Source organism: Falco punctatus (assembly GCF_963210335.1).
Source record: "Falco punctatus genome assembly, chromosome: 2".
In the NCBI taxonomy this organism is placed as follows: domain Eukaryota; kingdom Metazoa; phylum Chordata; class Aves; order Falconiformes; family Falconidae; genus Falco; species Falco punctatus.
This window is the reverse complement of record NC_137581.1, coordinates 27674528-27962885: the sequence shown is the minus strand read 5'-3', so window position 1 is coordinate 27962885 and position 288358 is coordinate 27674528. Positions and strand designations below refer to the sequence as shown.

The 288358-nt window shown below is 38.9% G+C and overlaps 2 protein-coding genes across 9 annotated transcripts; both read left to right on the top strand.

Annotated features, from left to right (window-relative positions):
- Positions 1-55569: 55569 nt before the first annotated feature.
- On the top strand, positions 55570-220657 carry TRPC4 (transient receptor potential cation channel subfamily C member 4). The gene is made up of 11 exons (XM_080377165.1): positions 55570-55685; positions 116210-116614; positions 141178-141696; positions 175218-175554; positions 191430-191569; positions 199967-200280; positions 202105-202300; positions 204003-204197; positions 212125-212166; positions 213974-214063; positions 214929-220657. Exons 2-11 carry the CDS (start codon positions 116237-116239, stop codon positions 215646-215648), a joined length of 2931 nt encoding a protein of 976 aa, XP_080233291.1. The 5' UTR covers positions 55570-55685; positions 116210-116236; the 3' UTR covers positions 215649-220657.
- Positions 220658-220686: 29 nt separating this feature from the next.
- POSTN (periostin) lies at positions 220687-287700 on the top strand. 8 transcript variants are annotated; one of them, XM_080377166.1, is made up of 24 exons: positions 220687-249858; positions 251369-251467; positions 258352-258416; positions 259738-259895; positions 260533-260697; positions 261515-261661; positions 264229-264370; positions 265565-265777; positions 265932-266066; positions 266934-267082; positions 267607-267743; positions 268515-268645; positions 271488-271618; positions 271790-271892; positions 272228-272295; positions 272885-272930; positions 275096-275143; positions 278413-278508; positions 279120-279209; positions 280816-280893; positions 281528-281608; positions 283805-283891; positions 285878-285919; positions 286466-287700. In XM_080377166.1, exons 1-24 carry the CDS (start codon positions 249737-249739, stop codon positions 286504-286506), a joined length of 2574 nt encoding a protein of 857 aa, XP_080233292.1. In that variant the 5' UTR covers positions 220687-249736; the 3' UTR covers positions 286507-287700. The 8 variants fall into 8 exon arrangements, with proteins under 8 accessions (XP_080233292.1, XP_080233293.1, XP_080233295.1 ...); XM_080377167.1 differs by lacking the exon at positions 275096-275143; XM_080377169.1 differs by lacking the exon at positions 278413-278508.
- Positions 287701-288358: the final 658 nt, after the last annotated feature.

The following is a 288358-nucleotide window of genomic DNA, read 5'->3' as shown; positions in this document are numbered from 1 at the left end:
GGTGCCTAAAAAAAGAAGGTATCCAAAACAGGATGATGCTTTGGAACCACTTAACTTTCTTCCTGGACTAGCAAAGGTGTTTCAGTGGCTGCTGGCTGTCCAGTAGTATAAATTAATTAAATTTAGATTAAACTATTCATCCTTAAAAGACCTCAATTTCTTACAAAAACAGCAAAAATCAAAATAACATCATCATAACACCAACAAATGCGTACTATTTACACAGACGCCACCTCCCATCCCTTCACCACAATTACCACAAAAATTCCCCACAATTATTCTGCTTTCTAACATTTTCACCTATCAAGTGACTCTATCACTCTCCTTCCACCAAGCGAACAAGAAAGAAAATAAGATAAAAAGCTCTGAGTCAAGGTAGGGATGGGCAGGTCACTCAGCAGTTACCATCACAGGCCAAATAGACTCGACTTGGGGAAATTAATTTAATTTATTGCCAGTCAAACAGCAGGATAATGAGAAACACAAACAAAGGTAAAACACCTTCCCCACACCCCTCCCTTTTTCCTGAGCTCAACTTCATCCCCAACTCTTCTAGCCTCTCCCTGTGAGCAGTACAAGGGTATGGGGAATGGGGAATGGGGTTGTGGTCAGTTCTTAACACTTTGTCTCTGCTGCTCCTTCCTCCTCACACTCCTCAATTGCTCCAGTGTGGGGATGCCCCTGTACTGGATCTGGCTGAGCCCCCCTGCAGCCCTCATAGCGCTGTGCTTGTACTGGTGACTAGAAAGGTGGTGATGACACGCCAGTGTTTTGACTGCTGCTGAGCAGCGCTCACACAGCATGAAGGCTGTCTGTCCAACCTTCCCCCTTCCTCTCACCAGCAGGCTGGGGGTGGGCAAGATCTTGGGAAGAGACATAGCCAGGACAGCTGACCCCAAGGGACCAGCGGGATGGGATATTCCATCCCATATTATGTCTGCTCAGATATAAAAGCTAAAAGAAAGTAGGAGAAACACGGGGGGGCATTCATTATTTACAGTGTTTGTCTTCCGAGGCAACTGCTACACATACTGAAGCCCTGCTTCCCAGGAAGCAGCTGAATGTCACTTGCTGATGGGAAGTAGAGAATAACATGTTTTGTTTTCCTTCTCTTCCACATGTGACTTTTGCTATTGCTTCATTAAACTGTCTTTATCTTGACCCACACTTTTTTTCATCTTATTTTCTTACCCCCTGTTTTGCTGAGGAGGAGAGTGATAGAGCGGCTTGGTGGGCACCTGGTGTCCAGTCAAGGTCAACCCACTGCAGCCTCCCATGGGAGACAATCTTTTATGAACTGCTCCAATGTGGGTCTTTCCCACAGGCTGCAGTTCTTCAAGAACTGCTCCAGCACGGATACTTTCCACAGGGTACAGTCCTTCAAGAATGGGCTGCTCCAGCGTGGGTCCCCCATGGGGTCCACAATCCTGCCAGAAGCCTGCTCCAGCATGGGCTTCCCATGGGCTGCAGCTTCCTTCAGGGCACATCCACCTTCATCTGTGTGGGGTCTACACAGGCTGCAGTGTGGATATCTGCTCCACTGTGGTCCTCCATGGGCTTCAGGAGAACAACCTGCCCCACCATGGTCTTCACCACAGGCTACAGGGTGATCTCTGCTCTGGTGCCTGGAGTATCTCCTGCCCCTCCCTTTTCACTGACCCAGGTGTCTGCAGAGTTCTTTGTCTTACATTTTCTAACCCCTCTTTCCCACCATTTTTTTACCCTTTCTTAAATGTGTTATCATAAAGATGCTACCAACATCAGCGTGGCAATGACAGCAGCTGGTCTGAATACAACATAGTGTGCTGCCTCTGTGCTGCTGAAATTAACTGTTTTTCAGGAACAGATTTGCTTTCTTGCTACAGGCAATTAAATTACATTTTTATATAAGGTATTTAGTTCCCACTTCAAGAAAGGCCACCAACCTTTACTGATCAAGTCGGGAAGCGTGAAATAAATTGGAACTTTCTCTTGTCTCAATTAAACCTTTTCAGCTTGTATATGGTTTGAAGGAACTAAAAAGACAAGTTTTCTGATGGTGTTTTGGGGATACTGGCCACAGTTAAAGACGTTCATCTTGTAAACAGAGGAGTGACACTACCGTTATGTAGGTAGGCAGTAAATTCAGTTGCTACTTTTGAAACCAAAAAGGATCCTGCTGCTCCTGGTGTACATCTCCTTTGCATGACCTTGAAATTAGAGAGTCCTGGATGAACCAGCAACTGCAGATGAATTCCTGAGATTTCTTAAAATCCAGTAAAGCATAATGTTAGGACCTAAAGGATATTCTTTGATAAACTGCTTAGTCTTTTTATGTTTACAATAAATGTCAGATGTTTACAATATGTCAGATGAATCACATAGAAGTGCCCATTTTTCTCAAGTATGGGATATTTGATAAGAGGATTAGCCCAGCTGTAGATCTTTGCAACTAAAACAGGAGAAATAAATTCCAGTTTTCACACACTTTTGTATACCATAGTCACACAGTTATAGGTACTTCTCTGAAGCCTAACAATCCAAGTTGGCATGTTACATATAGTATAGACAGAAAATACTACCTGAAGACACCTCCACTATCATCATCAGAGCAGATGTATAAAACACTCTACCTCCCTAGTTTAACTAATTGAAAAATCTAAGGGATTCACTGGTTATCCAAAAAGAAAGGAGAGGCAAAGAATTTAGGTTATCTAGTCAGAGAAGTAGGTCAACATATTCCCTAATTTAGAAGGAGAAAATAAACCATAATGAGAGCAGCCAATCAGGATAGACCTTTTTTCTTACATTTAAGTAAATTATGGAAATTAAGGAAAGATCAGAGAATCGTTGGAAAGTTACAGCTCTCCCTGAGATGTATCAATCATTTTCATTTCTCACATACAAACATAACACTGCCTCCCTTTTAGGCTGCAAATTAAGAAAATTAATATACAAACATGAAGTTTGAATAATTTAAAAGTGTGATGGCTAACCTCATTTCTTTAGTTAGTAAAAGGAAAGGAAGTCTTCACAAAATATTCTTTGTTGATATTATAGTCCAATTCTTACTTTCTGGTGGCAACAGAAGTTCAATTTAATGGCTTTGAAAGATACACCAGTAATGACCCAGAACCAAAATAAGCATCATGCCATTAGCAGGCACTCAGCAGGCAGTGAGCAGGTGGAAGATGATTTTGTGGTTCAGACTCAGTTCCTACATATAATGATCCTGTTTCCTCTGAACTATCTGAAAACTGCCCAAAAGGAATCAGAGAGGACAGATACGTGCAAGATACCCACCTTACTCATTCATGAAGGGACTTTTTCAAAACATTCCAAGAGCTGGACGAGGTGGACAGCCATGGAGTTTAGTCCTAGAGTCAAAAGAGAGGTTCAGCAATGTGATGTACAAATCCAGATTAGGATCCCGAACAACTGTGAGTCTAAAGAAATCTGTGTTACACATCTAACTGTATTGTCCAAGCTGTGACTGAATCAATGCTATTAAACACTGGTTTGCCTGGAAATATTCTGAGGCATGTTCAGTATACTTATATAGACACCACCTGTGACTGTATTTGGGTGAGTCCCTTAACTCCTCTTTACTTATTTTTTTGTATGTTGATGCTTTATGCAGAAACTGCAGTGATACTGCCTTACACAGAAAAGCAAACCTGGATACATACTTTGGGTGTTATGTGAATGAATTAAAAAAAAACCAAGTAGTAGAAATAGCCCATTTAGAGTGCTGCATTCTCATATTGCATGCTTTATTTAGAAAGGATTTCTTGAGAAAATATACTAGAAAAACAACATTTTCTGTATTCTCCACATCCACTACTTGAAAAAGAAAGAAAAATTCTTATCTGAGGGGCAAAAGAGAAGAGTCGTAATTTTTATGCCCTTTGATTAACCTGAGCAATGACCTCTGTGCACGATTTTCTACACTACATGACTCAGCTATGGGAAAGCATTAATTCTTGCAGGATGTTTCCAAGCAGAATATCTGCATTGACTCCCTGTCTTCTTTCAATATTAATCTAAGCATCATAGGGATGATGAATTCTTCTCATATCTTCTACCTTCTCATAGTATTTAGGTTGTTGTGTTTCAAAGTAGAATATAATCCTCAATAAATTAAAAAAAATAATATAACAGAAGATTTTCCAGAAGGTAAATTATAACTAATAACTTGCTACAGTCATACTCCATTAAAAGAGGTCAGCAGGTAAGACTAGGTGCTGCGTTCCGCGGTTTGCATTGTGCTAGACTGTTCCCGTCTCCTGTATACTTTGTTCCAGAAGAAAACCCTGAGGTATAATATTCCCACTACATGTAGTGCATTTGTTGGGAAAATATATTGTGAGTTTATACATGGGTGAAAGCAGCTGTCATGTGGCTGTGACCAACCAGCACACCTCCACAGCGGAGGAGAGTTCAGAGAAGGGCAAAAAAATCAATGAGCTCAGGGAGGAATGTACCATAAAGAAATCTAAACTTGTCTCAGCACCAGGGAGGCTGGAGGGTAATGTTAGTTTTAGATAAGACAGCCGCACCATTGAATCATCAGGTTCCCTGAGATAATACAGAATAATGTCTTCCTAAGCTACCCAGATAAGCATGCCAGGGGTGGGAGGGCATACACATGGCTCAGCCCAACAGAAATTACAAAATCTGGTCAACTACTAGAACAGATTCGGAAGAGACCTTGATCAGGCTTCAACTCAGGCGTGCCTTCCTAGAGACTGGGGACACCCAGCATCCTGACAATGAGCATACAGAAACTGGTAACCAGAAACATGTTTTTACTACGATTCACCCAGTACGCTGCAAGTGGTATATTATTTTTCTGTTGTGATTTCAGTACATTGCTGCATTACTCTGCTAAATCAAAATCCCAAATATACCAAATTAGTAAATTTGATGGTTCTCTCCTGGTCAGAGAATATTGAACTCTGAAAGTGGCAAATGTGGAAATGTTTTTCTTAAGATAGTCAAGACAAAAGCTAGATCAAATGTTAGATCAAAAGTGGAAGTGGGTCAACTGAAATTTCAAATACCATCAGAGTTCACAACTCATGGAAAGCAAGGCATAGGAAGCATACAGTCCACACCTGGTTCTCATCCCAGTTTTTAAGTCACAAAACGGATCACGCCTGTCTCTGAGTTCTAGGAATATTCCCATGTCCCAGTCTTTCATTGTTGAGCTGTAGACTGTCTGGGATACTCGTGAACAATTAGTTACTCCTAAAACTGCAGATTAATACTTACTATGATATATATATATAAAAATTAAGAAAACTTCCATGGCAAGATTGTTTATTATGCTTTTGTAGGAAAGTAAAAGAAGACTTGTAGACAGGGACACAATGTGTGCTTGCCTCTGCAAATCAATGTGAAACGCTACACAAAAATAGCTAGCTTTCAAAACATAAAGAACATACTTACAAGGATACATTAGACCAAACTGTCAGATAAATGTCACTGGGCATTTTAAATGTACAAATAAAATAATTTGGAATACTACTGTTTTGGAAATTTGTAATAACATTGTTCCTTTTTTATTGGTAAAATACAGGGGAAAGCAGTAGTGTTTCAATGAAGAAAGTGTACCAGATGATTCTCTCTCTACTGTTGAATAAAAGACTGTGATAGAAAATAACACAGCTGTAGTACCATAGTATAGCATTGAATGCTCCTTGAGTTATTTATTTTCTGTGTTTAGTAAGGTGTATATATGTTTTTAATAGAGGAAGTGTATTTTTTTTTTTCCTTAGAGGATGTCAGGTTTGGTTTTCTACAGTGGCTTTTATTAAGAAGAACTTGTCAGTCACTTCCCAAGTGCAAAGTAGAAGTAAAAATAAACTTGAGGCTCTTTCACTCACAGCCTCAAACACCAAAGCTGGTGTATGAAGCCAGCTGATTTGCTGCATGTGCCATGTCTCTTCACACATTTCATTGAGTGAGCAAGCCACAGGGGGAAACAGGGTGACTCACAAACGAAAGTAACAAACTGCAGCACACTTTGACCAGATTAAATTAGTGAGAGAGAACTCAATAATAAAATAAGACTGCTTGTAATCAGACAAAGCGCTGGGTTTTGGGGTTTTGGGGTTTTTTTTGGTCATTGTGACATATGTCATAAGGTGAACACATAAAGCAGTAGGTGACAGTCTACATTCCTCGTTGCAATATGTGGGGTGGATTCAGCCACACAAACATATGTGTCTACTGTCACATTAGGCACTGTGGGGGTAGCCTGCAAGCTTCTAGCTGGAGCTCCAGAAAGTTGTAAGTTGCCTGTAAACATGCCTTCAAGTAGGTATCTGAGATAAAACAGGATTTTTAAAACAGCACTAAATGTCTATAGGACAACTCAGGCCAGTTCTTACCTTGTTTGCTGAAGTATATACGTGTTGGTGTCTTTGTCTATCTATACACATACACATGCATGTATGCCACCCACAGTCAAAGGAGACAACCATCTATATTTATGTACGTGCATGCAATTTCCCTTACACAAACACATCCATCCTCTGCATCCAGAACAAGGCTTTTTACAGACTGCTGCACCACATACACCTTCTGACAGGCCATGTCACCTCAACCAGCTCTGCAATGTTCACTATGCAATTAATGCACGACATTACCGGCTCTCCAGGTAACATTATTTTTTTTAAAGTTACGTAGTGATCATTTTAGTACAAGCATATTCTCTTTTTTTTCCCTTTAATCTAGATGACCTGGTCTTCTAATGGGGCTGATGGGTTCTTCCAGAGAAGAGTTAAGCACCATCTGCTTTCACAGACAAATTCCCAGTCACCATTTCCCTGTTGTTGAAATATTGTCAATCATTTGCTAAGGTCTAAGATTTTTAATAACACCGGGGTTTTTAAAGTTCCAGTTTCTTCTCTGCCAGAAAGACTTTTTTTTTCATTATTTTTTATTTTTTTAATTATTTTGTCAGCAGACAACATTTGGCTAAGAGGAAATTTACTCCCCATTACTGAACATTACTCACTACTCATCACAGACCATATTCTCAATCTGTGAATCAAGTGAATCTGTGCATCAAGTGAGGCATAAAGGGGTACTCAGGCTCTCTCCACAGGTGCTCTGTATTGTTGATAGCAATACAGAGAAGGTAATGGTTAATCAAGCATATCAACTCCCTTCTTCTCTTTACTGCATGTGAATTGGGCAGTCTTGCTCTTTTCTCCTGTCTCAGAGTGCTAGACAGCGTGTTTGATTTGATGAGAGGAGGAAGAAAGCAAGTCATCCTGGGAAGCAGGACGGCACTTTATGTTTTGCCATAGAACAAGGAAGAATCAAAGTCAAGACTGCTTTTCAAAGATGGGGGTTCTTTTCTGAGGAACAGTTTCCCCCCTGACTGAGTACATGCAGACTGAAATCTAAACTGGAAATTGTTGTATTCTGTATGAGCAATGCAGCAGACACAAGTTACATCTACCCAATATATTCAGTTAATAATTTCAAATGAGTATTGCTTTGCTTTCAGTAAAAGGGCTGACACACCTTCATACAATCAAACAGTCATACAATGATTATAAATGTATCCATATTTTATTTAGGAGAGATGTTTTGTTCCAATTAGAGAGGATTACTGTACAATAATTGGCATATCTCTAAGGGCTGCTTTCTATGAAAAGGCAATAAAAAACCTTAATTCTGAAATGCAAATTGCATTTAAACCAACACTTTTATTCTGTTTCAGTAAACTCTGATCTCAGTTGGAAAGAACTGTGTAACAATTATATTTTTGTACAAGATGGGAGGAGTGGTGTGGGATATTTTCCACTATAGATGTCCTTGGATCAGTCATGTTGGATGGAATTCATTTCACCTGTCTTTAGACAAATAAATGTTAGTCATCTAGTTTAATCTAATTTTCCTGGACTGCATGGAGACAGATGGGCACCCACAAAAGACAGCTGAGCCACCCTCAGCTGTTCTGCATCTATGGGATGGATGAATTGTACTCCAGATCATCTTATGTCTTCCCAGTAATTAAAAAGAGGGCATAAATGGCTAGTTTAGAACAGATACCTAAATTTTCAATAGCTGAAGTTATGCTACATGAACCCCGAGTCTTTGTCTCAGTGTGACTCAGTTCTTCATAGTAATGCAATTTCTTCATTAAATTAATGCTCGTATTGGGTTTGTGCGGCAAGGCTTTGGTAGTGGAGGAGGGGCTGCAGGGATGGCTTCTATGAGAAGCTGCTAGAAGCTTCCCCTGTGTCCCACAGAGCCAGTGCCAGCCAGCTCCCAGAGGGACCCACTGCTGGCCAAGGCCGAGCCCATCAGCGATGGTGGTAGCACCTCTGGGATAGTGTATTTAGGAAAAGGGGGAAAAACCCCAACAACTTCAGCCAGAGAAGAGCGAGAACGCAGGAGAGGCCCATCCCCGCAGCCGCCACGGCAGCGCAGGAGGGGCAGGGGGCTCCAGGCCCGGAGCAGAGGTTCCCCCCAGCCCGCGGTGAAGCCCACGCTGAGGCAGGCTGTCCCCCTCAGCCCGGGGAGGCCCACGGAGGAGCAGATCCCCACCGGCAGCCCCTGGAGGCCCCACGCCGGAGCAGGTGGGTGCCCGAGGGAGGCTGTGACCCGTGGGCAGCCCACGCCGGAGCAGCTCCTGGCAGGGCCTGTGGCCCCGCGGGGAGAGGAGCCCGGGCTGGGGCAGGTTTGCTGGCGGGGCTGGGGACCCCGGGGGGACCCGGGCTGGAGCCGGCTGTGCCTGAAGGACGGCACCCGTGGGGGGACCCGGCTGGGGCAGGGTGTGAGAACTGCAGCCCGTGGGAAGGACCCACGTTGGAGAAGTTTGAGGAGGACTGTCTCCCGTGGGAGGGACCCCACGCTGGGGCAGGGGAGGAGTGTGAGGAGTTCTCCTTCGAGGAAGAAGGAGCAGCAGAAACAATGCCTAGTGAACCGACCGCAGCCCCATTCCTCATCCCCTGCACTGGCTGTAGGGAGGAGGTAGTGAAAATCAGGAGTAAAGTTAAGCCTGGGAACAAGGGAGGGGTGGGAGGAAGGCATTTTTAAGGTTTTGTTTTTATTGTCTCATCATTCTACTCTGATTTGATTGGTAATTAATTAACCAATTTCACAAAGTCGAGTCTGTTTTACCTGTGACGGTACTGGATGAGTGATCTCTCCCTGTCCTTTTCTTTGCCCATGAGCCTTTCTTTGTCTTTTCTCTCCCCCGTGCAGCTGAGGGGGGAGCAATAGAGCGGCTTTGGTGGGCACCTGGTGTCCAGCCAGTGTCAACCCATCACAATGCTGGTAGGTTTTAACTTTAATCCACAAGAAGTTCTAAATATACTTTGACTACATACATCTTTACTTACAGGGCAGTTCCACTGACATCAGTTCTATTGTTCATATAAGAGCATCATTCATTGTCTTCTGTTTTCTAGGGGAAAATGTGTTTCCATTTCCTTTGTGCTTTGTTCATTCTCTCTATTAGCTTTTCTAAAGCTGATAAAGGACTAATTGTCCAGTAATTAAAAAATAGGAAATTAATAAAAAGTTATACATTTCCAGAGTTTTTCCAGAAATGCCAACTGTGACTGAATACAATATAAGGCAGCAACTAGTAGAAACATTATAAACATCCACCTGCAAATTTTTAAAGAGTTGACAAAGGAGTTCTCTAGTTACTGAATACTGTTTTTCAATAATTCTCGCAATATTGGGAAGGTTCCTGAAGACTGGAAAAGGCTAATGTTGCACTTACAATGTTGCTCAAAGTATTTAAAAATAGACCAATCTGACCAGCATCAGTAAATACGGGAATGGCTGACACTCTGTTAATGAACAATTAAGAGAATGATTAATGATTTATGGAAAACCATTAGATATTTTCCATGTAGTTTGCTCTTTTAATGATCCCAGTTTGGGTATTAAAGGTAATGGATGCTGGTGTAGCATACCTTCACTTCTGTAATGATAATAACTCAATATTGTTTGACATTTTGATTAAGAATTAAAATGATCTGAAATTAACATGATGCACCAAGTGCATGCATTAAAAATAGCCATGACAGATCTCAAAGATAATTAGAGAATCAGCCAGTGTGTTTCTGAGAGAGCAGAAGGAACTGCAAGAGCGAGTTCTTAGCTTTTTGAAACATGCAGTTCTTTTCAATAACTTAGAATAAAGCAAAACCACTGACAAATATTGTTGATGGCACGTATTTTTGGAAAATAGTAAGTACGAAGGGAGAAGGTAAATTCCCCAGGGCTGAGCAAATAGATTGCCTTGTCTGCTAAATGGAAGCAGGTAAGATGCTTTTTTGTACTGTCAGTGGAAGTTAAACATCTGGAAAATAGGTGTTATTGAGAGAACAGGAGAACTTCTGCTGGTTGGCAGTGCTTCTGGAAAGGACTCTGGGTTGATGGAGGAACAACAGCTGAACTCTTACAGAACGTCTGTAAGACCAGTATACAGTATACAGACCCAAGCAGGACTTGGGTGGCTACATTTCCTTTATACTGATAGAGCTGTGACTGTCATCTCATCCACATATGCTGGTCACAATTTGTGAGGGTTGTTCATAGGCTGGAAACTGAGAAATCAAAAGTCTTGCCTTGTAATGGCATCCTGGGAGTGGAAGCTATTTTGTTTATCAAAAACTCTAGAGTGATAAAGACTTCCCTTCAGTACCTATACTGAGATAACTGGATAACAGGTACTTCAGTCCAGCTGCCAAAGATATAACAAGATACAATCCATACTGGAAGTCGGATTAGGCAAATTAAGGTTAAATTAAAGATGTATTTTTTACAGTTTCAGCCTAATTACTCACTAAGAAAATTTACAATAGTTCCCAGGGCATATTCCTGACATTGAACATTCAAAACTAGGATGCATTAGTCATTTTTAAAAGTATAATTCAACTAAAAATATGGTAAAATGACATGGCTGATGTTAGAACCAGCCAGACTGTTTTCTTCCAGGAAGTCTCAGTTGAGGTTTTTAAACAACAGTGAATCAATGAAGTTGACCTAATAGACGCAGATACATTTATTTTTGAAAATGTTTAGAAGCTCTTAGCATCCAAAGTTCAGTCACTTGCTCAAGGTCATGCAGAATGTGTGCAGCAGAATCAGACACTAAGCCATGATCTCCAGTACTCTTCTTTCAATATACCCTTCTTTCTCACCATTTGAGGACCATTCAGATCCAGCAGTGTCCCCATTCTGAAAATCGTGAGTGTTGAAAATAAGCAACAGAAACAAATGCAGTTGCAAAAGCTTTTGTTTCTCATTAATTTTCAAATCACTTTTAAGCTGGTAAAGCACAATTCAACCCACACTGGATGCTATGCATGGTTAACTCAGAGTGGTGGTAAGAATGTTATTACTTCAAATGAATTATTTACACCTAACTTCAAAATCTTTAGTTTGCATTCTTTTTAGCTCCAATTTTTGTTACAGATTTGCTAAGCCATCTTGTCACGCAGGCCATCCTGTTTTGTGCAGTACAGCCTCTACCTAATGCTTGTCATACAAAAAATTCTCTACTACACCAACAGCCACCATCTAAGTCTCCAAAATGGCCAACGAAACCTCATGAGAAGCAGTCTACTTTTTATACATCCTTACTTTGTTTAGCTGAATGCTTGGCATCATGGTACTATCTTTTTTACCTTTAAATATAAAGGATTGACATTCCTTAAAGGATATTGATCTTTCATGTTTTACATTTGACTGGAACTCACACCCAAGCATAAGACAAATTTAAAAGTAAGAGATGTGCATGCAGAACTCAGAGTCTGAGATTTGGACTAAACACAGTGGTGCCCAAGACTCTTGTGGTATACCAAAACATGTCCTATGAGGCACATGGGCTTGGACAGATGGCTGGCATCACAGGAAACAGAGACAAGTGTGCAAAGACAATTAAAAAAATATATAATTGAGCTTTAATGCTTTGTTTCCTCAAGTCCACCTACACTTCAGATGTTAAAAAGAATTAGGTCTCATATAACCTAATTATCTATCTGCCCAGATAAAATTACACATTTCAAAGGATCTTTGTGGCACTTTTTTTTTTACTTCAGCTTTATTCTTTTTTCTTTTGTTTAAAAATGAGCCGTTTCCCCTAACTTAGTGTGCATGAAAACTAGAAAGGTAATTTAAGTCACCTATTCTAGGTATTTGAGGGTTTTTTTCTAACTACTTAACAACAGCTAGTTAAGAAAAATAGACAGTGGAAAAAGAGAAAAGTGGGAGAGCAACGTATTTTACAGGCACATTAAAAATTCTCATCTGTGCATCGGTAAAGGTGTAGGTGGCTGAAATCTGTTAGGTATGTAGTAACCTAGCAAGAAAGGGTTACTCAGTTTCTTTCTTCATGTAGTGTCAACATAATTGCTCATTACATTAAAACATTACCTCAAAGGATCCCAAATATTTGTTAGCATGGGTGTTTCTTCCCCCATAAAAGTGGGCTCAAATAAGAACCATTCACCCACAGGCTTCCCGACAAGGAAGCTGGAGACATGAGAATTCATGTGTCAGCCAGCCTGCGAACCAAGTCTGGCTCATCAGGCTAGGCAATATGCAAAAGAAAGGTCCTTGTTTTTCTCTATCTCATATCCAGTTCACTGAACAATTTTTTTATTGTGGTCAGGAGGGCTTTCATAATATAAGGCTCAAACTTTGGTATTTCAATCTAGCACAGTATAATCAAAAGTTACTGGCTTTGTTTATTTTATCTTCAATCTATGCTGTTATATTACAAAACCATTACAGAAGATATCAAATGTTTTGGGATCTAGGATCATTATTTACAGTGCAGGAGGCAGACTGTGAACATCCCATAACAGACTTTCTATCTGTCCATATTGCTTGTTAGGGGTGTTTCTTCTTAAGCACATTAGTCAAAAGGAATGCTTTCAAATGATCGAAAAATACTCAGTTCAACTAGGGGCCAAGGCTTTGCATCCAGAACGGTTACCTTTAACATTCTGCAAGTTGTATTACCTGAGGAGTGTGTCAGCCCCTCACTGGAGCACCAGGACCTCTTTGTAACCACATTCTAGGGAGCATGGCATGCCATGGGAAATGGTAGCTATTTTGTCCTTTCACAGACATTTTTATCCTAAGAAGCAGCACCAAATAAGGAGATCAAAGATTGCTCTCCTGGAAGGTGTTACCTTATTTTTGGTATTGTCTTATCTTACCAGGTAAGAAAAAGAACAGCAGAAATACCATATAGCACATGCCTTTGCGTCTGCTCATAATGCACAGCTCATTGCACAGCCCATATCCACTGAACACCTTTAACAGCCAAGAACAGCAGCAATAAAACAGAAAAAAAGAAGAAAAAAAAAGAAAAAGTAAGTGTAATTTTCCCTGGGAAGCCAAGTTTGAAGCAATTCCAGGATCCCTAGTGCCTGAAGGCTCTGACTTTATGTGAGGCTGGAGCTCAGCCCCCACTCAGCTATGTTTTGCAGGTAAGCAACTTCATGCCTAGAACTGTCAGTCCTGGAATAATCCGTAGCTATCCCACTGTTACACACCCTGTCATTCTGTCAGGCAGAATTTTGTAGGTTTAGGAACACACTGCTTCCAGGGTCTTAAAGCAATTCATTTTCATTTCCAAAGTAAACCTGCCAGATTCCTTAACACAGATCTAGGAACACTGAAAACACAAACTTCTTTGTAGGGCAGTTCATCAAGCATCCAGACAAAAATACTTCCAATCTGACATGTTAGAAAGTAAACATTTCAAGCTCAATGAAATAGAATTTTCTGCCAAAATAGTTTTAGTTGGATTTTTCCCTACTATGTCTAACTTTGTAAGTCATAAACTTTGAATGAAGTCACTACACTGATACAGTCAGCTAGGGGCATTTCTGCAGGGCAATCAATTTCTTGAGGTGTCTGTCCAAGCTGACAACACATACCATGTAAGTTAGATCTTTGGAATAAGATTTTAATAGCTGAGGCAATAAATCACTATGTTTTATTTTCTCTATACATTGCTTATGTTTTACATTCTTAACTTTTGTCATGTATTTGTTTCCCTTGAATCTTTGTTTTCCCTGCTATGTCTGAAAACCCTGTGGCTAAAAGTATTTGTTGTTTAAATATCTTTCTTATGGTAAGATATCATCCAAAATGGAATATTGTGCATCTCTGTTACAGGGAAAGGACCTCTAATAAGTAATCAACATCTGAACAAGAGAGTTTATGTAAGATTTATTATGGAATCAGACTTCAAAGCAGCCTCACTGTGTGCCAAATCTCCTAATGAACACCATTTTTCATCTTACTGTATATTGTACATGATCCAAAGCCCTGCATGCGCTTTCTGAAGGTGAGAAGAAAGCCAGCCATATAACATGTTACATATAAAAATAGAAGTGCAAAATGTCGAATCCCGAACTCATAAGATCCTTGAGAATAGTTCTGACATATCAGGAAGCGGGACTGACTCAGGGTTTGTACCCTGACCTTCTGCCACCCTAGCAAAGACAGTTCAATTGTTATTGAAACTGTTCTTCTGTGGAATTTTACCATCCATTTTTAAAGCTAATCAGCATAGATTTTGAAACACCACCCTCCAAACTGTGGCATTGGAGGAGCCAGTCCACAAGAGTCAACCTGCATAGCTGAGGCAGCAACAGGGACCTGGGGAGCGAAGCCGTTCAGCTGTCCCACTGTCAGCAGTACCTGCTCCTCCAAAGCCAGACCTTGAGTGGTCTTAGCAAGATCACTGTGCCTCTGTACCGGCATATTCAGACTAAGAACACATCACATTGAATCTCTGCCTTATCTTTATATTGCTTAAGTGCAGGTATTTATTCCCAGATTATTTTAACAGCTACAATAGTCTGAATGTACCATTTGCCTTAGTACAATCCCATTGCAAAGTAATGCAGTCAGGACTTGGGTGTTCTTTTTATTTTAAGCTGATGAAGCCTCTGCCTGGCAATGGTCTCCTTTCCACTATGACTCATGTCCTCCTGTGTCTCAGTGATCATTTTTGTGTCAGCATTTGAGTTTTTTATTTGGTCTGGAAATAGTATAACCAGCAGAGATTTATCGGTTATAATTGTTAGCTGACATACCTGACACTCAGTCAGAATGGTTAACTCAATTCCTTATAAAAATCCAACACCTTAAGGAATGAACTTCAAAAAATGGAATGTGTAGACTGTTAGATGCCAAAAGTTTATGCATTCATGTCTCAGAACAGGATCAAATGATCAAAGTATCCTTAAGATGCTCTATCATTACAAATTGTTCTCATCTACAAAATAAGTCGCTTTTGGAGAAAAAGTTTTTAGGGAAAGTTTTTGTACCTGAGGGCAGAACAGAAGTTTCCTATGAGTACAAAAGAAAAAAAGGTGTTAGGAATTTAAACAGTTGGACAAGAAAAGACTAGCAGGTAATTTTGATGATGGTGACCCCTTCCCTAAAACCTAGGCTCAATATCTGCAAGTTTTTCTTTTCAAAGTTATTTTTCATATTCATTAGCACACTGATCTTTATCACTGGCTTTCAGAACAATAGGTCATGTTGGCTGGAATACTAAGAAAAATGAAGATACGTAAGATAGAAAATATGTTATTATGATGTTTGCACCCCCAGACTGGTACTCCCTGTGGATTTTACTCCCTGTGGATTTTAATTCCTTCTTTTTTTTTTTTTTTTCCCCTTCTTTTTTTTTTTTTTTTTTTTTTTTTTAATTATTGCTGCACACTAAGGGTAATTTTCTAGGGCTTGGTATTTTTGGTTCTTTAAGAAACATTATTTTATAATTAATAGATAATTTAACAAAAATTTTGTAAGTTCTAATTGTTTAAAATTGGGTCTAGGAAGATTTGTAAGTTTGAACTCTGCTATTCCTGATGCAGTGGATGACAGCTGAACTCTGCTAATGAATCTAAGAATAAATGCAAATGGAAACAAACGTTTCAAAGAAAGCTTCAATTTCTGACACGCCATGCCAAGGACCACCACAAAAGGTATTTATCATTACAAAGGAGCATAAACTTTACAATGTGCTGTTTTTCCTCCAGAAAATGCTGTTTTTTCAAAAGCAAAATGTTTCTGTGAATATGTGCCTTTTGGTAAATCTTCCCTGATTTTCTGCTAAGTATTGTTCTTAGCTCCTTGGCTAACACCACTAAGCCTGGCACGGACTGCCCTGGTGGGTGTCCCTTGGGCCTCCTGGAAACCCTCTCAGCTGGCTGCCCATGTTGGTGGTTGCAGCAGGCAGCCAGCCCACCAGCCCGGACAGGTCCTGTGCTCCAGGCGCAGGGCTGGTACTTGGTCTTCAGAGTGTTTTTCCTCCATGGCCTGGGCATCCCTCTTCCATTTGATAGCTATTCTGCAATGGTGGGCAGTGCAAATGCTGTGCCAGTATCATTTGGCTGCTAATCGTTCCATAAAGCACACATTATTTTTCCAACACTTGGCATGCCAATAAAGAGTGAGCCTCTGGACAGGGTAATATGCACATGGTGATCAAATTTGGAGGCATGCTTTCAAGACTTTTTCTCATATAGGAACTGCTGTAGAGGCTGCCAAGCCCCTATGGACTGGCCAAGGAGGAAATCCTTATCTACTCCACCAACCTAAAGTCTGTAATGTGCACACACACCCCAAGAGACAGATTCAAGTAAGTGATGTTTCAACTTGTTGGCCACATTTTCAGTATCCCCCAGTAAAACAGTTTTTTTCCATTAAGAAACAAAACTTAGACATCCAGGTGTGTTTTACAATATTTTTCATTACATTTTCTATACTATATATAAGTAAATTTCTAAAATAATGTGTAATTTTGAAACAAGAATCCGAAACCCTTCGACTATAAAGATCAAACATTTATTTTTGCTAAAAAACCTGGAAAAAACAACACATTTTTTTAGCTTAAATACATTTATAGAAAAAGTTGAAGACATTTCCACAAATTTTGTGGAATTTTTACCCCAAAAAATGCCGTTTTAGTAGGCAGCATTCGTATGGATTGTGATGAGAAATATACCGTGCTTAGAACTTCCTCACTGCACTGTTAAGACTACCAGACAACCTAAATCAAAAAAGGAGAATTTGAATTCTTAAAAATAAAATGCACATATTATGTGCAGTTCTCCTGTAGTCCCTAGAAACAGCCTGGATTGTAACCTTTAAGATATCCGTTTTAAATCAGTTTTGAAGAATGCAAACTTTGAAAAGCAACAGAGTTGAGAAGGTGTGGGAATCATGAAAGTATTTATAATGCAATTTCGAATAAAATTATTTTCAAAAATGATATTCCTGTGGACTCAAAAATTTTTTTAAGGCTGCAATACAGATCTCTCTGGTTTTGCTCAGATGCTTTTAGAAATTTAATTAACTTAAAAAAAACTCAAATTTATACACAATACAAATAATGAAACACGAAGGAGTGAGAGTGTCACGAACAAAATAGCTACCATATTTATTGGTGTGTTGAAAAAGAGACTTCTTGAACAAAAATGCTACTTCCTCCAAGCTGATGATGTGCTAGTTTTTAGACCAATATAAATTGAACCTAAGTGAAAAATGGGAGAGAACTGGATTCCTGGCTTAATGGGAAATTACTCAGATTTATTTATTTTTACTTCTACACTAGAACAAGACCAAAAAAGTCAGCATGTCTTATGAAACAAAATTCTTATGGAAAACATGAAAGTCCCCACTGCAGGCTAATGAGCATTTTTTTCTCACTTAAATTTCTCACTTCAAATTAAATTTTTAGAAACCCTGTCCTGGTCTGAATCTTTCATAATGCTTGGCTTCCACCATCCAGTGATTCAAGGTGAATGCTGTTTTCTTCAAATTGCTGACAGAGAAGAAAGATCCTTTGGGAGCAAGGATGGGAAGAAGGCAGAGAAGAGAAGAGCAAAAGGGAAGGACAAACAATAAACATAAATTTCCAGCAACTCTTTCCAGAAGATTCAGCTACACCCAGTCTTTATTTTTGACGCTGTACCTGGTGGTGCAAATCAAAGTTCTTCACCTTTCTCAAAGCTGCTTGGATTTCTGCAGAATGAACTGAAATCAAGAAAAAGGTGGTTTCAAATTCTCATTTTATATTAATCTCCCCAAACCCCTCAACATGAAACCAGTGCTATTGCTAGGAATCTTTCACCACTATTTAACCACCTTTAACACATCCTAACAAAGTGTTTCTTCACTGAAGTACTCTGAATATTTGTGTGCTTGCTGTGCTGATTTTTATTCTTTGAAATACAAGACCTTCCATGAATCAGGTTCACATGCTTCTCAGTAGCTTACAGTGTGTTGTGTCCCCTGTACGCAATAAATGACACTGTGATTTTTTTCCAGAAAAAAAGGGGTATCATCATTTTCATATCTCAGCACTCCATATCTTCCTTCACCTCTCCTGCAATCTACAAGGAACAGAGACATGCAAAACCAAGATCCTTTAGGATCTCTGCCTGTTCTTTAAGCTCTGTGGAGCTTTTTCTGCTGAATTCCAGGGTGTGGAAACAGTAAAATCTCAGTCCAAGGCATTCTGCTGTTTCTGTGCCTGGCTGTTTTGCAACCATCTCCCTTTTGTGTGTTTTGCCCCAGTCCTCAGCTCCATGCTTTGCCAACATGGGCATCCTGGCCCGTGGTATCAGTGTGTGGTATCAGTGTGTCCTCTTTGCCACATGGGTTGCTGCTTGTATTTCTGATTTCTGATGACAGAGTCCCTCTCCTCCCCATCCCTTTCCTTTAACAGAAGAAACACCTGGGGACATATAACTTGCGTATGTATGTATGTACAAGTACAGCTACTGCCTCTTGTCACTGGAGACTCGGGGTTGTTCCAAGGTGGATATTTGACGTGAAGCTGCAACTCAGCAGTGCGTCAGTGGTCATTGATAATTGAGGTTTTCCCAGATCTTCTATAGATCAGGGCTTTCACATAGTGCAGAGGAAGACAGGCCTGATACAACAGCAGAGGCCTTGAGAAGTGGAGATGCAGGATGTGGTGTAGGGGAGTACAGGGATGGGATGGTAAGAGATGGGGCAGAGGCTGGCACTGGAGACCTTATGGCTATAAACAACTCACTAGTGGTCAATTGCAGAGACATTGGACTGGACTTCAACAAAACACATTTTGGGGGTTGAATGCCCCTGAATGAATCCTAGAGCGAGTAAGAAGAAACCACCAACACGGGCATACTAATCGTCCCATCAAAGGACTCCAGACACTGACAGCTTCATGTAATAGCCCCAGTGCCAACACCAGGATGAAACCAGTGAATTTATGACCCTGAGGAGCAGAGGAAGATGAACATAAAACCAGGAAAAGGGGTAGAAAACAAGAGAAGCATGTATAACGAGTTTAACTGCATTATTATCATTACTGGAAAATTTTCTGCATAGATGTATTCTTTCCCTTTCTGCAACAACGATTCTTCAATTAGACTGTTAAGATTTTAATTATACTAATAAACGCCTGACTTTATACAGAAGATGTGTTTTCTTTTTTACCAAAACAAGTTTTTTTGAGTGAAACACCAGGTCCATATCCCAATAAAGAAGTAAGAAATGTACTTACTGGTATAAACAGTAAACTACGTTAATATGACAAGAAGACATGGGTGTTGTCAGAATAGCATCTATCGGTTGTAATATTCATACTGGGGCAGGCCACTACATGAACCCTTGAAAAATGTCCTTTTGCTCTGCCCCTAAATGTTACCTGCTGCAGAATGATACATCCTGAAAAAAATGAGCAAAATATATGGTTATATGGAGCTGTGTATGAAGCTGTCTGCTGCTTTGCCTTCTGCTGAAACAGTCTCAGATGACATTAAAAGTCAAAGAATCTCTCTTAGCTAACAGACATCTGCAAGACAGGAACAGCGGATTCAGCTCATCCCTGGATTTCCATGCCTACCTGAATGGACTGTTATTTTTCTTTCATGGAGAAGACTATCAGACCCTATGTTCTGAGTTTTGTTACTTCTAAAATATACAAGGTTTAAAGCTTACAGCAAGCCTATAGTTTAAAATGCTTGTTTCTTGAGTATGTGAATAAAATCACTGCATATATCAAAAGAATAAGAATTACAGGCTATAATCCATCACCCTTGAGTCACCATCTATCACAGCCAATAGTAATTTATTAGTGTCGGAGAAAAAAATGGCATTCCCCTTGTCAAGATGAATTCTGAACAGCCTGTTATTCAATGAAAAAGCCATCATACTCTCCTTAATCAGCAGACAATAGTACATTAAGACAAAACCCAATGATGTTTCTTCCTTTAATCACAATTTAAAGAGAAACAAAAAGGCTACAGAATGCTGATATGGGTCTGCAAGGGACACAGCACACTGGTAGATGCCAAATGCAGAGTGCAGCATTTATTCTATAGGTCTATGAGACAAAAGATACCACCAGTAATTAAGGAAAACTGGTCCAATTGCAAATGGTGAATAAGTTAAATTTTCTTACAGTGGAAATCAGTAAGACAGTCAAAAGCCATTGGGCCTGTAAATGGAACAGGGAAAGCAGATCTATTGGGCATACTTTGAGCTTGATCTCTTTCCTAATTATTCTGTTTGTATTTTATTAGACTGACTATTACTTCAGTGGTGTAACTCTAGGTTGGTGCTGGTAATGAGATTATTCAAGATTTTTATTTGTAGACCTGAGGAAGTTCCAGATAGTGTGACTAATATATTCTGCTGTGACATCCCTTCAATAAATACACCATCAATTTCTTTGCTTTTTCCTTAGCTAAAAATAAGTAGCCATAATTTACACAGTGCTGTCAGCTTAATGCATATTAATTATGGCTGTAGGAATTCCCATCAACCTCTCTAGAGCCCTCATGGGTTTAGGAAGTATGGCTTGCTGCAGAACCATTTTTTTAGTTACCATTTTGACACTGATAATTCATGCTACAAAAGATACTTTCACTATGCTCCCTCTTTCAAGATATACTTTACAAGGGTTATTTTGTTACCCCCTTTCTGTTTTGTCTGTTTTGTCTCTGGTTAAAACTAAATCCTACATATGCAAAGGACTGACAGATTTTGTATGAGAAAAAAGAAATCCAATCTCAGAAGATATGATTTTAACACCAGACTCAGATCAGTAATCGTAAGTTTTACGAGCTCCTATGAGTAAATGCAGCTCTTCTACTCTCACAGAAAGCTACAAACTAAATTAAGTCTTTGATCATGAAGTAGACCTTACTCACCTCAATAAATCATGGGGGAAGGCAATTTGGCAGCCTATTTGTCAGAAGACAAGTTATGTGAAGACATGTAAGCAAATGTAATAATTTGTTCTGTTTTCTGCATTCTATTCACTGATTTTGGGAGGTGGGGAAATGTCTCCAGGCAAACAAAATGTGAAGGACTATCCACTAGAAGATTGCTGCTGGAAGGAAACCACCACATTTTTGCCATTGAGGAGTATGTCACAACTGATATTTCTCAAAACAAACCTCAATCTTTGGGCTTTTTCAATTAAAAAAAAAATCTAAAAAATAAAAAGATTTTTATGTTCATTCTGTTTTGCTTAAAGAGCTAATCTAGTTTTTACATATCTACAACTGTTCCCACAATGTTTTGCGCATAGATTCATGGCTTGGCTAAACTGATGGTTGGCTATTAGCATATGTGATTATTTCAAGGCTCATTATGGCTCTGACTTAGCATATTGTTTTATGGGAGATGGTGAACTTCCTCTGATCTCCCCATGCCTGATCTCCAGGATTAACACCTTCATTCTTCACCTGAAAGCAGGTCTGAAAATCACTAGACCCCTCCATGACCTGATGACATTCACCATAATGTGAGAAAGGATTTTTTTTCAGTCTGAAAAGGAATTTTTCCTAAATTCAGCGAATTAGCTTGCACCCAAATCTATTCTCTCAACTGTCTGAATGTGAAGGAAGGAGATTAAAATCAGAGATTAAATGCACTTGAGCTGCTGTGGAGCCATCAGGGAAGAGTTTTATTTTTATATCAAAAGTTAATAACCTCTAATTTTCCCCTTTTCTTTTTCAGGAATAATATCATACAGTTTATAGTAAAAGGAGCCTGAGAGGTGAATCAGAATGGTACAATATTGGTAGAAGTGCTTTTGCTTTCAAAAACATATGGTAGGAAATCATGTAACATTATGAACATTAAGCTACCATGTGAATAAAGCTCATGGAACATAACATGCCTACCCTCAAAGATTACTTCTGAAAATGCATTGTAGAAAGTCGTGATAGACATGAAGGTCTTCTGATTGCAGTGCATCTGTTCTAAACAAGAGACAATGTTTCATTGATTTAAGGAATTTTACTTTTTTTTTTCCATTTAAAATGCAAAGAAGGAGTTTTGTGCAAAAAATTCTTGCTTGTTTTCCCAGCTGCATCAGTTTGTCCAATACAAAAAAAAAAAAAATCCCCTCTCTTAAAGTCCTGTTTTGGTGCATATACATACTGATGGATGCTGATACATGCATCAAACCTACATTTATGCAAGTCAATAATCAACCGATACACTGACTGAGCAAAGTTGATACAGTACTATTTACTAAATTTTGTACCTATAATTTTAAATATTCAGTTCTACAGTGCACTCAAAATGTTAATTACTAACTAGATCTGATATCAATTCTAATTTTCCAAGAAATAATTGTTGCCATATTCCTCTTTTTCAGACATGAAGACAATCTGCTATATATCTGAATAGCGATCCTTGGTTTTATGTTGTTTATAACAAGAAACTGTATTCTGAATCAGTCTTTTTTAATCCTTCATGTATAATTGCAGCTTAAACAAACTGATACTAAATATTCTGATGGTATATTTATTTATAATGATAAATCATTGTTCTGCTTCTTTGTTCTGTCAGGATGTGAGTAAATAAATCTGATATAACCATGAAACTTATTTGCATGTTTGGAAGACTATTAACCTTAGGGAAACTGATTTATTTGCACAATTCAAAGGAAGTTGTATTTGTATTCCTTTTAGAAGTATGGCACATACTTCTACTACATAAGTGTTTACCATTAAAAAATTTCTAAAAAGTTATCAGACTCATTTTGAGAAAAAAGTATTTCTGAAGTTACTGTATCATAAAATATAAGAAGTCATAATGTTTTAATTAGACATGTAACTGTGGTATAAAAATAGGCCAACCTCTAAAATCAGATTGTATGACATTACAGATATGTAAAAATCAGGTTTGGGGGTTAAGTATTCCATTTGGAAACAAAATAGCTACATGCTATAGTTATAGCGTTAAACTGCTGGCTTCCTTCAAATGTCCATAAAGGAGAAGAAAGCACATGTGTTCAAAAGGTTTTTCAAGCATTATTAAGTCTAGCGCTGTCTAATTTGATCATGGAATCCATTCTGCTAGCCTTCCTCATCTTAATCCATTTATTGTAAGGGACTCTTCCAGGGCTAAACCTTCAGTCAGGCTGAAAGCATTAGCCTTCATTTTGTAGAACATTATTATCTAATTGAGTATGTGTCTGTATTACTGCTTAATATAAAAACAATACATTTTTTCTATGCATATATTTGTTTTTGACATTTTTGATCCTATACTATATTTGTAGTCATCATTTTGATACCTTGTTTAACTTACAAATAAGAACATTATAGCTATCTGAAAAGGAAATTAACTGCAAATAAAAATCCAGATAAATCCAGTTAGAAGCTATGTTCAAGCTATGCAGGAGCATGCAAATACTGGGGTTTTAAATCATGGTTGTATTACAGATGTGAGAGCCCCTCCTAGTTAACGTCTTGATCTGTATACCCTGGTAACATCTTGCTGTTCAACGAGGAGCCATCATATTTTTTACTGTAGTCAGGAACTATGATTCCAGGGTATGTTACAATATGCATTAGTCAGTAAGTCTAAATGCAATCTATGTAACTGGCAGCAGCTATTCATTTTCCTTGTGGGAGAACTTTATGTTTGAACAAAAACCAGCTTTCAGGACAAATTCAGCATTGGATCTAGATCACATTAACTTCCCACAGGTCATAGAAAACCACATAAATCAGTGAAATTTAAAATCAAGACTGAATTCAGAGCTATCATACTATACACTATAGTTTATAGTATCAAACTATATCATAGTATTATTATATTGCAGTATAGTATCATAATACATTACACTGTTTGGAGAATAGATCTAAACAAGACTATAAACTCCTTTAAATCACTGAAAAAAATATTCCAAAGTACCCAGAAAGAACTAAAAATGTTCAGCCTACATCACAGCTTGTTTTTACAGGCACCTTTCCAGCCTACGGACCAGCTGTTGAGCTTTTGCCCTTCTGAGTTCTAACTAAAACATTTCTCCTGTTTTTTTAGGAGCGTGACTGCCGTTCTTTACAAGATGATGGCAGGAATATGGAGAAGTGGGGATGCGCAGAGGAAGAAAGAGAAAGGCACAGATTCAACCCATTCCTGGAAGCTATCAGAAGTGCTTATTTCTGGTATTATGCCCATTTCATACCCCAAGTGCCTCTTCAGCAGTTTCTTTCTTTTATTTAATTAACTTTCTTCAAAGGTTTTCCAGCCAGAGACTGAAATGAGACAGCACTATGCTACCATACTCGCAGATCCCAGCCCCCTCATCTGAGAGGAATTTCCCTCAGTGGGTCCTCCTTGAAACAGGTAGATAGCAATACACATGCTGGGTAAGAGCATCCCTAAACCAACCAACCTTCCTTCCTTCCTTCCTTCCTTCCTTCCTTCCTTCCTTCCTTCCTTCCTTCCTTCCTTCCTTCCCTCCTTCCCTCCCTCCCTCCCTCCCTCCCTCCCTCCCTCCCTTCCTTCCTTCCTTCCTTCCCTCCTTCCCTCCCTCCCTCCCTCCCTCCCTCCCTCCCTTCCTTCCTTCCTTCCTTCCTTCCTTCCCTCCTTCCCTCCCTCCCTCCCTCCCTCCCTCCCTCCCTTCCTTCCTTCCTTCCTTCCTTCCTTCCTTCCTTCCTTCCTCCTCCCTTCCTTCCTTCCTTCCTTCCTTCCTTCCCTCCTTCCCTCCCTCCCTCCCTCCCTCCCTCCCTCCCTTCCTTCCTTCCTTCCTTCCTTCCTTCCTTCCTTCCTTCCTTCCTTCCCTCCTCCCTTCCTTCCTTCCTTCCTTCCTTCCTTCCTTCCTTCCTTCCTTCCTTCCTTCCTTCCTTCCTTCCTTCTTCCCTCCCCAAAGCGGATGCTGTTAACAGATAGGTAGGCAACCAAGAAACTGAGAGAAAGTTAAGGTGACATAATTGATTAACTTTCTAATCAGACTGACATTCAAAAAGATAAGCCTATATGCTGTGAAAAAGGCATGACAATCTGTGTGACCTAAATTCCTCTCTGTAGAAGTAAGAGTGCATCCATGTGGAATAGCTGTCCTGCTTTTGCAGGACAATTCCTTATAGCATTTCCCCCCAGGCTGGCTGTTTTGATGAGACTTTTAGCTTTGCTTTCATTTGGGTCCCACGTGAGCCCAGTCAGCAGGAGTCTGCCCTGACTAAACCGTTGTTGTCCAGGGATGTCAGGGAAAACTTGTGAGACTGAGACAGTGCTGGCTGCTAGGGGCTGCCGTCACACCAGGCAGCAGGCTGAGTCCTGCCCAGGTAGGGTGACCTATGGTCAAAGCACAGACCCACGGCCCAGCCCTTCTGCCTTCACCGTGTGCATATGCTCAGGAATTTCCTTTGGTGTTTTCTGTTTTAGGTTTTCTGGTGATAAAATACTGATGGAACAAAAACTGAACCGATCACGTCTGGGTGAAGGGAGCTTACACTAGAAAAGTTTAAAGCTGTAGGGGGATAGACAGAAGAAAGGAAATAAAACCAGGCTCTGAGGACCAACTAATCTAACTATAAAAGCAATTAAGTGGGATGCAGAATGCCATATGACTGTAGAGGTTTGACCATTTAGGATTCAGTTTGTACCTACTGCTTTGTGGAAAACTTGGAGATAAGTTTGTTGGTTGTTTGGGTTTTTTCTAACTGGATGAGCAATAGAAATGTTTTTGAAGACTTGAAATTTTAAAGGGGTAAGAAATATGACTGTCTGCATTCAATAATTATCCCATCACTGTACCATTGACATATGAGCATTGTCTTAGGAGATATCATCCTGAAACCTTTTAAAGCCATTCATTTTATTTTAAAGTCATAAAATCCCTTGGTTTTATCTCCCATCTCTAATGTAAACAGTGCTTTTAGAGCCAGAACCAGGCCAGTTTGAAACATTTTGTTCTCATACTCAGGAGGGACTAAATTTAAAACCGCTAGTGAGCCAACACCTGCTACGAATAAAAGATAGGCCCAAATTCATGCTCCAGATTTATTTTTCAGTGCATATGGGAGATGAGGTAAATCTCCAAGAGGCTGCTCAACAGTTTCTGGGGGAAAACACACATAAGCAACAGTACTAGGAGCATAAAGTATCATGATAAGGGAAAAGTAATTGTTTCAAAGGATTATCACTAAGGGACAGCCCAAATTTGTAAGCATTTTGAGATTTTATTTCTTTATACCCCAACTGGTTAAAACATAGAAGTAAACTGCATAAATCTATTTCAGAAGAAACTGAATACAGAGAAGGAAATAATCAGAGGCTGTGGCAACATTTGATTCAGAGATGTAGCTGATGAGATCAGACTTATATTTGTACTTCTCAGAAAGGATGAGGGCCAGTGAATCATGACATTTCTCTTCTGGCAATGAAATGTACATTTAGTTCTATTGTATGCCCAGAATAAGATTTTAAAGCATTGCGTATGTTTTCTTCACGTTCTCCATGCAAGAATGAACGTCACACTGAGAGGACTGACTCCTTATGTCATTAATAGGCAGAAAAATGTATTTTGCTTTAGATATAATTTGAAACATCACTTTTAAAAACATTAGTTTTCCCACACTTAAGTTAGTTTTTTTTTAATCTTTCGTTTTTTATATATTGTTGTACACAGAGCTCCTATAGAGAGCCACAGTCCAAAAAGAAGACTGTCTGAATGACAAATCCAGCTGCATGCAATCACACTGCTTTTTTATCCTTTCTACACCCCTCCCTGAAATACTCTTCTGCCAAGTTGTCTACCAAAATAAGAAAATCTAGTTAGCAGGTTTTCTATAATCACTTTCCCCATGCTCATGAGTTAATATTTATTCTTCTATTCTCCACATCCATTTGATTTATCCACCTGTGGACAAGAAGGGATATTCCTTTATATACACATAACTTTAATACAGGCATGATGGCATAAGGCTTCAGTGAAATCTCCAGAAGCACAGCAAGGATCCTGGATATGTGCCTAGGCTGCTAGTGTATGCTGAAATCAATAGCGAACCTCACTATTGCTATTGTTTTGTGTGCTAGTTGTATTTAGGATGGCATTGTTATGAGAAGATGAAATACAAGTTTTACTCCACTGTGAATAAAATCTCAGCCTTCAATACAGAGATAATCTCTTCCTTAGATATTAGTAGACAACCTAGCTTGGACCTCTAGGAATCATCATACTACTTCTAGTGCTACTGCTACTACTAAGAACATGAGGAAGTTTAAAATTTCAAAACCACAGTCTAACAAGGAAACAAGAAAGGAAATAATGTAAATCAACTCTGAGGGCACCAGGGCAGTACTGTCAGACCAGATGGAAATTATCAGTACAGCTTTTCATTTTATTGGATGCATTATAGTCTCCTGTCAGCAACTTTCAGAAACCCCTGGAGTTGTCTCTGACAGGGAATTTTCTGAATGGCATCTGTTAAAGCAATATTGAAAATAGAACGTTATTTGTTTTTACTGCTATTCTAACAATAGCCTTGATAACATACAATTTACATAGTTTGCAGACATATAAAAAAGCAAAGCAGATACAGACAAATCTGCCCTTATCTGCCTGCATGCTGCTTAAACTTTGCAGATATGCTGTTACAGATCCTGTTGCATCCATTTTAAATTATAAGGCTATTCTTTTGCTGGAAGATGTTCCTCATCATTATTATCCTCTTTAGTGGAGTTCAACAAATAGAACAGATATTTGGTTTATAACTGAAGTGCTGAAGTGGTACTTAATGTAGTAGAAACTCAGAATATTCCCCATGAAAGTAAAGAAAGCTGGACCATGACACTCCTGTTTCACATTGTGAGTCCAAGACAGCCTTTGTATCTTGACTGTCTTTCCCACCAATAATTTTGCCATGACCTGTTTTCATGAAGTTTGTAAAATCAAGCTTAAAGGCAACTCCTCAGTTACAGCACATCCACAGCCCCCCTCTAACTGTAATGGAGTTTTACAATGTTTTTCATCCCATTTTGTGCAGGCTCAAAATTAGGCTCATATTTCTCACTGTTGTTATAAACAGGCAAACACGCTGGCTTCATAGAATCAGAAACTCTTTGTGTTGCCTCTTTGGCTCTAATTTTGGTTCACGAGAGCTGTTCAGTTTGGCAAGTTAAACATCACACTTCTGCTCCTGACTTCTATGGCTATCAATATAATGAGCTAATTAAAACAGAAAAATCAGCTCTCTGCTACCTACAGAAATGTGTGCTTCCCCGTTCTTCTTTGTAATGGCTAGATTTCAACTTCGATGACAATGACATACTATCTAAAAAGTATCCTCATGGTTTCTAAGAAATATCATTAAACCTGACTTAGCATAGCTGCTATCTATTTAGGTTTCACTCATTCCTGTATGGATGAAACATTAAAATGTAGATATTTTGTTTAAGTAGATGAGGACAAAAGCTTTTTTCCCCCTCTCATAATAGCTGTTTATATTTCATTGGAAAATCAAGTGATGAAAATATTTGAAAATTTGAAAACAGACATTTTTATACAGAAAAACTGTAACAGCTTTTACCCCAGCCTGATAGTAAAAGTAGTTCACATGTTTTCTGTTATTACTCTCTTCCATATGACAGATTTCCTGGCTGGAATACATTTTTCTGTAATGCATTACTGCCTCCCGCTCCTGGGACTTCTATCTTTAGGGAATCATTGAAGGCTGAGTCTGACTGGGGAAGGTGACCAGAAGGAGAAAGTGGCAACAGCAGGAAATTGCACTATAACTTCTATGACACAGGCATTTCTAAACAGAAAAATATATTTTCAGTGAATTACATTAGATTCCTATGTGCAGTGCTCCATTGTTTTAATTAAAAATTTTCATGTGATCTGGTCTGCTTTGAAGAAAAATATGTTTAATCAAAACTCAATTTCCACTAGGAAAATTTGGGGTTCTGTTGTTTTGTTTTGTTTTTCACTACAAAGTGTAGGTGTAGCATTCAAAGGTAAAACATGGCAGAATTGGACTGAAAGCTGCTGAACTCTGCAGTGTAGTTTTACAGAGGTAGAACAAACATACACTTGTTCTTTTTGCACTTACCTGAATCCTCCTCCCACGGCAACATATTTCCAAAACATTCTACAGCCTCAGCTGTGCTCCCACAAATCCTAAAGGGTATGAAATACCTTCTTTAGGTTCTCCACTATTCTGTGAGGGAGAGGACCTCGTACTTGTATATGGTCACTCTTTTCCTGTGATAGGAATTAACAAAATAAATAAATAAATAGATGAAATAAAAAAATATTATTTTTAAACGCCTGCAAAAGACTTTCCATATCAATGCTTTCTATTTTCACAAAAAAATGTTGAAGACATTATAATATGAACTTTAAAGAATTTTAATTTAAGGAAGGTATTCTTAGAATCATACTGAACAAATTCCATTTATTTATGACAATTATTAAGGACATATTTTCACGCTATTTTGTTATTAACTTTGATATAATCTGAAAATATCAAATCACTAATTATAAACCAATATTATGGAATTCACACTTGTTTAAGTGATGAATGCAAAAAAAATATATTATTCCCTTGCTCTTCTAACTACAGCTCTTACCACTTCGTTCCTAACGTTTCCGACTGTTAGTATATTGAATTCAACAATTCTTTTCTGGAGAAGTTAGTAAAATACAAGCATTTTTACGGAGTAGTGCAAAAGCTGGCCTGTAGTGTATTCCTGGACCTACTCCAAGAGCACTGGTGTCAGTAAAAGGGTCTATTAATCTCAGTGATCTTTTATCAGGCTCCGCAGAAAGTGTGGTATTGCAGATTTCCTTAGCACAAAAGTAATAGAAAAAAGCTTATTTTAATAAAATTCTTGTGATCAAAAGCATTGTAAATATGTTATTTTTATTTCAGGATAGGATGGTTCTCGATTGTATCTGAAAATGTAAAACCTTTCAAAAATATTTTCCTCTACAGACTGGAAACCCAAAGACTTCAAAGTGATTTCCCACCCCCACCCCCTTCCCCCACTGCATTTCCTGCTGGTGTTTTAGTTCCTTCAAATATATTTACAATAATAATTATTTTACTTCCAAAACTTTCTAGTCTTGGAGGTCTACCACATCTCTCCTTCCCACTCTTTGTTGAACATGTCTATAATATTTTTATCATATCTCAGAAGGGATTTACACTTATGTTTTCAAATGTGTTTTGTAATCCTTGTGAATCCTACAGATTTCAAAACACGTTTTCTTCAACACCTGGAGTGGCCTGCTTTAACCCATTTTTAGTCAAGCAGTCTACTGTACAGTGTCTTGTATCCCAATGACATATTAACATTTAGATTTAAAATGTTAGCATTCAATGAGACACTGTACTACACTGTCTTTAAATCATTTCATCTATCACTTTCTTGCCACACTTTTATGTACAATATGATGAGAGAACTAAAATACTTATGATCATCAGTATCTGTCATGATAGAATGAGCCAAAAAATTCAGGGAAAGGTAAACCCCACCCTTCATCCAGTAGTTGGGAAAAGGAATCAGGCTTTTGCTGGTTTAGATCTGATTCACAGTAGGTGACTAAGAACATGAAGATGGAAAGCAATTTGGATGAAAGCAGTTCCAACACAGGTGTTTGTGATTGTAAACAAGGAGAAAGAAATTCCCATGTGGCAGTTTTCCACAAACTCAAGAAAACAGTGAGAGCTTCTGAGATGGTTCTCCAAAGGATAACATGGTTCAGATGAGCAAGCAGTTTTTAAAGGGAGGCAATATTAAATGTGAAGGAAAAAACTGCCCTTTTGTTATACATTACCATTATCAAAAGGCTTGTAATGACCATAACATTAACAGTCATATAAAAAAGAGGCTCACAGAGAAAGTAACAAGGATACATAGAAAAGTATAGTACAAGCTTGTTGTGATAAATTCAAGGAAAAATAAAGCACTTAATGGAATATACAAAGAAACACATAAAACTGAAAAGGCCCAAAAGGTACATTAAAAAAAGTAGAGCAGTATAGGCCTCTGTAAGGAAGACAATAGGTTTTTGACATGGAAAAGAATGAATTTGTGATTTTTCATTATTATTATTATTGTTATTGTTATTATTGACATTTATATTAATATTCATGTTAATGTTATTTATCTAACTTGTTTCAAGATTCTGTAAAAAGGTTAACAATAGCTATACATTCAGCACAATTACCAACAGAAGCACAGGTCAAACCAGAAAAAATGGTATTTGGAGTTGTCAGCAAGACAAGAAGCACACTGCAGGATTTAGACAGAACTTGGCAGAGCAATCTTTGACTTTTTAGCAGTTGTCTTCAGGAATTCCTGGAGGAAACACAAGACCTCAAAGATCTTTAATGGGCAAACAGCTATTTTTCAAAAGGTATAAAATGAGTAGTCTAGGAATTTATAGATCAGGCAGACTAGCTTCAATATCAAAAGGGATACAACAAAAAACGATGCAGCATTAAATTTTTAAGTGTTGAAATATTCTTGATGATAAGAGAAGATGATAGTGAGTGTGAATTAACAATAATTATTATGCCAATTATATGCATTTTTCTTCTTTAACCTTTTAGACCACCTGATAAGAGACAAGTAGATTACTCCAAAGTTGTTGCCTTACGTAAGGCTTTATGGTATCCCAAATTACATTATTATAAGCAAAATAGAGAACTATGGTCTGGATTCAGTGATTTTGTAAGGTAGGTACTAACTGAAAGACAACGTTCAGACTAACTGAAAGACCAGTCAAAGACTTCAGTTGAACTGAAGGACCCTATCAATGAATTCTCATAGGCAACCTCTGGAGAGCACACTGGGGAAATGTTGTGCTGATGTCCAGGATTTGGGTCCTCCAAGCCACCAGGACAGGAGTTGGCTAGAGCACATTGTGAGCCTCCTCTTCCCTCAGATCTTGCCTGATACTGTTTTCACAGAAGTCAAGGAGAAAAAAAATTGAAAGGCAAGAATATGAAAGAGGGAAAACTGGGTAGAGACAACTACCACAACAATGCATCTCAGCTTCAACTGAATCATAGGGGGAAAACAAGTCATCGGTGAAATGCAGTTATTCAAAACTGACAAGCATCTTACATGTGAGACATGAAAAGTCCTCAGAACTAGTTATGCTTTGATGGGAGTACCTATGTCCAGTGTTGGAATCCACACCTTCCAAACTGCAGACAAGCTAGGACTTGGAAAGAGAAAAGTATAAGGGATAAGAAAATGATATCTGAACAAAGCATATGTAAATTACATTTTTGTGTGACCTGGAAAAACAACCAGAAAAGGTGACATGAACATGTCTTTGAAAAGAAGTTGCTGATTGATTGTTCCATCTGTGTTCCTTATGGGCAGGAGGAGCTGTACCAACTTATTCTGCAGAAAATCTGATTTAGAAGAAATATTAATAATATTAGTAAAAAATCTTTCTAACTTGAGGTTTGTTAAACGACTTCAGCAAACTGCATCACAAGGTCAGCAAATTCCTATCAAACAGGATTTTCAGGAACTAATTAAGCAAATATTTGGAAGGACACCAAGTGTAGGATACACTTAATTCTGCTTTACAATATAGGATGAATTGCAGGGTGCCTTGCAGCTATCCCTAGACCTACATTTTTATTATTATGTATATAACAAGCTTCAACAGCAAATTGTTTTCACAGTCTAGGAAATGATGACCTGAATGTCAAATTTGCTTATGCTGATTCATGCTAATGTAATCAGCTAGGTAACTGGTGTTGCTACTGATAAAACATAACATGGGCATGAAAAAGAAAATAAATTTTACATGGGTTCGATCCTAATTAAATGCAAAAGAGATATTCTTATTCCCAGTATTATGATTATTCCAGTTCTCTCCTAGTAGGTAAACATTCATATTCATGGAGATCTGAGGGACATTTGTATTCCTTACTCACAGTACTCAGAGTACAAACAGGATCACACCTGATTTCATCATAAGAAATAAAATAACCATGGCAGTGGTTTAGGATTTGCTCTTTTGTTGGCCTTTTCCTCCCCGCTTCAGCTGAGAAATATTTACTGTATAATGATGGATCACGTAATCTTACTCTATTTCTTAAAGTATTAAATAACCTTTCTTTGTTTTCTATGTCTAACAGCTTGCCACATGGTGTTTTTCAGTGAGGGAACACAAGGTCTTCAGGTAGCTGTTGGCCTGTATTGGACTTCCCATTTTACCCAACAGTGCGGGATTTGGCAAAGCCATTCACAAAAGCTGTTTGTCAATAGCAGAGAGGAATACAGGGGCAATGAACAATTTGACACTCACCGCTCTTCCATCTTCAGGCCTTTCAGAGTGACCAAAGAAAATCTTTGGTCTGAATGACAGTCTTTTGTTGATATGCCATGTAACTTGCCTCTGGGGTTTTTGATGTATCTTTTTGCACGCTGAGCCAGCCCAGGCTCTGAATAGTATCTGTCATATTAACATGAGTTTATTTAAGTTTAAACTTAAATAAACACCCTCAATGAACAGTACCTCTTGAGATGGTCTGCTACCCACAGCAAACACATTAAAATCACAATTCTTATACTCACCCTCCTTTTTCTTGATCTCTTGTGGGGTGTCTCATGGCTACCATCATCATCACATCCACCCTCGGATCCAGAACTTTCCTTCCCAGTACTTCTTCGAAGTGATGTGCCAGCAGGCTGATAGAACTCTCAAGTGCTGACAAATTGTTTCATTAATACTATAGGTAACTCCCTCTTCCTTTCCAGTGGTTACTAGAACCTGCAGATGCCATTTTTGTGGGCTAACACAGTATGTCCTTATGTCACCAGGTTTCTATGGACGGAGCTGTATGTCCCTGTCTTTTCTATAATCTTTATCAAATATTTTCTTAGCATTTGAGAGCTCAGGTTTGCAGTCTGTATTTCCAACTGACAGTTTCTTCAGCACTGCAGACTTCTAAATAATGTCCTGAATTAAACTGTTTTTTTTTTAAAATAATGACATTTAGAAAAGCATTAGATTTCTAAGGAATTATCTATGATATCGAGATATAATTTTATCACCAATTCACAGTTATGTTTCTATCATTTGATGTAAAGATAGGAATAGAATATCTAACGTCATCCACCACAGTCAGTAAGATGAAGTTATCATAATTATTACCAGCATAGTAAGAACGTTTCTGTTAGTAAGTGACAGGATATAACAAGGTATGCTTTGTTGATCTATATTAAGCTCATTGACTTGCCAACAGTTACTGAGAGACTTCAGGTGGGTTTGTGGTTTCTTTTTCTTTCTTTTCTGTGCATAAGTTGAAATTGCAGTTTTGATAAGTTTCTTAAACTCTTTTGTTCCTTTTCTCCATATTCATGCTGGCTCCTAACTATAACCTTCCAATGAGATTTAAATAATTCACAAAACATGACACCTGCTGATGCCAGGGTAGGATATGCCAGGGAGGCAGTGTGGTTTCCATTGGAAACCTTACAAAGCTTTTACATGGGAACATAACATATTAGCCTATGTTTTGCTTTGAGTGTTAAGAGTTTTACGAAGCCAGAACTCCCAGAGTCAGCCTGAGGAACAAAAGAAAAAGCTTACAAGGAGTTCAGCAAGCCACTTGATGATTTTCACACAACTCTGTTAATGACCACTGAAGTTTTCAAAACCTTGGGTCTGAACTAATTTCTGCCAGTCTGCATGTAGTTTCTATTGGCTTCATTAGTGCTGGAAAGAGGAGGGTGGAATCCCAGTTAGCGTATTTGGGATTGCATGTGTGGTCTGTGTTTTGGTTTTTTTTTTTTCCTTTGGACGTGGTCCTACTTGTCCTTCAGAAACTCAGCCAAGCAAATTTGGAGACATTTTTTATTGCCAAGGAATCTTGATTCATTGACTTATGTGTTTCCCCCCTACTAGCAAAGAACCTGCACTGTGAAAATTTGAATACCCTCATCTCTGACCATCATACGCATTCTCTTTGTCTTTGGGACTGTGAGACTATACTGCAACTCAAGAAAACCTCAGTGTGGTGAATAAAGCAGCCTCTGCCTTCACCATTATCTTTGCTGGGGAGCATCATCAGTAGTTCCTGGGTCATTGCATTTTTTTTCTGGGCAATTCATAATTACCTTCATAAGTACAGATTTAGGCTTTTCTACTATGGCCACACAATTTACTTCTTCTTGCAACAGGTCCCTCCAAAAGCTCACCAACTGCTTTAGAGTATCAGAGAAAGGGAAAGGACCCTCAAGTCTGTAACTGATCACACATTAATGTGAGGATTGATTCCTGCTGTTCTGTGGAAAGAAGACACCATGATTTTAAAACAAAAACAAAAACAAAAACAAAAACACAAAAACAAAAACAAAAAACAAAAAACAAAAAACAAAAAACAAAAAACAAACCAGCAGCCGGAACCACTGTTATAAAAGCACCATCAGTGGAATTGTTTGTACTGATGGGATCATAAACCTGATTTTTGGTGGGAAATTGCATTGGGTAATTGCATTTTGCATGCCACAAAATGAGGTTCAGTTGAATGTGAGATTCTTTTGCCTTACTCAGTTGTGTATTGCTGTTACATTTTGTTTAATGACTACCTCTGTCTCCTGTTTTCAATACAGGCATCTGTATTTCGTCGGTAAGAAATGTTCTTTGTCAGTGAATTCTTGTCCAGAAGCATGAATTTTGTTAACATGTGAAAGCAGTAAATTTTCAATGAAAGTTGAAATCGAGCATTGTGTTGTTTTGAGTTTTTTTCCAGGTAGATGGAGAAGTTCTTATTTGTTAATTATAATTGTGTTTTATTATAGATTTTTTGCCAAATATAAAATAAAAATAAAAAGAATATCTGTGTTCAGTGATGTTTATAATTTAAATCAGTAAAAGGAGATAAGCAACTGCTTTCAAAAGGAAAGATGCAAATCATACTTAAGAAATTAATGTGTTTTCCTTCACTCATTATTTCCATATTTCTTTTAGCTGCAAAGGGGAAGAGGGCCAAAAAACCAGCTACAGTCATAGATGTGGTAAGGATTTTTTACTTTTCTCCCTTCAAAGTGCTACTGAACCAGAAAACAATTTCTACAGCAATACTTGCCCTCAGCAGTAGCAAAACATGTAGACCTAGTATTTTTCAAGATGCAGTGCATTTCCACAATTCTTTAGTAAAATGGCCATGGGGACTATTTAAATATGATATTCATCAGCATTATCCAGGGCTATGCTTTTTCTTTTTTTCATTGCAGCACTCTACCTGTACCAGAATGAAAACCATTGTGTTTCATCAGTCAACAGCCTAGAAAGAGAGTTAACATGCTGGTGTAACCTGTGCTTGGGTCAATTGCAAAAATACATCCATTAGAAAACAACCTGGTGCCCAAAGGGCAGGTCAGTCAAATATACCTAGTGTTGCACAAGTTACTGTGGAAGAACACTTAAAATTTGGGCATAAGTTATCTAGAGAGACGCCACATTCACTCTGATGTTCCCTTCAGGTTTGGTTCGTTGCCTTCAGAAGTTTTATTCTAAATATGTATAGGGTACTTGTTTGGTGTTCATTGTTAATATTTTGGACCCAGCTGTGTTTTTATAATACATGATGCTGTCTCACATCTGTACATGGGCTTATAGTTCATATTTTTGGATGATCATTTGCATGTACAAAACTTTGAACAAGACAATTCCTTTCTGTGAATGGGGTTCTTAAAAAACAGCATCCTCATCACAGCTCCTGTAGTTAACAATGTTTCACACCCAGAGACCTCTATTATTATTGCTACCAGTGGTCCAAATTTTTATCTCTAGAAAAAATTGAAAAGCTAAGCTTTAGAAGGAAATAGAACTGTCCTTGGCAATTCTACAAAACTACAAACTAATTCACTTCAAAAAATTCACTAGAAAACAAAATAAATGTCATTCCTGATACCATCACAGCTATAACATTTAAAGTCTTTCTCATAGTGCCAATAACTTGTTTTATCTTTGAGCAGGCTGCCTGACTGTCCATCTAAGAAAGAACTTCCTTTCATTTCATTTGAAAATACAACCTTTAAAAGAAAAAAAAAAAATCATTATTTTGGTATAGAATGCCATTTAATTATACATTGACTAAGAACTGTAAAATTTTTATCCATTCTTATTTTTGTATGCTATCACTGGCTTTTGGTTTGCTTTTTTGTTTGTTTTTATTTCTTTTTTTTTCCTTTTTTTCTTTCTCAGTATGTTATTTACCGTAGTTTAAACCATTTCCCTGAGACAGGCTATGGATTGATATTGTCTGCCAGACAGCCCTGGTTTGTTCCATACATTTTGCCTGGGGCCATATGATGTTCACTGATTCTTTCCAAGTTTCTGTCACAATGTTTGTCCACTCATTGTGCTGAAATAAATAAATTATTAAGAGCTACTGGATTATGTTCTCTACAACACTTGAGTGAAAGACCTTCACTTACCTCTATGTAGAGCAGAGTACTTCAGATAATTACATTTTGCCAGAAACACGTTTACAGGTTTTAGCTATCTTTAGAACAGGAGGCATTGCAAATGATTATGCAGTGTGGTTTTCATAATTAAGTATATATTTGTGGTTAGGAGATCTGGCATCAACTTCTTCACTGTCCTCAGTAAGGCTGTTATTTCACCCAGTTGCTGACTTGTCAAAGTCCCTGCACAGTCTTTCTGTTTGATTTTATCCTCCTGTCTTTCATTGCTATTCTCAAACTGCCATTACTACCTAAATTCACAGAAGATGAGGCCAAAAGTCCTGCAGGGCAGCACAGGGATTCCGTGGTGGCCCTGTGGAGGCTGTGTGCCTGTGGCAGGAGCACCAGCCTGATCCCTGTTTCCTGGCCACACTGCTTACCTGTGTCATGAGCTCCACGGAGCCACCCAAGACACCTCTGCACCCAACTAGATAGTGATTGCCAGAAACACAAGTCCTCAGTTTTCATGTTTAGCGGGTTAAGCACCCTCTGATAAATAGTTACACCTCTTCATTAAAGGCAGGGATGATGACAGTGGTATCACTATAGGGAACAAATGGCACCTCATCACCACTTGACACCACCCATGCTGTGATGGATGCTTTTAACATAAAGCGCATATACCGTAGCTCTGTAGTCTCAGGCAGTGCTGTCACAGCGTACTGATAATTCTCAATTCATTCTGATGCTTGCATGCCTGCACACAAGTGCACACTCTCCTACACATATGCTTATCTAGTCATTGTAACCATTCTCAGTTAAAAAAACATAAATTAAAAAAATGAATTTTTTCCCTGAGAGAGAGATATCAAAACTCTCTTATTTTAAGTGGGGATATTGCCTTAGTGTCTATTTAAATAAAGCAATGGGAAGGTTGGTAACTGACATTTGTGTGTGTGGTTTTCCATGTACTTATTGTTTCTCAAACCAAATGTCTAAGTGAGACAGTAATAATAAGGAAAGAATGGGAAAAAAAGTATGTAAGAATGTAAAATAATTAGAAGAAAACACACTTCCTCTCTTACAAAGCTAAAATGAATTTGATAGCTTTATGATGAATTAATGATTTAACACAATTTTGTTTAAATATGTGCAATCACACACTTAATAATGTATGAACATGCCATATAAAGTCTGACTCTGAGTTACTTTAATGTCAAAATAATTAAAAAATAAACCAAATATTTTAAATGTATAAAATTTGAATATTAAGCTATACAAAGTGGGATATAAAAGTGCAGTAAATGATAGCTCAAAATGTGCTTTCAAATTTTTGTAATTACTTTCATGTGAATAAAGAATTTATGCAAAAATAGATCTACACGAGTATCTTCAAATGGATATTGGTGACTTAAACATGAAATAAATAGTTAATTGTTGGCTTTCTGAATTGTTATAACATGTATTCTTAGGATAATATGGCATTTCCATGACTTTTATGTCATGGAAATACACGTATGTAAATATACATTTATGAGTATATTTGCCAAGTGAGTAATAGAATTATCCACACATAAATAATAACAGTAAAAAAAGTCTATGAAGAAATGAACAACCAATATGGTTGCTCTGAATTTCAATAAATGAGCACAACAGACAAACATACCTTGCTTCAAGGAATCTCAGCAATATTCAGGTCCAAAAAAAGAACAGTGCAATTGCATTTGAGAAAATTATTATCAGCAAATGTGCACTGTAGAGCACATAAACATTATTATTATAGCCAAACTATGCTCATTCATGCACAGTAACTTCATTTACTCATATCAGATTGATGTAATCAATCAACATATATATAGTCTCTTTACAATAGGCACTTCCCTGCAAATAGATGACAAAATAAAATGCGTGAGAGGGTGGGTAAATACTCAGCAGCGTTTGGTGACATTTGTTTAACAGCTAGTTAGAGGGGTCCAAAAAACCCCCCTAAACTGTATGGATAGTTGAAGCCCAATGTTCAAGCTCATTCCCTGACTTTTATTTAGTACATTTTTCACCATGGTTATATTCATTGTGCTACAGTATATACGACAATTTTAAAACAAGAAATAGGAAAAGACATGGTAGCTTTTCTTTGTGAAGCTCTTGGTATTTTTGCACTGTCAAAAAACTTGGCTCATCATTGCACTCCTGGGCCTTTGTCCATATAGCAATACAGTTATTTTATACTGGAGTTTCTTTTCTGAGTGTTCCTCTCACAAAAAAAGCTCAGCATGGCAGGATAGGTGTGGAGCACATGCTCTGCCCCCCTCCACTCCTTGCCAACACTATCCCAGCAAAGTCTGCACCTCCGAGCACCCACCCATGACTTCACGTCACACCCCTGGACATTCAACTTACACCTTTGTTTCTTGCCATAAAAAAAATAGCACTGTAGTACAGTCCTCAGACTGTTTTGGATGCTTTGAACAGGGTGGGGGTGGGGGCACAAAAAGTAAATAAATAAAAATATCCCCCAAACCTCACAACTACAAGAAACCCCAAGCAAGTAAAATCTGATCACTACAGTTTAGGTTTGCCAGTACATGCGCAGATTCTGTGATCATGTATGTCCTCTGTTTAAAAATACAGATGTTCTCTGTGTATCATTAATGACATAAGATGAAACCTTACCAAGCTCCGTTATAAACAAAGGGCTGCTTGTTGAACAAGACAGTTATGAATAGTTTCATGTCACCCACATCTTCAGGCAGATTGGTTAGCAGCCTGAGAAACACATTCATTAATGTCTGGGTCCTTATAGATCATAGGTTGGAGGTTGCCTAATGAAGATTAATGAAGAAAAACAGAAAGTAGAAAAACAACAAGCATTTCCATTCATATCGTTACCTAGAATATTCCAGGTGGGACACCAAGACATAGGACTGAATGCTAGAACTGGAACACTGCCTCTGTATTATGTAAAGAGACTTTAATCACAGGAAGGAAGACTGTATATATTTTCCTTCAGCTTCTCTGTCATTTTCTAAGATGGATTTATTTTTTATTAGACACATGCTTTTACAGGCGATAGACAGAAAATAGCCAATGTTCAGTTTGGATCATGTCCTGCTATCACAGAAGATTTATTTCTTCAGATGAAACTGGCAAGGTGCAGCAGATGGTGACTGAGACCATTTGTTGCCAAGAAATAAAATATTTTACAAATCCATGCAAAATACAGAGTTAACTTTCCATGCGAGGTAATTCTGGATTAAGCTGACTTCCTCCAAACCTTCCCATGAGCTTCAGTAGCTTTGAAAAACATTTCTGAAAATACATCTGAAAATAATACTTTAGAGAAACATGTCAAACAAAATAGCAAAATTAAAGAGCATTTTTGGAGCATAGCTAGGAAGGTCAGCTGAGCTTGACTTTCAGAATTACTGGTTATGCTCCTGGTGAAAAATTTCCTCATCTAAACTGCTTTTTATCTTTTAGTACAAGCCAGTTAAGTTGTAAGAGAGAATACCACGGCAAAAAACCATATCTGATTCCTTAAAAGAAAGTAGTTCTCTATATAATGTCTGAATCCAGAATTAAAAAGCCAGGGAAGTTCAAGCATGTCTGTGTGTGATTTAGTGCTTCTAACAGGGTTATTAATAAAGCATTTTGGGCTTTTAAAATAATTTTCTCTATCATCTTGTGATAAAGAAACAACTACAACACAGCACGCACTGCTCACAGTGTGGGGTTTTTTTTTAGAATAGTGAAAAAGAGGGAAATTTGGATTATTTCTATACAAAGAGGATATTTTCTCCACTGTAGTTGGTAGGACAGTATAGCTGGGGTGGTGGTCTGGGTCGGGGGGAGGCATGCTGAGCCAGCTGTTGAGAGCTGGCTGTGGATGCTGGGGTGGGAAGGAGCAACCCAAGCTGTAGGTCCCCATGCCCATGCCTGCCCTCAGGGATCCCAAAGGACTGGGGGGCTGCAGCCAGCTACGCTGGTGCCTGCGGGTGGAGAAGCCCACCCCATCAAGCTGGCATGGCACGTGCTGACTTAAGGGGAATCCAAAGGGGTTTGAAAAATGTTTCATACCCATCCAGCTGTTTGACTGTCACTGCCTCACGCTTGAATGACAACTGGTGATGTTTCAGCAAGGTTACCAAGGCAGTAGAGATACGACTATTTGTGTAATTAGGCTGATGCAGTGTCACTCTGAAAAAGAGTCAAAAAGGAGATAAAAGAGAAGTCTCCTGAATATCTCAAATTGCCTGCATATCAGTGCAAGAAACATACATTAAAAAGAAAAAAATCCTTAAGAAGATAGAAGTCAATACTTTAATTGGCTTATCAGAAGCTGACAAGAATATTAATAGAAGTGTACAGCTTGGTCAGGCAACAACAAATAATATTTATTTGCATAGAAGTGGTCAGTAATACAGATCAATGATCAAAAGCATTTGTCCTGGGTGTTTTAAAGGGAATAAAACTGAGAAGAAATATGAAAGCAGTATTTTAAGTATGCACATGAGGGTTGCAAAAGTGAATTTAAAAAGCTCTTTCCACAGGACCTGGATGACATAGCTTATTTATTGAACACATATAATTTATGTGTTCCTTATCAGGGTTAAGTAAGATGGCCCATCCACCTAAGGCTGGTAAATTGTCATTGTTGGGTAAGATGACACGTCATGATACTGAGTCCTTTCTGACTCCTACCTGCAACTAACTCCTAGCCTCTCCTCAAGCTTTTGTCACACATATGAGATCTCCTTTGTTCCTTCCTTGCTCCTTAGGGTCATGACTCCCACAAAAATCAGTTTATTAACAGTCCAATTAAGTTTATATAACAGTTTGCACAATTACAAAAGGAGGCGTTAGTCTAGACGTGAGGAGAAGCTTTCTACCAACACTGGGAATTGTGCGCTAGGCTGGTTTAGGTGGCAGGACTATGGTATTTCCAACTTAAAAACAGTATAGAGCTGTACAAGGATCTGTCAGGCAGGGTTCCGTGGTGGCCAGTTCTGCTTTAGGATGCTTTAATTTCTCCACCACAGCACTCCTAGCAGCTCCAGAAAGCTCCTCTCCAGTGAGACACTGCAGCCACCACCCCTGACGTGCTTCAGGACTTATAGAGGTCCTAATGCAGAGTCTGAGACTGAGTATCCTGCCTTTTTTGTGTGTCTTTTCCTCTAATAGTTCAATTACTCAGTAGCTGTGTTTTGTGTTTTGATTTTGAAGACCCAGCTTGGTGAAGTGGAAAACAGATCTGAGTGCATCTCTCAGCTCCTGCAGCATCACTGCACCTCTTGGGGCTGCTGCACTCCTGGCTCCAGCAGCCCTCCCCTGTGGCTGGAACAGTGGTGAAGTGAGAGATGTCTCCCATGTCAGGACAATAATTAAGGACACTTTTGCACCATGATCGCAGTCCTGTTTTCTGTCTAACAGGACAGATCAAACCCAGGGCTATCTGGCACCAGTGCTATCCTCTCATTGGGCAGAGACAGCAGAACCAAGAACTGGGAAATGTAAGGCTGTGCTCTATGAAGAGGATTTCTACCCCATTCCCCTCCTGTAGGATTTCTCCAAAGACCAAAAATAACCTAACTGAAATTCTTTCCAACATATGTTTTGTTTATTAACACATAATGGTGTTATGTCTTACTGTTTACGTGGGTTATTTCTTTTCACTAACAGTAACCTATTAACACTAACGCAGAGGGTTAATTTTAAAAGATTTATTGTCTCTAAATTAATTATATTAATTTAATGAGCCATCAGACTTCAGCAGTTTTCCCAGATAGAAACAAGATGGAAAAGTGTCATTATTATTATTTTTTTAAAATTACCTTCTTCAAATTTAGCATTTTAGATGGTCGATATTGTCTGTTTTGGAAACTGTCGTTTAGGAGACAAAGCATGAAGAAGTTCTTTATTCATGTGTAAGGTATGAAAGCAGCTAGTGCACAGGAATTTTTTTCTAGGGTGACAGATGAAATGGCTCTAACATTATGAAGTGATTTAATGTTAAAACCAAATGATGACAAATACAAATATTTTAGCAGAGGGAAAGGTCTCTATAGACATAAAAGTGTTACAGAAGTCACATCCAGAAAGAAAATGATTTAACAGTCACAAGGACCTCAGTGATTAGAATATTTGATTTTCCCATAGGTCAAGCAATCTCTTTAGTTTTGGGAAACTATTCATAGATTTTAACGTGCATACTAAAACTAAAAATTCTTGAAAACCTTGACAGTTGCTTGCATAAATGTTACACAATTACACGAAGGAGTATTTCCACCCACAAAATTATTGAGGGGCGTGGGGGTGGGGCGTGGGGGGAAGATTTCTAGCAAGTCATGAAATACTACATTATGTATTTAGGCAAAGTCTTTGGGTAGCAACGATGGAAAGTGTATAATCTCAGTGAAAGTGCCAGCATTACATTCTGTTTTACAATGGATATGATTTTAACCAAACTCCAGAAGGCAGTTATTGATAAAGCTTTTGGATTTCCGTATTCAGGTCTTTTTTGCAACGTATCTAATTCTTTTTCCATAAAGTCTTACTCGGCAAAATCAGCATTGGCTTTTATAAGTCATTATTACCAACAGTGCTGTTCTAGTTTACACAAGCACAGACTACTCTATTGCACTAAACATCTTTTTTGCACTTTTTGTACACTTATTTATTACCATTCTTTTACAGCAACAACATGTATTACTTCAGTAGCATTCCAAAGTCTTTAATCTCTACCTCAAATTATCTAAACAGCTGCTTCAAATATTTTTCTCCCCTAGAGAAGTGTCATGAATAAAGCGGATGACTGTTAGAAACACATCTTCATTATCTCTCATTCTGACATTTAAAGTATATTTAGATTAACTGTATCTTCTCCTTTTGCATTCTTATCTGCATGATCATTCTAGTTATTGTATTCATAGTCAGGAATTTTTAGAATTTTAGTAAATTTAAGAGAATGCAACAGAGCATTTACAAAATGTAGATACTCAAGACTGATCTGGAACGAGTTGAAGTAAATGTAGGGAAACGTTAAGGAACTGATTATGAACAAACTGATTTATTTCAAAGCGATGAAACAGTTGTTTCAATATTTTTCTCAGTTCTGCCTCTGATGTCTGAGTAATCGTGATTGTAGAGTCTTTACAGACCCTGAAAAAGGCAATTCAGTAACTCCACTAGGCTCCACAGAGAGTGTGTAGAGTAAGACAGTACAGGTCCAAATTACGTTCACATCATACTCTGTGGCTTCATAGAAATTTTCAGTTGAAAAATAGTGCCATGAAATACAGTTACTCTTTTATTGTATCTCTCAGTTCTTTATCCCATCTCAATGTCTGACAGGTCTAAATTTTCTTACTGGAAAATGTAGTACCCCTTCAGCATCAGACCATGTCTAGGTTGAGGGCCCAGAAGGCACAAACCGTAGCTGCCTGCCCAAGTCCTCACTAAGCCTCACTTCCAGTTATGGCACTTTATAGACCATGTGATGCCTAGAAAATGAAAGGACTCATAGATTATCAAGCAATCTGGATCTTGACTTAAAAGAATGCAGTCGAGACGATGTAACTCATTTTACTCCATACACTTACGGACATGACATTTGTAAATTCCTTATTCCAAGTTGCAATATTGCTTACATGTCCTTCCCAGAAGGCTATGCTCAGTTGTGTTTCTGTGGGCTACAAGGCTGAGATCCATTGCAGATATTTATATGAAGGCTAAGTGCCATGTTCTGTCTCGAGGAGAACATGGCATTCCTATGGCAAGATGTATCTCATCCATAAAAATATTTTGCCTAAGCATTTTGTCTACATTGATTGCAGCGCAGCTTATATACAAGAAAGTATCTCATACAGACATCTATACTGCAGTTTTTTTAACATCTGGTGAGGTGGATCTCACTGGAGTTCTTAGGACCTGCATAGAAATGAGACACCCATGGAAGCAGGATCTGAGCACCATATTACATGCTAAGCTATCCTGAGATATGGAGGCTTCAGGTTCTTGAGGAGATGACAGTATGACTATGATAGATCTCTATTTTCTTGATCCCAGCTAGTGGTCCCACCATAGCATTGATGGAAAACATACTCTTGTGTAAATCAATCACCCTTCCCGCAGCAAGGGCAGCAGTGACCAGAGTCAGGGAACAGACGCAGCAAAGCTGTTGCCCCTTACTCCCACACAGTCAGTCATCAAGCGATGAGTCTAAAGCTCTGTGCACTAAGACATACCTGCACAAAACACCCAGAGAGAACATTCTGTACTACACCTTCATCAAACAAATCGAATGGCTGTGTAACTATATTATGGTGAGTATGGTGCCATAAAATACTGACCAGCTTCTCTCCTTCAATAAAAAATAGCTACACACATACACGATACACATTTTTCAATAAGATCGTACATGTTTTTTATTCTTTGGTTTAGAATTGAGCATGAAATTCTATAAAGTGTGTGAGATGAGAAATAAAAGAAAGAGAAGGGTAAAATTTATTCTTTATGTGAGCCTATTTCATGCCTTACACAGATGAGCACCTTACACAGCTGTGCAGGGACCGCAAGTTGTCTCCACAGCACCATCTATCGGTATTCCCTTGGCCGTGAAACCTGCTGCTGAAAATACACACCTGGGAGCTACACACCACGCTTGTTCTTCCCACTGGCCTGTCCAGCTTCTGTCACTTCTCTTCAGCTAACAGTTATGGACACAACACACTGGAGGAACTGGGGAACACAATGGCATCCATTTATTTTAAGATAAATAGGAGCTTGCTTTCTCAGAATTACTCATTAATCAATGTTCTAAAAATCTACGTAACAAATTATCCTGCTTTTCTCTTTCACATAATCAAATGTGAAGTAAATTTCTGTCAGAATTTAACATCACTAGGAGAAAATAATACCAAAAATGTAGTTAAGGACTGCATTAAGCTCTTTGAAATCCAGGAAACCAATTTCATACTGTTCTATTACACACACGCATACAAAAAAGACCAAAACCCAAACAACCCAGAAAGCTATGAAAGCACTCTAAAATGATAACAATAAAACCTTTAGTCAATTTTCTTTTAATTTCTTTCTGCCTAGCTATATACAAGCATAAAAGATCTGGCAAAGGATTTTTTTCCTAATTGTTAAAGGAAAGCAACTTCAACCTTGAAACATCCTTCAATATCATCTTGATATCCTGTGGCTCAATGTCATCAATATGATCTGCCGTAGAAAATTACATATGACCATTATGCTTAACTGTTAGTGAGTCTCAGTATGCATAGCAAGACTGGTTATAAGCAATCCTTCATAAACAGAAATAATCCTTTTCCAGCACTTTACATTCATGAAAACATTTTAAAAAAATAATTAACTTTTTATCTAAAATGCAGAATCAGTGCAGCACCCATTCTAGGCAAATCTCTTATTGTTACTACTTACAGGGCATTTAATGATTTTAAAAGTATTTATGATTTCTTCCTAGGTACTGAGTGCACAGTCATAACAGTGTTATAAAAAGAGGTGATTGCGATATTTTAAGAAAGAAAACCAAGTCTCAGAAACAGGACAAAAGAGGTATTTACAATGTAGGAAGAGAACTGATGTCTCAAGCCTGAATATCTTCCATCTCCTACTCATTCTAGTGTCTGTCTGCAAAATGGGTGAATTTTATACGCTGTCTGAGGTTCTACACACTCTCAACACAACCCACCACCAAGATGAACTGTTATCCTGCAGATTGTAGGAAACAAATCATTAATATACCGTAAAAGCCAAAGTTTTAAAAACATCTCGCTTTATCACACAATTTAAAAGCATCACTGATGTATTTGTCTGGTGGAGAAGGAAAATTATGGGGTTTTTTAAAGGCTTGGGTAATTAGTCTGTGATTTTCATTTACAACAGAGTTCCAAATAGAGTTTGAGGAAAAAATATGTATGCTTTATCAAAGTGTGAGTTGAAAAAAAACATGGAAGTGATAAAACTGCCAAAAGGCACCTTTAAGGACAGGATTCAGTTGCCTGATGTCATTTTAGGCACTGCAGAGCTCTTGACTGGCAGGATATCCCATCTGCTCCTTTGGCCAGCTGTGGATCTGCTGTCAGGCTGGGGTTACACCTGCCAGCCTTACATGGACCTTTGGGATACCCTAAGGAACCTAAAATGGTGCTGATGGTTGGGCAATGGAATTCCTCATTTACAGTCCTATTGTCTTAAACCGTAATGGGCACAAGCCAAATTCCTGTGCTCGAAGCCACTAGTGCCCTGCTGGCTTTTATGGGACTCTGCCCAAGGGGAAGAATTGCCCATTTTCAGAGGTAAGGGCCAGGACAGATATTTGCTCTCTTAAGCTACATATGCTTCCAAAGTTGAATCACGCTGTTCAAATGGCATCTGAGAGTGCAAACAGATTGGCTGCATGTCTTTCTTAAAAGCATGAAAACTTAGTTTCCCAAAATATCGTCTGTAAAAAGGGGTACACTAAGTTTTGGACAAAAAATGTCTCATTACAGGCACTCAGAGAATCCTAAAATAGGAAAAAAAGCTACTCTTAGAAAAAAGTTCACATGTTTCAAAGATATGGAATCCGCAACTTTCACATGTGAAATCTTCCAGTATTTAACTCTTTTTTTAGTTAGAAACAACCTACTTATGTACAGTTCAGGTTTTCCTTGCTAAGACAAAAAATCAATTACTCCTACTTCTCATGAATATGTTAGCAGTCTCTTTACAACTGTCTTTTAGACAACTATAAACTATTTAATACAGCTTAAAGGTATCTTTTCTTAGGCAGAACAAGCCCAGTTGAAATATCTCTGGAAGATGACATTACCTTATCATCCATGATGCTGACCTCTAGGCTCCCTGCAGGTGTTTTTTTTACACCACTGCCAAACATGAGGTCTGAGGTTGATGTAAAGTGTTGCTTGGCTAGAGCAAAATCATGATTTCTCATGTGTTACACTCCCACTACTACATTCTGAACAACTACTGCTTTCTTGTCAATACTGCTGGTTTTGCAGCAGCTTCTCATGGCTGACTCTCCGAGCGCATGGGCCATTAGAACCTCCCAACTTTTCCCAACAGCTTTCTAAGTATGTCACCACCTTCTTTCTTTTCAAGTGCTGTTCTCTGGTGTTCCCATTCCTGTTATTTCAAACTCACTTTTACCAGATCCGAGAGGCCTTCATCTTTACATTTTCAGCTGTTCTGCCCCAATAAAACAGAAAAAAAAAATCTTTACACTCTACCTGCTGAGGATGTAAACACACATCTTGACAATTCCAAGAGAAGTCTCCTTTTTTTTCTTTTTTTTTTTTTTTTTTTTTTTTTTGGGGGGGGGGGGGTGGCGTGGGGTGGGAGGGGGCGGGTAATGCTTTAGCTTGTGTTTAAGATGTTCAGCTACCTCCTCTCCCAAATTGTTTTGAGGTAGACCTCTTTATTGAAACCCTGTTTTTTTTTCCCTTACAGACCTTTGAGGTATCTGCCTTCTCTTACAAGATCATAAACGCATTCTTGGTAATATAATGTTGCCTTCTTTTCCCAGCCTTTCTTTCCTGAACAGCCTGTACCCTTCGACATCAACACTACAATCCTTTGATTTATCCTACAAAGTCTCTGTCTTGCCAATTAAGTTATAGCTTTGTTTGTGTAGCAAGACATCTCGTTCTTTCTGTTTATTCCTCATACTGTTAGAGATGCCTAAAATGTCTGGCTAGCTGCCCTGGAACCCTGTCTCTTGTTTCTTTTTATCTCCTGACTGAAATATCCCACTTGTTTCCAAGATTTCAGGTCTTTTACCAGGTTAACACCCTTATAAACACAGGTAAAAGTTTCAACTCTCTCAGAAAATGAGAAAGTGATCATTGCTTAGGTTTACATTTACTCTTCTTAAACAAACTGTGCTTTGCCAATGTTGCTGAATGCTTTTGCCATGTAACTGTAAGGATCATGATTCAAACACCTAATGTTGTGTGTCTATAGTGCTGGGGTTTACATGTGACACAGGAGTCCAATCTCCTACTAGAGCCAAAAGGGATCTAGTGGATTCAGGTGCCGGTGCACGTGTGTCCAGTGCCCTGTGAGATGCTGGAGTATCTGAACCAACCTCCAGAAAGGTACAGGTCGCCTATAAGACCAGTTCCTTGGCAAGGCAAGACAAACCTATCTGTTTGCCTTCTGCAGGTGCCTTGGATAGCCTTGAGAACCTCAAACAGCATGAAGTACCTCTGCTCCAGCGTTTGCCCCCTTCAGCAGAGTGCTTAGTGACTATTTAGCTCATCTGGAAGTCAAAACTCACATTCAAAGCTGAACTTTTCTCTAAGATCCCATGACTGTATTGAATAGATTTCCACAGACTCTAAAGTGAGCTTAAGACACTCAGAAGTTCAGATGTGTACACCTAAATTTAGATGCCTTAAGTCTGGAGCTGAATCGTATTTCTGCACTGGGTTTGATCTGTTAGACCTGTGCCTTCCTAAAACCTCTACACTGAATGACTGTGTCAGAAAAATCTCAAAAATGTGACAGCTGGGTATTCTGAAAGAATTTAAGTGCTTACTTGGAAGCACAGACATTTGAAAATCATGGATGAAAAAACCTAAATGGCTTTGAAAAACACCAAAATTTTAAAGGATGTCATTCTACTATTAGTTAAAAAAATGGAACAGACAGCAGTGAACTGTAGTGCACCAGTTTCCACCCTCTGATGCCAGAAAAATAAGCTTAAATCGTTCAAAAACTCTGGGTAGGAGAGGAAAGGAGAAAGTGTTTGTAGCATTTCAGTAAGAATAACGTGAATTCTGGAGAACTGACAAATGTAGCTAGGTAAAGGAAGTTTAATTGCTTGCTGTCCACTAAAAATATGAATTGTTGGGATTTAAATAGTAACTAAATGGGAAGCCTACTTAGGATTCTGCATGCTTCTAGTGTAATCTTCAAAAATAAAATTAAATAGCAATTTAATTGCCAATAAGCTAAGGGACCTGATTTCCTCTTTTAAAATACAAACCCAAGTATCTTCCCACCTGAATAACTTGGAAGTCTTGAGAAAGTCAGACAAGAATCTGCTTGTCATGACCTAAAATTAAGGTAGAGAAAATACCAAAATTTGGTATTGGAATTTTTTTTCAGTAGTTTACTTGTGTTTTGCCCTGTCTTCACCCCCAATCCCCACCCCCCTTTTAATGAAAACAAACTAAAAAAGAAACAAAGCAATATGATTCAAGAATCTGGTTGACCTGGCATAGAAAAAGAGCCTGAGTGTAAGGGCCCCACAGCTGAGGTCAGTACTTGCTTTAAGGAAAGTGTTACTGTTTATTCACTTCCTTGGATCAATGTCCTTTGCTTCTCTTTTCCCTTGTATGTTCTTGTCTCTCTCTTGACTCTGACCCTTTTCCCCCACTAAACCTTCACAAGAGCAATTTCTTCACCAATAAATGTTTCATAAAGATCAAATATTTCCGCTGTCTGTTCCCCATCATTGTGTCATTCGTGTCGTCCCCCGTCCCCCCCCCCCCCCCCCTTCTTTCACAAATTCCTCATGTTCTTCAATAATTCAAGAAAAGGAATCTCTTTTTCTCAAGTCTTGAAAACTTGAGTTTTGACCAATGGTATTTAAGCACATAAATGGCAATACGCTGAGTTATGTGGAAGGGAAGCTTAACAGTATGGAATGCCTGGTGTGGGCTGGCACACAGAACAATTTAGCGCTTGCAAAAAGTTCTGGCTGGGAGAAGTACATGGCTTGTAACAATAGAACTAACGGAATTAACTTGTTACAGATTTCATAAATCAGAATAATACAGAGAAAAAAAAATGTAATCCTTATTCTTTGCAACAATGTAGTCTCCAAAACAAACATAGATAAAATTTTAAACTGCAACAAGGTATTATTGTCCTGTGTGATTTCACATTTTACACCATTGCTAATGAGTAATAGACCAGTGAAAGCATATTTAAAATTACATGAAAAACAGAAACCTGAGAAAATCTTCCTCCATGTATCCTAAAATAATAAAAATTAATACAATTCATGTTTTAATTAATTGGCTAAGATTATTTTAAAGAACTGCTCTGAATTTCTTTCTTATGTATGTAAATCTCCATCTTAGTGAAAATGTCAAAATCCTTTAAACTTTCACGCTACTAGTAAGAAAAGCTTTCATTAATACAAAAAGAAAAGATGCTGAGACGTAGGAATATTATGGCACCAGAGCAAATCTGGTTAAACCTTCTGCATTGCTTTTTCTTTCCTCTCTAAAGATAATGAGCCATCTCTTCAGGTAAGCCAATTCAGCTTCACTGATTTGGGTAAAGTTACATTGATTTGCATCTGCTGCAGATGTTTTTACTGGTACCCATTGATATGAGAAGACAAAATCAATTCGTATTTTCTAAATGCTCCAACTTGGTCATATTTTTCAAGCTGCTTTTAATCTTTGGTTTTCTCTTCGTAGTGGTTCATGACATAAAACAAGAGATATGCCCCAGTGATATTTGCACAAACTGCAGAGGGAAAAATCCCAGTCTGCTTGGTATTTTGGATATATAAGATTTAGCTGAATTGCAAATGGTCAGCTGCCAGGCGTGCGTCAGGTGTTCTGAGGAGAATGGTGTAACATGGGGGTAGAAACAGAGAAGATCCCAAGGGCAACGTAATTTAGTGTGACACTGTGAGCACATTAAAGGAAGGCCCAGTTACCACATGTCCTCTAAAACCTCAATATGTGATATGGGTTTCACAGAATGTTTAATTTTCCCCCTATACCTCTCTCTCCCTGCCACAATACTTACTGCTGAGAAACAGTTGGCAGCTAGCTGCATGCTAGGAATAAAATATACTAGCATAAACTCAGAACGTTGCAAAGATCCAGACCCCACTGTCCTGAACCAGAGATAAAATTGTATTTACTTCATTTTCATCTGAGTAATACCACAGAGATTTTATCTGAATGTTAGTTTAATCGGGAATTATAAGCATTGCTCAAGACCCACAGGAGACTGCAAACAGGTTATTGTGTGTAAAATGCCAGAAAGTGTAAAGCACATTGATAGTGCCATGTTGCATTCACCGCTGAAAAGGAGAAAGGTCACAAGCGACACATAAAAAGACAAAGGAAATACTATTAGAGGTATTTGCTTGTGGAAAATTAAACATTACACTCAGAACTTGGCTTCTCAAGACCTAGTAAGGAAATGTATGGGGGGAAAAGCACTCTGCTCTGGGAAAGTGAACATCAAATACTTCTGAAAGTAACTCTTGTTTACACTTCCAACCTGTAGTAACACAGTGTGGTCTCAGTAGTGCGCATAGCATGCACAAGGGGTACAAACGCTACAGTAACAGGCAGATCAGCTCACACTAACAATTTCAATGCAATCTAATGGTGTAGCCTTTCCCACACTTCATTGCAGGCTTTCAGGCTCTCCGTGCACTAGGGAGCCTCCACTTACCCAGTTCTCTCCCCTTGCTTTTGCGTGGATGTGCACGTATGGGTCTATGTATATACATGCATTGTACACACGTATGCGTGTGTACTAGAACAACTGGCTCAGCTTCCCATAACAGCTGCTTTTGGCATTTGATCTGTATTTGAATCAACACGAGTTGATCTCATGAGTTCAATTAACATCTCTCAGGGGAGCCATGCAGAGGCCTGTTTCAGCGAGCCTGCATCACATGCCGCTCAGCACACTAGCCTGCCTCCCAAGCAGCTCCCCAAAGGCACGATGTTTCTGCCGAAATCCTAACAGTCGCTGATTTGGGGCACATCTCAAATATGCATGCCAGTGGTTCCCCACAGCAGCCCGATGCAGAGGCTCGATGCTGCAACCGTGGAAGTCCCAGAGCAGAATCAACCTGCGATCGGCATCCTCACCGCTCAGCTCCGGCCGCACTTCAGGCGGAGTAGCTGCATCACAGCTTCGCTGTGCTCTGCTCCCCCCGGAGCCGCGCTGCCCGTGCGCGCAGCTGCCACCCAGCCCGCTGTGGCTGCCAGCTCCCTAACGTTGGCTGTAGCGGCGTTTTCAGGTTCGCCTGCCTGCTCAGGCGCTTCACGGCTCAGTGCGCTGACGCCTGCGACAGAGACAGGAATGAAGCGCAGCACGACGGACACTCTCGCTCTTTGCATTTCTTGCACAAACACACAGACACCCCCCACACCCCGCGGCCCGGGCAGCCGGGCCCTGTGAGGCCGCTGCTCGGCGGGCAGCGCGGAGGCTGCCGGTGGCCGCGCTGCCCGCGCCCCGCTGCGCGCCCCGCCGGGGCTCGGCCGCGCTGGCGGCTCCTGCCCTGCGCTGCCCCGGGCTAATTTCAACCCCCGTCCCCGCGGGAACCCGGACGTGGGCGCTGTTCACCACCGGACGAGCCCGGCCGGCGCGCAGCGGTGTCGGGCGGCAGTCAGCACCGCGGCGGGGCCGGGGGTGGCAGGGGGTCTCGCCCGGGCTGGGGGCAGCGCCTGCCTCGCAGCCGGGCCACCGCAGGCTTCGTGTACGGTGGCAGGTTCCCCCCCAAGCTCCGTGTCTGCACCGTGTCCAGAGCACACCGCGGAGCCGAGTCCAAACGCTTCTAAAAAAAAAAAAAAAAAAAAGACCGGACTATCTTGTGCATCTTTGTCTCCGCACGTTGCGTCTTTTTCCTACCATTTCTAAGCTCGTGCATGTAAATTCCCAGATTTTTAGGGAAAGAAAGAGCAAAGGGAGGAAACGCTGTCTAGCCTTATTCCGCCCGATCCTCTACTACGCATCCTGGCTCGGCTCGGCCCCGCACCCCGTTAGCGCCCAGGCCGGCCTGCCCTGGCTGCAGCGGGCCAGGCTGGGGCAGCGCAAGGCAGGGACGCTGCAGGGCGGCCGGCGCACGGCAGGGCGCACACGGGCGCAGCCCGGCCCGAGCCCCCGCTGGGCGGCGCGGCTGGAGGCTTCGCGGCGCCTCAGGAAGGCGCAGCGCGGCCGGTACCGGGACCGCCCAGCCGCCCCGCGCTCGAGGCGCACCGGGAGAGGCCTCCGGGCAGGGGCACGCACAGTACCCCGCTGCGACTGCAGGTAGCGGCTTAGGTCTTTCCCGGCTGCAGAGAGACGTAACGGCAAACTTTCTGCGGAGCGGGCCGCCGCTCGCCGGTGCGTTCGCCTGCGAGCGATCCCGCGCGGTGCGTGGTCTCGGCTCATCTACAGCCGGGCTCCCGCTCCAGGTGCGCGCCCGCCTGCGCCTTCCCCCGCGTCTCTGCCCGGGGGACACACCTGGGTACACACCCGGCCGCGGAGCATCCGCGCAGAGGCAGGGCGGTGCGCGGAGCCCGGCGGAGCCCGGCGCGGAGCCGCGGTGCGCGGCGCGGCCGCGGGGGGGCGCAGGCGGGCAGCGGCGGTGCGGGCGCGGCCGCGGGGGGCGCCGGGCGAGGAGCGCGGCGCGGCCGCGGGGGGCCGGCGGGGGCAGCGCGGCGGGGGCGGCGGGAGGGGGCCCGCCGAGGCAGAGCTCGCCGCCGGCCGGGGAGGGAGAGCATCGGCGAGGACGGGAAACCCCAGCGCTTGCCCCTCTGCGCTCTTTTTGCCTTTATTTCCGTGTCTTTCCTCCCTCCCCATGCTGCGCAGCCTGCGCTTCGGTGGGAACCGTCGCATCGGAAGGAGCTGTTACTTTTTACAGCCGGCATGAGGCTCCCCGAGGGAATAAGGAGGTGCCGCACTGAGCAGCCGGGGAAGGACCTGCCTGTCATCTGTTGCACCGGAGCCCGGCTGCAGGCGCGATCCCCGCAGCTGGAGGTGATGGACACCCGCTAACTCGTGGGCGTGTATCCGAGAGTGCCTGCATGTGTGGCAAACATGAAGAAAATAAAAATGGGGAAAAGTGGCTGAGATGGATGAAAGCCAGTGAAATAAAACAAACACCTTTTAACGGGATTTCATTTACGAAAGGGTACTTATTCCAAGGGGAAATGTAACCTCTAAAACTGTTGGAGGAAGATGCCGGCAGTCAACGCATGCACCTAAACCAAGTAAGTTGTCACCAACTTTGATATATTCTCTTTCTGAATTTTTGACTCCCTTCTTGCCCCTCTACCAAAAAAAAAAAAAAAAAAAAAAAAAAAAAAAAAAAAAGTCCCTAGGGCGGTCTGGGGTAACTTTTGCGCCGACGCAAGCGTAAAGCCACATTGTGCACCTCTTCGGTCACAGTCCGGAGGAGCATTGCGATCCCTTCCTTTCTCTTGCGCGTAGTAAGCGTGTGCTGTTCGCTCGCAGCCGCTGCCGTGGGACGCGGCATCCCTCGGTGGCTGGGCGCAGTGTGACACCTGCAGGGCAGCAGCCGGCCGGGCACGGCGACACGGTGGGGCGCTCCGCGGCCGCCCCCCGCGCCGGGCAGCAGCGAGGGCGGCCGCAGGTGGGGGGCAGCGCGGCCCCACGCACTTGGGTGGGCTGAGGGACCCGCGCCGCTGGGTGCTGGCGGGGAGCCGGGGCGCAGCTGGCGCGTCCCCGCTGTCCCCCTGGAGAGGGACCCGGCTCCCCGGCGGTGCGGTCCGCAGGGACCCCCTGGGAAGGTTCAGGTCCTGCCGGGAGCCGCCGAGGGGAGCCGGCGGAGCGGCGGGCAGGTGGGCAGGGAGCGCGGCGGAGCAGGCCGTGGGACGGCTGCTGGGTGCGTGCGGTGCCCGGTGGGGCTCGTTCCCCCTCGGGTTCACGCTGGCAGCAGCCCGGCGGCGGGCGGGCACCAGCCGCCCGGTCCTGTTGGAAAAGCAGCTGATGCTCCGGGGTCTCGAATGCGGACAGAAAATTGCGCTCTGCGGAGGGGCACTGCTGTGGGATGCACTGCAGCTGGCAAAACCTGCAGCCTCGTTCATCTCGTATTTCCCTGTTTTTACAAGAAAATGTCGTTCATGCACTTTTGTTTCACTGGACTCCGTTCCTGTTAGCATGGCAACCAAAATTTAGATTTCTCGAAGCGTGCCTCGTGAGATGGATGTTGCAATGCTAAAACACCTTTGAGGCGGAAGAAACTAAACCCGCTTTCCAGTCTGTCTTTTTCTTCCAGAGAATGGTTACTACTCCAAAAAATGAATGAAAAATAATAAAACTGAGATTGCACCTCGGTTTTGTCCAAGAAAGAAATACTTCTTTTTGTAGGAATTGTGTTTTCCTACAGTACAGACAGAACAGGAAATAGTTTATTCTAGGTCCCACACACTGAATTAAATGCCAACATTGCAGCACCTTTAAATCCAGTCTACTTGAAATTTCAAATTTAATTGTACTGCAGTGACATAGCATGTTTCAGTGTTTACATCACTTTCTCCAAAGCCGAGGCCTGGATACCTCTGTAAGGTTTTCTACGCAAACATACAGGTTTTTTTCCGATCGTTTAACCTCATTCTCATAAGCAAGAGTTTTCTGTACAGTCAGCGAAGCCAGGCACCTAAGTAAGACTGCTTTAGAACTGTCTTAGAATAGCAGAAATTCTGGACTTACAGAAGACCTGAGTTTACACCCCTTTTTCAGGCAAAACTCCAAAATAGGCTTTGTACTGTAATATAAAAAAGATCTGAAACTCTCATGCACAGTTTAGCTTTCCTTGGGTGTTGCCTTCTATACTGGAAAACATTGGTTTTGCTTGCAGAAGGATCAGGTTCTTTAATATAATTTTTCTTTTTCTTCTGTTGTTCAGACTTAGGAACAGATGAGACTGTATTTGGAAACAGCAAAACAAAAATACGTCTGTCTTTTAAATTCAACTTCAGCCACTTATTCTGGCTCTATATATAGTAGTCATGGCCCTTAAAATAGCTCCAGAAAGAAATTCCATTTCTTTTTATCTCATCTTATTTAGAGCCAAATACTGCTAGTTGGAATTTAAGTCGATTGAGGTCACTATAGATCTGGTATGATTTTGAATATGCCTGCTGAAAATGCTGGGTCCTGAGCAATGTGGCTCCACTCTTGGTGGAAGTGGATTTCCATTATTCCATGTTGGAAAGCCCGCCAAGTATGTATCAGGGGACACATGTAGAGAAAACACTTAAGGGGTTAGCTTTCACCTTTTTGTGTGTGTGTGTGTATATGGCCTCACTTAAATGACAAGTAAAAATGAGCATGACTGCTCTTCCCAACACCTGAGACCCGTCTCCATGCCACTGCACTATTGAATCTGTCAGTGTTTTCTGGGACATGATTCATTGGAGTGAGGTGGTAAAGTCAACAGGGAAAATCCTGTGCAGCATCTCTGCCTGCCTCTAGTGATTCTGGTAATCAGTGCTAAAAGGGACTGAATTCGTTTTGAGAATGATGACTAAAGCACCATGGCTTGTCTTGTGGAAAGGCAGCAAGAAGCTGGAAGAAATGACTTTTTTTATAACCTGTTTCAAGAAAAAGCAGACAAGAACAGAGGAAGCATTGTTCTATTCAGACACTTAATGGGTTTTATGAGTGTCAAATTTACTGTTACCTTTTCTGTTCAGATTTCAGTTGTGTTGGATTATATTCTGGTTGCTTTATCAAATATAATATTTAAAATCACTGAAAACAGGTTGAAGATAAAACTTTGTGTATAAATCGATCTTCCATCACCATGTTTTGTGACAACAAAAAAACCCCCAGAAACCATCTTTTTTAGAAGCCCTGAATCCATTGAGAATGATGAGACAGACTTGCCCTTACTTTACTACACTGACACTACTTTTAAGTAGTGTAGTATATAGCATTAGTATAACACTAGCAACAACGGTGCCAGGATCCTCATGTCCACTGTGGTTTGTTCCTGCAAAACAAATTCACCTGATTAAATACATATTAATTAGTACAGTTTTAAATAGTGAACACAGAGGAAGGCTGAGCAAATTAAATCTTTTTGTAACAGATATCCATGCAGAAATCCTTCATAGGTGCATTACCTTTCAGTCAACTAGAATCTGAAACTGCTAAAAGAGGAACACCTGGAAATAAGACACAATTCTTTTGCACAGTGAAGTTTTTAAAGACATTAAAAGGTTTTTTAGTGTGCCACACAGGCAAAAGCAACAAATAAATGAAAATTATTTATTGTAACAGGTTTTTCTTAGAGTTGTGGCTAGGTTTGGGTTTTTGCTCCCTTCAAACTTCTGTTTTGGTTTAAATTCTCAAAGTACTTCTTCCACTGTTTTACAACCACTTATAATTTAGAAAGTGACTGGTGTGAAACAAAAACTGAAAGGAACCTTGGGTAAAAATTACTTTTTTTTTTACAGCTAAGCTGTTTTTCAGAGACTGTGGGCTGAAGTGGGACAGGAAAACTTCCTTAAATTTGAGTGAATTTTACATATGTCTAAGAGTATGAACCAGAACAAACCTAACCTCTGAAGTCTATGAGAGCTTCTGCAATTGCTTGGTTGCTGAGCCTCTGCTCAATACACTCATCAGAAAAGCTTCTCACGTACCTGTGCATGTCAGGTGAACCATCTGAATGCTATGACAATAGCATTACCTGTTATATTATGCAATGGGTAGAGACAGGAACAGTGGCTAGAGAAAGATTTTTCACTGGGCTTTCCTGAGACAGAGGTTATGGGATTATTCTGGAGATACTTTCCACATATTACTGACAACTTCTGAGGAGCAAGCAACCTTTCCCCAAGAGGCAAAGGCCCCCATGCCACCACTGGTGCATGGACAGTCATTGAGCAGCCAAGTCTTGTGGTGGTGCCCCTAAGGTCTTCCAGTCCTAGGTCAACACATGCTGGTTTTCCATGACACACAAATTATTATTTTTATTATTATTAAGTGATTACTTTTATCAGTTTTAAGGACTAAAAATACAGCCTTCCTTGGCTCAGAGAATTGTAAAGTTTATGCTACCTGCATTCACATCTAAGAAAAGACTTGAAAAATAGATACCAGGGTCCTCATGTCCTGGTGGCAGCTAGTCATGTGAAGCACAGTTCAGTTGACTTGCAACTGCCACTCTAGATGGATGCTGGTCTCCTGCAGGTCTTGTAGCATTCAGACAAGCCTTTTGTAGCTATGTCTGATACCCTGAACTGACATGAAATACCTGTTCATCAGCTATTGAGGTGAACCTGTAGTGTCTCTCTTCCTTTCCCGGTAAGAGAAAGGCAGATGCAGAAAGTGAGCCATCCTCTGTATTTTGTCATCTCCTTTATAGCAGAGCAAGCATCCTCCAGAGATGCCTGTCTCTTTGCTAACTGTGCAGTAAGACCCAAGACAAGGAACCTTCCTTCTTAGCTTGGATTCAGCTAACCTAGCTTGTGCAGATCAGGCTGTACAGCATAAAGGTTAAATAAGCACAGAGGTCAGTAGATCCAGGACAAATGGTTGCTATAATCAGACTAAAATGCATATTAAAAAAAAACAACACCCAAAAACAAAACAAAAAAAAAAAACCCAAACCAAAAAACCAAATCAAAACATGCATACACATGCACATGCTCCAAGCTGCTGTGCTAACTTTAAAATGCTCCGTAAATGGCATGAACTCACAACTGCCCCTTGAATGCACACTTCTGGGAGTATGCCAGCTGCCACCTCTGCAATCCAGTTTCCTTACACAAGATTCTTCAAAATATATAGTCTTTTGCAAACTGTCAATTACCTAAAACATTTGTCACTTTTCAGCTCAGGTGTCTGGTTCTCATGCCAGTCAGCGAGAGGCAGCAGCTGCTAAAGAGCTGACATTTTTCTCAGTGAAGGCCAAGTAGCAGGGGTGATTATTAAACTAGGTCATAGAGAATGAGAGGGAGGAGCATTAGTACAACTGTCTTATCTGCCCCAAAATGTGTGGTGACAAGTTGGCCTGACCCGAGAGCTTTGCTGCTCCTTGTGAGAGAGATAGAGGCATTCTGTGGGTAAAGACCTTCCTGCAGGAGGCTCCGTATAGGATCGACTGAGAATTCAAATTTCTCATTTTAACCATCATTTAACCAAAGTACCCACTCACATCAGAGGAGGACAGCAGTCCTAGGAAAATCAATGCAGTCCTGTGTCTGTTAGATGAATGGACACGGTTTTGCCTGTGTTCCTTCTGTGTTACCCTAAATCAGGGGAAGAATACTAAAGGATTCTATTTTGAAGATAAAATCTCTAATAGTTTAGCAGATTAGCAGTTTGGTATCAGACTTGAGAGTACTGGTCTAAGAGGGAGCAACAAATCTGCTCCCAACGAAAATTCCATTGTCCTCTGTATTTATATGGGTTTTGATTCTAAGAATTGATACATTTTAAATTTAGTTTGTATTTGCCAATAAAAAATTTATTTCATGCATTGATTGCTACTATAATTTCCATTCTAAAAAGTAGAACAGGTCAATTTACTTTTTGAGTAGAGGAATGAACAGTAGGTTTATCAGAGAAGATACAGGGTCGTATTGTCTCTGATTTAAAATTAACCCCAGTACATTTTTATATAGTAATTTATATCAAAACCATTATTGCTGACAAATCTTGAAAAGCTATAAAAAGGGATTTTTGTACCAAAGCTCAGGGTTTTTTCATGTAGCCACCACAAATCTGATTGCCAGTCATAAACCAACCATAGATGTTCCTTGTATAGTCACTGGAGAGAAACGGAAACCTCCAGTGGACAAATTAATCCATCTGATTCATACACCTGACAGAGAGTGGGAGGAATCGGGTATTTCTTGTTGATGATTGTTGGATTTCACACAGGTAAAGTAAAGCAAGGTGAATCTCACCTTACTGGTATCAAAAAAATAATTAAAAAAACATATTCAGAGGGGACAGAATAGAGATGTCTGTTTTCTTCTAGGGTCTCTCAGGGTCCTATAGACCTTCATGGTACTGATGCAGACGATGATGTCACTTCATAACAGTAACTAGATGACTACAACGTAATTCAAATATCCTATTGTCTGCTTTCAGAATTTTTAGGAATTTTTGATTGGATTGGGTAGCTGAAATACAGCTTGTAGCTGTGTCAGTGGGAATGGGAGTGTCAGCTGGACCCTTGTAAAAGAAGAACACGCTGTCCTGGGCACTCTCATCCTGCCTCCTGCGAGTGCAAGGTGTCTCTTCTGGAGAGAACATGCTGCATCTGTGGAGCCAGGGAAAGGAGGCACAGATTATCTTCTGATGCTCTCAACATTGACATCTCCACAGTGTACGTTAGCTTACTGAATACCTAATTACAACAGAAATCATCTTTCAGTGATGACGGAGTGGTTTTAATCTCTGTTCCTGTGGAAATGTTCGTTATTACCAAAACACTTCAAAATAAATCCTTTCGCTATGCTTCAGCATTGACTGCTACATACAAACTGCCTATCTTCCACTGGAAAATAACTAAAATATCCCATTTGTGTTTCGCTTATACTGGCAACATTTTTTTTTAGTTTGGGAGAGATGCTTCCCTTTAATTTTTGCTGGTAATCACTTAAAGCGATTAGTACTGCAGTCAGTCCCTTGAACTTGTTCATGCTACATGGTGAGTTTGATTTTCACATTTGGTGTATTCTTTAGTACATTTGTACCTGCAACACTGTCAATTTAAAAAAACGCATGCTTTCCCTGTGGTGGCTTTATTTAACCGCCTAGCAGATATCCTGCAGAAGGAATTCTGGCCATGAATAAAACCAAAACCAAGTTGCCTGCCAAACAGTTGTCTAGTTTGCCCTAAGCCTCTTAGCTACAAACCCGTCATTCAACAGGCAGTAATTGCTTGTCTTTGAATTCATCTCGACACCTTAACATCAGACCTGTGAGTCAAAGCTAGTCTTTATAGCTTTTAGAAGGAACCTAGTAACTTCAGAGAGTGATTCATGTGACCTATCTTGAAGGAAATTAATTGCCCTCTGCAGAGCGTGCATTTCTTCCCATTTCTAATAAAGAAAGATTGGGATGACAAACCAGCCTTGGATGCCAGTGTTTTGGATTCCTAGGTTAGCAAATATGAACTACGCCTTTATTTTTCAAGTGTTTTAACTCAAAGTACTTCATCAAGCCACATAATGATTAATAAAGCCTCCTAAGACTAATATGAAGTATATGCTATACTAATTTTTTAAAACTAATCGGAAACCTGGCACCTACGGCACAGAGATCACAGACTGCAAATTGATGGCATAATATTATATATATTATACTATTATATACTATGTATAAAATACATAGTGTGTATATGTACACACTATATATACACCATGTATATCATATACTATTATATAACATTATATATAATAGATGGTAGGTATTTGTACTAAATCCCGTGCTATAACTATTCTTGTATTTTCTTGTAAAAGGCATTGGGCTTAGTACAGAGCAATTGCAAAATAATATTTTGGTCTGCCCACTTAATAAAAATATTTTTGTTCATGATTGTTTTAACTTAGTGATATTAACTTTGAGCATATTTATGCAGAGGCCAGTTATATCAAATACTGGCGTGATTTGAGATGATTTCATTTACTGCTGCCGTGTCTTTACGTAGAACTAAACTTCCACAATTATTATTATTTTTTTTTTGGATTTGCTTCTTCTACAATACCTAAAACAAGCACACTGAGCAGGAGTTCGATTATCTCTTCTTTTGAGTATGAATTTGTTCACAGGGGAGGGAAGCAGGTCATGCTCAGTGAGCTGGGTTGCCTTTCAGTGGTCAGGCACTAGTCCAGCCTCAGAGCTGCGCTGACTTACTGAACTGACAGCACACACCGGGTTTTGTAGGGATGGGTTGGGATAAAAGAAGGATTTCTCGCTCATCCCCAGAGTGCTTCCTCTTCACTCACTTCTTAGAAACCACCCTCATTTTGCTACCGCTTCTGCTGGCTTTTGACCAGGTAGGAGCTTCCTTCCATCTGAAGTATTCCTTTCTGAAAAATAACCTTTGGGTTAACTGCAGACAGGATCCGCCTTTTTAGATCTTTATAACTAAAAAAATGATCCAGTGCATAAGATGGGATCTGGATATATGCCTTCAATCCATTCTGTCATTGTGTTTTCTTAAAAGAACATTACTCTCATAATAAGCTATTTCCTTGCTTAGCACCTTCAGTGAAGCACCACACTGGTTTACCGATGTCTTCTTACTGATGTGCTCTTGTGCATTCACCCTTGTCAGCTATTAAGGTTGGATTTGCCACTTGCTCAGCATGTCAAGTCCAGAAATAGTAGTTGAGCTCTTGGTGACACTGAAGAGGATTTTATTTGTCTTTAGTGTTACGAAGCACCAGAATCTCTGGGGAAGAGCCAGCCACCTCACCCTGAGGAGCAGTACCCTGTGGGTACAGCAGTGGGTCTGCAGTTCTCTCTGATGAGATGGCGTTCAAGGAACTCATTAGCTGGTCAGTCCTCAAACTTCTGTAGTTCTTCAGGGCACTGCTCATAACACCTGAGAAATGTGTAACTTAGCACAGCATGTTTTGCACTACCCAAAGCCCACATGATAGAGTCCTTACTTTCAGGAAAAATCATTGCTGATTAATTATTCTCCTCAGCAATAATATACCACCAGGCTTCTCTTAAAACCAAGGTTTTGCTGACTTTGGGCAAGCCTTTTGAGCAAGGACATGAGTGGGACTTTGAAGAGGAGAGAGATAAGTTGACATTTCAAAACAAAAATGGACAAGATGGTAGGTGTTTTCATTTCAAAGCAGTCATATAAATAAAAGACGATAAAGACCATGACTGTTGAGAGGCACTAGCGCATTCAGATAGGTCAGCTTGTGCTCATGTTCTCCATAATATTCCCGTTGACAGTTAGATAATAGGTATCTTTCAAGGCTTGATTTCCTTCTGGAAACATAGTGGTTTGGCAGACAAGTATGCTGGGCAAAATGACACTTTAGTCATTCCATTAGTGCTTTCTTGCCTAATTGTCTATTTACTGATATTTTAACACTCTTTACATAAACCCTTTGCTACAAAGCAAAGCCTACAATAAAATTATCTAGAACAATCAACAGCTCATACTGGCAAAGATTTATGGTCAGCATGTGATGGAATTAATTTTGAAGAAATAAGATGCTACCTGGGTTTTGTAATTTAACCTTAATTCAAGAAAGTATTAAAATGTAAAATCTTGGTGTTCTACCAAAAGCAATGCTTCAGAGCATGCTTCTTGTTAAGCATTGACTTTATTCTTCTTAGTACAAGACATTTGCCTGAATCCCAGTTTAGGGAGTATAAGGTGAATGTTTTACGTACGAAAACAAAGAAAAACATCAATATTACACAAATGTGTATAGAGAATCCAGCATCACACATGCTAGAACTATATTAAAAATGTTTCTGCCATGCATGTTTGCATTTTCCTTTGGAAGTGTTGCTTTGGTTCACAGAGATGCAGCCTATTACTTGATTTTTTTCCACTCCTTTATCATAGCTGTCTGAGAAAACTCCTTTTATTACGTGCTTTTATTGCATAGGTAGCTGTCACTAAACAAGCCTATTTTATAGCCAAAGATGACATATGCAAAAACTCTTTTAGCAGCTTTTGCATATTGTAAAGCTTCCTAAAATCCCACAAGTTGCCTGCCTTTCAGTTTATTTGCATACTTACTTGTTTCAGATTGTAACTGTGTGTGCTCTTTGAGCTTAGAGAAATATGAAGATCACAGGTGAATTTAAAATGATGGTGATGTCAAAGTAATTTGAAATTCTAGCACCCTAATGTGAAATTTTACAAAATACAAAATGAAACAATTGTGCCTTCTCATCAATCATACATGCATTGGTTCAGATGGAAGATGTAATTTTGGAAATTTGCCCCCTTGGTTCCAAGAGAATTATAATGCTCTGGCAGCTTCTTGTTTCTTCTCAATAATTTAGCAGTTTATGAAAAATGTATTGTGTCTCCTCCACTCCAATGCAGTCAATGCAATTACAAGTTGTGGAGAATCTAGTCCAAAATCTTGCTGCTGTTGAGTATTTTAGAAAAATGTGTAGGCCTAAAACGTTAATCTATTTGCCGTCATTGCCATGGTTGCACCCTGCATCTGCCCTGTGTAATGTTGAGATGGCTTTCAATCATTTTCTCCATTCTTTATTTAAGTATTTCTTTCTGTTGCAGTTCACAGACTGATATAGTGAATCTTTCCATGGAGGGAAGAAGTGAATCTTTGCTTTAAGTACACTGCTATAGTTGACAAGGACTAAAATCACACTGTATCTGATTATAAGAATTCCTGCATCTTTCTGTTGCTGGGAAATTGATTTTAAGAATGAAAAATTAAGTAGGCAATGACACATGTAATTTTTACACAAACCTCTTTTTTAATAGCTTGTAAAACATTCAGCAGCCATTCTGAACAGATTTTTTATAGAATTGCTAGAAAACTGATTGCCATTTCAAGATTATAGCACATTAAAGCAAAAAAAAAAAACCCCAAAACAGTCTTGTAAGTCTCTGTTATAAGCAAAACTCTAGAGTATTATTACATATTCAATATCTTCAGGCTGTTGTTCATCATTCCAGTAGATCACATATATTTCATTGAACGTGAGGTAACACAGTTTTAATGTTTTACCTACTTATGTCACCTGTGAAACCAGGTGTTGTTATGCAGGAATCATCAACATTTTTGTTCAATTTCCTCACTCTTGCTTAATGTCTTGTAATAGCTCAATAATTCTTCTGAGTAAGAGCTCAAAACACTGCAGCAGAGCTAATTTCCAATGCAGGCATTCCACTAGCCAGTTTTTTTTTTAGGAAAGGTAAATAGTTCTGTTTATATTTTGATAATTTTGAAGGAAATAGTAGTGTCTATACCCATAATCTGAAAGGTTTACAGATTTATGAATGCCCAGATTGCATTCTGTGCAAAAATATGCTTATAGATACTTATAGTTTTATGTGTATTTACATTAACGCAGATACCTTTATATACACACGTAACAGAAGAACACATATGTATGCTTACAGATAGAGATATTTATGTGCACTATGTGACTGAGACATATTAAAGGTTAATTTTTGTTCTGGTGAGTAAAAGAGAAGAGCTATCCAGAAGTCAGGAATATAGCCCATTGAAGTGTCCATCTTGTGTGTGTACACACAGAGTTATCTGTATCTCGTCTGGGAATATTTGCCTCTCTCTGCACTTGCTTATATGATTTAAATGCTAAGTGTTTGAGTCCAGTCCTTGGCCAAGTATGGCTTCTTTGCCACCCCAAGCCAGAGCTGTGAATTGGAGTGTGATGGCAACCCTCCAAGACACAGAAAATTTGTAGCCATCCAGAGGCAGTTCCTTTCCTCACAAGAGTCTTGCAGGAGGTGGAGGCTTCTTAATAGCCAGCAACTTCTGGCATGGAGCTGACAGCCCTGACGCTGTGCAAACTTACAGGCAGCTTCTACTAAAGAATTTTTTTCTTAAGCCAGGTAGCAAATACAGCTTGACTAGGACTGAGCTGGTATCTTTCACTTTACTTATTATCCAGAAGGAAGTTTTTTGGTAAATATTTACGCAGAAATAATAACTCATCCATTTTGAAAACACAGCAGCCTATTAAGCAGCTTCACTTAAGTCTAATGATAGCATTTATAACTGTTTGATCCTTAGATGAACTGCACATGGCAGCTGTGCAGGGAAAGCTTTTGAGAGGAGGCAGGATACTCTTGTGCTCTCCTGCTTCAGAACTTCCTCAGAAACCTGCTTCTGAGTGCAGAGACCACAGCGTGCATGCTATAGAAAGAAAAGGTAGTTGATCCTTCAGCATCCTGCTGGTGGTTTCACAGAGCCATTGCAGCAGCAGAAGCGTGGGAGCTGACAGCGTTTTGCGATCTCCTGCACTCGGGTGCAAGAACTGGTAGGAAAATAGAGGAGGAGCGTACAGGTACAATGAAAAAGGGATTTTAGAGTAAGCGGTGTATATTATCTAAGCCAATCTAAAAACATCATCCTGGCCTGACAGTTTCAGTCCCCCTGTGACATGCACCTGGAAACGTTCCTGGGTGATTGGTTCAAAACAGTTACTTGAAATCTCTGCTAAATCACCTTTGTTGGCAGAAACAGAAAACACATAACCACCATACTTAAACTCTTCATCATCTCTGTGCTCACCTGTCTACGACACACTGAGCAAGCAGCCCCTTTTTTTCCTGAACTTGTGAAGCAGCTGCACAGGGTGACTGCGTGTAAAAGTCGGAGGGGCAAAGCCAGCTAATCCCTTTGACTTCTCCAGATAACCATGTTTGAGTTTCTCACAAACTGCTCCTTAGAAATTACTTTTCTAATCTTCATTGCACACGCTTAAAAAAAAATATTTTTTTTTTTTTAGAATTGTGGCACAGAAAAGTTAAATCACTTCTGACTCATTAATCTTTAATATCTATCATCTGCAGATAATTTATCCAGTTCCTTTGACTGCTAGCTAATAACTTATACAGTGGAACTGGTAAATTCCCAGATCAAATAAGGGTAAGTGCTAATACCAAGACCAAATTAATATAAGGATTTGGCTTGGATCGCCAGGTCAGAAATTAAAATGATAGACAACAGCTGTACACAAAATAGATTTGGTATTTCAAGTGAAGTAAGTAGCAGCTGTCTGAAGAATGCAGATAAAACAGAGACTCATTTTTGCTGAGGTACATAAAGCAGGCTCTTTATTGATTTGATGATAGGTTTTCAAAGAAATGTTTTCACAGTTCTTTCCTTTAATAGTCTACTGCTTAGCTCCTTGATGTTTATAATAATATATTCCCTTTATAATCATTATAATTATATTACTGTGGCATAAAAAAAAAATAAATACACAAGGTTGGAACACAGACAGACCTGAGGGCATTGGGATTCCTCCTCCAGCTGTCTAAACCTTGGATGCCAATGCAAAGAAACTGAATAGCCCTCCTCAGGGGTAAATCATTGTCTTCAAGTATACTAGAAACTGAATCAACCTCTGAAAGTTCTTTATTGAGTAAGAGATCCCAAGTAATTATAGCTTAATATCTCTAGACTGCTGACAATGAATCTGTTCTTGATCAGAGTGGTGATGTTGCAAGAAGAGTGACAACTGCTAGCCTCATCTCTCCCTTTTTCCCTTTGCTGCCTTTCTGGGTTTCAGTAGTGATTAGAAACATGACTGACCTAAAATAGCTAAGTACAGGCACCGCCAAATTTCCTATAACATTAAAACCAAGAAGAGGACATTTCCAAAATATCTATATCAAGTTTTATTTAAAAAAAAGGAAAAGAAAAAGAAAAAAAAAAAGGTTGCTACAGGATTACAGGTGTAAAATGGATTAGAGATGAGAACAGAAAACAATAGTAATTAAGACCAATTCAAAAGAAGATTTAACAGCTGTTCAATTCCAAAAGATTAAGAGAATGTTTAAATAAAACACACAGAATAGGAGGAAGCACACCAGGGAATAGAAAATACTAAAGAGATTTCAAAGAGGTTTTAAGGGTAGATAAAACCATGGCTTGTTGAAGAGGGAAGAGATGACTTAAAAGTAGAAGAGATTGAGGGGCCCAGTGAAGCCAGATTACAGTGAGCCAGAAAGCCAAGAAAATCACTTGCTTTGCCACTTGCTAGTGTAGATGACTGAAATGGGTACTAGTAATTTGACAAATAGCAGTTTTTAGGGCATACAATAACCAGAGCTATTGAACTGCATTTGTAGTGTAACAGTGCTGTTGTCCTCATACACAGGTATGTCTTCATTGCTTTCTGACCTATAGTGTCTGGCACATTTAAATAGAAATCTTAGCTTAATGAATTTATGAAATAAATTTCCTAAGCTCCAGCCCTGCAAAGATTTGTTTTATGCACTGTGAGTGATTGCCTACCCAGTTAAGTCAGTTTGCTTTGCCACTGACTTCAGCTGTGGTATTACTTCCATTACTGAATAGTCATAATGCCTTTAGTATTTTAGCAGCATTCAGGATTGAAAGACACTGTGAGTGGTGGGACAAACTGGCTTACTGGAGTGTTGGCAGTAGAGGGTGGAACATTTTACCGTATACCATCTTGGAGATTTCACATGAAAGAAATCAAAGGGTACATGAGAATGTGCTTAAAATTGCCTGGGAAAGCACAAAGAAAACAAAACATGATAATACCACTGGAGCCTTAAATAACATTATCTGAGTGACACCAGAAGTCAGCTATGTAGTATCATGGATGTAATTGCTGAACTTTAGCAGTCCTGGCAGCTTTTGAGAATCAAATGAATCATGTATTTGGGTGATACAAAATTCTTTTCATATTTAATTCTCAAAATATTCTCTAGCTGTTGAATAAGAAGCAACCCAGACCAAGATCTACATCAAGTCTTGGCAGTCAAGTAGGAAAGACTCCAAACAAAGGAAAAAGTTGTAACATCTCTTAAAATTAATATACTGTAATAGATAGATGAAGCTAGGCAATGGAAACAGTCCTTTTTTCAAATAAAATCAATTGAAAGTGTGAGACTGCCATTTCAGGTGTCAGCTCATCTTGATAATTTGTGTTTCTCAGAGTGTTGTAAAAATGGTGTAACTTTCTCTAGAAATAAGTGTTAATTTCCTAAGTACAGGGTATGTAAATCTCATTACTTGTGCATAGTAACACAGTGAACTGGTAAACTGAGGTGGATTAAAACCTAGAAGATAACTGAAATGAAGAAAATAACCTGTGTTGAAGTTAATGGAAGTTTTCCAAGTAATTTTAATACAGTCACAGCTTTACTGCTTCCATCTAAATTCTTTAAGCCTAATAGCTTGTGTTTGACAGTGGCAAAACCCATATTTCTAGATAGGAGTACAGTAACAGGAAGTATATATCATCATTTGTTGTATTTGTTGTACTCTCCCAGACTCCAACCACTTCAGTGCACGTTATTTCTTTGCCAGATACAGTTTCTCTGTGTTTTGTAATCCTCTGCAGGTTTGTGTTTCATGAACTCAACCAGTCTTCTGTGTAACCCATATATACTTCTAGCATCTTCACAATTCTTCAGCAATGAATTCCTCAAGTAACTGACTGAAGACTCATCAGCTCTTGTTTTTTCTTGAACCTGACTCCTACTGCCTTCACTTGATTGCTTCTGGATCTCATACCTGAAAAGCCAGTGAACAATTAATCCATGTCTGTCGTCTTCTTGACACCCATAATTACACAGACCTATATTAGACCTTCCATCTGTCATTCTTTTACAGAGTGAAAATTTGTAAAAGACCTTGTCGTTCCACTTCTGGAAGCTCTTCTGTAAGTTTAATCGTTCTAGTGCCCTTCTCTGAATGTTTTCCGGTGCTTCTGGCTCCTTTTTTTTTGAGATAAGGAGCCTAGAAATGCATTTTCAGTCCTTTGTGCCACTCTGAAACTGAAGACATATATATTTCCATTAGTATGGATGAAGGAAATTCTGTTTGACAGGAAATGGGCATATTAATTAGATAAAATTAATCTTATCTTTTGGCACCATGACTTCAAATTCTTTGCCTTGTCTCTTGTTATAAAAGAAGAGTTACAGAATACTTTTTTTTCCTGAAGCCAACTTGGCAAAGGTAGCTGAGACACGTGGGAATATAACTGGTCATGACTCATTTAGGCTTAGACAAGAAAGGAAGATTTATAAAATATCTTCTATTTTGTTTACGGAAGTGTATTTCAATGCTGGGAGCTTAACTTCTGTTCTTCTCTTTGAAATAAAGATCACACAGCTCTGTAAAACCTGAATCATTATCTTGTGGAAGTGCTTGCTAAGAGTAATAATCAGTCCTTTTAATTCCTGCACATGTGTTAAAATTCTGCTTATTGCTTACTGTAGCATATGGATCTAATGCAAATTGTACACGGACTTTCATTACTCACTTCAATTTTCACTGCTTTTGCCCTCTAATGATTCTCTACCCAGCTGAACTTGTCATTTCAGTTTGTCAAAAACGTATCTCAGGCAGGCTGTTGAACTTGGAATTTAAGAGAATAGGAATTTGCTGAGTATTCAATACTGAAAATAAGAGCAGGGAGACTACTCATAGAGCCGTTCAGAATCTACTGTTCTTTTCTGTCTGTTGCGCTCTAATTACATGTGCCACAAAGTTGCAGTTCCTCTTTTTCTTAAGACTTGTGTAGAGTTTCAGTGTATGTGCTTCTCTTCAAGGCATCAAAGGAAAATAAAGCGGAGATCCTTTAGCAAAAAGTTAACAGTTCATTTGTTTTTTCCAATTTGCCCATTGAAGGGAAAGGAGTCATGATTCAACCTCATTTCTCTCACATCTATCAGGAAGGTTTAGAATTTATGTTATAGTAGTGTTAAGATGCATTCATAGTCAAGTTCCCACTCAGCTGGCATTGACAGCAACACAACCCAGCCACAGGCTACAGCGATGCTGATTTTCATCAGTCATGTTTTAAAACTTCGCACATGCCAAAGGGTGATGTCAGTTCCCTAATACTGCAAGGTGTTGTCTTTGTTACTGTGTATGAACAGCTGAAGCAGAGGGAGGGCTGAGTATGTGAAAGCCACACAGAAAGCCCATGGCTGAACCGCTTCCAAACTTTGAGGAAACATTAACCTTGGAAGTGTTTTACTGTCTACATACCCATCCTGTCTTATAATAAATTTTTAATTACAAACAATACAAAAGTGATATGATTCTATCATGCATATCTGTGGCAGAGCATTAGGGAAGATAATCTTATAGTTCAGAAATGCCACAAAGTCTAAAACTTAAGTCAGTGCTACATAATTTGAATAAAACACCCCTTTGTGCTTTTCATTTTGTTGTGTTGCTGGCTTCTTTCCTCAGCAACTGCATCACAAAGCTTGTTCTGCTTTTGACGTGTTTTGATCTGGGATTCAAATATTCACTTGATTTCAGCAGTGCCAAGCATCTTGATCTTATTGACATAGATCACACTGTTTGACAACATTTCTCCTTGCAAACCCTTGAGACATCACACATTTGCATTACTTGTTCAGAAGGAAAAAGGCTCAGCCTGTGGTGACTCAGTTTGACTTTTGCTGAAAATCTTGACAGGGTTACAGAACACCGCAGATAAGCTTTAGTCATATTTGACTAAAGAAAAAAAAAAAGGTGAAAATGTAAATTAAGTGGTGACACATACAAGCATCCTTGAGGTCCCTCAGTTTTCTCTCTTGGGCATCAATGATGAATAATACTTATTGTTATAGGTGGCCTATTCTGCTTATGGGACCCAGGGGGTTTCCTCCTGTCCCAGCCCAATGGATGGGAGGCTGCAGTTACATGTCCCCAGGTCCAACCTGCCACCGTGCTGATCATGTATTCCCAAAAGACAGATGTGCATGTGGGCACGCACACATACATAGCGTGGCTGGCCACATAAATCAGCACAAGCAGAACACAATGCCTTTACCAGCTTCTGCACCCAGTACTCAAATAAAGGTGAACACCAGAGAAGGTCTGGTCCTTTCCTTCTTTGTATGGAAGTCCCTCTGGCTGCTGGCCTTAAGCATGCAGTGTAGCCTGGAGCTGGTCCCAGGTCCCTTGATCTCCCGTGGTTGCTGGCACCTGCACCTATGAGTCCCTTAAGCTCACTGTTCCACTCCAAATGCTGGCACTCAGACCCCTTATCCTGGTTTCATGCTACCCAGTTTGAAGTTTGCTAATATTCAATCCCACCCACTCAGAGTAGAGAGCACACCTGCACAGAAGATGGTTAGAATTAAGATTTAATGAGAAGAAGGGTCAGACTGTGGTGATCAAGTGCAGGGCTCAGTCAGACAAGTGAACTGACCAGCAACCTGCCTAAACTTGACCAGCTCCTTTTATCCTGTTGTCTCTTTAGTTTCCTGTATTTGTTTCTTCCTAATCCATGATAATCCCTTCTTTTCCCTGCTTTTGATCATTAGTCTAAACATCCCTTAGTAAGTTTTGCGCATTCCCTAGCCCACCCTAAAACATCCCATAATAATTTTTCCACAATCCCCAAAATATCTTCCCCCTGTGTCTCACATGAAGTCCTTTACCCTGTAGGCAGTAACCCCATCTAGCTGCTAGCATGGCTTTCCAGGGAAGCTGTACTGCCTTGGCTCTTCTGGGTGGGTTTCACACTGCACAGTGATTGAATCATTTGCCTGCAAGGATCTCAGAGAGCAGCCAGGTCCAGGTGCTCCCTTTGCATAGGTGGGCTATTGGGGTTCCTCCACCTGACACAGCTCCTCTGGTCCTCAGGGGTCACCATCTTTACTGCAGTTAGCCTTTAGTCAGATAATGTAACATATACTGTCTTTGTGGTTAAATGACTGAATGAGCGGATTTGCCAGGAGTCATCTTTGTGGCTCATTTCACCTTTTTAGTTCTCTCTGTGAAAAGTCCTGAATGGCCACTGTAATTTGTACCATATTTGAATAAAGTCAACTCCAAATAAAACTGGATGATGTGACAGCAAATCTTCATTTAGGGAAAGGCAAACTGAAAGAATGCAAAGCAGAGAAAAGATTTTGCCCTTTTTAGTTGATGCTGCTGGACTTCTGATGATGCCAGTTACACACATGGTACTCCTTTGCTTTCTTCACTGCGTCATGAAGCAAAGTGCCGGTAGAACATACTTAGCTCTTTCTCAGCAGTTTTAGGGTAGGCAAAGTAGTAGCTCTGTACTGTAGCTCAGCGCAGAACTGATCCTGTTTCCTTTCAGTGCACATTATAGTAAAAGCTAATACTGTGCTCTTCAGCTTCCTGGACAGAAGATAACAAGTGCATCATTCATACTCTAGATGAACTCCTTTGTAGCTTAATATGTTATCTTCCCTGATCCAGTCAGACAATTTAAACTGTCTCTGTGCCACCGATGCATCCAAGACTGTTTCATATTTTATAAAATCCTGGTTTACCTGGAGGAGTCTATTAGATGCCAGATTTTTGCTTTCTTCTCTAGTGAATGTAAGTTGCTTGAAAAGCATTGCTGCTTCATTGTTTAAAATCTCTGTGATCTTTCATTAAAATTCATTGTTCCTACTGTGATGACAATTACACGCTCCAGCTAGGACTCTGCTGAGACCCTGTGGTGGGTTTACCCTGGCTGGATGCCAGGTGCCCACCAAAGCTGCTCTGTCACTCCCCTCCTCAGCTGCGCAGGGGAGAGAAAATAGCACAAAAAAGCACATGGGTTATCATAAGACAGGGAGAGATCACTCACCAGTTGTCATGGGACAAACAGACTCGGCTTTGGGAAATTATTTCAATTTATTACCAATCAAATCAGAGTAGGCTAATGAGAAATAAAAGCAAATCTTAAAACACCTTCCCCCCCACCCCTCCTTCTTCTCAGGGTTACCTTTACTCCTGATTTTCTCTCCCTCCTCACCACCGGTGGCGCAGGGGACAGGGAATGGGGTTGTGGTCAGTTCATCACAGTTGTCTCTGCTGCTCCTTCCTCCTCAGAGGAGAACTCCTCACACTCCTCCCCTGCCCCAGCGTGGGGTCCCTCCCACGGGAGACAGTCCTCCTCAAACTTCTCCAGCGTGGGTCCTTCCCACGGGCTGCAGTTCTCACACCCTGCCCCAGCCGGGTCCCCCCACGGGCGCCGTCCTTCAGGCACAGCCGGCTCCAGCCCGGGTCCCCCCGGGGTCCCCAGCCCCGCCAGCAAACCTGCCCCAGCCCGGGCTCCTCTCCCCGCGGGGCCACAGGCCCTGCCAGGAGCTGCTCCGGCGTGGGCTGCCCACGGGTCACAGCCTCCCTCGGGCACCCACCTGCTCCGGCGTGGGGCCTCCAGGGGCTGCCGGTGGGGATCTGCTCCTCCGTGGGCCTCCCCGGGCTGAGGGGGACAGCCTGCCTCAGCGTGGGCTTCACCGCGGGCTGGGGGGAACCTGTGCTCCGGGCCTGGAGCCCCCTGCCCCTCCTGCGCTGCCGTGGCGGCTGCGGGGATGGGCCTCTCCTGCGTTCTCGCTCTTCTCTGGCTGAAGTTGTTGGGGTTTTTTCCCCCTTTTCCTAAATACGCTATCCCAGAGGTGCTACCACCATCGCTGGTGGGCTCGGCCTTGGCCAGCGGTGGGTCCATCTCGGAGCCAGCTGGCACTGGCTCTGTGGGACACAGGGGAAGCTTCTAGCAGCTTCTGACAGAACAGAAGCCACCCCTGTAGCCCCCCCTCACCAGAACCTGCCACGCAAACCTGATACAGCCCCAGACTAACCTAATGCTTGACCCACTAAATTCACAATACCAGTTCAAAACCAGCACTCTTCACATTACATCTTAATTTCTTTACAATTAACAGGTCTCACTTCTCATTAATCAATTTCTCCCTTTTCTTCTTGATGTTATTGTACTTATCTGTAACTGTGCAAAACAGATATTGTTTACCCTGAAGAATCACATTTCCTAATGGCACAGTTACTATTAACAATAGCACATTATAAGACAGGGATTGGTCAGTGATTATTTTATCTATTTTTTTACAATGTTACGGTTACATTTTATCTAGTTTTACAAAGATGAATAAAGAAACAGACATCCAAAGTTTTAATTATTCATTGGTGTAAAATAACTAAGCATATTTCCATTTTAAGGCCAATTGGGATGAAAAGTATTTACGCATACATTTTGGAGGTAATTATCCACAGAAATTATTATCTGTTCATGAGAATTAAGATAATTTTGTCATCATGAGAATCACAAGTGAGTCATAGAGAAACAGGGGAAGAGAGAAGTCCTGTCAGCCAGCTTAGACCTCTCTGCTCCATCAGCATTGCTAGCAGTGTAGCTAATGAAGGAACAAACCACAAAGGCAGACATTAGAAATATATTCCCAAGCAAGGCATCTGGATCTTGCAGTTGCCAAGTATGGTCTGTTTATACTCATCATAAATGTTAATGCTATGACTAGAAGAGAAAAAGGAAGAAGAAGGCAGGACAAAAGAGCAAGTCGCAGCAGTAGCAGAACATGGTAGTAAGTCATCCTTCCTGGAATGGACTGGTTATGTTACAGGAGATGAGGCCATATTTCATTCTAATCATTGGGCTTTGTGTTTGCAAGCTGTAAATAATAACTACTGCCTTGGAAAAATTATCATAGTTCATAAAAGGACCTAAAAATTCTAGATGAGTATGGTTGGACTGTACATTTCACTTAGCTGACTGTAACAAGAGAAAATACTTCAAGAAAAAGTATGATTTTGATTTTTCATAGTACTTTTAGTGCACCATATGAAAAGCTAAGAACTAAAAGACAATGTATATTAAAAATACTGCCAACAGGTACTTGCAAAACAGAAACTGTACTAGACTTAGAGCAGTGAACTCCACAGTAAACACTGTAGTATGTGGGTGGTGCTACTTCTGCTGTTCATATACAGTAAATACCATTTCACTTTTGCTTGAGAAAGAATACTTAAAATTGCAAAATAAATGTCATAGTGTAATCAAGTAGTTAACATTTAGAAATGCTACTATATTGCTTGTCCATAGCTAGAGAAACTAACATTAAAAGATTACTTTTTAGGTACAAAATTTCTAGACCTTTCAGCCTAAGAGATATTTAAATTTGCAGAAAAAAAAATATATGCAGTGAGAAAGAGCTTAAAAAGATACTCAGCTTTATTTGAAAATAATCACATCTATATGGTTCACACAGGTGATACTAAGTACCTGAACACACCTGCATATGCCAGTGAAATGTTTCATAAATAACTGCCAAAGGAAAGTGCTAACCCTGAACTCGATAGCATCCAAATACTTTGGAAGAATATATTAATTTTATGTAGAGCTTCTTTTTATTAACAATTGTAACAGCAAACCAGCATTTTTCTTGCATAGAGTCACCTTTCAATAATTGTGTTTATCTGTGAACATTTTAATCTTTAGAAGTTGTTTCAAATGTTTCATAAGACAAGGGCAGCTGTTCTGTAATTTTGAAGATTTCTATGTGTTAGGCAGAGCAAAAATGAAGAAACCACATAAATTTTAAGATTTTTTTTTTTGTTTAATTATTCCAAAGCAGTGAGGCATGTACAAATCCCACATAATATACACAAATGTACACAGTGTCTCAATAGCTTAGTCACTTCAGGGCAGAATATTGTCTTAAAAAGTGGGTGCCCCTCTCATTTTTTCTCAGTCACTGTGGGTGAACTCATGAGCACAAACATTCATAACTGAACAGAAGCTTCAAAGTTTGATAAATTCATTTCAGGCTGATCTTTGCAGTGAAAACAAGGAAGAATCTCATCTGCTACATGCTAAAGATGAGGGGAAAGCATTGCAGTAAACAGAGCAAACAGAGACATTTAAACGCCTGCAATGGTATGGACATCTAGCTATGTATTCAAGTGTCTGATTATGGCACAGTGAATGCCAGATAATCTCCAAAGTTCTTCCTGTGGTATTGATCCAAAGATTTCTTCTGTCTCAGACAAGCCAGTGGTTTATTGTCAGTAGGAGTCTGTGCCACATGAAGGTTCCCCACATGCTGCAATGATTAGTCAATAGTGGAGGGTGAATATTTGCGAATTGCTCTATGATATAAAAGAAAGAAGAAAAAACTGTAGAGGGATGAAGCTGGGTTAATTATCATTGATAATATACAGCTGTGGGCTGGCTTCAGGGGCGGTGGGTTGGCTGATGTGGATAAGGTGCAGCTGTGGCTGGTTCCATTAAGGGGTTGGGCAGCCAAGGAAGGGAGAGCAGCCGAGGAAGAAGCAGAGAGAAGAAGTGCATGGGGTGAGGAGAGACTAGGAGAAGGCAGCAGAGGGACTGGTGTGAAGAGTATGTTGGTGTGAGATGGTAAGAGACCTTGTTGCAGCTTCATAGTTTGGAGAGTGCTGTGACAAAAAAACCTATTTATTTCTAGCTTTCCTAACTATCACATTAGACATAATCATGTGATGGATACTTCCAGGCTGATATAATACCAGTCAAGACTGCTAGTGCTATTATGATTGCCTTTAATAAGAGGAAATTGTTTTAATCTGATGATTTTTATATTCTCAGAAGAATGTTTTCTCACTACTATTTGTTCAAATTATGATCTTGGCTTGGTTCAGTTTCCGTGAAAATTTTGCATGTCAGAACTAGTTCCTCACAGACACTTCTGACTACATGAGCTAGACTTATTTAAGCAAGGAACAGAGATGGTGTCAACTGACCACAAGAAGTAGATTTACAAAAAGCATGCCTCCTGTTATACCTGTGCTGCTAATGACAGTTGTTTACCTAAAACATTCTTAAAATACTCTTCATTATGGTGATTCCACAACCTTTTCTTCACTGTGCTTACAATTGAGAAGTTTTCTATTGATGTCACAGATAAGCTGAAATGAATAAATACAAAACACAGTACAAGTGAAGAAAATGCATGAAAGTAGATTTTAATTAAAAAAAAAAGTCTATTTAAAGTAACTGCTACCCTGTACATAAATTTTTTGCAAGCAGGCTGAGCAGCAAATGGAGACTCTTAGAAACTCTGTTGTGCTGTAATGAGGATATGGTGTCTGTCATTGTGGAGGTTTTTCCCTATATAAGTCTAATAGGAATTTAAAAATATATTCATTTAGTATATATGATTTCTAGAGCTCCTAACTTCATTTTGGTTATTTTTTTATGTGTGGTTTTTTGGTGTGTGGTTTTTTTTTTGTTTTTTTTTTTTTTAATGGATAAATACAGTGTTTTAGAGCCAGTCCAGTATGCCTATGTACATTTTAGATGAATGTATGAGTAGGCCAAATAACTTCATTCCAAATCCATTCTAACTCATAAATGTTGACTTAATTTTGAGTTTTGAGTCATGTCAGTCTGCAATATCTTCATTAAGTTCAGTAAGGGCAGTATTAGACATTCTTCCTCTGGCAGGAATGAGAAAAAGAGCTCTTCTGTATGCAGTTGCGCATGCCCCAGGTAAAATCAGTTTTACAATCCTAATTCTGTGATTCACTGGGCAACATGACTCACCCAACAGTATCTTGAATTCCAGCCTGATGCTTTGCTCACCAGGTAACTGAGCAGAAGCGCAGCTATTCTGAAAGCTTTTGTTCCCCTTCCTAAAATTCTGTCCTAAGCACATTATATAAGCGTGATCAGACTTCTCACTGGTACAGTAATTGTGACTATATATGAGTGTATGTATAGTTCTGCAAGGTGGAGCTGCATGCATGGGTTCTTTTACTCAGTCTTGCAATGTTTGTCTTTTTATCCCTTTAAATGGTGGTAAAGGGGGTATGTGCCATTCTTCTGGAAAAAAAACATATATGTAATTCTTAAACAGGCGCTTAGAATTTAAGTACACAGTGAACTCAGAGGCTGCTTTACTTTTAATAGTGCAGGATGAATGTCTGAGGGAGGAGGAAAACAAAATAATTAAATGTGGGAACATAATCTGTAAGTGGAACAATTCCATAAAAATTTTGTTAGAGAGGCCAAAGTTAGATCCACTAACTACACATTTAATGCCTTTTAATTGGCCACACTGCTTGCATCTCAAATTAAATTTGCTTTTCATTTATATTAAAAGATGCTTTTATGCAGTGGCTCTGTAAAAAAAGAAATCTCTGCATGTGCAGGAAGAAATTTTCTGAATACTTTATGTCACTTGGCATTTAAGGATCTGAAAGTATGGCACATATCTTGAATTCCTATACATAATTTTGTAGCGAAATTCTGGCATGTATTAGTCTAAACCAGATCTTTGTGTAGTTTCCTTTCTGTCTTGGAGTTTTGCTTTTCAGGATATGGTGGACAGGGAGTGATGTAAAACAGTAAACCCAAAAACTTGTAAGTAAATGTAGGCAACAAAATGACCTGAAGTAATGGTCTCCTTAGAGGTTTGCTGCATGTAAAATGGTACAACTCAAGGCAAGATGAGAAGGTTTTCATAAGCTGAATACATTCAATTTTTTATATGCCCTGTGCCCCTGTGCATTCATAACATCACTTGTAATGGCCGTGTAGGGCAAAGCCTTCAGAGTACCTTTAAACCACATTAAACCCCACTGAGATTTAAGTAAGTGCCAGAGTGCTTTCTGAATCAAGGATAGTCTTCTGCTAGCTCTGTAGGGTGGTTTTAATAAAAATGCATTTACAATTTATGCTCATGTCCCACCTCTAAATTTAAATCTATCACAGGTGCCATTTTAGAAAAAAAAAAACAACAAACAAAACCAAACCAAACAATGGCCCTACCCATAGCAGTGATGTGTTACAAGAGATGGTAGAGAAGAGTTGAGGGTGAGTGTTCATTTTATGCAGCATCCCCTGTGATGCTTCGGTTCCACTGCCCCTTTGCCCTTGTGCCCTGTGTCTCAGTGCTAATACACTGCCCTGCAAGGTTGCACTGACAGAACCCAGTCAGACAACGTATCTCCTGATTGTGCGTAAGTATTAGAAAGGCAACTGAGAGATGTGTACCATCCATACCTTGAGGATACAGACAGTCGAAGTCTTATGCTGTTCCTGCCACGCTCCTATTCAAAACCTGTCAATCGCTGGCCCTACTTTTACAGACCTAGTTTAGATTATGGAAACATGGAAACACTCACTCAAGCAAACATTGGGCTTACTGGCCTGAAAAAGGACCTGATTTTTTTTCTTTTGGGGGGAGGTGGGGGAAGGAACTTCTTCCTGCTGGGATGGGATTTCCTTTTGTTGCTTTCTCCAGCGTTCTTAGTATCTGAGCATCTCTTGACAATCTCCTAGGGTGCCATTTGGCTTTTATGGATGACATTCTTGTTAGGCTGGGATCAAATGTTGTTGGCATAGCAGCACTATATTTTGGAGGAGTTTTAGGGAAGTCCGTGTTTGGACAGCTTTTCATGACTTCTTCAGTCTTTCACTGGTTCAGTGCTTCATGATCCAGCTATGTGAAACCCGGCTCCTTGACTAGAGATCATTTGCAGAGTTTGTCTCTGGGCAGTGCTGTGAGTGTTTTCTAAATTGCCATGGGTATTGTGGTCATGGGAACTTGAGGACCTGGCAGCCTTACTGAGTACGATGGGTAACAGCTTTTACCACCTGAGTTGGTAATCACCACTGTTCCTTTATCGGGAAAAAACTTTACATCAGTCCATGCCTAGTGACCCACACTGACCTTATCTCCCAAGCATGTATTCTCAGCTGTGCAGCACACACAGTCATGAGGACGGTTTCCTCCTGTCTGTCACAGTGAGTCTGTGTCCCCTCTTGAGCCAGCCTGGGGTTCCCTCACTGGGAGGGTCCCAAGTTATGCTGACAGATCACCACAGACATAATGAAGATTCATAAAGTCATGTTCCACCTAAAATACCAGAGGGGTGGAATTTTATTCTAAGTACAGGTCTTAAATATGCAATTTTAGGGTCTTCCATAAACCGGTGAGTCTGGAGTATTAACCTTTTATGTTCTCTGTTCTGAAGCTGCTTTAGCTCTGTCTGGACTGCATTGCCGTGTTTAGTGATAGCAGTTGCATTGTTGCCTCTTTGTAAGATGACAGTGTGTTTGGCAGATTTTATCTAGTATGGCTGGTCCAACCTTGTAATAAAAATGTTATTTTGTCTTCTGGACTAATTTACAATTGGAGGAACGGATCTCAGGTAATAGCTATTTTCCTTTGCTGTTGCTGCTACTACTGCTGTATTGTTTTCCTCAGCACTGCATACCCAAAGGTTTCTGTGGATCTTAAGTTCAGCCAAATACAGTGAAATACCCTCATCAGTGTCTTGTAGGCTTTGAGTGTAAGGTAAGCCAGAAGGACTGCAGCTCCTTGTGGAGATGCAGTTAGTGAGGTTGGGGATGGGTGGAGGAGGAAGGGCAGAGAAGGACATGGCCTCTTCTGTGGTGTAACAAGAAGCGTGGGGCCCAGAGGGTGGTGGTGATGGGCCACTCTGTAACCCGACAGCTCTCCTTGCCCTCCCCTTCTCCATGTAAGCAAATCCATGACTGACTCTTCATCAGAATGACTTTCAGTCAAATAAAATACAGTCTTCTCTTTTGCGTTTGGACTAAGACATTAGAGAGAGGACTTTGCCTCCCCCCCAGGCCATCAGCTGCCTTTGTGCAGCAGTGCCAGCCAATACAAATTCAGCCTCAGACTTTGCCTGTAAAAGAGAGATAATTTCTCGTTCAGGGAACAATTTCAGCTGGGGTTTGCTGGTTTATGGACACCAGAATACAATTAGCTGGCAGTGAGACCAGCACTGTGCCCCTCTCGGCAGGGGCGTCCTGTCAGCGTGGCCTGAGCAGGGACACGGTATCAAGCACTTGAAGACAGAACTGACAATAAACACATTCTTTTCATTTGTATTTCTAGCTCTTTCTGAACTAAGGCTTCTCGCAGGGACTGTGAAGTTCAGAATTGTACCTTCTAGACAACAACGCAGTATAATTCTTCCGTTATTTATCATGTTTTCTTGAATAATAACAGCACAAGCTGTAGAACCTCCCTGAACGTATGTCTTGCAAGGACTGTGTTTCAAAGTCATTGCTGTCGTGTTACGTCAGTGTGCTGTGTTTGAATGTCAGTGCCATCTATCACAAATAGGAAAGTAACTTCCTGTGAAAATAATTAAAAGAATAGAAATGAAGTTAAAATGAAAGCTACAGGCTTTCCCTGTCAAGCATCTAGCTTGCGCCTCTTTTAATATATCATTAATTAAAGCAAAGTGTTCCCATAAGTGTATCAATAATTTCAAAATATTACAAAATCTTACCTTTATTTGAGCTGCAATATTAAACTAAGGAAAATGTAGCAGGTTTTAATCAATATTTCTTGATTTGCTTTTCTCTGTGATTATTCCTCAATATGTAATATAAAAATATGTCATTCCTAATTAACTTTTACAGTTACATAATATTTAACTGTTACATTCTTCACCCTAACTCGGAGAGAAAACCTCTGTCTTTTGCTGACATTTTCCCTGTCAAAAGACTTCTAAATTTACTGAGACTGTTCATTATTCCTGCTTTCATTTAGCTGATTTGTAATTTGCATCATCATGCAGCCTCGTTTATCCTTCAGGCACTGAAAACCAAAGTACAACCAAGGTAAATTTTTACCAAGCAAATCAAAACCACACAGTCAAAGTAAAAATGATCTTCACAACCAGGCTGTCAGCAAACACAGTGTGAAGACACTATCTCAGCTCAAGCTGCTTGGCACTTTGTGGATAGCAAAACTCATTTGTAAATTAGTATTGGGTGGGTGGCACCTGAGACTTCTCCTCATCAGGTGAGGGAGTGCTCTCATGGAGCAGCAGGGTGTGCATTGCTTCTCATGGGGAATGTTTAAGAGGCATTTGGACAGTGCCCTTAATAATTCACTTCAACTTTTGTTCAGCCCTGAAGTGGTCAGGCAGTTGGACTAGATGATCGTTGTATGTCCCTTCCAACTGAAATATTCTATTCTAGCCCAGTCTATTCTAAAGACCTATCCCAGGCAGGTTGGTTGCATCTCTTTGCCCAAAGGGAAGAACAGAGAAAATAAAGTAATATATAAATTGTGTGTGTCTCTGTTACCTCAGTGCAAGGCTGTATATGGCTGAAGCCTATTCTTTTACCCACCTCTGTAGACAAGTCACAAAACACCAAGGAAGATCAAGGCCTCATTCATATTGTAGAGGTCAAGATGCCCAGGTGGAAGAGACATGCAATTCATCTGATTAGATGTGCCTGGCAGGCAGAAATGCAGTGTGAGGCCAGCGTGTCTGGCCAAAGGTGGGCAATGTGGTCCTCGGCTCCATCCTTGTCCTGCCCCTGTGCTTGGAGCCCAGGATTCCAGAGAAGGTTGCAAATGGGTTGACCCAAGTCTCTCAGCATGTTTGAGTGGGACAGTTCAGCAGCAGCTGAATCCCCTCAGAGCATGGGGACATCTCCCCTCTGACCTTAGTGGGTTGGAGGCTCCTGTTTTCTGTAACAGGGTGGTACGTAACCTGTGATAGCATTTTGTAGTGAGGAACGCAGGACTGTTGGCAGATCTTCACAGACATCGGGGGTGCTGGCAGACCAGCGTAGTTAAGGCGCATTAAGGATCAGTAAACTCTGAAATAAGGCTTGAACTGACATTTTTTGCTCTGTGGAGATTCTTTAGCAATACTGCTGTGGTGCCTTTTGCACCGTATCCTAGGTGCTTGCTAATTCTCTTCTTTATGAGGGTCTTTACATGAGAGCAAAACACCTACTGAGGAAATGAATCAGCGTTGCACAGTTCAGCTCTTGGTTTATTTCAGGCAGTTAAACATGGGCACATGGGACTTTTTTTTCAAATTTCTAGTTCCATTAAGGTGTAATGAACCTTGCCTGAGGGTGCTTTATACAGATCACCTGAATCTTTTATAGCTGCTATTTGCATATTTTATATAAAGAACCCTGAATCTCAGTGTGGCATCCCTCTAACTTTATCAAACAAATATGAAGATAATAAGAGGGAGGCACCAACTTGCTTGCAAGAACAAGTGAATTTCCCCATACAGACACACACACACACACACACAAACCAGAGGTTTTTATTAATTAAATTTGATTTATAATGGAATATTTCTATAGGAATAGCCTAGACAGATTGCATTCCTGTTATGTGAAGAACAGAAATTTCTTTTAATATAATTTGGTATTTATGTGACTTAAAGATTGTGTGAGCATTTTTAATGAAGTCACCTAAAATGTTATATACGCCATATTTTGTAACCTTACATTTTGATCCAAAAATCTGTTTAGTGTTACAGAGATTTGGATCTATTTCAGTCTTGTATAACATAATTGCAATTGATTTTTGTCTTTAAATATGTAATCCATAACAGAAATGTCATCACTTTTAATAGCATAATGTTTAAGTATTCAAATATGAATACAAAAACATAAATATCCCAGTAGGAATGCAGACCTGTTATATGGTACGAGCATCTGCAGTAATAATATTTTTTCAAATAGTTCATATTACAGTTTGTTCTGTGTCCACTCATTTGGTAATGTGTACTTAACAAATTAAGATTTAAAAAAATGTACATCACTGCATCTGAAATCTGAAGTAGAAAGTAAAGAACGTAATACATTCCACTAATGAGATTCATGAATTGTCATTCAGTGCCAATCAAAGTCAGTAAAACATCAAGATAGTAAGAATCAAACAGATTAAAATTGAGTCTGACATTTAGGAGCATAGTTGAGATCAGAATTATATTTTGGATGAAAACTGCAGGGGGAGATTAATATTTTCAGAATGTTGAAATAATCAGATTTGATATATTTGGAACGATGTTTCAAAAAGTTTTAGTTATTTTGTATTTAATTTTTAAAGAATGTAAATGCACTATTAATGTCAAAGTTGTAACTTTTTTTTGTACTTTTGATTCATCAGTATATTTTCTCCCCACACTTCCATCTCTCAGCATTTCATCTTCTTGAGGAATATTGAAATAGTCTAATTTGGAACAAAGCACAATTTTGAAACTTTGAAATCCACTGTAAAAAGGCATCTTGATCCTCTGCAGAGTGTTAGTCTGTCATTAAGTAATGACCCCAAACTAAAAGACTTTGTCAGTATTTCAGCATGCAGATTTCATCCTATTGTTTGGCAACACATTGTGTAATAAATACTCTGTAAATTGTAAGAGTTGATTAGCACATTCATTAGCTGTTTGGACTGTTGATATGATGACAGAGTTTTAATGTGATTTGAGTTATGAATTATTGACATAAAACATGTTAAGTATGGAAGTCTGCAGAGAAGAGAAGGCCCAGATAATACACTCAGACTAACTAGCTAATATTACAAGTATCGTGCATTTCATGCCAGCTTTCTGGGCAGCTGGGGCAAAGCTACCACCTCTGACAGGGTCTTTCCATGTTATTAAATTTTCCTGAAAAATTACTTTGTGATAAGTAATGGAAAAGATAAGCAGAGTCGTGAGGGACAAACTGAATGCACGTTGCTCTGAATTTGCATGAGTTTCCAAAGAGATGCAACACCCAGGGCTCTGTGCCTCTGAGCTGAAGGTCTTCTGTAGGCAGAGCAAAGGAGAGGAGAAAGTACGCAGGCAGTCTGTTCACATCAGCTTTATTTTCCTGAACGTTTCCTTGGGTCGTTTCTGTGCTGGGGAAGAGAGTAGAGATTACCTAGTACAATTTAACTGTTATGCCCTCTCTCTGCTCTGAGTGGCATTAAATTCAGTCGTTCCTGGAGCTCTGTCTGTAGCAATATTCCCTGCCTGGAGCTACACCAAGGTGGAACAAGTAGCTACACTGGGAAATGTAAGAACAAATTAATGAAAATTTAACTTTTAAGTTATATGAAGAAGGAGAAGGAGAAAAAGAAATACCAAGAAGGCAGTTTGGTTTTGTTGGCAGATTTGACAACATAGTGTCTCAGCTACAGTCTCCACAAGATAGAATTGCATTGATAACCAACCTTTGTTTTTGCCATTTCTGTTCAAGCTCAACAGGTTCCTGCACCACACCATAAGGAGCGACATATTCACATCACAGGCTGGAGCTCCATGTTTAATTCACTAACACCAAATAAATCCAGCAGCAAACATAGCTCTGATCAAAGTACAGAGGAGGGAAGATGTGTGTCTGCGCACTGTTCATATGACATGTACGTGTACTACATAGGCACTGATAGCATCCCTGGGCAAGGGCTGTAGAGCCATGTGCTGGCATTCACACCACCCAGCACGGGGGCACTAGATGCCTCCTGGTGTTAATGAAGGACTAAACTCACCCTAAGCCTATCCGCACTGCTTTTAGTAACACCTTCCGAGCATGTCCGAAGGACGGGTGGGTGGAGGTTATGCGTGTGTGTATCAGCACAGCAGACTGTTTTCATTCGAAAAGGCTACGGGAAGTGTAATTTATTTTAGATGATAATTGCTGGCTTTCTCTTCTTCCATACAAAGGAAATCAGCAAAGCAGACATTATTACTCCAACTTTAATTAGATATTTCCACACCCTCTAGCTTTCAGGTTATTGTTTTTTCCCAGTAACTTTCTCAACCTCTGTTGCTCTTCTGTTGAAACAGATGTAGTCTGTAAGAGCTGCTACAGCAGCTCTTTAAAAAATTCTCATCTAAACTAGCAGTACTTGCTACTAGTAGTTTTTACTCTTAGTTCTATGTGAAAAAACTGATTTTTTTTTTTTTCAAATTTGGGTATTTTGTATAGAATTAAAATTGTATGAATCAAACAACTTATAAGTAGAAAATAATTTCTTTGTCAAAAAAAAATTGTCATAAGCTATTTCTGCAAGCAGAAATATGTTCTTGCTCATAGCAGTGGAAGATGATGCAGTAATTCACCTGATTATCAGTAAAGCTACTGATCTCAAATCTGAATTTGATCAAACCAGAAGAATAGACACACCTCAAAAGGTCATACTTGATTTGAGAAAATTTGTGAGCAGTATATAATCTGGTTTACATTTCCTAACACAGAGGCTTAAATAGAAAAGAAAATAAATAACTGGACTCTTATCTTTCTCTAGCAAGAAATACCGTAAAAGATGGTTCTACAATATCCTAATCTCAGCTATGTGTATTATTTGCTTTGGACAGTTCTGGTGGGACTTAAGAAAATGGGGATGTTTTCCCATGTCTGACCCAAAACAAAAAACAATCAAGCTGAAAAGGCACTTATTTCCAACTGAGTTGTGTTCCCCTTTCAGAGCACTTCCTGAATCAATGTCTTCCACACCTTATTTAGAAGATACTGTAGCAAAAAAGAAGCACCAGTTGATTCCCACCTTTTAAGACAAACGTTTGCAATCCTTAATTTAAGGCAAAGATTAATATGTTTTACTTTTAAATTAGGAATTGCACCAAAGAACAATTATTGGAACTGTATGTAATGATACCACTTTTGGTGTTCTGTGTTAATATATTTTGACTACTTACAAAAAAAATTAATAAACATTTATTAATCAATTTGATAATCATTTCAGCCTTGTGTCCTATTACATTTAATAATTTAGGTGGTGTCAGTAACAGTCAGTCAGTGGTTATAGTTTAAGATCCTATTTTCAAGTCTGCCTTCAGAAGCGTTCATTTGGAGAGGATGTACTACATCCACTCAGTGAGTAAACGTCACTGATCCATTAAAAAAAAATAATTACAATCTCGGAGCAGTTTCTTAAATACAGTCTCTAACACAGATGAGAAGAATTTTGACATGGTCCACAGAGAGGAAAGAAAATGTTTAATTAATTAGAAGACTCGAAACCTTCAGTTATTCCACAGACTTCTTGCTTAATTTTGGAGAGATGTCTTTCAAAATATTTTCCACATGTCATTTTGGTGGATGAGAAGGGCCACGCTCACCAGAAACACAGCAATACTTGCAAAAATGCTATGGCAATGGACAGTGCTTTTGTTGGCATAGGTGATGTCATTTAGGGTAGTACTGGAATTATTTCGGGGAAGAGTCCCTTGAAACATGAGACTTATCCCACATTCCAGTCCTCACATAGCATGTTTCTATCCAGAGTGCAGTCTGCTGAGGGAAGCTGATGATGGCTCTGGTGCTCTCCTCCTAAACCACCATCTTCTTCCTTCCCAGTAACGAAGGTTTTCTTTCTTCACACTTCCTCCAGTTTGCAGTGGATTGCACCCTTTTTCTGCCAGCTTTCTGCAGCTGGTTTTCCCGGGTGCTGGCATCTGAAATTCCCAAGCTGTTCTGGATCACCTGCTTCCCTTTCTGCAGGTCTCCTGGATTGCTCTCTGAGCACCTGCAGACCAAATTAGCAGCAACTTCCCACATGAGCACGGTTCCTGAGTCTCAGGTGGGACTCATCCTGTTTGTTGCCTGATCCCAATCCCTTACTGAATATATTGTGATTTAAAGTAGCTGTCCCGTAGAATTTAATCATAAAGCCAAAGGTGTTGTTGCCTTCTGATTAAATAGAGGTAGATGCTTGTCACAAAAAAGTGGCTGCCTTTGTGGAAGAGCTTTCTGCGCTTATAAACAAACAGGCAATATGCAGTGGATTAAGCAATAAGCAAGCATTTTCACAGCTCTCTGTCAGGGTTCACATGTCATCTGGTGGACCATGATCTTTTTTTGGACCCACAAGGAACAAACTGTGATATTAGAGATGTTGAGCTTCTGTTCCATGGCAGCTACACTTTGTCTACATGCTGCAGGGATAGTTGTTTCTAAACATATTGGGGTTTTTTTTGTGTTTGTTGTTTTATTTTTTAGTTTCCTATGTAGCCTTAGTGTCTCTTTAAGACTGTTGTGTGGGAATGAAATGTTTAGTGCTGAAGGATCGGATCCAAAAATAGAAAAGAAATAGTTCTGAACATAAACAACCATGTGAAGTACAAACCCTAATGATGAATATCATTATTAAAAATAGGAAATGGTGGTAGAAATGCTACTGAAGTATTCATTTCTAGTAACAACTTATTTGTTCTGTCTCCAGTAAGATAAGTGTCCTGGAGAAACTCTATGGAAGGATGTGAAATTGAAGGTAGTAAATCAAAGTTTCACAATGCCAGGTTTTAAAAGCTGTAGTGTGCACTCCTTTGCAGCAGAAAGTCTGGAGAACCCTTCCTTCTGGCTGCTCTCATGATGAAATTATTTACATAAATAAAAGCAAAATTTGCAGAAGCTGACATCTCCTGGAATTTGGTCTTTCAAAGCTATAGCAGCTGAAAACCCTGTTGATAAACATATGGGAGTTTTAGTGCCATTAATTATTTACAACCACTGTTGTGGCTTGAAGGTGGCTTCTCCTAAATAACGTGTAAGAATACATCTGATGACGTTTCAGCCCATGTGTCCTCTTTCTGGAAGGGGTGGTATGTGGGGCAGATGTTGATGTTTCAGTTTACAAGGTGAAGGGTCGTGGAATGTTTTGAGTCTTGATTTAGGACCAGGAACAAGCCCTGTGGCTGCTTGGGAAGAATATTCTCAGCTGAGAAGCAAAACATTCCACGGTCCTTAACCAACTCAAACATCAACATCTGACCTTCACACAGTGGCATGAATGAAAAATTTAAAATCCAAGAATTGTACCATTTTAGATCTGAGTTGTCCAATGTGCCTGGCATTGCCATACTGTGACTCGATAATTTTTAGATACAAGTTGTACCAGAGACATTGTGTTCACCTAACAAGAAAGGGAAAAATAAGTTTTCCAGTGGTTCATCATTTTTTTTATATAGCAAGTATGTAAATGGCTACAGGGGCTTGGGTCAAAGAAGTTCGTATAAATTCATTTCATAATAGATGGAAATAAAAAGAAGGTTTCCTTAAGGATACTATAGTATAGTCTCCCAAAACTGATAAAACTTGTCAAGCTTCAGAGCAGCTACTTTGAAACATGAACTAAACTAAGACCTAGTTTCATTAAGGTTTAATACACATAATTTATTAAGTGTTAAAATTATATGTCACACCTTTTTTTTTTTACAAAAATGATTGTTGAAATAGTTACAAAGGTGAATATTAATTCTACTATGCAAAACAACTCTAAATCTATAAAAATGTGTAGTACAGATCTAAAGAACTATCTATCCAAAGCACATATTAATATATTATTAAGCTTTCTCCTGCTGCCTTTCATTACTCTTCTGTGTCCCACATGGGAAGAGTTTGTGGGTTAAATCCATTTCCTGGGTCACATCCTAAGAGTCTTGCTACTTCATTTAGGCATGTCCAAATCTAAGCAAATCCATGTCAGCCTCCCTTGTAGTCCCCGAGATCTCCAAGAGGAATTAATCTGATCCTAAAGGAAATATCTTAAGGTATTTACGAGGAATCTCCCTCTGCAGTGGCCTGTTTCACTACACTAACTGTCAAGGAGGACTCCCCTTAGTTAATCAACTAAATTTAACTATGCTTACTGTAGACAACTAAATTTAGACAAGTAAGCTTAGGTGGGAGGAATTCCTCCACAACAGTTTACATGCCAGTTAGAAATGATGATCTCATTGTCGTGGGCAAAGATGAAACTGGCTGTTTGTCTTGGTGAGAGTGAAGGCATAGTACAAGGACATGGGGAAGCTTTCACGATTGCCCCATTCTGTGTCTGTTTTGAGAAGCTACTGGAGACAGGCATTAGTCACTCCAGTATGTTCTTCAAGCAATTCACTTTAAAACTGATTGATAGTCATTTCATTTCAAGTCATTGTCTTGTCACGGTTAGATGATTTTCTTTGCCTTCATCCTCTCAGTCAGGGTGAAATAGTTTGTTACATTCTTAAACTGCACAGCCTTGGGTACACTTGCAATGTGAATTAATGACCAGGGATCCAGAAAAGTACAGAAAAATCTCAGTTCTTTTTTTCCAAGTCTGTTTCTGGCATAGTATGTGATACTGGGCATTTATAGCACTGTTTCATTTTTCATACATCATCTATTACATTCCACAGTAACTTTTGCGATAACTACCACGATGGCTTTGTATTTCTGGTATTAGCTTTTAGGTATTCCAATAAGACAAATTATATATTTAGGTAAGTAATGAGGTATTTTTTATTTATCAGCTAGACCACTGTGGAAGGTATAGTTCAGAGCATCTTATTTTAGCTACTTTTTAAATATTATTATTATTTACAAGCTCAGGATGGAGGAATTGGAAATATTCACCAGCTGACTGACAGAATCTTTGATTTTGCACTTTGCAACTGCTCTCTTTGAGGTGGAGAGTGATGGTCTTACAGGAGCAGTAACTATTTGTGGTACATTAACTTGATGCAAGATGACAGCCTTTTTCCCTTTAACACAATACTGCAAATTTGATGGAATAGTCCTTGGAGTTTAATTATTCTGCAAATGTCCAACTATTAAAAAATGTCGTAACTGGATCCACTTTAAAGGTGGTTTGAGTAGCAGGAAACATCTCATATCCCCTTTACCTGGCAACCTGCCAGACTGCTTGACATCTCTGTCTCCATCCTCCAACAGCATTTTGCGAACTGTACAAGTAGAAGATTCAAGTCATGCAAATGTATTTTCAGAGGAAATGTGTGCTGAAGATGTATTTGACCATATGATCCCTGTAATTTAGAATATTGCCACGTCTAACTGAAGCAAACATTAAAAAAAGAACAAAGATTTCTCATGTGAGGAACTTTTTTTACATTTTTTTTTAGTAAAGATCAGAAATAGTATCACAATACAATGTGTCTCCATTTAGGCATTTGTAGGTGGTGTGTGGAGAACATTATCTTAAGAAAAAAGAATATACAAAGCATCTTTATTCAGACTTAATGTGGCAGTAAGAATTAAGCAGATTTCCTTCTAAAACGGCCACATGATAATTAATTCAGCAACTCTAATGGTTTTCTAGATGACAGAGTTGGTTCTGATCTGTAAATGAACATAAGCAATTGGAAATCCCTCAGTTATTGTTCCTTGGAGACCTTACCGGAGATAGTTTTAATCATAAAATAGTTTTGCCTTGTCTTACGACTGAAGCAATATTTCACTACCATGATTGATTTGCAGAATTTCTGAAGAATAGTTTAAAAAGCCAATGAATCTTTCATAGCATTCTGCCTATGTTGGTCCATTATATATAATGATATTACAAAATCACAAAAACAGCTGCAGAGGTTTTTCTTCAGTCAAGGGGAAAAAACAGTAGAGGTAGCTAGAGACAAATCACTCTTGACTTTTTCTGGAGTCAGTACAAATCATGGTTAGAGTTTGAGAACTATAATTTTAAATCTGTAGTGCCATCCAAAATTAAATGACTTTTCCTTGTTTAATGATTCCCTGTTTAATGATTATACTCTGCGTACTTGATCTGTACAGTAGAATGCATAGAAAACATTAATCCAACTACTTTCCAATGCATGTTTAGAATCCAGATTACACACTAGCAAAGCAACGTTTTTCTATGGCCAGTTATAACTGAAGAGTTTATAGGGCAAGAATTATATTTTTCTGTTAATTTTCTCTATTTGTAGACCATATCATAAATCTGAACATATTGCGATTACAGTCCTGCTGTAATTCTAACATCATGCTTGGTAAAAGGCATGTCTTGAAATCCTCTCCTCCCTAAAGGTTTCTGGTTTATCTCCTTACCCTTTAGTACTAGCCAGTCCTGGATGAGAACTGAACACTGACTCTTCCAGCCAAGTGCTATAAGCACTAGTCATTGGCATCACGCTCTCACCCTTCTGCCTACTCTAGGTGATTTTGAATCTCTTCTTTAGTGGCAGAATTCAGAAGGAATACTCAAAAATATGATCCTTCAGAATAACATTGTGATTAGGAGATATGGATATAAACTATCTCAGGATAATGCTTTCAAGGTTTGGCCCGGTACTCTGAGCACTGAGCCATTTTCTGAAATGCAAGAATCACATGCCTTTCTGGTTTGAAAGCAGTGAGGCCAGCTCATTTTCCTGGTTATAATGTGTTATAATTTCCAGGTTATAATGCATTACCTTCAAGATGAAGGCTGTGAGTCTTACCTGAAGAGGAATAACTTCCTATAGATCTGTGAATGGAGACAGGGAGAGCAGACACAATTCTCTTCCCACAAAGAGGTGGGGTTTGAAACATGGAATTATAGAATGTTTTGGGTTGGAAGGGACCTTTAAAGGTCCTATTGTCCAACCTGCCCTGCAGTGAGCAGGAACATCTTCAACTAGGTTAGGTTGCTCAGAGCCCTGTCCAACCTGACCTTGAATGTTTCCACTGAATAGTCCACCCATCAAATCCATATCTCTCCACTTCAGAGAGAAGGATGTCACTGGGGACTGTGTCAAAGGCTTACAGAAGTCCAGATAGATGACATCTATAGCTCTTCCCTGTTCCACTGGTGTAGTCACTCCATCATAGAAGGCCACTAGGCTGGTCAGGCAAAATTTGCCCTTAGTGAAGCCATGCTGACTGTCTTGAATCACCTCACCTCCCAGTCCTCCATGTGCCTTAGAATAGCTTCTAGGAGGATCTGTTCCACGAGCTTCCCAGGCACAGAGGCGAGACTGACAGGTCGGCAGTTCCCAGGGTCCTCCCTTCTACCCTTTTTACAAATGGGTGCAGCGTTTCCCTTTTTCCACTCACTGGGGACTTCACCTGACTGCCATGACTTTTCAAATGTTGTGGAGAGTTGCTTGGCAACTATATCAGCCAATTCCCTCAGGACTCTGGGTTGCATCTCATCAGGTCCCATAGATTTATGCACATTCAGGTTCCTCAGGTGGTCTTGAACCTAATCTTTTCTTACAGTGGGAGAGACTTGCTCCCCCAGTCCCTGCCTTGAGGTCCATCCATTCGAGGGGTCTGTTTCTTCCAGTGTTGCTGTCCACAAATGGAAGGACAAAGGAAAAAATAAACCTATTCTTTGGATTCCCTTACAGACCATCCCAAGGCCCTGAAGTCTTTTGATTGCCTTTGGACTGTGTTGCATCTTAATTGACACCTGCATGGAAGAGCGAAGATGGGTGATAGTCCGAGGGCTGTACCAGGCTAGGAATTTTGCTGGTGATGTCCTTAACTCAGGCTCCAGTGAGGCAGCAGATTTCCCTAAGGGGAGGGTCTGTCTGGCATGTTCTGGACCCTCTGTTCCCCTCAGAAGGAGTCTCCTACCACTATAACCCATCTTTTCTTCCTTGTGGAGGTGAACGTGATATGGAGGGTACGTCTTTCTGACCTGAGCAACACCTCTAGTGTAAATGGACCATCATCCACATAATCCATTCACTGATCTTCCAAATCCAAAGCCTCATGCCTGTTGTGTAGAGGCACCTGGGAAGGCAGGGTAGTCAAGGAGGGGGTTCACCTGCTGTCCAGAGTGTGGGCTTGCCTCCTTTCACACCTTTCCTTTAAGTTACTGCTTTCTGCTTGGCAAGGGGAGATACAGGGTCCCCTTGATTTTGTTCTTTTTTTTCCAGTGGCAGTTCATGTTTCGGCCTGAGGAAAGGCAGAGCATGGTTCCAGCAGTCTGTCTCTTTCTTGGACTCCCTGAAGCTGCTTAACCTTCCTACTTCTTGTAGCTCTGCCACCCGGCAGAGCAGATCATCCACCCGGTGACATCTCACACAGCTGTCCTCCCTGCTGCCATCTGTTTAGCAGTGAAAGGCTATGGCACACTCTAGAGCCTGAGATCTGGGTGGCTGCATGTTCTTACGGGAGCTCTACTGGGGTTGCCACATCAGTTGTGAGGACATAGCTTTCTGCTTGGTGAATACCATATCTAACCTCTTTCTGGGAGGGTCATGACGACCAGCTGAACTCACCTTTTGAGCTGGTAGGATGACAATGCCCTTCCTGCATGTCCCTCTGTGTATGTGATCTCCTTGGTTATATTTTTTTTAAATGCTCTCATTTTGAGACCCCATCCTGAAGGATTTAAGTGTTTCAACACTAGAGTATGAATCTATTCATGCACTGAAGATCATGATGTTGTATAGATAACTGAACCCTTCCTTTGATCAAACAAGTGCTTCTTAAAAAAAACCCCAACTGACTCCATGTACCAAGCACCAGAACCCATGAAAACAACCTCAATACTCTCAAGTAACAATGTGCCAGGAGGAACGTTCTTAGTTATTTAATGTTCAGAGCAATTTATGTGAGCACTAGAGTTTGAACTCTGAAAACAACAGGTTCAGCTATAGTTGCATCTGTAGCCTGGTATCGTATCAGCAGAGTACCCTGTAAATGAATCTGCTGATTTTCCTCCTCCTTTCATGCTTTGTTTGGCACTGCAGAGCAGCCTGAATCATGTGGACCAGATTCCTCCATGGGACCTAAAACCAGAGCATGCCTACCACACTGCAGCTGCTAATACACAGCTCACAGGACCACGACAGAGCTCACCTGACGTAAATCTGAAATACAGGGCTCTCAGCAATTTTTGTTTCACTCCAGAGGTCTGCTTCTATTGCACTGCATTATTTGCTGAGGCAGATGCGGTCTTAAAGTCTCTATTCCTCTCAGCATCACAGCAAGAAAAAATAATGCTCAAGTTCCAGCACACTATTGTGACCCACTTAAGGCTTGCAGATGCTTTTAAGGAGCACAAAGCAGGTCTAAGCAAACGGGTGCCTGCCTTGTGTGGTTCTGTGTGGCTTGGTTCTGTCACATGCAGATCTGCAGAAGCAGGTGGTTTCTGAATAGAGCCAAAGCAGCGGGGCTCTTGTCATGGCAGACACAGGTACAGGTACGCCTGCTCCTGCTTCCTCTTTGGTGGTTGCTCTTGATCGGGCTTGGTTTGCAGAGTTAAAAGCAGTGTTGCAGTGTTTAGTTATTTCATCAGTCACTCAGCTGCTCTCATCAAATCAGACTGGACTTGTAGAGTAGAAGGAGAGCTGGTTACCAGCCAATTCAGTTCTTCACTTCTACCTTCTCACCTGACACAAACTGAAGTTTGGCACATAGGCTGCTAACAGTTTTTTCAAGAAGGCTGGTTTGTTTTCCTTTATACTCGCTATTTTTGGTTTACTCTGGTTTGGTTTTTTTTTAGAGGAGAGGCGTGGATGAAATGAAAAGTTGATTGAAGAAGTGTGAAAGTAAAGGTAAGGATAAAGGCTATTGCTTCAGAGATGGCACATGTTACTGAAGCTGTCTTATGCTGTCACCCCTGAAAATGTGGCAGCAACAAGTCGTGAATGCACTAGAAAGCTTTGCCCATTGTCCCCTAGCAAAGGGCAGACATATAGCCAGTATACCCCAAATCTTTCTGCTTAATAGATGTCATAGATGAGAACAACTGGGATGAATGGTTGTCAATAAGCAGGCTGTTCATAAAATTTACTTAAGTAGGTTGGTGTAAGTATCATTAGAAATAATGGGGTGAAAGTTAGCAAAGTAAAATATTAGCTGAATATCTGGTAAGCATTTTGATTAGTGAAGTGTGTTGGGCTGTGAATTTTTCTCTCCTAGTGTTGACATACTTGCATATGTATTCATCATTTATATTCTGTGCTTTTTTGCCTTTCTAATGTGATATGATAATCATGTATCTATGAAAATTATTGGGAAATCTTGGCACCTCTGATTTAATCCTAGCAGTATATTATATATCTCTAGTGGGGCAAGTAGCAAGCCAAATATCATAGATCAGAAATAACCAGATGGCAGCCCAGAAGGGCTCTGATGTCTGCTCAAATGTGGAGTAACAGGGTACCAAACTGTGAGATGATGACACCCGGTTGCCTGCTAGCACTCTGTGTCAAGGCAAAAACTTTAGTTGCCCCAAAAGTGGAGCAGTGCCTGCAACAGCATCATATGTGACAATAGCTGCTAATGTTTTATCTCTTCATTTTCTCATCAGATACGGATTTAATGGGAGACATTCTTGACTTCACTACTGGTAGCAGCAAGTGCATGTCAGACTCTAGATTGTGCAGTGAGATGCAACTCCACAGGCATCTCCTGTCCACCCCAGTATGCTGCCAGCATCTTTGAAGTCTCAGTCTTTGCTGACCTCCTGACACCACAGGGAGAAGAGGCATACTGCTTTGCATCCCTCTGACTCAGTGTGTGGCTTCTTAGAGACTGCACAGTTTGACGGTAACACCCCTGGTGTTGCAGCTGCCTTGCTGCACATTGTATGCATTCTTCCTTCCCCAGCAGACATCTAAATGCAGCGTGCTCCTTGGCTCTTCCTAAGGAGTAACCTGGCAGAGGATGTCTGCTGTAGAGACAACCAGTTTCCTGCCTTGTCGTGAATTTCACTGACCCACTTCAGGTAAACTGACTCTTCTTTCCCTACTGACATTTTTTGTCCAGCTACAATTAATTACAGGTGATTGTGGGCAGCCACAGGGAGTCTGTGAGCTGGAGCTTTTCCTGCTGATCAGAGACACCAGATGGTTTACCTCCATCATTGGTTCTTGGGCAGAGTGACACTCAGGGTGTGTGGGGCAGAACATGCCTTGCCTGTCACTCCAGAAGGTCATGGGTCTTCCACTGGGTTTGTGTCATAACCATTAGTTCCCTGTGGACATCTTTGATATCCTGAGGTATCATCTCATACCTCTCTACACACCAGTATTCAGGCAACTGATTTCTTCTCAGCATGTGGGATTTGCCTCCAGACCCGCATAGGATCTACATGCAGGTGTCTGTAAGTATGCTAGGTAGTGTGTAGCCTGGAAAGCCTTGCAGCTGACTGGCACGTAGGTACCTAAGGGGTGAGTTAAATCACTTTGTAAGTGCTGCTAATTCTACTGATGATGCCAAAACGGCACAGAGTAACTGCTCAGAGATGAATTTTGTCTTTAAGCAGCAAAGGTCTTTATTTTGTGCAACACTGGGGAGCTAGCCGATTCGGACCTGACAAACTAACTCCCAAGTTTTCAGTGAAAAGTCAGGTAATTTATACAGTTTTCCTGAGAGGTTACAACATCTTTACATACATAGTCATTTGATTTCGACACCTAATAATTCTATTCATAATAGGTGGGATCTAGGTGGAGTAAACCTTTCAACTTTCTTTGTTCAACGATTTCCTGACTCATGGTCTCCTTATCTCCTCCAGATGTCCACCTTATCTTTTCTAATTATTTAGAGTATGTTCCTTTAACATTGTCAGTGGTACATTGCTTTACTTTAACATCCTCAGTGAAACTTTTTCTTATTCAGAGTACTTTTCTTATTGTTCAGAGTACATTCCTTTCTCAACACAAACAGAGCATCACCCAGAGCATTGTACCAAACTCATCCCGGCTAATCTTTTTAAGACCTTGCTCTGTTTCACTGACTAAAGTTGTGATAATGTTGCCTAAAGGCAGGTATCTAGTGATATTTGAGATGGCATCCTGATAGCCTTCTACCTGTGGGAAAGAAGGATATAATATACCCTTTGGGGCCAGTCCCCAGGAATTTCTCAGCTGTGTAAGATATCTTAAAAGTTGTGGTTTAAAAAAATCTAATCCTATCCAGGCTATCCACAGACAACAGAGGGATTTTAGGGACTTACTTCAAATGTTGATGTCTACATTTAGACATTTAATGTTGGTGTCTTAACTGTGAACTGAATCCTGCCCACGGTTTTATCCTCCAAAAAGAAGTAGTCCTAAGGGCTTGAGATTGCCTGAAGCAAAATGCCAAGAACTTGCCAGTAAATGGTCATCAAATAGATGCAGCACCTTGACACAGGTCTCGTCCAAACAGTTGCTTGCTTTTCAGAAAAAAAATATGAGTATAATTTCAGGGTCCCCTGCCACTAGTATGATTCTCAGTTCTGTGTAATTTACTAAATTCAGATGGACACATTCTGTTACTTCATGCACTGCCCCTTTTGTTGTTGTTGTTTGTTGTTGTTTTGTTAGTTTCTTTTCTGGTCCAGTCCTATCAGTTGCTAAGCCACTGCTAAAAATGGTGAACATTTTGTGCTCTTACTGATATCCACAATATTCAAGATCAAGATACCCTCATTCAGTCAAACTGGGTAATTGTTTCCGAGGAGAGGGTTTTATTACCAGGTGTTTTTTTTTTTTTTTTTTTTTTATCTTGAGGTTGGCCTCATGCTTTCAGACAATTAGCTTGATGAAGTTCTTCCTGACCATGCTACTGTGCAATGAGCAGTGGAATGACTCTGCAAAGGTGATGTCTGAATTATACTACCTTTAATTAGTCCCACTAAGTGTGATCAGTGTAGAAACAGTTTGACCTCTGAAAAACAAAGTTGCTCTTTTTTTACCATGAGAATGGTTACTGCAAATGACATTAAAACCTCTTCCAGTGTGTCCTTACTCAACCAGAGTTGAGTAAGCATTCAAGTAGAACACCTACCAATTGCAATTTCATTTGCCCCCTTGTTCCAAGCAGTGAGTGTAGAGGGCTGAGGGATGCGTGCTTCAGTAACATGCTATCCCAGGCATCTGATAGTCTTGATTTTTTGCTGCTGTAAAAATATTACTTTGAATATTTTGACTCTTAATGTTTCCCAAAGGGAATCTTCGTTCTATTCATAAGCCGTAACTTTAAATGGGATGATTTTAATTTGTTTGTCTACTTTTCTCCTCAAAGCTCTGGTAAAATAGTACCAACTGTTTTTATGGTGGATGATGTTATGTTAACAGTTCCTGATTATTTGTTAAGGGCTGTTGCATGTCTAGAGTTGTAGCTCTTGATGGAAAGAATGTTATTATGTAATTTTAGATTTCCTTGAATAGAAACGACTGGTGTTGGCCAGAACATCATCAGTGTGCAGTGTTCACTATAGCTGGTTGTGGCTGGACGGGTGGTGATGTATGTCATGTGGGGCAGCACAGCCCAGCAGGGTCTGATGGAGATTCCTGCCAAGGATACCAGTTTGGTTGTAGGGAAGCAATGGCTGGAGGGCATGTTGCTATAATGAGATGTGCTTTCAGTGAAGAGGTTACTGTCAGGCCAAAATAATTTGTTTCTTAGTTAATGCACGTCCTGCACATCGAATTCCTAACAGAGTCATTGTTAGTTTTCCAGCATTTTCTTTGCCATTTCATTTGTCCCTTGCTGTTCTCCCTATATATCTGCCTCGGATACTTGTTTTTCTTTCATCACGTCTTAATATGTCCACTCTTATCTACTTCATAGACAATTTTATCTCTTGCTTTGCCTCACTCTTTTACTCCAGCAAGTTTCCCTGGCAGCTAAAATTCATCTTGGCCTGGATCTTTGTCTTCCATCTTGCACTTACTTGGAGTCTTAAACCAGTTTATTTGGTGTCGATCTCCTATGTTCCAAAATCTATGTGTAAACACTTTAACATTTGTTCTGATTTTATGAAATACAATCTTCTGAGAACCTGCACCGACTTGGACGGAACCTGATAGTATTTTTTTTAAATCATGTTTAGAACTGTGATGCTTTAGAACAGTTTGCTGATAATTCAAAACACTGGCCTGATCTCAGAACATGGCAGTGTAATAAGCGAGAAGATGAAATACAGAATGCTGCAGCTATTAATATGTAGATATACGTTGTCTTTACAAACTCATTGGTTTTTATAGCTACACCAAACTGTTCTCATTCATATCAGTAATGTTACTTTATTCCTTGCTCCCAGGAATAAGTTTATTTCAGAGGTCTGGTATCAAAGTACATTATTTTCAATTTCTTCCTGTTCCCTGAAGTTCAGAAAGAAAGCTGAATCCCTTCTTAAAGGGAAAACGACAGTGCAGGTAGTCTATCTATTTCCACTAAAGATCCCTTTAATCCATTTAAGGTGAATCCCAGTGTGACTGTTTTCTACAAATGTAATATGAAGGCATATGTTGGGGAGTTTGAAAAGTTATTCTGTGAGCAGGTGCTAGAACTACAAAAAATAAGTATGAATTGTCTATGAGTAACTTTAGATTGAAAATCAGGATTTTAAAAAAGGGTATTTTGCAATGATATTCTAGTAGGTGCATGGAGTCAAGAAACAAATTATTTTCAAGACATTATGAAGATTACTTAGTAGAAGTATCTAGCAGTGTTACTAATAGCTGGGTTTACTTTTGGTTTATGTGGGTTGTGCTCAGCCTCATATATTAAGCTCTTATCTTTAGAAAAAATAAATTTGCAAATGGAATCTCCATCACTAGCAGCTGAGTTTGAAAGAAATTCATACACTCAGTACATAGCTGTGCAACATTAGCAAGAAGGGGACTATGGAGAATGTAGGATACATTCACAACGATGATTAATTGCAATAGCTTGCACATGTGTATTTGAAGACCATCTTCTTTATGCAGCTTAGGGTCAATTTCACCTTTTAGAAAACTAATTTAAAGGAAAAGTAGCTATTACTTCCCTTACCAGGTATAGTGGATTGCACGTATATATCCCTTGAATATGGGTGAGCTTCTTTTATCTTTGAGGACATTTAATGAGATTTGTAGTGGTCACCAATGGTTTGGTATGTTGGTTTAGCACAGTATCTGAAAGAGGACACGTGCCACAACTCATGGTGCAGTCCATCACCTGCTGCTATAAGTATTCATATTTAGAAGGGAATTAGAGTAAGAAATACAGGTTTCCTGAGAAGGAAAATCTTTCAAAACAAGATTGGTCCATAGCCTGCAGTTATGCTATTGCATTATCTGATTTACAATAGTGACAGGAACCTGTATATCCCACATATCAGGAGGTATTCCTAATCAAGGTAGGGGCATGTCTTTCTTTATATATTTGTCTTCCTTTGGTTTTGACCAAATGCAATTTCGTATTTGCCATTCATTTCAAAATGAACTTTTTGAACATCTTTGGTTCAGAAACTTATTCAAATGCAGATAGATGTTTAGGCCTAGATTTATATCCACCTATGCCAGTAAAAAGAAAGAAATGGAGATTTGACTGAATTGCTTGCAGCAGGACTTAACTTCTCTTTCTCTAATAACTGTAGAAAGATTCCAAGACAAATATATTCCAACTTAGAAACCTTAGCAAGCTGTCTAAGTTTAGGTAGGTTGAATCTAGGTACAGCACCACTGAATGTGGTTAATGTCTACAGTATTTACCTCTTACATTCACTGATATAATACGGATGTCATTCTATTTACTTGGAAAAAACCCCTACCAGTAAACACTTTAAACTTACCTTTTTAGCCGCTTGATGATGGCCTTTGTTTTGCCTTACTGGCAAATCTGATAAATGAAATAAAATGAAGAAAGAACAAAATAATGGCTCATATTTATGTTCCACCTACCATGCCAATAAAATAAAATGGTGGCAGATATAGTTAGAACAAAGTTTTCAGGAACAAAGTTCAGGCAGTTCACAAGGATCCTTTGACATTCATAACTACAAGAGGTCGCAGGGTCAAAGACTTACTGATTACTAACAGAGGCAGAGATATATGTAAATAAAGAGAAAAATGACTAAAACTCAAACACTGGGAGGAAGCCAATTGCTGCAAGGCTGGAAGAAAAGAATTCTGATATATATGCATAATTGCAGAATTAAGTACATGCATCGTGAGGTTTCTTTTGCTTTGCCTTTGAGACCAGTTACTTCACTATTGCAGGACGCAGAGTATGAAACGTTAGTCTAATCTGTCCAGGAGTGCAAATTACAATATTAAGCATTTATAGAATAATAAAAACTATGATTTTTTAAATTTTATTTTTTTGCATACTGCTGAAAGATTATTCATGGAAAACATCTGAGGAAGAAAAGAACATGGAGCAGATTAAAGGTTGATGAGTATGATACATCCTTGAACAAGGTGATTGTAGGTCTAGAACCTGATCAAGCAAAATATCTAAGCATCAGATAGGGACATATTAAAATAATTGAACAAGAAGGCAGATAAGTGTGTCTTGGAATAACATGTACACTTCAGATCACTCAGAGAAAATGATATGGCAAAGAAATAGTGCAAACATGGAAGGAGACTGAAGTTTCAATTCAGCTGCCTGCTTGTAGGTACTTGTTACCGGTTGAGTGCCTGAGGGTACCAGGGGTTTGGGGTGTGACACAAGAGCTGGAGGGGACCCCTGCCCTTTCAGGGCAGCAGCTGGGTGACAGGTAGGGCACCATGGGGCATTTCAGGTGGCATCAATACGCAAGGAATAGGCTGGAGCTCGAAAGGACCCAGGTTTGTGCAGACTGGCAAAGTGAAGTCTAAAGGAAGGACGGAGTTTTCTCCAAATATTCTGAAGGAAGGATAATCCTGTGGGGAGTCCTCAACAGCTGAACCTAATTTAGGATTGAGGAAATTATCTTGCCAGAGAAATGAGGCTTTGTCCACCACTACTCACAGAAGCAGCCGAGGGGAAGGTAGGTCAAGCAGGGGGATCCTAACAGCTTCTAACAGGGAGCCTGATCTGTTCAAGGGAAGATTTTCTGGGAGAGCTGCCCGTGATAAAGAGGCTGGGTTTGATGACCCAGGAAGCCTCTTCCAGTTCTGGCTTCTCAGGATCAGGAAGCAGTGCTGATTTTCTCTTGACTTGCCTTATGACAGAGTTCAGATGAGGTATTTGTAGTAATCTTGCAATCTGTGAATCTCTCATAACATCTAAGTTTCTTGATAGCTAAAGTAATGTTTCACAGAGATCCTGGTAACCAAATTGCATTTTGCTGAAATTTTAATAGCATTCCCTGTTCTCTTCAGCTTTTATTTGATTGTCTTGCTAAACAGGTATGCTCAAACTGAGAACTGGTTGCAGCTCTGAGTTAGGCAAGCTTGTCTTTAGATGAATTTGTCCCCTCTGGTGCAGGAAACATAACACAGAAGCGTTGCTTACTCTCTAGTTCTAGAGGGAATTGAATGTTTACTTTTTAAGCTAGATGAGTGAAAACCTGGCCTAAAAGAGTGCAGAATTAATCCTCTGCTAGTTGGAAATCATGACAAGATCCATTTTCCACAGTGAAAGTTTTCTATATCAATTATTTCCTACTTTCATCTCTATCAAATCTATTTTTCCTGTGAATAACATGCTGGATTAATTGTATGTTTGGGAGAGGAGTCATTATTTAGGCAAAAAGTCTTTACATAATACTTAATAAAGGAGCTCATAAATGAGTGTTGAGGAGCTAGATTTGTTGTTAGGATTTTCAGATGATCTGTTTTTATAGGTTATGTGTTATAATATGGTGATGTACGTTCTTTTGACCTTTTTCTACCCAAGGAAGAAAATACAAACTTCATGAAGGGTGCTCAAATTTTTGCAGCTATAACCAAGCTCACATAATTACTGCTGGGTCACAGATTATAGAGCCCTATGATAGACATGCCTTTGTAAGCCAGGGAGTCCACATGACAGCTTTCTGGTTTCACCACTTCCTAGCAATGAGAATTCTCTTATTGTAAATATTTTTAATTTTCATTCCTGTTCTCATATTGCAGGAGACTTTTAATCTTGAATTGTGATTTGGGCATATGCATCAATAACAATTTGGCCATGCAGGCAAATTTGTGGGAAGCAAATTTAAGCATTTAAATAAATAAATGGATTTAAGCAGCCTTATGTAATACCTCATCAAGCTATTCATTAGTGTATGTTCTATTTAAAGGTCCTGAATGACATGAAGCTGGCATTTAATGAGTTATGTTAAATAGGAGTCGTCAGGCTTCTGGTTTTCTCTTCTGTTCTTTGAAATCTATTGCTACAAGGGCTGGAAGGGGTTAGTCATCACATAAGAGTAGAATTTCTTGACAAAAAAAATATTATTATTGTCAGACTTTGGTTCAGATATTTATTAGGTTTTGGTATTAAGCTAGTTAACTAACTGAATTCCATATTTGATTGATTTCAATCAAATTTTTTGGTTGAGGTTTATAGCCAATGGGCATCCATCTTTTCCAGACTTCTATAACTACATTTTATGTTACCTAATTAGATTGTGGAATATTGTCTACTATTGAGTCTAATTCTTTTGCTTTGCTGTCAATTTGATTTTTATTTGACTGATCATTATAATTCCTTTTACTTGAGTTAGTGTGTTGTTATTGGTAGCTGAACTTAGGTAATAAGTTTTCTTGATTTTATTGTCTTACGAAGTCTTTTAATGAAATATATTAAAATGCACTGACTCATGTGTCTCTAAGCAGTGTGAGGGCAGGATCATTAAAGATTTGGGTGGAAACAGGCCAATAAATTCCAAAGACCGAACAATTTTCCCTAACTAGTCTTTATTTCTTGCCAGCTGTATTTTTTATTTTAGTTCAGCCTCTTTCGAGGCTCCCCACAAAATACACATACCACTCTGAGAGCAGCAGCCAGTAATAAATGTTTACATGAGCATATATATTTGTACACAGAGCTCTTCACAGCTGGCTCTCCATTTGTTCTAAATGCTAGAAAGTGTTTTAACGTACCCTCAGGGTGGCTTAGCTGGTATATCTGAAAAGGGACACACATTGAGTGTTTTTATTAGCAAGTCTTCACTAAAGGTAATTGGGCAATCTGCCTAAAACCTCCTTTTTTGGGCCAAACTGCATGCTGGCTGGACCTTCATCCCACGAAGCATGGATAGACATGTGGATCTGCACATAAACATATACTGAAGCTTCAAAAAGTCACTGCCACTTGTAGCATAACTCCAACAGGTAATGCTCCTGTCTTCTATTTCTCAAACTACTCTGCCTCCTCTCCCCATTCCTCCTCAAGTGAACTTGTACAGTCAGACCATTTCTGCCCAACCATAGTTTGATTTCTCAAAATTGTGTACTTGTTTCTTTTCCCATGCTTTCCTCATTTGTAGGAAGGCTGCCCGCCCTCTCCGTGAGCAGGGGGCAGCCCGATCCCCACGTCTCCTGAGAAGTGTTGTGGTGCTGTATGAATGCCGCAGGATTACATCCACATAGCATAAGGTCAGCACTACTGTTGGAAATGCTGGAAGAAGGCCTCCTGTGTAGCCAGATGACACTGAAGTACTTTCTCTTGAAAATTATTGGAGAGCTGCTTGAATTTACCCAGGAGAATAACACCAGCCAAGGAGACAGGGAGGTCAGCTCAGCTGGATGGTGCAGTCACTCATTAAGATCATTATCTGTGTCATTGCCTTCTCTGTCATTCCCACCCCAAACTGGCTGCCTACTGCATATGGGCTGGGCTGACTTTGTCATTCAAGCTCCCTCATTTCAAAGAGCAAGTTCACCTCAGTGAGTGGAAAGCAGTCCTTCCTTTGCTCTGGTTTCAAGCTTAAATGCTTCAGTGTTCCCCTCTGAGCAAGAACAAGTGGTTCAGGCTTCAGGGTCATTCCCCCACTTTCCCAAGGATATTTGCATACTGCTACCCATCAGCAAGAGGTAACCATACATCCTGATTTTTTCAAAGGATGCTTCTGTCTAGTTTAAATAAAACTGGGAAGATGAACTAATTTAGCATGTGCTAGAGAGCTATTATCAGATATTTCTGTGAGCTTGTGGTGCTCATTTTTTTTCATGTGGGGAGCTATCTGATTTTTGGCCCATAAGGTAAGTCAAATTAGGCTCAGTTTTGGCTGTATTTTGAAGAAGCAAGTTCTTTAATATCTGTTTACATTAACAATGCATAAAATGTATGCCTGGCCCCAAATCATCCTAGCCCTATATGATCTGTTAATAATTTATTATATCTCTCAACGATGATTTTTCCATAATCTTCTAAAACAGATCTTTTTATATTTCTCAAACCTCAAGCTGATACCAGTCCTGACCTTAAAGGTCACTGTTATAAGAACCTGTCATTCTCAACTAACATCTGATGTGATTTCAGCCCTAGAAGATGAAATTTTCCTCCCATTCAGTGTAGCCTAAGTGAACTCACAGAACATCCTTACACTATATACATAGCACTATGCTATAAACCCCCGAAATTGCTCTGAAATTGCATCCTGTCTTAAAACTGATAAAAAACCATCTAGTCTGTGTCACTGCACTGAAGGTTTATCGCATTCAGTGTCAGCATTTACACTCTTCTGGGACTTGATCTCTTAAACTGCTAGTGTAAGACAGTGGGAGAGTTTAAGCTGTCGTACATCCATTGTGTCTTGGCCCCTAAGTTATTCTTTCTAGCTGATGTCCTGCCTTGTTGATTGTGGAGCCAGAACACATAAGCAAGCAACATGACAGCCTGCCTCTCATCATCCACTGACAGCAATATACTATGTCACTTTTTTTGCTTTACTGCAGCTTGGATTATGGGGTACTTTAAACCCAAGCACAAACAAGACATTTACCTCTATTTCAAATTAATCAACAGCCTCATAGAGAACTTACACCTTATTGCACTATTCTGCTTGCATGACTCAGTGTTTTGGACTTGTGCTATTGTTAGCTTTTAAGTCTGAAGCTGATCATAGTCCTAACAGTGAAAAATTACTTTCGGGTGGGGACCCCATATACTGTATTGCCAGCTATAACAATTGTAAATTACACAGTGCTAGCAGGCACACATGGGTAGTGGTACTCCATCACCTGCAGCTGAAGTTGTTCGAAGCCAACATCTTCCTACACAATTTGCAGGCACATTTTAGAAGTTAGCGTGGACCCCCAAGTTATTCCAAATAGGCAGTTCTCATTCAGCTGTCTTATTTTGGGACCAAGAGAGTTTAACAGTACGGGCATAGCCTACCCAGTCAACCTCAGTGCTAGAGGCATGTTTAAATTACTTGTCTAGATATTTGGTTATACACCAGTATCTGGACTGATGCTGGGTTCGAAAATCAAAGGTTTATGTGCATTTCTTTTGTTCTTGTTCAAATGAAACAGTCTGTCCTGGTGACTGAAAGTGAAAGAACTTCATACTTCTTTCAGTGAGTGATTTATCAGAGCTAGAATCTTGCTTTCAAAAATTCCCTTTGAACATAATTGTTACTGTGTATCAAATGGTATTATCTGTCAGATCAAAGCTGGTATGTCACAGATCTATTTTAGAAAGAAAATTTAATACTTTCATGAATATAACAAACGTCAGAAACTTTCCTTTACCATTAAAAGTGTGTATAAAATAGTTTCAGATCACAGAGAAATCTGCATGCTACTCAACTTGTCATAAATGTTCCTGTTTCCTGCACAGGATGATTCCATAGTTACTTCTTAGGAAGTTTCACTTTTTTTTTTTTTTTTCTTTTCATGCAAATAGCCTGAAAAGTAAACTCATGAGCAAAATCAAAGTTTACTTTGGATGACATCAGAAGAAGCTATATAGTATAATAATACTATAATAAGCCTAGCTTAGTGATCAGCAATGGAAATAAAGTCTCTTTAGAAAGGTAATGTCAATGAGGAGGATTTCAGAATTTGCACATGTGGATGCTATGGAGTGCATCTGTGTCCATCCAGCTGCCCATCTGCTGAAGGAGGTATGTGGTCATTGGGTGTCTTTTCCTGTCTCTGAAAGGGTTGTGATGAATAAGCACAGGTACTGTGGCTGGCAATAGAAGTGTCTTGTCACAGAGGCCCTTGGTGTTTGTTGGTGGGTCACTCTGATACTCCTCTTTCACCTGGCTATGATAATGTTTTGGGGTAAGGAAAAGCAGGCAAGGGAAATGTGAGTCAGGGTCCTCCAGAAAAATAGTGAGGATATGATCATACATGTAGGAGAAGCAAATAAGGCAGAAGCAGAGGTTGAATAAAAGCCAAGGAATTCTGATTGCATTTTTTTTGAGCTTTGACTTTGATGGGGAAACAACTGTGTACCTGTGGTTATAATATGTACATATATATACATGAGTAGCAGCAGAAGATAATTTATTTTACCATCAGTAAAATTAATTGTATCGGCTTTTCTTAAGAAATACCAAATTATCAAATAATGATGAATAGAGTGGAAATGTCAAAGGTTTGCAAAGAAGGTGGAATATTGCCATTCGTCCCTGAAAAAAAACATATGGAAAATACAGTCCTATATCATTTGAAATAGTGGTCTGTGGCCACTGTAAGTTAAGCTGCCTGTTAAGAAAGGAATCTTAACCTCATAAGAATCTATTTTCTGTCAAAGTATGATGGTTTTCTTCTTTTTTTCTCCTGCTCAGGTGCTGATGATGTTTCCCTGACATCTGCAGCAGGCAGGAAGCACTGTATAGAGAGTGTGAGTGCGTGTGTGCATTTTGATGGGTGCAGTTGCTGTAGGCTGATGATAGCTGACTGTCTTCAACTATCATAGCTATTTCTTTTTCTTTCTTTTAATTCTGTATATCAGAGAGGGAGAGATGCTAGAAAATCCAGTAACTTGGTAATTACCAGACCCTCCTGAGAAAAGATTTAACTAAGATTTCCCCTCATTTTAAGCAACTGTTCTGAACTCTAAGTTACTGGCTGTTCCAGGTCTGTGGAAATTTTCTGATGAAAGAACTGCTGGAAAACTGGCTCTGTTTTTGAGTCTATTCACTATTTATAGTTACCAGTGTAAATGAAAATACAAGCTTTCAGAATCTCAGTATGCTCTCTGATACTGGTTTGCTTACTTTCATCTAAAATCCACCCCACATTTAATTTGGAATAAAGATTAATGCAGGTGTGTCTTAGACTTTTTTTTAGCACAAAATGTAATTGTGACTTTTGCTGCCACAAAGATTTTTAAAAAAAGTGTAGGGGAAAGGATTCTAAACCTAATTGACTGAGTCTTGAGTTTATAAAGGAAATTAGAGTAACCAGGAGCCTACAAACAAGGGAGAAAGGACTGATCAATACAGTAAGCTAGGTTTTAGAGGTCACAAAGTCCGGTAATGTGAGAGTAGCCATAAATCAAGCTGAGGAGGCCCTTGAAAGGAAAATTAAAACCAAATTAGTTTTTAACCATGTTAATAGACGTGTATGGCTTTTCTCATCATAGTGTAGCTGTCTAAAACAAGCCAGGCAAATTACACTTGGAAAGTGCCTTGCTCTCAGCTGTAAACAATAAGGGCGGGAGTCAGTTGCTAAAGCAGAATCTGTGTGTTTGGGCCATTTGAGATGTCCAGGATATGAGCACAGGGCTTGCATTGTCCCAGGGGTGGCAGGTATGACAAGGGACCTGCCAAGGAAACCCGTGCCCTTCTGTAGAAACAGTGGAAGGTAGGTTGAGATACCGTAGGCAATGTGAATATATGATAATAGATGTCAACATTAAAATAAATCAACTATGCTCCTAAAATTAAGTGAGATGAATTTTCCTCGCGTACCCCATTTGGACACATCTCATGCCATTAGAGAAGCACTAAAGCATTCTGCCTGGTTTTCTGTCATTGCAGATGGCTTGACTCTAGGGGTCAATAGATCCATTATATTTCATGTGTTATAATTGCTTACCTAATAGCTAAAAGTTTTACCGATGTCAAGTTGCATTGTATTTTAGATTTAGTATTGCATTTCCAAAAACTTCCCTTAAGTTCTTAAAGTATATAGTATATAACATGGTCAGACTAATGGCATGAAATTAATTGAATATTTTTAATAATAATGTATATAACATTATTCAATATTTTTGTTAATATTTGTTCCACGATTTCTACGGCTGGCTTGGTGATGAATAGCATATTTGCAAATACTGATAAAGAAAATCATAAAGAAAACACAGAATCATGGAACAATTTGGGTTGGAAAGGACCTTAAAGATCATCTAGTTCCAAACCCCCTGCTATAGGCAAGGGCATGTTTTACTAGACCAGGTTGCACAAAGCCCCATCCAGCCTGGCCTTGAGCACTGCCAGGGATGGGGCATCCACAGCTTCTCTGGGCAGCCTGTGCCAGTACCTTCATTGTAAAAACTTTCTTCCTTGTGTCTGATCTAGACGTGCTCTCTTCCAGTTTAAAACTCTTGCCCCTTCTCCTGTCACTACAGCCTTTGGTCTCTCTTCATCTTTCTCATAAGCCCCCTCTATATAATGGGGCTGCCCTAAGGTCTCCCCAGCACCTTCTTTTCTCCATGCTGAACAATCCCAAGTTTCTCAGCCCTTTCTCATAGGAGAGGTATTCCAGCCCTCTGACCATTTTCATGGCCCTCCTCTGGACTTGTTTCACCAGGTTGATGTCTGTCTTGTGCTGGGGACCCCAGAGCTGGATGCAGTTCTGCAGGTGGGGTCTCACCAGAGCAGAGTAAGGGAGGAGACTCGCCTCCCTCAACCTGCCATTCATGCTTCTGTTTATGCAGCCCAAGATACAGCTGGATTTCAGGGCTGTGGGCACACATTGCTGGGTCATGTCCAGCTTTTCATTCACCAGCATCCCCAGGTCCTCCGCAGGGCTGCTCTCAATCCATTCATAACCCAACTCTCTGACCCTGTTTGATGCTGGCTTGTTTTTCTAGTTGTGGGAAAGTTTAGGCAGGTGTTTTATTGGGTTTTACCTGTATTTAGAGAAACATGCATTTTCATAACAGATACATTTGCAGCTATGACATAATTATCTAGTAAATATTCTTTTGGAATTAATACCTCTTTGTTTTGATATAGTGAGGCTTTGTTTCTAGCACAAATTTTAATCCTAAAACATTTCACAGCTGGGTTTAGAGTTAGTCAGCACAATTTCAAAATATTCTGTGCATATAGTGGTCTAGTTACTCAGGTATTCCAGAGACACAGTATGTTATGTAATATCTTCATGTAAAGTGCCTTAAAGAGTAAGGTTCATCCTTGCACGGCTTGATATTATTAAGTTTTTCCTCTTTTATTGTAAGTGCTGTACCTAAGTTCCTTATCTGGATTAGTAGAGCATGGATTAGTAGATCAGAATACTGATCAATGTTCTGTCACTTCCTAAAGCAGTAGTATTTTTCAGTGCTATCAGTTGAGTCAGAGGAATCACCAAATGTCTCGCAAAGCCAGGTGTGATGGTTTGTTTTCCTTTCAAAAGTACAAACCAATCCACAGGTTATATAGAGAAAGGATATTGTAATACTTCTCCAAACTGATCAAAGTATTTGTTTTGCTTTACCAAGTCCATTATGTGTTCTTCCTCAAGTCAGAGAAGGTTCCTCCAAATGGAATAAATTGTGTTAGATATGTTATGTTTTAAATACACTCAGTTAGGATTATTGGGATGACAGGCAAGAGCAGAACAATGTTGAAGATCAGTTCTTCCCTTTGTCTCGAGCTTCTTTCCCAGTCCCTAATTCTCCTCACCAACTTCAACAAAGAGACAAAAATAATTCCTCCAGGATATGAATTTGAGCCCCATGAGTCTGAATATTTGGATGACTCAGGTACAATGTATCACATGGTGTTTATTGGCTTCTGGTTATAATGAGTGTCTGATAGGTGATTACATTCCTATTTTCAGGGTAAGTTATTTTGTCTTTATCTCTTCTCTAAAGTATTTTTGTTGTGTTCAGGTGTATGGACTCTGTGCAAACTATAATTCCACTTTTACTAAGTTTTGTACCGTAAATTGTTTATTTTCCTTCGTTCCTCTCATACTGGTCTAGTGTACTGGACCTCTTTTTTTCCGTAGACTCTTGTTCCTGCAGAGGAACTCAAAGCAAATGGAGGCATCCTTACTGTTGCTGGCTACTCTTAGCTCTTACAGCTCTCATGGTGTGCCCATGTAAATCTGTCATACGCACATATTTACATGTGACAGCACAGTATCAGTCGTTACATAACACTATCTAGCAGTAGATAATACAAAAAATAAATGTTTTATTTTTGTAAACACCATGAACCCCTGAACTGTTATCTTTGATGTATATATCATCTTCCAGGAGTGTACTGTATCAGCAATCAATCTCTACTTTCTAACTGCATGTAAACATATTTCTAGTTATGATAAAACTTAATTTATGGCTGATTGTTTTCAGGAAATGGTACAGGCAAAAGAGAAAGACTAGCTGAGGACAGTTAATTAGAAGAATAACAATGTGTGTTTAATGTGTCTCTTCTGAAAGAGACAAACTAAGCTTAGATCTAATTTTCCCCATTCAAGAATCACGAAAAGGTAAACACATGAGGTTCCAGCAAGTATTTTCCTTAGGGCTTATAGGAAAGCAATAAAAATAAGTCCTCAGACTTACCATAAAAACAAAGAAATAAAACCCTCTAAAATCATCCTCATGATATCATCATAAATCCTGTCTGTAAATTGCTGTACTCTTCTTCTACCATAAGCATCTTTATGTTGCCAAATTTGACTAATACAATTTAATTGCTGCTTTAACTCCCTATTAGGAAATGATCCATTTATTTAACTGTGCTTTCAAGAGAGCGGAGCTTTTAGCAATAACTTTCCAGTTGCAGTCATTCATTTTTTTCCAGGGGTCTTAAGGAACACTTTGTAGATATTAAAAAAACTGAATAATGTTTGTGCATTGTTGTAGGTTAACATGTTTGTGCATTGTGGGTTAACACAACATCTGCCTGACAGATGTGAAATAGACTGCCTATGAAACCCAAGTCATTCTGAGGTGGCAGCTGGAGGCAGGCAGGATGCCCTTTAGCATCCAGCACCAGATGACAATTTGTGAGCAGTGGAATGAAGCCCTAGATCTCCATGGCTGTAACAGGAATACAGCAACCCACCTTTCTTGTAGATGCCTGTTGAACATCTACGTTTAAGTCTGTTAATTTGGAGCTGAAGATATACAATACTTTTTTTCTTCTTGAATTCAACTTGCAATTTTGAAAAGCAGGAATGAAAAGCGAACTGGTAAAATACAGTACACTAACAGTAAGAATGTGATACCTCTGTTTCAGGGGTACAAAACTGTGCAATGTATATGTACTTGATTTTACTTTGAGATTAAAAGAATATGATCCACAAACTGTGCAACCTCTAGCAGCCCACTGCAGACTAATACCATCTTGGAGGGAGAATTGGGAAACATCTTGAAAAGGATTGCAATTTGCTTAGCCCCTATATATGGATCTAGAGGGAGATTCTTTCTGATGTGTCTCCTTTGCTGTCTCCTGCCTGCCTCAAGCTCTGTTGATATGCTCTGAAAAACAAAGGAAACAGTAAAAGCTTTTGTGCTTACCTTTCAATACACTGCATAAGGAGACTGAAACCTATGGATTACTACGTTCCTCACAGCATTTAGTGAAATTTTTGATGAATCAAAACTTCACAATAATAAAAATACATATTATCTTTTCTAAACTAGGATCTCAATAGAGGTATTTTGGTTTTTAATGCCTGAAGGAAATGGAGCAAAAGGCAGTGGGTTACTGTAACTTGCATTGTCAGTTGAGGGAATGGCAAGAAACTTGAGTTGACTAGTATGTTGTTCAATATCTAATTGAACAGCTGAAGAAAATATTTATTGTGTACTTTGTTCTTTGAAGTCAAATTTTTCTCTTCCCTCTTTTGTCAGGTAGAAGATAGAGCCAGGAGAAAATAATCTTGTTAGAGGGAGTTATTTTTGCAAAGTCTTTGAACAAAGTATGAAGAGTAAAAGCAGAAACATTAGATGCTTTATTATATGTAAGCCTTTAGAGTTGTTTTATAGTTCTAGTGTTTCAGTATTAGTTCTAGTTTAGAAATAAGTAGTTCAGAATCACAACCATGATTACTATCTACCAGTCCTTGGGAATTTATCTCATATGGATTTTGTTTGTCCTTTTAGGTTCTCAATTCTAATTTATACGATAGTAAGTGCTGGTTGGAAAAGTATTTTATAGGAATGTTTTTTTTCTGATAGCTTATGAGATTGAATCAAAATCTTAATACAAGAGCTCACTGCTGAATTGTGCCTGCCACACATAAGTCAGAGTATTTCAACAGTACTAGGAAGACGTAAATACTGGTAACTATTCCAACACTAACATGTTCTTTCTGCCTAGGCTAAAGAAACAGATAAGAAGGGCTGTATTTAGTTGTCCACACACAAGCATCAATGACATCTGGATTGTGTAGGATATCAGAGACGTTTGTATGGAGGTACCACATGTGCCACTGGCCTTGTGAAAGACCCAAGCCATGGTGGAGTGCAGATGAGATAACTAGTTCATCTCAAAGAAGTCTAGGTACCTTAGATGGGCAACTAAACCAATCTCCAAATGACAAAACCACTACCACAGTCAAGCTTAAAAGGTGTAGTGCCCTGTAGTCTACTGGGCAGCAGCAACTGGGTATAAGCATGCTCGCAAACTGTCAGCAACATGAGGTAGTGGCACTTAATGAAGAAATTAAGGAGGAAGTGGAGCTACACATTTGGTGCAAACTACATTGTATTGTATCACCTCATGCTTGCCACAGTTTTAGGGAATACATATGAGCAAACGGTGTGCTGGCAGATATGCTTTGACTTGGTAAGTTGCAACCACTTGGTTTTATGTTTTGGTTTCCACATTTTGCTGGTGATCTTACAAGTTCTATTGATAGAGGCCATTTGTACTTGTTTCAGCATCAGGTTTTTACTATGAGTTTTAAATGCTTATATATTGCAAATATTATTTTGGCGCGGTGTACCCTCAAAACATATTATTAATTTAACCTTTCTTTTTATATTGCAGAGACAAAGCATTAGAATGGCATAAAATATGGCCCAGTTCTACTACAAAAGAAGTGTCAATGCTCCCTACAGAGATCGTATCCCTCTTCGTATTGTACGGGCAGAATCTGAACTGTCTAATGCAGAGAAAGCCTATCTGAACGCCGTGGAGAAAGGAGATTATGCCAGTGTAAAGAAAGCTTTGGAGGAAGCAGAAATTTATTTCAAGATCAATATTAATTGCATTGATCCCCTTGGAAGAACTGCACTCCTTATTGCAATTGAAAATGAGAACCTTGAGCTCATTGAGCTGCTCTTAAGTTTTAATGTTTATGTGGGAGACGCTCTGTTACATGCCATACGGAAGGAGGTAGTTGGTGCTGTGGAGCTGCTGTTAAATCACAAGAAGCCCAGTGGGGAGAAACAGGTATGTGCAGAATTTTCTCTAGGTCTGTAATCTACTCTAACGAAAAGAGAATAATTGTGCAAAGGGAGTAAGCAAAAAGAAAACCAAACCTAACCATCATCCTTGCACACAAGTATTTTAAATCAGAAAATTAATGACTGATACTGTGTGCATTTACTCATACCATAAGGTGCCTCTAGAGCCTTTACCCCAAGTCTCCCAGCCTTTCCTCATAGGAGAGCTGTTCCAGCCCTCTGACCATTTTTGTAGCCCTCTTCTGGACCCATTTCAACAGGTCCATGTCTGTCTTGTGCTGGGGCCCCCAGATCTGGAAGCAGTACTGCAGGTGGGGTCTCACCAGAGCAGAGCAGCGAAGGAGACTCACCTGCCTCAACCTGCTGGCCATGTTTCTTGTTCAGCCCAGGATATGGTTGGCATTCTGGGCTGTGAGTGCACATTGCTTGCTTATGCCCAGTTTTTCATCCACCAGTATGTTCAAGTCCTTCTCAGCAGGACTGTGCTCAAGCCCTTCATCCCCCAGTCTGTATTGATATTGGGGATATCCCCAATGCAGGTGCAGGGCCTTTCACTGGGCCTTGTTGGTCTTCATGAGGTTCATGTGGTGCCCACCTCTCAAGACTCTCAAGGTCATCTCTTGTCATGGAATCAAATCTGCACAGATCCACAAGGCTTATCAGTTTAATGTAGTTAAGTCACATGAGATCTAGGTTCCAGTGAGAAAGGGCAAACATGTCCTGCATCCTTCCTACCTGCAGCCTGAATAAGGTTTTCCACTTAGAGCTGAGTGAATTGTTAACTGCCTTCTATATAAAGCCAGAATCGGGCTTACATTTAACTGATCATGCACAAAACTCCCTTCCTGGAAGACTGTGCAGTAAGAAAAGTCAAGCTTTTTCAAGCCAGAGCTTTGCACCCATTATAAACTCACTCAGAAGAATCTTGAAGTTGATAAACAGGTTTTGCTCGTGACACCTCTGACATGGTAACATTATTCCTGCAGATATTGTGGGAAATCTTTAATGATTCAAAGATCAGAATAATTCCAAAGAGAATATTAGTGGTAAGATGTGGTTCATTTAAATTAATTATTAAATTCCCTTAAAAGCCGATGAAGGTTTCAACCCCTCCGTGTGGAGGTCGCTGTCTCTTAACTCAGCAAGGCAGCACTGGGAGACATGACCCAATTGATCAGTCTTTCAGCCCTGTCTCCTCCAGTAGTCATCCATCCTATCAAGTACAGCTAGAAAGGTACAAACTCCTCTCCTGTTCTCCTTGTCTTCTCTCAAAGGAAAAAATCATTACATACAGTCTCATTCATGATAAATTCAATGCCTGCTCTGCTTCCCCTTGCACTGCATTGAGACATCTCTAGGAGGGAGCTAGACTCTTGCGTATCCTTCTCATTTTAAGAAAATACTGGGGACAGGATAACATAGCCCATAAATTCTGATATTCCTAGGATTCTTGCAGGAAGAAAAACCTTGAAAATAGTTACAACATTGTATTATATTTTCATCTATTTCAATTTTCATGTATTACAGGTACTGTATTAATGTATTTCAATGAATAGTATGTTGAGATGATTACAGCCCTTTCACAGATAATGCATGCGATATACTTTAATTACAGTATAATGCACTCACTATGGATAGAATTGCAGATAATAGGTAAAGAGTGTAATTTTTGCTGATAAAATAACATGAATTCTATGCTTTTTTTCTTATGGAAAGAAAGAAATACAGTAAGTCGGTCTTTGTACAAATGTGTGTCTGCTTTGTCTTCTAGACAGTAAAAGCAGAACTCCTTTGTAATGGCAACAGGTTTACATCACAGAAAGGGAAGAAAACTAGATTCACATTAGATTATTTCTCAACTGATAGTGCAGATGAGAATACAACTTACAGGAATTTCTCAATGCAGTGTACCAGGACCTGGAAGGATCAGTGCACAGCCCTGTGTCAAAACAGTTAAACCACCTGTGTCTCCATTCTCCAGCCTCGATAGTGGAAGTTGCCATGTGCAGAGTGGAGTTCATGTCAGTTGATGTTAGCCATCTAAGGCTGTGTCTCATCTCTGACCTGGCTGCCTGGGCTTCCCTTACCAATGGACGAAAGGGGAGATCCCTGGAAAGCAGCTCTTGCTGTCTTTGTCAGTTACTTAAGATGGCATAAAACACTTTTTGGACTAGCTGGAGAGAGAGTCTACAAACTTCCTTACACTAGTTTCCTACGTTTCAGGCTGTTGTTTAGACTTTCAGGACTACTTTTTGGTATGTGCCGCAGCTACTGTGATGGAAACGCTTGAATACAAAAACTTGTTTTAGGTGAGCTTCATGCTGTAGCAGACGAAAGATAGGTGTACTGTTTGGGTGCATTCTACAGTGTTAAATTAGCCACAAACTGCTTTGCTCCAAACTAGAGGTTAGCTCTCTGGGCCGGAGTTTAAGTGCATAGTTTCAGTGCTGGACTGCACTGCTGGCTGGTGAGAGTGCTGCTTCTCCTTCTCGTCCTTTGTTTCCCTGGTTGTACTTGCTGAGGGTCTTCCCATTACTATAAAGCATGACAAATAATCATGAATTATTTGAACAGAGACATCTTTTGTGTCTGTACCAGGCTATGCTTGCCCATTGCAAATGCTAATATTGCTTGCAAGCCAATGTTTTAAAAAAAATGTTCTCTAAACAAATAGATTATTTGCATGCTCATGGTGTTGTTTGCACTGGAGACCTCAACAACCATTAAGCATCTGTGGATGCCGTCTGTGTAGATAGTCATGTTGGTTCTTTTCTAGAAACAGGACATGCTGAAGTATGTATGAAGAATGTAAAAGTGGATTACATTTTTACAGTAATGCTGCAATGAAGCAGATAAAAGTGTGCATATTTAATATATTTATTTATTTAATAATCAAAAGTACCTGCTGGCTGAAAAATCATTACAGTAGGCTAAAGATATAAAATCTGGATGCTTAGAATTTTATACTAAAATTTACGTTTTCACTGTTTAGACAGAGATATGAGATATGTCTTTTTTCCCTGGAGAATCAAATTCTTCTTGAAACTATTTCAAATTACAACTTGACTTTTTGATTACTTTTATTTGTAAACATCTGACATATTGTTTAGATGATGATTCATTTTCAGACTCTGTACTTTTAATGACATGATATCTTTGCCTGTTTGGTTTTCCTTTGTTGTATAAAGCTAGTCATGTGTGGTAAAGTCGCGGCCCTTTGAAGTTAGTGGGAGTTTTGCCATTGATTCAGTGAGGTCAAGATTTCATCATTTTGCTGGGTTTTTTTTGCCCCTGATGGAGTTATTCACGGAGGAGACAGATGATAGTAAGAAAGATACATGTGCTAAATACTGCCAAGTTCAAGAAACAGTTTAGATTCCCAAATACTACATTACTGATGAAAGTTATGAACATTCAAATGAAGAAAAAACCCAATATGACTCATGATTTACAAGTCAATGAATTAGCTCTCACTATTTCTTTACAATCATGAGTTTACTATGTATGATGCATAGCTAATTTCACCTTCATACAATAATGTAATTGTATTTGTAAACCAAAATAATTTTTACACATAGGTTTTCCTACATAATTCAAGACCTCATTGACAATGTCAGAAAGCCAGAAAACGTATCTTCTTGTATCAGCAGAAAGGTACAATTCTTGAGGACTTCTGAAATGTATCTTTTGAAATAAGTGATTTTTCTCCAAAATTTAATTCTTTAAACAATTAAATGTCTAAATAGAAAAGGAGGAAAAATGTAAGATGTTAATTCTGACCAAGAATCAGTGCATTTACTTAAAATAATATATTTTTGCATTTTTTGAGAAGTTTTTCAATCAATATCTTCAAAATTAGGAGATGCCACTGAATCTTACTCTTTAACACTTCCTCCACAAAAAAACCCACCAAAACCCAAACAACAACAAGCAACAGTCAGATCTCATTAAAGGTATATCTAAAGTCTGTAGTCTACTAACCACTCAGCTGTTTGGCTCTAGCTAATACCTGTATGTTTTGTGCTTTGCATTTCAAAGTCCTTATCGGTTACAGTGGCCTTGAGCTGATTATCAGTATATGGATACATCTGGTGCCACCTGGTGACTACAGATGGGGCATGTACCTTTAACAGCTTTGAATTGTATCTGACCCCTGTTAGGCAGTTTGTGAGTGAGTATTTTGTGGTACACATTTATGGAACTCAGGAAAATCATGTTGTTTGCATTATATTTTCTACACTTCTTTAGCTGTAGCAGTTGCTAAAGTACACGTGAAAGAGAATAACACAAATTAAGGTGAATGAGTTGAGGAAACTTGTCCAAGTACTTTTAAATTACCAGTTCCTCAAAGCCATATGTCCTTATTTATCTGCCAAGTCACTTGTTGCTTACCCGGATGGATAGTTGAATGCCGAATTAAGAGGGGAAAAAAAGCTGTTCTTTAAAATTTGGTATCTGCAGAAAATGTTTTTATTGTGTTAAATTGCATGCAGCATCCACATATGGGATAGGGGATAGGTAGAATAAAAAAATGTGTAGAATACCTTTATTTAAATCGCAGTGTGCTCTACTGCTTGAGGAACCCAGGCATCGATCTCTGGCTGGGTGCTGACCACCTAGGTATGCATGTATACTCAGCAAAGACTGAAGCAGAGGTGTGGCTGTCTTCTAAGGATGCTACAAAGCACATAAATGAAGCTGAAGAGTCGGTTATTAAACTTGAATCTATGTATTTGCTAACAGTCTAGATTTAGGGCATGGGAACCCGACGGCAATGTTTGCAGGCATTGCCTGGCTAGCAAAAGCACACGGTGGTGCTTTTATGCCTTCCTGTTCACTGTTAGATGTCAGTCTCATGATACTGTGGGTATTTTTATAGGTGGATACCCTGGGGACAGCTTTCTGCAGATGTGTGAAAAAAATACCATGCTAATGGCAGACTAGCATTTACAGACATAAGGGAATTGGTAGAGGAGGGAGAACTTTAGGACAGGGAGGGAGCTGATTGTGCTGATACGTCCTTGGTTCACTCCTCTGGTGTGGAAGTCAATTAATGTGAAAACACTGTTGGGCACAAAGGGAGGGTCGTGGTAAGAAAGTGGAAGCTGGCCAACTCCAGCCCCTGCAGCTTTCTTCCAGTTAGTTTGGAACTGCAAAATTTTTAGTCATCAAGGCAGTTTGGGAGGTAAATCTCCTATATAGCAGATTACTCTGTGGGTGCTTTGGATGTACAGGAGAAAGGTCACACTTACCCAGTCTTTCCCAGAGCTGCCGGTGTCCTTAGTGAGACTTCTGTCCCTGTCTCCTGTCCACTGGCCAGACAGGTTTCTCTATTAACAGGAAGATCTTTCTGCCTGTAGTGCATCAGCTCCTTGTACATCACCTCTGCATTTCCAGGTTGTCCCAGCAAGGGACACAATATCTAAAATTTTCCATCTCTTGTTTGGTTAACATTAGCAGAACAGTCAACGTGTAACAGTCAGTGCATACTTTCAGATGCACTAGCTTAGGAAACCTTTGTAAGAATTGCTTCAATTAACTCTGGCTCTGCAAGAATGCTGTGAAATGTGCATTTCATTTCCTGAAGGTCTTTTGGATCAGCTTGACTCCTCTCTCCTTCTGTGTGCTGTGTTCTTACACTATGTGCAGAGAAAAGAAGAAATTGCTGGCATAATGCTGGAAGTAGGAAACTGAAAAGAGACTATATCCACCTCCTACAACTTTCATGGCCTTTTTGCTTTCCTGGGACAGCAGTAAAATCACATCGTAAACTGCTTTATGCAAAATTGCTGCCTTCTACTTACTGTGCTAAGAAATGTTATACATGTTGAATTTCTCCATCTCATACTTTCAACCTGTGTTTCTGCTGCTTGCTCACTCCCGCAGAATCAGTCATGGTTCCTACCAGTCAAAGTTGAACCAGGGAGCCAGGCATCAGCTTCTTCAATGTGCTGGCCTCTAAAAATGCAAGTCCGTGGTATAGACGTGTTTTCATTGGATTTCATGGATTTTCCTGGAAGTGTCCCAAAGGGCCAAAAGTATAAGTTCAATGTGTTATCTAAGTGTGGGGAGGAAAAAAAAATATTTATTCAAAGAGGCAAAACCTAAACCGCCAAAACTTAAAATTTACAGACAGGCATTTCTGAAGGACTGAAAGATACAGCATATTTCTTGGTGAAGAGTGTATTGCATACGGGTACCAGAGACAGGGTGTAAAAGTCTGGCATGTGGTTAGGAAGTGGTAGAAGATACTGATACCTGAATTAGCGTCTCAGCACCTTCCTGCGCTCTTATTGCCTTTCCAATGCTAGTAGTTAAGACAGAGGTGACCACAGCAGGGATTGTCAATGCCACCTGGTTACAGTGGACCTGGAAATGTTCATCTACCCTGAAGTAACATGTAGTCACTCTGAAAAATCCTCTTCCACTATCCCAATTCTTCCCATGGTCCCCATGCATTCTACAAACATGGTTAGCTACTGTTTGGGTTGCACTCAGAACTATGGATTCAAGTTTCTGATTTCACTACCACATTCTGAGTCTCCCTCAGGAAGAGCATAAGGATAGTTACCATTTTCTCTTCAGAGAGACCCTCTCAGACTGTGAGCAATCCTTCTTCATCACATTTAAGGACCTCTTCAGTAGTCTTTCTGGTCATGGTAGGCTTTACAACTGGGATATTCCTGAGCAGCTGGGTAAAAGGTATGGCATGTTCCAGCCTTTATCTCTGAGGGAAAGGACTGAAATGAAAGAGACAAAACTTTTGTGTAGAGGGTAAGGACAGCAAGCTGTGATTATATGCTTTTATTTTGCAAGGAAAATGGCATCTGGGAGAGATGGGTGAGGTGAGAAGTCATATGTAAGAAGATAGCAGCTCTGATACTTTGCAAACCAGATGTGAATCCAGGAATCTGAGGCAAACACAACCTAATTCTGGTGTATGCCACATGCACAGTGCCTGCCAGGGACATTTTAGCCATGTGTGAACAAGAGGATCCAGAATGTTTTGGAGTTCCTGGGTCCCAGGGTGTGTGGTGGAAGCATCTTCACCAAGGGAGGCACCAGGCCATCATCCCACATCTGGGTGCTGAAAGAGCTAGCAGAAAGCTACAGGGACATCTGACCAGCCCCCTGATCTGGACAATGGGCAGACCAGCACTGTGGAGTTTGCTCTGGCATTTATGTGATACGCAATGTGTTAGCAGCATTGTGAGCTCTTGGTCAGGAAGCGTTATCCAGGTGGACCAGTAGGAAAGCTTGCTATCCTGGGACTTTTTGAGAAGTGGGGAAAGAAGGGGCATTATTTTACTGTTACAGGATAAAGTAATATTTTATAAATCTTGATGCATTTAGCTGATTGATAATTATTTGGAGTGTGGGAAGGTATAAGAGGAGGTGTTGACAATACAAGTTGTCTTTCACTTGAAACTGCTGCATGTAGTTATCAGAATAAACAATGATTGATCTTATGTCAAAATATGTCTCTTTATTTTTAGCAGTGTTGCCATGTACTTTTGGAGAGAATAAAAGGGCGTAAGAGAACAGCCAGGAGGAGGGGAAGGTCCTGTGTGAGGATGTGTCAAGGATGTTGTACAGTATAGTTTCCAGACCACTGGGGCAGGCTGCTACGTGGATGTTCAGGCACTCACCTAAACTATCTGAAAGGGGTTACAGAAGCAAGGCCAGATAGCTTTGCAGGCAATGTGTCTTCAGTCTGGCAGTATTCCCAGAAATATAAGAATTCTAAAGGTGAAAAGTCAGGAACCAGCATGAAAGCAGTACAGAGCCTGAAGGGTCATCTTCCATTCCTGAAATGCTGGCAGTGTAGATTCTGCTCTTCTGACAGAGCTCCTATCTCCTAGGAAATTCCCCATATGTGCTTCATTACCCACTCTGTTCCTTTCATGTCTCTTAGTATCTTTGGACTTCTTGAAACTGCCCTTTGAGGAGTCCCAGGGTCCTCTGATGAAGCCAGTGCTCTTCTCAAGCTGCTCATAGCCGAGCTACAGTCTCAGGCTCCTTTTAGTATGTGCAGAGCTCTGGCCCATTATTTTCCTCCCAAGCCCTGTGGGATGGTACTGTTTTCCCAGCCCTGCACTGCTCCACAACCCAGTGGCATACATGGGGAAGTTGCTATGTCAGAGTTGTACCTTCCCCGGTAACAGTGTGGGTCATCACAGAGACAACCAGGGAATACATACAAGTTGTAGGTCCAGCACGCCTACACACCAGGCTTTAACTGCAAAGGTGTTGGACCTGTTTTTTTAAGATGTTATTTTGAATTTTCACCTATTTACTGAACTGGGACTTATATTGGTGAGGCAGGGGCAGGAAGAAGGAGAAAGTTTTTATGAGCACTGCATGATGCCTTGTGGTTTTTCTTATCTAAACCCTTTCTACAGTAACTTTGGAAAATATCACTTGCAATCACTTGTGTAATGTTCTTCATCTGTTGAGATTAAAGCATCATTAATGTTTTGAAAATGTCTCCCACAGAAGTTCATGAACTAAGTGCCTTTTTTGAGTGTTCTGATTAATGACAGTCTAGCTAGTAATGAGTATGGAGGAGGCAATGCAAAGCTATTTTGTCGGGCTTGAAGTACACAGTCTTGAAGTGCAATGTGAGGGCACAAAGTTGGTTCTTCCCACTCCTAGCTGCCTGAGTGGGTAGCTGAATATTTTTTTTTTCCCAGTGGCATGTGATTAGTTAGAATTTTCTGACAGGTTTTAACATATTGATAGACAGAAATGAATGGGACAAGCTGTGTAGGGAGATGTTTCAGTTTACTGATGAAATAGATGTAGTAGCCTATCCACATGTTCATTCTTTCATATAATCATGAAAAAAAAACCACACATGAAAAGCACATGAAAAAAACAGGTAGCTTTTAAGGAGAGGTGTACTGTAAAGGTGGAGATGAGTAATTGCATATGAGGTGGAGATACGGATTTACAAAAGTATTGTTCTTTGATTTTTTTAGAGGGATGCTGGCTGTTTTCAAGTTCAAAAAATGCTGTGCTTAGGTGTCATTACGTGTTGGCAATAAACTCAAGCTGTCTGTGTTTATATGCATCAGAGGTAGGGTGGATGGCTGTGTAGAAAAACCTGTCACAATTACTGAAGAAAGACTCCAGAAGCTGGTATGCTGGTGCCATCCAATAGGGCTGCTAGCAGGTTCGATACTGAGGTAGGCAATGTGTTCCACAATATGCACCCATCACCTCGTAATGAATGGTAAATCATAATATTCCAAAATTGAAGCAGTGGCAAAAGAAGTATGGCAAAATATGGAGAAAAGTGATAGTTTCTTGACCTGTAAAAAATGAACCATTTTTTTGTTGGCAACATAAAAAATAAAACAAACCCAAACAAAAAAAAAACAACTTACTAGCAGGATCCTTACAGATAAATCCTGGCAGGTGTATATTCTTGATGATGGCTTGCACATGCTGTGAATATAATCCTCCATTTTAGCAGGTTGCTGAAGTTCAGAAGATAATGATGATGACGAATACAGATTTAGTTCAAAGACTAGTGAACCAAACCTATACCTAAAGTTTAAGTGTTGCAGATTCAGAAAGATTAAGTGCTTTTCTGTCATTATTTGCTGGTTTTTTCATACTACTTGTTTTCAGCTCATGCTGGAAATGAAAACAGTTTTCTACCACAAGATGATGAGTGCAGATAAGCAACAAACATTTGAAAATCTAAAAGAAATAAAAATCTTTAGAAGCTTAATGCAAAAAATAGTTCTGTGGGAAAGTCAGATTTCTCCTCAAGAATTCTCCTCCACATTTTCCCTTCTTTTTATATTTGTTGAGTCTCACTTTACAGCACTCACCCAAGTTTGCAATCAGAATAAGGACAGCATACAATTGACAAAAGAAAATGCCAAAAATCTCTGCCTTCTACAGTTAGCAGTGCTCTACTGTCCTCTTTATAAGCCTTCCTGCCTGGAATAATTTTTGCCAGACCTACCTGCTTTTACTACCTGACAACTCAACAACTGCAAAGATAGTTTCAACTAAAGATTTTAACAGCCTTTCAGTGCTTGAAAACAGGTTAAGTATCAGCTCTGAGGCCAGTAGTATAGTACAAATCTGTTAAGACCAAGAGGTTCAACAAGTAGAAACTTTTTTGATTGAGGTAGTCTTGTCGTCTAAGGTCTAGAAATCCCCATAGAGTCAATTATCTTTACATTTGGCTGTGCAATGTAACTTATGAAGTTAACAAATTTATAAACATTAAAGCGGTAATATAAACAAACCAGTATCTTCTCTGCCTGGAGCAGCCTCTCAGGGGACAGTTAATGACTTTGCCCTTGATAAAACAGATTGAGAAGATCTGCACTATATATAAATAGAAGTATACAGTTGTATGTAAGGGGTGGAAGTCAGCTCCTGATTCAGGTATCTGAAGCTGAATGCGATGTAGCAGTAGAGCCAGGGGTCTATGCAGAGATGTCCCCTGCATCAGGGTAGCCATCTGCCCTCCACCTGTGCTGCAAAGGGGTGAGACCCTCCAGTAGGTCTTGTGTCATGTCTATGTAGAGCTCTGATTCTCCAGGGTATTTTAAATGGTTCTACATGCATGTGTCTAGATACCTGAATCACTCCTTTAGTGCTTGCCTATAAGTCAGGTATCTGAGCTCCCAGTAAGGTCAGTGAAGAGCTCGATGGTCTGCTGATGAAATGCAAGTGTCTACTGTAGGCTAAGAAAAACAGTTCTCTGGATGCTGCTGACTATATCAGCCAGGGAACCAGCTGGAAGGATCACCTGTAGTGGATAAGTGTAATGTGAGGCATCCTAGTATATCTGAGATGTGTATGGGCCTGGCAGTTATGACACAGGACCTGTACGAGACCTGTGCCTTTGTGGTGAACTGGATGGAGGTCATACAGGACACCTGGACGTATTTGAAATAGCACTAGACACCTACATGGGGGCAATTGAGATGAGCCTCAGATTTGCGCTCACTATCACAGGAGCTTAAAAATCTAATTCACATAACAAGTCTATAATTAGGTGTTTAAATCTAGGGATAAATGCTATCCTGTGGGTTCGGCTACAACATACCTCCTCTCTGACAGTGTCCAATGCAGAAACCCAGGAAAGACTTTAGGAACAAGACCACTGAAGTCCTATTGTTGAAAGAAACTATTTCAAAGGCACAGCACTTTCTGATGGACATAAACTTCCAGGTAAACTTCCAATGCTGCAAAATGGTCCACTGAAAAATATTTTCGGAGCCATTCCAGACTTCTTCCTTGTCCGTGAACCACTCTGATGAAATGGAGTCACCTGGAATTTGCCTGTGGAGATACCTCTTAAACAAGTTGTATTCAACGAAGAGTAGAACTCAAAAGACTTTTCAAAGTGAACATTAGTCTTTGAGAATCAAACATGCAATCATACCTAACGATCTTTAAAATTAATCGCTTTCCAAACATTCAGCCATTGGAAAACCATACGAAAATTCACAAAACAGAAACATGCCGCTATCAAGAAACTTGGTTATTTATGGCCCTCCATCATCAACTTTGCTTTTGTCATAGTCCATCCATTGTCAAACTGTCATCATTTGTCAACAGTCCTGGCTAACTGGGGAGGTCCCAGAAGGCTGGAGGTTAGCCCGTGTGATGCCCATCTACAAGAAAGGCAGGAAGGATGATCTGGAAAACGGTCAGGCCTGTCAGCCTGACCTTGGTGCCGGGGAAGTGAGTGCCATCATGTGGCATATGCAGGACAATCAGGCCCAGCTACCATGCGTTTATGAAAGGCAGGTCCTGCCTGACAAACGTGACCTCCTTCTGTGACAAGGTGACCTGCATGTAGTGGGTGAGGGGAAGGCTGTGGATGTTGTCTGCCTGGACCTTAGTAAAGCCTTTGACGCTGTCTGCCACAGCATTCTCCTGGGGAAACTGGATACTCGTGGCTTGGATGGGTGTACCCTGCGCTGGGTAAAAGCTGGCTGGACAGCCAAGCCCAGAGAGTGGTGGTGAATGGAGTTACGTCCCACTAGTGACCAGTTACAAATGGTTTTCCCCAGGGCTCAGTACTGGGGCCAGTTCTGTTTAATGTCTTTGTCATTGATCTGGACAAGAGGATTGAGTGCATCCTCAGTCAGTTTGCAGATGACACCAAGCTGGGAAAGAGTGTTGATGTGCTTGTGGGCACGAAGGCTCTGAAGATGGATCTGGACCTGCTGGACCAATGGACCAAGGCCAATTGTATGAGGTTCCACAAGGAGAAGTGCCAGGTCCTGCACTTGGGTCACAACAGCCCCACGCAGCGCTACAGGCTTGGGGCAGAGTGGCTGGGAAGCTGCCTGGTGGGAAAGGGCCTGGGGGTGTTGGTTGACAGACACTGGACAGGAGCCAGCAGTGTGCCCAGGTGGCCAAGAAGGCCAACAGCATCCTGGCTTGTATCAGGAACAGTGTGGTCAGCAGGACTAAGGAAGTGATCATCCCCCTGTATTGACACTGGTGAGGCTGCACCTCGAATCCTGTGTTCAGCTTTGGGCCCCTCGTTACCAGAAAGATGTAGAGGTGCTGGAGCGTGTCCAGAGAAGAGCATCGAAGTTGGTGAAGGGTCTGGAGCACAAGTCTGATGAGGAGTGGCTGAGGGAACTGGGGTTGTTTAGCCTGGAGAAGAGGAGGCTGAGGGGAGACCTCATTGCTCCCTAAAACCACCTGAAAGGAGGTTGTAGGCAAGTGAGGGTAGGTCTCTTCTCACAGATAACAAGCATTAGGATGAGAGGAAATGGCCTCAAGTTGTGCTGTGGGAGGTTTAGATTGGATATTAGGAAAAAAATTTCACCGAAAGGGTTGTTGGACATAGGAAGAGACTGCTCAGGGATGTGGTTGAATCACCATCCCTGGAAGTATTTTAAAAAAATGCGTAGATGTGGTGCCTCGGGACATGGTTTACTGGTGGACATGGGAGTGTTAGGTTTACAGTTGGGCTTAATGATCTTAAATGTCTTTTCCAACTTAAGTGATTCTATTCTAATATTCCTTCCTGTTAACATCCAGCTGAAACAGCCCAACAAATTCTAAAGTCACAATGAAGTGACTGATAGAGTCCATTAACATGATTGCAGAGGCTTACTTTTCCTAGGAGACTGCCAATTTAGCCTGTCAATTTACCAACTGTTTTCTGGATAGAGGATACATGTCACATACTGTGCTGACAGAAGTGTTCTAATTGTCCTTTAAGGCAGCGCCAGGATCTATTTCTTCCACGTCTTCACCCCAGAATGGCAGGAGGCAAAGTTATTTCCCCTTTTAATTCAGCTACTAAAATATTGCTGATGATTAGTAATAAAATATTAACAAAGTTTGCAGGCTTGTCACAATATGTGAGGCCTTCTGGCAGAAAAAAAGGAAACCTGAAATATCTACCCTCAGAGCCTTATATTTCATATTACATACTGCTGAGATGCAGCTGAATATGTGCATAAAATGCAAAGAATTCTGCCACCATTTTATGTGCTACCAACCAGCTTTATGACATCAACTGTAAGTACAAACAAGCTGGCTGACAAGATGGAATTTCTCTTCCCTGATCATTTAATCCTCTGTTACTACCATGCACTCAATTGAGTAAAAGTGTACTTACATAAGCTCAAAGAAAAACAATTTCCCTATCGTAAAGCACATTAGGAATACGTCTTTACCCATTTGATTACTAGGATGCATGTGTATGAGATAATGTACAGATCAAGATCCACAATCAGTGAGTAAACTCAAGATAAACACAACACTAAGGCTAACCTGAAACAAGGGGAAGTCACAGTATTGAAGAGTTTGCACCAATCCATTCCCCTTGGCACCAGTTTCAAAGGCTTCTTTCTAGAAATCTACCCTTAAATACCTCTAACTACCTATTCTGCCCCTGGTCTCTCACCACATAGGGCAGGTTATAATAATGCACGCCTCTCCCACTTCCTCTTTGATCTCTTTGCAGTGAAAATTCAAAAGGATTTTTTTTTTTTTATTATTTCTGACACTTTTCTATTTTTTCTGAAACCTCATAAGCAGTAGGATTGTTCAATTGATTCTTGCATGCAGGGAGGATCTTAAAGCATCTGTCATTAAGGAATTGAACACAGCTGAGAATATCATCAACCTGTAATAAAAATCAATTGCCAAACCTTTGCCTGTCAAAAAACCTTTCATTTTTCATTCCTAGCTTAGTTGCCTGAGCCTTGGTCTCCTCTTTTTACTTCAGAAAAAAGTTCTGTTTGTATCTATGAAACATAGAAAACTTATAGTATGATTAAAAACTAGAACTGCTGCTAAATAACAAACCACTGACTAACATACTAGGAATAATATACTTGTGAAACAGATTTCTATGTCATTTTTCTGCATCCTCTGCGGGTTTATAGAGTTTCTGTGTCCCTGCCATACTCTTTTGTATTCCTTCCTCATAATATTTTGAAAAAATATGGAACATTTTACTTAAAGTGTTTTGCAAATTTGCCTGATTCCTACTTTTTTCCTTAAGAATATAACCCTTTTAATTTTCTCAGACACAAAATTTACTTTCCAGCCTTGAAGCTATCTCAAATTACTTTGCAATGCTAAATAATTGCAATCAGCTGTAAAGAAGTTTAGCTAATTCCCACCCTTCCCTCTGAGACACTCCTATCTCCTAAACAGTTTATTGATACCTAGAGAGGCTACCAATCTGTTATTGTTCTTGCTGCAAAAGCTCTTCTTCAAGAACAGTCTTTGTTAGCCAGTGGGACATCTTTTCTTGTTTCTACATTCATGAAGCTCAGGACAAAACAAAGGATCCATCTCAGATTCTAAGAACTCATTTTTTCTAACATTTCTCTCAAGACCTCACTGGATAAGCAAGCTAATTTTCTCCTGCCTCCCCAGTTGAATATTGGAGCCATTTTGGGAGAAAGCAAAAAACAGGGATAAGCAAGAGCTCTTCCACATTTTCCTGATCAGACTGAAAACATGGGGTGTCAGGAAATGGAAGGTCAGACATAAACTTCACTAAAATTATTTTGCCTTTATGAAACATTCTGTGTTTGAGAAAAGTATCTGTGCATGCATTTAAAACCATGACTTGGTGAAGGACCACACTAGGTCTACTTTAATCATTCAGGAAGTTTCAATATTGTCTTCACTCATCATGCAAACTTTGAGAAAGGCATATATGACCTTTATTATGATGCAACAGAAATAACTTGAGTTCCCCTTTAATCATTTCCATAATAAGATTATTTTGCTTTCTTAGTTGTCGTTTTTCCAAACCATTTCCAGTTTCTTCTTGCACTGTCCCTGAGTAAAAACAGTTTGCCTGTCATTTTTCATTATGAGCACTTGAGCAATGCCCCGAATTCTTCCTCGAAAAACTCCTCCACCTAGTTTCAAAAAGATACGTGCTGAGAGAGCAAGTATGAGTTTCAGAGCTGGAAATCAAAATATCCTGACAGCCTTTTATTGAGTATCTACTTTTAAGTCATTTCCCATCCTTGCTCACGCTACTGACATTGAAGGAAGGGTATATCCATCCACTAATAATGCTCATAGGAAAACATTAATTGAAAATGACCGCTCTTATGTAGGGGCTGTATTTTGGATTAGCTGCCAGAGATACAAGGAGGAGGATAAAAAAGAGAATTTAAGTGCTGAAGTCTTGTGTCATCAGTCACACCTAACAAATGCATGTCCCACATCTTTGAAATCAATTATTTTTTCCTCTGATTCTATCTGGAAATTGTCACCAATTCATTTTGCTGCATTTCCTCTCCATTCTTTATTCTCCTTTTTCAAGTAAAAAAAAAAAAAAAAATATCTATACTTTTACACACCAGGGAGTTTCCTGAAGAAAATAATCCAACACTCTACTTGTAAGCACCTAAAAGAAAACATGGACATGAATAGCAGCCTACCAGGATTTATCAAGAAGAAATCTTTTCATAACAGTATAGTTTTCTTTCATCACCAGATAGCAAGCTCTGTATGTTGGGGAAAAGCAGTACATATCATATATAGCTTGAGTTTTGTAAGATTTCATAAACTGTCACTCAAAACACAGTCTAAGAAAACCACTTGTAGAACAGTTGCCAGTAGTACCTGGTGACACAGGCTGAGTGACTCAAACGGAGGGGTGAAATGAGCAGTTCTGCAGGGGTCTCTCTCAATCAATATATTAATTCCTGGCATTTAGGATGAAATAGAGGTCATCTTAAATCTGTAGACATCACAAAGCTGGGGGGGATCACAAGGCTGTTGCAGGGCACAATTAGGGATGGTTTTGGCAAAAAAAGAAAAAATTATTTCTGTAATAAATAAAACAGTTCAGTAAGAAAATGTGTAAGGTTCTAAGTAGAGAAGAAGTAATCAAGTATATATTGGAATTTAAAATGATTAAGATAACAGTTCTGCGAGGGGGCTTAAAATAAGACTAACAGGAAAAGGCTGGACAATATAATATTACTGTGCAAAAGTCAACATCGTATTTGGTCACATCAGAATGGGCACAGATTATAAACTATACATGAATTTGTCCTCTGTTATACTCAGAAGTGGTAAGGAACATGCAGAAAGAATTAAGAAGGTTCAGAAAATTAGAAAGTCTTCCCCATAAGGAGAATCTGAAGGAATGAGTGTTTAGAAGAAAAAACTGAAACTATAGTAAAGAAATAACGTGTCTTCTGTATCCACGTTTTGTAGAGCAAGACATTATAGGCTCAAACTGGACAAAGGTAAAACAAAGTCAGAAACATTGTCAGGAAATGGTGCAACGTATTAACCCAGCACTGCAGGGCTTTAGGAATACATTGGTCAAATACCTGTGGGGTTTGATCTAGGTATAGATACCATACATTGGGTTCAAGGGAGCAAACAAGACCTTCTGACAAGTTCCTTCCTACTGCCCAGTGCTCCTATTGCTGAATTCTTCTTACACTGTTTGGCTCAAATGTTCTGCAGATGTGTTAAGTATATACTGTTGTTTGTATAATGTGGTTATGCATGTCATCCTCGTTGTTTCCAAAAGTGATGTTGGTTTCAGTGGGTTACTAAATGCTATTGTAATTCTTTTTCTTAATATGTGACATTAATGCCTTTTGTGCAATGTGGCTGGCACAGAGACTGGAAGTCATCAGTCCATGCTGCGACTATTGTGACACACAAATTGATTCAGCTGTAATAGGATGAGCATGAAAAAACATTAGAAAACTATAGGCTGACATCAGGTAGGTTAAGTGTAACTGAAAAAAAAAACAACCCAAAAATAAAAACAAAAACCCCAAAAACTTTGAGGTTTTGAAAACTCAATTTGTACTTGGAAAAAAATAGAATGAAAATAAGTCAACCTTGTAAATTTAACTGTGCAAAATTCCCATATACACAAAAAGGCAAGCACTGAAGCCTCCTTAAATGTGACAGGGATTTTGTATTAGCTGTGGCAACATCCCTGTTGCCAGTCATGTCCCAGCAAAGCTGAAAATAAATTTTCAGCAAAATAAATAGACATGATATTCTAACTGGGGGGAAGTTATCCTCTGCTAACAATAATGCATATTAGGACAATTAGTCCTGATCCTTGGAAATATTTTATCACACATGGTATATATACACTGAGAAGGGCTTGCAAGGAAGCAAAAATGGCAGCTCTCTACCCTGCCAATAGGAGACAGACAAAAGCAGCTCCTAAAGGTAACACAATCTGCATTAGCTGTTCATACCTTCTTCTTAAAAACCCTGGAAGAATGGCCAGAATGATGAATCCAGTACTTTTGAAAAATACGTGTCTTGTATCCCAGTAGTGCAAGTTAGGAAGCATGAGCTGTGGTTAGCTGTGGGTTAGTATTAGTATGAGAGCACAGCCCATCAAGTTTTGAGCTAGTTCAGCATACGGTTTGTGTCTGCTGAATAAATTTTTTGGGGGCTGTATGCTAAGGGGAGTGTTTACCTTACCCTACTTTAGCTATCTAAAATTAGATCTCTGTTTTGGGTTGCTTTTCAAAAATTCTCTCTCCTAGACACCTTTCTTGGCTGACTTGAAATATAATATCTTTGTAAGAAAATATTGGGGACATTTTTTAAAATTAAGGGTTAGAATTGTCATAAGAAAATATTATAATCACAATAAGCAAATCTGAAATAAAATATCCTTCTTATTGTTAAATTATAGACAAATTTTGGAGCAAAGTAAGGTTCCAAAATAAATAAAGTAATCCAGAATCTTCCATTAAAAATGTCCACTCAAAAAATATTTTATTTTTTAATTATTGATTTTTCCCAATATCTTCCTGGCATCAATTCATAACTGGATTTACATCCTGGGTTGATAAAACATGTGCCTAAAAAAGTGTATCCAACTGGGAAAAAAAGCAGAAAGAGTTGGTCTGCCTAGGCAACCTGGAGTTACTGGCAGAACTTTTAACAAAACCCATGTCCTGAGGTCCAGATAGGTTGTCCAGCTGTTATTGCCTTGAGTCAGATTTATGTTTTTTCTTCGTCCCCAGGAATCCTCCACTTTTCTCATTCATAACATCATTTGGAAGCTGACAAAAGATACTTCCATCTCAAAGCTGCAGCCCAAAGAAACCTTCCTGCCATAAAGTCTCAACTTGTGGTTAGGATTTCATTTTGGCTAGTCAGCCCTTTCATTTTGCTATGAACCACAACCTATAATTAGCACAAGAGTGAGGTTTTATGGGCTTATGCATCTGGCATTCAGAATTTTAATTGGAGGTCTCAATATGTTTTATATAAAAACCAATATTTTAATTTTTTAAGCACAATTTAAGACACAATATTTTATTTAAGACCCAACAGGGTGCGCATCACTTAACTTCAAAATATGTACTGCCCCGTTTTTGTCATCTCTCTTGCTTGTGGTTAGACTCCAGAGGAAAGAAATCTGGAAGATGAGCATTAAACACCTTGACAGCATTGAGCTGAACTGTGGGCATGGAAATGTTAAAGGACACAATTTGTAATGAAATCTTATCTGCTGAACTTAAACAGGCTCCATTTCAGATGTTCAATAAGTATTCAAAGTATGCATTCTTAAGAAGTTACAATATCTCTAAAAAATTTCATTGCACATTCATACATGAAATGAAATGTTTATTTCATGCACATTTAGTCCTCAGACTATTGTCGATTAACTTTCAGTGCCTTAAAGCAAGGGTGAGGTTTGGGGGGGTACATCTGCTTCCTAAAAAAAAAACAGACATGGAGGCAGAATGTTATAAAAGGAAAGAAAATTAAGTAGCACATTAGAAGTGTGGCACTTTACCGTTAGGAAATGTAGTGAGGCCAAGGACAATAAAAAAGTTGAACCTTTTCCAGGGAGGCCAGGGAAGCTGCCTATGGAAAGCAGAAGATGATAGCATACCAGGTGGGTGTTGCATGGCTTAGGATCACACACGCTGCTCAGAAATTATGCTGTCCCTGAGCTCAGCTTGGCAACTTCCACCCACTTGCCTGCCTTACATGCTCCATGGCCCAACAACATACCAGCTGTGCAATGCACAGCAAGCACCGGGGACGAGGAAAACGACTTTCCGCCAAATCTGGGGCCGTGGTTGCAAGCCTGCAGTTTCTGCAGTCTTGTGAGGATAGTTTCAGCACAGCTTTCAGGATAGACTGTGTACAGACCCTTTCAGTGGTGTGACAAGTGAATTCAAGTTATCTTGAAGTTCTATCTTCAAGTTATTCAAATTGTCTGATAGTTTATCAGTGACAGTGCGTGTGAAAGGAGTTGGGGTAGGAGGAATTTTTGAGTCCTTCCTGGTTGGAGCTACTTCCATCATCATAACTGGGATGTATTGCAGCTGATATAATAATATGAAAACAAAGAAGAATTGAACAAACCAGAATGTAAGTCAGAAAACTGTATATGCATAAGGGTAACTTGTGTGCAGTGGGCTGTACTGAAATGTAGAGTTCAGCATTTTCAAGGTGTTTGGCTGATGACAGCTATAGAGCAGTAGCACTGAAGCAACTGGTGAGCTTGATGACAGAGCTTTATAATATCAATTTTCTTATATAATGTGGTGCTGCACGAGATGACATATGTATTCATCTTGTTACCTGTTATATATCCGTTTTTTTCTTTGCTTCGGACTTTTCCTTCAATCATGCTGTCATGATTGATGTGACTCAGAAATTTATTTACCTAACTACTTTCAGCCATTGCAGATTTCCTCTCTTTTACAAGCAAAAGGCAAAATAATAGTAAATAAATAAACCAAGACAAGAACCAGAAAAGCTATCTGTTTGCCCAAGGAAATAGGTTGCTTTACATAGATTTTGAGCTCTTGCACTTAAAAAGTAGGACCTACTTTTTAAGTGCAAGAGCTCAGAATCTCTCTGTTAAGATACTTCAGGAATGAGAACCATTATGAGAAATCTGGATGGAGAAATGGACACACCTAGGGTTTCCATTTTTCCTCTTCCAAACTGACTATTACCTTTTCCTATTTCCTGGATATCTCGGAGATCGTCAGCAATTGATAGTCAGAAAAGTCAGAAAATCAAAGACTCTACTTTGATGTTATAGGGACAGAAAATGTCTCAGATCTAACTGGCATTAATTTAGACTGGATTTCTCTTTCTTGTCATAGCAAAGGGGCTTCTTTTCACACCGACTGTACAGGGAACTTAAACACATATTGAAGAGGGCTGTTCCACTTAAAATCTAAAAAGAATTGTTAGATATCTAAGTTGGACTCACTCATTCCCACTTAAAATAAGTGCAGAGAAAATGAACGCAACAAAGAAAATCCAATGTCCTTGAGCACTGAAGTGTACAGACTTACAGCTACACTTTCTTTTTGTTGTTTTTTTTTTCTTTTTGCCTACTCATTCCCATACAGATATGCGTACAATTACACACAATCATCAGACTGCTTTGCCTCAGCCCTATAAATAGTGCTGAAGTAGAAAATTATCATCAAAATATAAGAAGGCAAAAATCACTTGGCCTTTCTAAGTTTAAGCAGCCTCACACTTGACATACTAACTCCAAAGTGTATGATACAGTTACACCACTGCTAAGCCTTGGAAAGTCACAGTCAGTCACTCTAAGACCTAGTTAGCTTCCTGTTCTCCCAGGATTTAAGATTCATATGCTGCCTGTGAATATTCTGTCAAAGCTTTAGATTGTGTGGCTAATATCAATGTGTGCTGGTTATTTGTTTTGGCTTCTCTAAAGAGAATTATTTTTCAGCAGTTTGAAAGTAAAATTCATCATAAGTCTGGTGACTTCAGAGCAAGTACTCTGGGTCATCAGTTAAACGCTGAAATATTGAGTGCCATGAGACCACTCAGAATTTCAAAGGAGAAGTACTTCATTATGCTCCAGATGAGGGAATAATTTGACCTTATTGCTTTGGCATTCTGTATATCTTTGGTTTAAATGAGTAGGAAGTCTTAAAATAGAAGGTAGAGGGTCAGAGGTTAAATTCATGATGTAATTAAAGTTGCAGTCTTAGGGTTTGCCCTTTAAGTTTAAATGTTTCTGTAAGTTAAGGCTGAAATGATTTAATACACGCTTCTATATTTGGGTCAATTATGATGGTATGAATTCCAAAATGTGTGCATTAGCCTTATAGCTTAAGATGAAAGGTTTTGATAAACTATGAGAAAAACAAACAGCTTTTGAGTTAATGGACCCCATGTATAAGTCAATCATTGTAATGCCATGTTGTTTGAAGCTGTCTCTGTTAAATTTTTAGAGAAGATTGCAGTTAATGACATGTTAAGATAGCCTTCAGTTCTGTCAGGGCTTGAAGCAAGTATTAGTTTAGTACTGACACAAACTACAAAGATAATGACATGCTAAGTGACAGAAGAATACTCTGAGCAGTTGGTGAGTTTGGAGTTACAGCTTTGTATCCTTCAGTTTTCTGCCCTTGCAACTCTCTCCTCTGCTCCCTGGTCGCCTGACCCTGGGGCCAAGACGGAGTCTCATTAGTGGTGGTGGATGCTGTCAGAGCACAGCATATCCCTCCCTGTAAACCCTTTTAAGACCTGATAGCCCAAAATGCTTCTGCTAATGCACAGTTTGGGCCTCTTCTGCCATTTACATCTCTTTCTAGCCTCAGAAACGTTGGCCACAATTGCAATTGGAGAGAGCAAAAGTGTGTGTATGCATATGGTCTCTTTTTTCCCTATATGATATGTAAGTAAAAGAGAAGATAAATCTAAGACTGCAATAATCAGTGAGGTTTGGGGTTGGAAATGGGTCTCATTTTCCCCACTGACACCACAGACAGGTGTAGAAACAGATACGGATTCCGAGCCCCAGCTTAACTAACTGGACAGGAAGAATGAAGCGATCCGGGCATGCGGGCATCCCCAGAGGGGCTCTGCGCAGTGTTCAGACTGGCTGTGACATGACCCAGAGGTGCTCTGGAAGAGACCTGACAGAGCAGTGTGGACATAGCCAGAGTCCTCTGAGAAAACATATGCCCAAATCATGTTTCTTGTCCTGACCTGAGACTGGGCACAGCACACAGACCTTCCGCTTGTTCTTGTACCCAAGTGTCTCCCCCATACATCCTTACCTTCAGAATATTCTCTACTGGATTCTTTACCTCCCGAGTAATTTTAAACCCCTATTTTTCTGTATGCCTGCACACACTGCACTGTTTTGTTTGCACCTCAGAATAAAGAAAGCAGAAGAGAACTTGCTCAGGAGCTGCTTGGCTCACAACTACTGGTTGTAAACAGGAGACTGTAAGCCTGCGGGGAGGACTGTGACGACAGCTGCTCCCTTTGCATGGTGTCGTGGGGGTGGGTGGACTAGCTCAGGCATCCCACAGTCCTGCTCTAGAACAGACTCTGAGCCAGCCTTACCCAGTGCCAAGCCAAGTGTGCGTGTTTGAGTGTGTGGGAAGGGAGAAAAGGGATTTCTGCCCCTTGCCTCCACATACCTTCTCAGAATCCAGCACAGCTACTCGGGGTCAGCAATTCATTATGGCCAGGTGGGGATTGTTTCCCTAGGGATGTGCGATTACAGTCCTGAATGCCAGATCTCTAGTCTTGACTTTCCACCCCATTTTACATGAGTAAGTGGCCACCTCCCAAAGTAATTCTCTCATTCAGCTAATTAGTGCTTCAGGCCTCTGTTTTACAGCCCACACACATAGCAGCTCTTATGCATGGACACAGTTCCACTGAACAAACATGAGCTGTTTTACACACAGAACAGCTAAAAAAATGTACAAAATACACAATGTCTTCATTAGAAAGAGGGAGAAAAAAAATATCCATGATCTATGTATTTTATTTATGGATTTAGATCCATGGACCAACATTTCTTTTCAGCTTAATTTCATTCTAGTTTTCTTTTCTGCTGAGTTTCTGTCTGATTTTGTGCATTTCTACTTCTTTCCCTCCCAAGGCTCTAAACATAGCTCTAAATATAAACACTGTTCTCACATGCTTTATGTGTTTGCTATTAACTTATCCTCTTAGTTATCTGTGTTTTTTCCACCTGGCAACAACAAGGTCATTCTGCCATCATAATACTTCTATCAAACATTTTTTCCTCCCTGCAATGGCCATCTATTTCCCTAGCTTCCAGATAACTTTGAGTCAAAAGTTTTCTGGTTTTCTTCCTCCTAAAGGAGCATCACTCATAGCACCTCACTGATGTGGACTGAGTTTATACTTAGTTATTGAACTATGGACCAAAAGCAGTCCGTAATGATGATGCCAATAACATTTTTGATAGACATTGGCTAATTACACTTATATGGTTTCATTATACTAGTCTAATCAGCTGTCTTGATCTGGGAAAGACTTTAGAGTCTGGTATTGTAAAATAAACAAACAAGCTTAAAATGAAAGACCTTACAGTCTTCTGATAAAAAGGACTGAAAATACAGAAATGCACACCAGAAGAGGCTTTAAAAATTCTTTCTTGGGGCCCTTGTTCTACCAACTCCCCCATTTTCCAACAGAGAGTATGTTTGTGCACGTGAGTTTAGAACTGAGCCTTAAGAGGTCACACTCTTTGCAGCAGGTATCTTTGTTGCTCTACACTGTCATATTTCCAAACTTCTCTGTCAGAAAACTTTTCTTTCTCATTTACTTGCATTTTAAAACTAACTTGTCCAAGTCCTGTTCATCGCTTCCTTCAGAGAATCACAATTATGCCACCCTGATTCTCTTCCTTATAAAACTGAGATTAACCCGTGAGAGATGGACAAGCTTTTCCACCTTGCTCACAGCTGGCACTTCAAGGGACACAACAGGAGGATTTGTGTCTGACTCTTCCTTGTTTATCTAATCATTTGCTCCGATGAGTCATTGCCTATGAGCTGTTTACATACAAACAGGTTTTATGAAAAATCACACCCTGTTTATAGCGATTTATTAACTGGAAAGAGGCTACTTTAGCTAATTGAATTGTTATGTTTGAAGTGTTTCCTTCAACTCTGGCCAGAAGCAAAGACCTGTCAATAATTGTACTGCCTGGTGAACTATTCATAGCTTAATTTTCTATGGCTCTTGTTCAATTAAGAGGCCTGTAATTGTTTTTGACTTTTTTCACAGGTGCCACCAGTGCTTCTGGACAAGCAGTTTTCAGAATTTACGCCGGATATCACACCCATTATTCTGGCAGCCCACACCAACAATTACGAAATCATAAAGCTCCTTGTGCAGAAGGGGGTCTCCGTGCCCAGGCCACACGAGGTCCGCTGTAACTGCGTCGAATGTGTCTCAAGTTCAGACGTGGACAGCCTCCGCCACTCTCGATCCAGACTCAATATCTACAAGGCTCTGGCAAGCCCATCCTTGATTGCTTTGTCCAGTGAGGATCCTTTCCTTACTGCTTTTCAGCTGAGCTGGGAGCTGCAGGAACTAAGTAAAGTTGAAAATGAATTTAAGTCGGAGTATGAGGAACTGTCACGGCAATGCAAGCAATTTGCAAAAGATCTCCTGGATCAGACACGGAGTTCCAGGGAATTGGAAATTATTCTTAATTACAGAGATGATAATAGCTTGATAGAAGAACAAAGTGGTAATGATCTTGCAAGATTGAAACTGGCAATTAAGTACCGTCAAAAAGAGGTGAGTGTGCTGGAGAATAATCAAGCATATTTAGTAGTAGTAATGTGGTAGATAATAGCCTGAAATACATCCTTTTAACTGAGACAAATTGATGCTTATCTTTTTTTGTTTTACAAGGTTTCTTCTTTTTTATAGTTTTAATTAGATGGATTTGAGGAGCTGTTATAATTTGATATTACTAGAACTTAAAATCTTCTGTTATAGCACAGAACCAAAGAAACTCTTCTCCTTTTGCACCTGAATAGACATAGTCTCTGGTAGTTGTGTTTTGAAGAGTTCTTCAATAATAGGATGAGAAATATATACAGCATACTTCAAATTAGCTTTAATTGTGTCTGACAGAAAAAAGAGACTATGTGTTTAAATACCTATAAATTACTACAGGTACCTCTATAGAGAGGTTTCTTTAAAAACTAGCTATTATGAATAGGTACTGAAACATAAGATTAATAGCAATGCATGACTCCTCAAAATTTTGACATTCAGATTCTTTTTCATAAAGAACCCAAAGTAGAGATACCTGGGTATTGGTTTCCATGACAGTTAAAAATTCATGAGTTTGCTTCACTGATACAAATATTCAATGGGAGTTAGAAGAAGTCTGCATTTCTTTTAAAAATACTGAAGTTCTTATGTGCATGCAAAGGCAAAGAAATCAAGACAGTAAAATGAGTTAGGAAGACAGTTCCCCTGATATTTACAAAACTTCACTTGATCCCTGCTCATCATCATGTCAGAAGGTGTTTTATCATCTCATTTGGAACATGTACATCCAAAATCATCTGAACTGTGGAAGCCTGTAGGCAAGACAGGTGCTGTTAGTAATTTAATGTTATTTGTTCATACAAAATACTTAAGAAAATTATGTGTTACATTGAACCACTCTATCTATCACTGCTAAGTCTCTTTTCTGCAAAATATAATATTAAATGCATTAATATATTAAGTATGTTAGAAAGGTTTGCAGGATCAATAACCAAACATGTAATGATTCTGTTGTCCATTTGAAATACAATTTAGTAATGCTAGGAAGTTATCGTGAAGTACTGCTGGGAAAATATCTCAATTAGTCTCTGACTTCATAAGTCTCTAATAAGCATTTTATCCTTCAGGAAATGTATTGGATAATTTTATATGTGATAGTATAATATTTTAGGCAACATATTCACTGCCTTAAATTATTTTCAGATGGTACTATTCCAGACTTAACAACTACTATTTCTATTTATTGAATTGCCAGTCCTGTCCTACAGACATTTAAGAGATTCTAGCTTGGACTTCTGTTTTCCAAAGGATTCATGCATTAAAATGAAATTCTAACTTCTTGTTTGTTTTTTTAAAATGTAAATACAAAGCTTGAATTTTCTTAACTTGAGATAAAGACAGTGAAAGACTTCTGTAGGATGCAATGTTTTTTATAGTTGCATCTGATTCCTGTACCTCATTAAACTGCAGTAATACAGCTGATTACACTTCATTGATTCTTTGTAATAGCAAACATTAAAGCAATACTTACTTAGCGCAACAATTCCAAATCAGTGCATCTTTTATAGTTTACATATATTTTTCATTTCTGTAAATATTTCCCACTACTCCTACCATTTGAGTCTCCCTGAAGTAAAATCAAGCTTTATTAAATACTTTTGCTGTGTTCCTAAATGTATTCCCTACTAGATGCTGGAGCAAATAGTAGCCACTGTAACTGATCAGTCATTTTATTTCTGATTATTATAACAGTGTTCTGGTAGGTACAGGTCCAAGGTCAAGACACTTACCTCAAGCATAATAAATGCTTGGATTCTGCCTGTCCTGGTGCACATGGATCATGATGAAAATAGATCAGATGGATCTTTCTGTTTCTTGTGATAAGGATGTTGCAGGAGCCACTGAATCCAGCAGCCTCCAAGGGATTCTTTCAGCCCGGTCACTGGAGCCCAGCCAAGAGCAGGTTCTCCATCCCAGGCACAAGCATACTGACTGGCCCTGCTTACACATATCCAGCCCCTTGACTGCCTTCTCCTCTCCATTTTGCCATGCTTATTCCTGCCTAATCCTTCCCCACCCTTTACCTTTCCCCTAAACATACCATAATAAATTTTACATAGTCCCACAAGACCCCTCTGATAATTACTTTGAATTTCCCATGAGTCTCATGAACAACCTCAAACAATCCATAACACTTCCAGTAAATATGTTTCCCCCTCCTTATGATCAGATACAAAGTTGAGGTTGGCCCTCCTTGAGGCAGTTGCAGCCAGTGTTTCAGTGGCCTGTTCATCAGAGCATGAAGAGTCTTGGTCTTCATCATTGTCTCTGTTATACCCTGGCTTCTGTGTAGAATGTAACACTTTTCTTGATATTTTCTATTTCTGTTACACAATTAAACATTAACCAGATAAATAAATGAACAAATAATTTAATGAACCAGATGCTCTCACATTTCATATACCCTTACACTACAACTGTCCAAGGTAAGCTTGATGGCAAGCAGCAGACAGCTTACAAATTTCATTTTAAAAATGTCAGGGAAAAAATGTGGACTGAATTTTAACTAGCCCATGAATATATTATTTTGAAATTAACCTGTTTAAAAATACTGGTTTGCGGTGATACGTCTGCTTCCTTTACCCTATGTGTCTCAGTCACCAAGAGCCAGTTCTCTACCAAAGACTATTCTATTATGACAGAGGCAAACATGGATTTGCAAAGTTTTTTGATGCTATTCAGTTCTAGTTGTTGTTTGTCTTCCTTGTAATTTGCCTGGTATCCTGCAAAACAATAATAGTAAAACAACCACAACCCAACCCCCCCAACAAATCAGCAAAATAGATAGCAATGCATTGTCTTCCCTCCTTAGCTCCCATCCCTAACATTTCAACCTTTATCCACACTGTTACCAAAGGACATTGCAATAATATATTGGAGCTGAGGTCAGAGCTCCATGAGTAAGCAGTGAGGTCTGGTTGTTCAGAACATCCAGTCTAAGTCCAGAAATCACAGCTAAAAGTAACAAAATAATGAAGAATGAGGACAAGTAAAATAGGAACATATGTCCTTTTACATTGCTTCTACAATTAATTGCTCAGGAGTTAAAGATTACTTTTTTATTATTATTGTTATTTCAAGTTGAAAATAACACTAAATGTTATTAGCAGTAATTCCTCTTGGCATTGATAAGCAGGTATGAAACACATTAAAACTAAACCTTGTAAAGGATCAGAGTAGCCTTTAGATAATTTGGTTAAATCTCAGACACAAGAATGGGTAGGAACAGCAGTTGAGGGTACTTGTAGAAGCAGACAAGTGGATGGTTAAGTATTTTCTTTGTGTGAATAAAGGAAAATGGACAGACATGAAAAAAAGATAATTAAACAAGCTGGAAGTTGTTGAGGAGCTTCTAAAATTACATAGTGTTCGATCCAATGTATATGTAGAAATACCTTATAACAGAGAAAGGCTCTTAGAAGTGAAGTGATTAAGCCATGCTTGGTATAGGGGTCTGCCAGGCCCTGGTACCACCTCTGTATTATCATCGTCTCTGGAAATGAAGAAAGCACATTCATTCTCAGAGCTGTCTGGATTGTTCATGGTCACCTGATTGCCCCTGAATTGGACCTCCTCCAAAACCCCAGATAGTTTATGCCAATTGGATTGGAGGTTCTCCACAGTGAAAGATGTTTATCTTCTGCATTTCGATTCCTTTTGCACTTGCCATAAAACTGTGATCCTCGTTCCTGTACTGTGTAAAGGCATCTCAGTGGTGTCGATTCTTAGTCCGTGAAGTCACGTCAGAGGGAGTCTACTATGTATTACCAAGGAAGAAACTTCACTAATAAACCCATCCACCTTCTTTCATTACTAACTAGTGAGGTTAAAAGAGGTTTATAGTTTCAAGTTTACGCTGCAGAGTAATGTCTGGCAAGACTGTGGGTAATATCTGTTCCGAGTCAAGCGGCAGAACCAGAGGGTATCTGCCAGCATTAATGTTTTGTGTGCTTGCCCACAATTTCTTTAGCATAGCATATGGGACAGAACACTCAGGGTACCGGTTTTTTCTGATCCTTTTGTACCACTGATGATGTTTGATTATAAGCAAACACACATTGCTGATGCTTCAGGTGCCTGTTTCTGACACCTACCATTGCGTGGGCTGCAACTAACAGCAGACAGGTTCCTTGAAGTCGTGCAGCCACTCTGCATTGGGCACAAACATTTTGTTGTCTAATTATCTACTGTATAATATTATCTCAGCTAAGGGAGACTGGTTTTATGAAGGCTGTTACTTACAATTTTATTGTGCTAGACTCTAAGCATGCAGTGATCATGGGGAAATAGTTTCCTGTTTTCCTGAAACAAATAAAGATGTTACCTGATTCAACTGCACTTTCATTCAAGGATGTAGAAGGGAAATCCCCAATTCTGTATATGATTCACAAGCAAAAATTATCCTACCTGTAATAATAATAATGTGGCATTCTGAGTTCAAGAAAATTACAAACCCCTGGTGCAACAATGCACAACTGATAATTAGTAGACAGTTGCCACTAATTGCAAAATGCATGCTCTGTGCCATATATAGAGAGAATTTTTAATAGAAAAATCACATCAAAACCCCATTGTCTCACTCTTCAGTTAGCTGTCATTTAGGTTTGGTTCTGTTTAGGCATTATGCATGTATCTGCACATATGTGAAAAAGTGCTTACTGAAATGCTTACTAATTTTAGTGAAATAAAAAAAGAGGGGAGATTAATAGACTGAACCAATATCCTCTGGTTTCTCAGTAAGTTTAATCACTGCAATTTAAATACTTATACTAGAAGTTTATATCTCTGTCTCATTTTGCCTCATACTAGAAGTTTATATCTCTGTCTCATTTTGCCTCATACTAACTGGCCCATGTCATTTAAGCTGTAGCTGTATAAGCTGAAGCATAGGAGCAGGATGAGGTTATAATTATTGGCAGTACTATCTCATTTTGCTTTGATATAAGATACCAGGATATCAACACAGAAGAAATATGAATTTTTAAGTATTTGTTAACATTTTCTTTCACTTTTCAAGTAAATAAAGACTAGCTGCTTTTGGTTTGGTTTGGTTTGGTGTAGTTGTTTGGGGTTTTTTTAATTTACTTTTATTTTCATCTTTCCCTTCCTCTGTAAATACAAGATTATTGGAAAAATTGGAATACTTGATATTAGCTGAATGTTAAGTGGGTTACATTCTGCACATTTCAGTTTGTCACTCTGGAAACGTTTTAATAAGCTTTTATCTGCCTCTGTCTTTAAAAACTGAAGTAAATAAATCGTTCATCTATCATTCATGCATGATTATGTATTAAGTTGAGGTGTGGATAAAGAAGCAAGAACTAAATTTGCTAAAAGGTACATTCAAGAAGGACACTTTTCCTGATCCTGAATTAACTTTAGAGGTTTGATTTAAATCATAGAACCATTTCTACATGTTCATTTCTCTTTTCAGTAAATTTCTATAGAGCTGAATAATCAATGTTTACCAAAAATTCAGCTGCTTAATTACTAAAAATCTCCCAAATACCTCTAGTTGGTCTTCTAGCAGCAGGCGCTGGGTTTCTGAGATGTTAGCACCTGCAGAGCCTGAACTGGCCAAGGGGCAGAGAAAGTGCGAGAGAGGGAGTGGAATTAACAGTTTAACACAGTTAAACATGCTTGGCTTTAACAAGAGTACAGGCTTTATTAATAAGAATCTCAAGGAAATTATTTCAGGGAAATCAGTTTCATATTAGCTTGGTCACATATTTGCAGGCAGAAAGGAAGTGAGATAGGGCTCCCCTACATATGAAACACACATCATGGATCAACTGTTTTTAAAATAAACCTGTATGTTCCTGTAAAACACACAGCAATCATTACTGATACAAGCAATATCACTAAATTAGTAATTGATTAATTAGATCTTAAATACAATAGTATGGTACTCACATTTCATAGATCATTTCCTGTGTTCTAGGAAAATGGTGCTGCAGGATAAAAAAAAAAAAATAGTTGTTTGTTATTGATAATAAAAGCCATCTGTTTGCTTCTGCTCAAAAGACAACTTTTCCAAATGGAATCATCAGTTCTTCACTAGTTTTCTATGCAAAATACAGCCTCAGTGAAATGGAAATGTTTCATAATAATCTCACAAATTCAGTGAAATTTTCAGTGAAAACATGTCAAATCATTTCAAATCTGTCATTTCATGTCCATGCTAAACACTTCATTCCAACGAAGTAAAACATTTTGTTTGCAGTTTCTTCTTACTTCACTCAGACATTAACATTTTTGACAATGCGACGCTTATACCTAATATCATCCATATCATATTATACAAAGCAGGATAAACATGGTAGAAAGCAAAAATTATTCATTATCAAAATTAAATATGTCAATAATGCCTAGAGAAAATAATTTTAAAGTACTGAAATGAAAAGTTGCCATGTTCTTAGTAATGTTTTTTAAAGTTTAAACTGCCGTTCTGTTGGGAATGTTGGCTTTTTGTTCAGATATGGAATATAAAATATGCTGGAGATGTTTGTATAGCTCCTCTGACGGCAATATAGTTCAAGAGTCTAAGTCAAGCTTTGTGACTCTGAAAGAGAGTAGAATTTTCCTTTGGAATAACAGATTGATTTTGAGTAATTTTAGTAGCCATTATAACAAATTTATCATTAAAGTCTTTCAAATGCATAAACCTGAATTATTGACTCTGCAAGCAGGAATGACTTTGGAAACACATCTAAGAATTATGCTATGTTTAAAAAACCAAAAAACAACACAATAAAACACACCTGAAAGATAAATAAAACCACAGCAGCCATGTGTTAGCAAGTCACCGTGTGTGAATATTTCTCAAAAGACTGGAAAGGTGCAGTCAAAAGTCTTCATGTAAAAAATAACAAAACCCCACAAAAACTGGCTCTGATAATATTTAGACATTTTTAACACCAAAGGAAGATGTGTTTAGTCTATGAATTGCATAACTGAGAGGAGTGATGGATGCACGTTTGGGTGCACGTCTGCAAAAGACCCATTTCTGCAGACTCTCAGCCATAGTATTCAAAAAGTTTGATAAACATTTTTCCAGGCAAGAGCGAGGTACTTTAAAACAGGTAATATATTTGCTTCATAAATTGTGTAAAAGTCTCTGTGTTTATAGCTAAAGTCTCCACAGATTGCTAAATAGCATAAATCATATAAGTAGCTTCTTTGTTATACATACTTAAAGTTATACTGTACTTGGTTACAGATTTGCACAATCATAGAATCCTTAAGTTTGGAAAAGACCTTTAAGGTCATCAAGTCTAATACCAACCCAGCACTGCCAAGTCCACCACTAAACCCTAAGTGCCACATTTACGCATCTTTTGGATACCTCCAGGGATGGTGACTCAACCACTTCCCTGGGCAGGCTGTTCCAGTGCTTGACCACCCTTTCGTGAAAATAATTTTCCTAATATCCAATCTAAACCTTCTGTGGCACAACTTGAGGCCATTTCCTCTTGTCCTGTCGCTGTTACTTTGGAGAAGAGACTAACACCCACCTTGCTACAACCTCCTTTCAGGTAGTTGGAGAGAACCATAAGGTCTTCCCTGAATCTTCTCCTGTCCAGGCTAAACGTCAGTTCCCTCAGCTGCTCCTCATCAGACTTGTGCTCCAGACCCTTCATCAGCTTCGATTCCCTTCTCTGGACACGTCTTTCTGGTAGTGAGGGGACCAAAGCTGAACACAGGATTTGAGGTGCGTCCTCACCAGTGCCAAGCACAAGGGACGATCACTGCCCTTGTCCTGCTGACCACACTGTTTCCGATACAAGCCAGGATTCTGTTGGCCTTCTTGGCCACCTGGGCACACGGCTGGCTCCTGTTCAGTGTCTGTCAACCAGCACCCCCAGGTCCTTTCCCACCAGACAGCTTTCCAGCCGCTGTGCCCCAAGCCTGTAGAGCTGTGTGGGGCTGTTGTGACCCAAGTGCAGGACCTGGCACTGAGCCTTGTGGAACCTCATCCAGCTGGCCTCAGCCCATTGATCTAGCCTGTCCAGACCCCTCTACAGAGCCTTCCTGCCCTCAAGAGTCCTGCCCAACTTGTATCATCTGCCAGCTTACTGAGGATGCACTCAATCCCCTTATCCAGATCATTGATAAAGAGATTAAACCAAAATGGCCCCAGTAATGAGCCCTGGGGAACACCACTTGTGACTGTTCACCAGCTGGATGTAACTGCATTCACCACCGCTCTTTGGGCTCAGCCAGCCAGCTAGTTTTTTTACCTCGCAAACTGTATGCCTGCCCAAGCAATAAGCATGCAGTCTCTCCAGGAGAATGCTGTGAGAAACAGTTTCCAAGGCTTTAGTAAAGTCTAGGCAGACAATATCCACAGTTTTTCTCTCATCCACTACACGTGGGTCACCTTGTCATAGAAGGAGATCGTGTTTGTCAAGTGGGACCTCAAAACTGAATGAAGCGTAAGTGTCCTTGCAGAAGCTGTACTTACTGCTGCTAGAGAAAAATGTGTTTAATCACAGGGTGGTTAGCACATTAAGCACAACTGCTTAATACAGCATTTAATTGTGGTGAAGCAATCCTCCTACAGTATGTGAGCGAAGTCCTTATACAGTCAAAAGACAGAGGTATGCACTGAGGGAGGTCCTGTCTGCTCAAGATAAGACATATAAGTTAACTCCAGAGACATCTGTCTCTGCTCCCTTGGCTGGGTAAGGAAACAGGGTGCTTCAATTAGATGAATTATTTCACTAGGCATAGAAAGTGTAGATGCAAGTTTGACAACTTACTGCGTCAGCTGCAATTTCTACCCTGTGGTAACAGAGATACCAGATTCTGAAGGCTCAAGAGCCCACATAAGGGGAAATGAATCTCAGCACTAACTTTTTAATGATGTCTCAGAAGGCATTGATAACTTTGAATGCTATGTGCTGCACACAAGTTGCAGTCCTGTCATCACAGTTCTAGTTAAACTATTCATGAACTGGCACCAACATCTTTTTTATTTTGAACACTTGCTAGAAGTAATTAACTCAGAGGAGGAGACTTGCTGTTAATGAAGTACAGTGAAAATCTTTCATTTCAGTTCCTTTTCTGCATCTTCCTTAAAAGAAATGTTGCTGTGATGTCTGCCTCAAGCAGGATCAACCAGTAGTGCATATCCCTAATCAGCAGTGCACACCCTTCTGTTACGATATGACTGGCAGCAACAGAAGTTGGCTTTTGGTTGGAAGGAGTCACTAATAATGCACATACAAGCTTCCCTACAAACCTGGGGTAATTTAGCACCATGAGGTATTTTTTTGTTTACTTACAATAACAAAAATAAAATTGCTTAACAAACCAAATTTTAGAGAAAAACAATCTTGAACAAGGTGAATAAATAAGGTAGTGCACAGGATTTAATTTTGAATGTAAACCTATAGCTGTAGGAATTTACAGACCTCTTTTCTCCCTCCATATACTTGTTGGGGATCTGGCTGTTCTTCCTCCCACCACTGCAACAGCGCCTAACCCACTGCTCAGGTTACGTGGTTTTGCTGGATGATGAGCCCCAGACTGAGCTGTGGAGGGATTTACATCTGCCAGCTGCCTCCATTCCTCCCATGGCCTCCATCAGCCATTCCTAACTGCTGCCACCCCCTCCCTTGTGCAGCTCCTCCTTTGTGCTCCCCACGCCTCCTACCACAGCTGCACCAGCAGCTATGCTTCACTACTCACGGCAAGTCATTTTGGCAAAGCCCAAGGGCTTCAAATAATTTGTATTATTTCAGCTCTAGTAAATGCCCTTGTAGCATGAAGACCTCATACAGGCACCTGACTTCATAGAAGAGTATTTGACTCCTTTCTAATTTTTGTTTCTAAGCTCCTAGGACACTCTTAAGCAACCCCTCCTTCCTCACGCATCTTGTAGGCATCTCTTACACAAAGCCATCTGTTTTCCTGTCCAAGATCTAACCTTTCCATGCCTGTGCTAGGTGCAGTTGGCCTAAGGTAGAGTGACTGCTTAACCAAGGCACATTTGAACATGCTGGTTGAAACTTTTGCATGGTGTTGCAGTGCGAATTTTTCCACTGCTTGGCAGGACTCTCTCCATCAAGATGATGTTTATTGAACAATAAAAGAAGACAGCTAAATTAAATTTGTTTTAGGCCTGTCTGCTAGTACTTTCAACCTACCTCCTCTTTGTTCCACCAGATCTCCACAGACCATTCTTCTCTTCCCCCCTTACCCCATGTTTTTTCTGCAGGTCTTAGTTATCAAGATGAAAATAATAAAGGATTTCTTCATCCATTGCCTCCATCAATATGTACATCCGTTATGTAAAAAAAAAAAAAAAGAGAAAAACAAACTCTTGTTATATGAACTCACTCTTGTGCCTCCAAAGAGATCAGTTCTTTATTCAAATTTTTGAATAAAGAATAAATTTTTCTAAACTTAAAATTCCAGGAATTAAAGTAGAAAAATAAAAAGAGGTGTTGAGTATAGTGCTGGTATGATGAACAGGAGCTTCTGTTTGTGGAAGTCATATAGCTCTCAAGTTTCACTGTTGGCATTTGAACTTCTAGGGTAGTTTTTAATACTGAAAAGAAAATATTCATACGAGACTACTCAAAAGTCCTCCTTACAGAGACACTTGGCTTTCTTCTGTAAATAATAGGATGACATTCTTCCCCACTCCATTCCCTCTTCATCAGGTCATCATCAAGGCATCTCCTTTGGCATGGTCTAGCAGTGTCTCCCACTCTCCTTTGTCCCCCTTCCTTCTAGCCCAAGACTTGATAAAATCTGATGCACAGTGGAGGTTTCATTGCCAGCAATATGATAAAGTTCATTTGAACTTTGAGTTTTCACAGTCTGTCATTTCATGGTTAGTCCAAATACTAGAATAGCTTTCAGTTAATAATTTGGATTGAATGAGACAGCTGGGAAAACTCGGAACTTCCCTGGTGGTTATTTGGACACATAAAATATACCAGGAGACTCTGTATTCTTGTTGTACTGTCTCAATAGCTTTCCTTTGTGATACGTTTAAACATACTTTCTCCTTTTTATTGGCACACTCTAGGAATCTCAAGATCCATGTTTATTTCTTTGTCAGTCTTTGTCTCCTTTTTTTCCCCTAACACTCCTCTTTTGTTACTGAGTTACAGACACCATTATCCCTTGGCTGTGCTCTATTGCCCTACCCACAGGGCCGATACTACTGCAAATACTCCTGGGTCCCATCCACTGCTGGTGCTGCTTTTGCCTCCCAAAGAGGGAAGCTACAGACAGCAGGAGGTAGAAAGAACCTGAGACTAAGATACAAACATTCTCTAGGCAGAACACCCGGAGAACAGCGTCTCACTCCCATGCAGCCTCATGCATTTCTGTTGAACCTTGTTTTCCCTAACTTGATGACTCCATCCTGGGACATAGGGCAGATCAAACAGGAATCGTAGGACTGAAACCTCTTGTAAATACACACGGGTCAGTCATGAAAGGAAACTTATTTCCCATACTCAGTTACACAAGAAACAGTATGGTTAAGTAGACAGAACAGTTACTTTTAGTCCTTTTGTCACCAGCTTGCTCAGTAATTTTGGGAAGCTGATTGTGTGTTAGATTCACAAATCAAATATAGTTATCAGCAGTGTCTGTCTAACTTTGTAAGTATGTAAACTCCCTAATCACCTAAAGATTTATGGAATAATCACTTGGGTCACAACCTGTGCCTCTTGGCTATTCATCCAGTCACTGGATTTTGAGTATTGTGTGTTGAGTTTTCATTATTCATACCCCAGGCTTCCTAAGTCTGAATGTGTGCTCCTTGAGAATGCCATAACCATGGAGAGTTCCCCAGGCTGCCCTGCCTTGAGATTGTCTCAGCCCTTTCTGATGAAGCTGACAAGTGTGCTTCAGATCAGATTGCAAGGTGGACTTTGGGGCACAGCTACCTCACAGTCTATACATACACCTTCAACATCAGTTTCCATATCTGTCCCACTGGGCAAATCTTCAGTCACTTTTCTTTCCACAAGAACTTAGTGCTTTGATCTGTACGGAGCAGTGTGCTTTCAGCCACTTACCACTATCTATTATGAACTGGGATTGTGGATAAGTTTTGCCTGTTGTTGATGTGGTTTGTGTTATGCTCAGCACAATCAGGCCATAGTTATAGATAAGGGCCCCTTTGTGCCATTGTAATACCTTCAGAGCAATAATTACATTGTAAGGCTGGTTGCAGCTCCTGATGATGAAAGTGAAGTTGGGTGGTTTTTTTTTTCATTTCTTAAGGCTTGTATGTTACTTGTTTTGTGGATAGTGCACTCACTCATGACAATCACAAAACAAATAATCTAATGCTTTATTTCTGCTTAATGAATTAAACTAATCTAACCTATCTCAGCAGAAAGAGGGTATGGCTAGAGCAACCCATGGTACTCATTGACAGCTTCTGCTTTTGTATTACTTGATAAAGTTCCTGCTTAGACCTGCCACAGAACTGCTCTGTTTCTTACCCTTCCATTAAATTTTGAGGGTTTTTTAAAGTTTGTATCTACCTAAGAGAATGTCTTCTTGGGATAAGAAAGGAATTTTTTCTTTGTTTGCTTCTGTGAATACAGTATCATCCATTTTGTCAACTTAAAATAAATTCTTCTTTCTTTTAAAACATTGCAACAAAACATAGGCAAAACTCCAAAAGAAATTGTTATTGTTAGTTACAGCTTCAGTTGCCTGGAAAACAACACATAAATATCTGCTAAGTACTGTTGTGGGGATTGAAGGAAGGACTGGGGGGGGAAAAATGCTGAGTTTTTACTGAAAGACTGTGAAAAGCTTGCTAGTTCTGTTGCTTAAAGAAATCAGTTTTATTTCATCAGTATCATTAATGAATGTAGAATATAACCAGTCTTTTTTCTACTTCTGTGTTGGTTAACTGTCCTGGTAATTTCACTTACATTTATATGGTGCTAAATTTACAGGACCTGACACAACTTAAAACCAGTCTAAAGGCACACTGAAACACAGTAAACAGAGGAATGAACTGAAAGCACATGGTTTTTTTTCAATGGTATTTTTATCAAATGTGGTCTCTCAATAATGGAAGTAGACCATTAAGTAGGTTGTATGTGCTGCATTTCATGCTTTGCGGACTGGTCTGCTTATCTGATATGTAACTGCTTTCAGCTTTGGGTTTTTTGGTTTTTGGGTTTTTTGGTTTTTTTCTGCTTAGGCAAATGCTTAGCAAGTCCCAGAGACTGGAGATTGCAGGCTTTTCCTGTGCACATCACATGCTGTACACTCCACATTAGAAGGTGTTTCAGGGATTCCACAGTTCAACAGTTTTCCTTTTTACAATAACCCATATTTCCTGTGTCATGTGTCTCAGTCTTGTGCAGATGCCTTGGATATACTTGTGCACATCAAATGGTGGGAGACATGTAGGAACTGAAACCTTGTTAGGACCTACCTGTCGTTTACAGATGAGCTAAGTGGGTTGTGTTATGCCTGTTAAACTCACTACTTTACAGTCAGTGGGTCTTAAAGCATGATTCAGCTGAACAGGCACTAACAATCAACTTAATTTCCTAAGCACAGCTGTCTAGTGTTATTTGAGATAACCCGAGTTATCAATGGTGAATAAACAGAGCTGGTAGATATGGCACAATTCCTACAGGGGTTATGTGCCCTTTCAGACCAGGAACCACAGGCCAGAATACTTCAAGACATCTGAAAGAGCACGAGAAGTTTGTATGCAGGTAACTTTGGATCTCCAGATGTAAGGCAGATTCTCTCCTAGGATCCATTGACTGTATTAACTAGATAAGCTCCCATCATCAGTGACTAAGGCAGGCTGCTTACATATGCCTAAATTTAGGTGTTTCAAACTCACACTGGATCCCTAACCTGTATTAGGCATTCATAGATGAATAAAATAATATTGTGGAAGTGTCTATTCCTCTCTAATTTAAAATGAGATTATTTACCCTTTGCAGCTACCTTTGGATGGTGAAGAGGGGTTCTGATAACTGAGAGCTCTATTTTCTATAGCTAAAGTTATAGTGGAATTTATTTCAACTTGGGTGTCCAGTTTTGCAATATTCAGAGTTTCTTTGGAATGCTGTCATCTACTAGTCATAGCACAGGAAGGAAAATGCTTTCTGATATCACTATTTTATACTGTCACTTTGCCCCTCAACACCACGTACAACAGCAACTGGCAGCGTTTCTTAGAGAACATAGATCACACAGCTGTGATTTGCTAAGGACTGTTTCTTTTCTTTACTGCCCAGTGATTTATTGCTATCCTTAACCAGTTCCATACAACTATGGGTCCATTCTGGAGGGGTGGATTTGCCTGTCCTCTGCATATGTGAGTGAACAGCATCTTGACAGTACCAATTACATAGGTTGCTGTGTTTCTTTACTTCCTCTCTATTCTCCCCTGATACAATGAATCCATCAGTATTTCCACTGCACTTTTAGATTCATTCTTTGCTTGAATCCTGTGATCTCTATGGCATCCCCAAATAGGGTGTTTCATAATCATTCTTTTTAATCTTTCTGCTTTAATTCAAGTCCTGCCATTCTAATTTGATATTTACTGTTTCCATTATTGTGCTCATACCAAATACTCCTCTAGCAAAAGATGCAAAGTTTTAGCAAGGCAAAAAGCTAAAAAAATAGTTGTTTAGGTATTTTGCAAAAATAAGACATTTTGAGGAAATGTATTCACTTAAGAAAGTGAAAACTTGCTAGGGAGAGAATAGGCTCAGTTGCTGGTGGGCACTTGCAAACAAGCAAGGACTTGATAAGGAAGGATTTTACAGAATGTTTTGAAGAACAGGGGGAAGTCAAATGGGAATGCATATGAAGAAGAAAGAAAGAAATCCAGAGCTAAACATCCTCTGGCATACTCTTTGTTACGTCAAATCATGGCTTTTATGCTTTGACTGTGTTTAATTCCTGAATAATATTGGAGAAATGTGAGGGTCCCTAACATTTGTGGGAGAGAAAGACCAATGCAGATCTTCAGCAAGTAGGAATTGCTGAAGGTCTACAAAGTACAACATACCTGTGCTCTGTTGCTCAAGTACAGGACCTGGCTCATTATTTTTTAGGTGGATGAACAGGAAAAGAAAATGTTTTACTCTGCCTGCTGAGCAGAAAAGATAATAATATTTAATTAGCAGGGTAATGTAGTCATTTAAATTAGAGGTTGTTCTAAATAGCTAACCTTAAGGGCTTCGTTAGCAGCCCTGTTTTGGTTCACAAAAAGACATGACTCAGTGATGCAGTATTTGACATTAAGACAAGTTGAAGGTGTCACAGGAAGTAAAGAAAGGTTTGACATATTATTAATACAATTAATTCAAAGCTTAGACTTTTTTTTTTCTTCTGCCTTCTTAACGGCATGCAGAAAGTAACTAGAAATAGCCATTCCTGTAGTGTGTTTGTGCTGTGAGTCCCTGACTCATTCTGCATAACCTCAGGTATTTAACTAAGGTACCTATGCCAGCAGTCTGGGCTGGGGTCCCTTCATAGTTGATGGCAAGAGACAGATCTCCAGACAGCAGCTCAGACAGTCTAAGAACTAAATAATTTTCATCACTAGCTATGTTACTTACACTTATTGCAGAGGTGACACGGGATAACTAGATTTGTTGTACAGACTAAAAAGAAGGTAAAAGTCTTTGAGAAGAATAGCATGTAATTTCTGGAAGGTAGGTAACAGTGGGAAAAAGCTAATTTTTTGAAGTCTTCATATTCTGTTGCTCTGAGAACTAGAAATGCCTGCTAAGCTGAAATAGATGAACCTGTTTACAGGAATCCATTATAATGCATTACATGATTTAAAGGTCTGCCTTAGCAGGTAAATTCAAAGAGAAACCACATTTCCCACAAAGACTTATCTATATTGTTTATATGCGGTTACATATTTAGGGTTATTGGGCTTAGACTCACTCTAGAGTTCATTAGAGGGGGAAAAGCCTAAACAGAGGATCTTTAAGTTCCCTTTCAACACAAACCATTCTATACTAAAAGTCTGTCTTGGTTTAAGGACAAAGCCTCGCTCGTGCAATCTGGAGAGGTCATGTTCGAGTTATAGAAATGGTCAGTCTCAGATCAGCTTTTCCTAAGCAGTTCAATCTTTCCAGACCTGAGCTGGTTAAAATTAAGAGCCAACAATTTGAACAGAAGTACACTAGCCTCCGAGTTCACTGGACTAATGTCAAGAACTAATGTTCTTGAACCTGCTCTTCACCTTTCAATGAAATATAACTTCTCTTTGACCATCATTATCCATGTATCCACCTTACAGAAGAGCTGGAAATGTCTCCCTAGATAATAGTTTTACAGAACTTGTACTGTTTCCCCAGGCAGCAGCTTCCTCCAAGTAAAACCAAGTATTTGGGAGCCCCCATCATGTCATGCTGGGACTTTTTTCACCAACATACAGAGATTGAGTGATGATTTCAGATTTCACCTGGAGGACTAAGCATCATGCAAATCTGCATTTCAGAGATTTGGTCTGAGAGAAAAATCCTCAATTTTACACAAAGAGTCTCAAGAAATGTTACACAAGAGAACTGTTGTTAGACCTATGACAGCCTGTAAGAGTCCAGCTGTGCTTAGTCATTTTTTCATCATTATTTCCAAAGCTGGAAACCTGTAGTGAACTCAAAATCAATCAAAATCTTCACATGTAAGACAAAGCTGCTATATGCACTGAAAAAAAGCTTTCTTTCAATGCATTCTCAGTACAAATATATTAATCAAATCACATTAAAGGTGAATAGCACAATCACATTTGAATGAAGAACATTCATAATTTTCATTACCATAAATTAAGGTTAGGTTTTCCTAACCTGGCTATGAAAAGTTGTCCTTTACTCTATACCTAACCTTGGCAAAAGTAGTGTGGCAGTAGGAACACTTTTTGTTTTCAGTGACAGATACTTCCAGGTATAATCATTGCAAATTATGGTGTATAAATGATGGTTAAACAAGACCTTGTTAATACTTAGGACTATATTGGTTTGAAATTGGCTTGCTTTTTTGTTGCAACATTGTCAGTTAAGGGTATACATACCTGACCAGAGAAACACTGCTTGGACACTAACTAGATTTGTTGCCAAAGAGATGTCATTTACCTTGAATTTAGCAAGACCTTTCACACCATTTCTCACTATATTGTTATTACCAGTTATCCTCAGAGTATTGAGTGCCCTGAGCTGGAAGACAGGGATGAGGAGCAGTATGAAGTCCCTACAGCCTGGGAGGAAACAATTAGTGATCTGCTGCTCCGCTTAGACACACACAAGTTTATGGGACTGCATGGGACCCACCCAAGGGTACTAAGGAGCTGGCAGAGGAGCTCTACGGGCCACTCTTCATCATTTATTAGTGGTCCTGGCTAACTAGGGAGGTCCCAGAAGGCTGGAGGTTAGCCCGTGTGATGCCCATCTACAAGAAAGGCAGGAAGGATGATCTGGAAAACAGTCAGGCCTGTCAGCCTGACCTTGGTGCCGGGGAAGTGAGTGCCATCACGTGGCACATTTAGGACAATCAGGCCCAGCTACCATGCGTTTATGAAAGCAGGTCCTGCCTGACGAACGTGACCTCCTTCTGTGACAAGGTGACCTGCATGTAGTGGGTGAGGGGAAGGCTGTGGATGTTGTCTGCCTGGACCTTAGTAAAGCCTTTGACGCTGTCTGCCACAGCATTCTCCTGGGGAAACTGGATACTCGTGGCTTGGATGGGTGTACCCTGCGCTGGGTAAAAGCTGGCTGGACAGCCAAGCCCAGAGAGTGGTGGTGAATGGAGTTACGTCCCACTAGTGACCAGTTACAAATGGTTTTCCCCAGGGCTCAGTACTGGGGCCAGTTTTGCTAATGTCTTTATTGATGACCTGGACAGGGGAATTGAGAATACCCTGAGTAAGTTGGCAGATGACTCCGAGTTGCAGGGGGGGGGACGATGACAACGACGGGGAATGTTGATGTGCTTGTGGGCATGAAGGCTCTGAAGACAGATCTAGACAGGCTAGACCGATGGACCAAGACCAATTGTATGAGGTTCCACAAGGAGAAGTGCCGGGTCCTACACCTGGGTCACAACAACCCCAGGCAGCGCTACAGGCTTTGGCAGAGTGGCTGGAAAGCTGCCTGGTGGGAAAGGGCCTGGGGGTGCTGGTTGACAGACACTGAACAGGAGCCAGCAGTGTGCCCAGGTGGCCAAGAAGGCCAACAGCATCCTGGCTTGTATCAGGAACAGTGTGGTCAGCAGGACTAAGGAAGGATCATCCCCCTGTATTGACACTGGTGAGGCTGCACCTCAAATCCTGTGTTCAGTTTTGGGCCCCTCGTTACCAGAAAGATGTAGAGGTGCTGGAGCCTGTCCAGAGAAGAGCATCGAAGCTGGTGAAGGGTCTGGAGCACAAGTCTGATGAGGAGTGGCTGAGGGAACTGGGATGGTCTAGGCAGGAGAGTAGGAGACTCAGGGAGGACTTTATGGCTCACTGCAGCTACTTGAAAGGAGATGTAGACAGGGTGGGTGGTCTCTTTTCCCAGATAATAAGCATTAGGATGAGAGGAAATGGTCTCAAGTTGTGCCATGGGAGGTTTAGATTGACTATTAGGAAAACATTCTTCACTGAAAGGATGGTCAAGTATAGAAGCTGACTGCCCAAGGAGGTGGTGGTATCACCATTTGTACACGTCTTTTACAGATGTGTAGATGCATTGAATATTTAGTGATGGACTTGGTACTCCTTGCTAAACGGTTGGACTTGATGATCTTAAAGGACTTTTCCAACCTAAATGATTCTATGATTCTATCCAAGTTAGAATGTTATAGTCTGGATAGAAGATGGGTCAAAAACTGGTTGGATGGTCAAACTCAAAGGGTCGTGTTTATTGGGTCATACTCTACCTAAAGATAAGTAAAAACTCTGCAGTGCTGGAAGGATCTGTACTGGCCCGTATTTATCAGTAACCAGGAGAAGATTCATTCTTGAAAAGTTTGCAGATGATACCAAGTGAGAGAGACCAGCTGATATGCTCAAGGCAGAGCTACCTTTTAGAGAGACCGAGACAGGCTAACAGGACCCTAGTGAAATTCAAAAAGGACAAATATCAAGTCCTGAACCTGGGAAAGTAGAAGCCCCTGCAGTGACACAGGTCGGGGGCTGACTGCCCAGCTGCAATGTAGAAAAGGAGCTGGAGGTGTGAACGCCTCTGGCTGAACAAGGGCCAGCAGCAAAGAAGATTAACAATATCTTGGGCTGTGTTAAGAGGAACATAAGTAGTGTATCGATGTAAGTGATTGTCCCACTCTAATCAGCACTCATTCGATCACATCTTGATACTACATTCAACTTTGGGTCCCTCAATACAGACGATACATCAATAAACTGGAACAAGTTCAGTGAAGGGCCACTGAGATGGTGGGGGCTGGAGCACTTGCCCACCAAGGATGAACCAAAGGAGCAGGGCCTGTTTAGCCTGAAGCAGAGATGGCTTTGGGGGAGATGAACATTGCCTCTCAATGACTACGGGGACATCATCGGAGGATATGGAGCAAGGCTTTTTGCAGTGGTTCACATTGGAAGGACTAAAGAATGAGCATCCATTGCAAGAAGAAAATTTCTGACTGAATATGAGGGGAAAAAAAAGCTTTCCCCATGAAGACAGTCAGGCAGTGGAACAGGTTTCCCAGACAGGTGATGCTGTCTCTTGTCTTGGAGATTTTCAAGATTTAATTGGATAAAGCCCTGAGCAGCCTAATCTGATCTCATACGTGATCCTGGTTTGAGCAGGAGGTTGGACAAAAGACTTCCTCAGGTTCCTTCTAGCTTGAAGTATCTGTGATCTGATGACAAGATCTGAGGAGCCATATGCATTGTAGCCAGTGTGCTGGGAAGTCTCCATGAAGCTCTCATCAGGTGTACAGTGAATGACAGATACTTGCCTCTCTCTTCTGTGGTATTAAGAAATCTGGCCACATTAGTCTTTCTTATTTGTGTTTGCTGGTATAGGCCTGGCATTTCAGCTGAAAATGTAAAGAGATGAACGTCCTATGAAGTCAGGCTGAGAGAGCTGGGGTTGTTCAGCCTAGAGAAGAGAAACCACTGGCGAGACCTTATAGCAGCCTTCCAGTGCCTAAAGGGGGCCTACAGGAAAGCGGGAGAGGGGCATTTTACAAGGACATGTAGGGACGCGACAAGGGGGAATGGCTTTAAACTGGAAAGGGTGGATTTAGATTAGATGTTAGGAAGAAAGTCTTTCCTGTGAGGGTGGTGAGGCACTGGCACAAGCTGCCCAGAGAAGCTGTGGATGCCCCATCCCTGGCAGTGCTCAAGGCCAGGCTGGATGGGGCTTTGAGCAACCTGGTCTGGTGGAAGGTGTCCCTGCCCATGGAAGGGTGTTGGAACTAGATGATCTTTAAGGTCCCTTCCAACCCAAACCATTCCTTGATTCTATATTTTTTTTATCCTCTTAATCCTTGACAACTTTTAAGGGTACAGAAAGAATATTGCCACTGTTACTAATATTATAACAGTATTCCAGGGATATTTAACTTTAATGAGTTTGAAATAACCAAGTAATATGACTTTTCAAATGATTAAGGAAGGAAAAGGGTGGATCAGTATAATATTATTTATTACTTCAGAAGATAGAACATGAAAGTGTTCAGTTTACAGCTTTTTCTTTTTTTTTCCCGAGGAACGAAACTTAACTTGGTATTAGTAGTAAAAGCAACAAAAAAAAATTTGAACAGTGTACTATTTAGCAATTGTATATAATTCTTCCTGTACTAATATTTCAACAAATATGATAAACTCTCAAAACGTTTAGGTGGAAATTATTAGACATGCGCCAGACTAGGCAGCAGTAAGTAACAGAGAGGAACAAGGAGTCTTGCCACCATCACCTCAGCAAGGGGGAATTTCAGTACTAAATTTGAGAAGGTTATTTGGTAAAGAAGAGGCCTTGCTTCCCCAGTTACAATATTTGATAGTATTAGCATGAGACATTTACAGCTGCAGGCTGGATGTTGTGGAGAAAAATAGATACTGAACATGACTCTAGTGCAGGAGGCATCACCCAGCCTGCCTGTGGGTCAAGGCAGAAGTCCTCCAGCTGGCTGATTTCATTAAAGCCTGTATGTTATGTATAAGTACGGGGGGGAGGAAAGGTACATGTGCAATCTAAATTTAAATTGCATATCACATAGGAACTTCAGTGTTTTTTTAGAATTGCCTGGGATATTTTCTGTATTCGCTTAACTCTTACTATACTATAAGCTTCTTTATTCTTAATTGTAACATGTGTCTGATTCGTGAATCAATTTCAGTTTAGGGAATCATGATTTCATGCATATGATCAGGATACATCTGTTTAATATCACAGAAGAGTGTAAAGAAAGCAGAAAAAAATACTCCTTCAGAGTACCAGTGAGTTATCTTTCACAAGGATTAAAGAGCAGCTTTCTTAGAAGTGTACCCTTTCTGACTTGTTGGAGCAGAAGCTAGAGCATGCATGTCATGCAGGCAGGGACAACAGCCTGTGGAGTGTATTTCAGTCAGGGAACAAATTCTCTGTTATTTGTTGAGGAAGAATGTTTCAAGGACTGAAACACAACCTTTGTGTACGTTATTACACATATGTCAGTTCCACCTTTAGCTTTTTGCAAATTAACATTCTCCTCCACATTTTAAAATTAAATATATTCCTTTACCTGGAACTATAAGCCAATGTTTTCTATTCCATCTCCATGAGAAATAGCTACGGAAGTTGGGCAAACAAAAACATGTCCCGATTTAATTAGTTTCTAGGAGCATGCAATGAATTTTAGAAACACCAGTCTCACACAGAAACATATGATGTAAATCACTAAAATGCGCAAGGAACTGGTCTTTGGGATGTTGTCCATACTGCTAAATGAAAGTAGACCATAGCCTGACCCTATGACCAAGTGATACTAAGGGATTTCTATGCCAACAGGCTACAGCAAGTTGCAGATTTGCCTTGCACAGAGCTGGCTGGAGAGGTCAAAACTTGAGCCAGGCAAGAGCAGATAGGTAGTGGATGTGACTGAGGTCCAGTGCTCAAACTCAGTCACTGTTTGATTTCTTCAGACTAGGTGTAGCCTGAACATCCCTAAAAGTGACACATATGTAAAACTCAAGTAAACCTGGATCTTTGTTGATTGCTTCCTTGCTCTGGTTCTTCACCATGAAAGAAACCAAGTGTTCAGACATCTGTCTGTACAAGAGCAGTGAGAGTAGCTTCAGGTTTTCATTAGAGATACCAAACTCAAATGTTTTGCCACAAACAGCAGAGCTCCATAAGGAGGAAAAAAACCTACCCAAGGATTGTCTGCAGGCTGGCAGATGCTCGGTACACAGAATTTCATTAACAGCTGTTGTAGGTATCTTCACATTATGGGAAAGCACAATATTTCTTTGGTCAGTTCACGAGAGGTCATTTTCTCCAACCACAACTTATTCTTAAGTGTACTGGAGATTTTGGAGAGCAAGGCTTTTGAACAAGAAATTCTGCTCAGTGCTATTCTTTCCAAGATTCATGTTCTGTGTTTAAACCACAGAAGCTGCACATGGTGGCTGTCAACCAGCCATTCAAGAGCAGTGCCTCGGAAATCATCTAAGGCAAAACCGGGAAGAAAGGTGAATTGTACAGATAATGCAAAAATTGGAAAACATAATCTCTGAAGGCCAGAAGTATCATTCATGAAGGCCACACTTGACTGATCTAATTGATGTATCTGCTACAGACTCAAGCGCATTTCTCCTGCAGATGGTCTCAGAATAATGTTCACTGAGCATCATTGCCAAAGACCTATCATTTCAGCTTAGTCTTTATGCAGGAACTGGGTGATTAATCTGATTTCTCAGCATTTAACATTCTCAGATAAACACACAGCCAAGTTAAACAAGAGGAACTTAAAGATGAAAAACATTAAAATACTTGAAAAGAAAGAGAAGCAGATTGAGTGACTATATACATTCTGTTCCTAAGTATTAATGAAACTACAAAGCCAGACCTCCCTACAATATGTTAATACAAAACTTTCAAGAGAAAAATATGCAGTATATTGTTTTATTCAGTTTGAGTGCCTTTGTAATCAGTCTGTGTTTTTATTTCCCCTCAGCCCTCTAATTTTGTATTCAGTCAGCCTTCAAATGAGTGTTATGCTTTCCAGAAAATGGATTCATACTGGTCTTGGGGAACTTTGGCATCTTCAGTTTCACACAAGTTTCACATAATAAAAAATCACTTCTAAAGAAAGTGGGAAACCTTGGAGTTCAGCATGACTCTGTTGTTTGCTCTCTTATCACTTGGCTAGAACAGCATAATTTTGGAGTCAAGAACAGTTACGCTTATATTCATTTTTCACATGAGGGTACAGGATAGCACCTCATAAAGCTGAACTAACAGAGTGAAACCTAAATTTGCCTGGTGCTAATGGCAAATGATTACCATTGTTTTTACAGAAAAAATCAAATAATGTGTTAAAATATCACTAATCCAAGAAAGTTTCTCTCACAGAAACAGGCAAAAAGCCTGAAAATGGAGAAAAGAAGGAAGAAGAAAATGTTGTAGTCAGTTTTTTTCCAAATAGCTCAATACCCTGCCCAAATTTGAAAGGACATTCAAAACGAGAAAATGGCACTAAGAATGTCCCTCTGCCTTGCCTCAGCAAAAAACTGCACAGATGAGGAACAGGGTGGTCTCCAGCAATGCCAATAGAAATTTTCAGACAAGCAAGTAATGCCCAGAGGAAGAATCTAGCTTTTCTAGTCACTTTCCTACCCTTCCCTCACTCAGAGCTTTTCCCGGCTAATTTTTCTCCAATTAAACTCACACTGCGTTCTGTGCTTCAGTTGCTTTCAACATATTTGCAGATCCCTCATGAATTTTGAAAGGTTGGTTTATTAATTTGTAACTTTTCCTTCTGGTGACATGGCAACTACAAAAGTAGACAAAGTGGTACAATAAACTGGGTGTGAGGAAACTTGTTGATTCTGTCATAGAACAGGAGTATAACTAACTTAAATTCTAAGCCCTTCTGGTTGATCAGTTAATGCTTAGAAGCTTTACCAATACAGGACACAAAACCAAATTGGATGTAAGAAACTTGCTACTAGTGTTTGCTCATTGGTCCAGAGCCCAGTGAACCTGGGGTAAACAGACTGTTCTTTATACAAGTGGCTATTTGTTTCCAGTTTCAGTTGATAGCATGACTTACATGAACTGTATGCTATGAACAGTGCGTGTGATTTCTACCTGTGTTAATATATGAAGTTGCTTAGAATATGTGTAGAGGGATGAAGCTGTGTTAATTACCATTGATAATATACAGCTGTGGGCTGGCTTCAGGGGCGGTGGGTTGGCTGATGTGGATAAGGTGCAGCTGTGGCTGGTTCTGTTAAGAGGTTGGGCAGCCAAGGAAGGGAGAGCAGCTGAGGAAGGGAGAGAGGAAGAAGCAAGAGCAGGGAGAGCAGGCTCTGGATTAGGTGAGATGAGATGAGAAGGCAGCAGAGGGACTGGCATGAAGAGTATGTTGGTATGAGATGGTAAAAGACCTTGTTGCAGCTTGATAGTTTGGAGAGTGTTGCAACAAATATGTATTGATTTTGGTCACCTAAAACGACTTTGAACTTTTGTGCTGATAAACAACATGTGTTTGTAGTTTCAGTTTATTCAGTGTTAGAATGAATACTGGAAGAATGATCAGCCACTAATTTATATTCTTTTATCAGTTAATTTATTTGATAGAAACTATTGGTGCAGACAAGAAACTTGGTGTGAGAGGTATCTGAAGACTGCTTTGGAAATAATAGGATTGAAGTGACAGAGACCTAAACAAATACTTTTACTACTATGTCTTTTTTTCCCCCACACATGATGCACAGATTATTATACCACGAGTGTTTGGAACAGCTGAAATGGTTTTACATATATTTTTTGCAATAATATGGTTCAATGATATGTGAGACAGGCTCTGCTTCTTTTCAAAGGGAATACCAATGGTGAAAAAGATCTTAGTAACACTTTCTATTCCTAGAAAAGTAATTAAAACATAAATAAATAAATTCAAATCTGTAAACGCAATTATTATGGCTCTTACTAATAATTTTGTTGCCGTAGAAAACACTGCTTGGCTTAATATACTAAGTTTGTAGGATTATAAAACATACTTGGCTGAAAGACATCTCTCAGGATCATGTGGTCCAACCTCCTGGTCAAAACCAGGCTAACGCTGAAGGTTAATCAGGTTGCTAAGGAACTTACTCTACAAGTTTTGAATATTTATAAGGATGGAGATTCTGCATCTTTCCTGGACAACCTGTGCCAGTGCTTAACTACTGTCACAGGGCAAAATATTTTCCTTAGATCAAACTAGAATTTCCTTTGGTGCAGCTTATGATCATCGTCATCCTTTCATTGTGCTCCTGAGAAAAGCATGCTTCTATCCATAACCTCCCTTTTATTTTGTAAGACAGCAAGTGAGTTCCCACCATTAATCTCTTTTTGAGGCTGAGCACACCCAGGTCCTTCCTTCTGTTCCTGTACGTTATGGGAGCCAGCCCCATAGCCTCTTCAAGGTGCCCTGTTGGAGCCGCTTCAGTTTGCTCATGTCTCTGTTGTAGTGAGGGACCGAAAACAGGACACAGTGCTCCACGTGTAGTCTCACGAGTGCCAGAGAGTTGAGAATTACCACCCTTGTTCACATGCTGGCTATACTTCAGCTACTGAATCTCAGGATATACTTTTTGCACTGCATGGGCCCAGTCATATTCAGCTTCTTGCTTAACAGTGTCCACAGGTCTTGTCTGCAAAGCTACTCCCTAGACAGTGAATTCCAACCTGTGCTGTTGCACAGGTTATTCTCTCCCAAGTGTAGGACTTTGCATATAAATACCGGTCTTATTTTGTGTTTGCTATGCATCAAAATACACCAGCTAGGTGTGTAAAAACAGGGATTCAGTCTAACAGAAGCAAGTTCATATTGCATTCTATCTGCAGAAACTTACAGGGGTTCTTTAATTGTTTTTCCCTACAAAAATGTTTTGAATTAAAGTGAGTCAAACACTTGCCCAGAATGGGAACCAGAAGTATTGTACCAGCATCCCAGCTCTGATATTTGGAGCTATTTTACACACTCATCCCAAAGCCCCAAAACTGGTTCCCTTTCCTTTACAACTGGGAAGTCTAACAGGGCTATTCATGCATAGCTGGTTCCTAAGGACTACATTCTAGTTTCATTTGCCCTTGCCTTTTCTAAGCAATTAATCAGAATCACTGCAATTATAGATAAGTCTTGACTTATTAAATAGATATGTAATAGTTTTCTCTGTGTGTATTCATTTTACTGAGAAGGAGCAATGAAACAAATGAGCTTCAGCTTGTGTTGATGCAGCAAAAAAAGAAATTTGAAATTTTAAAAATGCAGTGTCATTGTTTGTACAATAATGTTCATTAATCCTTTCAGTGAAACATTTCAGTCTTCACTTTTATGTTTTCCTTTTCTTTTGTCTTCTTCCTCCTCATATTTGAAGTTTAACAATAGAATAATTATAATAAAAAAGCCTGGCATTCTTGTCTGTTCTGGGTGAAAGCAGTGTAAACTCTGGAGTTCATGGTGAAGGCTTCTATGCTACTTATTTGTTTTGCTACAGGGACTGAGCTGAAGCAAGCTGCCCTGGTGCTACACAAGCTGTCTGCTCTGACCCTGAGTGAGCTGGCTAGTTCCTTTAATGACGCAGCTGCAGACAAAGCAGAGGAAAAGTAGGCTCAGTGGTTTAGGTCCAGCAAGAATCATGATTATGGTGATAGTCTGCTCCAGTTGGCATTAGACTTAGACTGGGTGGACATGGGTTAATGGTTGGACTTGATGATCTTAAAGGTCTTTTCCATCCTAAATGATTCTATGAGAAGATTTGCAGGAATTGGCACAGGAATCAGGGCTTCAGGCCCGAGGTAGAAAACAGATAGTATAACCATACCCAATGGAGTCCAGAACATAGTCCCTAGTTTTTAGAAAGGAAAATGTAGTGCTGATCCAGTCAATAAAATTAAGGCATTTAAATTGCAATTAAATGTTATTTGTCTTAACAAATCAGTCCTCACAAAGTAAGTGCCATAATCCACATATATAATCTTTGGGGGAAGATAGAGAAAAGAATATGCAGTGATGTCTCCAGAGGGAGAAACAATCTACCAAATTTAGGAGTCTACTTAATGAGGTTGGGACTTGAATCTGTCATTAGTGCCAAGCAAATATACTTTTCACAACCAGTAGATAGAGAATTTTGACATCTAAATTCGAAGTTAAAATAACTAGAAGAGCTTGGGGTTTCATTAAATATCTGGGAAAATACTTTGAATACAAGAAGTAAAATGTTCTAGAGAAAGAAAAAGTAATTGGGCTTAATTCTCATTGAATTGGAACATGATCATTGGAAAACGTGTGTGACAAAGCAGCAGACCTCAGAGCTAACATTTCCTACCAGCTTGGCTGTAATGGCAGTACAAAGTGGTACTAACAGAGAATCTGGCCGTGACACTAAAAAAGTATTACCAGGAAAGATGATGATAAACATTTTCTTCCCCTCCCCCCAAAGATCTTTAATATTCATCTGTTAGACGGTGGTATTAGGGGTAGTTCTTTGTGTTACAGCATAACACACTTCTACACAAGTCTAAAAGGAATTCACTTTCCTTTGACAGCTTTCTTTTCTAGATGACAAATCACGTTATTTTCCTATGTAACATAGACTAAACCACCCACTGATCTCAGAATGAGAATTTAATTTGGTTCTCAGATTTTGTTAAACTACTTTGAGTGTAAAAAACAGCACTCTATTACAAGTGGGTTGGGATTTCTTTTTTTTGATATCTGCATATTTCCTAATACAATGAAATAAATACTTCAAGGTAATATTGTGCTATTGACTTGACTTATTGTGAAGATATACTATTTATAAAAAGAATTATTTTTATAAAATTATTATTTCTATAAAGACCTTATATAGTCAATAGAATCACTTGTGTTATTTCTTCATCGTTTCCATTGACTGAAGGATATGTATTACAGAAAAACTAGAGACCAGATTTGATCAGCAGTAAAAACAAAAATCTGGCTATGTATATGTTTGGATATCACTAGAATCAGGCTCTGCTATTACTTACACCAGATTATTTTTGCTGGCACTATGAATAATTTCTGATTTTCACCAGTCTCAGGGAAGAGCCAATTCCCAGCATGACAGCTAAGAGAATGAATACCAAAACATTTTCAGATGGGCAGACTATGAAGGAGCTAAAGATGTGCAACCATGAATAATCATTACAGCAAAATCCCTCACATAATTACAAACTGCTGGAAGCTATTGGAAGCCATTGTAATGTGAAAATATAAACTTGCTGATTGCTAATTATATGAAGACAATGTCAAAGTCAAATAACATACAACATAATACTGACAGTAAAAAAGATACTTTGAATACCTCAGAATGTAGTATCTCCAAATATGGAAGAAAAAATATACTGCAGTGAAAATATGTTGGCATAGACAATACAAAACTAGTGAATTAATGTCACAGAGTATTTCTATTTCTGATAGTCATAAAATATTTGTGAAAAATATTTTTTTAAAAATGTTTTTTTAGCTCCCAGCTCAGCAGAGGACTTGTAAGTCTACTTAGCTTTACTATGTGATCATCCCAGATGTGATCCCATCTTTTTATACAGGAAGTCTCTTGGGGCTTTATGCATGTCTTTTTTCCATCCACCTCTACTGTTCCTTTCTAATAGAAGGGTTTATAACAAAGTATAAATCTCATATGACCAGAGATTTATTTATTTATTTTCTGGAGCAAAGGACATTTTAGTGGATAAATCAAAAAGAAGTGTAATAATTCAAGATCAGTAATAAAATATATTAATGAAACTTACCTGACCTGTGTAACCATATGTGTCGTATGAGTAGTGTCTCTGAGACAGCCTACACAGGTGGCATTTACACTGTGCATCCCAGGAAGATTTCCCTGCTCACGGTTCCTGTATGCACTCAAATACTTATTGTATGTGAAGACAAGATGTGTGGGTACACAACATCTTCCCCTCATTTCCTCTGGAGGACATGGGTCCACAAGGACAGAAGGGAGATGCAGTGTGTAGTAACAAGCTCCCGTTCTCTAGGTAACTAAGGAACAAGACTGTGATGTTCATCAATGAGTATACTATTCTTCCATCAGGGTACCCCAACTGTTCCCCATTCAAGAAATTCCTTCATTATTCAGGTAATGTAATAAAAGTAGGTATCATTACTGAACGTATTTTACAGCATATGATGACAATCTCTCAGCCACAAAAATGGAGCAAGTAGTCAAATTTGTGAAAACTAATTTGGACATTTTTAATAGTCATACAATTCCTTGATAAACGAAGCAGAGAAGTGTAACTGTAACAGAAGTGTCAGCAAGAGATTTAGGGTAGTTTTGCAGCTGTCTGAAGAAGACACTAGGGAGTGGTTCATTTTATATGTTATATGGCCAATGGAGCTCAGAACATTTTTTAAAAAAAAAAAAAAGGCTGCACTAGAGATGGATATTTTTGTTGCTTCAGGACATTGTTAAATAACCCTACCAGCAGTGGTGTTAGATAAAAATGGCATCATGAAACTGGGTATCTGGACCTCTCAGAAGTGCATTATATCATCTGTAGACACTGTGCTGTGGTTTCTGTTAGACCTTTGCCTGCAGTGCTAGAACTGCTTCATTATGCATGCAGCTCTTAAAATGCAGACATAGTATTTATATGCTTGCTCCATACTATACTATTAGTTGCTGCTTATGTTTTATGTCTAGTAAGTAATTGAAAGTACGTTACCGATCATGCTCCCCCTAACTCTAACCACAACAAATGTATAGTCTATATTAGCTTTCTCCTATAGTCAGAGGATCCAACCAGTGCTAAAACTGTCCTGTCACAGTCATAATTTGAAGAAAAGTATGAGAGGTAATTTCTTCAAAAATTATAATTTATAAAATTGACTCTTTGGTGCCTGGGATTTGAAGATTTACTGAAAAACTTCCTGTGCCTCAGAAAGCAATCCTTATCTTTTAACACATCGTACTGTAGCGATGCAGTTACAACACAACAAAATCTACATGGGTATTAGGAGACAAGAAAAAAATTTTCAAGCCTGCTCAGAAATGCTTTCTGTATTAACACTGAAAGTTTTGCATATTAATCTGTTTAAGGTTTAGAACTGAGCAGCTACTGCCCACCCATTGTGGAGCATCCTCCACATTGTGCAGTCAACAAGCATCAGCTCATGGCATGAGGTAACTCTGTGTTAGTTCTGGTCTGCCTAGCCCCAGGACAGCCCAGTATGTGATGGACATTGGAAAAAACCCTTTTTTTTTACCCAATTTCCTCCACATTACAGCAAGGGAAATTCATTCTTTTTTATCCATGCTTGGCAAGGAGTAGGCCCCCTACATCTACCCCCAGCCTTTGCTAGCCACTGGAAGTTGTTCCTTCACCTGGGTCCCCCACACCGTGTGAGCAGCCCAAAGGTCTTGAGAAAGGGGACACAGGAAAGACTTGGGAACTGATTACTTTTAAGTGAGAGGGTATGTAATGGGAAGATATTGTGAAGAAGAGAAAACAAACATGGATCTGGCACACTCTGGGGCAAAGAAAGGAAAATATTTTATTCAGGAATTAGTCCATGAGTTATACTTTTTCACTAGTCAAGTAAAGCACTAATCTGTGCCTACCCAAGCAAACTGAGGTGAAAAATTTTGTGGGAAGACCCCTGTTAAAAACCTGGCAAAAACATAACTTTGAAACCATCTGCTCTGACCACATACAGTATTATTCCAGACATTTCTATCTTGAAACAAACACCCTGAAACCTTGCAAATGCATTTTTCCTAACGGAAGAGAACAGTCTGTTACTCTTCTTGAAGGCTATTTTCAAGATGCTTATTGTATGAGTAAAATTTCTTGTCTTTCACAACAGTCAGAGACAGCGTCAGCACTGGTGTATGGTAGCAAATACGTCTCTGCTAAGGACATTGGCATTTCATTAACAAACACCAGGTTTGAAGTTGGCTCAGGTTAACATTTCTGACAAGATCCAGACATATATAGAAAGATGCGTACTGACTCTTGTTTCATTCCAAGCTAAGTATTTCTTTTTTTTACCAGTAGTAATCACTATGATTTAGGAAACTGTTTGAGAAGGTACATATTATTCATCCCCAAGGGAACTTGGCACCTGTATTTATAAGTACTATCAAACTAAAGTAAAATCTCAAACTAGGTGCATGTGATTACAGTTCAAATCTGAAATTACTTGGTGTAAATTAAAAAAATTATTATTTAATAAGTAAAGAAGTTTCTGCATAGCTTTCTTAAGTCTTCAGCTAATGATTTAATCCAATGTATTTATATACGCATACGTGTAACTGTATTTGGTTTGCGTGGCAATGTTTCGGTGGAGGTAGCTTCTGTGAGAAGCTGCTAGAAGCTTCCCCCATGTCCCAAGAGCCAGTGCCTGCCAGCTCCAAGACAGACCCACCGCTGGCCAAGACTGAGCCCATCTGTGGTGGTGGTAGCCCCTCTGGGATAGTGTATTTAAGAAGGGGGGGGGGGGGAAGAACCCCAACATCTTCAGCCAGAACAGAGGAGTGAGAATACGTGAGAGCAACATCGCTGCAGCCCCCCAGGCTAGTACAGCAGGGGCAGGGGCACTCCAGGCACCACAGCAGAGGTTCACTGGCAGCCCATGGTGAAGCCCACGGCAGGGCAGGCTGTGCGCTGTAGCCCATGGAGGACCCAGCACTGGAGCAGACAGATGCCCCAAGGAGGCTGTGACCCGTGGGCAGCCCTTGCTGGAGCAACTCCTGGCAGGGCCTGTGGCCCCACGGGGAGAGGAGCCTGGGCTGGGGCAGGTTTGCTGCTGGGGCTGGGGACCACACTAGAGCAGCTCATGAAGAACTGCAGCCCATGGGAAGGACCCATGTTGGAGAAGTTTGAGGAGGACTGTCTCCTGTGGGAGGGATCCTACGCTGGGGCAGGGGGGGAATGTGAGGAGCCTCCCCGAGGAGGAAGGAGCAGCAGAGACAGTGTGTGATGGACTGACTGCAGGCCCATTGCCTGTCCCCTGCACCACTAAGGGGAAGGAGATAGAGAAATCGAGGAGTGAGGTTAAGCCTGAGAAGAAGGGAAGGGTGGGGGGAAGGCATTTTAATATTTGCTTTTATTTCTCATTAGCCTACTCTGGTAATAATTTTTTTCCAAGTCTAGTATCTTTTGCCTATAACAGTAATAGCCGAGTAATCTCCCCATCCTTAGCTCAGTCCATGAGCCTTTTGTTATATTATCTTTTCACTGTCCATCTGATGTCAGGGAGTGATAAAGTGGCTTGATGGGCACCTGGCATGCCAAGGTCAACCCACCACAGCGACATAAGGAAAATGCTACTCTCTTTTTTTTCTCTTTTCTTTTCTTTTTTTTTTTTTTTTTTTTTTTTTAAACAAAATGCAACAATTCTGGTTCTCTTTGATGCATATGTCGCTTCTGTTCCTTATCTCTTACATCAATTCTAGCATGTTGCTAATCTGTGTCCCCTTTATAAAAGAAAGCACTTTGGGAAGTGATCAAATAAAAATAGGACATAAAACCCTGGAATATACTTAAAGCTTCTTTAAAAAGCTATCTGAAAAATATTAAATTTTACTGGATTATGGGGGTGGGGGGTGGGGGTGCCAGTTCAATATTTAGAATAATATTTTAAAAACTCAAATACCTACCATCCCGGAGAACAGACAGACCATAAAATATTGCACGGTATAGGAATATATCCCAACAAGGATTAGTGAAACACTGCAGAATGCTCGTGCATAGCTCATATTGTGCAAGCATTATGTAATGTATCTGTAAGAGTTTTGTCAGTATAAAAGCATGTGAGCCTGATTTTTAGGGAATTAGCAGGGAACATACTGAGAATAGCTTTTCATGGCTGTGGAGTTGTTTCACTGTTTACAGAGCTCAGTCATGCTTCTCCTTTTCATAGTTACTTCCATCTCTTGTTCTGTGAATTCCCCACAAATGTTGCTGGTTGAATAATGGAAGTATTTGTGAACTTGTTTTTCAGTTCGAAATCAGCTTTTGAGGTGCATGTGTTTTACAGTCGGTTGGCTCCTTGTTTACTCGACCAACAGGGAAGTCAGTCTTTATTGTGAAAAGAGAATTTTGATGGCTTTGTGCTATACTTTTTGCATTGAAGGAAGGGCAGGCTGACCCAGCCCTGTCTTACTGGTATTATCAGTATGAGTGGGCTTGCACAGGCTGTGGATTTTTCTTTTTAATTTCTAGCCAAAAGTTACTTACCATAACTTAAATAGCATGGAAATGACTTTACAGAGATAACAAGAAACTAACTGTCTTCCTTTCTTCTTCTCTCTGTAGTTTGTTGCTCAGCCCAACTGCCAGCAGCTGCTCGCATCCCGCTGGTACGACGAGTTCCCTGGATGGAGAAGGCGACACTGGGCTGTGAAAATGTTGACATGTGTTGTGATAGGACTCCTTTTCCCGGTGTTCTCTGTGTGCTACCTGATAGCTCCCAAAAGCCCATTAGGGCTGTTCATCAGAAAGCCATTTATCAAATTTATCTGCCACACTGCATCCTACTTGACTTTTCTGTTCCTGCTGTTGCTTGCCTCTCAGCACATTGACAGGTCAGACTTGAGCATGCAGGGACCACCACCAACCATCGTCGAGTGGATGATATTACCGTGGGTCCTGGGTAAATGTATTACTAAAGAAAATACAGTGAAAAGTGTTTTGACCCCTGCAGTTTTGCCAAGCATTCCTGGATCAGGAAGATACAGTAGAGAGTTCTGTCATGAGTCACTGACCTACCAAAACAGGCAAATAGTCCATCTTCTGCAATACCTAGCAAGAGTAGTACACAACTTGGGAAGAGTTTAAAAATCCAAAGTGTCACCACCTGTTGTATTACAGTGAGCCAAAAAAAAAAGCAATTGGGGGTTGCTTCCTTTGAGTAAGCAGTGCCTTGAAACATATATGTTGATATTCTTTTTGATATCTATTTTCTCCAGGCCAGAAATTGTTCTGGTTCTTCTAAGAGTCCATTTTTTCTGTTTGTTAGTCTGCTTCTAAAAAAGGGTCCCTTTGCCACAATAATGATTTTTCATGTATTAGAATGAAACAAAGTGTCATTTCTGGACCGTTATCACTAACCTTATTTACCTAAAGTATGCTTCTTTCTAATATGACAGATCCACCTATTGCAAATAGAGCTGACCAGCATTTTCGAGTATTTTCATTAAAATACACACGCAGAGTATTTTTTCGATGCAAAACCATTGATGTGAACTTTTCACTCAACTTCAAACAAAATATTTTACATCAGAATATGGATGTAAGTACGAACGCAGGAAAATCCCCCAGCACTTTTAAAATGGAAGAAAAGATTAACATTCTGTCCTGATAGTTAACAAAAATTTCAGTCTGGGATTACTGAAAGCCTACTTTGTGTGGGCCATGTTGGCCTTGAATGTCTTCCTGTGTGATTGCGCAGTCTGGTCATAGTGGACCATCCTAGGTGCTCCCTGCCTTTGCACATCTACCCTGCTAGATGGTGTGTCTCTTGGTGTGCCATGGTCTCTTTCCTGTCTCCTGTTTTAGGAACCAATACAAGTTGGACCAAGTCAGGCCAAATATACTTGGTCTTGACTGAAATGAAATTGTAGGAGGAGGGACTTAGTAGCCTTAACTGCAAGAATTTAAGTTTGATAATTTAAATTGTCACCACCTAGACAAGTTAATGCACAAACTTTTCTGAAATGTTTTGGTCAGGCTTTGATACTGTTACTTCTCCATTAAGATTCTGTTTCTCTTTGCTTTTTCAACTTTTCCCAAACACCTGGCTTTTTTTTAGAGCAACCAAACTAACAAGGCTTTTGGTATAATCAATCATGTATAATTTACAATGCAGTATTGAATTTATAGTACACTAATTAGCAGTGCCTAATACTCCAGAGAAGAATGAGGCAGTGGCTTTTCCTCTGTATGTTCCTTGGTAGAGCACTGTGGGAAGCAGGAGGCATGGTTACATCTGTCTTTCACTTAAGAAAACAAGCATGCGTGACTGAAAACCCTGTGTACACTCACTTGTTGGGAACCTCTCGGAAGGACCTGGCTTCCACAGATTAACTGCTTTCTGAGATTTCCCCCATGATAGCACAGCATAAAAGAGACCTCACCATCAGCCTTCACTGTAAGATGTGCTATCCTTTGCTGGGTAGATATTGCTACTGTTATGAAAAAGCCAATACCTAGTGTTATTGCAAAGGAAGTAATCAATCTGGTGGGCTGCTTAAAACGACATTTCCTACAGATGAGTCAGACTAACTTCAGTGGGTGAGATTCACATATAAATATTTAAAAAAAATTCCTCCAGTAAATTTTCCCAGTTTTGTGCCCTCAAGAAATCAGAAACCAATATAAAACTGATTACTTTGATACATTAGTTCCTTAGAAATAAATGCTGCAATGCTGAAGGGAAGCAGGGGGCTCTTCTGTGCTGTCCCATGCCCAAAGGAGATATTAGTACATTTTCTGTCTGGCCTTCCAAAATAGCAGGTGTTCAGTGTCTGTCCAGTTTTCACAGTATCATGAGGCTGAAGGATGCCAAGAACAAATGCATAGCTGTCACATAGACCTTGACATGCCGAAGTGGGGTTTATTATTAACCTGTCTTTTTGAAGAAAGAAATTAAAGCCCAGAGAAAAAGGCACAATTTGAGAGGGGCAAGAGATAACAGTTTCAGCTAAAGGCAGTTCTAAAATTGTGGTGACTAACTCCTCTCCAGAAAACATGCAGTGGGAAGAGGAAGAATCTCCATTTCCCTCAACCTCTGACACTGTTGTTTACTTAGGAAAGGGGTTAAGTAACTCATCATTCCAAAATACTTGTTTGAAGAAGCCATTGACCCTTATAATTATGACTGTCAAGATGACTATAATTTTTAAAAGCAGCATTAATATTTGAAGTATATGGCCAGATAACGCCAGTACTGTCTGTGCTGAATAAACCCTACTTCTGCAAGCAGTACAGCTTAAGTCAAGGGAACTGCTTGCATAAACAGGTATTCATGAGCATGAATAAAGGTCAGTAGTTAGACACCACGTGGTCAAATAGGTTATGGTTAATCTAGACGGTAATCTTCAGAGAAACTGTGCCTTCCAAAATCTCTTCCATCTAAACCTATGTATTTTATACACTAATGTCTAGGTGGTTCGTAACTAGTGGTTTCCTCTAGTTCCAGTTTCAGGTTTGCTGGATTCAGCTTTCAGGGCTGTGGTTGCTGCAGTGCTTTAGCCCATCCAAATAGTAAGGCCCCAGATTCACTCATCGTAATCTCAAGCAATTCATTAGGGACCCAAGTTCTGCCTGTCATTGAAGGATACAGACACACATCTCCACAGGACATAACGCCTCACAGCATGCGATGAACACGTCTATTCCCACTTTTTTTTTTTTTTTTAAATGAAGTTATTCCAAGGCAGAACCTGGTTTTCATATTCATATACATACAAACTGTGGCCTAGTAATCTTTTAATAAACTAAACAATTTTATTTAATCCTTGTCTATAAGGAAAGTTAGTTTCCAGGTGACAATTTAGTCTGTCATCTCATCTCTTCAAACTATACACTTATGCAGTATCCTTAAAAAGAGTGAATGCTTCACTCTTGAATTACACAGGTGAGCCTAAATCTGAAGTACATAGGTATATCTTTGCATTTTCTGGATGTCGATAAAAAACATGGATATCTGAGACAAAACTACTGTGGCTTTAGTGTTGTAATTTTTCTCTGAAATTGGAAACATGACCAAGTAAACCCTTTCCCCAGAGCAAAGGTTATCCTGGAGGAGCTACAGCATGTCAAAACTATTAACATTTTAAACAATAGAATGTATTGTTTGTCATCCTCTTAATTCAAATAGCTCTGCAGTCGGTTTTCAATTTAAGAGTTATCTCCCTTAAAATGAAGGCAGGAAGAGCAGCTTTCCTTTCCAGGCTTCTCATCAACATGAATTTCATAAAACTTTAAAAGTTTCAACATGGTCCGTAACAATCTAGGCGCTCCAACGATCAAACAGTAATTAGCATTTGCCTACTACTACGTAATAGAAGGCTGAATGTGCATAATTAGAACATATTAAAAGTGTCACTAGAGTAGGAGGCTCAGAGGAAAAAACTGTATTGGGCTACATTTCCATGGAGACTATTGATTTTACATTTAAAAAGTCTCTTAAGGAAACTTCTGTATTAATTTTGTCTTTTACATGATTAGATGATTACACAAGTGGTGTTACAGTATGCGGTGATTATCTGTGGAACAAGAAGTCAGTATAACAAGGCTAATGTTACAGCTTTAAGAAGCAATTGTGGAGAAATCTTTTGGTAAGAAGAGTCAGAACCTCCTTTCTTTTCATTTAAGCAAATAAGAACAAGCTTTTACTGGTAGGAAAAATTAATTTTGTTCTTCTTGTTAGCTATTGATTCAGGTCTCCCAGGCATGCCAGATAGTTCACACTGCAGAAACAGGCCTGTTTCCTAAACTTGAGAATCCATCACCACTGAAAAAAAGGACAGGAAAAACAAGAATCCCATCTTGTGGAAAAAAGTGAGGAAGAACAATATTTTCCATCATCAAATTCCCCATCCAGCTGCTGAGTGGCCTCCCTCTGAGCATAACAGTGATGCAAAGGGGAAATCAGATCAGACCCAGCCTCACCCTCTGTGTTTTGACTGCAGCTCGCCTAAGGATCATATTGATCCCTACAGACTTGTCATACCTGTTCTTCTGCCCTAAACCCTAGCTTAAAACCTAGCAGCGACCATGATAACTGTCCTCGTGGTGGGCATTTGGCTCACCAGGAAAGCTATGAAATTCAGAGTAGGAAGCCAACAACTAGACAAACTTAGTGCTTAGTAGATGTTGTTAAAAAGCTCCCTGCCAGTTTTTCAGGGTGGCTGCAGCAAAAATAACATTTTTAGGCAAATTTGTTTTGATGAGTTTTTTGCTCTTTTATGGACATCTTTAAATGTTCATCGTAATTATGTTGTTCAGAATACTGCCTGGAGCAGGAATGCAGCCTTACTGGATCTCTTTAACAATGTGTTCCTCATCCTTTCTGTCAGGGTGGTTTATGCTATTGGAGTACGTGAATCTATAGAGAATGTGGGTGTTTGGGAACTGTGCAAACTGCAGGCATTTGTGGTCAGCAAACTGCTGGTGGGAGGTATGGGAGTGTACAGTCTTGTTGGTACTTAGCACAATGTATATCCAAACCAATGGTACAGCATGACACTTCAGATGAAGTGAACTTAGAGGTGGCAAGTACACTGTGCATCATCTTCTAAATTTGGTCAAGAAAGCGTTGTGTAAAATACGAAACAGTTGGTACAAATCAACATGTTCCAGGGAGCAGATATAAAGGATATTATGGCTATTGAGCTGAACCAGTACATAACCAGTAGTGACAAATAAAGTGCGGAAGAGGAAAATTATCCCAGACAAAGCTGGAACACAACTTCAGTCATAAAGAAGGATAGTGCACATCATGACCAGTCAACGCCATCTAGTCCAAACAACTTCTCTACATGGGCTAACTGCAGAGACAGATCAGATTGCTCAGATTCTTGTCCAGTCAAATCTTGAATTTTCTCCAGGGACCAATATTCCACCACCTCTCAGCAACCTGTGCCTGTGTCTAGGAACTGGTAAACATTTTTCCTGGTATAAGCTGTAATATCCCATGCCACAACATTACCTCTTGTCCTTCCAATGTGCACCTCTAGGACAAGTCTGACTCCAATTATTTGTCAGCAACGATTTTGTTAGTGAATTACAGCAGTAATACCCCCCATTAATGTTCTCTTTTCTAGGCTGAACAGATTCAGCTCCCTCAGCCTCTTCTTGTACGTCACGTGGTCCAGCCCCCAGTCAGCTTGATGGCCTTCCACTGGTTTCACTTCAGTCAGCTAATATCTATTTTCTGTTGGGGATCCCAAAACTGGACCCATTAATGAAATTATTTATCTAAACAGAAGAGCCACTTCTTGTCAGGACTGCATGAATCTTGACGCAATAGGACCTTTTACTCAGTTACTTGTAGGTTTACCAGGTTTTACATATTTTAAGATGAAGATTTTCTGTGTAGATGATTGTATTTTATTCTTTGCTTATTTTTGGTGTTGGCTGATATGTGGCTTTTTTTTAATGTAAGATTTAATATAGAATCGTCGTGCCATTTGCAAAACTGAGCAGAAGAAAAATATCTTATTGTCAGTATGATAAAAAAGTCAGTAGACTTTTCCTTTGTGAAAACATTTTAAATGGTGCCACAATCTCCAGTTAAATATAAGTAGCCATATGTATTATTGGGTATTCTAGTAAAAATCTATCCTAAATTTGAAAAAAAATCTGTAAATGTGTCTCCATCAAAAATGGAGCTACAGACTGTGCTTTGGTTCCTAAATCCCATCCAGTGTCACAATCAGCCTTAACGAGTGGCTCCTAGTCACAGTGGCAGAGGTGTGAACCCTGGACAAGGATACCCTTGAATTTAGCAAACCTAGAAGCTTTTGATTTATCTTGTCTTCAAATCCTTTCCTTAGTCATTCAGGATGAGATGCAGTTTAGACTAGGTGGAGCAGTGCTCTGCCTATCCTTAGTGGCCTTTTACAGTGTTTAAATAGAGTACAGAAAATAAAGGGAGTTCTCTTCCTTAACAATGACTGCCTAAATGTTCATTTTACTTACACTTATATTAGGTATGGAAAACTTCCCTCCCACAGGCAATGCCTTAAAACTGCAAACAAGGACTCTGCTTTTACAAGATAATATAAAATAATCATATATATAGACAAGTATTCAATGCAATTAGATGTTTTCCTGCAGTCACAATAGTTTGCTGATGGAAGCAGGTTTCGGCAGGATCCTGACTCTTTGGACTTCGGTTCTGTTTTCAGTTGAGTACCATTGTGCTTGCTCCTCCAGCTTTCAAATATTTCACATAAACAAACGTTTCAAATAAAATGTAAAATTTTAATTTTACAATCATATAGCTTGAGGATAGAGAAAAGAACTGCAGCGGGCGTGCAAAGCCTAGCTTCCTAGCAGGCACCCTTATTAAGGAGGCTAAAGATACCTGTTGGGTTTTTTGTCTTCTTTAATTCTCCCTCCTTAAATTTCCCTCTCTTCCGTTTTTAGCAGGAGTGGTGAATGTTTCACCCCCACACTGTTGTCCCTACCCTAGTATTGACCTGGGACAGAGGTTCAGTCTTCCCTCAGGATGATAAAAGGCAGGTTTCCTGTTCCCTGTGCAAGAATTCTATCCGTAAAGCTGCAGTGCCAAACATTCACACTACTCTTAGGGGGTATAGTTTAAGCATTTCAGGAAAGGAAGGTGTTTTGGACACTGAAACTCAGTCTCATAGCTAACTGAAGCCCTGAGATAGGCGTCTTAGTGCTGGTGATACGCGGTGTTTGAGACTCGTTCCTCTTTCCAGTTCCTGCAGTTCCTCTTGTCTGGGTGGTCTTAGTACTCAGTATTCATAGGCTGTGCACCTCAGCTAGGCACTTGAAACTCAAAGTGAGCATAAAATACAATTTATGGGGTATTCAGGTCTCTTGCATGGTGAATTTTACTTTCAGTACTGCATACTTAATTTAGACATTGAGTCACTGAATATTTCAATGACTAAACCCCTTTACAGGACTGGGCTCCCAAATACGAAGTTTAAATCCTCAGTATTAAGATGCTCAACTCCTTACGTGCCTGTTAATAGGAGAGAAGGGGTTGAGCAGTTTCCTACATCCCTAAATATCCACTTCTGCCCTTGCCTATTGCTGTATGTATGGTGCCAAGCCGGTCTGTGCAGGACTTGGAGCTTTTGAGCAATGCTGTAAAGACCTTTCTGTGTTTCATAGACAAGCTCTACATTCATTTATTGTGCCTGCAAGTCTTGTATCCCTTTATGGATCTAAGCCCTGCATGCTTGAAAACTGTATTTTATACTATTAACTACCTGGTAAGACTGTCTTCACTATATTATTCTAGCAACACTGAGACAATATTGTAAGTGCTGGCAAAGATAAGGGCCATGCAGATGTTTGGAGATACAACACTTTAATATTAGATTGCAGTCCCGTACATGTTGGATACATATTACTTTATAAATTAAGACTGACTGTGGTAATAGCTAGGGTATAAGCCTTGCTCCTTACCCTCTCCACAATATTTTTGTGAAAGCAAGAAACTGTTTTATGTATTAGATCAATTTTGATAAATATATGCCACAAAGAGTTCCAATGAAGCTGTGGGGATTAAAGGATAATGAGTAAAATTCTGCATGCTCCACTCCTCATGTTAACCTCTTGAGCTTAATAGGGATTTACAAGCAGTACATGAGGATATACTTTTTCTTTAAAAAGATTTATAGGCTCTTATGCAAAAGTACCTGAGAGAATAGACCAATACTTTTGGCTGGCTAAATTTCTGTCTACTTTAGTGCATGGTCATTACTGTAGAGCAGAGTTCAAAAGCAGAAATGTGCAGAATTTCTGTACTCTGCCTCCAATATATAGGTACCTGTACATAGCTCCTTACACATAACTCAGGCATTTAGCAGGTTTGGTTTTATGAATTAGGAGGTTAAATCAAAGTAAACGTAATGAAAGCAACTCAGGTGCCTACAAAGAGACACCTTGTCCTATTTTTTAAGTAGTATATACTTACAGAGAGGTTGTTTTCCTATGATAAATACTCTAAAGGAAACCTGTACCTCTTTTGGCAATGCATGGGGTGGCCAGCTTGGATACATAGGGTGTCTAAAATTATGCTAGAAACTTCTGTTTAAGCACATGATACATTAAAAAAATACAATATCTTTCTTGTTTCTCTAGATCATGACAACTACACATTGCTGTCTACAGTCCATTGGTGTGGAAGACTTAAATGCACAAACCTGAAATGGTTTGGATGAGCATCTTGGATTAATTTGAACTTTATCAACCCTACTAGCCAACTAATATTGAATATAACAGTCAATCCAGGGTTACAATTTATTTTTGCATACACTCCAGGACAGTAAACATTTTTTCTTGGCTTATACTCCTATTCATTACCCAAACCCTATTTTACAGAGGCAATAAAATAAAAGAAAAAGGGCCCATAATGTTAATATAGATGTAGTAAGTTAAGTCTCCTTTAATCTTCCACTATGACAATGAACTGCAATTCATTTGCATTTCAGGACATTTTCCAAAGGAAATTCAAAACACTGCTTAAAAAAAATAATATAATTAACTACTAGTTAAATATATTAGCTTTTAGCATTTATAGGAGTACTATGCAAGTCAGACTTCTTGCTGTTCAAGTTATGAAAGAAAGTGTGTGGTCTAAGAATACTGACTACTGTCCCTTCTAAAGATACTGGGTTAAGGGAACAGCTATCCCACTTACGTGGATGCCTTACTGCATAAATTCTGAAGGAACTGAACAACCTGATGCTATTGGACTAGGTGATGAAACTAAGCCATAAATATTTGAGGGACTATTCAATGCTGACTGTCCAAACTGTTTGCACCTGACATTCCACAGCGGGTGAAATACATATATAACACCATAGTTCATAATGCTATGCCTAGACCAGTTTCATTGCTGATGGTCACTGTTTCTTAGAAATTATGCTTTTCCTTGAACACAAGAGTGAATTCACTTCTGGTCCTGAATACTCTGAGTTCTGATAGAGTATAGTTCATCCAAAAGACTCACACGCTCTATAATCCTTGCATTGTTCATTACCTTTTCACTGCACTTCAGAGGCATTACTAAACTCATCTTCACTGCTTCTGTGAGGGAAGGAGTTAAGTTCAATTGTACAGATAAGAAAGTGAAGATAAGGAGTGAATTGAGGTTAAATACTAAGTACTCTCAGTGTTAAGTTGTGTGCACAGATAATTCAAACCAGCAATTCCCAGACTCAGCTTGCTTGAGTATAACCATATTGGGAAGAGAGCTGGGACATAGATTGTGCCCTTGGCCATGTCATTCCCAACTCTTTGCCTGACCTGACACAGGACTCGGACACTGTGCACAGTTCCTTTCCCAAACAGATATTTCCCCGTCTCCATGGGAAAGCAGAAGGCGTGTGTTTGGTTTTGTCCATGTTCCTTTGAAATGGCTGTCTTCTGTTAACAAAATATGCCCCAGAGATTCGGAGCCCCTGATTTATGCCAGGATGCCTCTTCGTTCTTCTTGTTACCTTCATATACCTTCAGCAGAGATCAGTTCATCAGCCCAGGTGTAAAACAAAAGAGATATTTCAGGCCTTATCAATGCTTACTGAATTCCCTGGAATGACTTTGCCTCAGAGAGCTTTATTAGCAGCTTGTCTCACTTCTTGTTGGATCTGTGAAGAACTCTAGATAGCATAGTAGAGCAAAGCTGAGTTTGTCAGTTAAATGGTTTCACAGTCCAGTGAAAATATGTTCTCCAAGAAACATACTAAAAGGTTGTTGTTTAACTTGGCATGCAGAGATTTGCCCTGAGGAACCTCTTGCTTCCCATCACTTAGTGGTAAGGAACAAAAATAGCACAGGGGAACTAACCTTTTGTGGGAAAGGTAAGGCCAAAATTAGCTAGGGATCCACAAATCTTTTAAAAAACAAAAATAGCTCAGGGTACTGACTTTCATATCTTTCTTTGACAAATCTCAAAATTATTATTTACAGTGAGACTTTAACCATAATTATAAACAACAAAAGGCGGTGTTGTGGAGATGGCATAACGTTTTTGTGAAGTTCCAAAGTTTCTGGAAAATTATTTTTGTGGTTGCTCAAGATTCAGTACAACATCCAAATTTAGGCAAGATGTGTCTCAATTTTTTTTCTCTGAAAGATTTATACACCTTTAAATGGAATTTATAAGGGATTTATTTATTTTTTGTTTGTTTCTTTTGCATGGAAATGAGAGACATGTTGCTTAGGAATAAAATTACAGATCTAGGTAGCTGCAAATTGGTAAAGGGTCAGTCCAAAATTTTTACATCTTAAAGTTACCTGCCAACCTGCACAAAAAGATACTGTATCTATCCCAAGGCTTTATCCCAAAGGGACAGGAAACTCATAAGAGTATTGAGCTGCTGGACCTTGTCAAAGTCCCAATGTTTCCAATGTTTGCCAGTGGAGTCTTTATGAACAGAATAAGTATGTCCACATTTTTTAAACAGTATCTCTATGTCTAATATCCAAAGATTTCAAGACTAGAAGTACAGCTTCAAAATCTAAGTCTATAGGTAAGTACATAAAATAAAAGCTAGTCCTATCAGTGCATATGTATTGATTTATCTACAGATATAAAAATCTACACATTGATCATATGTAGTATGTGATACCCGTTACTCAGTTCTTAAGGATTTTTTAAAAGTGTTATGAGGTAATTTTAATGAAAGATTTTTTTTTCTAAGAAAATTCTTATTTTATTTCAGCACCTTTTGTTCTTCAATAAGAAGCATTTTAGTTTCTGTCTGTTTTCTTGCTTGGGTAAAATTTATTGTTACAATATGTAGGGTTTATTTTAGAAGAAAGAACTTTTTTTCATCAATGTTCAGAACTGTTTACTGCAAAAAAGAAAATATATTTACCATACAGATTATTCCCCCCCCAGTATTTATCTGATATATTTTAGTCCCTTTCTTCCATCAGGCAAATTTGACTTCAGTCAAATGGTTGCATTGATCAGCTTGCATGTATAATACTTCACAGTGCTGTGTGAAACCTCTCCATGGTGTCTGTTATTCCCAGGGCCTCATGTGGTCTGTGGGATTCCTGCCCTGAATTTACGTCTTGTTTCATTCCATTAAAACCACAGGGTGTTCAATGAAATTTGTTTCTATCATCTCAGCCTGTTTAAAAATATCCGTGCTATTTTCTTTTACTGCTCCAGTATCTAGTTATAAACAATGCAACAAATGCTTGAAAGTCTTACCTTCAACTTTCCAATTTAAGTCCTTGATTAATGAGATGGAAAAGCTGCATAATGTTGATAACCTCCTTGTAAGTGGCAATAAATCATAAAAGCAGGTTGATGAGGAACAGGTATAAGAGGCAGGTATAAAATCTAACTGGTGTGGAGAGATAGGAAAGACACAGTTGGAACAAACAGACAACCAGAATATAACAAAGATTATCCAGGTAAAACAGTGACATCTGCTCTGGGTGGAACTATTTCAGCTAAATACAGGCACCTGGAAGTTAGAGATCTGTTTTAAATCAGCATAATCCTCCATGGCTCACTTTGCAGTCAATGGGAAGATTGACCCACCTGCAGATGACAGGATTATTGCCTTGGAGATGCTTGTTGTCTCTCTGGAAGTTAAAAGAGAGCTTTAGACAACTATCTGCAATCTTACTGTCTACTCTTGCTTTTAGATCTACTCTTTCTATTTAGCTGGCTCCTCTTAGCAGTTTTTCCCTAGCACCTGTGTGCAGGCTGGTGGTGTCCTTTCTGCTTTGCTGAGACATCATCTTTCTTGCTGCTGAACACATAGCTCTGACATGAGCTCTGTCACCGTGTGATAACGTTACTGCTTTGGCACATTAATAACATGCAATACCTGGACTCTAGATCTCTTTCCTACCTGTAATAACGCAACTATTAGACAGTCTTATTGCTGCATGTCTTCTATGTCAGGTTCTGTTTTGGAATTGCCCAAAAGTCTCCTTAGACAATAAAGCCAGGTTGTGTCCAGCTATCCATAAATCTTCTAAATAGAACAGGGAAGTGTGCAAGGTCACAGAGATAATGTTTTTAAAAAAGTATGCATATAAAGAGATTTTCTTAGTCTTTTCCTCATTCTCCCAGTGAATGTAACAGAACAAAATTGGCATATGGTACCAGACCCTGTGAAGATAAAAGCTGACTGACTTCCTTCCCCCCCTGACCCTTCCTTCTTGCAAAAAGATATAATTATGATCTACAACAAGATTTTAAGACCTCTGGATGAGTGACCGTAAGTTAATTCTAAACAGAACAACTGGGAATCTCTCATGGCTCAGAATAGCTCCATCAAGTAAACTGACCAGGTCTTAGAGGAGTCTTCAGCTTTGCAGAAAGGCTCTGGGATTCAGAGTACACTTTTATAGGATAACCCTTCAGGCACACTTGGGAGGATTCGCAGAACTCCAGAGATCCCTGTTCTTCCAGCATTCGCTGCTCCAGTTGAGCACCCCTCAGTAAACCTAGCCATAGAGATCTGGTGCCTGCAAAGACTCTGATCTCAGCTTTCATGGTGAGATTGCCCTGAAGTTGTGGTTTATAGCTATCAACATTAGGACTTTGTACCTTCAAAGATCTGCCTTCAAAAAGACATGTCTGGAAAGCCTGTGTAGCATACATGGACTCTGTGTCTGTCATAAACATAGCATCCATCAGTCAGCCTAGTTTCAAGTTTCCTGGAGCCCCATCAGATCTCAGTAACTGTATTTGTATATAGAGTTAGCACTTAGATTCTTTGGCTGGCAAAAAAAGATTGAACTGTCACATCTCCATTACAGCCAAAAAAACATGTAGTACTTCCAGTTTTCCGTTATCATTTGCTCGAAAAGAATAAGTCCTGCATCAGGCTGAACATAAAAGTTGTCTTGAACCAAGAAAAAATTTAGAAACACCATCGTTATGATGTCAAAGTATACTCAGAACTTTCAGCAGCCAAATGACTTCAACTTTGTTGGTAGTTTGGATTAGTTGTGTTTCTAATTCAAAATGATCAAATTTACAAAGGCTATATACTCTTTTCCACTATTCTATAATAGGTCGGTATTTCTGTTAGTGTCAACTTTACAATCACACTTCATCTTCTAAAGCCCAGGAAATACTTGGAAAAACAGTCTAGCTTTTCAGTCACAAAACAGATCAAATGCAGCAGCATTAGTCAGCATTTCTTTTTAAATCTGTGCATAGTTCTATTGTATTTTAGGCAATGCTATCAAAGCATATGATGCTGAGGAACAGTCTTACAGAGAACAGCCCTGTTTTGTTTGTGTCAGTTCACATCTTTGCCTGGTTGTGAATCATGGAGAATATCTCAGCAGAAGACTTTACTGAACCTGCACCCTCTCACTTAAACATTCATCTTATTAATCATCCCAACCTATTTCTGCTCTGTTTTTAAAGCATATTTTAAAGCAAATGCTTAACTTGGTGAATTACAAAATAGTTTATATTTAAGCCTTTTTCTTCGAGCATCTTCCGTCAATGCAACTGCCTGCTTTCTGTGCCACAGCAGCATTCCCAATGTCAGGATCCTGGGGCTACACTTGTATTATTAAATAAAAAAAAAAAAAAAAGCAAGGAATTGTTCTCTAACACTGAGGCTTAGGGGCCATATCCATATTACACAGCCGTTGGCTCCAGGTCTCCTCTGAGCCTGGAGCCAAGTCTCCTCAGGCTCCTGCAGCACAATAGTGATTTGTGTGTGCTGTTCTGCAAGTGGAGCAAGGGTGACTCAGAGCAGTGTCTGAAACGTGAGGGGTATATTGCAGCCCCAAAACCAGCTGCTTTTATAACCTGGTGATGCTTAACATGTTATGCCTAAAACGTAGCGGAAGAGCAAGCAGGGATATTTGCAAGTACATGGGCTGTGTGTTGAAGGTTGGAGGGGACTGTGGTGGGAAGTGGGAGCCAGACTGCTGTCATCATGTTCATACTGTGTGTTAGGAGCAACCAGCTCTTGAAGAGTAAGTAGATGAGTCATTTCACAGGCTGAAATGGGCAGGCTTTTAGGAGCTTGCCTAGTAGCCTTGTGAAGCTGTGTTCCCTTTGTGGTGGTGCTTGGGCAGTTAGCAGCAGCAGTGGGTGCTGTTAGTGGATATTGACCCCTGCCATGCAATAATGTTCCACGATTTTCTTACTGTTTCTCATCAGAATTGATTGCAGCTTGAAAATAAATGTTAGTTTCGTAACAGTGCTATATTTTGTGTATTAGTTTCATCTGATAACCTAAAGACAGCGTTGCAGTCAGCCTGTCTAGGCTATTGTAGATACTAAAATGGGTGTATATCACTTTCCTGTCTACATGTTCGCATCATGGTCCTTTCTCAGAATGTGTTCCCCGAGCTCTGCAGAATGCTGAAATAGTGATGGGGGCATAGTTGAAAATGAACCCTATCAAAATAAGTTGCTGGACCGATCAGATGATTCAGGTACTCCTAAGGCTTGTGATTACTGATGATGACACACAGACACAAGACAGGAACTTGTGGCTGAGATTTGATGGGGAGAAGGTAGTGAGAAAGGGAACCTTTCCTTTTGAAAGCAATCAGGAGACAGAAAGACTCAAGCCAAACCACTACAAAATGAAATTGTACTCCTCCCATCTATCCCCCTCCTGCCTTCCAAATAACTCAAAAACCTACCTGGCTTGAACAAAATATAGACCAGGAATCACTTTTCAGGGATCATGTTTGAGAGAAGGCACAGGTTTTCCTGCAGTCAACTAGAAGACCATTGAGACAAAATGTTAAGGTTCAAGGTGAATTTAGCCCTGACTAGAGTAATGCGGGTCCCTATAGGGACCCTCTATAGACCCCTGCACAAAATCTGTTCAACATTTTCTAAAGGAGCATGTGATAAGCAGGTGGAGAAAAGCAATGTTGAATTAAATGTATCTCAACAACTCTATGTGAGAGACTGGCTTGTTGTGGTGAATTTTGTCCCTTTAATGAGCACAACAGTAAAAAATTCCTTTAAGAAAATAATTAACTGTAAAAAATTAAAAGCTCTGTTCATATTGTGATCAAAAAAGCTCTGTAAGGAATAATATGAAATATGCATCTAAGTGTTCCATATTGTTTTATGATACCATATTATACAATAGTGTGGAGTATCTTCGTCAGAGAACTATTAATGTTTATAGCATCACAGTCTCCACACAGTTGTCTCTGGAGCTGTTGCACCAAGTTCATGTCAGACAACTTGCAAAATTTCCCACTGGAACTGAATACTTCTGTAACACTTTGTGTCCACTGCAGTGTGTGCTCTGCACACTTGAAAATAGTTTTCATTCCTTCATGTCCCAAAGTGCTGGAAACACTACTCTTTCTGATGGAAAAGGGACACTTCAGTTCAGCATGGACAGTAACAATAGAAATTCTCTTCCGTATTGTATGGGTTCCAACTGAAATAAATTAATGTGTTGGATTGACTCCTGCTGTCATAAATTTTCCAGTTTTAATTATATTGCAGCAGATACCAAGGACAGAGCTGGCAGTGGTGACTGGGTTTAGGACCCTTTTTGTACTTATTAGAATACAATGGGAAAAGAGATTGGAGAAAGAGCAAGAAATTGCCCTTGTACAAGCAGATTATTTTTTTGTTTTGTTTTGCCTGACAAATTAATTCTGGAAACATTAATGGGAAGATAGAATTTCACCTAACTAGATGTGTAATTTCGAGCACTTACCCACCTTCCCTTTATAATTAATGTAAGGAGAATCAATCTCTTGTGAGATAAGTGTCTAGAATACTCACAGCCTTTTTTATTTAATATACATGCTTAATGAATTATGTTCTATTTACAGGTTTTATCTGGGGTGAAATTAAACAGATGTGGGATGGTGGACTGCAGGACTACATTCATGATTGGTGGAACCTCATGGATTTTGTAATGAACTCCTTGTACTTAGCAACAATCTCTTTGAAAATTGTTGCATTTTCAAAGGTAAACTTTTTTTTTTAAAAAAATCAGTAGAATATTTAAGGGCTTCTTCAAACTTTCTTCTGTATTTGGAGGTTCTCAGGCTTAGCAATGCAAGAGATGTATGATGTGCTTATTTAATCTTCTCCAGATATGACAAGAAACTAGACGAGGATAAGAATGAACAAAACATTGTAATTTATATTTTTTGTGTTCTGGGGCTACGCAATCTTTTGTTATTTGATCATGAATAGTCATAATGTCATTTTCTTGGAAAAGGGAGATCACTTGTAATATTTAATAATGTTTGCACAAAAATATGTTTTGAATTAGTCTTTGTGTATTTATCAGTAAGAAATTATTACCTCTAAGACAAGTTTACACACCATGCAAAACTTCCAGACAGGACTACAAAAAAATACATATACTTAAAATTGGGGGTGGTAGTGGTGGTGGTGGTGGTGTATGTGTGTAAAGAGCAAAGTTTTAATTTGTGTTGAAAATTTCTGATAAGTGCAACATGAACAAGTAAAGCTGGAAGGAATAAGATAGTCACTTGAGGCTGGGTATGTTCATTTTCTCATCCTTTTCATGGACTTCTTATGAATGATTTTATATTCCCACTGTTTGAAGTATCTTCCAGAAAAATAGCCCTCCTTTCCAAAGCCATGGAACATATTGCATTTTTGTATGTATTCAACATCAATCCATAACATGATAGAAATTCCTTATAAAATGAAAGATTTTAATCATAACAATGGTCTCAAGGACAAGGAAACCACATCTGAAAGGAAACTAAAGCATCTTAGCATCTGTCATGGATCTTATCACATCCAAGTAAAGTTAACAAGCCCATTTTTACTGGCCATTGTGATCAGCACTGTATTTCAGCTGTTTCAAATTCCCTGCCACCAGCTACTCTGCGTGTATGGAAGAAGTCTCTCCCCAGCCAAGGATCTTTTGGCTGGAGAAAGAAGAGGATACAGCCATCAAGTAGCTGGTTACAGCTCCCTTACCCTCAAACAGCAGCTGTTCCTGCTGCAGCCCTGCCATAAGTATAGAGGAACATAGGAATCTCTGATTTATATCATCTTGTGTCTCTTCACAAGTGCCCACATGTCAGCCAGTCAGGGGCAGGGGTGACCAAAGACCTGTGATCTGTTGACATCAGCGTCTTCCTGTGACAAAAGTTTTCTGGCGTGCTGGTTCTCTGGCTGCAATCCTTTGGAAGTGTTCTCACTCAAAGAAATTAGAAGCTGTTGCCTGAAAGAGCAAGCTGCTCACAAGCGTGAGGAGAGCTGTCATTTAAAGCTGATGAAATGCCTTTTTACACACAAGGGTGCCTTATCATAAAGTGACCAGAAAATTGTCATTTCAGCATCCCATGTATCAAGGCAAACAGTTCATGGAAAATGCATGTTTCCAAAGCATTTGAGATGGCCAATTATTCACTTTAGAATAATATTAGTTAGAAGACATTTCATCTCCCAGACAGCTTCTGCTTATGGTAATTAGATTCCAAGGTGACAGTATCTGGGATAATATGCATCCATTACTCTCTGAATTAGTGCTTGCATGCCAATCATAATCAACACAGTGCATAAAGCACTATCTTTGGTTCTGCAGATACTATATTTTTACTGTGTGTGCAATGTTGCACCCAAATACTTTTTTGTTCCTTAAAAGAGCCTCAGTTCTGGTAGTCAATTGAAACACATGATGAGGTAATAAAGAGACTAATACAAGTGTCATTTAATATCCAGCCACATTTTCTTCAAATACCTACAACAGAATTCCCCACCTCTATCCCAGATGAGATTGAGAGAATGCCAAATGTAACCAGTGTTTTGATGTAAAGCTTTTATTTTTATTTTCTAAACCTTGCAAGACATTTTTTTTTCTGAAAGAGCTTTTCTGTATTTATTAATTCAAATATATAAATGCACTTCTTAGAGGTATTCTACCTTCTATAAAACAGCTAAATATACCTAATTAAACATTTTTACCAACTCCCTTGAATAAAACTATGAGAGTGCCCTCATACTACTCTCTTGTATGATAAATGTTCCCAGAGAAAAACATAGTGTATATTGCCCATTCAAGGCTCTCCGACTGACACAGTGGTTGAGCAGATGGATATTATTTGCAGCAGCTGGTGGAATAATGTAAAATACACCAAAAAAGTGTAATTTCAGGATGCGAGAACTGCTAAGATAATTCAGTTACCTGTTTCATTGCCAGTATTCAAATAAAATGAGTACATCTCGTGTTTTTCAAAGGGCTATGCTTTTTGTCTCTGATTGTATATCAGCTTGTGAGGTCTTTTTAAATTATCCAGTATATCCACTGAAAATACTTTCTCCCCAATAAATAATATTAAAAATAGTGCATTGACACGTTTAATGAGAGTACAAGATAACAGATTTTAAGCAACACATCTGTTTTGATGGAGGGTTGTAGATATAAATAGACATCTCGTGCTTTAAGAGAAATGGTTCTTTTTATGGTTTTGGAAGATAATTTAATTTGTACTATTGCATAAAGTTAGGTGAAGTGCCAACTTATATGCAGACCCTGCTTGCTTTATCTTAAATATTTCTTAAACCTGAGCATTTGACCTAGTGCAGCTTGTTCCCAGTTCTGCTAGAAACTGCATGGAAGTTCATATTACTGATTATGTGTCTCAGCCACTGACATGAAAAGCTAGTAAAAAGGTTCCTATTCAAGGCAAGAACTCTGAAAAATAACTAAAAATACATTGTTTGTCTTAATATTTACTGCCTTAGTGATCACTGTGTCAGATATACTCTGTTCAGTAGTAAATAAGTTTATATTTCTCTTCTGGCACCAATTCTGCAGGAGCAAATATTGTCTTATATGTTTACATTGTAAAGTGTTTTTGATTGATGTTTCACCAGATTTACAGACAAAATGTCCATTTACGTAGGAGTATTAGTGCACAACCCTCCCCCCAAAATTATGGACTCAATTCCCAAGTGTAATTACTGTTTTAAAGCTCTTTGCTAGATCAGCCCCGCCCCCCCCCCCCCCCCCCCCCCTTTCCTACTGCTGTTCTGAAATTCAGTATAATGTATGCAAAGATTGGGACATACATTTTAAAATAGGAGGAGTTCACATTTGCATATGACCTTTCAGGAAAGGATTTAAAGTACTTTTGCTGAAATGGGTATTATTTAACCTTTCTTTTGTTATCAGAAAAAAAGAGGGTCACATTTGACCAAGGTCCAGCAGTCCATTAAACATTCAGGTAGCCTGATCTACATGTCTGTTTGATCTTTCTTGTTGCTTTCATGAGTTCTACAGTTAGTGACTTTTGTTTTCATGGGAAAACTGATCGCTCAGCTTTTTTCCTCACAAATGGTTCTGATACTAGATTTGCATTTGAATTCCTTTGAGTAAGGATCAAGAATTATTATCTTGTATTCCCTGGGTGATATCGCACAATCATCATATATTTGCCTTGAAACTCTACTGTTTATATGCTGCTCAGTTTGTTTTCTGATCTTCTTAACATTCCATTGATGTGCCATGTACATTTCATTCAACTGACAAGCCAATGATAGGTATCATTTAATCATGTTGGGTGATGGCTAGCATGTTACAAGTCAATAAGTTGTGTTTGCATTTGAAGTGGGGAGAGAAATTCCTCAGGGTCACAAAATAATAAAAGAAGTACTAAGTATCAACATCATGGTTTACAAAAAGCTCAGTGTTGCTATATTTGCTCTTACCATTTTCCATTCCCTAGAACAATAACCATTTATTTATTCTGTATAGAACATAAGAACATCAACAAGAATGAGTGAGAGAACAAATGCTTCAGTTCTGCATGTTTGGGGTTGTTTTTTCCTAAAATACAGTTTTTCTTTTTTTCATATTTTCAATGTTTCTGTTTTTAATATGCCTAGTCTTTTTGTGCCTCTGCTTTCTTCTCCTTCTAACACGTAAGCTTCTTTGTTCTGCTGGTTGTTCTTCAATATTTCTAGATTTCTTTTTCAGCATCCTCTAGTTAGTCAAATCAGTTTTGTTGTCAGAACCCTCTGCTGCCTTCTTTCAGCTATTATGTTTCACAGATAATTTCCAGAATTGCTTCTCTGGCCTTCACTTTTCTCACTATTTTTAAGCCAAGTATTTCCAGTCTCTTAAATCACATCTCTTCAAAACTGAAATAACAGCCATCAATTTCTACTTACAATCATGACTTTTTTTTGCATTGTATCTAAACATGCAGCAAGCACTTGGGCCCCAGAAAGGCACAGTCAGTTAAGCTGAAATACCGTGTGCCTTTGATTTCCCTTTTATAAATAAGGGGTCATTTATCTTTTCTGACTGTTTTAATGCACCAGTTTTGTGTCTCAGTCCAGAACATCATAGATAAATTCCTTTCTTCTCACCTTTCTCCTTAACCTCATCTCTTCTAGAAAAGGTGACATTGTATACATCTTGTCAGACTACAACTATAAGATAGCCTCTTCCCTACTCCAGTAATCAATGAGAAGAAACAGAGAAAGTTAAAGAGCAACACATCTGACCTGTTTGGGATATCTGCTTCCCTAATATACTAGAAATGCCCATTTTTCTTTGTGGACTGTGAGAGAAGGGGACAGAGCACAGATGTGGCTGTCCACACCTGGCTGGTTTAACTTTATTCTTGCTCTTTTAGTATATCATATGCTATCCTTATTCAGCGTCCTCTAGTTCCATGTTTTCCTCTCCTGCTTGTTTAACTTCCTTGGAATCTGCCACTACTTGGTTCATCTAAAATATATCTGCAGTTGGATACTTTTGATTCTCTAACAAAAACTCAATCTATTCCTGGTTTCAAATATCTTCTTTAAATTTTTTCATGTATATTTTTCCCTTATTCCCCCAACACACCTTGTGTATTTTTCTGTAATCTGAGCATCTAGTGCACTGTTCAGCGTCTAGTCTTTGCTTGTACTGACAATTGTCCCTAGTTATTTAACAGGTGCAAGTTTTTACATACCAAGGTTTTACAGTTCCATCAGAATTCAGTCAAATCCTGTGTCATATTATTCAAAGAAAGGCATTATAGAAAACATGCTGAGTTCTCGTCTCTCTTTTCTCAATAAAAATTGAAAATTCTGCTTTATTTTCTTCTTGCTTTTATCTCTTAGCTGATGTCTCTAGTAACTCAGTTCTGTTTTCTACTGCCTGTTACTTCATCACCGATCTTGAATCAGTCAGAACTGGACTGAAGGGTAGTAGTGGATGAGGCAGAATAGCATCTATCTTGGAGCTACAATGTCAAATGCAATAAGACTTGATTTTACAGCATGATCATTAGGGAGAGGATAGTCTAATGAAAAGAGTACTGAGCTATGACTCCAGCAGGTCTGGATTCAGGTCCCTACTCTAAACAGCAATTATCAGTGGTGGTTGAAATGTAAGGCTGAATAATTCTTAACTCTGCAGCGGACTACTGTTCTCCAGTTTTGCAGTTCTCATCCCCAAATCCACAAGACTGTCAGATGCTATTGCTGCTTGTACATAAGTAAATAAAACTGTGCCAGGGATGGCAGTCAGGCACTGGGACTGTCTGACTTACACTACCAGTCAGTTAGAGCAGCGGTAGGATGGTGGGGTCCTGTGCCAACTAGCACTGTCCAAGACAATACTCAGTTCCCATCTGCAATTTGAATCATAGAATGATTTGGGTTGGAAGGGACCTTTAATTCTCATCTAGTCCACCCCCCCTGCAACGAGAAAGGACATCTCCAACTAGATCAGGTTGCTCGGAGCCCTGTCCAACCTGACCTTAAGTGTTTCCAGGGATGGGGCATCTACCACCTCTCTGGGCAACCTGTGCTAGTTTTTCACCACCTTCATCATAAAAAAAATTCTTCCTTATAGCTAGTCTAAATCAACTCTCTTTTACTTTAGAACCATCACACCCTGTCCTATTGCAGCAAGCTCTATTCGAAAGTCTATCCTCATCTTTCTTATAAGCCCCCTTTAGGTACTGAAAGGCTGTAATAAAGCCTCCTCAGAGCCTTCTCTTCTTCAAGCTGAAGAACTTCAACCCTCTCAGCCTTTCTTCACAGGAGAAGTCTTCCATCTCTCTGATGATTTTTGTGGCCCTCAGGTCCATGTCTTTCCTGTGCTGAGGACTCCAAAGCCGAATGCAGTACTCCAGGTGGGGTCTCACTGGAGTGGAGGCGCAGAATCACATCCTTGGGCCTGCTGGCCATGCTTCTTTTGATGCAGCCCAGGATACAGTTGGCCTTCTGGGCTACAAGTGCACATTGCCAGGTCATGTCCAGGTTTTGATCCACCAACATCCCCAAGTCCTCCTCAGCAAGACTTCTGTCAATCCCTTCACACCCCAACCTGTACTGATATTGGGGATTGCCCTGACCCAGGTTCTTGGCCTTGTTGAACCTCATGAAGGTCACATGGACACACTTCTCAAGGTTGTCCAGGTCCCTCTGTATGGCATCTCATTCCTCAGATGTGTCAACCACACCACTCAGCTCAGTGCCATCTACAAACTTGCTAAAGGTAAACTTGATCCCACTGTCTATGTCATTGATGAAGATATTAAACAGTACTGGCCCCAATGTAGACCCCTGAGGTGTTGCAGCACACACAAACAAACTAGTAGGCTGTAACAAGGCCTTTACCATCAGTCAGAGTCTACTGTCTATCTGCATCTCCTTCCTCCAGAGGCCCCATCACACTGCTCCTCACTCCTCCCTCTCTCTTTTCTCCTCAACAATCCTTAGGGCTATTTAACTACTTAGTGGGAACGAGCTACAGCTGCACATTGTCCATGTCAATCAACCCACTGCCTCCACAGCAAGGCCACAGCTGTATACCATCAATGCCAATCATCCCACTGCCTTCATTCCTCTACACTGAGGGACACCGCTTGTCACTGATCTTCATCCAGACATTGAGCTGGGGACCACTACTCTGGATTCAACCATCCAGCCAATTCCATTTGTGGGGGGCCATGTCACAGGCCTTACAGAAGTCCAGATAGATGACATCCATAGCTCTTCCCTGTTCCACTGGTGTAGTCACTCTATCATAGAAGGCCACTACGTTGGGTCACACAGGAATTGCTCTTGGTGGAACCATATTGGTTGTCTGAAATCACCTCCTTGTCTTCCATGTGCCTTAGAATAGCTTCTAGGAGGATCTGTTCCACGAGCTTCCCAGGCACAGAGGCGAGACTGACAGGTCGGCAGTTCCCAGGGTCCTCCCTTCTACCCTTTTTACAAATGGGTGCAGCGTTTCCCTTTTTCCACTCACTGGGGACTTCACCTGACTGCCATGACTTTTCAATTAGCATGGAGACTGGCTTGGCAACTACATCAGCCATTTCCCTCACAACTCTGGGAATGGCTCATTGGGTCCCATAGGCTCGTGTCAGTTCAGATTCCTCAGGTGGTCTCAAACCACTCTGACAGCAGTCATCTTTTGGGCATGAGAGTCATGTGGAAATGTTGTGGTGCCTAGCTATGGTGTTTCATCTGGCCCCAGCGACACAGAAGAGCCCCTTTCCTGGCTATTGAGGGTGTAATCAGCAGCTCTGAAGGATGCATCTGGGTGTCCCACAGTAGGTAAATACAGACTGCACCACAGTCCCTCTTTGAAATCTGCTTCATATTATATTACCCCATCATTTTAGAGTGCCTCATAGCATACATTCTGTCCTCTAATAAATTCTGTAAAACAGATAAATGAGACCAAAGAAATAGTAATGAGTCTGCCACGGTAGTTAAACCTTAGTTCAAAGTAACATCTTTCATCTTCAAGGAATTTTTTGGTAGAGCTGAAACAGTGGAGAGTCACAGTTCCATGGATCAGACTTTAATAATGAGACACACAAGCAGTTTGCCATGGTTCATTTATAAACAGTTTTTTCATCATTGGTCCTATGTTAATGATTAAGTAATATACTTATTCCTTAATTAAATGTTTTCTTCCAACTTGCCAAAGTTCTTGTGTGTTTCTGTCCATCATTGTCATATCCACACTGTTCTCCAAAGAAATAACTTACCTGATTTTACAGATGAAAGTTTCTATAATTCTAAGAACCCAGGTGTTCAAAACTGTTCCTTTTCCTCTGTCAGAATTGTTAGACTTGCTTTTGCTACTGTGAAAATTAAAGGCAAATAAAAAAAAAAAAACAGGTGAAAAACTGGAAAGTGTAGACCATTCTGCAGATAAAAATGAAGGACAAGTACATGGGTGTTGGTCATTTTTTGTTTTCCTAAAATAAGAAGCTCTTTTGAAGACATGTTGCTTTCTGAAAGGTATTTAGTTTCATTGTATTATCAGAAAATTAATTGAACAGCTTATAAAGAAACTGACATACTTGTTTGTGCATAAAGATAGAGAAGTAATTTCTTCCCTTCTGCTTGTTTTCAGTATAGTGGGTTAGTTCCACGGGAGAGCTGGGACATGTGGCATCCAACCCTGGTGGCTGAGGCCCTGTTTGCAATTGCAAACATCTTTAGCTCCCTACGCTTGATCTCATTATTCACTGCAAATTCTCACCTGGGACCTCTGCAGATATCTCTAGGAAGAATGTTGCTGGATATTTTGAAGTTTCTCTTCATATACTGCCTTGTGCTGCTAGCTTTTGCAAATGGATTGAACCAGCTGTACTTCTACTATGAGACAAACGAACCCGGCAACTGCAAAGGAATACGATGTGAAAAGCAGAATAATGCATTTTCAACGTAAGTGGCTGATCTATTTCTATCTTCCCCTTCTGCCCACAGTATTTTAATCACTTAGATGTTGTTTACAGGGGAAAGACTGTCTATTTTCTATTGGTATTATGGTGGTGTCCTGACAGACACATCTAAAGTTATCCTAATAACAAAAAACCAACCCCCCCCACCATTACATCACTCTGTAATAATGTTCAACCCATGCCACAGTGAAGTCTGTACAATTCAAGATAAGTCAAAAGATCAAAAGATAAAGAGGAGGGGGAGATAGTACGACATTAGAAAGTACATATTTAGAATTAAGGGGAAAAAGGTCACCAGATCAGAGCTCGCTTATGCAGGCAGCTGTTGCTCTGCATTTCTTCCATGTCTACTTGTGAGCATTAAGTTTGATGTTCTAAAGCATGAAGAATCCTTTTAAATGTGATAGCTGAGGCAGGAAAAAACATTCAGTCCAAGCTTCTACTGACCCTGAGTCTACTTTACACAATCAAAGAATATATTCTAATTTCTGTTTTAAAGTTGGTTTTTTTTCTTTCACTTAAAAATCAGTTTTACTTCACTCTGTTCTGTAGTTCCTCTATCGTACCAAAACACTACCAAAGGAATACTAATTCTTTCATCTTTCAACTTGCATTCTGAACCAAACGTCTACTATAAATACCTGTTCCATATTACCTTCTATGAATCGTATCTAGGCTGTTTTTAAAACACATTTATTACCAATGGCTTCCTTCTTAACGTAAATAAACAACACCTTTTATATCATCTTAATCAAGTAACTTTGCTCAGACACAGCATATTTATCTTGCATATTAATGGCATCTTATGCAGGTCTAAACTTTGTGTGATCTGAACAGAAAAGCATAGAGAAATTTTTCTGAGTGGAACATTGAGGGAAGCGATGTTATTCATCTACTAGTACTAGTGCCAGAAGATGGTGTCAAGGCAAACTGTGGTGCCTTGTGAGTTTGTTCTGCAACTGTGAGCAGGGGAGAATAGTAGTTGTTCAATTTTTGCTCAGACAAGTGTAAACCATGCAAGAGACTCCAGACCCTTTACCACTCGTATACACTCTATTACCGAAGCAGGGATTCAGGATCTAGAATTTCCATAAGTACAAACACACTGCCCTCCCAGGTATCTCTGCAGGACAGCACTGTACTGGATTCTGTGTCACAGTTATGTTTCACAGATGATGCTGCATGGTAGGAAAGGGTCTGAAGGGTTAAGTTTGGTCCAGTTCTGAACAACAGGCCCCAGAGTGCAGGACTGCCCATAGTGGTACAAGTCCCCACAGTTCAGCAGCTTCCCTGCTCCAGGTGCAGGGGGGACAGCACTGGTGGCCCACTCATCTTGTCTGGGTAACCTGTTTCTGGTGTCAGGGTGAAGGAGTAGGAGAGAGGCCATGGAGGAAACTCACTGCAATTATTGTCAAGAAACTCTTCGGTTGAAACACCATCACTGAGTTACATTTGGATCCTTATTCTACCTTCTACAGTCAAGACAAAGGGTCAAAATACTTCAAAGGCAGGTGTCTGAAATAAATTCTCTAAAACTATATTTATGCCGCAGAAGTTTAAACAAAACCGGCCTTTTATTCTCAGGCTTATTTATAGATTCAGTATTCTATATCTAGAGCCTCAGATCTGAAACATTAAGCCACTGTTTCCCTAGAAATATATTCCATATTTGTTGCCTATATTGTGGTAAGTATCATTCATCTCAATCAAGTCAAGCGCTTTTGTGTGTTTGGGGAAAAAAAACAACAATCTGAAAAGTACATGTATTGTTATTATACAGCTATTCCCTTTGGGTTCTGTCTTTCAGATTATTTGAAACGCTGCAATCATTATTCTGGTCTATATTTGGACTCATCAATCTCTATGTGACCAATGTGAAAGCAAGGCATGAATTTACTGAATTTGTTGGGGCCACCATGTTTGGTACCTATAATGTAATATCTCTGGTTGTTCTGCTCAACATGCTAATAGCCATGATGAATAATTCTTACCAACTCATTGCTGTAAGTTGTTGCTTATCCTTAAATAATTTATTATACATACGTTCTGTCTGTTCCTATATCCCATTTTTCTGGCAGTAAATATTTTTTACAGACAGGATATTGGGACAAATTCAGTGATTCGTTCTAATTTTTTTGCACTTTTCTGGAAGGACCCAGAAACCAGGCCCAGCTGTACTGGGCAAAGGGGAATTTCCCCACAGCTTTGAATGAGGACTCTGTTGCAGAAGCCAGCTTGTGGGTTGGGAAGGGTGTCCTGAAGCTGCTGGCAAGTGGTATGGGCCACGGTCCTTCCCAAGCTGCACTGTTCCAGGACCTCTTCTGAGAAAGAGACTCTGCCAAAGATTGTTCTGCCTCTGCTTTATTTTTAATAATTATAATTATTAACCTTCAAAAGGCTGTTACTTTTAGATTTTTGTGTAGTGTGAATATACAGTTAATAGAAATTGGATGCCCATATTTCATGGACAATTTTGGACTCATTAGCAGTTCCAACAAAAGGTTATGGCTTCTCATTCAGCAGTGTAGTGTTTTCTCCTTTAATGAAAACTGTCTTTATCCTTATAAGAGCTATTGGGTTATTTTTATTTCTCATCTGTCTATTAAGGAGGCTAATGAAAATAAACACTGATTCATCATATGATAATTCAAATATGATCATGCAGAAAGCAAACAAACCAAAGAAAGCGTCACAGCCTTAAGACTTTAAAATGTACCTTTTTTCTAATCTAGAAGTTACAAGTTTTCCCACAAAAGAAATACTGACTACATGACAACGCTAGCTGGCCAAGTCTAGCACACAAATATCACAACATACTAGCATTCATCAAAAATACTGCAGGTAGAATACTTTTCCTACTACAACTTCTAAATAACTGGTTCGATTACTGTATATCTGACTGAATATTAAAGGCTAGGGCTAGACCTGTAGTTTAAATTCTTGGCTACTATATTTGTTGTCCAAATCTAATATTAGTGATTTAAACTTCTTGTTCAGCTGCTAGGATTTAGCAATCTTTCCATGGACTTTAGTTTTGATTTTTTTCCCCAAAACTTTTCAAATTTATACAATATTATATAGAATCCCCCAAAAAAATAAATAAAAAACCCCCAATCAACCAAACAAAATAGCCCACACAAAACCCACTACAACCTATTCCAAATATATAATACTGAAGTAGTAGGAAAAACAAGGTACTTGACTCAACAATTTTAAGTAGCCTCATGATTTGTTGGATAAACTGTCTGTGAATTTTTGGGGATGGCAATTACTAAGAGAGTGCATGAGACTTACAGACTTGTTGAAGCTGCGACAGAGCGGAGTAATTAATGTGATCTGTGTGGAATAATGATGAGCTGCTATTATAACAAAACAACTCTTCCAGAACTGTAGCATTTTTCTGCTTGTAATTATCCTTTGTTGTTTGAGATACTTTTAATTATTTAAAAACCTGTAGCAAGGAAAGAAAGGTTGAAAGTAGATATATACGGTACGTATCTAACATCTCTTTACTAAGTAAAGCAGCTTTGCTTTGGTTTGTTTTGTTACATACAGACCTGTCAAAAGAAGATGCCAGTATTTTAACAAGAAAATTCATTAGTATTTCAAGCTTGTTCTAGTTTTAGGTTTTCAGATTTTTGTAGAGTTTTGTTTCATCTTCTTAATTACAGCAACATCTGTGCTGATGTTGTTTCTTGTGTGCAGGATCATGCAGACATTGAGTGGAAGTTTGCTCGAACAAAACTTTGGATGAGTTACTTTGAAGAAGGAGGAACTCTGCCCACTCCTTTTAATGTCATACCAAGCCCAAAATCTCTGTGGTATCTGATCAGATGGTTATGGAGACACCTTTGCAAGAAAAAAATTAGAAGAAAGCCTGAGAGCTTTGGAACAATAGGGGTAAGTCCTGTGTTTTGCTCTGCCTGTAGTCCTCCACTTCACTAAATAGATGAATCTCAGCCTTACAGAGCATCTGAAGTGGCAAATAATGTGCACATGAATTAGAGAATAATTCTAGCAGTGTTTATTTTTTACATTCCTGTCAATGTATTTGACTGAAGAGAAGGCATTATTGTACTCCTGTGCAGTGAAAATATACACTGTGACTGTGCTTCATCTACTAATAATGCAAGAAAGATTAAAAGCATTACAAATACAAAAGATCAAATGTGTATACTTGTCTACCAGTCCCAGAGGTGTGGTTGATGATCTCTAGCTCAAGTGTCACAATGACATATCATGAACCACAGGCTTATGTATAAAGCATTCATCATGAGATATTCTGTCTGTCTCTCTCTCTACATGTAATGAAACGGGTTTACCCTAAAAGCATTCTTACCAAAAGCTGTTCCCATTAAAGAAAACCTGTTGAAAGGTAACAGCATTTACTTGGAATTGCTTGCAAGTCATTTCAGAATCACATTGGTACCCTGTTCTAACAGTGTTGATTAGCAGAGAAATTTCTAGGAAAAAAGAGGGGATAAGACACCCAAGGGGAGCAAGAATAGTCCTGCACTTGGCTTCAGCAGATGGCTGTGTAATATCTCGGCCATAGACTTTCTCTGGTAGCTGCAGCGGGTAAAGCAGATTTGAATTTGTCCCACCTAGCTTTATCCAGTTGACATACCTGTCAGCAGCAGTTTTTCTGCATTGTCAGAGCAAATATCTGGGCAACAAGCTAACTCACCAACAACGAAATCTTTCTAGTTATGATTTATGCATTTCTCATAGTGAGCAAAGCAGTACCTCAGTAACTAGACTGCAATTAGCCAACTCCAACATAAAGAAAACTATTGAGGGTTACATGTGTATAATGGCGCTTTCCCTATACCTTAGGGATTTGGTGAATATAAATGTTTTCAAGTCTTTTAGGAACTCAGGTAGCAAAGCATTAAGTGAGAGGGTGGGAGTGTCGTGGGGAAGGGGAAGAGGAAAGCCTTATAGTTCTCATGCTGTTGACCCTGGTAGCAAAACTTCCATTCATTTCAAAGAAGCCAGGGGATATGATACAATTCTTTGCTGATTCATTATTCTATCAACCTTTTCTTTGTATTTCTCCCCAGTTTCTTGGGAAGCGAGTAGTAAGGATAGGCTTTTCCTACATTTTCTCCTGCCGTATCCTGGCATTTGGTTTAATCACCAGATATACTTGGAGGAACAAGTTCACATGGGTGTACAGATATATGATAAAGAGGACGAGTGACATATAAAACTAATACACAGTTCCTAAGCTGACGAGTGGATTTTGTCCTCTTTGTGGAAAGCTTCTAATCAGGCTTATTGCAGTATTCTGATCTTGTTGGACAGTATCTATATTGTGAAAGCAAAATATGCTTCACTTAACTGTCATACTTGTAGACAGGAAAGAAACAGACAGAAAAGAAAGCTTATAAGCATAACAATGGCATAGAAACAAATCAGTAATACAAAGAAGGAAGAAACACTGAAAAAAACCCCATTGGAATTAATATTAGAAAAGAAGTGAAGAGAGACAGTGATTTAGATAGAAATAAAAACAAAAGACATGAACTAGCATGAATGGTGAAGAAGTTCAAGACTCAAACATCCCTGTGTAACCTAGCAAGGGAAAGAAGAAAATGCAGAGACCAACAGAAGGAAAAACTGAGATTTTGTTAGAAAGAGAAAATCAAGAGAGTGACGTATGTGTGTGGGGAGGAGAGTAGGCAATGCTTCATGGCATTTGTTAAACATTTGGTAGGGATGATTAGCTAGTGTAAACTGATAGAGTGATATTAAAATTAATGGTGTGATGCCAATGTAGAGCTGAGGATCTAGGGCTGGTTAACACAATAGCCCTGTTTGACTGAATCAGATCCAGAATACCCTTATACATTCCAGAAAATATTCTGGACAATATTTTCTATCAGACTTCCCATCCACGGTAAGGGATTTTTTTTCTTTTTCTTCTTCTTTTTTTTGTTTTTTCTTTCAAACTGCATCTCTGGGACTAAACTCATTCTTGGCTCTGTGGAATAATAAAGGAAGAGACAGGGTGCTCTCAGCCCTATGCTGAATGGCATGATGAGGAAACTGGTTCAGAAAGATCACCCCCCAGGTCCTGTGGCTACATCTTGATGAGGTACATAAATACCACCATCTAGAAATGAGCATCTTGGGTTTTGGAAAACTGGTGCAGCAAAGGGTCAAAGGGCAGGGAGTCTCTCTCACTGAGCTGGTTAGGAATATTTCCAAATAGATTTTTTTTTTTTTTTTAATGGAAGAAATACAAAAACCTTTTTCAAGACTCTTCAGCTTCAGGATGGAATTTCTGTTTGGAAAGAGAAGAAGCAGGTACCAAGTAAAGAAAATAGCTTGGGCTAAGGGAGACCCAGGTTCATTTCTATTATCCAGTGGATATTTAATTATTTACCCCAAGCAGAACAGCTCTGACAGGAGAGATTTCCATCTCAAAATCATTAAGACCCTGGGGGGGGAAAGGTACTCTCTTGGGACAACATAAGAGAAGTAGCTGAACCTGACTTCCTTACGATTTGAGTGTGAACCACTAATTACAGAACTATTTGGCAGCGGAGGACACAGGTGAATGAGAGATGTAGGATGGTTTTGGTTAATTTCTGTAGAGTAAATTAAAAAAAAAAAAAAAAAAAAGAGTTTGATGAGAGACACTGGAAATCCAAAACAACTGTGAGACAATAGTGCCATATCCATTGCTAATTTCCACTGCAGAGTAGGTACTTAGCTGCAAGTGCAGCTGGAACCCCTGTGAGGGATCCATCCAGCAGCTATCATGGCAACAAGACTTCCAGCTGCCTGGAAAAAATGAGTGGCTGTGGCTGACCAGGCATATTCAGTCCACACATCTGGGCATCTCATAAAGCTACAAAGTTCTTCAGCTAGTTCCTCAGCTATAACAGCAGCCCCATTAGGGCTATCTGAATTTGGAACATTGTGCAATTTCCAGGCCCAGTAATGCACCCAAGCTCCAACATGGAGTAAGGTGTGGGTATGCACTATGTGCTCTAGTTTCCACATTGGTAAAACCTGTCCATACCCAATCACACATCAGAGTGTGAGAGCCTCTATTTGCTCTGGTAGATGTAAACCAGACACTGTTAACTGGATTTTCCTGAAGAGGTTACGTGGTTGGAGAACCAATGGGCACACCATGGCGATGTCACAGTTTGTTCTGGGGGAGTGTGCTGCTTTCTGGTTTTGAAAGACTTATTCACATTACCCACAGCTCAGCCTTGGCTTCCCAGAACTTTTTCAACTGTCCCAGCCAATTACATCACAAATTAAATTTAGAACCTCTGTGCCCTGTCAATCAAAGGGAAATGAAGAGTTTTCTTTGCCTTTTGTTTGGGGATCTTAGAAGACAGCTCTCTGATTCCAGCTCACTGGAATCTCCCCTGTAATAACTTTGGCCTCAGAGCTACAGCAAAGATAAGCTTTGGGGAGACCTACTTCTTTCCATTGAGTCCTGCATTATAAACTCTCATAATTCCCTGTGACCAGTACTGGGGAAAAAACACTGTAAAACTCAGTTTCAGGCTCATTTTCTGACATTGGCTATATGGATGTATGGATGCCGTGTTGTCTGTAAGGCAGAACTCGGATTTCAAAACATTTTGTTCTGAAACCTCTAAATGCTATCTTTCATGTTAGGAAGCTCTAATCAGTGGTGACGTACTATGGTGTTTTCCAGTAGAAAAAGCAATAGTGTGCATCCAAAGGCTGTGTCAGTGCTGGAGGATGCAGAACAGACGATAGACAGAATGGAGCTGACTTGTTAAAGCCAGCATTTTTCAAGGATCAGGGATGATATCTGCATAAGAAACCTTAGTACCAAAAAGCCAGGAATCATAAGCTAAGAATGAATCAAGGATGTTTTAAACATGTCACCACCAATCCACTGTAAAAATATAAATAGTGTACACTTGAAAGTTCACTGTATGCAGGCAGAACTTGTAAAGCAAGGGTCAGGGTCAGGGTAGTTTACATCAGACATGCTGGTGAAAGGATTTATCTGGCTCATATAAAGAAGAAAAATGTCAGTAGAAAGAAGTGTGGCATGGGTACTTGGGAGGACCATCTACAGTGCTTCTTATAACAAAGCTACTATGGGAAAGAACAGTGTCTGCAGGGAAGTGAGGTGCCTCTGCAGACAGCTGATTAATTCACTTCTTGGAAGTCAGTTCTGTGGTTCCGCTATCCTTTGTTGTAGTGGGACAGCTGAAGCAGTGGGTGGTGGAATCAAGGAGCAATTTTTCAAGGGACAGGTTTTTAATCCAAAGCAACGTGCTGCCCAGCCGTGCTGGTGGCAGCTTCTCTCACCACAGCTACAGCTGAAGGAAGGGCGTGATGCTTGCATGTGATCTGCTAGTAGTTCAGCTCTACTATTAATCAGACAGAAACCTTCTACCTTTCAGATTTCAGCACATTTTTATTTTCTGTCATTTTGACAGATCCCAGGTATGCAGCATGCTCGTTAACTATTATCACAAAGTATCTCCTACACTTAAAACCCTGAAATAACAGCGTGTGCTGCTCTTTATATATATATATATATATATATGTATAGCAGTTCTGTTAATTTTGTCAGCTCACTTTTGCAAAAGCCAGATTAGTGGTGTAATTCTGTTGATTAATCTGAAGTTTGTTTTAAAACGACTCCTGTGAGCCACCTGAAATCCATTGCTATTTCAAAAAAGAAGGGATGTAAGAAAAGAAACCCCAATTGTACTAATTTCCTAAAATTACATTCTACTTTGTGTCTGAACAGTCACCAAGAAGTGTTTTACTTGTAATTTTAAGTATTTCAGAGAAGAAAATGGAAAGGATTGTCAAGGATATCTTCAGTAATTTTTTTTGTGTGTGTGTGCATCTGATTTTTAGATAAACAGTTAACTCTTTTCTAGACATTCAGATTTTTATGCCATTTTTCCAAGCAACGTGAATGATAATTATTACCATTTGCAAAGCAAGCCTCCCTTCGCCTTCTCCTATTCTTTGCTCTCCAAGTGGAAAATGATGCAACTCCTAAGTCAGTATAAGTCTTTTGTATTTTCTCTGTAGTGTGTGTTATTGAAAGTTGAGCAAGGAAATAAACTTTTAATCTGGAATGGAAAACACTAATCTGAAGTGTTTGTTGTATAGCCAGGGACCATCTCATGGGGAAACCTCTTTGTCAACACACATGAGGTCTTACCCTTTTTATGGGATGCGTTTATTCAAGATGAGGAGTATATCCCATGACTTCAAACAATCTTTACATTTTCTGGACCTTTATCACTAAGCAGTTTGGGGTCAAATGCAGACATTAAATTTGAATTCCTGCTTTATAAAATATATAATTTGATAAAACATTTCAAAAGGAACTCTCAAATTTTTGACTGCTAAAGAGATTTTTCTTCCAAGCAATGCAAATTACTAGGCATGGCATAAGCAGAAAAACCAAAGTAATTATCACTGCTAGCAGAAGTACTATTAAAGCTTCCTAAAGGGTATTAGTGCCCCCTTTGGAAAACAATAAAAGTATCCCTTTCCAATTTCATGATCTCATACAATGTTGTCATCAGATGAGCGTTTCTTCCCCTGTTGCTAATTTTAGTCAGATTTTACTTTTATCCCTTTGTCAGCCATAGCATTCAACACTTGTTCGTGCACGTAACACTGTGGTTACTTGAAACAAATTTTGAACAAGCACAAATTAGGTTGAACAGGTAAAGAAAAACAGGCTGGCTGAGAACTAAATAAGGATGATATGCGTGTTAATGTGATTTTATTTATAGTGAATAACTTGATTTTCAGTTGTATTTAAGCAAAAAAAACCATTCTGCTTTCAGAAGGAATCAAAATGCAATTATGAACTGGAGACTAAATCTGAACAGGAGATAGAGAACTTCTGGGGGCAATAACTTTGATAGGTTATGTGTACACATAATTCCCGGTGCAGTATGTATGTTTCTGCCTTTAATTAAATGCATTCTCTTTCAGCTTCTCAGTGGTATGGATTGAAAATAGTTAAGTGCAGTAGAACTGTTCTGGACACATTACTACACAAAGAAACGTATATTCATCCCAGATTGCACTTGTTGACATTGCATTGGAAAAGCCACAGCCTCCATTTCTGGGAGTTTCAGAATCGGTTGCAAAAAACCCCACCAGCCATTTCTTGTTATGAGTACAGAATTAAACCTAGGCATTTATTTTGTGTTTCACTGTAAAATAAAGCAGACAGCAACAGCAGAAAGTATTCTGCTAGACAAGAACCAGCATTTATTTTATTTATAGGTGTTATTTGCTTTAGCTGTACTGAATTGCATTTCAATTACCTCTTTAAGTGTTTTTCCCTTTACCTGTGAGTCAGATCTGTTGTTGAGAGCTCTTTTAGCCACGGGCTCCCCCAGTGCTCTCTCAGCGGGAATGAAACATCTCCATCGTGCGGTCAGTTGTGAAAAATCAGATTTTTTTATTTTTCCTTTTTTCCTAAAAAACGGCTAAAGACGGTGGTGGGAGGGTATTAGCCTTCCCAGGCCCTCCACCCTTAAACACCAGGAATTTCCATCTTCCCTTTGGATGAGGCATAGCTACAGAAACACGATCTGGAGAAATCCTGAAGATAAGATGCTTATGTATAAAGCCCTACCCCACAGTGGCTGTTCAGAGTGACTAGGAATGAGTGACTTTCCCCTTTCTGTTATTTTTTACCCAGCCCAACCACACAGCTACTGCATCCCTCAAGTTAATTACAAACAAGAAATCAACCCTAAAGTGTAAACCGATTCCAAGTACAGGGAAATCGATAATCATAAATTGCCAATCAGTTTCAAGTAAAAGATGACAGAATACCCTACTGTACCTGCCTCATTACGCAACGGAGGTCAATTTTAACAAGTCCCTTGGATGTGCTTTTATGCTGTTTTAAGATGCTGTAAGTGTTCTGTTTTGTATAAATGCAATCAGTGGTCAGACACCTTTTCTCGACAGCAGCAGACATAAGAACCCAAGTTAAACTGTTAAGTATTTCTGTTTCTTCCACCAGTCAGGGATACTTAAGGTAGAGAATAGGGAGATGTAACTCAGTATGCTATTGAGGACAACAGTAATCTGAGGACTAAGTCAGGTCTTTTTTCCCCCCATCATCTTCTGGAGAGCCCTTAGACTGGCAGTATGAGCTAATGCAACACTTGCTTAAAGCCTGTACCATGCTTTTGTCCTACCACATTTCTTTTTGCTGTTCTTCAGTTACTAGCCTTCTTACTCTCTCTCCTTATCAACGCCAAACTCTGTATTGCAAGCTAAGTTTCTTTATTCCATATGCCTCTCTGTGGCCAAGTGTTTCTAACAGAAACGTAAGAAGGAAATTTTCTCTTCAGTATGGTTTTATAGCACAGGTTTTGGTTAGCTCTGTTTTAAACGAGACATAAGGAGCCATAGCAAGTGTCTTGCTTACACCATACTTATGCCAAGCTTTTCTCAGTTCAGTAAAATACGGTTCAGCCTGTGCAAGTGAGTGACATCATCCATTCACCTTCTTTTTTAGATCAGTGACTTTGAGGTTCTGCAAGCAGAGACCTGACTGCACCATTACAGCCATGCCAATGCTGCAATAGCAGCACATTGACGAAAATCTAGAAAATCCATTTTGCCTTTGCAGTAACAGCATTCTCCCTTCTATAAAGTTAATGACAGTCTTTGCTCCAACAGTGCCATTTTTCAAGGGACTTTGAACCATCTCTTTCAGCTTGCTAGATACCACATATTGCACAGACCTGCTGTTTTGCCGTGCTGTATTTTACTACCAGACAGGGATGCATTATTTTTGTTCTTTTCTTTTTTTCAGAGGAGAGCAGCTGACAATCTCAGAAGACATCACCAATACCAGGTACAGGCCCGTGTTTATTTTTTGGGTAATTATTTTTCTATACCTCTAAAAGGTCTTCATGAGGGGAAAAAAAAAAAGGATTTAATGAGAAAGCAGAAAAAAAAAATGGAACACACACACAAAATACATACTTATTTCATTATCAGCAAGTGAGCGTAGTATTTTTGGTGTTCAAAAAACAGCATTTGAGAAGTAGAGTTGTCTGCTTTTGGGGTACAAAAGGGTATTTCCAACAGCAATAATATACTAACCAGTATTTTACCCACTGTATACATGGATTGCCTATAAAAAGGCAAACACATAGCCCCAGCTCCCTGCTGGGATTCATCAGGATCATATGTGCAGCACTGACATGCTCAATCAGAACCTGCTCTCCATACCTCCAGCTCTGGTCTCCCAATGAGAACTTCCCATCCCTTAACAACTCCTCTGTCCAGATCCCCTGTAAGCTGTTCTTCTCCATCTATCCTGTGTCAGCCTCTGATTTTTTGAGATTATTCTAGCACAAGGAATAATTTTCAGATCTATTTTGAATTTTTGTTGTGTTAAAAGGGCTGCTACTTAAACAAGATGGGTGTACACTTGTAGGTTTGGTAATTAATGGATTCCATATTGGAAATGACTAGGTAAACTAGGACTTTTCCAACTAGAAAAGGAGACAGCTGTGGGAAGTACAACAGGGATCTATAAAATCATGGAGAAGGTGAACACAGAGCAGCTGTTTACCATCTATCCACAAACTGAATAAGATACACGTACTACACTGCATTAATAAGGCTGTAGGCAGCACTTTGAAGGAAGTGATTATTCTCCTCCAGCCCACACTTGTAAGACTGTATCTGGAGCAGCGTGTCCTGTTTTGGGCCCCCCACTACAAGGAAGATGTTAACAACCTGGAAGGAACCCAGAAAAGGGCCACCAAGATGGTTAGAGGGCTGATATAAAATTAGAAGCTCAGATTTCAGCTTGGAGTAGGTTAAGGGGGATCTAATTGCTGTCTTCAATAACAAACATAGTGTGTGGTTAATAAGAAGGAGCCAGATTTTTCTTGGAGGTGCACAGCAAAAGAACAGGAGTCAATGGACACAATTTGCAGGAAGGGAAATTCTGTTAGGAAAATTGTCATCACAGTGAGGGTAGTAAAGAATTGGAAGAAGTTGCTCAGAGAGGCTGCAGCATCTTCACCCTTGGAGATATTCAGCACTGGACTGCACATGGCCCTGAGCATGTGTCCAGGCATCTCTTCCAAACTAAATAATTTTAGAATTCTTAGAAGTAGAAGATAACAATGGAAACTATAAGAGAGCAGGTTAAAAATAAAACCCCAATGGACTCTTATTCCAGCTATACTGTGGAATTTGTTGGCAGAGGATTTGTGGATGCTGAAAGTTTACAGAGTTCCAAAACACATAGGAAAACCTGTCACAGCCCATTAAACCTAGAGCTATCATTTCTGATTCAGAAAGTCTTTGAATCTCACATCACGGGAGGCTTGGGAGAGTGTAGCTGGAAATAACATTAGACAACTGCACTAGACTTAAGCCCCTCATGAGGCATCAGCAGCTGCTCACTGTCAGACTGCATGTTACTGGCATGAGACATACCTTTGGTCAGACCCAATACAGCCCTTCTCAGGACAGTAAATATCAGCACTTCCCATTGAAAAGCAAAACAAATTTTCAACCAGACCTAAAGTTTGTATATTTTTTGTCATGTACCTGAAGCACAAAGAAGTCCAAGCAGGCCCGGTGAATGTAGGTTTAGTAACTAATACCAAGAAAGCTAACACAATATTTTATATCTTTAGGAAGTTATGAGAAATCTGGTTAAGAGATATGTTGCAGCAATGATAAGAGATGCCAAAACTGAGGAAGGACTGACAGAGGAAAATTTTAAGGTATGCATTTATTTATATGTTTATAGGTGGTTTAGTAAGATATTATAAGACTGTGAAGTATATTTCTTACACTCCTCAGTTGTTCAGGTAGCATATAACTTCATTCCTAGAGTAGTGTCTGTGTCCTGATGGACCACACACAGATAATACTGTACATGGATGCCAGCAAGTTGTCTCCTTGCTTTAGCCGGAGCAATAATCAGTTTTATCAGCTAATTTGAATTGTGCCCATGTGAGAGGGGCACCAAAGTGGGACTAAGCGTGTGTAACAACCTATTTGCTGAAACAAGATTCAAATAGTTTCAGCACCTTAGCAAATAAAATTTTTAAAAGACAGGAGTTGCGGTGGCTGAAAGCAGCCTGCAGTGATTAGCTCTGACTTAGCTACTTGCTGCCAAACGTAGTGGAAATGCACGAAGCCCTGCCTGCACTGCTGCTCACAGGGAAACGCTTATGCATGCGTGTGTCCCCGTGTGTGTGTTTGTAAAGGGGTGGCGTTAAGAGCTGATCAAAATGCTGTTATTATGATGGGATAACACTGTCTAGCAGGTTGGCTGTAGGTCTTCAAGTTGTCCATGCTCCTTCCTTCACCACTGTCAGCGATTTCTATGAGTAGTCTAGGCTAAGACACATTTCTTCTCAAATTTTCTCTAATAAAACTGCTGATCACTTTTCTGTCTCACCTGGAAGATGGAAGGTCTGCAAAGCACCTTGAAGATGCCAGGTATTATTCAGATGGTAGTTTATTACTGATACATAGAATAAGCCTTTTTTGTTTTTTTTTGTTTGGTTGGTTTTTTTTAATTACAAGAGAAAAAGTCAAATTAGATTTCATGCTCTGATGTTTCATCTTCCTAATTTTCAGGAGTTAAAACAAGATATTTCAAGCTTTCGTTTTGAAGTTCTGGGTTTGTTAAAAGGAAGCAAGCTGTCTAATTTGCAGACTGTAAAGATGAACAAAGACACTGCATCTCTGTCAGAAAATGAAGAAACTAGTGAGAATGATGGAAACAAGAAAGGAAAGAAAAAGACCTTCAGCCTTTTTGACATAACAACGATGATTCACCCAAGATCAGCCACTATTGCTTCTGAAGCACATAGTGTAAGCAATGGCTCAGCAATGATGGTTTCAGAGTCCACTAAGGAAAAACAGAAGCGTGTAAATTTTGTAGCAGACATAAAAAATTTTGGGTTATTTCACAGACGATCAAAAACAAACTCTGTGGAGCAGAATACAAATAAAATATACACTGTTTCTGAAGAAGTTTCCCGTCAACAGGCAGAAGAACAATGTGAGAAAACTGCTGAACTGGAAGAGGGAGAACTGACCATGAACTGTGAATTAAACATCCAAAGTCCTGACAAAAAATGCGTGTTAACTGAGTCACAAAATGGTAGTGACTCTCCAGATTCACTGGAAGAGGGAAGTATTTGTGCTTCAGAAGCAGAGAAAATGGAGTTGCAGAACTCAGAACCAGCCACACCGCAGGAACAGCTGGACAAGGAGTTGGACATTAGCATTGACTGTGATGGGAAACAAGAAGAAACAATTGATCAGGGTGATTATGTGATAACAAGGTTGTGATGCTTACAGGAGGAAGCATTTAGAAATATATATATTTTGCATAGTGCTTTTTTCGGGGGGGGAGGGGGGGATGTTTTAAGAATTATATTAGCAAATGCAGAGTTACACTTTATAGTACTCAGCCGTGGCACATGATCTTGTAACATAGTAGTCAAGAGAAAGATAATATGGGGACCTTCTGTTTTGTAGCCTGCTTTAGCTTTCACAATTCGTTTTACATTTTTTAATAAATGGAAGCATCTTGTATTCTTGTACTGTTGCAATAACCCACAGAAACTTTTTAGCTATCTTTTTCAATTACAACAAATGCAATTTCTCTCATATGATAGTTGACTCCTATGATAAATATTTTTCTATGCAAATAAAAAGTAGCTTAAGAGACTTGTAAGCCTTTATTTAACTTTGCAGGTTCTTAAAAATATTCTGGGCACCCTGATAATCATAAGCGGCTCCTGTCAGCATAATTCATGTCAAGCTATTAGAATCATTATTTAAATTGCTAGAAACTTGATTTGTTTTAAAAGCTATACAGAATCAAAAGATAAAGTATATTATTTTATTTATTGAAGGAAAGCTGTAAATTACGAAAGATCAGTTTATTTGATTATTTAATTACAGCTTTTCCTTCCCAGCAAGAGGATTATCACTGTCCTGATACCATTGTTAGAAATGCATTTGCAGGACTTGAAGACTATAAAAAAATGTTTCTTATAGTAAAAGAAATATCTGTGGCTTGCTAAAAACTGATGACGGATTGTTCCCCAGAAATCCGTAATCATAACAGCTACTGCTTCTTCAACCATTTATGTTTTCAAATGTGGACAACCTATGCACTTTAATATTCAGCTGCTTATTAGCTTTTGCCTTCACAATACACTCATATTTGCTAAGGGAAAGATACTTCAGGAATAAACATACAATGATCCCCTGAGTTCTTGGAAAAATAAGGCAGTTTGTCAAAGATTTTTTTAAAGGCAAGCCTTAAGAGAGGTTCTTTGACAATTTCAGAGTTTGGGGGAACCTGGTTGGAGGTTTTATAAAAAATACATAGACATTTTAATGTATAAAGAAAACGTAATAGTATTTTTCATAACTGATGAGTGACTTACTGTCTTAGTCAAAACCAGTATTTTTAAAATTAAACAGTCTGTTTCTTTTTAAGCAGTGACTGGTGTCCTACATTATTAAAAAATTAATTTTACAACTGACCTAAGAATGACCACCCTCTAATGATCAGCACCATCCTTCTCTAACCTTGGAAACACATGAACGATTATACCATGTCAGTGGGGTCATTTCATTCTTAACTTTGCTAGCACTGCCATGATAGATTTTGTAGTTCATATTAGCTTGTGTTGAGGAACCTCCAGGTGCACAGAGTACACTTACATTCCAGATGGAATCCATCACATGTAACTCCCACCTGGTAGGACCTGACCTAAAGCTATACCATTCTGGGTCTAAACTACCCTGGTACTGAACTGAATTTTGAAACTCAGTTCAGTTTCAAACCCCTCTACACGTTTAGGTGTGTTTTCCAGCACTAGTTTACACATGCTACTCTCCCTGAGCTCACATACTGAAAGCTTCCTTCCCACACTTCTATCTGTGCCATGGCACCTAAGAGTGGATCAGTTGAACCAAAATGGAAAATATGAGCAGTAATGGGAAAATAGTTTGTATAGCTTTGCAACAATGCATTCAAACCACATTTGATTGCTAAGGTATGGTTGATTTCCGTCTTGGCCGCTTGACTTTGTGGACCTCCGCTCTTTCACGTCTCTCTCCTTGTCCACCTTTAGATTGTGAGCTCCTTGGGGCAGGGCCTGTAGCTTTTCTGTTTGGAAAGCACCTGAATTATTACAAGCATAACAAGAAATAAATAATAATAATAATGGTGGAATACCTTCATATCATTTTTACTAGGTCAACTCTTTTAGAGAGTTCTCTTTTCTACTGTAGAATCTGTGCTAAGAATGACATAAAGCCAATGTTTCAGTGTGGTCACAAAGTTCTCTATATTCCAGTTAACAGTCCTTCTCCACCACTGATTCTACTTTCTCATTCTTCGTCGTGGTTGGCAACACCTCAGAGTCCTAAGCTTACTTTTCTTTCACTAGCCGAATTCAAAATAGTTCGTGCTCCAAAGAGCTTTCAAGGCATTCCAGCCACATGGTTTCATTCCAGACAAAATGTTCCAGAGTGGGGTATTTATAATGCCACCAGCACCCTTATCGGAACAAGTTAACTACCACAGGCCCAAGAGCTCTGCATATTATTATGCCTTAGTAAGATCCAGTTTCTCCAGCACATAAAGTTCCCAACAGGGCAAAAACACAGGACAGTTAACCTCAAACATCAGCCATGCCATCACAACTCCACTGTGCTTGGAGTTGGTCCGAGTCTTGGAGTAGGTACAAGACAGAACAGCAAATACAGCACAGGTGAGCAAGATAATTAGGAACAGGGCCGTGACATTACATTGCATATCATTAGGTGGTCAGTCTTTCACTGTCTTTTCTTTCTTTTACAGCCAGATATTGAAATGAAGGTCTATTAAAAAAAAAAAAAAGCATACTTCAAATCAACATTTACTCTATTTTTATGTGATTAGGTATCAAAGCCTGACACCAATAAGGATCTGATCCCATTCCATTCAAATTTGATGGCAAATAAGTACCTCATTCTAGGAGAACAGATAAGGGCCCAAAATATGTCCAAATTTAACATGGTGGTGGACTTTTATTGCTTTGCAGACAGTCCAAAAATAAAAAAAACCCTTTCTTATTGGATGCCTCCAAGAGGACATCTGTGCCAAGAAAGTTTTAGAGGTGCACAAAGCAAGGTTTGTAGTGCTGCAGCAGAGGCATTATTAAGCTTTGCAAAGCTAAGCATATTTTTTCCTCAAGAGAAATAAAAAGTTCAAACCCACCCATCCTTGCCTGCAGCTTCCATTAGCATCAATATGAGAGGAAATCAATAAAAACAGGATATAAACCCCTATAAAAGACTGCCTTTTGAAGCAGAGCTGAAAATAATGAAATGTTTTGAGGAGTTAGAAAACTGACTGGATACAAAGGGGTTTAATCCCAATATTAGGCTGTTCAGAATGGTTAATTTATTTATTATTATTATATTTATTTATTTTTATTTTTTGTAAGGACAGAATCTAACTGTACTTTGCATTTTCATCAGCTTCTGGAGAAAGAGAGAGTGCACAGACAGCACCACAGAGCTCTTGTACTCTGGCATAGCTGGGCAGGAGTTAGTTTGAATTCTTGCAACCCAGTCCTTACAAGCACAGCAGGTCTGAGTCAAACCAGACCGGGTAGTGGGTGTCTTTATCAAGGTTTTTTTGACTTCCACTCTCCCCAGAGCACACCTTGAGTCACAGTCAGAGGTCAGTGATGCAAGGACTGCATGCTATACCTTCAAAACAGAGTTGCAAAAGCTGCTTCTGACTCTGCGTGCTTTGCTGGATCTCAAGGGCACTGCAGAAGTGAGTGCCATGCATCAGAGGGTTCAGAATGAGAGTCCCTGTGAGCTGCCAGAGGCCACTGCGCTACATGTATATTGTACAATATCATCGGAGAGCTAGCCAGGTAGATGCCTCTCAGGGAGGAACCATGGCTCAGTGGCTGGTTTTATTCTTGTTTTCTTGATCCACAGATTGAGACCATTATATTTTGACTGGTGTGGGCCAAACACTTCACACGTTGTGTTTGTATGAGGCACTTGACACACAGGAGTTTTTTACTTTTTTTTTTTTTTTTTTTTTTAATGGGTTGGGATTTAATTAGAAATTCTACAACTTTCCTAATCTGAGTTTTTCCTGTGAATAAGTAGTATCTAGTTCCAGGAGAATGTTTATCATAGCTGTAACTGTTGAGAGCTATAAAATGTGAGGACATTTCTGGTATTTTTGGACCCAAAAGTTCTTCAACAGCATGTTTGAAAGAAGAATGTGTTCCTTAACAACATCCTTGGACCAGTCTTTCAGGAGAATTTTTGCATAGCTTTTTTTTTTTTCTTTTTTTTTAGAATTTTGCACCAGAATACACCATAGACAAAAGGCATAAATTATTATATGACAATCTCAAATTTTACTATATATGTATTGCAGGCTATAACATCCCATTTCCTCTCTAAACTTCAGATGGATATTTAATCATATTCTGGGAAATAGCATGAACAAGAGAAGAAGCAGATCATGCTTAAAGATTGTGACGAGGCAATGAACTTTGAATACAGTTCAAAACATTTGCTATCATGTTTTCTCCTGGAAATGTAGAGGTACAAGTTGGACGACAGCACAATCCATCTTCAATTTAAAGTCTCTTAAGAGATACCAACAGCTTTAGTGAGTAGCACAACCTCAAAAAAAAAAAAAAAAAAAAAAAAAGTACTGGAAATAGTAATGGTAGTGTTAGTGATTGCAGTAGTAATAGTAGTAATGATAATAGTAGTAGTACATATAAGTGTAATAATAGCAAACCTATGCAATCACCCCTGGGAAATAGAACTCCTCAGTTCTAATTCCTGCTCTAAGGTTTGCCTGTTTTCCTTGTCAAGCAACCATTTGGTAACACCAGTAAGCTGTCCTTGAGGACAGATGTCCTCCAACATAAATACTCTAATCCCGAAACTAATAATCTTACTTATCTGTGTTTCATCTCTTTACCTAGTTGAAGCTTTAGTTATGGACCCTACATTCACTACAGCAGGAACAGATTAGCAAGCCTTTGAGAAAGTTTATGGTAAAGTAGCTGGACATGCTCCAAAATAAACTGCTGTGGTTAACGATGAGTTTGAACCCTCCAGATATGAAGAAGAATTGAATCCATTGAACTAGATCAAATCAAGTTCACTAACCACCGATGTAGTACTTGAGAAGTTGCTTTATTTGTTTAAGTGTAAAAGAATGGAGCAGTGATGGCTCCTTGTTATGATTAAAACAACCAAAAAAAAGTTGCAGCCTTCAACTTCCATAAACATAAGACTGTGAGAGAACTCAGTCATATAATATACTTTGATTTTATTACAGGTGTCCATCATGTAATTCTCTTCTTAAATCAGTCAAATCCTCTGCTGTTGTTAAATATAGTTGTGAAATGCTTATACACATGAATCATTTCAATGTTTATATTTGTACCCTTTGGCCGATCACTATCTTTTAACTCTATAGATTTCTCTGACTAATGTATGTTCTGACTGTATTCTTTACCTTTCAGTCTTGGGTTTCCTTGAGTGTAGTGTAAATCAGTTATGCTATTTTCACTTTAACTAAAACTTCCTGCTCTTAGTTGACTGTCAGAATTACAGTCAAGTGCTACTCATCCTTAGTAAGTACTGCTGTGGCCTTTTCAGCCTGGCCTTTAGTTCTTTGTAATCCAATACACATCTACTGTGGAACTAAATTAGTACATTCACAGACAAAGACACCTTTCCGTTTCAAACACTGTCCTTAGCATCAGATTAATTGTCTTTGACAGAGATCTTTGCCTTATTTGTACCATTTAGAAGGAGTTTAGATAGCTATCTATGTCTAGAAACATAGCTTTCCAATAGCTGATAAATGAAATGAATACCAGTTCCACATGGTTCTTCAGTATCTTTTCTCTTACCTCTCTTCTTTGACAGTGCAATTGATGATGACCTTGTTGATAATGCAGTCTCTTTAAGGCAACATACTCATTATTGCATTTTAAAAGTATCACAGCTGTGCTGCAGTAGGGACAAAGGAAGTATCCAAGATGTAAAATAGGAGCTTCCAGAAAGACTGAGCCTCTAAAAAACGCTAATGCATTCTAATTGCTAATTACCATTACTAATACTTCCTAGTCTGGAAATTAATAATGGAAGCTCACATATGCAGAACTCATGGGAAATTCTTCCACTGCATAGAATCAAGAGTTAATTCATAAGAGCTTGCATACTTTTTATTCAATGGAACTGCAAAAGCAAGAATAACCCAATCTATATTTGTTTTGTATGCTCAACTTTAAAAAAACCCAAGGCTTTCACAATAAAATTATTCCATGAATGTTTAAACAGGCAATAAGTCCATGGTTAGTAATAATAAGTTAAAATAACCTTCTAGAAATCCATGTGTTTCAATTTAGCAGGTTAATGAAAAGACTTTTTTCCTGTAATAGAAAATCTTTACAGATTGAAATACTGTATCCCAAAACTCCAGTGCCCATTAAAAACAAACAAACAAACAAAAAAATCCCAAACCCCAAACAAAAATACACAGATTTCTCAGACTTCAGAGATTCATGGGTTTCCTTAGTAAGAACATCTTAAAACACTGAGCTAACCTTTCATAAATTTAATGGACAGCATAGAATGCTCCTTAAATGTGGCCAAGCGAGTATAGTAACTGCAAATTAACCCATTCTGGTTAATGACTAATGTTTTTAGTATGCAAAATGCAATTAACAAGATGGGAGATGCATACATCACCATTTCCTGAAAGTGTCAAGTATGTTTTAAAATAAATGCAGTAAGTATTCATACACAAACAGAGAAATTCAGTAAGTTCTACACAAATGCTCATTTCTGCAATCATTTTTATTCCTTTTTCTTCCTCTCATCTTACTTGCCTGATGATTTTTTTTTTACAGAGAATGTGTTGCTTCCCTAAAAAAGATAGGTATCTTACACTTTCCCACTACATGTTTCTAAAAGTAGACAGTAAGACCTAATAATGCAATATTTTATGTTGCATCACCTGGAGTATAACCTGAGACCTTGTGTCCATAGGATCACAGGATCGTTTACTAGGCAATTGTTTTGTTTGGATTAATTACATGTGGTATTGAGGGATATCATTCAGCCATATTAAAAACATGAGTACCGATATCCAGCTACCAAAGCATGGAATTATTCTTCCTCTGTGACTAATTTAACTGAATCCAGTTCTATGCCAAGAAAAAGAAGTAAGCAAAAAAAAGAAAATTGAAAGAGATACTTTTTTTATGAAATTAAACTTAGTTTAGTGTTTATTACTATCCTTAGTTCCCTTCACTTTTATTAAGTAAAATTAAAAGGTTTGCTTTTTCAACATTCATTTTTAAAATGACAGAGTTGCTTCTTTGGTTTGCTTTGCAAGACACCCAGACTTTGTATTCAATAATTAATAAGAATGTCATTAACTGCGAGATTGTAAACCAGGAGACCATTAAGGGAGACCTCATCTGAGAACTGGTTCTCTCTTTTTTTTTTTTTTTTTTTTTTTTTTTTCAGGATTGTAATTTCCCAAGAAATAAAACTCCCTGACCATTTCCAAGATTAATTTACAGTCCTTGAATTATGTGGCTCTGATCTGAAATCAGATCCATATGGAAGACACATCAGGATTTCAGCCTCGGAGAAATGTGCTCTGCTCATTTTAAGAGTCTACAACAATTTTCTCTTAGGAGAGAGGGTATGGGTATGATTTATAGTCATTTACCAGTCATGTCTAAATAATAATAATAATATTAATAATACAAAAACCAGAAATGCACATTGTATGTTGGAAAAACAGAGAGGATAATCCATATTTCAGTATTTAAGTAACAGACTTCTATCTAAAACATGCCAACCCAAAACATAAGTCCAAACATCCAGACCTTTAGAAGGTCACACTCAAACCCAAATCTGGCCCAAAGTTCCCCAGAGAAATGAATACTGAAAAAGTTTATTCACTAAGGACCATGTATGGTGGGGAAAGAGCACTTCATTTTGGGAGCTACTTCTTTGTTTGTTGGTTTGTTTTCTATTTGCTGAACACAAATAACCTCTGAAACCTGAAATATTCCCACAGACTCACACCCTGGAGCTGATGAAGAGAGAACCAGATGTATGATACTGAGCCAAGATTTATCCAGCATGGTCAGGATAAACAAGTGATGAAAGACCAAGTGAAAGCAATTATAAACCTGAAACTGGCTGTTAGTACTGCAAAATACAAAAGTTTTTATAAGAAACTAGGAAAAACATGATTTCCCTGGGAATTAAATTTTCCACATAAAGACATATGAAAATCTCATTTGAAGGATTCACATTAACTTCTGAAATCACCTGAGATTTGCTTACTGATCTATGACACTGTCATCAGTGTTAAAGGATGACATTGACTTACGTTATCTTCTGACTGTGTCAAAGTGATTCTTCGAACTAGGAGCAACATTCCACGCTTTATTTTGACTTATTTTCCTCGCCTGTTTATTACTCAGTTTGAAAACCAGAGAAGGAATAGAACTGGAAGACAGGCTTTATTTAGTTGATACTCTTATACTTCAGATGAGAATAACTATCCTATTAAACAGACATAACGATTCATCCCAGAGATAGGTGCATTGCAGAGCGAGATGGAATAACTCCTCATTCTACATCTGGTAGATATAGGTGTAAAGTAATAGATGTGCTAGAACTTTAGAAGTAAATTATAACAATATTACAGTGTATAATTGCTGCATCTCCAGGCCAAGACTGCTGCCTATTGGAAATATTTATACCTGCAGCTGCTGCAGGTTGACTCAAGGCTGAGCTGCATGGTATGAACAGGAGGGCTATGCCTCCTTTCCCATGCCAACTGAGTGGGAATAGCCATAGTGAACAGAGTCTATTAGGAAAACGCAGCATGCCAAGTCATGCCCTCAGCACCTGCTTCAGGAACCACACCAAATCATTCAATCAATGGTTCTTTGAAATCAATTCAATTAGTAAGTGACATAGATGAAAAACATACATACCTCTGCGTTCACTTCGGTTCTTTCTTTTCCAGGCTTTACCCTTGTATTCCAAATTCTTCTCCTTTCTGTTTCTATCTGGTTTTACTATTGACTTCTAAATTCATCTCTTCTTCTTCCACCATTCTTTTCCCTGTTCTCACATCTCCTAGTCTTTTTGCATACTTCCTTTCCCATCTCCGCCCTCAATGTTCACTCAGTTATGTCATTCACTCAAAGACAACTTCTGCACTAGTATATTCACTCTTCATATATACAAAAGAATGCAATCAGTCTTTCAGTCTGATCAATCTTTTCTTCATCTTATGTGTTGTGTGACCCCCAAAAAATATTTTTAAACATTTGTCAATACTAAGCAAAAGGCAGAACACCAAAGAACACTTTCTGTGTCAGGGAGTCATCATACTACATGACCTTTCTTCACCTGACTTTGGGTCAGGATGCAATAAACAGACACTACAAATACTGAAGAGTACTCTAAAAGCTTACACTGAGAGTGAAAAAAATGATATCCAGCTGAAATTACAGTTGGAATTTATCTCAAATACAGTTTGGTGAAGACATTTAGCCTAATACATCTACTCGTGTAATAGGGACATCTGGCTTTTAATGGTGACAAGCAGTGAGGATTTAAGATTATATTTCATCATTCTAATTTCCAGCTTGGCCTATTTTGTGTTTTACACCTTCCCATCTGAGGTTCATACTGATGCTTTCAGACAGAACCATTTCAGTTAATGGAAGAGGGAAGTGAACATGAAGACGACTAAAACATTCCTACCATTTGCAGTAAAATTTACTAACTGATCTTTGTTCCTTTTTTAACCTTTTTAAATATAAATGATTTTTTAAATTAATTGAAATAACCTATTATTCTTTTATTTATTTTTAGTTTCATACTTTGTTTATTGGCTATGAAACAACGCTTTTGCTTTTCAGTTCTTTCCCAGAAATGTTCTATTCTTCTACTCCTTGGGAATATCTTGTATTTTAATAGTGTATTTTCTGCTTTTAATCATATTTTGTTTGCTAATAGCAACCTTGCAATCTTTGTATTTTTCCAGTAAATGACTTGGACACTTTTAGGATGCTCTTTTGATTTCGCATCAAGGCAGTGAACAAGCATATATTTTTAATATCCAGGCATGCTTTCTAATGCCTAGATCATCTCTTTTCACATGACATGTTTAAATGATAACAACAGAAGAGAAGCTGATGTTTGCTTTATTGCAGTATGACTTTTTTAACTAAACATTGAAAATGAAATACTTCACTGATCTACCCAGAAGCAGACTTAGGCATTTCTATTGAAAACCTAAGCTATTAAAAAATAATGTGTACCTTGTCAAAAAAAAGGTCCTTTGCTATCTCTTTGTTTAGCACCTAAGCTTCCTTCAGAGCTTTTGAGGATTAGAAAAAACAAACACCCTGACTATCAAGTCATTTCAGTTACTCTGGGAAAAACCTGAAGAGACAAAGGGAAAGGAGATGTTTCCCTCTGGCTTAGACTCCCAGGTGAGGACTGGTCCCCTTTCCAGAATATTGTTAGACCTGTTATGAAGGACACTTGGCTCAGAAGAACAGGTTCCAATTCTTTCTCTCTCTGAGGTGCATATCTCGAAAAAGTTTGTCCATATCTCAAGGATCTTGGGTAGCCTGGAGGAAGCTTCCCACTCTTATGTGAAACATATACTGTCAAGGAAGCCTAGAAGTTCCAAACCCCAGCTAAGCACCCTGAACAGCTTCTCCATTTCTTATATTAAAATAAAAAATAAAAAAATAGAGCAAATCTAACAGGAAAAACTAAGATACTTATTAATATAGAATAATCTGGTGGATTTGGCATTCATCCTGGCTACAGCGCACTGTCTCTGATGGGACTTTATCATGGTATCATCATCAGCAGGTAGCTAGGTCTTCCCCCATGACTACTGGAATCTTCTCAGCATTAGCCTATTCTGGTATGAAAAGCTAAGCACAACTCAATCTTAGCTGGAAAATGCTTGGCTTGCCAAGAGTTTGTACCCTCTGCCACAATGAACTAGAAGCTGCACCTTAGCCCAGGCTGCAGAGGGTACTTCATTTGCAAAGAAAAGCAGCCCACCAAGCAGCTGCTGTGACTTTGTCAGCAGGACCTCCACCATAAACTTGAGCCCACAAGTATTTCTGGAAGCATCCCACCCCACCCACTAAATCCCTGGGAACACAAATACATCGAATGTTACACATTCATTTGAATCCCATAACAACAAAAAAAGCTGAGAGGTGGCTTAAAATAATTTCTCCCTTGTCCTTGTTTCTGTCTTGAACAAATCCAGGAGACTGATGTCTAATATTCAGTGAGATATAAGGAGCTGGTGTTTGCAGCATTGTATTATTGGTTTGACCTTGCCTTTGATAAAACGAATCTAGGAAGAGATTTTGGTGACTACCTATTGCTGCATTCATTTTCAAATTGTCCATTAGTTTTTGATGGCTTAGCCTTGATGCTTATCTAGAACTACTTCTTACCTATTTTTATCACTTCTGTGTTGTAAAAACTGAAACTGAATTTTCAGACCTTTACAGAGAATGTACAGATCCCAGGTAACATTATATTAAGGAAACCTTTCAGAACGTCTAACAATCCTGAATATGTTCACAATATAATATTTTTTTTAAATTAGATAGGACAAAAAGATTGTAAAATAAAATAGGCTTTTTATACAAGACTACAGTGGCAGATTCCGGGGGAAAAAAACAACCAAAAAAACCAAAAACTGAAACATTGGAATAGCTTTATAGGTTTGAGGCCAAAACACCTGGAAGACCTATTTCCAAAATGGTTTTAGGACACAAACAGATGAGTGAGCTTGACTTTCCATATGTGAAATAAGTTAACCTGGAAAACATGTTTTATCCTTTTTTAAAAAAAATAATAATTATGATTTGTAAATTCTACACTTACTGACTAGTATTTATTTTGGAGAACTCTGTTGTTTCAGAAAACTATTGGAAAAAAAATATTTTTCACCTCTTGAAAGGAACTTACTTTTACCAAGAGCAAACAGTCCTTAATCTACAACACCATTTGCTTAGCTTTGCACATACAAGTACTCCCGCTGCAACTGCAGCTGGATTGAACGAACACATGCAGCTTCCCCTGGTAAAATGACTGGCCTTTCATTTTTGTATTGCTATGTTGACACTAATCAGTCAACGAAGCCACAGCAGTCTCTCTGCACTGTAATGCAAGGTGCTATCAACTGCACAGCTGATGGGGTTGAAAAATACTAGAAACTTCAGGGAAAGAGCAGTACATTATTATTACTTTCTCTTCATGTCAAATGACCAACATAATTTAGCCTCCTGTAATCATCACAGTACACTTTAAATCTCAAAAATAATTTTCGTTATGAAACTCAAAATAATTTTCTTTATGAAACTCAAAAATTGTCCAGTCTTGGTAGAAAGCTGCAGGCTTCAGCTCTGACACTCAGAGGCTCTCATGGACTTGTGCTAAACAGTTTGTTGTGATGTTTCTGTGGTTTTTTTCCTTTAGCACAAAGAGCTCCCTAGGCCTCTGGGGAAAGCCAGAAATGTGAAATATAGTCTGTCTTTACAGAAAAGGCTCTAGAAATTTCTAAATATTGTTCTATTTGTACTTTCTGACTAACAGGACTTAATTCTACCTTTATAATGAAATTCTTTGCAATGTATTACATCTCACATCCCTAAGGACATATAGGAGTCTGTAATGACGGTGATTGGGGCTGGTTTTAGTTTATGTTGCATTGCACAGAATTCTGCTCCTTCCTCAGGGCCTACTTTTAGGTAGCTATTAAAGTAAACCAAGATACATGCACAGACCCTGCTTGGATTTCATCTTTAGATCCAATATGCTGTGCATCAAAAATAATATCAACAGTGTGAATGCCCTGTACTGCTCTATTCTGCAAATGCACAGAACCAATATTTCAGCTTTTAGAAACACTAATTTTTTTACCCATTTCCTTCTTCTCTGTTTATACTTTACTTTCAGCTTACAAACAGATTATCTGAGACACCAGTGGTGGGACAATAGTAAAGATGACTATAGATTTGAGCTCAGCATCTACTTCTTCTGGAATAAGTATTTCTGATTAATTGTCAGATGTTATGAAAACATTTAAAGCTTTTTTTACATATAAGAAAAGCAAACTGGTGAAATTTCCCAGTCAAGTTCTTTTTTGTTTACTCGTTTTTTTGTTTTCTTCTGATCACTGATTTAATTTTGTATAACAGATTGCAGGAGAAACTACCACTATCCTATGCACACCAAACAATCACCTTTGCATATTTTCATTATATCTAGTTCCTATTGGGAGTAAAGACATGAGTACAACCCTGTAACTGGGAAATACAGGGCTTACCACAGACTGATCCTACTGTTAAAATGGGGAGAACAAGAAATTATTACAATAATGTCCCCATGACAGTCATTACATGTCATAGGTGTGGAAAATATCATGATAACCGGGAAAAGGATTTCAAGGATTTTTTAATAGAAATCTATTAGACTATCAGTTCCCCTGTATAACAGTGGTAAGGAAAAAAAAAAGGAATCTATAGCGTTTCTGAGGGATATAATTAAAATGTTATTCTCTGTTCATCAGGGTCTGTCTGAACTGTTACAGGTTTTGGAGACAACCATGCCCTAGAAAACCACAGCAGGTGAGATCCTAGTTTAAATATATACCCTGTAAAAGTATTGAGCTGAGAAGGAAGATGGATTTAGATGACTCCATAGGATTATTTTTTTAAAACAACTTAACATGAACTTTGAAGAGAGCTTTTACCAGTTTACATGTAGCTTTTTTAACATGGGTGTATTAATTTACCTTGTAATTATAATTCATAACACATACTTACATGACTATTTCCCTTATTGCTCAGGCCATACAATTCCTGCTAACTTATTTAAATTATTTTAAACTAACCAGGTTATGAATTCTGGGGAGCACAATTTGGGCTATACCTTTTATATAAGCAGTTTCTTCTGTGTACTCAATACCCCAACCTGAACTGTCTGTTCTTGATGAGCTCTGATGAGTCACACAAGTTTCATAGCGACTGATCCTTGTTAAGCTTTCACCTATCTAAGGCAAAGCAGTCAAAGTCTTACAAGAAGCTTTTAAAGTTCATTCACATCTACAAAGTATTTTAGTGAGTGTTTTAAATAGTTCATTGGAAACAAGTATTTTTTTGGGTTTTGTTTTTAAAAAAAGTATTGCCATGGTTTAACCTCAGACAGCAGCTAAGCACCACGCAGCTGCTTGCTCATTCCCCCATGGGACAGGGTAGAGAATTGAAGGGTAAAAGTGAGAAAACTCATGGGCTGAGATAAAGACAGTTCAATAGGTAAAGCAAAAGCCACACACACAAGCAAAGTAAACAAGGAATTCATTCACCACTCCCTGTGGGCAGGCAGGTGTTTACCCATCTCCAGGAAAGCCGGGCTCCATCATGCCTAACAGTTACTTGGGAAGACAAACACCATCACTCTGAATGTCCCCTCCTTCCTTCCCCCAGCTTTATATACTCAGCATGATGCCATATGGTATGGAATATCCCTGTGGTCAGCTGAGGCCACCTGTCCCAGCTGTGCCTGCTCCCAGCTTCTTGTGCACCCCCAGCACGCTTGTTGGTGGGGTGGGCTGAGAGGCAGAAAAGGCCTTGGTACTGTGAACTAAAACATCCATGAATTACAACACTGACTCCAGCACAAATCCAAAACATAGCCCATAGTAGCCACTACGAAGAAAATTAACCCCTGCCAAAACCAGTACAAGTGTTCAGATAATTCTGGTACTTATTTATTGTAATGTGTTTTGGCTTAGCTTAAGATCCGTGCCTGCTCTTTGGGTTTAGAAAAAGATTATGTGGAAGTAACACAAAAATAAGCCACAGCAAATTAAACTTGCTTTAAACACACTTTTGTTTTGATCGACTTTGTATGTAAGAAGCTGGAGTCTGCAATAATGAAAGGCTAATTTAAAAGACTTGAAATTGAACTGTTATAGAGGCAATTATCCTTAGCTAAAGGTTTATGGGTTTATATCCAGAGTTCAAAGGGAATGTAATATGAAGTACCCTTTGCTACATCTGTAAGGGGGAATAAAAAGTCCATTACAGGCCTTATAGCAATATGGCACTGCACTTAAATCTGCCAAGCACCAAGAATTACAGTTGAAATGCTTTCAGGCAGGTAAGTTTTCATGTTCAAATCTCCTGGGTTCTGTTGCCATTTGTTTATAATAAAATGATCACTGAACTTTTACATCCCTGGTTCATCAGTTCACAGAAACAAGAAAAATCACATTCTGCTCTACAGAAGTCAGCTGAGTTTCAGCAGATACTTTTGAAAAGAACTTGAATAACTGTTTTTTAAAAAGCTGTAGATATATAATGTGAGGGTGTAAAAACAACAGATACCAAATGATATCTAGTGAATGGACAAAAGGCAATGAGCAAAACCTGAAATACAGGAGATTCCATTTAAACATAAGAAAAAATATTTTGCTGTGAGGGTATTCAAACACTGGAATAGGTTTTCCAGAGAGGTTGTGGAGTCTCTGTCCCTGGGGATATTCAAAATCTGACCGGAGACAGCTCTGAGCAACCTGCTGCATCTGACTCTGGTCTGAGTAGAGGACTGGACAAGGCGATCTCCAGAAGTGCCTTTCTGCCTCATTCTTTTCTAGCTTTATCCTTTTAAATCTGAAGAGCTTGAAATTCCATCAGTACAGGTGGAAGAACTGCCATACAAACATATCCTCCCCACTGACAATTTCTTTACTGTTTTTTTTAGGTTTGCAATGCAGTGAGTTCCTTGAAGCCTCCAAGAAGAAAAACTTGAAGAATTCAAGAGTTTGCCAGTAGACAACCCAGGAGTCAAGTTCTCACCTTATCTGTTCACTTAAAATGAGAACTGTACAGAGCCTGGCAATGCAGGCTACTGTGTGGTAAAGGACACAGGGGGTACCACTGGGTAGGGTACACAGAATGTACCTCTGAGGTCAGGGAAGCCAGATGATCAGTCCTAAGCTTCTGTACACACTGAAATCCATCCATCTTTGAGAGGTCTGTGTCCAATATGATCAGCTCTCCCTCCTTGAGAGCAAGCCCTCAATACGGGAGGTGAGAGGGGTGATAGCAAAGCACCTTCTTCCAGCCTGTGGGAACCTTTTTTAGATTGACACGTGCTTTTTCTTATAAGGAAGATGGGCACAGAGGGAAATTTTGTGCATCTGAGGAGGTCAAGATGCATACAAAGGTTTTCAATTCCATAGTATTTCTATTGCAGCAGCCTATATTGTCCAGATAGACTCTAATCATGCTACAGTCAATTACATAGTAACATGTTTGTTAAAATATTATTTACTTTATAAACGGCAATGATTTATTTAAAACTCTCACTATTTAGTATGTGAGAGGATACTTATTGACTTCCTAGAGGACCCCTGCCACAGTTAACTATAGATTTTCTTTGAGTCATTACTCTCATTCCAGCATCTGCAGTCCTTAGAGAAATGTTTACTTCAGCAATCAGTAACTTGATATGGCTATAATGTATAAAACAAATGAAGGAAAACACTCTGTTCTGGAACATAGCCTTCTTTAGTAGAGTAGGTGCCTTTGAAATTCCTTTTTCATGTTTATGTGGGGTCACTTATTTTTAATCTGAGCCAACTACAACTCAGCTATAAAACTGAAGAGCAAAATAAGCCAGTTTATTTTTTAAAAAAACTTTTTGCTAAATTGTGGGGTGTTTAACTGAAAATAATTTTAAAATACTCAAGTATAAAATATTTAACCATGAGGCTTCTTTTTTTTTCCATTCAACTCATATGAAGCTGCCACTAGACTCAATTTTTTGGTAATGACAGAAGAAACTCCTCTCATTTCTGTTTGGTTTCTGTATTAGGTTCATCTTCAGATTTGCATCCTCCTTTCCATGACACTTAAGAACTACAACAGTTAGGTAAAAGGTAAATGCAAGACATGATTTAAGTGAACTGTTGCATTCTTTCCATTTATAATTTCCTGGTCCCAAGCCATAGCACTGGCCCAGACTCAAGGAAGGACAGCTTTGTCAGTTCTCATTAGTCCCAAAAGAGAAAGCAACGTAATCTGAATACAGCCCTCCATGGACATAGCTCCTCAGCTTTTACTCTGAGGGCAGTAGAAGTAACGGCAGTAGATGTGTCTGGTTGCTCCTTTTGCAGTGCCTTGATGCTTCCTAGAACAGGAATGTTTTGCCTTCCTTGGAAGAACTGATTTTGAATTTAGATGGTGAGCTCTATTTAGCACCTCTGATTCTATGTCTAGTGTAAGACAAAAGACAAAAATGTTTCAGTCACACAAGGTGAACATGCTGCAACCACATCAACACTTCTTATTGAATAGAAGAGCTCAGTTTTAGTTTGTGTTTTCTTTTGATGCTGGTCAGACTGGTTACTCTTGAATAGTAAGAATCTTCTATTTTCTATTTACTTTATTTTGCTGACAAACATCTTTACATTTTTGGGGTCTAGAATAGGGGTTATTTACTCCTTCAATAAGCTTTCTAATCTTAAGATTTCTACAGCCTCTTAAGGATTTTCAAGCATGACATATAGTTCTGTACTGGAACACAGCAGTGGGAGCAAGCTTCTCTATAGTCTGCACATCAACATGAACACACAAAACACACACTAACCCACACATCCCACCTCTGCAATAGATGCCAGTGATATCATTGCAACCCAGGACCAGTGCAAAGTTCCTTCGCTCAGTTGTTTTTACAAGATGTGTTCTACCAAATTTACTTTAGATAATCATTCCCTGAAATCCATCAAATTAATATTGCTGTTTCCAGAAGCTGTTTGTGCAAAGGAACCTTGCCTACAGAAATAATCACATATGGAACATAAATCTTATGTCTTTAGATATTCGGGGCCTATAAAGATAGGCAAGTATTAGCCCTCAACTGGATAGGAAAATAAAACCGTCTGTGGCAACCAAGTATGCTCCATAACTTGATTGATTTATTTGCTGAAATAAATGCACATGTTTAATTTTTCATTTCATAAATCATACAGCTCCAAGGTAGCTGCTGAAAAGATACCTAGTGAGAACCTCTGTACTGAGAAGTCAAATTAATCAAAGCCTTATGGAGAAGAAAAACCCTCAAGACATCTTGTGATTTAAATCGAAACAAATCCACTCTTGTCTTCAAACACAAATAATTAAAAAGAAATACCTCAAAATTTTATCAGGAGAATCAGATCTTTCTTATGGTAGAAAACACAACTTCTTGAGACAGGTAATACTATACAATTCTTGAGAGGGAGAAGTTAACAGTTCACCATGAATACTCAGGAAAACAAAAGGATGCACAACACATCCCACCCTTCACCATGCTAAACAGCTATTTAAGAACTGTCTGAACAAACAACCATCCAACTCTATCCTTCCTCCCAGGCTGTAGGGACCTACACTGCAAGGACACACACACACTCTCATCAAAAAGCCACCCCTCACATCCCTAAAATACAAACCCAGGAAGGTGGTGAGGGTTTGAACGTATCTCCATGACTAACTGCAGCCCCAGTCCTTGCTGGATGGGCTATAGAACAAAAAACCAAGAAAGGTATGAAGTTTTGGTGGGGGATGTTGGTGGCGGGTTGATTTGTCTGTTGCATTTGCCGAGCTGTTTGGAACTAGCTGGAACTGTCTGTGACTGGAACAGGGCAGCCCCAGCCTCCCTCAGCACAGCCCACCCTGCAGTCCCGCAGTCAGATGTTCTTGTTATTTAACGACAACTGCTCAAGATGCTCCCAAACATTCCTCCTGACAATGAAGAGCAGCTATGTACTATATAAGATCTCAGTTATTCAATGTTCCTTTGTCTTAAATCTTTGTCTGAACTCTTAGCTGTCGAACCGGGGTTCTGCAGACAGAAATTAGATGTTTCAAGAGCTTTTGTGTTTGAACTGAGAGCCTGAGAACCAGACCAAAGCTGGGTGCCATTTCTGATGGCACCTTCAGCAAAGAGGAGTTTCCTAAACTCTATATGCGTGTGGCTACCCAATACAGGGGGCTTTAGAGACTGGGTTGTGTCCTCTGTCTCATATCTTGTGTCAATACCCACTTCAAAAGTCCAAGGCTTCAAAGGTTTTCCTTTCTTCAGCTTTGATGTTAACAGCCAGAGCTTTAAGGGAAGTCTAGGCAAAGCATCTGCATAAATGTGCAGTTGCTCTGTAATGACACAAAGCCCACACACAGCCACAGCTCTCATTAAATGTTAGCAGTATGTTTAAAAGTCTGATGTGAACTTCATATACAGTTCAGACTGATTATAATTTATTATGACAGCTTCATTCTCATTTATGTGTCCGCTATTTTACTTTACTCTGGAAGTCTTAAGGCCTTCCTTAAAATGTGTGCAGGTTTATTTCCTTTCCAATTCAGCCATCCTTATCCTGCCAGAGGGAGCTGTGTGAAGTAGGAGGCCTTAAGTGTTTTTAAGCAATGGTGTGACAAAGGGCAAAGCATTTCAAAGCACTGCTAAAAATGACAGAGAAAAGCATTACTTTTTTCACTGTTAACCTCTATGCCTACACCATCTGTTAGAAATTAAGATCAATCTTAACATCCCCAGGGCTGCTGTTCTCCCATCTTTTGCTCTTCATCATCCTCTTTAACTCCAGGTGTTAATTACAGATGGAGGATTATCATATCGAAATTAAGGCCTGTGTGAGCAGAACACAGGAAGGAACTCTAAATTAATTTAGACACAACCTTATATTAAAAAACGAAACCTTGGAACTGTTGATTACTCATGCTTGCATTATCTAGTATTACTCCAGTTAGAACTGGAGATTATTATTCAGTTAGAAGTAACTTAAGGCATAATATTGACCAAGTATTGATCCATACAACTTTGATGACATGTTCATATCAAGAGTGGTCTGTGTCACACTGGTCAAATACAGAAGTCTGAAAAAAAGCATCCAGACTCACTCCCAGGAGCTCTCGGTGCTCAGCTCAGAAATACTTTTTATGGAAGCATTAGTACACAATGTTATTATTCTCTAGTCAACTTTCTGCAATATAAACTCTACAGAAAGAACCATCTGATACGTGTCTACCAACTACAATATGCTTTGTGTGTGATGCATATCACAGAGAATCATATTATACCTTGGATAAATAGAAGTATGTACTTTGTAACTTGCAGTGCACTGCAGAAGTCGCTTAAACTAAGCTTAGTGGCTTATTGCCACTTCTTTCTTGCTTATTTCTCCCATCTATCATTATGGTAATTTCTTGCATGGGCTGCCTGATTAATGTAAGTGGCAAGAGTCATTACAGCAGAATTTGATAAATATTTATATATCCGTTTCTTGTGACAAACAGATGGGTGTGACAAATACATCTGACTTCTGAAAACCGACAACAGTAAAAACCAGTTGCAGATGGAAGACCATCAAAGAGTAACCAGGACTCATTCATGACTTCTTTTTCCTTCTCTCAGTCCAAGGGAAGAGTGCTGTAGCCTTATAATTTAAGCAAACGGTATTGTTAACTTAATGTTTAAGTGAACAGTCCTGGACTTCCAGAAAGATAATGCATCCCCATTATTTTGTATGAGAACTGGAGCAGGCATTAAATGTGCAAGTGCTATTTTCTGCTAATTTTGCAGGGGGTGGGGTGTGAGGAGTGGATGTTGATGGTTTGTTCCTGCAGTTTTACAGGTTACATGAAGTAATTGACAGGATACATTTTGTACTATATCACTATAACATTCATTGCCTGATAGTTGAAACAATCTGATATTTTATCAGGGAATATAATTTACCTGTTAATTGGGTGCAAAGAGGGGCATGGTACCATTTATTCTTTCTTACTTCAGAAGAGTCCAAGATGACAATAAAGTTTTCTTCCCATAGACTTTTTTTTCTTAATTCCAAAATCTGTTTTGAATTTCCTGTTAGCACACTTTCTCATGCTTTATAATATCAGTTTCCCATTCAGTGTTCTCACCATCATTTATTTTACTGTAGAATATTCAAAGCATGTGTTCATTCACTGTAACTTAATTGATTAAAAGTTAAATGCCACCTTAGGCTTCTTTTGTACTCAGTGGAAAGAATCATAGAATAATAGGATCATTTAGGTTGGAAAAGACCTTGAAGGTCATCAAGTCCAACTGTAAACCCAACACTGTAAAGCAAACACTGCCAAGTCCACCACTAAACCATGTCCCTAAGTGCCACATCTACACCTCTTTTAAAAACCTCTAAGGATGGTGACTCAACCACTTCCCTGGGCAACCTATTTTATTGTTTGATAACCCTTTTGGTGTATAAATATTTCCTAATATTCAATCTAAACCTCCCCTGGCACAGCTTGAGGCTGTTTCCTCTTGTCTTATCACTTGTAGCTTGGGAAAAGAGACTGACACCCACCTAGCTACAAGAAGAGAAGTATTAGAGCATGATGCTTCCGAAGATAAATCAGGACCTCTGGAGAGGCTCAGTTTACATCATTAAATGTAAAAAACCCAGGGGATTTAGGTATCTATTTTTAAATGTTTAAAGCCAGATGAGATTAATGCTACTTTTCTCTAAAAATCATTATCCTTTTTCCACATCAGATACTAAAGTCAACAAAATTGTAAAAATGTTCATACTTTCAAAAAAATGTATTTTTGTATTCTGTATGTACTCTTTATCAAACTTGTCACAATAGTCCATCAATGCAGCTCTAAGTAGTAATTATTTTATGTCCTTGTCATATCTACTCATCATTACCACCTCTTTACCCATAGTGTGTTTTTCCATTTGAAATTCTAATATATTTATTGCAGGTAAAATCAGCATGCTTATATTAGGACCTTTTGCATGCTGTTTCAGGTATAATAGACCTCAGAATCCTTGGATTTTCCTATTTGTGTTTGAAGAACAAAACCCCAAGGCTATTTTAATTATAAAATAATTATTTAACTATCTAACTTGCTCAGTAAGGAATGCATACTGTTTGTATCATTACTGCTGAAGGGGTATTTGTATCTCTTCGGAGAAAATTTGCACTTCTTCAAAATCAAGCATCTTTCCCTAACGCTGATACACCCACCATGCTAAAAACCAAAACACATAAATACAGTCAAAATCCATCAGTAGAACAAAACATGCAGACACACAGAGAGAAGCCAAAATCAATTAGTAGTGGGAAATATTTATCTTTGCAATCAAAGCTGTGAAATTGCTATCTGTATTATTAATCGGTCAATGACCATTTTCCTTCACCGTCTATGCATATAAAGCAGCTATGATCTTAAGTTATGAGCTGAGTAAATGAAAGAAATGAAGAAGCTCAATGAGTTGAAAAACACAAAATGTGTCTCAGACATTGTAATTGCCCAAACCAGCAAATTATTATCAACTGAAAAATATCAGCTGCAGAAAGGCAGAAAACTTGCATTCTGCGTTATATACAGCTCCTAAAGACACCCCTATTTCATCCAGAGAGGAAGAGTGGAAAACAGTGCTTTGAAAATGTAATCATTTACCATACTTGCTGCCCATTCTCAGGGAATGCTTGGTAGGAAACATGTGATCCAGTAGCAGTTTTCCAGCTGCTTCTGATAGGATAGGTTTGGGATGCAATGAGGGCAGTTCTTTCACCAGCTCTTTCAAATGGACGTGAGGTATGTAGCTTAGTTCCGGTTGGGTGAAACAACTCATTGTGTGTCTGGGTCAGATGCTCATGGGAGCCCAGGAGATGCCCTTCAGGTCAGTCTGGCTGGACAGGAACAGGGACAGTGTTGATCCAAAACAAGGGACAGATGCCATTCCCCAACCACCATGAAAGCCCTGCATCCACTAGCAGCCACATGTCCCTCTTTTCCCCAAAGTACCCTCCTCTTCCAGTTACATCTACACCCAAAAAACATCAGAGCTGCAGATGAGAGATGTCAGAGCTGGTAGCTTCCATCACCCCACTTCTTGCTCAGTCAGTTGAGTTCCTGGGGCCTGGAGTATTCCTGCATGGTGGCTCCTATCTTCTCCTCCTGGAAGCCCCTTCTGATGGAGGCAGAGCCTGGGGAGAGAGCCACAAGGAAGACTGTAGTGTCTTCTACTTATTCTACACCTCTTATGTCTCTTCACAGCACCAAACTAGAGTCATGCTCAACAGGGTCTTCTTTCCCTGCTGATTCCAGCAAACCTGTTCCCTTGGCTATGTTTTCACTGGTTAGTGGGTAGAGACAGTTGGAATCTTGTTCATTCATTCATGCACATCACTAATTAGATGACAAGGTATTTGTTATTTATTGAATGCATAACTACCATAATTTATCTTTTCTGGTTTAAGTAAGGTGGCCTCTCTGCCTAGCTAAAGTTAATTGATTTTTTCAGCAAGTGAGCTGATATGTTGTGATGGCTGAGCCCCTTTTAGTCTCTACCTATTACCTCCTACCTCCCTTGCTTCTAATGAGCATCTGTTTCCGTAGGTCATGACAATGTGCAAATTTAATTTATTTACAGTCAAATTATTTTTACACAATAGTTTGTGCATGACTTGCAAATATATGTACAATATCCATAGACGTAAATAAAGCCTTTCTGAAGAGTCAAGCCACCTTTTCCTAGCAGGTTTTCAAGAGCACAAGGTCAGAGCTCCCCATCCAGGGGCTGGTCTAGCACTTCTCCTGTGCATGTGGGGACAGTGGGAGGGCAGAAGAGAATCATGGTGCTGTGGACTGGAATCCTCATGGAAAGCATCTGTGGCAGGAATTTCTCCCCACCTTCATGTTTCAAGTGTCAGGAGCAGATCAACCTCACGTGGATTCCTTGTCACTGCTAGAGAGACACGACTAGTATCAGTGTGGCTCTGCTGCTGGGCACCTGCCGTGTCTGCGGGACGCCTCAGGAAAGGGCTTATATATGGATGCAGCCTGATGGCACCACACATGCCTACAGATGGGGAGCACCATCATGTGGTAGGACAGCTTTTACTTTGACTGGGCTAGAGCTGCTGGAAAGGGGGTTTTGTGAGTCTGGAGAAGAAGGGGGCATTGTAGCAACATCCTAGCATGTGTTGGGCAGAAGTCATGAGAGAGGCTGGGGAAGCCTATGGCTGGTCAGAGTGCCTCCCTACTCTCTCCTGTTGGTGTGGTGAGAGGTTCTCACCCAGGAGCTATGGTTACCTTACCACCACCAGTCCTGATGGGGGCACATGGTACCCATAATGTCTTCTCTTGGATCAAGACCTCATTTCTCAGGCCTCATCAAGATTATATAGCTCAGTAGAGAATTTTCCCTTAAACTGGGGGAAAAAAAAAAAAAAAGAAAAAAAAAAGAAAAAAGGCAGAAATTGAGTATAAGATAAGCTCTCCCTAAAGCGGACTTTTTTCTGAAGTGCTGTTTCTGCACTGAATACTTGGCTTCCCATATTACTATGACAAATGTATGACCCTGTATTGTGGCATCCTACCTTCCAAAAGTCCTCTTCCAGTCCCTGAAGGTGAAACTTTGGCTGTACATACCATCAGGTGCTGTAGTGCTGACTTTGAAACATGTGACCTTGTTAAAGGTATGCTGTCTCTAGATTTTAAAGGAATTTAAAATTGCATGGAATTGCAGGTGGAATTCTTTCCATGTGTGAGAATGAATATTCTAAGTTGCTAAATAGCTTTTAGATTTTTTTTTAGGTGATTTATAAATCTGGTGTCCATTGGAAGTCAATAGAATATGTTCATTTTTTACTTTGTCCCTTATCAGCTATAACTAGATTAATAAACTTATTTCTATTTGTATTGGTAGTATCTAAGAAGCTAATCCTTTGCACATTGCTAACATGAATCAATCAAAAACCTGAGTTTTAGAACTGTAGGTACTAGTTATTTGCTTGGATAGCCTCAGTCAGTCACATAATATATACATTTTCTGATATTGATACTCTACAGCAGTCGGAAGTACTGAAGTGAGAAAGTCTCAATCTAGTTATTTAAAGAGGTGGTTGCCATGTGTCTAATAGTTTATCAGCTACCACTTCATTAAAATTCAGCATATTCAGTGGAGTTAAAATTCATTTAATAATTAGCCAGATTTGTGCCATCTGTAGTATATTCTTTAGCACTATAATGGCATCAAATGTACTGCAAAATGTATAAATTTACCCAGTCACTCAAACAATCTGGTATAAACTTTTATGCATGACTGAAAAGGAAAAGGTATCCCTCACACAGAAAATGCATCTCATTTTGCAATAGTTATCTCCAAGGAAGATATTTCTAGCATCTGATATATATAATACAGTGTTTGGGCTTATACTTCATTATTTTAAGTGATATGAGAAAATATAAAACTTTGTTTTTGAGCCAGAATAATCAAAAAGCAATTCTGTTCATCAGCGTAACAATCCAGCCATTTTATACATAAACCCAGATGTAGAACAAGATGATCTTTAAGGTCCTTTTCCCAAGCCATTCTATGATTCTATGATCCTTCCAAGAACTTTCAAGAACCTGATTTTCAAATCACATCGGATCTTCTGTGGATGTAGATGCCTGTTTTGTTCCATGGCTTTTACTCCTAAAAGCCAATATTACAGTCCAATTCCTATTAATTCAGCTTTTCTGCAACAAGAGATTATCTGATACTGAAATGCTTGTTTGCAATGAATACTGTCTGCTAAACAAGTTGTGTCACTTAAAGGTCCATGAGGCAGACTCTGACTTTACCTATTGCACCTGCCTCTCATGAGGATGCTGTTTAAAACCAGTGCCAATGCCAACCCACAGCAATGACCTGTGTCATAGAACTATCAGTTTAAGTATTCCACAAGCACCACAAAATAGGTAGGAATGTGTACACAAAACCACAGATAAGGTCCTGATAACATGACTACTTGAGTGATTTACTTTGGGTTCTTCACAATATATTAATGTATTTAGTAGTACAAGCAAGGATAATTTCAAAAGACAGATATCTAAGTAAGCAATAAGCATATTTTGTGAAGCTATGGGTTGTTCACTGTAGTTATGGAAAAAAAAAAAGCCAAACCCTATTATGTCAGTTTGATTAAACTTGATTCTGAATACAATAACCCCTCCCCCCCAGTGATTAAGCTAAATAAAGTATTTCAAAAGCCATTGGGTTGTATTGCTATGGTAACCCACTGAACCACTGAAATGATAATTGTGTGCCTGACATTAGATACAAAGATTTCATTTTCCCTCCAAAATACAACACTAGTATACTTAATCTTTTCCCCAACCCTTTCCCCATTTAAGGAGAAAATCAGTTTTCTCTGACCTTGCAGCACTGAATCTACTGATTTGTCAAGATAGATTATATTCTGCCTGATTTTGTTTGTGTAATTTTGCCTGAGAAGTCATGATCTTCAAAATGAACAAAGTTTCAGTTTAATAATAAAAGCTACAGTAGATGTCACCTCCTATAAAAAGTCACATATTCTAGAAAGTACTGAAAATAAGACTGATGTGCAAATGTTGAACAGCATCCAGAAACACATAGTATAGATCAAGTCTGAGTGTGCATGCTTTCAAAATCTAAAATGCAATAAATATGCTCATATGACTTGCTGAATTGAAATCTAAACCTGAAATTCACATTAAACTACCACAGCAACACTTATTTTTCTATAAATGTGTTTTCCTGAATCTATATGGCATGCAGTTACAGGCAGAAGTTTGATTTTCTTCAAGGTGGTTTCATAGAATCATAACATACAATGGTTTGGGTTGGAAGGGACCTTAAAGATCATCTAGTTCCACCCCCCCTGCCATGGGCAGGGACACCTTCCACCAGACCAGGTTGCTCAAAGCCCCATCCAGCCTGGCCTTGAGCACTGCCAGGGATGGGGCACCCACAGCTTCTCTGGGCAACCCGTGCCAGTGCCTCACCACCCTCACAGGAAAGACTTTCTTCCTAACATCTGATCTAAATCCACCCTTTCCGGTTTAAATCCATCCCCTCTTGTCCCTTCCCTGGATGCCCTTGTAAAAAGCCCCTCTCCAGCTTTCCTGTAGGTCCCCTTTAGGCACTGGAAGGCTGCTATAAGATCTCACCAGCGATTTCTCATGCTTAGAAGCTGTATATTCTAGGTCACAAAGCCAGGCTGTAACAGTAAGAACTCATGGCAGTCAGGACTGTACAGTCTATAAATAGCAAGAAGCTTAGAATTTTACCTTAAGTTGGCCGTCACCATCACAAAATTCAAAACAGATGAAACAACTACCATTTTTTTGTGATATATATCATGGGGACCCCTCCTTAGTGTTTCTAACAATGCAGAGACTGCAATAAATGGCCCTTTGATCAACTAAAAGTGTGGTAACTTTTACCTGCACTGGAGTAGGTCAAGTGACTTGAAATCTGTAAAAGCTTTCCAGCAGAGTAAATAAGCATTTAATTGGGCCATTTAGCTGCATATTACTGATAATTTGCTCTTATTTCAACCTCAACCAAAAAAAAAAAAAAATATTTGTAAGGAGACTTCTTACCTAACTAAATAAACTGGATGATACTGGCTGACTTGTAGGATTTTATGTTTGTTTGTTTGTCTGGTTTTTGTTTTTAAGCAGGAAGGAATAGACATTGTAGGCACACAGTGTAGTTCACTGTCATACCATTTAATACCGGGGAACCTTGAAACATTAGTGCACAAGCACCCCTGACGTGGGCTTTTGTTTCTTCCCCGGGGACCACATACTACATGCCACTGCTGCCTGAATCACTTATTAACTCCTATCGATTGGTTCACTCATCTCAGTATTGCAGGGACGCCTACCATGTGCTGCGTAAGGTGTAAGCAGAACTCGGTAACATTGTGGATCTTATCTCAGCCTTATCAGACGATGTGCTTGCTCTCCAAGAGGAGAACTATTTGCCTATGGCAACAGCATCACCTGCTGTTGGATGAGGAATCAATATTCCCATTTTGTGAGGAGTTTGCCTAATGCTTATTTTACTTTTCAGGGTGACTGAGCTGAATATGGGGATCAGGACTGAGGAATAAGACCATGTAACTTATGCTGAATTGTAATTTTTTATAAAATATTGCCATACACACGTAACTTTGTCAGTAAATAACAATTCATATGTTGGGATCTCTAGAGTCACTTTGACACAGAGAAAGCAGAATATATTGACGCTTGAGGCTATAGATTTTCCCAAAAATGCTTAAGAAGGTGCAGTCCATATGACAAAAAGCTTATGAGGGACTTATTAGAAATAATCCTTCCCTAAGTTTGTAAATCAACATTTAAAATGATACCCTAAAGGAAAAACAAAATTAAAATTGGTGTATTAGGGATCAGGACCCCCAGGGGTCAGTATTGGGTCCGGTCCTGTTCAATTTATTTGTCAATGACCCGAATGAAGGGACAGTGTCCCCTCAGCAAGTTGCTGATGATACAAAACTGGGAGGAGTGGCTGATGCACCAGAAGGCTGCGCTGCCATTCAGTGAGACCTGGACAGGCTAAAAAGCTGGGCAGAGAGGAACCTAATGATGTTCAATAAAGGCAAGTGTAGGGTCCTGCACCCAGGAAGGACTAACCCCATACACCAGCACAGGCTACGGGTTGACCTGCTGGAAGGCAGCTCTGCAGAGAAGGACCTGGCAGTTCTGGTGGACAGCAAGTTGCCCATAAGCCAGCAGTGTGCCCTGGTGGCCACGAGGACCAGTGGGATCCTGGAGCGCATTAGGGGGAGCGTGGCCAGCAGGTCCAGGGAGGTGATCCTTCCCCTCTGCTCTGCCCTGGTGAGGCCACATCTGGAGTGCTGTGTCCAGTGCTGGGCTCTCCAGTTCAAGAGAGACAGGGAACTACTGGAGAGGGCCCAGCGGAGGGCTGCAAAGATGATGAGGGGACTGGAGCATCTTCCCAGTGAGGAAAGGCTGAGAGAGCTGGGCCTGTTTAGCCTGGAGAAGACTGAGAGGGGACCTTATCAATGTCTACAAATACCTTAAGGTCGGGTGTCAAGAGGATGGGGCCAGGCTCTTTTTAGTAGTGCCCAGAGACAGGACAGGGGGTAACAGGCACAAACTGCAACACAGGAAAGTCCTTTCTGATTAGTATGAAAATCCTACTTTGAGGGTGACAGAGCACTGGAAGGGCTGCCCAGAGAGACTGTGGAGTCTCCTTCTCTGGAGACATTCAAAACCTGCCTGGACATGACCCTATGCAACCTGCTTTAGGAGGACCTGCTCTAGCAGTGGGTTGGACCAGATGATCTCCAGAGGTCCCCTCCAACCCTGACCATTCTATGATTCTGTGATATTAGATACTGCAAGTCTTAGTGTAGGATCATTTCTAGGAACATTACATTTAAATTTTAATAATTATGTGTAAACATCATAGAATAGTTTTGTAATAACCAAAACCTGTAGTATGTACCATGATATTTTAAAATTTAGCAATATCTCTACTTCCATGAGAATGTAAGATAACATTTTCCAAGGGCTGAGATTAATTTTGCGACTTCTGTTGATTTGTCTAATAATTAGACACCTATAGCTTCCAAAGATATCTAAGGATGGGTGGGTGTTTCCTTATATAATGCAGGAGCCAAAGTACTGATTGGTAACTCCAACTCTGAGTCACAATAACAACTCTAAATATTCCTTTCTCCTTCCCTTCTGTCCAAAATTCACATGGCTTACAGTTGTCTCTCTGCTTTTCCATCTATCAGTGCTTTCTGTGATTTAATCCCCATATACATACACATGCTATGCCATACATTCATTGGGGGATGTAATGTGAAAGAATAATACAAAATTACTTTGTTAAACACCTTAATATATTGGTTAAGCTTTTGAAGACACACTAAAGTATAGAATAAGCTTAGTGAAAAACAGTGGAAATATAGCAAGAAAAAACATTTGCAGAAGTGTGTCATACGAAATTTAAAATTTAAAACAGAAATAAATTATATTTAGAAGCAGCGTCCTTTGTCCTGCAGTAAATGACCAGAGAGAAATTAATCCAGAATTAGTATTGGGTCCTTTGGAACCATAATAGAACAATGTTGAGATTTGTTTTCACTTTTGTGTATCTTGTTGGCTGAAAGATATTTGACAAGGGAGGTGAAGTTCAGACAAAAGCAATGTAATGATCAGAAGAATTGAGTAATGGGAAAACATTAGAACATTCAAATTGTATAGCTTGGCAATGAGAATCCCAATGAGATTTATGAGAAGACTCTAAAGTCTTGAATAAATAAACCAAAGTAGGATGAAAATTAATCAGCTTCTGCAGGTGTGGTGTAGCTATGCTTAATAAGATGACCTTAAGAAAAGTGAAAATTTAGACAGAATACCAGTAAAAGGCCCTGTGGGGCTAGCCATTAGGTTGAGAAATAACAGAGGAAAAGGGTAATAATCCAGCTGATTACCAGAAAACATATGGTACTGTAATCTTATTCGACGTAGTGTATTTCTAAGTGTCTATTCCCTGAAACACAAACCACCCAACAAAGGATGCAAAGGGTGGGATTCTTCTCATGTGACATTGGGCTGTCTAAACATCAGTTGAGTTCAAACTAGTCAGCTCCTCTGCTCTGCTGTTAAAGGAGAGGTACATACAAAGCACACTGAGCATCCACTCACACAGGAAAAAATAAACACGTAGTTATAAAATAAAGAATCAGAATATGTACAGCACATGACACACATTGAAATGATTTAAAACATCTGCACGTTTTAACTAGGAAGAAAGTATTTGAAAAAAACTTTAATTTCCTTCTATTCTTATTTGATAAGTTTCTGTAGATCATGAGTACAATTAGCCACAAGTGACTAATAGATGCTTATTTTTTCCTCTTTAATTTGATGTAAAGACACTTATTCAAACTTTTAAATATTTGAATGCAAGGATTATTGCATCATATAATTAAACTAATCCTCTTTAGGAATAATAAAATAAATTCTATATCATACAATAAATTCTAACGTAAACACTTAACGCAGCCTTGAGAAAATGACTTTTACAGGGTTGTCTCCACTAGAGGTCTCTAGAGAAATGCAAGAAACAATTCAGAATAGCGGATCCCTTGGCCTTTTCATCTCGGAACTATTTACATTTCGAGGTGATGTGAAAATCAGCACTTGTTCTATTCTTGTTCCAGGTATTTCTTTAGATATGCTTCTTATGCTGTGGATAATAAAAAAATCTTATTACTAGAATAATTATTCAGATCCATGAGGTGTTTAAATGTATTTTATAATTAGATTTCCAACATTTAATAATTAGAATTTCAACATCACATCCCTTAGGAAGTATAATATTGCACAAGGAATTTAGCCAAAGGAAGAAAAAAACCTAAGGTGGCTACTTGGTGGGGTAGGCAGCTTGCTAAATAAAGATCAAATTAAAATAAACAAAGTAGCAATTACCACAAGTGAATAAAGTGTTAGTTAACCAGAACAGTATTTTAGCTGGCAAATTAGAAAATTATTACTCTGGTGCACACCATTATATTACAGGCAAATCAGAGCATGGCTTCATTATTTGTTTTTATATCCAGGAAAACATAAACATAAATGAGGAATACAATTCATATAGTTGGACTGGGTTGGGTTTTTTTTTTTTTCTTTGTTGATGCTTTTTGCTGGTGGTTTGTTTGGGTTTTGGTTTTTTTTGGCTTTTTTTTTTGCTTGTTTCACTGAAAGTTTTTAAATTATAAGTTTGTACAACTTCAGTTGGGTTGGAGATTTTCAAAAAAGTAATTTCCACTTAAAGATGAGCTTTATCTATTTCAGGATTTGTGTATTTTTACACTACTCACCATAACAACTCATTCAGTGGTTTAGAGATTTCTCAGAAAATCAAGCTTATGATTTAGGTTTTTTCCTCATACTACTTTATTTCAACAAACTTTATGTCTGCGTTGACTCCTTTTTACTAACATTTGTCTCATTAAATGTAATGATGTCACCAAGGTTGCTATAAGGTTTAATGTGGATTATCCTTTGGTTAGTTAGTATGACTTAATGTTTGCGTATTTCTTCACCAGTTTCTGTGCTGCCTTATTACCCCTGCCACCATGGTTGATATAATGTTTAACATATAATAATCCTTCAGATCTTTTCTTCTATACCACTGTAGTGGAACAGGGAGCTTTATAACAGTAATGTATGGAAATGGGAAGCTGAATCGTCTTAGGATCACTATTTGTTCACATTATGTCCAGCTCCTATCACAATCAAAGACAAGTGGAAACAGAGTAAGGTGTTAATAAGAACTACAAGTTTAAGAATTATAGCCTACTGTACTCTACACGGAAAACAAATGGGGTTCTCTGTAATTTGAGATTAGGTCATTAATCAGAAAGCTAGAAAAATCTGGAAATAAAAATACTTGCCTTGCTCAGATTGCCCCTTCTTTAACTGCAGTAGATACCTGCGTAAGCAACAGGAGCTCAATGCATGCAGCAGTATTTGTTTCTACTAATTTTTTGATGCTACATGGTAAGTGTGGAAGAAAGCATGAGACATGATGAGAGTTCAGAGACTCAAAAGGAAGGCACTCCTGAGAAGACAAGTTACTGGGACAGTTCAGGGACTTTCTGAAGTTTCTTAATTTACTTTAACAGAATATCTTCTAAATTTTTTCATCTGTAAATTGAGAAATGCAAAGGGTAATCAGCTGAGGACAATTAACAGCTTGAAATGTCACAGGTAGACTTCTAAGAGGTGGTATTTCCCACTATATTTCTTGCTGCAGAGACCAGAAGGAGGTAAAAAGCTCTGAGAGGAATAGAAGGAGTGCAGCAGTGATGTTCTTCTAAAATTCGTAATATTATATCACAGAGTCGACCTGTCACCTCCATCAGTTGATCTAACATTGATGGTTTCAGGCATGGAGTTTTACTGAGTTCACAGACAGTGAGTCTAGAGATGCCAATACTTCCATGAGCTGTCTTGAGTCATTTGCAGGTAGAATGTCTACTGGTCACAGTACAGAAGAAGTCCACCTACCATTTGACCAAATGTCTCTGCTCTTAACCTTAGAAACCATGAAGTGCTATGGTTATGTAAGACGTGACCTTAATCATATTTTTTTTTTAATATATATAAAAATGTTTATATACCTATGCCTAATTATAACCTTTACCGACGATGGTATATAGGAAATAATCATTGTCTCTGCTTTCTGCAGTTTGCCCCGTCTGTGGCTGTTCTGTAATAAGAGGTCGGTCCCAGGTATGTCAGTGCAATGCTGCAGCCATTTGCAGTTATGCACCTCACTAGTTGCTCTGGTTTGGAGAAAGAAACTGCAGCACATTATTGCCATTAGAACTCACCTTTCATAAAAATCTAAAATGATCTATAGACTATACCGTGAAATGTATTCATATGCAAACACTTCTATAGTTAACTGGCTTTTTTTTTTTTTTTTTTTTTTCCTTGACATGAAAATTGAAAACTCCTGGATTGCAGTGCAAACACCAGCTGTCCCTGGAGCCTTAAGACTGTCACTTCACTGGAGATCTGAGCCTGTCACTTCACCCTTCTGCCTCATTCCTCATTTACTGCTCAGAATTACGTTTTCCACTTAATTCACAAGAGGCTCTCAAGGACCAACTAGTAAGTATAGAAAAGTATATATTCCTATTTTCAGATACTCCATGATATTTAAATGATTGCATAAAGCTCTGAATAAAAGCATTATGTAATAGCAACTGTTATTATTAGAATTAAACCAAATATTTAAGCAAATACCGCATTTGCCTGTGTGATTACTTCACAATCAGAATGTGTTAATACAGCTTTTTTTTCTCAAGACAAAAAATACTATTCCAGGTTATTGGCAACAGTTTTGTTTGGAACTTTCATCAGCTTCACTAGTTAAATAGCTCATAGTTGATAACTGAGAGGATATGGAAAACAAAGGAAAGCAGTGCAGTTCTTATGGGAACAGCCACATCTTCCTCTGGGTTTGAACAAAACCACACGCAATGATCACAACCTCTGGATGCTTCAGTGCTATAAATACTAAATCATAAGTCAAAAATCTAAACTTCTCAAACTTTCTCTGCTGTTGTGTCAGCAGAATAAAATGCTAAGCCTTCTGTAATAAGGACGAAATTAGTCAATAGGGGATTAAAAAGACTGGTTTATGTGGTTAATATATGGTACTAATTTAGGTTACTGAAGCTGGCAGCAAAAGCTGTTGTTCTAAGGAGGGTGGTACAAAGTTTCAGGTTGATCCTGTGGTTCCCTCCCACCACCTTCCAACGTGTATATAAATTGTCAGTTCTCCAGACCCTTTGCCAGTTCTCTCTTCTAGACTTGCCAGAAGCAACAGAGGACTAAAGATGACGATCTTTTTCTTATTCACCTTTTCCACTTTTTTGTTGTCTGCTTTTGAACAAGCAGCTGCTTCTGCTCACTATGACAAGATTTTAGCTCATAGTCGAATAAGGGCGCGTGATCAAGGGTAAGTAACTGGGTTTTATTTCTATTTTTAAAAGGAGCTTGTTAATCTTTATTATCTCCTTTCTTCTTGCATTATATTAAATGTGATTTTTCATTATGAATTTTTACTATTATTCAAGTAGAACGAACTTTGACAATTAAATTTACAAGAATTGTTCCTAAAGAAAAAGCTTTCTGAGGAGTTTCAAAAGGAGACAAAATACTGTTAAAACATCATAAAATGTGAAAAAATCTAAAATCACTACTTCTCAATGAATAAAATACATGCATTTTAGAATTGGTGAAGTTAATTACAGTTCACAGTTGATGGAATGTCAGAAATGTTTAATATATGGTTTCAAATGTTTGAATAAAGTTGACACTTATCTCACAGTATTTTCTCTCTTTATTCCATCCTAAAGGAAATAATGAACTCTATTTAAATGCTTTCTACCACGGCAATGTATACTGGGAGCTCCTTGTAAAAATTCTGTTCCCACTAAGGCAATGCAGCAAGCTGCTCGGCAGGGTACCCAAAACACAATGCTTACAAGCCAGGCTGCTCAGAGACATGCAAATAGTTTGAACAGCTGGTGTCAGGGAGACACATGTGCCTAAACATATTTTCCTTTGGTCTTCTTAAATAAAAAAACGTTCTGTGAATAACAATTGCTTACCATCCTGTTGTCCATTGTTGAATTCCCTCTTGCCTGCTGTTCACACACTGAGCTTTTAAAATAGAAAAAGTTTACTGGCTTCCTGCTGATGTAAAATATATGTTCTAAGTTTTGAACTAATGAATGGTTTTAATTGTAGAAGTACAGAAACTAGTGACAAATGCCTTTGCTCTATGGAATGTGACCTTAAGAAATTCCTCTTCTGTACACCATCATGCTAAGGAGCAAGTATTCCTTATTTGAAAACTGTGACTCCTTTTATTTACATGCCAATTTACCCTTTGGTCCCCAGTAATTCCCAGAATGTTTACTTAGGTGCCTGTGGTACTCCAAATGGTTGGTAATCAAAATAGCTGATAGATTTACAGAAGACAGGGTTTTCCTCAACATGAAGAACAAAGCACTTTTTTTCCTCCTATTTCCCCATGACCTTCAGCTGCACAGATGTGTACAAGACAAAAACTGTAATGGAAAGAGCCTGATGGTATTCACAGCTCAGCCCCTGGTGGCTGGTAATTAATTCACTTTACAGGGGGAAGGGAGAAATGTAAGGCATATTGAGACTTGACTAGGCACAGCTGGTGGTCACTGCCCATCAGAGACAGAGGGTCAAACCAAAATGGAAGGAAATCTTCTGTCCCTGCTGGGAGGGTGGGCCTGCCAAGGAACCCAACTGGGCAGTACTGGGACCTTGCACTGTGGTTGGTTGAAAACACACCTGCCCTGGGAACTGAAGCCAGATGTTAACTTCTTACTGTTGCTTAACAGAAATAGTATTTGCTGTGATTTTATACAGAACGTTTCCAAAGATGTACAGAAACTTCTTTTTAAAATGTTTCTCACTCACACCCATAGCCCACATGTCTGTGCCCTTCAGCAAGTTATGGGAACAAAAAGGAAATACTTCAGCACCTGTAGAAACTGGTACCAGGGAGCCATCTGTGGAAAGAAAGCGTAAGTATGCTTTGTTTCAAAACTATTCCCCATTCATTGAGATAATATAATGTACAATTAGAAAACTCTCATTTTTTCAGAGTCAAACTGTTTCTTTCAAATGCAGACACAGGAAGAATTCGGTTCATAATTTTACAGGGTTACAGCTTCTCTTTAGCTACTTCTAAAACCACCTGGATAACTGATCCAATAATTATTGCCAAAAATAATCACAAAAGGAGTAGAAAGATTGAAAGTGACAGCATAGTATATAGCCTTTTTTAGGTTTCAGGAGTTCAAAGTATTAGCTTTGGCAGTACTTCTCTGATTCAAGTATTTATAGCTCTATTTTAAACATGAAGAGATATGAGTTTACGTGACATATCCAAAACCACAGAGGTATCTAATAGGCCAATTGTGAAAAGAACCCAACAGAGCTGTGTGCTCAGACCATGTATCCACAAGGGAAAAAGAAATCAGAATGTGGCTCTGGATACAGATTAAATCTGGGTGAGTTTGGCATTCATTTGGAATTGTGTGTGTATTTCAATTGCCAGTTTTCAGAACACACGTCATTGCCTTCTCTGTGATAAAGTGTCGAAGTCACTGCTGCTTTGTCAGCTATAGAGCAGCTTCAGAATGTAAACATATGCAAAATCCCAAGTCCTGAACTTATCTACTCCACTTGCCACTTAGAATGAAGTAATTTAATGGGAACTGACATTGTTTACCCAATACAATAAACTAATGTTTTTCTCATGTACCACAATTTCTCTTGCTGTTATGCAATTACTTGGATAATTTTCTCAGCAATTGTCACAGGAAATCATTATTTTTCTCCTCCACTATCCTCTTACAGGGTCCAAATAGGTCTGGGGTGACATTTTCAGAAAGGCTTGAGTGAACAGGGAGTCCAAGCTTCAATTCCAACTCTTGTCTTTGGATATTAGGAGTCTCTTAGTCAAAGCCTATAAAACTCTTCCAAACACCCAAGTAATATTTCAGTACAGAATTTGAATAGTCACTGAGAGATTGTGTGCCCTAAGACATAAACATATGTTGATACATGTTGCATATTATAAGTATGAGGAGCTTAACTCCACTTAAAAGTAAGATGTACTCTTAAAACTTTCCCAATGAACATGAACCACTGGTTTAGATGTTAATGTGGAATAGAGATTTTTTGGGGTTTGTGCCAAAGGCTTCCTTAACAGACCTTTTTAGAAGAAAAATACCCACAGTGTTAGCAACGTAAGCCAGTTGAAGGTGATTCGCTTTGTAAACAAGCTCTTAAATTATCTCGAAAACATTTTTCTGATCAACAATAATTCACTAAGTAAACGAGACAGAAAAACTGGAACAAGAAGCGACTGATAATTTTCAATGTTAGTCACACTTTTATTCTCCTGATTGTCAGAGTAATGAGTAAATAAGATCCACAGTTTCCAGTTCATTCTTTAGGTTAAAAAAAGTGTTTCTAAACATAGAAGCAATAATAAATTCTGGGAAATGTATCTCTATATATATTTGACTTTAAACAATTACACATAGCTCACATTGAGTCAAACTGAGCTTTTCCAAACAGAATACTTTCAAGTTAAAACTGCAACTACAAGAATTTGTTAAATGTATGAAATTCATTGAACAGTTCTTTACAGCAAGTTGCAGAATTCTATGTTGACAAAGAATTAAGTCCAGACACAACCTAAGTTTGTGCTGGGAAATGGGGGGGAGCACAAAAAATGATGCAGAGTATGTATGCATCACTAGCAGTGCTAATATGGCTACAGTCTCTCCTGCTCTCTTCAGTGTGTCTGCATATATGACACTTTCATAACTAAAAAAGTCTCCTTCTCCTTTTTTTAAAGCCAGCTTTACGTTTTGTTTCATTTTTCAGCTGTTCTGGCTGACAATTATGTTCATGGTCCTTTTTGAGCATGATCCCTATACTTCCTAATGTAAAACCGATTAAGATTCCAAAATTATTACTTTTGTGAGAAAAATGGCTCTAATAATGATTTTATCACTTTTAAAATCAAACATGTAAATCAGACAGTAGTCAGACAAGGACCTGAAATGGGTTTGGATTGTGGTTCTTACAGCTCCTCTTGGGTGTCTTAGGCTTTTCATTTTTTGAGGTTTCTGAAAGATGCTACATGTCATAACACAGTGTTGCAAAGGATCCTTAGGAAAAAGACCAAGGGGAGATGTAGTAGTAGGAAGGGTTTTTTTTCCATTTTCTTGCTAAGAAAATGTTTTCAGTGCTCTGACAGCATTCCATAAATTAATAGAGCTGAGTTATACTTCTGATACAGCGAGACACTGATTCCAGCACATGGTCTTGTCTTTCAAGTGCTGCCATGGCTTTGAAGTCTCAACTCTAAAGTCAGTCTGGACATGAAGAATGATACCATGGCCCCACCAGAGCTGAGGGAAAGACCTGATTTTCATGGGCCAAGCTGTCACATTTAGTTTTCTGTTATTGTAAACTTTATTGCTTACTAAATAGTGTTTAAGGAGGTAGAAGAACATAACAGCAGTAAATTAGAGTAGACATAGCACAATTCATGATGAACATCCTACCCACACAAGCAATCTGATTATTCTAAATGCCTAGAAGTTTCTTTGAAATGTAATTGACTGTCTGGAATCCTAACCAGTCTCTCCTCTCCTGATTTTTGATTTTTTTTTATAAGCAAATCCAGGCAGATTAGAAGTAATTTTTCATACTAACTGCAGGGTTTTATGTACTTGATGATGGTAATAATAATCAATTTCCAGTCAAACTAGACCATGTGTGGTTATTTGCCCCACCTCTACCTTCAGTTTTTTTCAGGACCCATAGGTTTATAGTTTTTATCAGAATCTTTCCTTCTCCTCCAGATGGCATTATAATACTGACTTCCCTTTTACTTCAGTGGACACGCTACAAGTCATTCAAAATACTTCACCTTTTGAGCAAAGTCTGCCATGCCACTGACTTCTTTGGCACTACATTTTATTCTACTGCAGACATATCAGAAAGAAGGGTATTTCCTGAAAATTATTTAGACTGAAACTTCCGTATTCTCAAAGTCAGTTTTGGAATACAACCTACTCTTGTGGTTTTATTCCTAGATAGCTGTCACATCTTCCCATGAGAGAGAGTCTGCTCTCAGCACAAATCTGACAGGGAATTCATTATTTTGGTGAGCTCCAGAACTAAAATGAGTTATGCAGTGGTAGATACCTTCATGTGTCAGGAAAAGTAGTCTGAAGCAACAGGCAGATTGGACTTATTGAACTAAAGTCAGGTGGTGACTTTGTTCTCTTCACTGACTAGAATTTAGAGGAATGTAAGCTGTATAACATTTTACAGAGTCTGTGTAAGGCTGTAAGCAAGAAGCCTGCTACAGCCAACTGCAGGAAAATATTGAGCAGTGAGGCTGGGGGGATTTGAGCATGAGAATCTACGTATCACACCACCTACCTTCTTCTTCCTCTTTTAACACTCCTACTGTTGTACAAGCACTCACAGAGCAAGGCTGGAGGTGGAAAACAGCGTGTGTGAGAGAGTAAGTTAAGTCATAAAACTCCTAAGGGGCTTTTTTTGTGGGGATGTACTGGAACATCTGTTAAAACTTAGTCTTAACTGTTAATGGGAGTTTTATACTCTGTATGCAAAACAGAAATGCAGACGTGACTCAAGAGGTTACTGTAACACGAATGCTAATCCAAAGGACAATGGTTCTTCTCATGTTAGTATGTCCATGTTAACAAGTCCTCCCTAACTTGTAATATATAGTCTATAAAATGTTAATTTGTACACTTTCTATCCTCTACTGTAAATTTCCAATTGGGATGCAACTTAAAGATTTGCTAAAATCAGTCTATGGGACCAGAAGTCTTTCCACTGTTTCGCTGTAGTATTTTATCTCCATGCCAGCAAGGAGTAGAAACAGATGAGTCACAGAGCTGATCTGAATAAACTGAAAACGGGCTCTGTTAGCCAAGAATAACAAGGATTTAAGGTAGTGTTGCCGTGCCCCCTTTTTCCTTTGGAATATACTTCTTTGGATCAGGTCAGAACAATTTTGTGCTACAAAAGCCCAACCAAACAAAAAAACACCACTCAAAAAAAAAAAAAAAAAAAAAAAAACAACCAAAAAAAAAAACCACCAAACACACACACACACACACACACACACACACACACAAAATTCCAAAAGCTCTAAAATTTCAAGAATGCTTTTTTGCAAACATCTTTAAAAAAAAAAACCAAACCACCAAACAAAAAAAACCACAACCACCAACCAAACACAAAAAAACCCAAAAAACCAAAACACCAAAAATCAAGCATTGCTTGTTATCTGAATTACTGCTTTCTTCACTTGGGCACCATCTTATATTGAACTAGTAGAGAGATACAGATGAGGATAACATGGGGTGAGTTGGTACTTCCCCTGTGTACTGTGTCTATAGACATGTGGTGCTGAGGAACTGCATCTTGCACTAGTTTTATCTGGTTCTAATCTTATTGTGGGATCCTCCATGCAGATCCCTTTTCTCCCATTCCATGCTTCTCACTACATTTTGATTACAGTTGATACATGGACCTTCTAATTGCAGTCAGTTGTAAGGGAATATGAATACTGTAAGTGGGAACTTACAGTAACCCTTGCTGACTTAAAAAAAAAATCAACAAAACCCTGAGTTGTACATAACAATTTAGATAGCAGAAAAAAATCACTGATCTTGTAATGCTTGGCTGAAGAAGCATTTTCATTCTTAACTGTGTTGTTCAGCCAATTTTCTGCCTTTCATTAATTGTGTCATTTTTGGACATGGTAAGAAGACTAAACTTGCCATGTCTTATTCTATGCTTATAATTCAGCTTCCTCTTTTATTTTTTCCAAAAGCTAAGTAATACTGCAATATTTCATAGCTGCTCACGGGGTGAGTGGGAGAGATTTTCTATCCCATGGAAGGAAGAAATATTTTCTCATGACAAAGCATTTTACACAGCTGGGAGAACATTTTGACTCCTATTTTACTACACAGTTTTCTTTAATCAGACCTTTTTTTTTATTAGCTTCTGGCAGGGATGCAACAAGAAGGAAGAGTATAAGGTTAATTCCCTTATTAGTTAGAAAATCTTAGCCTAAACTGTATGCTATTCTTCCATTGCCAGGCAATAGCCATTCAGTGAATTGCTTTAAAGAAAGAGATCTATTGAAAAGTACTATACAAATGCTTTCAGTATATGGCTCCTCAGTTGAAAAGATGCACATGGCAGAAGGATGAATATCTCATCTGTGTATATGTATATGAGGGAATGGAGACAAAATATTTTCATAGCGCAGAGAAATGAAAGACTAAGTTGTTTTTTTAAAAAAAAAAAAATCTTTAATCTTCACCAGCTCTATCAGATTGCTGTCAAATACAGAATTACAATCCTCACTTTTAAAAGAATGCTTTGTAATGCTATTGTTCTTCCAGTCTACTTTCATTTTTCAATGTCTTCAAGTAGTTTGGATGTTGAAGGTCTTAAGTCCAAATTTTCATTTGAATAAGCTGTTCATTTTAATGTGTTTGTGGTTTAAGTTTTGTTAGTTTAGGAAAAATGAGAGAAGTGTACTCATCTGCCACGAAAGAGCCTACAGATTAAAAACTGGAATGTTGTGGTAGCAAAAACTGTCAAGGAATTAGTGTTCAGAATTCTAGCACTGCCAACATTGGCCACACCTATAAAAATAACTTCTGTAAAACCATGATGTTTTAATTTGTCATCCACAGTGTAGCATAATTTGAAAATATCTGAAATCTAATGTCTTAAGGTTTCTGTTTTAAACTTTGGTAATGTATAATTTGCTGGCATTCCCTCTCTCAAGGAGCCAAAATCAGCTCTGTGATAACTTTAATGAATTTGCACTTTCATGTAAGAAAGGAGAATTTGTCAAGCAGTTCTATGGTAGAGCTTTTATTTCTGTCGTATTAATCAAGAAGACATTATAACTTCTAAGACTATCAATGCTAAATTGAATGTTACAATATAGAATTTTCAGTTAGCCCTGGTTCGCTGTTATGTATAGCTTATACCTATTAAAGAAGAATACTTTATTTGCATCATTATATAACAGCTCCTGGTCCCTGGTATTGCTAAATACTATGTATGCTGTGATGACATACTTTTTTTAACTCTGTTTTTGACTTGTATTCTGGTTTTCACCCTCACTACATCTACAGTGAACTTCCCCTTGTGTCCATCCACCCTGTCTTCTTCTCTATAGCCTGCTTTATGTCTGTTCGTTATTAGATCTCTCCCTCACTCCTGAGCTTTTTCAAAGACTTCCTTGAAAAACTGAGGCTCTAACATTCTACTTTCTATCACCATACAATCCACAGGACCTTGTCCTAAATACCTGTTTAGTCCCTAGATCCGATATGTAGTTTTGTCATTTTAATTTCTGTTTGGGTAATTTATTTATTTTTTTTCTTTTTCCTTTACAGCCCTGCTGCCACTAGGTTTTATCAATGTCCTCACTTTCTTTATTTTTCCCTCTCTTCAATCCCATCGAATCTTTTCAAGATAGACAGTTAATTTACTTTTCTTCAGCTGCTGTTCTAGTCACATAATCTTTTAATAACTGTAATTGAGTTCCACATCCCCTCCCATGTTCCTTCCTAGGACTTAAACTTAATGATGACAGTCATTCCATAAATTCAAAAGCCTTACACTTTGTAAAATATAACCAATTTTTGGTCTATAAAGAAAAGGCTGAATGATAAAAAAGGGATGAAGGTCTGGAGAATGTGTACATAGCAATGAAAAATCAATAATAAAAAGTTAAAAATTAGAATTAGCTAAAAAAAGTATACACTTGTCCTGTATATGATTTAATTGTGCTTTTGTCTATATCCCACAGAACTGTCTTATATGAGTGCTGTCCTGGCTATATGAAGATGGATGGTATGAGAGGATGTCCTGCAGGTACAAGTTTATTTTCATATGGATGAGTTAGTATATGAGAACCATTACAATACAGGAGACTTTCGAAGGTCATCTTGAGAAACAATTGCCTTTTTTTAAGATTTACTGCCTGAGAATACACAGCTTCATTTGCATACAGTTAAATTGCACACCGTTAAAATCAGCCAGCACTGAATTTCATCATGCAGTTGAAGTTTCCCAGCTCCTTCCAGTTGTTGGACTGGAGAGAAATTATAGTGTCTGCAGTTCCCAAAGCTGCTGAAGTTTTATTCCTATTCCCATCACACTCAAGAATAACCTAAAGCATACCAGTGAGGTCAGAAACCCAGGGCATGAGGTGTGGCATATTTAAATTCTGTTTATTCCTTTTCTTGAGAAGACTTGAATATTATTTACCAAAAGTGTTATAGGTTTTAAATAAATATTAAAATAAATTTTTATTCCTTTAAATTAAAGAGTGAAAATAAAGACAGGAATTCTTGATTTCTTCTATTTGTGCTATTCTGTTTTGCATAAATAAAATTAATTGCAGCAGGGAAGAGTACTCTGAGAAGGAATATATTTTATAACTTTAGATCCTTACATCTGAAATAATCATTTTATATTCAATGATAGTCAAACCTAAGGCAGAGTTCAGTTTGTTCAGGTGAATTAATCTCACTATAGATGTTTACATTAGGGTGAGGTCAGTCACACTCTAGAATTGCCTGTTCCTCTCCATGACCATAAGAAAAGCCAAGAAAAACTAGTTCACTTGCAGATGCCTCACTTCTAGATGCCTGTCTCCATGTAGCAGTGCTTCAACTGTGAGACTATGGCCATTATTATTCTCTGGATGAAACGATACATGCACAAAACAAACACACTGGCAGAAGAGTAAGAGGTCTCACAAGAATTCTGGTCCACCATGACCAAATAACACTTATTTCATTGCAATTTTTGTGATTTAGATGGAAGTTACTCCTGTCCTCAATAGGTAGCCTTCCGTTTCAGGTTGGATTGGCACAAACCAAGACAACTCTTCTAAAGAAAACATTACAGCATTTGGTTTCATCTGATCTAATTTTTCATTAAGAAAAAAAAAAAAAAAAAGCCAACAACCAACAACAATAAAACAAATAAAAACCCAAGCAAATATGTTTGGATGGTTTTTGAGTATGTTGACAATGGAATTTTAATCCAAGCACATTGTTGTAATATTGTATTAAACATTTTCTAAAAGGCAATATTATTGTCCAACTAAAAGAAACAAAGTAGATTTGATTGTGAGAAACTCAGTGACTGAAGAGTTTACAGTATTCCTATCTCATGTTTATTTTAGTTGCTCCTATTGATCATGTTTACGGTACCCTTGGTATTGTGGGAGCTACCTCCACGCAGCAGTATTCAGACATATCAAAGCTGAGAGAAGAGATTGAGGGACGAGGATCATTCACTTTCTTTGCACCAAGCAATGAAGCCTGGGAGCAATTAAGTACAGTAAGTGTGTGTGTGCACGTGCACGTGCATGTGCATGTGTTAAAGTGTCTTTCACCTAATGTTTTAGCTGTAACAGCTAGCCTATGATAAGGTAGACTAGAAACAATATTGATATTTTAGATATAAAAGGACATTACCATATAATAATATAATTTGCATGTTTAACACATTGCTGAAGCTAGAGTCTGATTTTTTTTTCAGGAGTACTAAGCAACTATAAGTTTTTTCTTATTTATTGCATGACATTATTATTGCATGACAAATATTAATATTGTTAGTGTTGCTGTGTTTTGAGGAAAGAGACTGGAATTCCAGCAACTGCATGATGTAGAGTATAATTGTACTTCGCCAGCAATTCAGGTGTCCTACCTTTAGTGATGTTTTTATTTAAAAAAATACTGAATCAAAGCTCCTCCAATGACTTTGTGATGAGACCTTATCTTCTATTTGTGAGTAAATCAGACTAAACCATCGTTTAAGTAGAGTCAGATTGCTAGGTATCAAAGTTGTGTCTCCTAACAGGAGATATCCATTGTTGAATATTGAAAGCATACGTTAAGGTAAAGCAATCGATACGTTTTCCTCACTGGAAGAATGTTTTGAAGCTTCTAATTCATTAAATTCTTTTATTCTTCAGGAAATTCACAGGAATTTGATTGACAATGTAAATATTGAACTGTATAACGCTCTCCACCACCACATGGTAAACAAGCGCATGTTAACAAAAGATCTTAAGAATGGCATGACTCTGGTGTCTATGTATAATGACCAGAAATTGCTTATTAACCATTATCCTAATGGGGTAAGTCTGGTCTCTTTTTCTTTTTTCCTAATATAATTTTACAGTTATAGCTGAATTTTTTCCTCTATTTCCTTGTACAGCTAAGAAATTCCATTATACAAAGTTCAACATCTAGCAAGTCAGTTGCCACTGATAATACATTTTCTCCTGAAGAAATTTTGTCTGCTGTGTAGACTAATCACTGAGAAAGAATTAATGAACATGTGCTGTTTGCTGTTTAGAAATCAAAGTTCAAACTCTTCCTAAAAGACTAAGCCTTCTGTGGCCAAAAAGGATCATAACAATTCTGAGAGCAAAATCTACTATTAATCTTCATGTGTTTACAAAATAATATTAAATCAGATCTCTTATTTGAATTGGATGCACAGTAGAAGCATTTAAGATTGTAGGGAACACACATTCAGTGTTTGGTTGGAAAAAACCCTTCATTTTTATAAATGTTATAAGTGTCCCTGTTAAGTCACTCATCTTTCTTGCCTTAAGTGCATCTAAATGTTTATGTTGGATACAGTTTACATCAGTAAAAACTGATACAATCACCAAATTAACCAGATAGGGAAAACAAATCTGAATAATTGCAATAAGAAATAAAACATGAATATGAAATCAGAGTAACCTGAATAAATCTGCTACTAGCTTTCCAGAAGCTTAGTTTGCCTTTCAAATCTTAGGTTTTACTTAAAAAAAACAAAAAACTGAAAGAACAATAGTGAATATATAATATACAGTACATGAATTGCCAATCTGTAAGAATCAAATTCCAAGTTTATAATAAAATTAATGCTTAATCTTCTACTACTTGATTCTTCAAATCTAGGTTGTTACCGTTAACTGTGCCAGGATCATCCATGGCAACCAGATTGCTACCAATGGTGTTGTTCATGTCATTGATCGTGTCCTGACCGCTGTTGGAAATACCGTTCAAGATTTCATTGAAGTTGAGGATGATCTTTCATCTCTTAGAGTAAGACAAGAATAAAAATGCTTCTCAGGTCTTTTATGTTTTTGCTTCCTTTATTTTTTTGTGTTTGTTTCCCACCCCTCCCCCCATATGTGTATGATACCTGGAAGTAAGAAGGATTAGTTCAGTAAGAGACAGAAATAAAGTTAAGAACTCCAGTTAATATTGCAAGACTAGCTATATAAAAAAGCAAAGGATATTTTACATAGGGAGTCTGCTTCTGATCTTTTGTGGACCAGAGAAGATTATGTCAATAGGATAGGATGTGTCCCTCTACATGGAAAAGTGTCTTCCCTTCAAGTACAAAGGTAATGAAATGTGTGAACGTAAGTTACAGTGTCTGGTGCTAGATAAATATGAATAATTTCAATGGACAATAGAAAAATTTAAAAAACCCAAACAAATTCCAGAACCTAACTAACAACAACTTTCAGAACACCAGTAGATAATGTGTAGGAAGGATTTTTCTTGCAGAGAGGAAGTAGATATTTTTCTGTCCAATTTTCTAATTTCTCTTTCTGGAGAATGTATCTGCTTAGTGTAATGGGATTTCATGCTTGCACATATTAAAAATAAAAAAAACCAAACATAGTTTTGCAGATAGCTTTTATTCTTTTCCCTCTTCCATGTCCTCAAAAAATAATAATAAAAAAAAATTGAATGCAGCGGCATAAAGGTGGAAAAGATCCTCTGAATCCTTTAAATCAAGCCCATGACAGTTATAGGCAACCTCATCATTTAAACCCCTTAAAAAAATTAATATGAAAACCAAGCATTTCTAGTCTCCAGCTGAAAAAGAAGCCCTATCTATTTCATTTTTTCCTGTGTAATCTTTGTTATATCTCTTCTATTTGGATTTAACTTCTGTGAACTTTAAGCAGACGTTATCACTTAATCCTAGATAAGGTTTTACCTATTCCTATTATATTAATTTGCATACCTCCCTAACTCTGCTTGAAAAAAATCTTACTGGTTTCCAGGATACATGCTATCATCATGCTTGGGTTTTTTTTCAGTTGCATCACATTGCACTTAACTTTCTGACTTTTCAAAGGATGTAAGCCCCTGTTTATAACACATATACTTGCTAATTCCTGTGTGTATGCTTTCGCACTTCATACTGCTTTGATGACTTTGGCCCCAAAAGATAATGTGCTAATGAAACCATTAAGCAAAATCAGTCCTAAGACTAATATGACATTACTTTGAGGATGGTTATTTGCATATTCCAGATTGCGAATTTCTCACATGTACTTTATCTTTCTGTCTTACATTGAGCTAATAGTATTTCAAATTTAACTCAGCAAATTTTTTAGTCAATTCCACATGTGTTCAGTTTTACATATGTTCTTCTGGCAAATCTGTTCATAATTTATATTGGCATATTCTATCATATAACCCTTTAAAGCATCATATATTCTCACAACATCTTTGATTACTTTTCCTGCATAGTTCTTTTTCTTCAGAATTCGATTCTAATGAGCACAGGCTGTAGCTGCCAAAGAAATACATATTGTTATAGTATTTACTTTTAAGATTAATCTGATAATGGAAACACCCAAACTGTGAGGTTGTACAGATGAGATTTATAAGCAACTTAAGAAAATTTATTTAAGGAATAGGAGAGAAATTACATTTTTAGAAAAACATTGAATTGGGTTTTATTTAGTTCTGACTGCTTACCTCTTCATCACAAGAAGGTAGAGAATTTTTCATCAATTGTGTTTAACTTTTCTTTTTTAATGTCCAGGCCTGTGTACCATATTAAAAACCTGGAGAAAAATTTTCCTGGCCTCAAATCTTAAGATAGAATAGAATAGTTCAGTGGGAAGGGACCTATGATGGTCATCTAGTACGATTGCCTGACCAATTCAAGGCTGACCAGAAGATAAAGCATGGTATTAGAACATTGTCCAAATGTCTTTTAAACTGACAGGCTTGGGGCATTGACCACCTCTCTAGGAAGCCTGTTCCAGTGTTTTGCCATGCTTTCCTAATGCCCAGCCTGAACCTCCCCTGATGCAGCTTTGAACCATTCCTATGCACTCTGCACTAGATACCAGGGAGAAGAGCTCAGCACCTTCCTCTCCACTTCCCCTCCTCAGGAAGCTGCACAGAGCAATGAGACCACCCCTCAGGCTCCTGTTGTGATTCAAAAACTCCTCCTAGTATTTAAACAAATTAGTCGTACACCTGTAATAATTTTTTATTATTTATGGGGCATATCATTAGGTTTGCTAGACTATTGCTTTCATCTAATTTGCTAAAACCTCTATGTTCAAACTTTTCATTTAAAAATTTAGGCCATAATAAAAATCTGTACTCTGCTGTCACCCCTACACAAATGTATTGATTGCTATTTAATTTAAGTGCTAAATTAAGGTGCTAACTCAGTGTATCAAGATGCATTTTCCCCACTAAATTAACTTTCTATTACTTTTTGTCAATTCATTTTTTCATCTTTCTGTAACACTGATCTCAGTCTAGTACCTGTGGTCATTAGGTGAAACTAGACAATGTATTCTGGTAATATTTTAAACAACCAATATTAAAACAAATTTATTTTCTAGGCTGCTGCCATCACATCAGATGTCTTGGATATTCTTGGAAAGCCTGGTCATTACACACTCTTTGCTCCTACTAATGAAGCTTTTGAACGACTTCCAAGGGGAGTTTTAGAAAGGATCATGGGTGACAAGGTGGCTTCTGAAGGTATGTAACATTTTTTGCAAATGAGAAATACAGGTGAGTGGATCAGAAGATAAAAACTACATTATCCTAGTGACTGAAGTTGAGCACCTCTACTCTCATATATAAAGGAAGAATTATTTCTTCTGTCTGATTTTTCCACTTACTAAAGATTCAAAGTCACTGAAAACTTAATTTCCAAAACAGTTGAAAAGAAACTGAAAATATAGGTACATCAATGTTTTTAAGAGTTCAGCTGCATAGCTCTGATAGAGATTCCTGTCTCTAGCAATGCAGGGATATCTGAATGTGGAATTCTTCCATAGCTTTCTTATGAACAGTTTTTTCATACAAAAAAGACACGTTCTTCTAAAAGGCAAGTTCTGCCCTGCAAGTTGAACTGAATTTATACTATGTATTCTGACAAACTGTAACAGTCAGCACACTTATTCTTCTAAGAACTACAATAAAACTAATAGCTGAATCAGTCTGTTATGTGGACAGTAAAGCAATGGACCACTTAGAAATGGAAGGCTGATTTATGAGTTCCACTGCACTAAACGAGTTCTCCGTCATTTCATTGTAGCCCGATTAAGTCACTGTGCAGTATCTCAATGGAGAATGATGAAAAGAGGAGTCTGGACTAATTTTAAAGTGAGACAATAACTAAAAATAGAATCCTGAAAAAACATGACATTTTTGTTGTGGTGTGTTTTTTGGTTTGGTTATTTTTTTCCCACTTTATCTTCAGGAGGTTTTGGCTGATTATTTTGGTACCCACAGAGTACACTGAATCTTACTTGTATAGTAAGGCATAACAAAAAATAAATCTGGAGTCGACATTGCATAGCCTATAAAGTTTTGTACTCACAGGTTCATTTGGAGCATATCATGCTCAGTCACCCAGTTATATACTCTGTTACACAGAGATCGCAGCATAACCGGTATATTTTCATAATGCAAGGGATGCCAAAGATTTTTTACCATAGATATTGTTTAAAGGCCTACAGTATCAATTCTCATATAAATAACTTCCAACAAAGTATCTATGAATGTAAATAAGCAAATACAATGGATAAGCTAGTAAGCTATTGAAAATAGTGTAAATGTAATAATGTAATAATTTATTCCACACCTATATTTGAATATTATAGATGTATATATATGAATATATGTGTCCAAACACCTATATATGAATTTCCTGCTCTTTTCTCACAGCTCTCGTGAAGTTCCATATCTTAAATACTCTCCAGTGCTCTGAAGCCATCACAGGTGGAGCTGTCTATGAAACCTTGGAAGGAAACACAGTTGAAGTTGGTTGTGATGGTGAAAGTCTGACTGTGAATGGAGTGAAGATGGTGAAACGCAAAGATATTGTGACAAGCAATGGTGTTATCCATCTCATTGATGAAGTGCTAATTCCTGATTCTGGTCAGTGATGTGTATGAAAATCTTACACTGAAGATGTTTTCTATGATCTTACCTAAATTACTTGTTATATTGGTATGGATAAGCATGAGAATCCAAATCAGGAAAAGGAATAAACTGTGTGTTAAAATACCTTTTCCTATTCCTTTATTTGCAGCCAAGCAAGTCATTGAGCTTGGGGGTGCCCAGCAGACTACTTTTACAGACCTGGTAGCACAGCTAGGACTGGCATCTTCTCTAAGACCAGAAGGCCAATACACTCTCCTGGCACCTCTGAATGGTGCTTTCTCAGGTTAGTAGCCTTAAAAGATTATGCTTTGAATGTCAAAATAAGCAAGAATATTTGCTACCCTGATAGTTTTCCAAATAAGCCCCAGTACTTGTTCTAAGTCCCAAGGAAAGAGACCTAGAGAAACAGAGATACTTCATGCTTTCAAAATACATACCATGCAGAAAGACAAAACAAGCCTAACTACCAGGTTGCACAACTTATTTTTAGTGTTACCGTTTGTTAATGGAAATAGTATCACTAAAATAAGGTAGAAAATATGCATGCACAGACAGATTGTGGGAAAGGAAAGATATTAATGAACTGCCAGTTCCCTTAATCATTAAATTCACAATTTATGTATTTGCAAAAAATTTATACAAGAAGTTTGGTATTTTCCAGTACATTAAAGCAAAGAAAAACTCATACAAATATACTATAAAAAAAAAGGTGTTTACATATTTGAATAAGTGACCACACGGGCATCCTGCCCTTCCCCCAAGAATGTGAGTGGTGACTCATCACCACAGAAGTGCGTTTGGAAAGGTTTTAAGGTGCACATACATAAAGGAAAAGTTGTAATAAGAACTTCAGCAGTAATACAGAAGATGGAGCAGGCCCGCATATAAATCATTAGCCATATTATTTATATTAATTGATCAGAGCTATGTCAAGAGTTAATGACTGAATTTAAGGAATGACAAGTTTGCAGAAACCCCTTAACAATTCATTTTCTGTGTACACAGAAGAAAGTACAAACCTTAGCTCAAGCATTTCAAAGAAAGAGTCAGTATTTCCGTGGTCTTTTAATATAGCATTCACAGTTAACCTTACTTAAATGACAATTCACTATATAAATCATTATATATTAATGTTTAAATGGCTTTGTAGATGACACCTTAAGGATGGATCAACGCCTTCTTAAAACGATCCTGCAGAATCACATTGTAAAAGTGAAAGTTGGGCTCAATGAACTGTACAATGGACAAGAGCTGGAGACAATTGGAGGAAAAGTGCTTAGAGTCTTTGTGTATCGCACAGTAAGTGAATGGGGCTTTCTAACAACACATATCCCAACCATGAGAATGGAAAATCATGACAGAATAGAAGGCGAAGTTGAATGAAACCTCCAACATTTACTGCTATGACTATCTAGCAACAATTTTCAAGCCCTTAAGCTAGGAAAACAATAAAAATAAATATCTTTATTGATGGAAACTTTGGTTGCATGGAAGACTTTTCAGGAAAAGGAAACAGGATTCCAGATTTGACACTCCAATAGCAACAAATTTTTAAAGCTATTTTTTAGAACTAATTAAGAACATTCTCAAGGGAAATTTGTTTGGAAATGTTTACACCATATAAACTTAGTCCAAATTTTGCTGCTTTTGCTTTCTCAAGCTATTGCCTGTCAAGAATACACGATTTCACTGTAGGAAGTACATATGAATAAAATTTTTAAATTTAGGAGCCTGTTGGGAAGTGTGCATCCATCCAATATTATCAAATATATATAAGTGATTATCATTGTGTGAATAGCTCCACTTGTTTCTCTTTTAATCAGGCTGTATGTATTGAAAATTCATGCATGGTCAGAGGAAGTAAAGAAGGAAGGAATGGTTTTATTCACATCTTCAGACAGATCATCAATCCAGCAGAAAAGACATTGCATGAAATGCTGAGAAATGATAAACGTTTTAGGTGAGTAGCAGTTTTGACAGCACTGAGACTTTCCTACAAGGTGTAATTATGTGTATGACACAGCAAGTCTGAGAAATGGACTTGTGGACTGTGCGTTGCTGGATTTTGGGGGGCAGGGAGGGCAGGGAAGGGATTATTACTTCCACCTCTTAAAAAAAAAAAAAAGAAGAGGGGGTAGGAAAGAAAAAATAAAATCATTCTCCTCCAGCTGTGTGCTGAAAGAGTTCCTAGACTTTATGCTAGAATGGCTGTTTGCAGCACATAGGAGTCAGTAAAACGCCAGAATGAGAGGAGTATGAGGACTAGCAGGATTGCATGATACATTCAGAACTATAAATGCCGCAGAGCCTGGAGGTTTAATTAATCAGTACAATTCTATATGGGTGCAACATGATTGCATACCCTTCCAGTACATATTTCTGTTCCCTTCCTGCAAGTATCTCAATACTCCTAGAGACAGCAACAACCCTTGGCACCCCCCCGCTTCATCTCTTTGATGTGTGTGTGTGTGTGGGGGGGTTATTTGATGAATTCTGCTCTCATCCAGGCTTCTAATATTTTTCTCAAATCCATTTTCCTCAGTTTGCTACTCTTAAAATTGTCTTCTTTTTTCTCATTCCCCTCCTCCACTGTCTATTTCTGGGAAATAATGACAGTGCTTGAAGATTGATGCACTATCAGAAAACATGAGGGAAAAAAGCACCTGGATCCGAGTATAGTTACCACATTTCAACAGAATATATTTGTGGTTTGTCTGTCTATTGTAAACAGCATTTTCCTCAGTCTGGTGAAAGCTGCAGATTTAGATGATGTTCTGTCACGGCCTGGAGAATGGACTCTCTTTGTTCCAACTAACGATGCCTTTAAAGGTTTGACTGATGACGATAAGGATATATTGATAAGTAAGTACCATAAGAAAACTAGAAATACAAGCAAATGTATGATCTATAGGAAAAGTGGCTAGTGCACTTTGTACACAAAAGCTATCTGATAAAACAGTTTACCTTTTGCATAGAGCAGGTCATAGGACCTCCCTAAATTAATTCTTTCTTGGGGTCTAGAGGAAATATCTTTTTGGAAATATGCATCCAACCTGAATTTAAAATTAAATTTCAATCCTTAAGGTATTATTCCAAGGTGTAATTATCTTCAAAGTTAAAAATCTGCATTCGTTTAATTAGCTTCAATTTTTCATCACTAAACCTTGCTATAAACATTTTTAAATTGAAAAGACTTTCCTATCAGATTTCTTTTCTGTTTGTGACCATTGCATTAAAAACTATGTAGTATTGACTTTCCTATCTTTCCTTTACTTTCTGCTTTCTGCCTCCACCCAGTGATCTCTGATATTACCTGTGCACTACAAGTTAAATATTGAATATATATCGCTAAATGCCAGTTTATGTAATTTCTTTCTATCTTACACTTTTCAACTCTGGAATTATGTAGATTTTTCACAAGATTTAAAAGTAATTTCTTTAATGTCATGCTTCATTTCCATAAGTTAAGAAATGCACAGTGAATACTTTAAATTTCCTACAGAATTTCCCACTAGAGGGGTAGACTGTGGCCACAGCACTATAGATATTTTTAGTATATTTGAGAGTAATAGACCCATGCCAGATTCGCAAGTGCAGGAGTGGTTGCCTTGAATCCCACATCCAGAAGGTCAGTCACATTTTCTGTTCCTGAACTTTTCAGATCAAAGTTTGAAGAGATGAAGTCGAATCACATGAAACCTTAATGAACTTCAAAGAGTCCAGCTCAGAGCACTGATAAGCAGAAATCCCAGTTCTATACAGCCTTTAACCCACTAATGAGTCACTATGATTTTGAATTATCTCTTCAGCCATTTAAAATTACAATAGTCATATAAATTACCTTCTAGTGTAGTGTGTCTCTAGTGACTAACAGTGAATTAGCAGATAGCCTAAATGACTAATGTTAGATAGCTACATAATGAATTTAAGCTTGTCTCAAGGCTGTGAAGTAACTTGATAAATGCTATTATTCTGTTTTTATTGGACTATATAGTTACTAACTAAGATTGAGTTTATCAAATCTATTATTTTTATCTTTGGTTCACAACTTGACTTTGTAGCCAAGTGCCATGGTATTTTGGAATATTTCTATAATTAAAAATACACTTATATGCCATTCTGCTTTTCAAGGGGCTTTATGTTCTAGTTTTTCCTATGATTCTGACTCAGTTTCTACTTACTTTCCTTGGTAGATGAGATTTTAGTCTACCTCCCTATCCTTTTGCAGCAGAAAGTCCATTTCTTGTCTTGTAAGTGAGATTCTTGTAAGCAGAGATTACTTTCTGGAATTCTGTCTCGGCTTTCTTTAAAGGCATTATGTTGATTTCACCATAAAAATTAAACCTTAGAATGTGTAAATTTTGAAGGACTATAAAGAAATACTTTATTTGTAAGACAGGCAGAAAACAAAGATTATTGTAGTCAGTAACCATTGTGGCAGAAAACAAAGGTAAGCAGTTTGTGAAAACAGCTTTTGAATGGTCATGCTTAGGCTTTGTATATAACTTGATGCTGTTTGTGAATGGTCCAGTCACAAAATCTGAGTGCTGATTTTAGTAGGAAGAAAAAGAGCGTTTAATTTCATTTCAGTAGTAAAGTGAATTCCAGTAAAATAAGTGATCAAAGCAAAAAGCAGAAAAAGGAAAATGTTCACTGAAAAACATACCAGGAAAAACATAACCAGACAGTATTTCCACTGCAGTTTCATCAAGGCTGAAAGTCCTATTAACAATCAACATCAGCATGTAATGTTAACATGAAACTTGTAACAGAACAGTCAATATTCCACGTAATGGCACATGTATTTCAAAACTGCTCTGCTTGGTACCCTGCCTCCTGGGGAGATTATGGGTATTCCTACAGCCTATCCTATGACTGAATCTCCATGGACCCAGAGCACCAGACAGCCTTCTCAGGACACCAACTTGGGCTCCAGAATCCATTTCCATTTAAGACAATTTTGGAAATGTTGACGGTTTTTTCTTTTCTTCCTAAATAAAAATGTCAAACTTTGAAATATGAGAAACATCCCTAGAATAGAGGGTTTTCCCTTTTCCCAACTTCTCCAAGCTGCATCTGGTCTCTGTAAGAACAGAGAAAAACAGCACTCTAAAAGACTTCTTTTCTGCCTGAAGTAAATATCAACTCCCTCCTTCCCCAGATGGGAAAAGACGTGTGTATATAAAGAGTTGTGAGTTATCCCCAGTCATCTCAAAAGCATGTTACCACAAGAGAAAAATTATATTCATTGTTAGCTATGGTTACCTTTAATTGCAGCTATGTTAAGGCTGGAGTTTGTCTAGTAGCTTGGTGAAATTTCATATTGCTCACTGCTTAGTGGTCCTGAAATCATTGTGTTTGTGAATGCTTTGTGGAGCATAGTTAAGAAAAGGGCAAAAAATCTGATTAGACGTGCAAGCAAATAAGAGAAAATAATATAGAAAAATAAGAAAATGCTGACTCCTTTTCTGTTCTTTTGCTTGAAAGTTCTCATAATGTCTATGTTTATGTTCTAAGAACCTTTTTGTCATGTGGTTGTTTTTTCCCCTTTATCATCATCTTAAGAGACTATATTGTATGTGCTCATGATAGTTTCGTTCATACTGTGCCTAGTTCTGGCTCAAGTCTGTGTGAACCCTTAAAATTTCCAGAAAGAATTATACATTACCATTTAATTTTTAATTCTACTTTTCTTTTTAAATAGGAGACAAAAATGCTCTCAGGAATATTCTTCTTTACCACTTGACACAAGGAGTATTCATTGGAAGTGGCTTTGAGCCTGAGGTGACAAACATTCTTAAAACCATCCAAGGAGGGAAACTCTACTTGAAAACAGTTACGTGTTGAAAAAAAAAGTCTCTTTATTACAGTCTTGTAACAGGGATTTGACATTTCACGTCTATCCATGTTGCAGAGTGGGCTGCATTTCTATGAATGCTATATTAAGGTTTGGGGATATTTTTTAATGTCCCTAATAACTTGTGGTCTCTTTTCATCCTATCCCAGGTAAATGATACTCTTCTGGTTAATGAACTGAAGTCAAGAGAATCTGATCTCATGGCAACCAATGGTGTCATTCATGTTATTGATAAACTCCTATATCCAGCAGGTGAGTATTAGTTCATGTAATTTATACACACTCTTCTGAATCTATTTACAAGTTATGCAGGTGCAATAACTTAAAAATGTTAATTCCTGTAAAAAGACAATTCATATGTGGAAAAAGAAACAGCAAATTTACCTCACTACTGTTTTATGTAAGAGCCTTGCTTGAAACCATGGCAACTCTGAAATTCTGTGAAAGTTAAATACGTGGAAGACAAGATGCTGTAGGCTATCTTTTCCAGTGGTATAAGTGCACACATACATCTCCTGATCACTGTAAATGGAATTAAAACGAACACAGATGTATGTTTCCTCTTATATGCCTATTTCTTTTGCCAGATCTGCCTGTTGGAAATGATCAGTTGCTTACAATCCTGAAGAAGTTGATTAAGTACATTCAAATTAAGGTACTCTTTAAATAATTATCCCTTCATCTTTTTGGCAGGATCTGTGAAATCATGTACATTATAATTCGTAAGTGATTCTCTGGTCCCTATGTTTCTTCAGCAGACAACATATTAAATAGCTCCCAGTTACAAATATAAAAATGAGTGATACACTGCACTCAATAGTTAGAATGTATGTTTTTAACACCACATATCTGTAGAATATTTGTATTTGGATAACTCCAGTGTGAACTGGCCCAAATCTGCTCTTTGTTTCAAGTACACTTTATCACTCCAGCAAAATAAATCACTTCTAAATCCTTGAGGCAATTTGTCTTTGAAGGAAATATTGAGTAAAAAAAAAAAATTAATGCTATGGCATTAAAACCACCAGCCTCAATAGCCTGTGGAGAAAAACAGGCGCTCTTATCTATCTCAGCTAACCTCTTGAGATTATATTCTCCCTCAACAATGAATGAAAAGACCTTGACAAATAGTATAGCTTAACTTTTACATCAATGAAGCAGAGAATCCCACCCCCATTCATTAGGAAACTAGAAGCCAAGTATACTTGCTTTTAAATTTTAAAATTACTTTTTTGTATTTATAGTTTGTTCGTGACAGTACCTTCAAAGAGATTCCACTGACGTTTTACAGTAAGTTCATTCTAAATACATCCAGATGGGTTTGAGATTGCTTTTTAAATCTTGCCAATTTCAATCTTGAATTGTAGATCTTTTTTTTTTCAATTAAAAAGAAAGAGAATTCTGGGAAAGTAAGATGTGCCAATGAATCACAGGAAGAGTAAGACTCAAATTAGAATGTTTCTGGCAGTTATGCTACTGTATGCATTTTCTTTCCTTTCCAGACGTTTGACAGGAAAGTAACCCTGAAGTAAGCTGTTCAAACTCTTTGGGGTAGGCAAGATACATATGGAAAATATTGTTTTCCAGGTTTTAGCCAAGGTTCAGTGCTTGGTGCATAACAGACTTGTACTGTCTCTCTCTCCAAGATGTAACATTGTACTGTGCTGACTCTTCAAGATGTAGCATTGACCAAACTCTGCAATGAGATGCTTTCTTTTTCATAGATGTTTCTAGAGGGACAGAGTGCACGTGTTCCACTTGTTTCCCATATGTGCAAATATGATGCTTGCAAGAGAGGCAGTTGTTCTGACCATTTTCCTTTTAAGAAGTAAATGTAAAAAAGGAATAACTTGTTCTTTTGCAGCCTTTTTCAGGGTTTGCATTTAGTTTCTGAATAAAAAGTGGAACTGTTGAAACAAACTGTTAGAAGACAAAGGTCCTCCTGAAGCTTTGGGGTTTGAGTTTTGAATTTAGGTACATGATAAAATTTCTATAGGATCTACTCACATTTCTCTGTAGAAATGGAAACCATCACATTAGACCTTTGAAAACAGAAAATGGATGCACTAAAGTTAAAAGACTCTTGGAACAAAAAATGCAATTATCTATTCTGATGGCAAGTTGAATATGAGTCAACAGTGTGCCCTGGCAGCCAAAAGGGCCAAGTGTTTCCTGGGGTGCATCAAACACAGTTTAGCTGGCCAGTCAAGATAGGCGATTGTCCCACTCTGCACTGGTGTGGCCCCACCTTGGGTATAGTGTGCAGTTTTGGGCACCTCAATACAAGAAGGACATCAAACTATTTGAGTCTGTCCAGAAGAGGACATCCAAGGTGGTGAAAGGTTTCAAGGGCAAGATTTATAAGGAGCAGCTGAGGCCACTTGGTTTGTCCAGCTTAAAGAAGAGAAGGCTGAGGGGTGACCTCATCGCAGTCTACAACTTCAACAGGAACCACGGAGGGGGAGGTGCTGATCTCCCTCTGGTGACCAGTGATAGGACAGGAGGAAATGGGATGAAACTGTGTCAGTGGAAGTTCAGACTGAAGCTTAGGAAAAGATGCTTCACTGAGAGGGTGGTTCGTCACTGGAACAGGGTCCCCAGGGAAGTGGTCATGGCACCAAACCTGCCACAGTTCAAGGACCATCTGGACAGTCTTAGTCATATGATTTAGTTTTAGGTAGTCCCATGAGGAGAAGGAAGTTAAACTTGATGATCCTTATGGGTTCCTTCCAACTTGAGTTATTCTATGATTCTATCTCCAATGGCCAGCGAGAGTAGTGCAAGAAGCGATGTCTGTAAACTGAAGCAAACAAGGTCAATGTCAGACATGAGGGAAGTTGTAACTGTTCATTTAGTTGAATGCAGGAACAGGAAAGCTGGGACCTCTACCAGTAAAGACTTCTCTACCAGTGAATGGATATGAGTCAAATAACAATCTATCAGAGATGTTCAATGAATACTAGAGTCTGTCTTAGGTATAGAGGAACAACTCCATCTTCCAAGGGCACCACACTTGTCCTCTCCATGATGTTCTATCAAGTGTAAGAGTAGTTCTGAATGTCAGAGGGTTTCCTCTGTTTACCAGGTTGGCTCCCTAATCAAAAGAAAAGGGCAAGATTTTAATTTGTGTCAGGGAATTGTGCAATTCTTTATGCAGGGAATTGTATGAGCCATTATTATTATGTAGCTTGCATTATCATGGGTTTCATGACCAGTGGGTTTCATAAGGCAGAAAGGCAAAGCACGCCAACAGAGTTTGCCTGCAGATGACTTGTATACACCACCATTTAGTAACTAGAACAAAGATCTGTATTCTAAAACCTTTTGAGTTACTTTTCCATCTATTAATATCTGTGATTTTATCCACATCAATGGCCAGACCAAATCTAACTGATCATTACTATAAGGAAACTACAAATGGAATGTACTTTATATTCCATTTTCTATACTTTCAGAAATTAATATAATTGAAAGCAACGTCCAGCCCATCATCAGAAAGGAAGGTAAATGAGGCAATTAGTATATATATTTCTGTATATGTTCATGTACATATACAGAATATATATTGTATCTGTTTCCTTAATAGCAAATTGTACCAAATAACTCCAGGACATTCAAGACTTTGCTGAAAAAGCAAAGATACAAATATTGCAATTAGAACTGGCTGAAATATTTTACATAAAAAGATTTCCTACAGTTTTTCTCCCCAAGTGGATTTTCTCCTTTTTCTATGGGCATTTAAAAATACGTTTTAAATAATCTTTTTTAAAACCATTTCTTTTATGTGCCTGAAATATTACTATATCTTTAATAAAATAATTTTGTTTTTTAAATTAAAAGTGTTATTTTAAAAAATTAAGTAGATTTGTTTCTTATAATTTGAAGGAAAAACCAATCAGTTAATTTTTCTATAGTGTTCAATCAGTTCTAAATACCAATATCTGTCAGATGCCTGGAAAGGGCAGTTAGCCAAACTTATTTAATTTCTCGAGGCAAAAACATGACTTGAAGATTAGTGGTGGGACTGAAGAGATCAAAAAGTGGGGCTGGGACTGTCAAAACCTCATGTGATTCATAACAATTAAAACATCCATTGATTTCACTAGATCACTACTAATGAGCTCCAGTTTCTTATTGAAACAAAAATGCTCAAAGGGTTGAGTTCAACTGAGGAGGAAAGCAGTTAAAAATGTTTCACAACAACAATTTTATCCAGCCTTTTTAATCATTGTTTCTGGGAGGACTTCCTCCCAACAGAAGTGACATGAGCTTGTGTTTTCTGCAGGTTGCCTGTGCTTCAATCTCGTTTAGGATTAGACATCATCCAGCATATATATTGATCTTTGTTGCCTAGTCTCCATCATTAAAACAGATCCACAGAGCAATATAAATGGATAGGTTATTCCATACTGTAATTCACCCAAGATATTTTGGAAATTTTCCTGTGATGAATGTGAATCACTCTGAAAGTACCTGTTCTTCTATGTTAAATCCAGAAACAGGGTATATAATTTAGGTGATTTACATGTTGTTCAGAAATTGATAGTTAACCGAAAAAAAGCCCCTCTTTTGAGGAAAAAATGAAATGTCTGAGCACTTCTACAGTTATATATACAGCTAAGATTTATTCACCACAGACAGAAAAAATATGTTAGTGAGTATTGAAGAGTTACTCCTTTCCATTGCCAGTACAGTACTTCTGCTTTGGGACATACTCCAGGGAATGATTCCTGGCCAATACAGCCTTTCTGCTGATGATTCAGAAATAGACCAAATAAAGTAATTTCTGGTCCTTCTGAGCTTGCTAGTAGTAATGGTAGTAAGCAGTAGCTTGCATCAAAACCATATAAGACCACAATTATCTGTAGAAAAAAGCTGGCAACGCTGCACGTTAATTTCTGCAGCATATGTCAGGAAGTTCTAGCAGATCATGATGGAAAGGAGATTTCAGTAAAAAACCAGAACCATCACCACCCCCACGTTTAGAGGGTGATGCCTGTCTCAATGTTTTGTACTTTAGTTGTGCTTCCACTGTCCATGCATAGGCAAGTTAAAGGGATCTAAATAGTTAAATCTGATTGAAACCCAAATCTTAATGGATTACATGTTCAAAAGATTGATCCTAGACTAGGCAGTATAGCAAACTGGCTTTGCCTTTTGTTTTGCATACATCTGCTGTATCAACCACATAGGAAGGTAAAGTAATTTAGAAATATTAAAAAATGTAAAACGATTGATAAATATTCATACATATACCTTTGACATTTTCAGTAATGTTCATCACTTGCATCAATGCATGTATTCTCAACACACAAAAATGCCTCTAAATTTAAAACAGAAGCAAGTGAATGAATCTTGTAAGAATGCCTCTTTGAAATATTTATGAATGTTTTTTTCAGCCAGAATTGTTAGAAAATAAAAGGAAAAGCAATGGTTTATTCAGCTATTTAAAACTAAGAGTAGATGAATAGAGCTCTATAATAACTGGGCATCATTCTGATCCTATCATATCATCTCACCTGCAGCAAATAAATGAATTATTCAGCTCTAGCTAACCTATGCAATAGTCTGCTGCAAAAACAAACAAAAATGTATGCTTGGATTTGTTATTAGTGAAGGACACTAGTTAGCCTAAATTGTACTGTTTTCAACAATTAACACCAGGCACACATATTAAAAAGCTATTGTTAAATCCTGATCAGTAATTGGAAAAATAAAAATAAAAATATACAGTATCTAATCCTACATAAATTTATATGAAGAAAGATTTTTAAGGGATTTTTAAGGAAAGTGGGAGAGATGAGCTGTGTTAAGTTTCTAACTCTGAATAGGGAATAAGGGAAGCGTGCGTTACAGCAACTTCTTAAGCAGATGTTACTGACCACTTGTTACAGAACTGTGTTATTCCTGTTAATAGACTGCATCAATAGTATGTTCCTAATTTGCTTGTTATCTGCTGCTCCAGCCTGTCAGAGATACATTTGGATCAGTGTGGTCTATAGGGATTGCACAATATTAAGAGGTTTGTGTTTGCATTGCAATCAAGATGACCAATCCCATGCAACTCAAATGAATAATGCTGACAAATATCCTTACAGCAATTCCAGTTGATATGTGAAGCTTTTTTTTTTTTTTTTTTTTTTTTTTTGTTCTTTAAGCTTGATGACAACTGGCCAAGTCTTGGTAGCCTAAAAAAAAAAAGCACCAAATGAAAAACCCCAAACAACAAATAAATAACCCAAAACAACGTAAGGGAATTCTGATTAAAAGTCCTAGTTTCCTCTTGGATATCTATACAGTTAGTAGCAAACAACATGACAAATATTCCTCTCTCTAGTCCTTTTTTAAGCTTTCATACAATAGTTTGCATACTGAAGGCTAGTGGAACAATAGTAATAATATTCCAACAGTGCCTCAGAGTATTCTTCTTACATATATAGAGGAACACTTTCTTTCAGCTGCTGAGGATCTGTTTTTTGCCTGAGACTTGTCAACAGATGTTAAAAATATCAGATACACAAAAGTGTTTTTTTTAAAAAAAAAAGTAAATAGTAAGTGTGCAATAGGATCTAAATTTAAGATGGCATGAGAGGAAGTACAAGATTGTGTATCATTGCTGCAAATGGGTTTGCAGATTTAAAAAATCCTCCATTACAGTCATTGGGTTTCTTTTGGATAAGGGGGCATAATTCTAGCTTCATCTCAGCCCCATGGAACACCATAAATATTTTTATGACTATCTGTAATGTGTTGTTTTTTTCCTGTGTCACAGACCCATCTATCACACAGATCACTAAATTAATTGAAGGGGAACCTGAGTTCAAAATAGTCAGGGAAGGGGAGACAATAACTAAAGTGATTCATGGAGGTTGGTATACTTTTAGCAACTCAATATTTATTAGTTAAAATTTGAAACGTTCGTTATTCCCAGTCTGTTTCTACTTTATGTAGGTGATTCATGTGTGTTATGTTAAACAACTGTTCTGTTTTTAACAAGACCTGGAAGTGTTGTAATTGTATTGCATCAATTCATTCTTACTTCTCATGAATTTAAAAATTTAGGGGTTTTGTCTAGTTGTGTCCCATAGCTACAGTCAAGACAGCGTTAGAAATGCTCTGCATGCTGACATAAGATCTCTCTCTGTTAAGAATTATTTGCTGGTGGTTTTCCTGCATCAAAAATGCAGTAGATAATTCTGTGACAGGCAATTTTATCAGACAGAGAGATAAACTTTGCCTTCTGCTTTGCTAGGGACATTGAGAAGTTCACATCTAGGATGCTTTTAAGGGAAAACCAGCATGTAGCCATCCTAAGTTTTGAGGAAACTTAGTTTCTGGTCTTCTCTGACCATTTTTATTTTTCATAAAATATGCAATAGTATTTCCTTGTGTAAGCTTGAGTAAGTTTCCATCTCAAAAACAGCACTTGTAACACTATTCACTGCTTGATTAATGTCTTCGATTTAAAAATCCTTGTAGAACCAATTATTAAAACATACACCAAAATCATTGATGGGCGACCTGTGGAAGTGACAGAGAAAAAAGTAACAGAAGAAAGAATTATTCAAGGTAAATTACGCTGAGCTATTCACACTTAGTAAAGTTCATTATTACATACAAAAGTAATGCATCTTAAATTCTGTCCTGATGCCTGAATTGCATTGCCTGGAGGGAAATGCCTAAATTACATTTCTTAGAGAGCTGCCTATGTATGGCTAAAATTCTGGCTGTGGGTGCTACATACACATATATGGAAACGGCAACAATATTTTAACAGCATGCAAAACAGTGAAAACTTGCCCTTTTTTTTTAAATATATTTGTGAAAGGTCTGGTTCTGAAAGCTTCTTGCTACCATTTCAGGATGAGACTGATTTTACTGAATTCTTTTAGTCTGGCTTACTTTAGAAAGATGGCTTCCCCACCCCCACCCCCGCCATGTGTGTGAACTTTTGGGGTTTATATCTCAAGATAGGTGTCATTTGACCAAAGGTAGACCTTTAGTGTGTAAATACCTACTTTTGTATGTAATCCCAGGCCTGGGTCCCTTGACAATCATTTCAGAAAAAAAAAAACCAACAACCTTCTCTGTTTCTCTGTAAGGAGGGGCCTTGACTGGTCTGACATCCACAAGTTAGAGATGTGTATTCAGCTAATATAAGATAAAATTTACATGAATCTGTGTCCCTGGATCTTCTCCCACAGTAACTTTAAAACTCTTTGTCCAATTTCATTTGACCTACTACAGAGACATTTCTTTAAGAAATCTAGAAACTTCACAGAAATTAGAAAGTGCAGTGAGGCATATTTAAGCAGTCACAAATTCTCTGCTAACATGTTTTGATCCCCTTGCTTAAAATATCACTTGGAATGCTGCCATTAAAATTTTGTTTGCCAGAGAAGTTGTAAAGAAAAGACGGTGTTACAGGAACATTCTGACTTAGTAGAAAGTCTTAATATTAAGGTTATTTAGAAAATCTTAAAATTCAGTTTAAGTAGGCATTCAAGGAAGAGAGAAGTAACAAACCAGACTTAAGTTATTCTCACTCAGCTATTTACTACAATGGAAATAATTGAATGCAAAACAGTGGTGGTTTCTGAATAAACCTAGGACTATTTTTCAACTCAAAATTTCTTGGTGAGGAAAAAACCCAACCATATTCTCATTTCTCAATTTCCAGTTTCACTATTATCCCATGTAAAATGCTCAATATAATGTAAAATGCCAGAGTTTGAGACCTGATATTTCCTTATTATCCCTCTGTAGTAGAAACTGATTAAAAATCTCAAATGTTAAGCTCTGAAATTACACATAGCAGTAGTAAAAGCAACAATGTATACTTACAACAGTGGATCCAAACTTTTTTTGCACCTAGGAAGTATCTGATCTATGACCTAATACAACAAAGTGTTGAAAACCGTGTCTTACTTCAAGAATGTGAGCAGATATTTACTATAAATATGTTAAATTTGGCTGAGTACTTTCCTTAATAGCTTTAAATACTATTTGTAACCCTCTTTCAGTTTAGTTTGGGACACAGTCAAAGATGAAATGACCATAAAAGCAGATTAAAGCATATTAACCATGAAACCATCCTAAGTGTTAAATAGGAAAAAATAACTTAGAAGGCAATCCTATCTAATTAAAGTCGCTGTCTTACATATCTTTTTTACAGGTCCTGAAATAAAATATACCAGAATTACTGCAGGTAGTCCAGACAATGAAGAAAAGTTAAAGAAATTACTTGAAGAAGGTTAGTATCCTTATTTTCTTTCCTTCCTTTAATAAAAAATAACATATATATTACTTAAGTAATGACTGAATAGATAGTCGATGTCTTCAGCAAAGGTGCTCATACTGCACAATCATACCTAGAGATTAAACCTCAGAACCTGACAAATGTCCAAAACTAACATTCTGTTTTTGAGAGTCTGATCTTCACATTTCAGTCAGCAAAAGAGTTGAGGCTGCCTGAGTCTAATTATATAGGGGTCCTCAAACTACGGCCTGCGGGCTGGATACGGCCCCCCAGGGTTCTCAATCCAGCTCCTGGTATTTACAGCCCCCCCCCCCCCCACCTCACCCCACCCCCCACCCCGCCAGGGGTTGAGGGGGGAAACCAAGCAGCCGCAGATGACTGCCTGCCACTGCATCCGTGCGCCGGCCCCCTGGTTAAACAGTTTGAGGACCCCTGGTCTAATACATACTATGCTATGTTTGTCATAAAAAATATGGTGGGTTTAGTGATTACATGGAATTTAATATCATAACAGATGAACTTTTTAATTCAGCAAAATGCTGTGACAGGATTAATTCGGTAGTATGCTGTTACAGGATTGTCAAATGTTTTCTGTAAATCAATTTTGCCATAACCTGTATCCTATCAGAGGTTACCAAGGTGACCAAATTTATTGAAGGTGATGGTCATTTACTTGAAGATGAAGAAATCAAAAGACTTCTGCAGGGAGGTAATACAGTGTATAACAACTAACCTTTTTGCAGTAGGCTATGATACCTGAAACCCCTCTCAGATACGTTGATCACATTTTAAAGACTGACCTAGCAGAAGTGTAATTTTAATGGCAGAAAAAATAAAATGCTGTATATGAAGTGCCAGATGCCTGTGAAATGGAAATAAGTACCAAAGTTTGATTAATCATTTTTTATGATATTGATCCTGAAAAAAAATATCATTTTTTTCAGTCTTTAAAAAGTTATCTAATTAAAACTCAGGGGAGCAATGAAGATTTATTCCACTAGCTGTGAACATTTTTTCAGCAAATTTAAATTTGTGAAAAACACTAATGAAGTGGAAAGTATTGTAGTAGGCCAAATTCATCTGATTAGTTCCTCAGAAATGAATATTCATTGCCCTCAAGTTAATAATCAAAGGCATGTTTAGCATCCTTCTTTCAATGCTTACAGGTGATGGATATCAAGGCATTAACTTTAATTCTCTTCAAATATAGCATTCCAAGGAATGGTTTTCTTTCCTTCTTGCTCTCTTATATCTAACAGTTTTGGCAATAAATAACCAGTAGCTGTAGAAAACTGGCAAAAGAACTTCTGCTTATGAAATTAATCTTTATCTATGAATTTTGAATGTCCTTTGCTTCATGTAGATGAGAAAAACTATCTGTAATAGCAATGGGGAATAAAAAAAGAGAATTCAAGTGGTGTGGTTTTAGTACATGTTAGTGTAAACCTGAGTCAGAAGCTCAAAAATATGTATAGATGTTTCTCGTGGCATAAATTAAGTGAATCCACTTCATTTTATGTTCACTTTTTAGTAATTTACAGACTTGAATACCTGTGAAGTACTTCACAGCCAGCTGTGTGTTCACTGAGCTATCTTGTAGTCCTTTAACAGCACTATTCTGTGGATATGACTGATACCAGCCTTTGGTTAAGTAAAAAATATAGTGATGGAGGATGGCTTTCCACCAAACAAAACCACGCTAGTTGATAATATAGCTAGTCTTAGAGGAATGCCAAGATATCATTATGAATACTGTTGACTATATTTCTTTCTTCTGCTTTAAGTCTTAGTTTTACCGATCTAAGTCAGGATTCACCTATAATAATTGGAGAGAAATAGGAACTTCCACAGGGTTTTCGTGTTTTCCTATCTTAAGTGTCCCAACTATGTGAATAGACTTGCTCTCTGGTGGTGCCTATTTCAGTTCTGAATATTTAAAAGGAAAGTTGAAAATGAAAGAAATTATAGCAAGTAAATCCTTCCATGTACTGGATTGTGTTCTATTGGTGTCAACCAGGCAATAAAGAGCAGGATCAAACTTCATCTTTAGAATTGTTCAAAATTCTGGTGACAGGTCTGATGCCAGGATCTAACAATTGCAATTGTAATTGTAAGCAGCTTCAGTTAGAGAGATATACGATACCTCAGATATATACAACAGATACAATCTGTAGAGATGCATTTTACAGTGATCCTATAGGTGTATGGAAAGATGATGAATAGTTTCCTTGTAGTAAATTTGGAAAAGAATACTGTCTCTTGAATTCTTGCTATTTTTCCTTGCTATTATATGTTAGTTTGCATAAGCATCCTTCTTTACAGAACGGACCAAATAGGCAGATTTGTCTCTTGTTTTAATTTGATTTTTCTTTATCTTTTCCATGATTTATGCAGTCAGCTACCCCTGGCTGCCTTGATAATACCTTACCATATGTTTAGCCAATAAAAGCAGATACACATGCTGCTTTATGGCTGTTGGTGTTAATGGCGATTATGCTTTATGGCCTTCTTGTATACATCAAATTACTTCTCTTTTACTGAAATTTCCTAAGCATTTAAATCTGAGTCCAGTCACAGGCAAATGTATTACCACTGTCTGAAGTAAAAGGAATGATTTCATATGGGCTGTAATTCTACTCATACAATATCCAGCACTGCTTATTACCACTGGCAGTCTTTGCTGAAACAAAACTTCAAGCCAAGATTGCAATGAATGAGTCCCAGCCCTAGAGAAGGAATCACCTGTGGCAGGGCTGAGGAAATCAGCAGGACCTTACGTCATGAATAACATGGTGGCCTGCATAAACCTACACCTGCAAAATGGCATTGCTTCCACTGAAGGCTCTTCGCATATGGAGAAATGCTCTGCTAGATTTAACTCATCTGTTTTTGATGCTTATCATAGCTGGAACTGAGTACACCAAGGTTACTAAAGTAATTGAGGGAGAGCCACAGATTATCGAGAGAGAAATCAAGAAGGTCCATCTGGAAGGTTAGTTTGTCTAAAAATCCAGTATCACTAAGACCTGCTTTGTCTGAAGTGATCTTTCCAGGTGTGGTTTTATACTATCTATTCACAAAAATTACTTGGATCTGAAGCCAGTATTTTAGCAAGAAGAGTTTCATAATTGTTTTGGAAAAAGAATTCTTTCCCTGACATTGCAGACAAAAATGTTGAGGCTTATTTTGTGGCTAAAAGTAACTAAAAGATTTGGCAAGCATAATGGACAAGAGGAAATGTCTAACCACAAAGTTTAGGTAAAACATTTGAAGGAACACGCGCCATAAGAATTGCCTTTTCTCTAAGCAGCATATCCAGAAGAAGACCACGTGAGTTGTTTTTAACTTGAATTATTTCTTGTCAGTGTTAATGCAATCTGTTGATGTGAGGGGTTCTCAACTTGGTGAAGGGGAGGTGGGGTGGAGGAAGTATAACCTCTGGGGTTGGGTAAATATCTCACAGGATCTTAGAATTTCTTTACCTTTATCCTGTGCTTAAATGAGGAAAGCTCTTGAGTCTGAAAAAAACTGAAAGATGTTGAGATCCAAAATTAATGCCTTAAAGGACCCAAATACAATTCAGCCTGGCTTTCTACCAGAAATTTGTTATTCACATTTCTTTTGTTTATTTGTACGTATGTCCTTTTCCAATTCTAATTCTAATAATGCAGAATAAGTTGTTCTGTCAGCCTTTGAACTGAATTCATAGGAAAAAATATTATGGCTTGTAAAGAAAAAAGTTAAAAAAAATATGCTTCTGCTTCTTAAATTTTGAAGTCTGTGCTAAATACTGAAGGTATACCATAGTGTTTGGGGAAGTCAACTATTGCCTGAAAATGACAGACAGGTGTGATCTTTGACCATGAGGTTTACCTGAAAGCATAATTGTCAGAGAGCATGTAAGTAGAGAAAACATACTTTGGATGGACCGTGTTCTGTCCTTGTCAGAGCAGTGCAGAGCTTGAAATTTTCTATCACACTGCTGCAGATACCCAGTGTTTAGTATCAGCTGTAATGACATAAAGCCTGTGTCTCAGGGCTATGCATTTATATAAGCTGTACCTTAGGATGAAAAGACAACTGATGGCAGCTGGTTAAGTGAAGATGCAAGCACTTCATGGTTGTAAAGAAGGAAAAATACCTCGGTAACATTTCTGTGATAGTAACAGAAGAGTTATCTCTTATGCTTGTGAAATGTTTTTCCTTCCAATGAGGAGACATCTGGTTTAAAAAATTTCCCAGGTTTTGATGAGAAAGTGGAAAAAGTGTCTGTAGTTTCACTCAGTCAATAGTTTGGAAAACAGATGTATCTGCTAATGAGGTTGATACCTATTCAATAGCCCTTGCTCTACTCTACCCTTCAAAACGGAAATCTCTGAGAAAATTAACTGAACTCTAAATGTGGAAATCATACTGTGGACTCACAATGCAATTACACATCAAGCCTCAAATTCAGATGGAAATGTGGCCAACATCTTGCAATGATTGAGTTTCAAGCATATCACTTATAATTCCTGAAGTAATGTCTATATGGCAGCCCTGGCCACCTTCTGCCAAAAGCTGAGGCCAAGTCCTGGCCTGTACATTAACTTGAGCTTATATGTCACTGACAGTGTCAGATGGTATTTGCTGAATGAAGAGCACGGGCAAAACATCCTGGAACCTGCCTACACCATGTAACCATCTGTTAGGAGATCAGTGTGAATAATGAATTCATACTGTTAAAATGTAAAAGTACTTTTGAAATGTTGCTAATTTTTGATGAATGACTGCACATGACAGAAATGCGTTAATTGTATTATAAGCATTCATGTTTCAGGTGATCAAGTCAACATGCTAATGGGACAAAATTCTTAATCTGCTGAAAACCATAAAGAACAAACTTCGTAAATCAGCAGTGGGTTTCCAACTTTTCTAATGAGTTTTAATTCAAAGGCTTTTACAAATAACTTCTGACTGTAACATTTCTGTTTTCTAGAAGCACCTGTACGGAAAGTACAACCAACCAGGAGGACACAAGGTAGATGCAAAACATATATTTAAACATTTTTACATGCATCAAATGTCACTCTCAGTTATGGTAAAAGTCAGGAGGGAAAAAAATACCTTTAAGAATTCTTAACAGACATTGAAAGGGTTGAATTTATGCTTTTACAAAGAGAAATTTTAACAAAGCTTGATATTGTTAATTACTGGGTTTCTAGATTGTTTTCTTACGTATATTTCTATCTGAAAAAAACTTAATTATGCACTTTGGTCAAACAGTGTTTCAGACTGAATTAAAGCCATCAAAGTGAGTTCTGACTCTGAAGTCTAACACTGAAAATGGCACTTTGGAATTCCCCACCATGGGATTTCTAACTCACTGCTTCTACATATTTTGATCAATTCAGAAGCTGAGAGATCATTGCCAGTTCCTAGCTGCCAGCACAAGAGTGAAAGATTCAGCATCAGTCTTCACCTTTCCTCTTCACATGTCTGTTTCACAAGTAAATACAGTATATAGTGTAACTATATTATATATAGCTATAGGTAATAATTATGGTTCTTTTTCCATTTTTCCCAGGGGGAACAGCAAGAAGGAGGACAAGACTAGCTTATCACTAAAAGCTTTCTAAGAGAAAATCCACAGAATTACAAATTAACAGCATGGTGTTTAAGAGGAAGAGAAAATTCTTTAAAAAAATGAGAACATGAGAAAACGATGTTGTTTTGATAACATAATGTAAACTGAACCACAAATGCACAAAAGGATGTGAAGCTGCAGATACTGATAGCACAGTGCTCACTAGGAGTAGTCCACTGGGGTGCTTTAACTACTCTTGATAGTAAGCACTATGCAGGATGGAGTCCTGGAACAACTGAAGGTCATCAGCTTCTGTAGAACCAGGATTCCTTCTTATGCTGGCTAGTAAGTGTTTGCAGGATTGGATTTAAAAAGAGCAGGGAACAATACAGAGTGTATTTTTTTATTATTATTATTTCCACTAAATAAGAAATATAAATGAAATTAGATAATTTCTAGAAAAAAAAATCACTTCATGTGACTTTTAGAGTAATCTAAGGAAATATGAGATGTTAACATAGCACTTTTGGTTCAGTAGTATTGTATACTTTTTATAAGACAAAATTCATCATTTGTTTAATATCATAATGACGCCAGTAAAGTTACCTTTTCTAAACAAGCAAATATGCCTTATAGTAAATGTATCTTTTCTTGTTGTTCTACGTTGCATATCCAAATGCCTTCTAGTATCATGGCTAATGGAAGCTCTTACAAAGAAAAAAAGCAAACATTATGAGCTTCTTGAAATGTATTTGAGATCATGTTGACTTCTTTATTTATAAGAAAAAATAATTCCCATTAAAGGAATCCTGTAGCAATACATATACCGAGATTCCTAAGTGTTTTTCCACTTTTCCCTAAATGTGTCTTTTGATTATAAAAGTGAATTATAAAAGGGGTAAATAAAATGCATGCAAACAGTTAATTCAGCATGGAAAAAGGTTTTACAAAACTGAGGCTAGGTCTGAAAGCTTTTATATCAAACATGCTTTGCTAATGTCTGGTACTAATGTGGAGTTGTCTGTAAATTATGTCAATTTTATAACTCTAGTTTTTTACTCATAAAAGTTGTTTGCCTTTCTCAAGAAAAGTTGTAAAACAATTACTCATGGAGTAGAGAAAACATGTTCAAAGTGCCTTTATTCTGCAGACCAAAGTTTCAGAGGAGTTATCTAATGTGCTTTTATACTTCTGTTTTGAAACAAATACTCAATAAAGAATTTGGCTGAACTGTGCTTCTTTCATTTGTAAATACTTTTTTGGGCAGTAAAGCAAACTCTAAATATTCTTAAGCTTTTAGTGTAGTTTTTAATTTAAAAAATATTTTCACAGAAACAAACTGATGCTTCCCTTTCTTACTTAACACATGCTAATGCACTTAAACTGCACCACTCTCCTTAAACACAATTAAAACCCTTTCCTAATTTCATAGTTACATACCATGAGCGCTACTCCTTGAATTGTAAAGCTATCTAAAAATCGCATTGATATGTTGTGTAGCTTTACTGGGCTGTCAGACTCTCTCAAAAAGGTGACCACAGTATCTACTATCCTAGTGCTTGGGTGGAAGGACAGCTTTTAACCCGGGTAAGAGCTAGGTAGCTTTTAGCTGAGAATGAGAGCTCTTAGGACTGCCTAGGGGAAGAACTGAAGCTGTCACCTTTCCCCAGGGCCTTTGACTGTCATTAAAGCATTAACTTTCTTTTTCTCTCCCCACTTTAGAGTGCATGAAATAACATGGTACTTTTGAGGATGCGGTTTTAGCATGTCACAGAAGTTTTCCATTGTATGCAATGTGATAAAGCATACATGAGCTAACATTGAGTGCAAAGCCTGCTGAGGCAGGGTTAGAGGAAGAAAGCAAGCAAAATCCGTGCAGCTTTGTCTATGCTA

Coding starts and splice junctions, on each gene's coding strand:
- TRPC4 (XM_080377165.1), top strand. CDS start 116,237: ATGGCCCAGTTCTACTACAAAAGAAGTGTCAATGCTCCCTACAGAGAT. Junction 116,615..141,177: donor AGCCCAGTGGGGAGAAACAG/GTATGTGCAGAA, acceptor CTTTTTTCACAG/GTGCCACCAGTGCTTCTGGA. Junction 212,167..213,973: donor GAAGACATCACCAATACCAG/GTACAGGCCCGT, acceptor TTATATCTTTAG/GAAGTTATGAGAAATCTGGT.
- POSTN (XM_080377166.1), top strand. CDS start 249,737: ATGACGATCTTTTTCTTATTCACCTTTTCCACTTTTTTGTTGTCTGCT. Junction 258,417..259,737: donor TATGAGAGGATGTCCTGCAG/GTACAAGTTTAT, acceptor TGTTTATTTTAG/TTGCTCCTATTGATCATGTT. Junction 266,067..266,933: donor TCTGAATGGTGCTTTCTCAG/GTTAGTAGCCTT, acceptor ATGGCTTTGTAG/ATGACACCTTAAGGATGGAT.